This window comes from Pantherophis guttatus, chromosome 5, assembly GCF_059756535.1.
Source record: "Pantherophis guttatus breed Tessera chromosome 5, ASM5975653v1, whole genome shotgun sequence".
NCBI lineage: Eukaryota > Metazoa > Chordata > Lepidosauria > Squamata > Colubridae > Pantherophis > Pantherophis guttatus.
In genome coordinates this window covers 36,792,738-37,052,854 of record NC_142067.1, presented here as the reverse complement: position 1 = coordinate 37,052,854, position 260,117 = coordinate 36,792,738, and the positions used below count along the sequence as shown (strand labels likewise).

Genomic DNA, 260,117 nt, shown 5'->3' with positions numbered 1-260,117 from the left:
CAATTCCTACTATGGCTCTGCCTGAAGGAGGTAGATCTTTGTTATGTAGAATAGACTGGCCCAGGCCTTAATGGCCCATTGACAAAGGGTGGGGGCAGGAAGATGGGAGCTGCTTCAAACCATGCTTATCCATTTCTCATCCAAGGAAATATAATATTCTGCCTTTTTCATATTTCCTAAAATATTTCACTCTTCCAGGAAAGGGGTGGGTGCTAACTTCCTACAGTAACTCCAGGGGCAAATCGTTCCAGAGGGCAGGAGCTGCCACAGAGAAGGCCCTCCCCCTGGGGGTCGATAGCCGACATTGCCTGGCTGACGGCACCCTGAGGAGTCCCTCTCTGTGGGAGCGTACTGGTCGGTGGGAGGCTATCGGCAGCAGAAGGCGGTCCCGCAAATACCCAGGTCCTATGCCATGGAGCGCTTTAAAGGTGGTAACCAACACCTTGAAGCGCACCCAGAAGACCACTGGAAGCCAATGCAGCTCACGCAGGAGAGATGTCACATGGGAGCGCCCCCTCGCTCCCATAATCCCCCGCACGGCCGCATTCTGCACCAGTTGGAGCCTCTGGGTGCTCCTCAAGGAGAGCCCCATGTAGAGAACATTGCAGTAGTGCAGTCCAGAGTGACGAGTGCCTGAGTGACTGTGCGTAAGGAGTCCCGATCCAGAAAGGGACGCAAGTTTTAATCGAAATTTAGTCACAGCTAAGGTTAGCCAAACTGGAGACTATAGTCTAGCTTTCTTTTGATCAAAGAAAGAAGGAAATTTAAAAAAAGGAGGGAGGGAAAGATATAGATTTGTGGGTGGTAAGTAGAATTTCTTTGAAGATTTAAAAACTGTCAAGATGTGATGATGAAGATGTGATCAGGAACCAACCTCTTGCTTAAATGCATTCTGATGTGAGCCCTAAAATATATTACGGTATATGAACTCAACCATTGTGGCTTTAACCATTTCTTAATGGTTTAGCATGTTGTGTGAACCAATTATTTTTCATTCAGCAAACCATGAACCACGACAGTGTTATGTATAATTCCACTCATTGTCTTGCCATTGTGATGAAGCTACATTATATTTATGGAAAGCATTCAGAAAATTCCACATTCTGAAATATCTAGAGAATTCTTTGGTGGCTTTATTTGACACTCATAACCTTTTTCATCATAGGATGTACCACATAGTTTCATAGCCACTTGCAAAAAAATCCTCTTGCACTTGCAACCTGATAATAGTTTAGTAATAGACAGACACAATGCTTTGGAAAAGAGCCCACTGTCTGTAGAACTAAAGGGTACATGTACTTTATCAAGCATCTGACAGATTTAGGTTTCATTCATTCTTGAATGACCACTATGTCTACTGTATGAAGCTGGATAGTTTTGAAGTGACTAGCAGTGATTCTGATTAAGTTTAATTCATATGACCGATTTTTATTCCAGCTATTGAAATCAACTTAAAATGGGCAAGGATATTTATGTTAGAGTTCTGCAGTCACTACTTGTATGAAACACTGTACTATGTGGACTGTGGCTGATGATAGCTACACTATTAGATTGAGCAAGCCAAGTGTGTGATTGATTCTGAATAACAGTGTTTTCAGTTAAACCTTTCAAAAAAAAAGCATATTGAGGAACAGTCTCTCTGTTTGTGGGAGAATGAGAACAAGTGAGTGAGCAAGATGTGGATCCACAAAGCCAGGTATGCAATAAATTATCAGCTGTTGTTCAGATGAAATCTCATCCCCCCAGGCATCAAAAAGAGTCTCTTGTTCCTACTGCCAAGCTATTTAAGTTCCCCTGAGTCATTCTGATTTGATCTCACCCAGTTCCATGCAACTTCCTCCCGCTCTTCCAAGTGTCAGTGCATCAGTGGAATAAATTATTGCATTCTGATTTGTATGTGCACTCGTATTTATATAAGGAACTATGCCTCTACTAAAATGTATCATAAGGTTGTAATACATGTAGCTAGCACATGTCAGACGTAAAATGGATGGTATTATATTGCTATTTCAAAAGCTGAACAAAATTTACTACAGATAGTCCTCGACTTACGACAGTGACTGAAGTTACAATGGTGCTGAAAAAGTGACTTATGACCGTTTTTCACACTTACAACATTGCAGCATCCCCATGATCACGTGATCAAAATTCAGATGCTTGGCAACTGGTTCATATTTGTGACAGTTGTGGCATCCCAGGGTCATGTGAGCCCCTTTTGTGACCTTCTCACAAGCAAAGTCAATGGGGAAACCAGATTCACTTAACAACCGTGTTCCTAATTTAACAACTGCAGTGATTCACTTAACAATTGCATCAAGAAAGGTTGTTACATGGGGCAAAACTCACTTAACAAATGTCTCACTTAACAACATAAATTTCAGGCTCAATTGTGGTTGTAAATCGAGGACTAGCTGTATTAGAATCTCATGTTGTTTAGCTAAACATACTCTGAAAGGAGGCCAATAGAATAATAATTATAAGCATGCAAATAATTTAAGTTCATGAGGACAAAGTCCTATTGATATTATCCACCAGACAGAATGGAGTCTAAACCATCCAGAGAATTCAGAATTAGCTGAATAACATTTATCTAACATAAGAGCCCACAAGTGTGCCTTTGCCTTATTTGAAAAGTGATTCAGTCGAATACATTCCCATGTATAGCATTACTTTGGGCAGGCAGCTATTACATATCCCATCACTTTCCTTCTTTCTATCGAAAGAATCAGGACTACGTGCTCATACAAAATAAACCATGCCATCCATATTTGAGATAGTACTGCATGTATCCAGTCTGTGTGATCCCATCTATTGTGAAATGGCAACCCTTGAAAATTTGGTGGAATAAACTTTATTTCAATAATCACCAATGTGTTGTGCAAATATGTATTAATATATCAGCATATAACAATATTGAATTCTACAACTCCAAATTACCTCAGCTGTCAAACAGGTGAATAGTTCTGTAAACAAATGTACACATACACAATCTTTCAGATTTTCTGAACGTTTGCATTATCTTTGTCACTTAACGTTGTTGCTTAATGTTGGTCCTACAATTTATAAAGAAGTTGAGTGAACAAATAAGAACAAAATATTGTGCTACTTCCATTTATTTCATAAACAGACTCAACATATGATTTGCCAGTGTGAAATAGTAATTCGCAGGGTGGGGCTGGTGAAACTTTGATGGATTGGTCAAATCTTCTGGAAGTTATAAACATGTATGGGAACTGTAATCCTTGGGACATAGAGAAAAGTGTTCTGTATTGACCTGTTTAGCCTGTTCTTCTGGAACTCAAACTTAGCAGGATAGGCTGGTCATTAAGACGGACTGATATTCATGGTATGGGTGTGAGGTGTATGAGTAGAACTTTTGGATCAGGAAGTAAACAGTAAAAATTGTAAACATGCATTTGTTTCTACATATCAATGTCTTTAAATAAATAGAATAACACATTAGCCTTCAACGTGACATAACTACAAGTTTTCTCAGGGTTATATTTCCATGTCTGAAAATAGCTCTATGAAAGTTCTTGTTTCTTATACTTTTAAGAACATTAAATACACACATTTAACTGCTCACCTGTTACTTCCATCACAAGAATCTGTGAAATCAGCTTAGTGTTAATTTGCAGGTTAAATTGCCTCGCTGTGGTATTTGAAATAAATCAGAGAACAACCTAAATTCTCTTACTAGTTGCCAGAATCCATTAATTCCTAACTCAATGAGTATGAAAAGTATTCTTCAATATTATTAACTCCACAGGATTTGAAATGTGTTAGACTGATTGTAGAACAGGCCTTAAAAAACTTGTCATACACAACTACACTTTTTAATTTAAACTTGCAGTTGATATATATTATATGTCTTTTCTTTTTGTTGGTTGGAGACATATATCTGTCTGTATATGTGTGTGTGTATGATCATTCATACATACAAATCTACATACATATATATTGACCAGAAGCACTATAACATAGCACAGGTAGTTCTTGACTTACAACAGTTCATTTAGTGGCCGTTTGAAATTACAACAGGATTGAAAAAAGTGATTTATGACCATTTTCAAACTTCTGACCGTTGTTACATCCCCATGGTCACATGATCAGAATTCAAATGCTTGGCAATTGGTTCATGTTTATGATGGTTGCAGTGACCTGGGGTCACGTGATCGCCTTCTGTGGCCTTCTGACAAACCAAGTCAATGGGGAAGCCAGTTTCACTTAACAACCATGTTACTAACTTAACAATTTTAGTGATTCACTAAACAACTGTGGCAAAAAAGTTGTAAAATGGGGCAAAACTCACTTAACAAATCTTTCACTCAGCAACAGAAATTTTGGGGTCAATTGTGGTTGTAAATCAAGGACTACCTGTACACAGGAAGCTATATTATACTGTATCAGACCATTGGTTCATCTGGTACAGTACTTTTACCACCTCCCTCCAACCTGATATCCTTTAGCTATTTGGACTTTATTCCACAATCTTGGGAATTATGGAGAACACAAGCTTAAGGAAAATTTATTGTAACAGCAACTTTCCATTTTATACAGAGTTTCTCTTCTTTCTAATCTTTCTTGGAGATGGCAGGACTTGAATGTGAAATTTCACATTGAACTACAGTATGTCCCTTTCTTTATGATAAGTCTAAATTTCCCAGAACTTATCAAAATCACTGATGAATTTTAATTTTTTATGATAATATGCCTTCCATTTTTATGCCAAGTGCATTGGTTCCAAGTAGCATGATTAAATATTCAGATCTTCATTTAGCTGAAGCTTAAGAGTGAATCTTCAAGAGTAGAGGCATGACAAGTAGTGGTTTGCAAACATCATTCAAAGCATACTTTTATACTCTATGAGAAAGCCTCATACATAGTTGACATCAAATTGTCTTTCCTCTTCTTTCCATGAGAAATTTATCTCTTCAGTGATGCTAAGACTTTTATGATCAGGACTGTTCTTGAATACCTAATTTTAGCTTAGCCACATAATTAAGATGACTGATTTGGACTGCAATTACACACTTATAAACAAAACGATGAGTACGGAAGCAAGTTTTACTTCAGAACATACTAGATTCACCACATTGCTGAAACAAGTACCTGTGCAACCCATTAAGATGTATTATTCAGTGCCAGTTTACATGATACAGGTAGAAAATGTTTGCCTGTATTGCTTATTAGCAAGCCTCTTGTCTCATGGCAAATAAACCACTTGGGACCTTTACATGGGAATAGTAATCAGTTCTTATTCATTGGAGAAATAATACTGCTGTTGAAAACCAAGATGGCATTTTAATTCAGTGTTCTACTCTTGAGAGTTTCTATTATGTATGGGTTGTAAATACTCAGCATCAAATAATTTCCATTCTAGTTAAAATAATTAAATAAATAAAATATTGACATTAAAGTTTACTACTATAGTAAACTGTCATCATGAGCCAGATGTTCAAATACAAGTCTGATTTGTAGCATTAAGATATATTCACAAATAACATGTATATAAAAATCAACTGACAGTGATGGCTAAACTATTATTTTACCTTTATATAAAAATGCAGACTTGTGCCACACATAATTCAGACACGTTCCAAAGTCTAAGAAGCTAACTTACTGAAAATCTATTTTTAAGGAGGCTTCTAAGGCAGTTCAGCTGAGTGTTTTGCCATTTCACTTCTTCGAGCATTTTTTTCTTTGAAAATCCATAATAAAAACTAAAATACAGAAAAATCTAGATAACAACATGTAAAATAATAGGAAAAGGGGCCTTTATGTGGGACATTCAATCAAAAGTAGAGGTGTTTCAATAGCTGCTGTTTGGTTCATTTCACCGATAATTTTATGGATTCGTCTATTTCACTTGTTTGGCATTTATATTTTATTTTTGAATTATTTTTACCTTAAATTCAAATGAAACAGCATACTGATAAAAAAGCTGTTGATCTGAACCAACCAGCAATGTCCAGATTATATATTTGTGCCATGAAATTATGCCTGGTTAGTCATACTGGATACAACTTCATGGCTCAAATATATAAACAGGATGTTGCCAGTTGGATCAAGTCAACAGCTTAACAGTATCCTGTTTCTCATAGCAGTCAATTTTTTGCTTCTGGGAAAATGAAAGTTAGGATGACAGCAATAATTCTTGGATATCCTCTTCAACAACATTGCACAAGCATCCAAATACTTTCTCCAATTCAGTTTGGTAAAGATTGGGAGATCATTTTACTTGTTGAAATGGCACACCCATGACTCCTAAATCATCTTGTGGGTTGAACTTAGGCTGAGAGACCTGAATGGATGAAACATGAACTTTTCAGGAGTCTGAGGGTTCTTGAAGAATATACTGAATGGTAACAGGCAGATTCTTTAGTCGAATTACTTTTCCTCAAGCTTGTGTCTTCTGATCTCTTGGCCTATCTCCCCAAATCCCAGCTATCAAAATTACTAGGAGACACCACATTGAGAAAAGTTGCTCTATATCAATGTTGCGAGTTGTGCCGAAACGGGAGAGTGTGTGTGGGAGCGCCAGAAACCAGAAGAGCAGTTCCCCAACGCGCACACGTGGGAGCGCCAGAAACCAGAAAAACAGTTTCCCGTCGTGCATGTGTGCGCTGGGAAGCTGAGCTTCTGGTTTCCGGCATGCACGTACATGCCGGTCACCTGGTCTTCTGGTTACTGGTGCGCATGTGCGCATGAAGACCAGCTGGCCAACGCGCATACGCACACCGGAAACCAGAAGCTCAGCTTTCTGCCGTGCCAGGGAGCTACTCTTCCACTTTCCGGCACTCCCATGTGTGCAAAGACCAGCTGGACGGCTGGCGTGCCCAGAGAGATGGCTCTGTGTGCCACTTCCGGAACGCGTGCCATAGGTTCGCCATCACGGCTCTATATCATACAGAGTGCTTTCCAAGGAAGTTTTTATTACACCATTGTTCCGTCTTGTTAATTCACAAAATTTAAGAGTGACCAGAAAATATTATTTCTTGTAAATTCCCCGTGTTTTCCTACGGCTTTTCCCATCTTTGTTCCTTCTACTAAAGGCTGCTAAGAAAGACAGAATAGCTATTGCATACTTTGTTCAAACCATCTATTTGAAAATACCCACAAACCTCTTGAAAAAAAACCTCTGATAAATATTATTTTCAGTTTACTTTGTCTGTATTGTTATCTCTTTTTAGACTCACCTATTCGTTTTTCACTTTACTGCATTAGCAAACTTAGTGGCTAACTATTAGTCCGAGTTCTTATCATAACTCATATGGTTGACTATTTCTGAGACTAGGCCTGGTTAATAATTAGATCGGATATCTTTAAGACATACTACAATAGACTCAGCTGTAGACTAGAGTTTCATGCTGTGCATGAAGTTGGGGAAAAATTGCAGATCACAATGGCAAATCACTTCCAAATTGCTGCCAAGAAAACTATATAGATTGTAGATAAAAATCACCAAAAATCTTTGAAAGACTATTATTTTTGTTATGCATGAAACAAGATAAAATTTTGAACTATAGAGCCACCTTGTGGCAATTAGGCACTATTACATACACATCAACATCATAATTTATTACAGTTTTTACATCCATGGTCTAAATATATATACTTCAGTTTATATGCATATGTGTATGTATGTATATATAAATTAAGTGACTATGACATAACAGTTACACGTTACAGCAAAATAATAAACTGTCAAATTAATTCCTAAATGCCTTTTAGGATATGCGATACTAATTTGAAGTATATGTGAACACTGAAAAAAATAATAATTGCCCAATTTTTATCATAAAAATCTAGAACATGAAATCAAGGATTAAAATAAGATTTGGTAACAATGAAATAGTAATATTCTTCATGTCCAGCTATTAGAACATTTAGTTATTTGTCACTGTAGTTCTCCATTTTGGAGAGAACATCCATGTGCACCAGAGACCTAAATTTAGAATAAAGTTGAATAGAAGGGAATGATATTCTTAACCTTGATTCCCATGTTCTTTTTTGTAGCATGATAATTGTGATTCCACAATATGTTCAGTCACTATTGGGTGGTAACCTCCATCCCATTCAGGACACATCTGGGCAATCTCTGAGCTTATATAGACCTCTTTCCTAAAAGTGGGGTTCTTGACATTTGGGAAAGTCTGCTAATTTTCCCTTTTAGTCATCTAAGAAGGGAATAAGAATTGGTTTCACTGTGAATTCATACTTAGGCCAGGCCCACTAAAATCAGGGGCATTTAAGCCACATTTATGATCTTAACATTCTTGGTCTAAGAATGTTGAAAAAAGCTTAATTCATGATCAAATACTTAAACCTAATTTTGAGGGTTTTCCTACTGAAGAGTCAATATTGTCTTCTAAGGCTAGGCAAGGAAAATGGAGCAGAAGACACATGTTCTCACAAAAAGATGCCTTAGATTTAAAACAAATGCAATATATATGTCATGTCCACTCACAATCCTCTTTCCCTTTCAACTCTGGATGGTTGCATAGCTTTTTAATCCACCCATCTTTGAGTTGACAGAACATAATATTGGCCTAAAATTTCTTGCTGCTACTGCTGCTCTTTCTCCTGCCTTCAGTGCAAGTGTTCCTAGTCATTTCTAATGCCTTGACTTCATCCCAAGATAATAGATCGCAAGGCCAAATAGATTTTATACATCTTGAGTCTGCCCTTGGATGGTGATGGAATAAGGGGGAAAATACCATTTAAAAACTGGGCTTTTGGACTTCTAGTAACTATTGAGATAGATTTTCCCCATAATGATATATCTCTAACTTTGAGGTCTTCCAACACTGCCACAGTAAATGAGTTCATTTGTTTTGCTGCTGGTTGCCTTCTTCTTCTCTTTTCTTCTACCTTTCCAGCATTAGCATCTTTTTTTAGGGCGTTATTTGAATTTAAGATTGTCTCAGTAATAAGTTGGAGAGGGGTATAATACAGCATGCAGCAGCCATAAACAGAGCAATACAATAGCAACATTTTGAACATACATTAGGCTTCAGGTTTAATAAAAATGAATCTGTTTAACAGAGTTTCATCAGTTAAGCATTAAAAAATAAATATTTATCTAGTCCGCAGGGTAATCAGTTCTTGCAATTTTTTTCCTCCAAAACTGAAATCTGCTCTCCTGAACAATGTTTATGGGAAGTATGAACTTTCTTAAAAAAAAATTCTTTGATTTAAGAAATTATGTACAGTTTTAATTGTGGAGGTCTTAGTGCTCTTTGAGTTTGGTGGTTTGTTTGCAGATGTTTCAGTACTCAACTAAGTAACAACCTTAGTATGCAGTTTGCTTCCTGCTTACATACAATGGCAAATTAGAAATGCAAGCCTATTGAAAAACAAACCACAGTAGCCAAGTGCTCCATTACCAAAGTAACAACTCAACCTCCCATAAGAGAGCTATGTAAGAACATTATTCGGATGAATACAAACACATTGCAGCAACCCAGAACCTCAGAAAAAGGAAACACACTGCCTATAACAACATCTCTCAACGAACTAGATGCCCAACCTAAGTGGCTAACCATTGAACCTTCTATAGCACAGTCACCCCCAAGCTATGAAAAAGATAATGCACAAGACCAAACTTTAAGAAGAAATGCATCCAAAGCGAGAATTGAGAAGACAGAAAAGACAGTAAATGTCACCTTTGCAAAGAATCTGAAGAGCGGACTACCTAGTGAGTTGCTGCAAAAACATTGCCCAGACTAACTACAAGCAACAGTATGACAAAGTAGCAACATGGAAGATCAAGTACCATTTGCTACAAACAAGAACTGGTAGGATCATAAAATAGACAAAGTAATAGAAAATGAAGAAGCTAATGGGGATTTAGAATTCAAACGAACAAGCACCTGCGCCCCCTGACTTAACAATTGTTTTAATTTAATTTAATTAATTCAATTTATATGCTGCCTTTCTCTGAAGACTCAGGGCGGCTTACAATGCATTTTTAAAAAAACCATTATAAAAACATTTAAAAATTAAAACAGTAAAACCCATTCACACCATTCATGGCCGGATCTCACACGAACGCAACAGTGAGATCAACGGCCCCAGGCCTGCCGGAATAGCCAGGTCTTCACTGCTTTTCAGAACGCCAATAGGGTGGGGGTGGTCCAGACCTCAGGAGGTAACTGGTTCCAGAGAGCTGGGGCAGCCACAGAGAAGGCCCTTCCCCGCAGGCCCGCCAGCCAGCATTGTTTAGCTGATGGGACCCGGAGGAGACCAACTCTGTGGGATCTTACTGGTCACTGGGAGCTATGTGGTAGAAGGCGGTCTCAAAGATACCGCCTTCTACCACATAGAAGGTAAGAAAGTTGGTAAGAAAGACAAAAAAGAGCCTGGATAATGGACATGGCAAAACCCAGAGACAGCAGAATAGAAGAGAAAGAACTGGAGAAGATAACAACATACAAAAACCTGCATATAAAAATAGAACGACTGTGGCAAAAGAAACAAAGGTAGTACCAATAGTAATAGATGCCTTTGATGCAATCACAAAATAATTGGACCACCTCTTGAACACTTTAGTACTGACAAAATTATCAACAGTTGCAAAAGGCAGCTTTCCTTGGGAGAGCTTACATACTGCAGTGTTATTTTTCATATAATGAACAACATCTGTTTATTCCAAGCTCTTGGGAGGACTCGATAGGTCAGGGGCGTCAAACTCGATATCATTGAGGGCCGCATCAGGATTGTGTTTGACCTCAGGGGGGAGTGGGCATGGCTAGGGTGGGTGTGGCCAGCCTAATGTCACTCATGTCAGGGGCACCTGTGGTCAGCCGAGCGCTCTGCCAGAGAAAATGGGCTCCCGAGCTCCATTTTTGGCTGCAACGACCTCCTGCAACCCTCTGTCAGTGAAAACGGAGCTCGGGAGAGCCACATGTGGCCCTTCTGAGCTCCGTTTTTGCTGACAGAAACACCACAGGCCAGTCCTTCGCTGTTTCCAGGGCGGCCCCACGGGCCAGATCTAAGCACCCTGCAGGCCAGATCTGGCCCCCGGGCCTTGAGTTTGACAACCCTGCGGTAGGTGGATAAAAATGCCAAATTCAGTCTAAACCAGTGGTGGGTTGCCCCCGGTTCGCACCGGTTCTATAGAACCAGTAGTAAAACTGGCAGGAGGCTCCGCCTACCGACCCCAACGTCATCAAAATGCTTCTGTGCATGCGGCCCCGTTGCGAACCGGTAGTAAAGGTAAGTAGAACCCACCCCTGGTCTAAACATCTGGCTGATTGCACAACAGACCATAACAAAATAAGTAAACCAAAAAACTCAGTACCTCAAGAAAACAACAACAACAAGCATCACCTACAACCTACTATGTAAGGACTGTAACAGCCACTATGTAGGACAAACAGGCAGAAAACTGGCAAGGCACATCCATGAACACCAACTAGCAGTCAGAAGACATGATGAAAACTCCTTAATCTCACAACATATGGACAGACTCAACCAAGTTTTCAACTGTAAATCTTCAAGCATTCTAGATCAAGCTAAATCCAAAAATGCTGGAGAACTCCTAGAAGCTTGACATTCAGACAAGTCAGCCATCAATAGAGTAAACAAAAAGATCAGAATACATCCTCCAGCAGCCAATACCCAGATAAGCAGGGATTAACACCTGGGAAACAACCAAGCAGAAAACAACCCTGATCAAGGAACTAGCAAAGAAAAAACAATCCCCACCAAAACTGGCAGGGCAAGCTACTGCATATAAACAGGAAGCAAAGCTCACAATACAAGTAGTCCTCGACTTACGACCACAATTGAGCCCAAAATTTCTCTTGCTAAGCAAAGTGGTTATTAAGTGAGTTTTGCCCCATTTTATGACATTTCTTGCCATAGTTCTTAAATGAATCACTGCAGCTGCTAAGATAGCAACATGGTTGTTAAGTGAAACTGGCTTCTTCATTGACTTCGCTTGTCAGAAAGTTGCAGAATTGAATGACCCTGGGACACTGCCACTGTCATAAATATGAGTCAGTTACTAAGCATCTGAATTTTGATCACATGACTAAGGGGAAGCTGCAACGATCATGTGAAAAATAGTCATAAGTTACTTTTTTCAATGCTGTTGTAACTTTGAATGGCCACTAAATGAATTGTTGTAAATTGAGGATTACTTGAAGTGATGAAGTTACCGAATGAAACATCTGCAAACAAATAATCAGCCTCAAAGAGCACCAAGGACACCACAGTTCAACTCTGAGATACCCATATTCTCTTTTATTGCAGTTTGTGTCTTTCATTCTCAGTTTTATGTAAATCCATTTATTTGACCTTACACCTAGTGGAAATGAATTCCCTAATGGAATCTTTGCATTTGTGCCTAATTTATTATTTATGCTTTCTATTCATATACAGCAGGCATCCTCAAACTACGGCCCGCGGGCTGGATGCAGCCTGCCAATACAAAGTATCCAGCCCGCGGAATGGTGTGATTAAGCCCCGCCCCTTGCCATGGGCCTTATCTTCTAGCGAGCCACCTGGAAGGCCAGCTGAGGGTCAGCTGAGGGGTGATCTCGCCAGTGCAGCCTTGAAAAGCAGCTCTGGGATTGTAAAGTACTGCTTTAAATTAAAAGTTTTTTTCATAGCCATGTAAACCAGGGCCGGTGTTTGAATAGGGGAAATTACTTGGTTTCTTTCTTGCTGGAACTTGTATCTAATATTACAGCATTGGCATCTTTTAATACCTGTACTAGCAGTTTCTTTGGAATAAGCTTCAATTCAGACAATGTTATTTAGTTGTCTTTGTATTGTTTTAGATCAGGCATCGTCAAACTATGGCCCAGGAGGCTGGATATGGCCCGCTAATGGAAAGTATCCAGCCCGCGGACTGGTGTGATTAAGCCCCGCCCCTTGCCATGGGCCTTATCTTCCAGCGAGCCAGCTGGAAGGCCAGCTGAGGGGTGATCTCGTCGGTGCAGCCTTGAAAAGCAGCTCTGGGCTTGTAAAGTACTGCTTTAAATTAAAAGTCTTTTTCACAGCCATGTGAACCAGGGCAGGTGTTTGAATAGGGGAGGGGGGTTGCAGCCTTGAAAAGCAGCTCTGGGCTTGTAAAGTACTTCTTTAAATTAAAAGTCTTTGAAAACAATTTAAACAGGATCTTAGGAAGGAGAAAGGCAAAAAAATGGATTGTTAAATTGGCCACGCCCACCAAATCACATGACCACCTAGCCATGCCCACCCAGCCAGTCTGCCCCCCCCCCCCGCAACAGTCTGAGGGACTGTGAATCGGCCCCGTTTAAAAAGTTTGAAAACATTACTGATATACAGTAATGTGGCTTTCTCATTTTAGGCCACTGTCTGGAAAAAACAGGTAAATCTTATGAGCATCTCCACTCTAGCAAACATGTAAGCTATAAGATGTAAAGAAACATAGTTGAAATTATCAATATCATACATATAGCTCATGCATTCATAGTCTTTCAAACAAACAAATGAATTACATTTGTATATTGAATACAGGCTCAATGTTCCCCGGGAAAAGCTCACTAGCTCTCATTTGCCATATGTTTGATTTCATTATGTGCCAATTACAAAAGCAATCTGGGTTTGTGACTGTGCTAAATGTCATACACTTTAGCACAAATACAACATTAAGCAGTCCAAATGGGAATGTGCGTCACTACCGGTGAATGCTTGCCATTTATTATAAAAGCCATACAGTATAAGCATGCCATTTGATGCTGGATCATTATAGATTTTCAGGCCGATTTCAGATTTTCCAATTCATCACCAGATGAGTAAATTTCATTATAGACTTGGATGGAGGAATACTTAACTGGTGGAGGAGGTGGCTTGAAAGACGGAGGTTTATTCATACTACAATGAAAATAATCCTGTTTAAAATGTGCAGCAAATGAACATACACAATAAGCAATCAGAATAGTTAGATACAATTAAGAAGCAAATCAACACCATGAAAACATAATTAGGCATAAAAATAGGTCCACTAATTTACATTGAAGCAGGGACCTAATATACCTTTTCGATGAAAGGTGAACTATTAAAATCAGTAGTATTGCTAAGATACTTGCGTTTCTTTTTGCTCTTTTGAGTAATACTGTGATGGAGGGGGCCTTGATGGACCGTAACCTTATCTCTTTTACAATCTACTAAAACAAATGAGCCTCACAAGCAGTTTACACTAAACTGTTTTTATTTACATAAAATAAAACAAGGTCTATTCAAAAAGAATATTAGATGTCATTCTCTTTCTTAAGAGCCCTGGTAGCACAGCAGACTAAAGCACTGTTATTAACATCAGCTGCCTACAATTACTGCAAGTTCAAATCTCACCAGGCTCAAGGTTGACTCAGCCTTCCATCTTTTCTAAGGTAGGTAAAATGAGGACCCAGATTGTGGGGGCAATAAGCTGACTTTGTATAAAATATACAAAAGTATGAAGGCTATTGCTTAACACATTGTAAGCCGTCCTGAGTCTTCAGAGAAGGGCGGCATATAAATCAAATTTTTTTTAAAAAAGTGTCCTGTCAGCTCTCTGGTGCAATCGCTCTATGCAATTGGAGTTCGGGCTTTTCTTCCTCAGAAGGAAGAGGCTTTAGTGACTTCAGCTCTGCCTCTGATCCCGAAGAGAATGTCTGCTGGCAAGCATCTCCTTTTATACTGTTGCAGTGGCAGTTAGGGGAGGGCATAGAAAAGCCCGAGAGATTCAAAGCCAGGAGCTGCTCTCTGATTGGCTTATTTAATTGTCTAAACCAAAGGCCATTAATAGTCACAGCAACTGTGAGGGAATTTTTCTCTCACAAATCCCAAATCAATGCATAAACAAAGCCACCAGGTTGATTTGTGATAATGAAATCACAGTGGTATGTTCAGTTGCCCTGACATACATAATTTTTAAATATTAGATATGCCGTTCTTTAAAGATGAGAATATAGTTTAATATGAACCAGATTTCAATAATGTTTACTCTCATGCTGATAATTAATATTATATGGACCTTATTCTGTGTTTTTTATTTATTTAAATGACTATAAGGTACTGAATGTAGGATTTTTAGTGGGCAATCACTGCCATATTTTGTTGTCATAGTAACTCTTTGTTATATCTTATTAATAATTTTTCTAAAAAATGCAAAAAAGGCTGTTGAATTTCTTTCATTCTAAATATAAAGAAATCTTTTTGCAATTAATTTCGCTGTTTTGTATGGGAGTAATTTCACAATGATATACAAAATGAAGTCACAATTTGGAGAGGGCATACAGTGTACTTACATTTCTTTTTGATGCTGACACCATTTTCTGATCCCACAAATGATTAAGCATGTGCAGAAGAGAAGCAGAAAAGTCACAATTCCTGGCCAGGGAAATGCGCTATCTTTTGGAACCATTGCAGAACCTGGAAAGGGCACAGTACAAAAATTATTATGACGAAAACCACAAGCAAGCTTTGAACAGTTATTCTTTCTACATTTCTGAATTATGAGTGGGTTTTGGTTTTTTTTGACTCTCACATGGAAACAAATTATTCAAAGCAGTTGACTATGTGGTGTCAACATGAGACAGGATCCAGGAGCCGTCTTAGTGGCAGATACTGTGAGACAGGCCCTGGATGTTGCGAGAGTTGGCAGGATGCCATGCAACCCGCCTTGTGCTCTCTGTGCTGGTTGCAGTCTTTCACAACCAAGAAGACCACACACATTGTCAGCAGTAAAAGGACATTTCACCACCAGCCTTGTTCACAACAGCTTTAAAAATGAAATACCTATAAAATACCTACAAATGTAAAAACGGGATACAACTATATATCTATTGGGTTGACTTGTTGGAACAATTGGGTAAGAGTTTTAAACTAGTGCCTTATCCAGGTACTGTTAATGTCCAGCTTACTAACATAACACATGATCTAGTTTCCAACTTGTTATCCTATTGCACTTCATATCTCTTACAATAATATATTGTGGCTTATGCTACGTCAGTGGTAGGAGACATGATATTTTTTTAAAAACCCTTTTATTTGTAGTTTTGCAACGCTGTGTGGCATTGGATGGCATTTATAGGGGCAAGAATTATACCATAACAAGTTGGCATTTGCAACTTAAGCAACAATAGGAGTTAGATACTGACATAAGGTAAATTAGAAACCAAAAGGCACTTAGAATTTGCCCTCATCCTAATCAGAGCATAAATTTATACAGGTAGTCCTTGTTTAGCAACCACAATTAGACAACTTTGTTGGTAAGAGAAGCAGTCACAAGTGAAACCATGACAGTGCTTATGACCTTGCTTCAGCTTTCTTTTTCTTTCCTACTGACCTGCAACTGATCTCCTACTGACCTCACATTAATGTGAGGATTAGTCGTAAAGTTACCTTTTCATAACCATCACAACTGAATGGTCGCTAAATGAGGCAGTCACCAAATGAGGACAATTTGTATGTGATTCGTGCAGCTTTTGAAATAAGGAACTCCTTACTCACGGTCACTCATGCCCTCATCACTTCCCGCCTGGACTACTGCAACACTCTCTACATGGGGCTCCCCTTGAGGAGCACCCGGAGGCTCCAACTGGCGCAGAGTGCGGCTGCGTGGGTGGTTATGGGAGCAACATGGCGTTCCCATGTAACACCTTTCCTGCACGAGCTGCACTGACTCCCGGTGGTCTTCCGTGTGCGCTTCAAGGTCTTGGTTACGACCTTTAGAGCGCTCCATGGCTTAGGACCTGGTTATCTACGGGACCGTCTGCTGCCACCAGTAGCCTCCCACCAGCCGGTACGCTCTCATAGAGAGGGGCTCCTCCGGGTGCCGTCGGCCAAACAATGTCGACTGGCGGCCCCCAGGGGGAGAGCCTTCTCTGTGGGGGCACCTACTATCTGGAATGAGCTCCCCCCCGGAGATACAGAGGATCCCAGATCTACGCACCTTCCACCGCGCTTTCAAGACCTTTTTATTCCATCAGGCTGGCCTGGCCTAATTTTTCCCTTTTTCCCTTTTTAATACGCAAATTTTAATTCGTTCTTAATGTATTGGGGTGTTTTAAATCTGTCTTCGGCCAAATTGTTTAATTTGGTTTTATTCTGTTTTTAAATTTTGTATTTATGTGTTTTTATCTTGTGGCTGTTCACCGCCCTGAGTCCTTCGGGAGTAGGGCGGTATATAAATCAAATAAACTAAACTAAACTAAACTAATTTCTGGAAGTACAGCCCATCTATCTTCCTCCCTTCTTAAAAGACTGAGTCATTGGCTTAGATGTGAAAATGATTTCCAAGCATGGAAGTGTCTAAAATCTATACTGCTATATAAGCAAAGCCAGACATCTTGCAATGATCTTAACAAGGATTAACACATCAGCTTCCCCAGCAACCATAAATTCTCTCAATAATTCTGTTCAGAATATTGGCAACCACATCTTCAGCTTTTCATTCTTTAGTGGCAGGTACAGGGTGGGTGATACATGTCAGAGCTCCTATGAAATAAATCTTTCCAATCTTGATTATGACATAGAAATTGTGAGGAAATTGATTAATATTCATCACCTCCCTTGCCTCAGCTCCCTCCCTGTAGAGAGCAGAGGTCTTCAAACTTGGCAGCGTTAAGACTTGTGGACTTCAACTCCCAGAATTCTCCGGCTGGAGAATTCTGGGAGTTGAAGTCCAGTCTTAAAGCTGCCAAGTTTGAAGACCTCTGCTGTAGAACAAGCTTGCCAAAACCAGTTGCAGCAACCTTTTTGCCCTGCTCCTCTTTTCATGGAGACTCCTTTACAATTGAAGCAATAACTTACCAGTATTAAGGTCATTTTTTACAGTATATGAATTAGCAGAGCTATTCATGGTGGCTACTTCAGTCACTCTTCTGATGGACAGGTTTCCTTAAAAACAGATAAGCACATATTCTTTAGGATTTTAGCCAGTTTACCAGTATCATTATAGTAATAATGATTACTATACATCTGGCTGCAATCAACCATAATAAAAGATGGGATATTACAGTTGATTTCACAATCAGTCAGATGTTTAGACAGAATCTGTCGTTTTTATTCATCTACCGAATCCTTCCTAAAGACCTAAGATAGGCAGTTTTGTTTTTTGTTGTTACATACACTGTTGCAGGAGGTAAGCTGTTGCAAGTAAAGCTGCCTTTTGCAATTGATTGATGATGATTTTGTCAATGCTGATTTTGTTTTGTTTTCTTATTCTACAATCGTTTTACTTCGATATGCAGATCTTTGTATTTTGCAATTTTTTGCCCATTTGTTCTCTTCTATTTTGCTGCCTCCAGGTACTGCCAATTCCACTATCCAAACTATTTTGTCTTTCTTACTGATAATTGTTTAGTCTGAGGTTTATCACATAGCAGGTGCTTGTCTGTTGGAACTCTAAAGTCCCAGAGCATGTTAGTTTTCCATTTTATTGCAATATTCCACTTCCAACTATTTTCCTTGATAAGTAGAGTCTGTCAACATCACTGCATGGATGACTGGCATGATTCAATTTATTGTCATTACTCTCTGGTCTTCTTATTCAGGTATTTCTCCACTGAATTTGGGCTTAAGATCTTTTTTATTTTCATGACATATTTACCGCTGATCCTTCCTTTTGACTTCAGTGTGCTTGACGTTGTCTCCTTGAAAGATGCCCACGTATTTGGAGCAACCATCTTCATTCAGACTCTTAATGTTATTTCCATAAGGATCTTGATTCCTTCAAATTTTCATTATTTACCACCACCCCCTCATTTTGATAGGGTAGCATATTTGTCCAGTTCAAATTCCATTCCAATACACACACACACACAGTGTGGAATAGCAATACTATTTCAGGTGGTGATTTCCCACACAGCTTCAGATTGTCCATGTAAAGGAGATATGATAGCTATAGCATGAATTGTTCACTATTGTTGACGGAGGAATCAGTGCAATGACAAATTACTTGGTTTCTTTCTTGCTGGAACTTGTATCTAATATTACAGCATTGGCATCTTTTAATACCTGTACTAGCAGTTTCTTTGGAATAAGTTTCAATTCAGGCAATGTTATTTAATTGTCTTTGTATTGTTTTAGATCAGGCATCGTCAAACTATGGCCCAGGAGGCTGGATATGGCCCGCCAATGGAAAGTATCCAGCCCGCGGACTGGTGTGATTAAGCCCCGCCTCTTACCATGGGCCTTATCTTCCAGCGAGCCAGCTGGAAGGCCAGCTGAGGGGTGATCTCACCGGTGCAGCCTTGAAAAGCAGCTCTGGGCTTGTAAAGTACTGCTTTAAATTAAAAGTCTTTTTCACAGCCATGTGAACCAGGGCTGGTGTTTGAATAGGGGAGGGGGGTTGCAGCCCTGAAAAGCAGCTCTGGGCTTTTAAAGTACTTCTTTAAATTAAAAGTCTTTGAAAACAATTTAAACAGGATCTTAGGAAGGAGAAAGGCAAAAAAATGGACTGTTAAATTGGCCATGCCCATCCAATCACATGACCACCTAGCCATACCCACCCAGTCATATGACCACCTAGCTACGCCCACTCACCCAGTCCCCCCCAACAGTCTGAGGGACTGTGAATCAGCCCCCTGTTTAAAAAGTTTGAGGACCCCTGTTCTAGATTCTCAGTTATAGTTTATTTCAATTCTTAAGTTTTAGTTAGGAGGTCTTTGTTCTTTCTATGAAGAATGTATCATCAGTTTCCTCTGGTGTTTTCATTGGAAATCTGAAAAGGCAGCTATACAGATAAAAGTGGAAGACAAACTCTTCTTCAAGTCAACCATACCTTAGCTGATTTAATGGATAGGTCTGTGTTGTTTGCTTGATAATAATTCCTAAGGGGTTTGCAAAATTGCTTTCTTTCAAAATTTCTGGAAGAAATTAGTTGTATGGTTTCTTTTCCAGAACCAATCCTACTTAGCCTTCCCAAGTCAAGCAAGACGGATTAGGTGCATTTTTGTGTCTCAATATGTTATTGATCGTTCACAAAATAGCTTCATGACGTTCCACAGACCCAATCTGATTCTCCCCCCTCCCTCCTTCCATTTCTCTTTCTCTCTCTCTTTCATTAGCTATTCCAAATTATCTATCCTGACTTAAGGAACCTAATTTTACATATAATTAAAATATAGACAATATATTCTAGTTTATAAAGTTGTTAATACTTTCACAGCGTCCACTATGTTGTGATGACATGGAGTTAACCTGGAAGCGAGTCACAGTGGCAGCATTTTGATGGGTTGTTATCCTGTTATTCTTCAGCCCTTAGTCAGGATAATGGTGTTAGCTCATAAGAGTTTAAATAGAGTGATAGTTATTAGAAAGGATATTTACCCCCTTAGACTTTACTTAAACAAGACTGGAAATAAATTAAGATAACCTCTGCTCAAGCACAAATGTGGGAATCAGAGAAAAATATATATATATTTGGGTTGTAGTACGTTATTAGATCTGGGCTGTAAAAATCCTGTGATCATTAGATGGCAGCAAAGAGACAAAGATCAGTCTACCTTTTTGATATGATCTAAAGGTTGTCTGGATTTCACCCAGGTCTAGTAGCTGTATTTAAGAGCTAGTTAACAACTGCAAGAGCTAGTTAACAACTGCAACAACTTCACATCATCAGTTGCATATAGAAAACATCATCACAGATATATCACTATTGAGAAGTCTTTTATGTCACCTAACTAACCTTATCCAATTTAATTCCCATAAAATTCAAGAATTGTGAGCCTTCAATGGACATTAGCTTTTCAGCAGGATTTTTTCTTTTGTTATCAGGAGATGCCAGACGTTGAACCTGAGATATTCTTCAGGTTAACCCATGGTATTTTCATTAAAACCTTCAACTATGATAGTCATCTTTCAGCAGATACATAGTAGTATAATAATTGGGAAGTATATATATATTGCTAGAATAAATTAAATAGTTTTTGTTAAAACCAAAATCTTTTTTCTGTACTGAAATATATTTTATTTTTATTCCTAACTCTTAATTCCAGGGTTTACAGAGCATAAGAAGCACACACAATTTACACTACCCACATTGAGCCTTCTATACCGCCCTTCCAAAGTGAAATAATTATTTATCTTCTAAAAATGGAACTTCTGCCTTTTGCTCCAGGAGGCAGTGGCACTAATGTAATTTCTTTACACTAATTCAAGATGGACAGTCCTGTGGTAAGAGTAGGATCCCTACCAGAAATTCACACAAGAACCTTGAGCTACCTCCTACAAGTTTAAGATTCAGAAATATATGTCGAAAGCAGTTTGAAAATGAGTAATCAATATTACTTTGCTTGATTCTATTTATGTGTGTGTTATGCATGTGAAAAGAGAATGACTTGCCACAGGGAATACCTTTTCACAGCTTATAAATCAAGTAAACCTCTCCAGCCTAAACAAGCAGCAGCCCTTTAAAGATGTTAGACATGGGAAATGATCACATTAAGAGGATTGTAATTGTGGGCAGCAGGCATGAAACCTCAGGTCACTGCGTATACTTTTCTCAAGAAGAACGTTTCTTAGCAGCAATAAAAATCAGATTATCAAAGGAAATATATCTGTATGCCATGGTCGATAAAGATTTAGCACTGGGAAGAAAAGGCAGTTTTGTCTCTCGACTTCCCTGACGAAACAAGGAATGATGATGATGATGATGATCTCTTTTATTTGTTAAACATGAAACTCAGTCAACTGATCATTTAAAAATGTGTCATAAATACGAGTGACTGGTGCTAATGGTTGATATGGGTTGCTGCCAGCGTCCTAGGTATCAACCAAGTATCTTCTTAAAATATATCATGTTCCGAGTAGCACAACCCGTATTATTGTTGTTGTTGTTGTTGATGATGATGATGATGATGGATATCAAGAACCAACTATCTTTAAACTGACTTTGTTGCTTGATAATTCTTGAATACAGCTTGTCTGTCTAGAATCCTCACTGTATATTGGACATTAATACAATTGAGCGAGTCCAGAGGTATTTCACAAGAAGAGTACTTCACTCCTCCACTCACAACAAAATACCTTATGCCACCAGGCTTGAAATTTTGGGCTTGGGCAATCTAGAACTACGCCGCTTACGGTCTGACCTAGGCGTACTACACAAAATTACCTGCTATAATATCCTACCTGTCAATGACTACTTCAGCTTCAACCACAATAATACACGAGCACACAATAGATACAAACTCAAGGTAAACCACTCCAAACTTGATTGCAGAAAATACGACTTCAGCAACAGAGTGGTCAATGCCTGGAATGCACTACCTGACTCTGTTGTTACATCCTCAAACCCCCATAACTTTAACCTTAAACTGTCTACTGTTAACCTCATACCATTCCTAAGAGGTCTGTAAGGGGTGTGCATAAGTGCATCAGTGTGCCTATTGTCCCTGTCCTAATGTCCCCATTTATTTGTATCCATTTCCTGTGTTCATATCCATGTTTATACTTATACCTGTTATCTTGTACATGTTTGACAAACTAAACAAAATAAAAATAAATTATAGATTGGATACTTTTGTTGCTATCCAGTCAAATGTATTTATGGAATTTCTAGACTCCAATATATAATTTAGCATTAGCATTAGATTCTTCCATGTTATGTAGCATATCAGGCAGCCCAATATGTAATCCAGGTTCAAAAACTATATTAATTTAAGAAAAAACAAATTGCTTTGATAATTTGAGAACATTATCTTGTTAATCCAATATCCTGATATTTAACCATATTGCTACATACCTTTTATTATGGATGCTAAAGAATACATTGAGTGGGAACTGTAAATACAATATCATAGCCAGTTGGCCTAGTGCAGGGGTGGGCAAATGTGGCTCTTTTACAACCTGTGGACTTCAACTCCCAGAATTCCTGAGACAGCCAAGCTGTCACATTTGCCCACCCCTGACCTAGTGATTAAGGCACCTGGCTAGAAATTAGGAGACCATGAGTTCTAATCCTGCCTTTGTCATGAAAACCAGCTGGATAACTTTGGGCCAGTCACACTCTCTTAGCCCATAATGTTAGCTTTGGGTAACAGCCAGTTGGCCAATTCCTGTTGCAATCAATAGATAAATACTTGGTTGATATCAAAAAAAGTGGACCCTTCATTTGCAGGAAATACTATAAAGGGAACCTCTAAAGAAATAAATCTAACACTCCATATTATTTGGAAAGATTTTCCTAATGAAAATAACTTTCCTATATAAAGTGGATATTTCTACTTTTTATGTAGCTAAACTATGATTATGCCTAGGATTTGAAATAAATATGGTTCTGCTTTTCCCACGTTGAATACAAATAATTTTAAAAATATTTATAACTTAATTTGTGGTATTGTGGAATCACTTTGAGGTACCGTGGTCTCACCGAACAATGTAATAATAGTATCATTTTGCCGGGGTTGCATAGAATGCAAGGATTCTGTAGAAGACATATTGTCTTTAAATTCCTTGTACAATGTGATGATTCAGTGCTTTGTTAGCTAGACGCTACCAGCAGAGGTAAAACTAAAATGTAGACTCCATTTGGATAATAGAAATTTCACATTATAAATGGAATACTAAAGGAACAAATCTAACACCCTTCCTGTTCAACATTTATGTGAAGCCGCTGGGCGAGATCATCTGTGGTTTTGGAGTGGAGTTCCATCAGTACGCTGATGATACTCAGCTATACATCTCCACCCCAGGCCATCCCAATGATGCCCTTGAAGTGATATCCCGGTGCCTAGAGGCCGTGCAGGTCTGGATGGGGAGAAACAGGCTCCGACTCAACCCTTCCAAGACCGAGTGGCTGTGGTTTCCGGCGTCCCGATATAGCCAGCTGGTGCCATCGCTGGCTATTGGGGGTGAATTACTGGCCCCCACGGAGAGGGCTCGCAAGTTGGGCGTCTTCCTGGACACATGGCTGTCTTTAGAAGAGCATATGACGGCCGAGGCCAGGGGGGCTTTTTATCAGGTTCGCCTGATTCGCCAGTTGTGTCCCTTTCTGGATCGGGACTCCTTACGCATGGTCACTCAGGCACTCGTCACTTCCCGCCTGGACTACTGTAATGCTCTCTACATGGGGCTCCCCTTGAGGAGCACCCGGAGGCTCCAACTGGTGCAGTATGCGGCCGCGCAGGGGATTATGGGAGCGATGGGGCGCTCCCATGTGACACCCCTCCTGCGCGAGCTGCATTGGCTCCCAGTGGTCTTCCGGATGCGCTTCAAGGTGTTGGTCACCACCTTTAAAACGCTCCATGGCTTAGGGCCTGGGTACTTACGGGACCGCCTTCTGCCACCGATAGCCTCCCACAGGCCTGTACGCTCCCACAGAGAGGGAGCGTACAGGGTGCCGTTGGTCAGACAATGTCGGCTGGCGACCCCCAGGGGGAGGGCCTTCTCTGTGGCAGCACCTGCCCTCTGAAACGACCTGCCCCCGGAGATACGTAAGATACCAGATCTCCGTGCTTTTCGCCGTGCCCTTAAAACTTTTTTATTTCATCAAGCTGGGCTGGCGTAACCCCCCCCCCCTCTTAGATATTTTTAGATATTTTTAATTGTAAATTGATTTTAGTTGGGGTGTTTTAAATTTAATTGGGCCAAAATTTGTCTAATTCTTTTTTAAAAATTTAAATTTTGTATATGATGTTTTTATTTTTGGCTGTTCACCGCCCTGAGTCCAGTAGGAGAAGGGCGGTATAAAAATTTAATAAATAAATAAATAAATAAATAAATAAATAAACATTTCCTATTTTCTGGAAAGATTTCCCTAATAGTAATAGCAATAACACTTAAACTTATATACCTCTTCACATTGCTTTGCAGCCCTCTCTAAGCGGTTCACAGAGTCAGCATATTGCCCCCAACAATCTGGGTCCTCATTTTACCTACCTCGGAAGAATGGAAGGCTAAGTCAACCTTTCGCATGGTGAGATTTAAACTGCCAAATTGCAGGGAGCTGGCAGACAGCAGAAGTAGCCTGTAGTACTGCACTCTAACCACTATGCCACCGTGGCTCATAATAACTATTGAATAATATGAAATTATATAAAATGATATTTCTACTTCTGCATGTTCTAAGCCATAATTATTCCTTTGATTTGAAATAAATATGGCACTACCTTCCCCACACTAAATACAAATAATTTAGAAAGTGTTATAACTTACTTTGTGGTACTGTGGAGTCACGGAGAAACATAGTAGTAGTACTACTTTGCAGGGATTTGGTAGAATGCAAGATTTCTGTAGAAGACAAATTGCCCTTAAATTCCCTGTTCAATATGAATATTCAGTTTTATTGACTATTGCCACTAGGAGAAGTAAAACTAAATTGCAGACTTTATATTCAGTACTTTAAAGAAAACACAAGAACCAACTTCACATTATTCAGAAAGTCTCTCCTAATAACTTTCACATATAGCAATAGTAATACCACTTCGACTTATATACGGTAACCTTTCACAGTGCTTTATGGCCTTCTCTATGCAGTTTACAGAGTCAGCATATTGCCCCCAAGAATCTGGATCCTCATTTTACCGACCTTGGAAGGATGGAAGCTGAGTCAACCTTGAGCTGGTGAAAATTGAACTGTTGGCAGTTAGCAGAATTAGCCTGCAATACTGCATTCTAACCACTGCACCATGGCAGCTCTTGGTGTGGTGAAAGTATATAAAGCTGATTTTTTAAAAATAAAATCCTTGATAAGTCAGCTACAATTATTGAAATCTATTATGTTTCTACTTTCTACACCAAATACAAATAGGAAGGAAGTGTTCATCACTTACTTTGGGGTACTGTGGATTCACTGAATAACTTTGTAGTAGTATCACTTCGTAGCATTTTAGTAGAATGCAAGTGTTCTGTAGAAGACAAATTGTCTTTAAATTCCTTGTTCAATGTTTTGTTAGCTTGATTCTACCAGGAGAATATGGTATGAAATTATATAAAACTATTTTTTCAACTTCTTGATAATCCACTATGCTTAATTGGATTTGAAATCTACAGTATATGGTTCTTATCAAATCCAATCCATGTACGCAACATTTTGCACATGCAGGATGAGAAAAAGATGTTAATAAATCTAAACTAAATAAAAATAATAATATTCTATACATTTTATTTTAATAGCCACAGTTAAAAGTATGTTTTGAATCTTACTGATGCCCATTATCAGTTTCTAATAAAGGTTAATTAAGATCCTTTAAAAATACAAGATGGAGGAGGTTGTTCTGTAGCTTCGTCTTCGTAATCCACTGAATTAAATTATGATAAGTAGTGATTGCCCTACAAGAAAGTTTGAGCCATAGGCAGTGGTGAAATCCAAATTTTTTTACTACTGGTTTTGAGGGCGTGGCTTTGTGGGCGTGATGTGGCTTGGTGAGCATGGCTTGGTGGGCATGGCAAGGGAAGGATACTGCAAAATCCCCATTCCCTCCCCACTCCTGGGGGAAGGATATTGCAAAATTTCCATTTCCACCCCACTCTGGGGCCAGCCAGAGGTGGTATTTACTGGTTCTCTGAATTACTCAAAATTTCTGCTGCCGGTTCTCCGAACTGCTCAAAATTTCCGCTACCGGTTCTCCAGAACCTGTCAGAACCTGCTGGATTTCACCCCTGGCCCTAGTGATGGCAGATGATTGTTGTACCTGCCTTCTCTTATATGCAAGTCCTGGAGAACAGGACCTATGTGAGATAAGGGTTTGTCTAACAGACTCCACCAATATAAAGATTGCCCCATTCTTTATGCATTTTTGGGAGCTTTCACCATAAATAGTAAAGAGTTAGATACTTTTCCCTGAAGCAATAAAGCTAACAAAAAATGAATAAATGAACCGTAGAAGTGTTGAGACAAAAAGTTTCATGTATGACTGAATTTTTATTGTGGATGTATGTTGGAGAAAAAGAAAAATAATATTTATAATTAAGATCTCCGACCTCCGGGTATTTCGCTGTGCACTCAAGACCCTGTTGTTCCGCCAGGCCGGGCTATCAACATAATAATTTTAAATCGGGTGTTTTAAATTTCTGGGGTTTTAAATTGAGCCGAATTATTTAATAATTTTAAATTATTTTAATTGATGTTTGTCTTGTGCTTTTAATAGGCTGTACACCGCCCTGAGTCCTTTGGGAGAAGGGCGGTATAGAAATAAAATTATTCTTATTCTTCTTATTCTTATTCTTATAATGGACTTACTTTCTGTAGAGGAATCTGGTACGAGCGTTACTTCTGAGGCTTCAGAAAGCGTAGTCTGTAACCCTGATTAAAATAACCATGGCTTGAAATACAGTGGATGAAATAAAAGAGCTTTAAAAAACTGCAATAAATGAACTTTGGAAATTCTTTAAACTGCCAAAACAATGACATACACATGACTTTACATCAATATTTTAATGATGCAAGTAGTAACATATGTGCCTATGTTTTGTATATTTGTAAACATATGTATATTTGCCATATAGACAGGAGGCAAATATATAGATATATTCTACATGTTTTTCCAATAAAGATATCACAACTTTTGCTTTCTATTTTTTTAATAAAATAAAGTAACATAATACTTGTAATTGTTGAAACACTTTTCATAACTGTATTTTATTTTAACGTTGACATTTATACCATTATTTTGTCAAATGTTTAAAGAACAGATAATATTTCATAGAAATCAATAAACAGCTACTTACTTTCTGTGGGTGAATCTGAAGTGGCAGTAATGTGACTAATGAATTCTGAATATGCCAATGATGTATTCTGAAATCCTGTTTAAAATAACCAGTTCAGAGAGTGGATAATCCTTAACAACAGCATCATGATATTGTTGGTTATAAAATGGGTAGCTATATAAATGTTTTAAGTAAATAAAATAATAGAAACCAATAAAGTATCACAAATCATAAGTTTTCATTTTAAATATAGTGTTCCTACTGATAGATAATGAAATAAAAATAGAATTGAAGGAATGCATTATTACTTAATGTTCAAGGAAACTCAGATATATTATGAATTTTTAAACTATGGCAATAAAAATCAGAAAAGCATGATGGCTTTTAGGGAAACACTATATTATACAGAGTAGTGTAACTTACTAGGACAAAATATTTAAAATATTACATATATTTTTAAATCGATACCAAGTACCATTTGACCAGTGCCCAACACTTGAGATACAGATAAAACAACTGCATTTGGTTAAATTTATCTTTAGCTGTATACAAACAAGAGAAGGGCAATTAAAGAAATTGTACATCAGAACCTAATTTGAAGTCAGACTGATTTATAAGTAAAAGCCATCTGGGCAGTCTTTAAAAATTGTCTAATGGGACAACTGCTCCCTTTGCCTTCTTTGAAATCCACCAGGTGAGCAAGGAAATTTATAATGCACTAGATTCATAAAAATGACCTATTCAGATCTTCAGTTGAACTCATGGAAAGTTCAAAAGGGTTGGAAAAAAAGAAAGTGCACAATAGCACATCTGCTCTTTCTTCCCAATCTGTTTGCATTCAGATGGAGATCTGAAGAGAAGCTATAATGTACAGTAGCTACAGCTATCCATGCAATTAAGAGAACCTGATTTATAAACCCCTGGATTACATAAAGAGGTGTATTTAGAGTCAAGCCAATTACTTAATCATTCCCCCTTTAGATTTCCAGCTATAAATATGGAGGTTAGGGAACCTGGGGAAAAGTTTTGTGATTATCGAACTTGAAGTTTTCTTATGTTCAAGTGAATTCCTCAACTGCGTTTGCAATCATCAAACATAGCACATATTGAGACTATTCAACCTTTAGTTTTTGCACAATATGTTGGGATGAAATAATATCTATGAGCAATGGCTTAAAGTGCATGACTGAGATTGCTAGTAACTGCAAAATAAATTCCAGTAAACTCTTGGTCTCTAGAATTAAAACGTCCTTCAAATTCAGCTTCACATAGTTGCCAATTCAATTAAAGAACAATGTAGCTGCTGAATATGCAACAATTCCCTTAATGGGATGAAACACATGTAGTATACTTTCTATGAAAGCATGCATTTTTATTTGTTTTGCAGAGTTCACACTGCCATAAGTGTGTTTGACTGAACATATATACATGAGACACTACTCGGATTATAAATGGCCCATAATTTCTCAAAGTGACTTACCATGAGGAATAAGTATTTCTTTAGACGAAAATTTCCATCTGTCATTTCTAGTGAGGTGGTATGCAGACATGCATTTGAAGGCCTCATTAATGGATGAATGAGTTACATTCCATATTGACAAGAATGATGTCTTCTCATAAAAACTTCCTACCCGGTTTATATTTTTATTTTCAATTAATAAGCCTTTGGAAGGAAAAAAAAATGATAAAAAGAACAGGTTTTCCCTTATGTTCCTTCCTCTAGCAATAATTAAGTAAATAAGTTCCTGAAAACAAGCTGTAAAATGTTTAATTACATAATCAAGATAATATAATATTTTTATTTGTAAAATGCCTTAGCAAGCAGGGAGTATGCAGCAATGGCACCCAAAGATAACAAATATTTGGAAATTTATAATCCCCCCCAAATAAAAAATTGCTATGTTCTAAAAAAAGAAGTATGGAAACTGCAGCTTTTCAAAAGCTTTTATATTACAATATTCCCTGCCCTCTCCAATAACCACACTGATTGGAAGAGATAACCGATAGGATTACAATTTCCCATACTATTCCTGAAGAATTCGACATCTACATTTAATAGTTGGGCATTTGTTTTATACTAATCGCGCCAGTTAGAACATTTATTTTGCATTACCTTCAGATTTTTCATTCAGAATCTTTCCACCCATGTACCATATAAGTTTTGGCTTTGGATATGCCTTCTTTATCACACATTTGAAGTGTGCCTGAGTAAAAATAAACAGAAATCGAATCAGCAGTTCAAACAAATAGTATAATAGAAGGAATACTCTGTATTCCTTCTCTGCTTTCACCTTTGTCTTAAGCTTAATTATTTGGGTTAATTCGCTTGATAAAGAAATCTTTGAACCGGCTTCATGGTCACACTACTTTGGTTAATTTGGGGTACTTATAACTACTGTTTGATTTTTTGTGGGGGAGGGGCTTCCCACTTTATTGGATTTTGAGCTGTTTTATTATTTTAAGGATTTTTAAAGAATATTTGTTAACCATTGCATAATAGCTTTTATTATAATGCGTAAATTGTTTATATCCAAGACTTGGACTTGCTTATATCAATGAAAAGTAGTTTGTAATCCCAACAAATTTGGAAGGCTAGAATATTATTATCCTGTTCATTCGCATCCATCTGGTTACTTCCACCTCTATTTCCCTTCTGAAGTTTATTCACCACAATCTATTCTGCTATAATGATTAATGACTGTGTATAAGGTTTTCAAATGTACATAAATATATAATAATGAAGAGTACAACTAGTTAGAATGACACAAAAATTTGCAGATATTAAATCTGAACACCTGTTCCATAATCTTCTTGACTATATACCATGCAGCATTGGATGTATAACCAAGCCACATAAATACCATATTTAAATAGTACCTAACAGGAAGGAAATTAAAAACATCACTGTGGTTCTGTCTACCATGTGGTTTTGCTCCTGTTGACAGAGTTTAAAATCACAAAAGTCTCATTCTTTGTCAAGTAAGATGTTACTGTTTAAAGGTGAAATATCAAGGAAACTGTCACTATAACAGACACGCTTACTAAATCTGCGCAATATTTTGTTGAGATATCTGAGGTACAAAATATAGTTATTGGAGCACAAAATACTTCCATTAGTTTTACATAATTTAAAACCACATTTCACACCCTGTTGACTATATAAACAATTACATTTATCTTCATAGATACTGAGGTTCTTCATGAAGACAATGGTTAAGAGGAGAGTGAGAAAAGAATAACAAACTTTCATTGGATACTAAAGGTAAAGGTAAAGGTTCCTCTCGCACATATGTGCTAGTCGTTCCCGACTCTAGAGGGTGGTGCTCATCTCCGTTTCAAAGCCAAAGAGCCAGCACTGTCCGAAGACGTCTCCATGGTCATTTGGTCGGCATGACTAAATGCCAAAGGCACACGGAACACTGTTACCTTCCCACCAAAGGTGGTCCCTATTTTTCTACTTGCATTTTTTACATGCTTTTGAACTGCTAGGTTGGCAGAAGCTGAGACAAGTAATAGGAGCTCACCCCATTACACGGCACTAGGGATTTGAACCGCTGAACTGCCGACCTTTCGATCAACAAGCTCAGCGTCTTAGCCACTGAATCATCGCGTTCCTTCTTGGACACTAAAGCAGCATTTAAAATATCAGTTTCTGTGTTGGAACATAGCTAACTCTGGAGAATTATTTTATAGATGCTTAGCTCAGAATTCTGCAAAGAAGAATTTAGAGGTAAATTAGAAAAGGTTCTTATCAGCCCAGTTCTATCAGAAATTGGATACAACTCCCAAGAATATTATACCATTATTCCGATTACCGATAGCATTATAAGTCTGTTTTAGGAAGCAAACAAGCAAGCAAACAAACAAATAATTTTCCAATATGGTGGGAAACTATCGAAACTTTATATTTTCTGGCTATTATTCAAACTGAGAAGATATTTCTTAAATATATAGGTGGCCATTTAAAGAGGTTGTTTTCAGATAGGAAGAGAAACATATTCAAGGAAGCTTTGCAACCATCTTATAAGATTCCTCTCTTTCACTTTTCTATTTCTTCCTATTTTCTTTTCTCAGCCAAGTACAAACTCTTGATTTTTCTAGAGCATCCTAAGATTGAGAAAGAAAAGGTTTTTTTTCCCAGTGGAAGAAACTGTTGAGAAATTAGAGGGCAAGTTTCAGAAAAACATAAAAATTATTATGCAAAATGTACAAATTCTCAATTTACTTGTAAAGTGGTTTAAAACATTTAAAACTAATTTTTGCTCCTTTCAAGGCATAATATAAAATTGCACAAACATTTTGCATAAATTAACCCACCTTTCCTTTGGAATATGTATGGAACACAATAGAGATTTCTGGTTTTGCTGCAGCACCAAAGGGAAAAAAAAAAAGACAAATTATACAGGACTTAATTCAGCACAATAACTTTCTGCACAAAATTTTTTAATTTATTTTATAGTTGAAAATATCAAGTTGTGTTCCAAATAATAGAACATAGATGAAAGCTATAACTAAAGAATATGTGATATCAGAATTTCTTCCATTGCCTGTTTGATTAATATATATTATTTTAGCAAATTTCAAAAATATCTCTGATCAGTCTACTTTGTGGTTTCTACTTCTTATTGTATTATTGCCTTGGATGCCTAGTATCTATTTGTACTTTTTAATGTAAATAAATATACATATATACTATGTGTGTGTGGTGCATTTGCCTATTTATATCAGAATTTTATAATGATTTTGTTAAGCATTATAATTACAATATTAAAAACTAAACATTACAATAAAAACTAAAAAAATAGAATAAAAAGAAAAAAATGATGCTGCAGAAAAAAAATACAAGTGAAAGAAAAATAAGAATATAGTAAAGAAAAAGAAAGAAATTTATTTAAAAAAAACCCTGACTTCTCCTTTCATTATAACAAGTATAATTTTTTTTTAGTAAGTTATCACTTTCTCTTAAAATAGGACTGGGTTATTCTATGTTGTTCTTGGGCCTGGCCTGTCAAAAATCAAAGTTCTAAACACTATAGTTTATTTCAAAACAATTTTTTAAAAAGTTCTTAAGTTTGTAGTTACTTCATTCATTAAAGATTAAAAGAAAGTAATCTGGTACTGTCAAACCTGTTGATTCTAAAGTTCCCAATAGCTGAAAAGCAGTTAACAAGCAATTTCTGAAAGTGATTAGAAAAAAATATGCACACTTCGAATCAGAGGTGGGTTTCAGCAGGTTCTGACCAGTTCTGGAGAACCGGTAGCGGAAATTTTGAGTAGTTTGGGGAACCAGTAAATACCACCTATGACTGGCCCCACCCCCATCTAGTCTCTGCCTCCTGAGTCCCAACTGATTGGGAGGAAATCAGGATTTTGCAGTAATCTTCCCCTGGAGTGGGGAGGGAATGGAGATTTTACAGAATCCTTCCTCTGGAGTGGGGTGGGAATGGAGATTTTACAATATCCTTCCCCTGCCACGCCCACCAAGCCATGCCTACCAAGTCATGCCATGCCCATCAAGCCACACCCACAGAATCAGTAGTAAAAAAATTTGAAATCCACCACTGCTTAGAATCCTTTCAACCACCGTTTAAGCAAGGTGTTTATTCCCTCGTCTCTAAACCGATTGGAGACAGCTATCTTGCAATCTGCTCACAAAGAGCAACTGTCTGGGGCTCTTCTGGATGATCTCAATTCCTCTCTTTACCCAAAATGAAATTATTGAAGATAATTATTAAAAATTATTGGTCTATTTCTCAGCTCTTCATTCCATTGGGGTCATTGGTTCTGCTTTTCATACAGCCATTTTTAGTCTGCAATTTTTTCCCTATTTATATCACAAACTTAAAGGGAATTCAGTGATATTAAAACTGGCATTCAGAACCTAATATGGATTTTTTAAAAAACAGCTTAATCAACAGGCTTTTTCCAATTTGAAGAATGAAAGAAAGAGAGAGAGATCATAAAACTACAATGCTTGCATTAATCAGTACTGAGAATATTAAATCAAGATAAGTATTTGCAGCTGTCTATGATGATGTAAAAATTATAATCACTCTGGTCCTTTTTAAATAAGCCCTTAAAATCTGGCTCTATTCTAAGGCCTGGCTTAGAATGGGTGGCAGACCTCTTGTAGGATTTTTTGGTTGTTTAATTGATTGTTGGCTTTTTCAAGACTCTCTTAGATGATATATTCTGTGTTTCTACTATTGGTAGCAGTATCCTGTAGGCCACTCTGTGTTGTAAAGATTAGGACAGAAAGAAAAGAACAAAATAAAAAAGTGAAAAGAGTGATATAGGCACAGCAATAGAACTAATCCTCATTTAGTACCACAAGTGGAACCAGCAACACATTTAATAATTGACGCATTGATAATTCATGATTGTTAATTCATGACAATGATTGTGCTTATGATTTTATTTCAGTTTTTCTTTTTACCCTTTGGAATGCTCACCCAAGTTCTGAGATAATCAGCAAGAATGGAAGTAATGTTTAAATTTACCTTCATTGGGCAGGAAGGAAGAGAGTAAGCAGCATACAATGGAGAATACACATTGAAAGGAATTTGCTAGCACAGGCAGCTGTGAACACATTAGGCAATCAGCTAGTGTTTTTCCCATTATGTGCATGCTTGCTTTCTTATAATCCCTTCCTCTCCAATCTCTCTAGTCTGCAAGGAGAGGAAAAAAGGTCTAGCTGTTTAAAGTTTGCATTACAGGTTTTTCTGGAGTTATGGGGGAAAATGTCTCTTGTAGAACTTTAGATACTATCTCTAAGCCATAAACCATGATTTATAAACCATGCTGCCTCTGTTCAAACTGAAACTAAATGACTTCACACAATAAATCTGATTGCCTCATATTCTTCTTAGCTGCAGATGGTTTATATATTATTAACTTCCAACCACATTAAACTACCCTGATGGCCCATCAAGACCATTGGTTTCTATACGTATGGAAGTTATAATGAATTGGTAGTATCTATTAGAGTTGACTATATGGTGACATCTGCAATGGACTAGAAAGTTATTGCTGAATTAGTGGCTGCCCACTAATGGACATTTCTTGGTGTGTTGCTTTCCATTTTTTTGTAAGATGAAAGCCCAATTATTGCTTCCCTTGGAAGGAGAACCACTCAATATATTTGGTTATTAAACATGTTCCAAATTATATATTTGAATGATTGCACTATCAACAGTCCCAAGAAAGAACTAACCAAAGCTGAAATTCCTAATATGGAGCCTTTATGGAAGGATCAGATATTTGCATAGTTAAGTTGTCCTTCCTTTTTTATATAGCTATGATTTTTCTTTCAAAATGAAGAATACCAACAAGGGCAAGTGTTGACAGCATCTTTACTTTTTTCCTCAAATTTCATTTTGTTTCTATTTCTTCCCTCTTTCTCTAAATTCCCAAGTACACCATAACACTCCATTCAGAGTGGCTTATGGCTAATGGAGTAATTAATGGCTTTTAATTATTCTTGCTTTATCTTTTTTTTTTTAAGCTAAGCTTGTGCCATCATTGTTCATAAAAACACAGCTAAGCTCGATTTGTCTATTGGCTTAGCTCCATTTGTTAGTAGTGATCTATATTATTAACCTCTATTTTCAATTTGTATGAGCTAATTGAATTCATTCTGGAAGTTGATTGGAAGAATTGTTAAGATATAATCAAAACACTGTACGTCTTATCTTTCTCTGTCTATGAATAAATTACTTCTCTCTTTTAAAAAAAACCCTATTGCATCTGTATTTACTGGGTAAATTAATCAAGATATGCTGTTGTCAAGATCAAATTCTTCAAGATGTGTATCAGATGGGGCAACATTGTAGTATTCAAATGATGGCTAACAGAAAACAAAAACAAGTAATACCAATAAAAATCAACATAAAGTTCTTAATCACTGTGAGAATAAAATCAGAAATGAATAGTAATATTAAAAGATATTTATAGCACACAAATAATATGCCTCCTTTTGCTAATGGCAGCTTTTTAGATAAAGTTAGAGCACTATAATGTTCCTTATTCATTTTGTTTTATTACAAGTTAATAATGCCCTAATCCTTTTTCAACTGTTCCTCATAGGGCTTCATTTCCAAATCTCTTAATATATTGGTAGTTTTCCTCTGAACTCATTTCAGCTTTTGCCCAGAGCTGGACACAATAATCCAATTGTAATCTAACCTACTGAAGTCCTAGATTAGTTATCATCAATTAGTACCCTAGGAAAACATGCAATGTGCCAAACCTCAATGCCAGAATTGACTTTTTTTCCACTTAAAAGCTGGCATCTTGCTTAACTTGGGGACATGCAAAATAGAATTGAGCTGTACAAAATCTGGATGCAATGCTTCCATTAATACAGCCCAAGGCCTATATAGCTAATTCATATTAAGCTAGTGGTCCATATGAGATATTCATCATATGCACTGTCACCAAATGGGTTTCATGTTCTTGAATTATGTACATTTTTTTATACTTGTGATTCAAAAACCTAAATCTATTATTGGGCCAAATCTAACATAATCCTGCTGCATTTGATCCAATATTCAAGCTTTTGAGAATCATTTGAATTGTCATTTAGTTCTTATGTTATTAGCCAGTATCCCTAGTTTGGTGTTATCTGCAGATTTGGTAAACATTTTTTTCATCCCATCTCCCAGATGATTTTTAAAGACATTGAACACCATTGGGTTTAAGATGGAAAACCCTGAAAAACAAATTAAATTAAAGTGATAAATTAAACCTTTAATTTTAAACCCAAGATATTTTTTTTTGTTTTGCTTTTATGAATAGGAATTAATTGTTTATTTTGTCACTGGGAATAAAATCATTCATGAGAACTGAAAATCTCTAGAAGCAGACAACACAGCTCAAACCCCTTCTTTCATATATGCATAAAAGCTGAAGTGGACCTATGCTTTCTGGCCCTTCACTAAACAGTTGTTCCCTGGTCTGTCTACAAAATTATGTGGAACATGTGGCATTGGCAACCTTCAGTCTCAAGAGACTGTGGTATTGTGCTCTGGAAAGAGGTCCTAAAACAGCATCTAGTGTGACTAAAAAGGCCAATTTGAGACTGGCAATCCCTTCCACACTGAGGGCAGATACATTCTGTCCCCTGCCCAGCCTCCAGATTTCGCTGGTTCTGGGACTGCCTCTTTGCCTCAGCCTGCCGAACAAGTGTCTCTTCGAATTGGAGAAGGCCATGCTGCGTCTTTAGCCTCCAAGCTGAACGATTGGAGGTCAAGGTTTCCCAGTTGTTAATGTCCATTCCCAGGGCCTTTAGGTCCCTCTTGCAGATATCCTTATATCGCAGCTGTGGTCTCCCTCTGAGGCGCTTTCTCTGCACTAATTCTCCATACAGGAGATCTTTCGGAATCCGACCATCAGCCATTGTCACGACATGCCCAAACCAGCGTAGACGTCGCTGTTTCAATAGTGTATACATGCTAGAAATTCTAGCACGTTCCAAGACTGCGCTATTTGGAACTTTGTCCTGCCAGGTGATGCCAAGAATGCATCAGAGACAGTGCATATGAAAGGTGTTCAACTTTCTCTCCTGCCGTGCGTAAAGAGTCCAAGGCTCACTGCAGTAAAAGAGTATGCTCAGGATGCAGGCTCTATAGACCTGGTCTCTGTATGTTTAATACAGGTGTTTATGTGGAACATAAACACCTGTATTAAACACTACATCATAGATCTACACATTTCATATAATCAGGTGTCATCTAAAAAAAAGAACTTGATAGTAAAAGGAGAAGATTAGCCCACCTAGAGAAGGCATTATGGAGTAAAATTAGTACTTTAAGGCCTTTCTTGAGGCATTCATTTTACCTTTAAAACACTAATACATCCCAAGCCACCAATGGATAGAAAATGTTGGATGCTTGGTGGAAATTCTAGGAGTCTTAAAAATGCTGGGGGAAGATCATAGGTCTATGAGAAAACATGCATGTGTAGGCTACAATCCCAATTGTATATACAATTGTATATACATATACAAAAGTATGAAGGCTATTGCTTAACGCATTGTAAGCCGGAGAAGGGCGGCATATAAATCAAATTTAAAAAAAAAAATTGTGAAGGCTTTCAGAAAAGATGTCTTTAGGTCTCATAGAAGTAGCCTAACATGGATTCTTAGATTATATATCCTAAAATGGATATATAGGGCGGTGGTCTTAGGTAATTAGATGACATCATGAGTAAGAGACATGGGCTCGCTATCAATTTGTGGCACAGAAGTTCCTTTGCACAAAATAGAAAAATGTTAAATACTGTTAGTTAAACAAACAAACAAACATTTAAGGGAATCAAGTCAATTTTATCAAGTAACATTTGAAAAAAAAGTGTTGATTAAGTTTTTAGTCCATTACAGTAGCCCCTCCTCACCAAATATTTTCACTTGAGTGGCACTTTCCTGAATTCTTCCGGAGAGAGTGGCAATTGAACAGACAAACTTCTTGCCATCATCAATAACTGTCACCGGAGAAATCAATAACGCATTTTTTGAACTCATTTGGATTCTGTCCTTGTAGACAGTGAGATTGGCTGTATAGCCTTGAAGGTAAAAGGATGGTTTCTTGATTAGGATCTCTTCATTTCCATTTTCTTTCTGCTAGAAATGGGAGATATGTCAATGATGCATTGCCAAGAAAAAGCATGAATTATCATCATTTCTTTCTTTTTAATGTAATAGAAGATGCTGATGCAATAGCAATTGTACACCTGGGATAGGTGAATCACTGATTCTTCCTTCCTTCCCATAACAGCTACTAGCTATTAGGTAGTCTATCTCTCTTTCCCATCATCTACAGTATATTTCACAATCTGTCTCAAGAACAGTCCCTTTCTGTTATAAATTTCACTTTAGGACATATCTCTTTTGTTACCTAATTCTGATAGAAAATAGATCTGGGACTGCAGAATGAAAAAAGAAAGCATTTTTTTTCCTTTTTAATATCTTCTCAGCAGCAATTATAAAGAATATTTACTTAGAAATAGAAATAAAATAGCAAGCTTCTCTAACAATAGTACTGAATAGTCTGCAAGTGCCACCTCTGACAATGCAGAAAGATTTTTTTTCTTGAGAACCTGTGTCTTAGTGTGAGTCTCTCTGTGTGCATGCCCACAAACCCAGAGACCACACAAACACACAATAGTCAGTGATGATCTAACAGTTTCCAAAATCTCAAGCTTCAGAAGCTGTAGAGGCCGAAGTGATGACTAATATTAATACTTGGCCCCAAATTGAAAGTTCCCGGACATATTTTGCACTACTAAAGTTCTAAAAGTTCAAAGGACAAATCAAACCTAATGACAGAATGATTTGATTCAGCAATTTCACATAAATATTAAAACTGTATTGGGATAAAGTGGAAATTTGCAGAACTGCCGTGCAAGAATAAAATATTCTAATGTCTACACCCAAAAATGCTAACCCAGGAAAGGCAGAAATTATAGAATTGTCAGCTCATGCACAGGGGCATCTGAAGCAGGTGGGCAAATATTATGTGTCAACAACATCAAATTAGCAGGTATGACCAGAGTAACTGAAGGTCCATCCATTTTTATGTAAGTATGATGCATGTTTGATGCACATTAAAACAAAGGATGGGACTTTATTTGCCTAAACATACCTGTTTTTTTTAAAGCTGTTGACCCCCCCCCCCTTTGGACAACCAGCTCAGTGGTATGATTATATGCTAATAAAGAATGGATCTGGACTTTTTGGGCCCTTTAAATAATTGGGAGGGTTAAAAAAAACTTAAATTCTAAGCAGATTCAATGAAGAAGTTTATATAAATTTGGGTATCTCAAAATAAAAATCTATTAGGAACAGCCATAACCATAGCACTAATATGCATGCTAGATAATTTATATAAAATATTTTCAGTAAACATATTTAGTGCTGCCAAGACAAATAACTGCAGTTTAAAATTACTGTTACTTGAATATGAGATGCTTTGGTTCATATCAGATATCTCCTAAACATGGATAATCTATGAGGAACATGAGATCCTCAAGATTACAGATTTCCAAAGTCACAGCCTTCAGAGCAAACTAAGTTTTAATAATAATTTCTCAGTCATTTTAAAAAGCAAAATAGCAAATAAGATATATTCTGCCAGAGTTGGTGAAGCCGCTTTGGTCTTAAGTCTCTTTCTACCCTTATTTTATTGAGAAAACGTTACTTACCAATAACCACGTTACAGAAGCATTTGTCAGGTTTATATAATGAGGCATACTGTTCACGCATGGAATTTCTAAGGTCTGGTTGAGTAAAGCTTGTAACACAGAATTCTTGTAATCTTTTATCAAGCAGGAAAAAAAAGTAAAATAAGAAGAATATTATGTAAACAATACCAATGTACAGTGCATGTACAAGTCTGCAAGTCCTATTATTTAATACATTCATCCGCATTTGAATATAAAAGAATAGTTCTCCAAAATAAGAATAGACCTTTTTTTGAGAGATGGAAAACAGTTCATAGATAACTATAAAGGGAGGCCAGTGATTTCTTGATATTTCAAGATTTAAAATGTTTTGCTTTGAACAAACAACTTTAATTTTGTAGCTCTTTCATCTGCTACTGCCACAAGGAGGTAAACAGAATTTATTTGGGGATTGTAAACATATTTTAGGCTCTAAAATAGATTTGTGCATACAATGAAACAGATAAATTAAAGCAGAAAGTCTTCTTTACGAAGACAGAGTTTATTAAACAACATTAGAACCCAAAACACTATTCAGACATTATGCTTACAGTAACTCTAATTTAGCCTAGTTAGTGTTATAGGAATTGAACTTGGGCAATGTCCAAAATCCTTTTCCTTCCTCTAATATATTTGTAAAATTATCAGAAATATTTGCTTCCAATTTTATGCTTTGTGTTAGTACACACAATATTTCAATTTTTTCCACCAAATTGGCAGTTAAAGAAATTAAGTGGAAAGAAAGTTTCTTCAACAATGTATCAAGAGTAGGATTTCCCCTTTTCTGGTGACAGTAATGTTGCTTATAATGTCTTCCCCTGGGACTGAATAGGAAGACCAGAAGGCTGCGTACATCTAAAAGGGAAATCATTCTTATTACATACTGTACTAAAATAGTGCAAAGCTAATATTTCCTGCAGGAGAATCCTCTGAAATTTATGTTCTCTTTGAAAGGAATTTCAAAGCTAATTCTCTTTCATTAAATTGTATAAGAAACAGATGATTTAAAAAAAAAAAAATCAGAGAATTTCTATGCCTAACAGTATTATCTAAAAGCTACTTAAACTTGTTCCAACTTTTGTGTTAAACTGGTTTGGAAGCAAAGTAAGATTAGAAACCTATAAAGAAACTTCATCTAGTTTCCAGACAGACAAATGAAAAAGAATGAAGACTACTGGCTTACATTAAAGATAGGAAGTGCTTGGTTAAATGACTCAATATTTAAGAAAACCTTGCATTTTCATAATGGCATATAAATCTTGTTGTTGTCTTTATTTGTTGTTGATGCTTTATTTGTAATGCTTTTTCCCTTTACTTTTGGCTAGTTATCAGTCCCTAAAGATCTGGGGATGGATATTAATCCAGATGGGCATACCGGTAGTCCTTGATTTGCAACCATTCCTTTAGGGCAGGGGTCTGCAACCTTAAACACTCAAAGAGCCATTTGGACCCGTTTCCCACAGAAAAGAAAACACTGGGAGCCACAAAATCCTTTCCGTGCCTGACTATTTCTTGAGCGGCCACAAAACTAGCATATGTAATTGAATTAAATGTTCTATTTTCTTCTGAAACTTTTCTTTTCTTGGATTTATCCATGGTTGGCCTATCGGGGTTGAAAATCTCAATAAATTGCGTGCCGGCAGGTATTACACATTGGCGGTTGTGACGCATATTTTGAGTGACAGGGAGCCGTAGCAGAGGGGTGAAAGAGCCACATGCGGCTCCGGAGCTGCAGGTTCTTTCTTTTTTTTTAATTTATAATTTTTTATTACTTTAACATTACAAACAACATATACAATATTTCACCCTGTGCTATACATAAGAAAGGAAGATTTGGTTCTTCGGATATATCCTCATGATCGCCAAAATTCACATTCTCGGGGTACAGGTACTGAAGCATCCAATTTTCCCAGCGCATAGTCCACAAATGGTTTCCAAATTTTCCAGAAAATATCTTCTTTATAGTCACCATTTCTAATTTTAATATCACAGCCGCAGGTTCTGACCCCTGTTTTAGGGATTGTTTAAAGTTATAACGGCACTGAAAATAGTGAGTTATGACCATTTTTCAAACTTACGACTATTGTAGCAACCCTGTGGTCACTTGATCAAAATTTGGATGCTTGGCAATTGGCCTGTATTTATGATGGTTGCAGTGTCCCAGGGTCATGTGATCACCTTTTGTGACCTTCTGACAAGCAAAGTCAAGGGGGAAGCCAGATTCACTTTCATGCACTGATTTACTTAATAACTGTGGCAAGAAAAATTGTAAAACGGGCTAAAACTCACTTAACAACTGTCTTGCTTAGCAACGGAAATTTTGGGCTCAAATGTGATCATAAATCATAGACTTCCTATATTATCCTTTGGTACAATGCTATATTTTCTTACTGTTTAGTATTCTACTTCTTCCAACTCAATTTTAAACATGTTCCTTTCTGGTTGGAAAGTTGAATCTAAATGAATCTGAATTTTTTTTAAAAAAATTTTTTTACCAATAAGTGCCACAGAGAAGTGAAATGTAATGATGTTATACAGTAGACAGGAATAAATGATTTGTGAACAATATTTTTGGGACTACTTGTAATAATAGCACTGTTAATAGTCACAGTATATCAGAAAATGAAGAGGCAAGCAAGATGTTGGTTCAATATTACAATGTAAGCCTTTTTCAGTAGATGCAAAATTGATACGTTTATTAATGATGCAGGATTTTGATCCTATCTCATAGCTGAACAGGACAACAAGAAGCAGAAAGATGTATATTTGGACCACTTACCAATTCCACTAGAATCTTTGCCCAGCTTGATGTTCTTTTTTATAATCTATCAAGCTCGTCCCAAAGGTGCTTTTTCAAGAGGACTTTCTTGTTTTTCTTTGAAGATGTTTTGCTTCTAATCAAAGAAGTTTCTTCAACTCTGACTGAAAGTACAGTTGCCTCTTGAAAAAGCATCTTTGGGACAACCATGACCTGGATGACTGAAAATCTCCATAGACATCAATTGGTCAAGCTGTTTCTGGCAATCACAACATAAAGTGCTGTGTTTCTCTGAAAATAAGACCCTGTCTTATATTTTTTTGAACCCTGAAATAAGCGCTTGGCCTTATTGCCATGCACTCAAAAGCCTGATTGGGCTTATTAACAGGGGATGTATTATTTTGGCAGAAACAGGGTATACATATTACAAATAAAATTGCATTTTTCTTTTTTTTTATAAATGAATGCCTATGATAGCATAATCCTGCCTACTAGCATAATCAACAGACTTCTCATAAAGTAGGCAGCATGAAAGGAAAATAGAATAAACAGACTAAATACTGGAACATCAGTTTAGAGCAGATGGTCATCTTAGACTGCATAAATAACAGCACACTATCAATAACTTAAAGTAGAAATTAAAATGAACAACTATAGAATTAATTAAGATATTAACAACTACCATCAAAACTGGCATACAAAAACAAATTGAAATAAAGAAAAACAAAACTGTAAACCAAATTGTTGAAGCTAGCCAGAATAGGAAAATATGAAACTGAACTAAATGGGAGGTAAATATCTCCAGCCATCCCTTAACTACTTCAGAACAGAATATTCTCCAGCAAGGACTAAACTACAACACAGAGAATGCCAACCACTAAAATTCTTTGAATACTTACAACATCACTCAAAAAAACTGTCAATCAATGAGAAGTAATAAAATGTATTAAACCCCTGGTCAAACGGGCATAGAACCATCAGGGTAGAAGAAAGAGAGATCCTAAAAACATTAAAAACTAACCAAATTATCTCAATACTTGCAATAAATTATGCACACAATTAACATTGACAGAACATAGTGCATCCAAAACACAAAAGAAAAATGACAGAGAAACTACCACCTCACAAACACAGTGGAAAAACTGAACAACCAAATCTAGAAAACCCTCAACAATATCAAATAAAGGACCTATCACAAAAGAATAATGTTGTATGAAAAGCAACTGTGGACTAGTCCATGCATTCTTCTATGGTTACTGTAAATACATAAACTTGGCAGAATTGTGTCTCGTTTCATAAGCAACTTTAACTAGGGAGCATGCCTTCTCTGTTGTAGCACCTAACTTCTGAAAAAAAATCTGCCACAGAATTCAGATTACCTCAGCTCTACTAATATTTAGATTAAAAAAAATACCTTAGCTTTGAGATAGACTGATGTTGTTTCCATTTGGTGTATAGATCTATCTTGGTGATGATATATGGTCCTCCAGTTAAATTTGTTAAACTAATCTGACTTTTTTTAACTATGTCCCAAATGTATTGGACAAAGGTGGTGCTGTGGACTTAAACTATCTTGATTTTAGCAAAGCTTTTGATACGGTTCCACATAAAAACGGTTCGTTTTTACGGTTCGTAAAAAAAGATGTACAGACTAGGGCTTAACTACTGGGTGTTTATAAATGATATATAACAGAAGGATTGTTAGGTAAGGTTCATCTTTTTGCTGATGACATGAAGGTGGGTACTAGAGTTGATGTTCCTGGGGATATTCATAATAGCCATTTTACCCAATTATCTAACTGGATGCCTGTTATAATTATTATAAATTCTGATCTTAAGTTTTACAACATTTCCACTACCATCTGATATTGTCACACTGTAGGAACTCTTTTACTTAATAGCAATAGCACTTAGATTTATATACCACTCCTCGGTGCTTTACAGCCCGCTCTAAGCAGTTTACAGACTCAGCATATTGCTCCCAACAATCTGGGTCCTCATTTTATGACCTCAGAAGGATGGAAGGCTGAGCCAAAGTTGAGCCAATGGGAATCGAACTGCCGAACTGCTGGCAGCCAGCAGTCAGCGGAAGTAGCCTGCAGTACTTCATTCTAACCACTGTGCCATTTAATACTAGACCTCTGGCCCCAGTTTTGTCTTAATGTCCCCCCCCTCCACATTTGTAGCATTTTATCTATAGTTTCTGCATAAGAATCATTTCCAATCCTTATCAGTTTATATCATTTACAACAAAACAGTTGTAACACAAACATACCTGCAATCAATAGAACCATAAAAATAAAAAGAGTAGAGCTTGAAATTTTCTAGTATCCAAGTATTGCATTTACTGACACCAGTCACATGATGTCAAGTGAATTTTAAGGAAAATGAAAATCAGCAGCAATGACAATATAGAAAAATAAAAATGCTAATAATAAATTGATAATTTGACTTGTATAATGACAACTCTGAGGGCCACAGGCAGGTTTCCCCCCTCAATTTAGAGTTACACTACATTACTGTTTTGCATATTTTTTCCTCATTTTTTTAAAAAAAATATATTACTATACTTACCTCTTTTCTTAACAAAAAGGCGTATTTTTGAGCTACTTGTTCCAATTGGAAATGTGGTAAAGATACATTCATAGGAGCCAGAGAGCTCAAGCGTGATATTCTTCAGTTGTAGAATCCAGTTGCTGCATTCTAGGTTGTTTGCTACAGAATTAAACTGTTTGGAAGTCCTGCTGAAGTTGGTCGAACAATCATGGGAGCCTTTCTCAAAACTTGCTGAATTGTTGTAGGCCGCTTCAAAATAGTTTGTACCATAGAGAGGGTTATATACAGCTATTATTCTTGATAGACCACCAGCAGACTTAGACCACTGAATCTGTGTTACATGGGTTCCTTTTCCTTGCAAGATGCTGCATTTTAGAGTCACATTGCTACCAGCCAAAGCAGAGACAGTTTCTTCATTTGTAATTATAACCGCAGAACATCCTACAAATCAATATAGCGGGAATATTATTGCAGTCACGGATAATAGTCATTGCATTAACTTAGTCTTCCCCTGTTTGATTCTCTCATTGAAAAAAAATGCTCCATATCCTTATATTTATTATTTATAATTTAAAACAGTTATAAATAAATATCATATAATATTTATATTATTTATAAGTAAGTATATTAAAGATTTTGGCTCTGTACAGAGGAAATAACTGTAAAGGACAATGGACCAAAATCACCCAATTACCATGTAAAAGAGTGACCAAAACATGGGCTACCCTACTGTTAATTCAGAGCCTTAACCAACCCATGTTATGAAAGATTGCACTGCCAACAATGGATGGAAACCTGACAAAAACTAAATGAAAATTAAAAATTCAGTACAATTCATTAAAATCCTCCTCCCTGATCTATCACATTAGACTTTAACTTTGATGGCAAACTGTGCAGGTCCTCTGGAGTCACAACCAAGATTTTGAAAAAGATTGCATTCAGCCCTGGAATAATAAGATTTCCCCCCCAGATTTTTAAAAATTCCACCTTTATTATTTGTATAATAGCTCAATGCAGTTACCTAATACTCCTTCTTCCTCTTATTTTCCACACAACAACAATCCTGGGAGGTGGGTTTTTTAGACTGAGAAAGAATCAGTGGCTGAAAGTCATCCAGCCTGCTTACAGCCTAAATCAGGACTAGAACTAGTGGTGGGATTCAACTGGTTTGCACCACTTCAGCCGAACCGGTTGTTAAATTGCTGCCTTGCCCCTCCCCTCCCCACCCATTCCAGAAGTCCCCTATGCCCCGTTTTGGCTCCCAGGTAAGTGCACGGAGGCCTACTAGGCCCCAAATGGGGCATGGGTGGGTACAGCGCCCCCCCACAGCCCGTTTTTTCTTCCAGGGGGCTGCAGGGATGCCTACTAGGCCCAAAATGGGGTGTGGGGTTGTGTGGTGTGCCTCCCATGGCCCGTTTTTGCTCCCAGGAGGCTGCAGGGAGGCCTACCTGGCCCAAAATGGGGTGAGGGTGGCCCATTTTGGCTCCCAGGGGGGTGCAGGAGGCCGAGTGCCTGTCACACCCCCTGGCTAAGCCCACCATTACCATGCCCACCCAGCCGGTCATTAGGGCACAGAACCAGTTGTTAAATTTTTATTTATTTATTTATTAATCAAATTTCTATACCGCCCTACTCCCGAAGGACTCAGGGCGGTGAACAGCCAAGATAAAATACAGACAATACAAATATTAAAAAATCCCTTAAAATTATTAAATATTTCGGCCGAAACACAGATTAAAACACCCAATTTATAAAATCACGAATTAAAAAATTTAAAATTTAAGAATTTAAAAGAGGGGAGTTAGGCCAGGCCAGCTTGTTGAAATAGAAAAGTTTTGAGAGCACGGCGAAACGTGCGCAGGTCCGGGATCTTCCGTATCTCTGGGGGGAGCTCGTTCCAGATGGTAGGTGCCCCCACAGAGAAGGCTCTCCCCCTGGGGGCCGCCAGTCGACACTGTTTGGCCGACGGCACCCTGAGGAGCCCCTCTCTATGGGAGCGTACTGGTCGGTGAGAGGCTATTGGTAGCAGAAGGCGGTCTCGTAGATACCCCGGTCCGATGCCATGGAGCGCTCTAAAGGTGGTAACCAAAACCTTGAAGCGCACCCGGAAGACCACCGGGAGCCAGTGCAGCTCGCGCAGGAGGGGGGTCACATGGGAGCGCCACGTCGCTCCCATAACCACCCGCGCGGCCGCATTCTGGACCAGCTGGAGCCTCCGGGTGCTCCTCAAGGGGAGCCCCATGTAGAGAGCATTGCAGTAGTCCAAGCGGGAAGTGACAAGAGCATGAGTGACCGTATTTAACGAGTCCCGATCCAGAAAGGGACGCAACTGGCGAATCAGGCGGACCTGATAAAAAGTCCCCCTGGCCACGGCCGTCATATGCTCTTCTAAAGACAGCCGTGAGTCCAGGAGGACACCCAAGTTGCGAGCCCTCTCCGTGGGGGGCAATGACTCGGCCCCAATAGTCAGTGATGGCGCCAACTGACTATATCGGGATGTCGGAAACCACAGCCACTCGGTCTTGGATGGGTTGAGCCTGAGTCTGTTTCTCCCCATCCAGATCCGCACGGCCTCCAGGCACCGGGACATCACTTCAAGGGCATCATTGGGGTGGTCCGGGGTGGAGATGTACAGCTGAGTATCGTCAGCGTACTGGTGGTACTTCACCCCGAAACCACGGATGATCTCACCCAGCGGCTTCACATAAATGTTGAACAGAAGGGGCGAGAGGACCGACCCTTGTGGCACCCCACATACAAGGGGCCTCGGGGTCGACCTCTGCCCCCCTGTCAACACAGACTGCGACCGGTCAGAGAGAAAGGAGGAGAACCACCATAGGACGGTGCCCCCCACCCCTAACTCCTCTAGCCGGTGCAGCATGATACCATGGTCGATGGTATCAAAAGCCGCTGAGAGGTCTAATAGGACCAGGACAGAGGAACAACCCCTGTCCCGAGCCCTCCAGAGATCATCAACCAACGCGACCAATGCCGTTTCCGTGCTGTACCCAGGCCTGAAGCCCGACTGGAACGGATCCAGATACGACGATTCATCCAGGTACTGGGGGAGCTGTCGCGCTACCACACTCTCAACAACCTTCGCAATGAAGCGAAGGTTGGAGACTGGACGATAATTTGCCAACACTGCCGGGTCCAGGGAAGGTTTCTTGAGGAGAGGCCTCACCACCGCCTCTTTCAAGGCGGCAGGGAAGACACCCTCACTCAAGGAAGCATTTATAATCCCCTGGAGCCAGCCTCGTGTAACCTCCCGAGAGGCCAGCACCAACCAGGAGGGACACGGGTCCAGTAAACATGTGGCTGCGCTCAGTCTGCCCAGTATCCTGTCCACGTCTTCGGGCGTCACAGAATCAAACTCTTCCCAGATAATACTCACAAGACCTGCCTCTGTCCTCCCCGCTGAATCTACCCAGTCAGAGTCCAGATGTTCCCGAATCTGAGCGATTTTGTCATACAGATACTGTACAAAATCCTCGGCTCTACCCTCCAAGGGGTCCTCCCGCGCTTCCTGGTGGAGCAGGGAGCGGGTCACCCTAAACAGGGCAGCCGGGCAATTATCTGATGACGCAATAAGAGTGGCAAAATAGTTATACTTCGCCACTTTTATCGCCACCAGGTAGGTCCTAATATGAGACCTTACCAGTGTTCGGTCAGATTCAGAATGGCTGGCCCTCCAACCACTCTCCAGGCGTCTTTTCCGGCGCTTCATCTCCCTCAGCTCCTCGGTGAACCAAGGAGCCAGGCGAGATCGACGCCGGGTCAGAGGCCGCAAAGGCACGACCCGATCCAAAGCTCCAGCGGCCGCCCTATCCCAGGCGGCCACCAGCTCCTCAGTCGAGCCGTGTGCCAGAGCCTCAGGAAATGGCCCAAGCTCCGTCTGGAACCTATCAGGATCCATCAGGCGCCTGGGGCGGTACCACCTCAGTGGTTCCGCCTCCCTGCGGCGGGGTGCGGCGGTTATTTGAATCCCACCACTGACTAGAACTCACAACCTCCTGCCTTCTACTCTGGTCTCTTAATTAAACCAAATTAGCTTTGGAGTCTTAATATAAAATTCTGCTTTATTCTGAGCTCTAACATGATGGGACTGAATCTTTGACTAAAAATTTAAACAAGCAGGTGTATATTTCTAAAGAAAAAGATAAAAAAAGAGCCTGGAAAGAGGCCTGGAAATTCAAAGATTGATGTATTTTGTTCAGCATCTTAGTTTTAGGAAGCTGCTCTACTTTTGGCAAAGCTTGGCACAGGCAATTCTTCCTTGTAAGTATCTTTGGTTCATAGGGAGGATCAAAGTGCAACACACAGGGCATTAAGAATAAATATTTTAATAGGTAACTTTTATTAATAGCTTTTTTATTTTAAAATGTGTTGCCATTCTTTGTACTTTCTCTTTATAGGAATATTCTATTATCAGGCCAAAGTTGTTAAGGATAGCTGGCAGACGTCTGACTGTTTGGTCTGTATTCCGGCTAATATGCTATATACAGAATCACCTGGTTACACTACCTGCTTGTCTTCTCATACATGAGCAGGAGATAAAATCAGACTGTTAGCATCAAAAACATTTTTCTTGCATTGATTTAGGTCACATCCCAAAATGATCTCCTGTTCATGTTCAATTAAACTGCATTGTGGGAAGGAGATATCATGTAAGCTTCACTTCAATAATGCAGTTAACACAGATGGACAGTTCATATTCTTATTTGAAAGACATGTTCTCTAACATTTAGGGCAGAAGCTGCATTGACAAACCTTCAGACAGGATTTCCTGATTGTCTCTTTAAGGTTCTCCCTGAGTCTAAGTTTGCTTAGCTTATTCGGTTATCCACTAATGAGCTGATAATTATTTCATTCTTTAATTAAGAACATTTATAGTTTAATCCCACAGTATCAACAAACTTTTAATGCTTCACTTTTTAGAAAGCTCATAATGGAACTAAACTACTTTGGTTCTTAGAAGAACAAACAACTTATAAGAACAAAGATCCAGCAACTTTGAGCCAGAAAATATAATTTTGTATTTCAACAAAAACAATGCACACTACCTTGTGCTCGAACAAGGAACTGAAAAAACAAATTCTACACCCAGATATCATCATTTTACGGAAAAAACTTACCATTGAGGATACATGCTAGGATCAGTAAATAAGACATCTGAAATCTCATCTTCCGATCGTATAAAAAAATAAATACTGTTAATAACAGTCTGTCTCAGTATTCAACAACGGATAGTTTCATTCTTTCAACAGTGAGTATGCTTTTTATACTTTCTTTTTTGCAGGTTTGAGAAGAAACATACTTACAGGAAATGAAACCACCCACTGAGGGTGTTTTAAAAATGTAAATGTTTTTTTGCCTTTTAAAAAAGAATAAATAAAACCTCATGCTATATTAACTTGCCCTACTGCCCAAATATTATTGACACACAGAGTTTAAGAATTCAGTTCTTATTAAAACATTCTATAGCAACCAGGGACAATTGACAGTAGAACTTAAAGCTCATTGAAAAATATGTAGACTGATTAGTGATATAATAAGCGTGATAACAGTGCGTGTTTGATCATTATTGGTGCTCCTCCCTTCCCCCTTCATTTTTGTGCTAGACATTCAGCCTTAGATACTTGACTCTACAGTGAGATCTAGACTAGACAACTTTGGGTAGATGAATTTGACTATTCATAGCAGTACTTAAATCAAGAAAAACTTTACCAGGAAACTATAATGAAGTCCACTTTCTTACAAGTTTTAGGATGTTATCAATAGTGTACAAACATGATTATTAGGGATTCTTTACTCTTTATTCTTTACTCTTTACACTGATCTACTTTTGTGGAGGTAATATAATATCTGAACAAAACCAACAAGTATCTGGTCACTGGTGAACCTGGATTGCATAGATTTGGGACCAAATCTGGAAGAACTCTTGTTTTTATGAGTTGTTGAAAGAAAATTGAGATAGCACTTTAAACAATTTAAAGCCTTGTTACAAAGGAATAGGGAATCTCTGACCTGCTGGCCTATTTTAAACCATTAGCTCTTATATTATAGGGTATTAATTTTGTGACACAATTGTCTGTTGTCTGTATTGCTTTCTTCAGATCTCCTCTCCTTAACCCTTCTCTCTTATCTGGAGGAGAGCAAGAAGTCAGCATATACCCTATTTACACGACTCATAGAAAAATAGCTCCATCACAGTTCTATTGATCCTATAACTATTCATCACAATTGGACATGACAGCACACACACAACATGATATATGCCATGAGCACAAGTGGTTTGATCTATCAGTCTCAGTAGTTCGGAGGTCATAAGTTCCTATCCTCAGAGAGGCATGCTGAAAACCATTATTCTTCTGCATTGGCTTTGAGTGGACCATATATGCTGACACTTGTCATACCACTGGGAATTTACAAGTCAGTGAAGATAAGAGAAGAATAATTTATCTTGCTTAAGCTACTATGCAGAGGATAAGTAATTACTTAGATGTGAGATAAAAGAAATCAGCAAAGGGGAATTTTGCAAAATACATTTTGGATTGCCAGTATTATCTTGGTGCTCTCTGAGCTTGGCTGTGGGTTTTTTGGTGGGTTTTTTTTTTTTTGCAAATGTTTCATCACTCAAACTAGGTAATAACCTCAGTGCTAGTGATTATCTTTTTGTCCAATGCTTCTTTGCAACAATCCTGAAAGTGTAGCAGTATCTGTCATGTAAGAGAGAATGCAGATTTTGTGTGTATTCCCTCTCTTTCTTGGCATTGCATTTCCTTACGATCTTGCAAAATCTAGGCAAATCTAAAGTTCCAAAAGATCTTTTTATTGTCACTTTCTTATAAACGCTGAATTGATTATCAGCAAAACAAGAGTTTATTTGTTTATTTGTTTCCATGTAATGAAATAAAGCAGGGGTCCCCAACCCCTGGTCCGGCACTGGGTCATGGCAGAAACTGGTCTGTGCAAACAAGCGAAAACCCATCCGTGGGATGCAGGCAGCACGTGAAACCACACCCCTTCCGGTCGACGGAAAAACCTCTTTCCATGGAACCAGTCCCTGGTGCCACAAAAAGTTGGGGGCCACTGGAATAAAGGATGTAATAAGGAATAGATCTAGTTCCCAAAACACCTGGGGATTTCTGATGTACAGAACTCAGAGGAACATCACATTCCTCTATCCCCTTCTCTCTCTTTTTTTTTTGCCTTGTTAAAGATGGAGGTTTTTGTGGTTTTGGTTAGTTTATGTCTCCTCCCCAAAATAGTTTTATTTTCATTTCCATCTATTTTATCCCTCCTCCACATGTACTTCGGATTTAAGGATGGCTAAGGGAAAAGACAAGCTTACTCTTATTTCTTGCATTCTGCAACTAACCTTAACAATGTTAACATTTTCTGGCATGGATTAGCTTTCCTAATCTGTCTAATTAGAAAGACTTCACAATCAGAGTTCACCTCCACATTAGTTCTGCAAATTTAGGGAGTGAAAATTGAATTGATATGGAAACGTTCTGCGAAAGAAGGATCCAATAATTTTTCAGTTTATATTTAGATGATCCCCACTAACAGTAAATTATCTGGACAGTCAGTAGGCTCCTACAGTGGGTTCTAATTCAGCATTTAGTGTTTTGGTAAACAGAGTTTATTGCTAACATTCAAGTCTACATGTTTTTATTACAACATTTTCTAATACCTACTGTACAGATATCAGAAGGGACAATAAATAAATAAATAAAACTTTCTTTCCTTTTGTTTAAAAATCTTACTAAGCTGTATAGGTAGTCCACGACTTATGACCACAATTGAGCCCAAAATTTATGTTGCTAAGTGAGAAATTTTTAAAGTGAGTTTTGACCCATTTTATGACTTCTTGCCACATTTGTTAAGTGAATCACTGCAGTTGTTAAATTAGTAACATGGTTGTTAAGTGAATCTGGCTTCCCCATTGACTTTGCTGGTCAGAAAGTTGCAACATGATCCCAAGATACTGCAACTATCATAAGTATGAACCAGTTGTCAAACATCCGAATGTAAATCACCTGACCATGGGGATGCTGCAACAGTCATAAGTGTGAAAAATGGTCATAAGTCACTTTTTTCAGTGCCATTGTAACTTCAAATGGTCACTAAGCAAACTGTTGTAAATTGAGGACCACCTGTAGATTATGACTATAATTTTATTTCATACAACCATGTGGTCCTACTATAACCACAGCTTGAGGATTTGAGAATCAATTCTGTAGTTTCTAACCATAAAACATTATTTTTCTCTCTATATTGGTAACAGTGTGTAATTGGACTTTTTCACAGCGTTTAAAGCCATTTAAAAATACTGCAGCAAAAATATCCTGCAAATAATTCAATATCACGATATTTATTTATTACCCTTTGAAATTCCCAACATGTACTACTGCTTCCCAGAAAACAGTACTGAAGAATTGCCAATAGGTGGCGATATAATATCATCCACTTTACATTTCTGGAGGGAAAAAAATCCTTAAAAAGCCAGGGCTGGTATATATTAACTTTGCCCACGTTTAGAGAATAGCAACAGGACTTCTTTAGTTATATTCTGTTGATACTTTTACTTCCAGAGTAATAACCACGAATGCTTTTGGGGGAAAAATGCTTACCAATTCCTCTATTTTATCTTCCATTTAGGAACCAGATGAGGGGCAGTGGGAGGATGGGCTAGAGTTGGGAGGCAAGGATACTTACATTGATTGCCATACAATTCTATTTGAACAGTTTGGTTAAGCTGAATCTAAAAAGATCCCAGGAGGTCAGGCAGCAGCACATCTTGGACTCTAGGGACAGTTTCAACTGTTTTCAAAGAAAGCTTTTTCTGAGAATTTGGCAAGAGCTGTTCCTGCTTGAGGCAAGAAATTATTCCCTTGCAGACAGATCTGCTCTAAACATGCTTAACAGGAACTCAGCTTCTCACTGAAATTGGGGAGAAAAGAGTATACTTTGAAATGGAAATACTATTAAATGATAGGTTTTTTTTAAAGGGTACCCTAAGTTTAATTTCACAGCTTCTATTGTATTAAACATCTACTCATACAGCAATCTTCTTTTTCTCTACATCTATTTATTTAATCACTATCATACATCCAAAACACATAACCACATATCTGCAGTTAACTAGAAACTGAATATATGAAACAAGGCAATAAAAATGGGAATGGGAATAGGGAGGACAAACTGGGTTAAAAGACAATTGAAGCACTGGTAGGGGGAGTATCAATTCATACCCATGAAAACGAATTATTTCAGAGAGAGAGAGAAAGAGAGTTCCCTAAATATAAATATGGAGTGTTATGCAATAAATCACCAGCAATTCTAGGTAATTCATCACTGGGTCCCACAGGTTTTTTTTATCCATTATTCTGCATGTGGTCAGCTAAAAGATTCTTAAAAATACCTTAGATTGTAGCTGAGTTTACAGGCATCCCAGCTGGAGAGGTATTGTAGTCCACTTTATAAGAGTATATTATACTTTGGAGGATTTTCTGCACATTTGACAATTTTCTCTACCCTTTAGAAAGTAAATTATGACTGAGTTAATTTCCTTTAACATTCATCTTTAGATTCTAATCACTATATATTATGATACCTTCAGGCCTAGTATAATTTATACATACAGTCATCTAATTTTAATCTACAACTAATGATAAAAAAAGAACATATATAAATCACATTTATAAAATAACACAATCTATTTGGAAGTCAGTCACCTTGACTATAACTGTGAGTCTTAACACAGCCACTTAACCTGTCTTATTTTTATTTTATGGTGCTAGACAAACCAACGATAAAAAACAGCATTAAAGGATCACCAAAATTTCTGACAGATATCGAGGGTCAATGTGTTTCCCTTTAAAATTAAAACACCCTGTAAGTTTGCTTGCAGGCCCCAGCACTATAGTGCAGTTTAGGAATTGTGGAGTGCCATGAAAAAAATTACAAAGACACTAAAGGTACCATGAACTGAGAAAGTTTGGGAAATTGTGGCTTAACTCTATTTCTCAGACTGTAGTGAGGAATGCTGATTAGAATGGTGGTTTAACAATCTCTAGCAGGCTGTGAAAGAGAAGGCTAGAAGATTCTGAATGGTAACTCGCTTGATAGTTGATTAGATAGGGAAAAAAGATTTTCTGCCAAAATTGTCAATTTTCTTCTACACTTGAACTCTGCATTTTATTTCTTAAATTAATCCTTTATTTGATCTCTATGTGATCAAGTTAATTCAGTGATTGCCATTGTCATTTTAAGTCAGCTTTGAACAAACTGACAACAAATTGTCAGCCTTCTCTTCCTTGAACTAAAAGCGTGTTAATTCTGCTTCTCTATTGACATCTTGCATTTCAGCCCTCCCCTCTGTACTTTTGGGGACTGTTCTCTGAGCATCATTAATCATCAGAAGTTGTCAAATCTAGACAACTCTTTGATTCAGTAGAAAGCAGGGAATAATATCTATTTTTTGTTTTTTATCAGTTTATTTCTATACATTTTTTTTCACTATTTAGTAGGGAAAATATCTATTCTTTTCAGTGCCCCAAATATAGATTACATCTAGGATCTCCCTCCGACCTATTATTTAATTCAAACATGCCTAATTTCCATGACTGGGATTTTTTGAAACTAATGTCCAACCTGTATGGAAAAAGCTACTTTATAATCTGGAAAGAATATTGTGGGTCATTGAAGATGTTGTCTTCAGCAGTTATTTATTTAGTGTATGTCATACAATATCAGGGAAATCTACACAAAGCAGTCCTGACAGCCTAGATCAGGGGTCTGCAACTTAAACACTCAAAGAGCCATTTGGACCTGTTTCCCACAGAAAAGAAAACACCAGGAACCACAAAACTCTTCCCCATGCCTGACTATTTCTTGAGTGGCCATAAAACTAGCATATGTAGTTGAATTAAATGGTCTGTTTTCTTCTGAAACTTTTCTTTTCTTGGATTTACCCATGGTTGGCCTACTGGGTGTTGAAAAGCTTAATAAATCATGTGCCGGAGGATGTCACACATCGGCGGTTGTGAGGCATATTTTGAGTGACAGGGAGCCACAGCAGAGGAGTGAAAGAGCCACATGCGGCTCCAGAGCCGCAGGTTGCTGACCTCTGGCCTAGATTAATAGTTCATTCTGTTTGGCACTTGTGCACCTATCCTTGGTGCCCTGCAGGGAGTGAACTAGCTTTACACCAACTAATTAGTGGCACTCAGATTGCTGGCTCTTCCAGGGTTCACTACCGATCTTGCCTCACCTCGCCTTGCCTTGTGTTGCCTTGTATCCAGCCAGATCCAGTGTTGGTTTCCTCTCTCTTGCGTACACAAATGCACTTAGATTTTCACCACCGAAGTGATACCCATTTATCTACTTACCATATTGCAGGCTTTCAAACTGCTGGGTGGGCAGAAGCCATGGAATGAGCCACAGCAGCTCATTCCATCTTGCAGACCCAGGTTTGAATTGCCAGAGTGCAGACCATTTCTGGCCACCAGTTCTAGCACCATTAAGCCATTGCACCACCGTGTCTCCTTCTTCAGCAGTAAGAAACAGGTTTTAAGCCATTCAAATAATATTTAAGTTAATAAAAGTGAATTGTAATTCAATGCATTATGAATAAGCCAATTCCTATGGCACCGTTTCTTAGAACCCTAAACATGTTTTCATAATCACAAATATATCTACTTTCACTGACTTGAAAGTCTGAATCACAGGGGTCAGGGGAAGGAGCTGTGAGAATTAAGCCAAAAGTCAATAGTTGTCAAACTGAAGTTGGTAGTGATGTCAACATTCAGTCAGTTCAATCTCTGGTGAAGAATTAATTAATTTTTGGGAATGATTAGAAGAAAAAGACTTGGAAAGAATCCTTGTATGTATAAGTGTCAAGACACTGGCCCCTTTCTTTACTGGAGATAATATCAGCCTTAAAAAAGATGAGCAACCTTCTCAACAAGTCTGTTCTATATGCATGTTTTATTCCAAGATTTAAATTCTAAACTTCTTTCTGCCATGTTCTCCCAAGCTTTATAATTAACTAATTGCAACTTTTGGTTTTTTTTCCCCCACATTGCTCAAATTTGACATGTGGTTTGTGTTTAAAGAATAATCCTGTTTGATTCCAGGGTTATTTCCTGCTTTGTCAACTCCAACTCTCATACTAAGAGGCATTTGCATTCTCATACAGATGGTATTGTTGACAATAAACAATTTTGTTTGGCTTCTTTCTAATTACTTTATATTGCAAAACTGCGACACTTCTGGTGAAAACTAAATTTAATCTTGTGAAGTAGATGGTCTAAGATTTATTATGAGTCTTAGACACTGAAGCCTGATCAGAGTAAATTCTGATGCCATCTCACTCCTGTCACTAAAACTAGGGTTTAGTGTCTGATCCCTTAATTAGTGCTAATTCTCTAAAGCCACAATTTTATACATATTTGCTGGAATTTGGACAGTAATTTACACAGGACAATGATATAGATACTGATCAGTCTCTAATGTTGCACAAGATGTTTTCCAATAAACTTTTAAACATTTATTATAATATTTCTGAATTTGCCAAATCAGGAAGACTGTGAGAATGCACATTCTTCCTATGGAGGAAAACATTAGTCATATTTCTATTGTACTGATTTGCAAGCCCAATGGCAGCAATTTAGAATTCATATCAATATTTGCTATTTCCCATTCCAGTAAAGACTTGTTCAATGTCAGTTAAGAGATTAGTAATTGATTTTCATATTTTAATTTGCTCTTCATTTAATATATTGTTTAGACAACATGGAAATGTATAATTATTTAATTGTCAGGAATTCTGGAAGCTAGTGCCTGGCCCTTGAAAAATCAATGATATGGTAAATTAATCTCAATATGCTTCTGTATTGTAATCTTAAAATTGGATTTTGAGCAGACAAGCATGCAGGATCTTTATTTTCAAACAGATGTAGGAACAGAAAAATGCAATATTAAATTTGTAAAACTATATTAAAAATATTTTACGTATTTTTCACCGCAAATGCAGAAACACTGAAATAGTTCCCCATGAAATGTTTTCTACCTTTAAATATGAAATTAACTATTTTATTGATCATATTTCTTGATCCAAAGCATAAGGAAGAAGGCAAATTAATAGCAGCTACCATTGTTGTCCTATGAGGCAAATTCAGGTTTTTCTTCCAAAATGTTCTTTAGTACAGCTGTGTCAGTATCTCTCTTGCCATTTTCAGCTTTATTCACAAGATGCTTGGGAATTTTTCTTGAATACTTGAATACTTCTTGATGTTTTTGACTTTGCTGTGAGAAGTGCTGGAAGACAATATCATTGGAATCACTATTTAGTGATTCAATTTTTCTATACTCTGACACTTCCCTGGATGCTTATACTTCCCAATCTGAACAAAGCTCAACAGGAGTTATTCCCCCGTGATTTCTTCCCTAGAGTGTTAATTAAAGCAAGAGAGGCCAAAAGAGTAGATGATTCCTGGAAGGATAATTGTACAAAGAAAAGCAAAACATTCACCCGCACACCATACATCTTGTATCTCTAAATAAAGATTATTACATTCTGCTCAGGAGTTGATCACAAACTTTGCTTCTTCATTGACAGAGTTCTTCAAAGTAAATTGCCTTTTGTCAGAATGAAGGAGAAGGAGAAGGAAAAAAAAATCTGAGCTATTATTTTTCATAACATCTTACTTTGTCATACCAATAAAAATAAAATACGTTCTTTTACTTACAGGTGAACCCTAGTATTAAATACATTATTACCAAGTGCTGGGTTCAGTTATATGTTGATTTTTATTTTTTTTTGAAAATTCTATTCTGCTGTCCCTTACCTGATTTCTAAACTACACTTATAATATTTTCTCATTTGGACTGAAGAGTTTGAGGTCAGATTGTACTGTAATATCAAAAAAGAGAGAGGGTGGTATGGTTTTTTTTTTCATCAAGTAACATAGATTGTTTGGTCTGGGACTGGGATTAGCTAATCATTTGTGGCTGATAAAATAAATTTTGGTATAAATAATATGTAAACCAGAGGTGGGTTTCAGCAGGTTCTGACCAGTTCTGGAGAATCGGTAGTAAAAATTCTGACTGGCCCCGCCCCCATCTATTCTCTGCCTCCCAAGTCCTAGCTGATCGGGAGGAAATGGGGATTTTGCAGTAACCTTCCCCTGGAGTGGGGTGGGAATGGAGATTTTACAGTATCCTTCCCCTGCCACGCCCACCAAGCCAAGCCCACAGAACCGGTAGTAAACAAAATTGAAACCCACCACTGATGTAAACCTGGCTTTTTTTTCACTATCTACCTAGCTCCCGGTACCTAGAAGTATTGTTACGGTACCTTTGTGTAATCAGCTGCACATAAGCGACATAATGTGCTCCAGATATTACTCTAGCATAGCTTCTCATTGAGAACTACAGGAAACAAAGAAGTAGCAGGTAGAACTTTAGATACGTATAATTACTTGGTCTAATTCAAGATTTCTGAGAATTTAGAATTTCTTTACAATATAATGCATTAATGGAAATGCATACCTTTTTAAAAAGGAAACAGCATTCACTGAAAACAGTTACTATTTCATGAAACTTCAGATCAAGGTATACTTGCAGTTTTTATAACAAATAAAACCCATTACAGGGAGCTTGTTATATGGAAGGTAATATCAATAAAGATTTTATAAAAAGGTTACCTAATTAGATTCAATTCCAAATTTACTGGTATCAGAACACAAATTGATCTGGGTACTCAGGCCAACGTTTTTTTTAAAGGTGATGGCAAAACCCGTTTAGTTCATCAGCCAGTCAGTGCACAAATAGTAGAATTATAAATTTAATGTTTTTCTCTCCCACTATGGTTTATGACAAGACTAGAAATTATTTTTAAATGGGTTCTTATTCAGTCTGAGTAAAATATATCCTGTTCTGATATTTGAATATCTTGGACTGTTTCTGTTCTGCTTTCATATATTACTTCCTGTGGGGTGAATGATTAGCAATAATGTGCTTCTTTGGTCCCTGACATACATAAATGATTTTGTGAGCACATTGGATACATAACTCATGAATAATAGATTGGAATTGTATAAAAATAGCACATTCTTCCTTCCTTTCTTAAGAAAGAATGGATTCAATAGGGATGCAAACAAATGAAAACAATTAAACTGTATACTGCTGTTTCTGCCATGTATTTATTTAGCAACAATGAGCTTTTTAAGATTTCGAATGAAACTATTTAAAAGAAAATGGCACTTGCATGGTATTTCATCCGTGAATAGGGTTGCCATGCTGCCTGTTTTCATAGTGTAAATCAGATTCTATTCATGGCATTTATTCTCTCTCTTCAGCATTAAATTTCCCAGAGTTCAGTTTTTTTTTAAAAAAACAATTCTTATTTTTACAGATACTGGGTATCTGTAGCCAGTAAGAAAAGCCACAGTTATAGTTGGCATTTAAACGCAAATTAGAATATTAGAGAAGGAATATACAATCTCTTAGTCAGCAAGGTCTGCTGCAATTTTTAAGATGTCATTTGGCTGCCACAAAGATCATAGTAAATCATAGGGAAATTGTTAAGATTGTTTCCCATTTATTCTGGCCCATCCCCATGATTTCTATATCTTATTTTACCTTTGTCTCTTTTTTTCTTTCAAGGGACCAGCACAGAACCACCAAACTTGTTTGCATGAAATAGGTCAATAGGCTGTTTCATTCAAAAAATTCCTCTAAACATAGCGTTGTTTCACGTTCACAAATTATGCGGTACTAATTGGAGTTTGGCAATGGACACTATGGATGGATGCACTATGGATATCTGTACTCAGATTGGTTTATTCAGCAGCAGAGTTTTATCCTCCAGTATGGCTTAATAGCCTGTACACAAATAGGATTGATGCACAATTGCATGAGTCAATGTGCACTGTTAGTTGGGATGATCTGATCTCCTCCCACACATTGGCTGTCTGTTTTTTGCTATATAATCACCCCCAGAAGTAAGACTAAAAACTGCCCTCGTCCAAGAATACCTGAAGAGTATTGATAATTGCCAGCTGCCAATACTGAGCGATGTAGCCTGCCTGGAGCAAAACAGATTGAAATCCAGACATCGAGCTATTTATGTTGCTAAAGTACTTATAGAAGATGATTTTGATATACATAATATGTAGATAGAAAATTGCTCCTCCCACCCTAATATTTAAGTTTGCCTTGCAACCTGAAAAAAACCACCTGGATTTGAGCAGCCTAGTGCGATATGGACAACACAGAACCAAATTTGCACTGGCCATGGTAGATGTGCTGACGCCAGAGGTGGGTTTCAGCAGGTTCTGACCAGTTCTGGAGAACCGGTAGCGGAAATTTTGAGTAGTTCGGAGAAATTCGAACTACTAAATTCAAACTAAATTTGAGTAGTTCAGAGTAGTAAAAATTCTGACTGGCCCTGCCCCCATTATTCTCTGCCTCCTGAGACCCAGCTGATCGGGAGGAAATGGGGATTTTGCAGTAACCTTCCCTTGGTGTGAGGAAGGAATGGAGATTTACAGTATCCTTCTCCTGCCACGCCCACCAAGCCACACCCACCAAGCCACACCCACAGAACCGGTAGTAAAATTTTTTGAAACCCACCACAGGCCGACGCCGTCTATAAGTGGGGCAAAATTGTGATTGTTGGGCCAAAAAACAAACTATCCAACATATAGTGACAAAGTGCCAAAATCGAACCTAAAATAGGCACTTTGCTGATTCCCTAGCTGTGACAAATGAAGCAAAAATTATATCTGTAGTCTAAACATACATTTATAACATTTTAGATTTTATATATCATATATGATATGATATTAACATGCTGGTACTTGTAAATACAGACTTCATAAGACATTTAAGAATGCTACAAACCACTTTTAAGTCCAAATGTTTAGAACACCTTCAAAATCATTTGAGCTAGAATTAAAAATAATTTAAAAATGACTTTTACTAGGAAACTCAAACTGGCATTGCATCTTTAGGCACAAGACAGCCAACACCCTGAGTGTGATGTTCCTTGAGAAGCAGCCAAGATCAGGCTCCAGGGATTAATGTTTCATTTCCAGAAACTAAAATCAGTTACTCCTTCCTTGATAGTGCTGGTATAGAAGATTAGTACTGTCAAGGCAACATATAAATAAATACTTCTCAAATAACATCTTCAGGATTAGCTAGTGCTTGTAAGATTCTCATTAAGTCAATTATTAGCACAGTTGGTCAATATGTATAAAATGTGAATGATCTTTACTACTGTTACCAAGGTAGTTATCCTATTCACACATTGATAAAAAAACAATCGCTTTAAGCATACATTATATGATCAAGCTTTTAGTCAAACTCTATTTTAAGAATTGGTAATTCCTAATACTTAGTATATTCCCATTACTTCCCAGGATTTTAATGGTATTCAATAATAATCCTTTGAGAGAGGATGAAATCTGAAGCTCAGTATTACAGTGAGTAATCTAAGATAGGACAAATGTCTATGAGCATCTGAAAATGTGGAAAGCTTAATACATCTTTCAACAAGTACAGTAATCTGTAAAATTAAAATCTTACAAAATGCTCTGGCATTTATGCAGCATCCTGAAAATTAAATGTGAGGGAATAAAAGGTTTGGATTTGAAATCTGGATTTGAAAGACCTGCCAAAGATGGCATGGATAACAACATCGAACAGTTTGTTAGTATTTATTCTCTGACAAAAACATCTGCATGCAGGCATAAATATTGTGATAGATATATTGAAAAAATACACCCATTTCAAAAAGTCTGTCCTAGGCTATGTTCCTTTGATAGCATTTATTATTTAAAACCCATGCTTTAAAGATACTTAGTAAAGGGGCAGTATGTCCATATTTATCATCTTCTTTGACTATGTAATTTGCAAATTCTCAAGTTAAAAATAATGTTTAACAAAATAGACCTCTCACTTCATCTTAGAAATCTTAGATTGTGAGAATCTTTTACACATGCAGTTTATCCAACAGAGGGATCAATTCTATGTTAATCCAAATTGGAAAAGTACATTTTTTCACTAGAGACCTAAAACAATGAGGTCAATTTTATAAGCAGAATGCTTTATATCTTCCTCTTTGCATTTCCCAGTGAGTTATGGAGAAAGTTCTCTTTTGGTAATTGAAGGTAAGGAAAGCTTTGTCAAAGGAGTAAAAAAAACTTGCATTAAAACTGATAGCCTGTCAAATAAAGTCTCTGCCTAGATTCCATTGAGAAACAATGAAAATATTTGGAAGGGTCACACATGAATAAATAATTCATCATGTCACATATATAATACTGTATGCTGACACTAGATTTTTGGAAGAAGCTATTCTAAGTTAGCTTCTTGATATAAGTTAATAGATGGACTTGGTGCCTGTCTGGTGTCGTTAGAAAATAAATGAACAAAATCTCCTGAATGTAAGAAATATACAGTGAGCAAAATAAAAATAGCAGGCAATCAGAAAAGAGAAAAAGACAGACCTTCATCAATTAAATGAGACAGCTGAGGGTAACATGTAAGCTACAATTACTGATAAAAAGCTTATGACAGAAACCTATAATCAGGACCTCTGAATAAGTCAAAGGCTGAAGTAGGAGACAACGTGAAAGAGTAAGACAGATTCTTTCTTTCAGGGCTAAACAAGAACTTAAAATCTGATAGCAAAATAGGAGATTCAACTCCAAAGAAGGATTCTCTGCATTCTAGCTGCAGAAGTCACTCATTCTGAATCTTTCTTTAACTTATGGAATGGGATACAATCTTCTAAAATACTGGAAAGCAAAAGGGTCTTTTCAGAGTTGCAATGCCTTTCTGTTACCTGCAGATCCGCTGATACCTAAAAACTACTACTAACAATTCTCTGACGTTAATACAAAGTGAAAAAAAATATAACAAGAGCCACATCAGAGCTTGAGAAAATCTCATTGCTGAAGCAAGATCTGGCTTTAACAGAAAATCTTTTATACAGAAAGATTGGCAGAAGCATATAGTTCTTCACTGAGAAGTTTGCTATCTGAATTTTTGTTGTTCATCACAATAAGCAGTTTGTGATAACTCCTGATACAAGTTTTTCCTAGGTTCATAGCAACTGGATCACTGATATTACCGAGACCTATCCCCCATCTCCAGAAATGAAGGAGCTAAATCAGTGGAAAAAACAATGAATAGAATAGAATAGAATAGAATAGAATAGAATAGAATAGAATAGAATAGAATAGAATAGAATAGAATAGAATAGAATAGAATTTTTTATTGGCCAAGTGTGATTGGACACACAAGGAATTTGTCTTGGTGCATATGCTCTCAGTGTACATAAAAGAAAAGATACATTCATCAAGAATCATAAGGTACAACACTTAATAATAGTCATAGGGTACAAATAAGCAATCAGGAAACATCAATATCAATATAAATCGTAAGGGTACAAGCAACAAAGTTACAGTCATACAGTCATAAGTGGAAGGAGATGGGTGATGGGAACGATGAGAAGATTAATAGTAGTGCAGACTTAGTAAATAGTTTGACAGTGTTGAAGGAATTATGTGTTTAGCAGAGTGATGACGGGAAAAATTGGGAAAAAACTGTTCTTGTGTCTAGTTGTTTTGTGTGCAGTGCTCTATAACGTCGTTTTGAGGGTAGGAGTTTATGTCCAGGATGTGAGGGGTCTGTAAATATTTTCACAGCCCTCTTTTTGACTCGTGCAGTATATAGGACCTCAATGGAAGGCAGGTTGGTAGCAATTGTTTTTTCTGCAGTTCTAATTATCCTCTGAAATCTGTGTCTGTCTTGTTTTGAAAAAACAATGTTGTAACATCATAGCTGCTTTTTTTCTTTTGCATTAAAAAATAATGCACACATAAACTGATGTAATTTGGTATGATTATGTGCACGATATGTTTTCTCTTCTAGAACTGCAAGATATTGAAAATGCCTAGTTTATTTTTCAATTAACTCCAGTTTTCATATTGTCTTCAAACATAACCACAAGCAGTGGTTGGTTTAATTATAGTATATCTGAAAAAAAACAGGATAAGAAATCGTATTTATTCCAATTCAGACAAAGTAACATATTTCTGACATGCTAAATTGTGATAAAGTGTTATGTCTTGAAATAAATGAACTAACAGTTGCAGAAAATTTCAATTTCAACAGAACAGTCTCTAAATAGTAATTTGCAATTTTGAAAAAGCATACTTAGAATCAGCAGGTGACGTCATCTCACCATTCTTCTATTTACACATAGTTTTCTTCTCCAGTAAACTTTACAATACATTTTAGGCAATCCTACTTAGAAATAAGCCCTTGATTTTTTCCTTGACCCATTTATGTAGGATTGCATTCATTAGTAATTCATTCCCCTTTTTTAACTGAGCAGTTCTTGGGGGACAAACAAAATGTAGCATATTTAAATGATGGAAACCATGTGCTCTGCATGTGTGCTTGGAAAGAACGAAGTGACTTGAGATTGATGAATTTCTTCAAGATGCAATGTAGAAGGCTTTTCTCATAAATTTCTTAATAATCATAATTTTTCAAGTACAATGACTATTAATATTCTTAATTATTTGAGATTCTTTCAGAACTTTGCTTCTGTTCAAGGGCATATTTTTTAATAAGGGTCCTGCTGAATTCAAATCTCTAATACTCTTTTTAAAATCTTTGAAGGATTTCTTAGCCTAAGGTGCTGTGTCAGTTTTCCTTTTGCCTTTTGACAGTTGGCTCAAGACGTTTTTTCAGTCTGACAGTTCCCACAAAATTCACAGCACCTGAAGAGATTTCCACAAGCACCTTTCTCTCAGAGTACAATGCCATGGTAACAGTTAAAACGAAATAACTTAAAAAATAACAGTTTATCTCCCTTCCATGTGATTCAAAATATTACCTAGTCTTATGACAGACTTTTCCTCAGATGTACCTTGTAGTATTTTGCAACTATTTAACACATCTTAGTCAAATTTCAGTAAGCTTAAAAATGGCCCAAAGGACAATTTTTATTTCTTTTTTGTGACAGGGAACAATTTGATATCTCAGCTGACTTACCAGAACAAATAGCATTTTTGTTTAGCATCTTATGGATAGCTTGAAATGAAAATTATTAGTATGCTTATATTGTAATATGATATGTTCTATATATTAAATATTATATCCATATAATTAGATAATCTATATTTTATTTTAATAAATTAGATATAGATTATCTAATTATATAGATTTAATAATTTATATGCTGCCCTTCTCAATATCAATAACTAGGATATTGCCACAGTAATAAATAGCAAACACTGAGTGCTTGAAATTGATTTTTTTTAAAAAAATAAAAGTGACTGGAATCTCATAAGATTTCCAAGTCATTCAAGTTCTTTGTTCTTTAATGGGATTTTATGAGATTTTTCAGATATGATTACATAATTTGGGTTGAATTCTTATTTATTTATTTATTTATTCATTCATTCATTCATTCATTCATTCATTTACATGTTTAATGTTTTTGGCTGCAATGAAATTGTGTTTTGTCACACAATTACTGAGTTACTGAGCGCTGTAGATAATGCTGGGCAAAACTTAAATCTGTGAAATACATGGAACATAACTTGTTTTATATCTGGACTATTATAACAATCTTTTGGTAGGTCATTCCTCTTTTAACTTTCCCTCTTAGTCCAGGTCTAGAATACTGGTGTTTGCACTATCCTGGATTCTTTCCCAGGTTTTTTTAATACTTTCATATACTATAGAACTTTACACTTGTTCTATGTAAGAACCATGGCCCAATATAAACTTTTAGCTTTGGACTTCATAGCCTTCTCCATCTCAGCTTCCTTCTCTAATTTCTTGATATATTTTTCTTTGGCTGTTTCCTTCAGCTTCACAAACATTTTTGATTGTGCTTTCCTCAGAAAATAGGTAACAGTAACTTAAAATAAGTTTTAAACATCTGATCCCTAAACTATGAAATCAGACTCCTAGTAGTCTTTGGATAAAGGCCAATTTTAGCATATTTACCAAGCATTTAAAAGCACATTTACATTGGATATACTGTATAATCTAATTAAAGAAATTACCAGGGCCACGGAAATAATGTAAAATATTTTCTTTAGCTTGTTGGTAATATATTGACCTGGATATGTAACTGTTTACAGACTATTTAATTCAATTATTTTGTTAGTAATATTAGTAGGGTATGTACTAGTGTATTTAATTGGTTTTGGTTTTAAGTAATTGTAAATTGTGTATTAGTATATTAGATGGTGTTTATTCCTTTGTTTTTAAAATATATTGTGTAAAGACTTGTATTTGCTGGATGTCCATGACATTTTAGAGTTTTAATTATCTTTGAAGTGGTTGGTTGTTAAATTGCTTTTTGAAAAATCACTATTATTAGATATTATTGTAGAATTATGTTATGATTCACATTCAACACATTTCAGTGTGCCTACACTTTAAATACAGTTGTATTTAATCCAGGATCCAGGATTATACATAATTATTGAAATGTACTGCTTTCCAAAATGATGGCATGAGCTTCAGGAACAAAGAGAATTGTGGAATTCAGAGCTTCAGACCAGTAGAATGTATTATACTGGTGAAAAATATTGTTTTTAACAATTGTCTGTACTTATATAATATACTAGCTCAGGGGTCTCCAACCTTGGCAACTTTAAGCCAGGAGGACTTCAACTCCCAGAATTCCCCAGCCGGCTGGGGAATTCTGGGAGTTGAAGTCCGCCAGGCTTAAAGGTGCCAAGGTTGGAGACCCCTATACTAGCTGGTATTATGTCACCACAGTATCTTACAGAAAGTGCTCCTAGCAACCATGCTTCTAGGTTTAAACTGAAAGATAATAAAAAGTTTGCTAAAGCACATACTTAACCTTCAGTCCTGACAGTGTCCTCAAGAAGCAAACTTTCATCTTGTTTTTAACCTTCTGCTAATGCAGGTGAGTCCCCAAGCAGTATGAAACAAAGCATTACATCTTAGAAGTTAAATATATAAAATCCCAATAACGGGGTTAAATGTGGGGGGTGGAGAGGATATTTCCACTAAATGTGAATGAAGGGAATCTGTCCTGGAACTTTCTCTGCAGCACTTTGTTCTGAGGAATACAATCTCTTTACATTCTATTGTTACGAATTAAATTGTTTTCAAACATTTGTCTCAGTTTTCTGTCCTTGGGCTGTAGAAATTAAATTCAAAGTGATTTGATTGTAGCAATTACTTTCTTCTCCTTGAGCAATAGATATCCTGCACTTTCACTGCACATTTTATTATATTCTTATTTTTTAAAGGTTTTTCAGTGAAAGCAGGCACAGACATGTACATGAAATAGACCACAGTAAGAAGCAACACTGATCTTCTTCTTCTTCAGTTAAAAAAAAAAGTATGAAGAAGATATATCTATTCGGAGCTAAATAATTCAAGTGATTTCATAACTGATTTATTAAGTGGAACTGCAAATTTATCTGCCTCTGTATTCCCCTCCACTTCTCAATTTTAATGTATTCCTTTGTGTAAGGCCCTTAAAATATTTGTAATCTCATTTGCAATAAAGAATGACAATACAACCTTTCTATGATTCTTTCCTTCACTTATTCTAAAGTTATTCTAAAGTTATTCTAAAAACTTTATGTACTTTAGAGATTTTATTAAAGAACTCGCAGGTGGAACACCTTAAATTTGTTAGTTATTTCTGTATTTCATAGTCCATATTCATGGACAATAGGAGGCCAGGATTCTTAACAATAACTGAATTAAATAAGTATAAAAAATAAACTACAGTATTAAACTAAAAATGTCCATTAAAAGGAAGTTTTAATGAGTTATTTTTTTTTAAAAAAAGAACCTGACAGTTACTGAAGAGACAGTTTATTCATTTTATAGACTGATTTGTCTCACCATGAAATTATCTGAGAGAAGTCAAATTAAAAAGATCTCCCACCCACAATCAAAGCTGAAAATTACCTTCAGTCTTCCTGGTTCATGTACACTGACACAAGGCATAATATATAAAGCAGACAATAGCTCTAAATAGGATGAAAACTTAGTTCATGCTAGTAAGTCATCATTATTCACATATTCTTACTTTCTATATGTGTATGTATGCCTTCAAGTCAGTGTTGGCTATGGAATTAGTCCCTGTAGTTTTCTTGGCAAGTAATTTACCATTACCTATTTCCTAGGTAATATTTACCATTACCTGTTTCCTAGTGAGTGACTGGTTTATGTTCATAAGGGATGAGGTCACACGGTTGGCTTTGTGCCCAAGGCAGGCATTTTAGTTTAAATATTATGTTTTTTAGGTAATTTATTTTGAGATCTATTGGTCTGCATGGAGATTCTAGGACAGGAGTGTCAAACTCAATTGCATTGAGGACCGCATCAAGGTTGTGTTTGACCTTATGGGGCCAGGGGGGCATGGACAGGGTGGGCATGGACAGCTCAACATCACTCAACATCACTTGGGGGTGCCTATGGTGGCCCGAGCACTCTGCCAGTGAAAATGGAGCTTGGGAGGGCTGTGTGTAGCTCTCCTGAGCTCCGTTTTCTCTGGCATAGGGCTGCAGGAGGTTGTCACAGCTAAAAATGGAGCTCGGGTGGGCCGCACATAGCCCTCCCGAGCTCTGTTTTCACTAGCAGAGGCATCATGGACTGGTCCTTCACTGTTTCCAAGGCGGCCCCACGGGCCAGAACTAAGCACTCTGTGGGCCAGATCCGGCCTGCGGATCTTGAGTTCGATACCCCTGTTCTAGGATATACCAAACAACATCAGCAGTAGATTAATTTTGTAGAGTATAAATTCATTAAATCATTTTTTGCGAATTACCAAAACAACAGCAACCATGATAATTCTCTTTCTGAAAACTTTTAGATGTGTTTGAATGCCCAAGTTGTTCAGTTCATGTTCATAAATTGTTAAATACCTTTTCTTATATTTGGAGCTTTGTAGACTGAGATCATATCTTTTATTTCTACTTGTATTTCTGCTTTTATTGCAATTTAGTTCTAGACAAAGCCTGTAATTATCTGTAATTACTCAATCAACAACCTGCATCACGTTGATCCCCTACTGGGGCCCCAAGGCAACAGGCACATCCAGGTCTTTAAGCCCTTACAAAAAGATAGGAAGGTTGAGACCAAACTTATATTGGGAGGCATGATGTTCCAGGAGCAGGACCAAAAGAGAAGGCCATCCTCCCGGGCCTTGCCAGCCGGGATGCTCAGGCTGACGGGACCTGCATCATGCCTCTTCTTGCTGGCACAGCATGCTGGGGGGTGGGTGGGTGGGTGGGTGGATGTGTGTATTATTATCATGGAAAGTTCTTTAAAAGTAGCCATATACATTATTATCAGAGAAGGCCTATTATTTATGCCTCCAAAATCATACCATTTTTGTGTAATTTGAAAGAAATAACATTTTGAAATCTCTTTTATGTGCAGTTATATCCCTCCTCTCTTAATCTTCCTCTGAGAAAACATTAGGCTTCTAAATGCACCTTCAAGGGGAAAGACCTTTGTCAATTGCAGTTTTCCCTAGTAACTTCTTAATTTGCCTTGCTCTATAAGTTTTCATATTATCATTTACAATTGCTATAAAAACCAGTGAAGCAGCTGAAGTCCACAGTTTTACTCTTACTCTTAATTTACCTTATGGCTGCTTTAATATCATTGGTCTGCATAATTGAAAGTCATCCAGTTTTTCCAATTTAATTCCACAAGGCACCTTTAAAATATCAATTATATTTGTGAATAAATGATTGTTGTACTTCAAATAGCAATTGAAAGAGGAAGCTCCTAGATTAGTAATATTAATCCCCAGTAAATAGAAAATATAAAATTGACTAATCATTGCTAATGTGCATTCCCAATCCTACTGAGTGCAAATGCAATATATGCAAAATTTTGTCACATGCCGCCCTCTGTAAAGGGATTACTATTGGGCTGCTCTATTAAAATACATTTTCATAATATGCAGCATGAATCTTTTTAAATTATAAGATCATTACTCTGTATCCTAATTGTGTTCCAAAGGTGCTTTTCCAGGAGGCAACTGGACTTTCTTGTTTCTTTTGAAGACACAATGCAAAGGGTGTTCATCCCAAATTATATAGCTGAAAGTCTGTAGAGATTCTCAGTCATCCAGGTCATGATTTTCCCACAGGTTCTTTTTTTAGGAGGGATGAATACCCTTTGAATGGTGTGGGAGTAGGAATGGATTTCCAGAGAAAAATTGCAGACTACAGGAACCAGGAGCACTACTCAGGTTTATCTTTATCACAGATAAACCTCTAAGTGCTTCAACGACCCGCTAAAACAGTGATGGCTAACCTTTTCCAGACTGAGTGGCCAAAGCGCTCACGCGTTCATGCCCAAACCCCCAAAATGCTGCCCCCGCACAGGCACATAGCCCCCCGCATATGTGCGTGCAGCACCTTTGCACACACCCCTCCCCCCTGCATATGCGCACATGGTCCCCTTGTGCACCCTGCCTGCAAACATGCACACGCGGGCCCCCACGCTTGCCTCACCCTCACACATGCATGCATGGCCCTCTGCACGTGCCCCATCCCCGCACATGTGCAGCAGAGACCCAACAACCAGCTGGCTGGTGGGAGGCGTGCATGCATATGCAGTGGAGCTGAATTGGGGCAACGGCTCAAATGCCCACAGAGAGGGCACTGCGTGCCACCTGGCTCATGTGCCATAGGTTTGCCGTAATGGCTCTAAAACGATGCAGATTACCAGCTGTCTGTAAGGAATATAAATCCTTCCATTCCCCACTTTCCTGTCAGAGCTGAAGAAGCTTCTTGGACGAGAAGTGAAATGTCTTAAAAAGAAAAAACAAAGTCCTGAAAAAGAACCTTTGGGACAAGCATGACCTGGATGACTGAGACTCTCTACAGACTTTTATCCTAATTGTGGAATAATAAAGAAGGAGACAGTTGGCTTTGTTTGGCTGGATGAGTTGAAGCACAGACTGGATGGCCGCCTATCACTGATTTTTTAATATGATTTCCAGCAGTAAGCAGAGCATTGGGCATAACTGTCAAAACTGTTCTTTTGAATTCTATGGCTGTAATGTATCTACATATCAAGGGACATCATTATATTAATAATTACTTACAACTAGCGAACAATAGAGAAGCCCTGGTACAAAAGATATGTAGAAGCAAGACAAATCGAACTCTTAGGACTGAAAAACATTGAAATTATTATTCCCTGAATGAGTAAGTTATCGAAGACCATTCAAATAATTTGCTAAGCAGAGAAATCACCTCTGATTAGGTTATTGGTCACTTTAGTTTCATAGACAATACAGTTCTATGAAACTTTTTTTTAAAAAAAATCTCTTTAATGGTGGAGAAAATTGCTAAAATAATACTATAATACTTACAGACTGTATCACACTTGAAGCTGAAACTAGAATACACCTTTTTTTCCTAAATCAGGAAAAACACACAAACCAAAACAAATTCTATTTGCACTTTGCAGCATTTTGCATTAAAAAAAAGCTTCAGAGGTAATGGGATATCGGTCTACAACTCCTTAAAACAGTCATGTCTTTTTCCAGGTTCACAATCCAAAAACTAATATCTGCAAACCAACCTGAAGCAAAATTGACAAATAAAATTACCATAGAATATCATATACTTACTTCAGACTAACTTTTGATTAAAAAGACTTGAATTGCTTCTGGTTTCAATAGAAGGAATAATAAATCTTGTATCTGACTTTATACCTTGTGTTAACTGAAGTTTTTTTATTATGTTGTCTTCAGAAAAGATAGGTTTGGAAGCATCAAGATAATTAGGTCAATCTGGCTTTCCCTGAATTATGACAGAATTCACTGTCTCAGATCATGATATTAAACATTCTGTGGCAAAATGAAGGATGAGGAGGCATCACTGCAGGATTCTGTATAGAGTGCCTTCTCTCTGATGTGGTACTCAGTACTTATATGTGAACTGATGTGTTCACAGTACTTATATGGGTATCAAAGCTTTAAGTATTTACTCACTTTAAGATAAGGCTTTTCATTCTGATCTTTTGTTAAAATTATCTGTACCCAAATTTTTGTTTTTAATTTAACAGTATATGTATAACAGTTTAACACTTGTTGTGGCTATAAATTGCAAAATGCATTAGTTTTTTAAGAAAACCTTATGTTATTAATAAAGATAGCTTGGGACTTCGTTAATTGTCACTGGCCTCAGTTTCTCAACTCTCCTGTAAAAACAGAAGAAACTTAATTGCTCTATATGTGCCTCATTATTTTCATATTTTCTCAAGTTTTATTTTTTTGGTCATTTTACATTTCTTCCTTTCTACATCTTATCCTATTGACTTTTTTACACCTTTTCTGCTTTGAACTTCTCTTTTGGCTCTCTTTGATCTTCTGCAAGAAAGTTTTATGAGCAATAATTCCTGATGCTGCTTAAAAGTACTCAGCTGTTTACCAGTTATGCTATTTCCCTATGAGCCTATCATTTCCGGACTTGACAGTAATAATCCAATTCACTACATGTAATTGTGTCAAAAAGGCTAATGGGCAATTTCCAGTGTTCAATTAAATAATGGAGTCAATGGAACATTATATCAACATCTTTACTGTCCCCACCGTGACACTATCCAAACAATTTGAAGCTTCCGGCTCAGGTAGCGAAAACAAAGAATCAGTCCTGCTAATAGTATAGTGAAGCACCTGTATCTAGTGACAGTTGCTAGGTGGAGGACATACCCAGCTCTATGCACCATAGCTTAAAAAACCTATGCACAAGAGCTTAGTGCTACTACAGAATAAACTGTGCATGTGTGCATTTTCAGAAGACTTGCTGGTTTTGACAGCTGAATAGATTGGGGTCTCTTTTTGTACTTCTGATTGAATGCTACATTATATACTGAGTGGAAGGAATGTGGATTAGTTGATATTATTTCAAGATTGTCACAAGTGAAGATGGTTACTGATCAGTTTCAAATTACTTTAAAGGCCTCAGGAAGTAATTGAAATGTGGAACTGCCTTTAGCCTCCTCTCATCAGATACAATGGAGACTGCTAATCCACCTATTAAATCTATCAGCTGTTAAATATGATGTGCCAGCAGGTGTCTGCACCTAGCTAAATTTGGCTAGATCCAAGAAACTGAATTGGGGTCAGATTTGGTTAGTACTTGGATCACAATGAGGTCCCAGGATTAGTAACTACAATTAGAAGTTGAGGGGAAAAAACAGAAAAGAGCAACTGCAAACTACTTCTGTATTGTCACAATAATTATATGCACCTATGCATGTCAGTGCCAGAACTTGAAGGAGTCTTTACTTATAGATTGGAGGTGACACCATATTTTCTTTTTTGTATTTATTTCATATATTTATAAATCACTTCCCATTATTGCAAAAACTGAAGTTGCTTGTAATCAACCGTTAAAATACAAGATATAAAATAGATTAAAACAGTAGAAAAATAATAAATTTAAAAATGAGGAATTTTGATAAATGTCAAACCTTTTTAACATAGACCTTTTTTCAAGTGAAAAGTATTAGCTGATAAATATGGCTGATAAAATTTAGTTAGTTTCAATAATGGTTATTTGGTTAGATTCAGCACTGAAAATAATCACTGAGTATTTAAGATGTTACTATACCTAGAGGCTTGGCATATTTTAAACTATGCTGTGAGTCATTGAAAAAAATTTGTTGTTGTCATCCAGCCAAGAATCAGCTTTAATACTATGACAACTATAATTTATTTGCACAGTACATTGAATGCAAAACAGCTGAAGCAGACACCTTAAATACTAAGCAGTTGTTTACACAAACTCACAGTTTGATGATCTTATGTTTTATAGAGAGTCACACATCACATTAGAACTGGAAAAGTAGATAAGGATTGTCATTTTGATGTAAGACATGTGATAGGCATGAGAAGGTCACTACTGTGGTGGCATGGCTGTAGTCAACATGTATTTCTACTGTAAAAACAACAAGAAATACCAATAGGAGCTGCAAAAGAAGTGGATCACTTAATTGCTGAGCAACCCTTGTGTAGTAGCTGATCGTGTGTTTATTTATATTGTTTATTTATTCATTTATTTGTATCACACCTTTATTATTTTTACAAATAACTCATATCCAAAACATTTTCCTCTTCTTATTGTCCCACAGCAATATTCTTGTGAGGTGGGTTGGGTCAGTGGTGAAATCCGGCTGGATCTATCTGGTTCATGAGAGCTGATAGGGCCGGTGGCAGGAGGCTCCACCCACCTGCCGAGACGTCATTACGTCCCATTTTTTACCCTCTGTGCATGCGCTGAACAGGCGCGCACGAGCACAGCACGCACGCTCACATTTTTGAACCAGTTGCAAAAGTAAGTGCATTTCACCGCTGGGTTGGGCGAGAGAGAGTGACTGACTCAAGGTCACCCAGTTTGTCTTTCATGGCTAAGGTGGACTAGAACCTGTCTCCTAGTTTCTATTCTGGTGACTTAACTATTAGACTAAAGTGGCCAAACTGCAGCAACTAGTAGGTTTTATACTGCATTTTGTGTTTATTGCAACACAAGCTCTACTTCCCTTTCTTTTAATGTCATGAGCTCAGACTAGCAGAGTTAGCACTGAGATATCATGATGCATGTTTCACGATATGCCCTTTTTGTCTCTTCCATGAAAGCCTACACCTAATTGTGCCTAATGCTTATTCTAACTTATAAGATATATTGTTTCCTGCTACTCAGTTCTTCTCCAATACCTTATCATGGTTTTATGAGCTCTTTGCTCCCTATTCTATTTAATCCCTGTTCTTAAAGAGAATCTATTTGTCTGGATTTAGTTTGGCAGTCTTAATCTTACTCTGAAATTTCTAAGCAATATTTCTTAACTAGATATTAAGGAAGGTAGACTGATAGTGGGAAGGAGAAGGATTGAGCAAAATCACTAAGGAGGGCATTCAGAAAAGATTAAGCAATCTTAAGAAAGGAAAAAGTGTGAGACAGAAACTAAGTTGTTGTCATCTCTTCAAATTAGGTCAGAAACAGACATGTCAGGGATTTCAGAAATTCTCTTTATTGTAGGTCTGTTAAAAGGTTTTTGGAGTTTCTCTGCTCTATCTTAGAGCAAATAAAATCTAAACAGAGTTATTTTTGAATTATTTGCCCAGACTGAATAATCTTTTCTGAAAATCCTTCTTTAATAGTTTGCTCATTCCTTCCCTGCTCCCAAAGCAAGGATGAACCTGACAATGGTAGATGATCTATGGCACGGGCGTCAAACTCATGGCGTCACCTTGTCATCATGTGACATTTTGCGATGTTTTTTCCTTGCAGGGTGGGTGTGGCCTGTGCTGACGCATCCGGCCTGCGGGCCACCAGACGCATCCGGCCTGTGGCAGCCAGTTTGACACCTCTGATCTACAGGGCTCCAACTATCTTATAACAGCAGCTCTCCTACCTATCCAGATATGGTCTGTGTGATCATTTCTGTTTGGGCTGCTGTAGAAAATTGAATTTTGCCTGGCAGCAAACATTTTCTTTTTTATGGTCCAATAGGAATAGTGACATTGTGAAATAAGATCCTGACTAAAACTAGATTCAATTAGATATATCTTTTCATACATGCATTTTCTGACACATTTATGTGTAGAAGACTGTTAACAGTGTGGGTCTTATTTTCTCAGTTTGAGATTTCATTTGCCCAGCTCATTATATTTTAAAGTCACATGAAAATTTGCATGTATAGCTAATATATGTACTTCTTCCAAATTTCAGATTTGAATGTTTTATGGGTTAAAAATATATTTTAAAAATCCATGGATATAATTGTATATAAAATTAATAGCTGCACTTTTTGATTAATTTTTCTTTTAAAGATATTTTTTATACATTTGGGGTTTTGACTAGTAGCCCTGCAGAATTTGGAATAGTGCGACTATTCATTTATGTTTTAGTTCCCAAAGCATAAATTATAAACATTTACATTAAAATGAATAATTCCTTTCAATTTTGATGACTTCCAATTATCCATTTTCTCTTAAAAAAGCATTATTCATTAATTTATTGACTCCATTTTGGGGAGAATCTATACATCATTGCTGAGTTATTATGTTCTACTTTTTAATATTGTTCTTCTGGCTTTTAAAAGAGCTTATTTCAATTAATTGTGCTAATTTTAATGAGATTACAGTTCCAAGCTTTTTATTACATGCTATTAAAAATTTAAGTAATAAAAGCACAAGTAAACAATGGGATTGCTTGGACTGAAAATTGGAAACAATCAATTAATGACCAAAGTCATGTTTGGGACTTTGTAACAGATTAGCATGGCAAGTTGGCTTCCAAAAGCCATGACTGAGGTTAAAGGCACCAGTCTAATCCATTTCATTTAATAATCAGATAAATGCCAAAAATTAAATAATTTAAGATGGATTTCCTTTTCATCAGTACCATAGTCTTGAGCACAAGCTTCTTAATTTAGGATTTAAGCCTATCAACTAAACTGTAAAAATTAGAATAATAAAGAAATAAACAAACTTAAAATTGATCAAGCTGCAAAGAAAAAGTGACTAATGAAAAATGTAATTTTATCCAAGAAGGACCAATAAAATCATATTTAGAAGTCATCTTAAAATGTTTGTGCATATAAAATAATATACAATGAATTAAAAGGTGAGTATTTGGGAACCAAATCAAAATGGAACTGCCAAATTTTATTATTTTAAAGGAAATGAGTTTCCTTGAATCAAAGAGACATACTGAGGAATGTTTTAGGATTTTGTCAGTGGACTTTGATGTTACATGATAAGTTAGGAAAACATGTTTCTACAAATGACTCTTTTTATATGCGGGCTTGACTTTGTGTATCCTGAGTTGGGGGGAAAAACAGACTATACTATGCATGTGATTCTGTTTGAGAGATGGCTTTAGGAGAGTATTTGTGTATTTTAGCCATGAACAAAATGGAAGATGGGTTTGTGTCCATGTATTATATATGCTATTTGTAGGACCCCACAAATAAGAAGAACAACCTGAACAACTGGTCCAATAGATATTCCAAATTTAATATCACTTTCATGGAAGAATGACCTTTTAAACAGCACTAAGTCTGCCTATTGCTGTTGATGAAATTTTCTTGCTCATTTTACTTGTTTTCCTAAATCTCTTTATATGATATCATTGCTGTCATTTGTTGATGCTTATCATTCAGATCATTTATTTATTTGTTCAATTTGTATAGGTGTCTATCTCACAGATATCTCACTCTGTGTAGCTGTACCATATCACTTCTTCTACAGTTTTTATAATTGGATTCTTTTCCTTGTGTTTTTGTGCTTACTTTAAAAGTAGTACAGTGCAGATATAATTGCCAATATTTTATCTAAAGGTTCTCATTAAATTTGATGGAAGATATAATTGTATCCAGAATTCTTTTTAAGGAAAAGATAGATTTATTGCATAGATATTTCATACATCCCATGCATGGGTGGGTTCTAAAAATTTTTACTATTGGTTCTGTGGACCTGACTTATTTTGTGGGTGTGGCTTGGTGGTGGGGTAATGCAACTGGGTGGGCATGGCCAACTTTTTTTTTTTACTTTTAAAAGCATTTTTTCTACAACCTTAAGAGGTTGCAGAAAAAAATGCTTTCAGAAGCCTCTGATGATCAGGCAACTCAGCTGGGATCGCCAGAGGCTTTTAAAGGCATTTTTTTCCTTACAACCTCTTCAGCTGAAGAGGTTGCAGAAAAAAAATGCCTTTAAAAGCCTGTGACGATCAGGCAACTCAGCTGGGATCGCCAGAGGCTTTTAAAGGCATTTTTTTTCCTACAACCTCTTCAGCCGAATGTTTTCAGAAGTTTCTGATGATCCCAGCTGAGCCGCGCGATCATCAGTGGCTTTTTTTTTACTTTTAAAAGCTTTTTTTTCAGCCGAAGAAGTTGTAGAAAAAATGCTTTTAAAAGTAAAAAAAAAAAACCTTTGATGAGGTGGGCGGGGTAAGCGAGCAGCGACCGGGCCAGGGACCGGTTCGGGGGTGTGGCCAGCAAATGTTATTATCAGTTCTCCAAACTACTACAAATTTTTACTACCAGTTCTTGTGAACCGGTGCGAACCAGGAGCAACCCATTACTGATCCCATGTCATTATTAGTTTCAGATTAGCAAGGAATGTAACATTGGTAGCCTCCCTAACTTCTCATACATCCTCTACATCCTACAGAAAGTCTTTTGGTAGGGGGTCCTCCAATTTCAGGCTGGGAAATGTGAGGGCAATAAAAAAGGCTGCAGAAAAATATGGACTGAAAGTTCTATTGTTAGACCTCTCTAGAAGATGTTATAAGCTCAAAAACATGACAAGGAGCAATGTGAAGGAACCCTCTGTCACAAGGGAAGAAAACATTTGAGAAATTGAAAGGCAGATTTAGGTACAGCATTAAATAAAATATTATTCACTCTTACAGAATTAATTCTATATGGTTCCTGTTTTATAAACAATTTTCCATAAAAAGGTAATTAAGATTAAGCTTAGGATATAGGCTTCATTTTTGCTAATTTTGTGGGAAACTTTATAAGTGTTCAATACCTGAGATACTTAAGTGCTGAAGATTTATATTTATTATTTTATTTTATTTTATTATTGTGATTTATATGCAAATTTATATTCTCCCTAGGGATTCAAGGTGGCTTACAAAATGACAATTTCCAATACAAATCACAATGAAATCACAATAAAATAAAGATTAAAATCAGCAACTCTATTAAAACAATTTAAAATTATAACAGTGTACCCCCAAACGGATCAGTTAAGTTGACAGAAGAGCCACGTCTTCAGCTCGTGACGGAAGGAAAGAAGGTCGGGGGCTGTCCTGAGCTCGGTGGGCAATCCATTCCAGAGGGTCGGGGCTCCCACAGAGAACGCTCTCCTCCTGGGGGCTGTCAGCCGACATTGTTTGGCCGACGGTACCCTGAAGAGGCCCACTCTGTGAGAGTCCACAGATGGGAGAGCGGCTGGAGATGGTCCTGCAAGTACCTCGGGCCTAAGCCATGAAGGGCTTTATAAGTAAGCACCAGCACCTTGAAATGAATCTGGAACGCCACCGACAGCCAGTGCAGCTCACGCAGGAGAGGTGTTACACGGGAGTATCTAGATGCCCCCGTAACTACCCGCGCGGCTGCATTCTGGACTCGCTGGAGCCTCTGAACGCATCCCAAGGGCAGCCCCATGTAGAGGGTGTTACAGTAGTCCAACCTAGAGGTAACGAGGGCATGAGTGACTGTGGCGAGGGCATCCCGGTCTAGAAAAGGGCGCAACTGGTGCACAAGACGCACCTGTGCGAAGGCCCCCCTGGTTACGGCTGTCAGATGGTCATCCAAGGACACCCGAAAATCCAGGAGGACACCCAAGTTGCGGACCCTATCAGAGGGAGCAACAGTCTCTCCCCCAATCACTAAAGATGGAACCTCCAGATCCTGGGATGCCGTCATCCACAGCCACTCAGTCTTGGAAGGGTTGAGTCTAAGTCTGTTCCTCCCCATCCAAACCCGCATCGCTTTCAGGCAGTGGGACATCACGGAAAGGGCATCCCTAGGATGGTCAGGGGTGGAGATGTAAAGCTTGGTATCATCAGCATATTGATAATACCTCATCCCAAAACCATGAATGATCTCACCCAGCGGTTTCATGTAGATGTTAAAGAGCAGAGGGGAGAGAACCAATCCCTGAGGCACCCCACAAGTGAGAGACCTCTGGGAGGATCTCTGACCCCCCGCCCAAACAGACTGCAGACGACCAGAGTGATAGGAGGAGAACCACTGTAAAAAGTGCCTCCTAACCCCATCCCCCTGAGCCGCTGCAGCAGGATACCATGGTCGATGGTATCAAAAGCCGCTGAGAGGTCAAGAAGGACCAGGATGGAGGAACAACCCCCATCCCTGGCCCGCCAGAGATCATTTACTAGGGCGACCAATGCCGTTTCCGTGCTGTGACCACGCCTGAAACCGGATTGGTAAGGATCGAGGTAGTCTGTTTCCTCCAGGAATTGAGGGAATTGCTGCGCCACCACGGACTCAACAACCTTCACTAAAAAGCGAAGGTTGGAGACTGGACGATAGTTGTTAAGAACGTCAGGATCCAGGCTAGGCTTCTTAAGGAGGGGTCGAACCCCCGCCTTACTGAGCATTACTTACTGCTGTGGAAAACTTACAAAACAGCTCTGATGTTTATACTTTTAGGATCTTGGTATGGTCTTCTTAAAATCACATCTCATTTTTTACTCTATGATGTTACAATATTATTTTGAATGCTTCTTAAATGCTGCCTTAGATGACAAGTATTTAGAATAGTGTTGTATTTCCAGGATTTGGAAAAAATAAAATGCTTTATCCTTAATATTGAAGCCTATTTTAACAATACAGTTATTTCACAAAGATGCACTTTTCCTTCTCCTTCAAACATTCTTCAAAATAGGTAATATTCATGTGTTTACCAACATTACCAATATTTTACTTAAATTATAATGCCTAAAACTGGATACAATATTCCAAATGAAGTTTGTCCAAAATGGAATTGTGGAGCAGTGTTATTTCTATGATCTGGACACTATTGTCAATTTATACACTCTAGAGTTGAATTTGTTTCCTTAACTATTGCATCATATTGAAGGCTGATATTTATCTTATGATCAAGGGCTACTTTCATTGAACCTTGAGCCAGAAATACACATTGTACCTGGGTGCCACATTGCAAAACGGATTAAGGCCTCTTTAAAATATTTAATATTTAGGTAGGAGTGAATGCTAAATTAAAACCTTCTTTTAACATACTGAACTTAAAGAAATAATTCTGAACTCTTAATGGACAAAATAGATTATCTTAAAAACCTCACATAATCTCAACTAATCTTATTACTGGGTATTTTTAAATGACTATAGATAGTGATGCGTCCAATATAGAAAATGAATACTATTGAATTTTTCAAAATAAATACATAATGTCAGCTAAGTAATCAGTTCCTTTATAGAGTTTATCTACATATTCTTTATAAATTTGTTTGCAAATGGCTCTTTTCAATTTCCTATGTTAAGAAATTCTTGGATCAATACTTTTGCCCTTCTAGGCATTTCTGAAATGATTTACTTTAGGCAATCAGTTAAGTGCTGGGGAATATAAAGGAAGCACAGTAGGGGTTTGGAGAAGAATTACAAACTTAAATACAGCCTAATTTGTTATTCATTAGTACTATTCCATTAGTATTCATCAAACAGAATCTTCTGTACCAGATTAAACTTTATAATACACAGTATATACTCTCTAGAGAATAAACTAGGTACTTTTTTCCTCTATCCCCAAAACTTTCTCTAATGTGCATTAAAGTCAAAAAGAAATTGACTATGTTAAGCACCAAAGTTTTCAAATTTTTGTCTCTAAACCACATGACATGTAAATTTAATAAGAAAACCTTTCTTCCTCAGGTGTAAAACTAGGGCAACAATAAAAAATACTGTCAAAATCTATGAGATATTGATGTAAAAATGAGGCAAAGAGAAATAAGAACGAAGAGAGAAAGATAGAAGATATTGTAATCCTGCTCGTCCCTCTTTCAGATGAGTTCTTTATCTATTTATAAAGAGGTCCCTGAGGAGAACAAGAATTCAATTTTGTTTTCTTTCACTTAGAGATGGATTTGGAACCCAAAGATAGAAAGCATCCCTTCCCTGATATAATACCTTTTTTCATCTACATACTTGAAATAGGAATTTAAAAAGATGGATGTTAAAAAACTAAAATGCCACAGTTAAACAAAGAAGCCTATCCAAAACTTATATATTTAATAGCTGAAAGTTCTTTCCAAGGGTTTTAAATAACACCATTGGCAAGCACTAATTCTATAGTAATAAATACTAATCTAACATTTTTCCTAATGAAAAATGTATATGATTGGCTGCAACCATCATATTTAATATCAAATCTTCACTTTTAATGGATGTAATCATAATTCTTAGTGTAGCTGTAAATATTTATTTTGACAATGGATTGATATGTCTGTATAGCACTGAGGAAACCATATATTGAAGATATAGTAATATATTATTCTCTTACCCAGTTTTAGAAAAGATCTAATTAACTTGGTAATAATTAAGCCATTGTTCAGGTATTTCTTCAGCAGTTCAAGAAAACAGTCAGGAAATATTTTGAAGATATTAATGAAAATATATGTCTTAAGATTTTCTTTCTTCTCAACTGCCTGGGTTATATTAGAATATTGAAAAAAAGCTCTGTGCATTGCGCTTTTAGTTATATAAGGCAAATATTATAAGATTAATATTTGCAGATTTAAAATACTTATTGTATTTAAAAATATTTGTAAAATTCTATGCATTTGTGTATGAAGAAAGGGAATATATTTATAACCCAGAAAATAATAAAATAGTTCTGTTTGTCATGTCTACAAATTGGATGGCTTTCATTATGGGTCAGAAGAACAACTTATCTGTGTCAGGCAACAAGAGAGAAGACTTGTACCTTGCCAATATTTTTATTTATTTATTAAACGCCCCCCAAACTCACACATGATGACTCCAGGCAGCTTTTCAAAAATTTCCTCGGTGTTTCCCTCACAGCTTCACTGAAGAAATGAGACCATAACATATTCTGCATTTTTTGTATCAAATAGCTGACATGATAGTATAATGTGTATGTTACATATATATATAGTACAATTTCTACATATTGTAAGAGGAAGGGAAATGGGGAGGATCTCTACAGCCCACTGAATACTTGTGGGGTTTTCAAATAGTGTGATACAATAATTAAGGTTGAAGTGGTGCCACAGATACGCAACTGTTATTCCACAGATGTTCATTTTGGTCTAGTCACTCATTTTCCACCCAATTTACCAACAAGTTCTGAGGAAAAATAGAAATAGGAAGCAACATGTAGCAACCTGAATTCCTGAAAGAAAAACATGGGAAATGCATCTAACATAACAACAAATGAAACCTACAAGAGCACTTAGGATCCCACCTATTTATTTAATGTTTTTATCTGCTGTGTCCTTAAATCTTCACACTTTGCCAATGAGAATATGCTACTTTGAGGAAAGCACACTTGATTCACAGTATGATGAAACTAACCAATTGTCTATGGACACAATACGTAGATAAAGCAGGCTCTGGAAAAGCAAAATTAAAAATGGAACTGCAGTGGTTAGAATTGGCTTTTCCTTACCAGTTCTTACCAGTCATAGTGTTTTCTTCTATTTGAAATAAATACAAGTGGGATTAGAAAACAGAATAAAGATAATCATATATTGCTCACCATTATAACTAACACATTAATCAGACACACTGGGTAGAAGAACTCATGTTTCTATTCAGTTCATTTGTTTTGCAAGCCTCATTATTAGCTACTGCCAGGAAACCCTATCGTTCTTTTATTTCTTCTCTGCAAGGCTCCAGTAATACTCATCTGTTCCTGATAATGTGATCTATAAACTCTTGTCAGCATCTTCAAAATTTCATTGTCAAAAGGCTTTAGTTTACAAGAATGTTTAAACAGATATCTTAAAACTTGGTGTGTGGACTTTATATGTGCTTCCAGATGAAAATTGTGTTTCTCCTGGAATTTTATGTAGGCAATGATTCAAATATTGTCTTCTTAGATTTGGAGTTCACTGTTACTTCCATATTAATTCCCCATCTTTTTGCTTTCTATATAAAATTTGTTAAGAACAAAAGGTGGAATAGCTATGGAATGACTTTTGGTTGGTTGTACTGAGAACCATTCATCAGGAAGCCTTTAGGTAATGGAAGCATTTGTTTTCATGAATGGTAGTGATTTTGAATATCTACCTCTGATATTTTTGTCATTGTATCTTAGTTACAAATTTGTTAATCTAGTTATTCAATAAGCCAGTTCTTATAATACATATATTAGACATCTATTAATTTAACCAAGAAGGAAAGTTCAAGTGATAATAATGTTATCCCAAAAGCACAGATAAGGAACAGACATCCACCACTATGACCTGGATGACTGAGAATCTCCATAGGCATCACTTTTTTACACATTTCATCAGTAATTTGACTACTATCTTGAACAATATGTTAATATCCTTCTATTTCTGTGTGCAGCTACCTTCTCCCTTCTCCATCTTCCATCCAGAACTAATTACTTGCTGGGAAAACACCATTGGGCTTTGTAACCATAACCTCCCACTTGTTCACAGAAGACAATAGCATTTGCTTGAAGCCATACTTCTGAGTACCATGGATTGCAATTTTATAATCTTGGCAAAATACTTTAAAATATGTCACAGGTTTAAATTATACATCCCAACACTGAAAAACCTAGATACAAACACATAGATGCATAAAATCTTCTTACTTCATTAAGACTGATTTTTTTTAAAAAAAAATCTTTTTATCCTGCTTTTATTATTTTTATAAGTAACTCAAAACAACGACTATATCTAATATTCCTTCAATCTTTTATTTTCTACACAACAACAACCCTGTGAACTGAACTGGCCTGACAGAGAGTGATTGGCCCAAAGTCACCCAGTTGGTTTTTCATGCCTAAACTGGGGCAGTAACTAATGGATGAATAAAGTTTCTTATACAAAGGAAAAAACAATAGTCCCCTGCTGTTAAGTGAAAAGGGGCGAGAAAGCTTTAGCTTGTAATACGAACAGCTGGGCGGCGCAACCAGAAGTAGCCACCACCTCCATAGCCTTGCTTGCTGCTGTAGCCTTGCTTGCTGCTCGCTTCTCTCAGCCATCCGCCACCACCACCCGCCCCGAACCCATGTATGGCGAGCCCGGACGGGGTTTGACACTTTATGCTAACCATAACCCCCCCCCCCAAAAAAGTACACATAATATGAAACATTCCCAATAGTTTCTTGACATACATACTTTCACATTCAGAGTGAATAGTTACAGGTCATTAACTAATGATCACTGCCTTGACAGACATTCATAGAGAAAACAAATTATTCACAATGCACATAATTGTGTTGCAAAAAGGGAATTTTTTTCAAATATCTAATTAATAGCTGCTACAAAAATGCATAGACAACTTTTTTTGTAAGCAAAGTCCATCTAATTGTTTGAATTCAAGTTAGTACAATGAATACAATCTTTCAGTATTCATTCATGCCACCATCAGAATGAAGATAAGAATTACAAAGATTTTTAACTTTGTAAAGTAAAATAACTAGCATATGTCAGTTTATGTCAACTCTGATTTAGATTGGGACAGTGAAGAGCATAACCCCTACTAACTTCCCTCAAGAAACATCACTAGGGAATGCCTTTTAACTGAGATTAGTTGGTTGTCTGCTGTTGAATGTTTCTTTCCTGTCCCAGCTGTAGAGCACTGTCACTGCATTAGCTAAACCCTTGAATATGGAGCTTCTCCAGAGCATAGGAAGCTTAGAAGGAAGCATAGAAAAGCCATACAAAATTTATGCACTTTGTGGAAAAAGTAAGAAATGATTATGTTTGTGTCTCTCTCTCTGTTTCCCCCTCCCCCACTCTATCCCATAATGCTAAAAACTAGGCTTACCCAGTAAAATTGAATAGTGAAAAATTCAAGACGGACAAAAGAAAGCACTTCTTCAGGCAATATAACATTTAGCTCAACAGGGGAACTGAAATTCAAAGGCTATTCTGATAAGCAGCTTTTTGAAAAAGGTTAGAAACCCCATGAAATAAAGGCAGTAGCCTACATATTAACTTTAGAATCAGACAGAAAATGCATCTAACAATTAGTTTCTACAAAATATTAATGGCAAGGCTTCTGGGTTCAGATTCTGCCTATGAACTTGCCATATGCATCTAGTTCATATTGTTGGAAAAAAAATAACATGGGACAATATGAACTAGGTCTTCATTTTGAAAGTTTTCTGCTCAAAGTAACATGAATTAAACAAGTTAAATGAGCCCTTAAAACCTGACTCTTCAGTTTGCATTTTATTTTTTGGATTGTTTGCTTTCCATTTTTTTTTCAATTTTATATTGCATATTGTGATATACCAGGTAGCCTATTAAATAAAACAAATATCCTAAGATTAGAAGAGCTCTCAGATTTATTCTATGATGGCTAAGATTATTGGATTAACATGTCTGGAATCCTTGGGGTATTTATATAGTTAAAATAGTCAAAGAAAGCAAATGACAAATTCCCAGACTCCAGAGCTCCCTCATAAAGTTTGACCCACTTTCTTATTCTTTATTTCTCCTCCTGCAATGCAATTCCTCCTTTATCTCTGATCATCTTCTCCCTTCCTACTTTGAAGATGCTTGTTAAGGAGAGCCCAAAGATGCAGATGAGGAACTTGGCAGGAGACTACTATCCTTAAGAGGACTAGCCATAGCAATAGCATTTATATACCATTTCACAGTGCTTTGCAGCCCTTTATAAGTAGTTTACAGAGTCAGCATATTGCCTCCAGCAATCTGGGTCTTCACCCTTTGACTACCCACCCTTTGGGAGGATTTGTTACCATCAATATATGCACTAATGAAGTTCACTGCTTTTGAAGGGCAGCCTCACCAATTGCCTTCCACTTAGCTTGCTTTCAGATGCAGGGACAAGTTTAAATGTCAGAATCTCCAGCCAGCTATCTAGAGGCTTGGGAAGTTGGTGTTTTGAGCTTCAAGAGTACAATGCCAGAAAAGTTACACAAATGAATAAATTTCAATTCTTTCAGCATAGACTAATATTCATGTCAATATTACATTATTATCACTATTGTCTTATTTTTATTCTTTGTTATCATTACCATCAATATGTATTTTAGAGGGTAATGGTACTACAATATTTGAGAAGTTCTGAACTGAGGCATATTGCTAAGGTAACCTCAAAGATCTGTGATATAAGAATGGCAAATATCATTATTGTGGTATCAACAACTGAATTGCAAGCACCATCCATGTGCAATTATTTGTCTGAAGGACACTGATAGGCAAACTGGCCTTGAGAGAGATTACTACATTGCTACTAGCAATATAGCTTCAAGATGTGGATTGCAAAAATCTGGATAGTTACATGACAATAAAGTAATACATAAAACATATGGAATTTTCTAGTCCAGATTTAATTACCCAATTAGCAGTAGCTGTCCTCTCTACAAGGACAGGTGGATGAGAGTCACCAGGCCAGACTGAAGCCAAGTAGAATTTCTGGCCACTTTCTGAAAATGAAGGTTATAAGAGTTGTAAGTGATATTTCTTAGGATGCCTCTTTATTTTTATCTGACTGTGGAATTTTAGACATTTTAGGCATTTTTGCCCTTTAATTAACTTTTATATTCAGTATACTTTAATACAATTTCACAAAACTAAAAAAAGCAAGAAAGAAAGTAAGTTAAGAGGCAGCTGGTTGGAAAACTTAAATTATATTTCAAACGTTTATTGCATCAATTTGAGGCATTGCATTAAAGTACTAATTAAACACTTATACAGTAAGTATATTTGGTTATTACTGCGTAGTAATTAATATCAGTTCTGATAGGTGATGTGTAATGTAAGTTGTATCTTATGAAATTTCATATGTGAAACCTGCTAACTTCAAAAGTAATTAAAGTTGCTCAAAAATTGAACATATTCAAATTAAAATGGCAAGTTTCAAAATGCAAAAAAATCCCCAAAGCCTTGTTTTAAGAAATCTGCCTTCATTCAATTTTTCTGGAGTTTCATTAGCATGTTCAAAGGTAGATTTTTATCTCATGTTCCAAACAATGAGATGAGGATGGAATGTCTATGGAGTTTCACTGTGGATTTATAAAAGGTCATGTTACATCCAGAGAATGTGCTGCACATGTTCCTTCATCCCAGCATAATGGGGATGTTAAAAATATCATCAGCTGTTTATGAAGATACTTATCAGTTCTTCCCACTAGCTCTTTTATTCTTTTAGGAATATAGCTCATCAGTTGAAATCAACTTTTTTAAAACCAAGGAACAGCTGGCAGATGGTTTCACTCAACTGAAATGTCTATGTGACAAACCTTTCACCAATAATAACATATAAGTATTCACAGATGCCATGCATGAATCTACAATTTCCATGAGCCATCAGTGGTGGCACCAGGTTAGAAAGGACACACAATTGGTTTATTTAAAGATTCAGGAAATATTTGCAAAATAAGTTAGGTATCTGATAAAAGGTTGCTAAGATAATTCTTGTAGAGTTGGAAAAAATATTTTAAACCTCTGAATCCAACTTCCTGTTCCATATAGGGTGCTAAGTTAAAGTATTCCTCACAAATGTTTGTCCAACCTTTGCTTGAAGGCATTCCAGCAAGTGAGAGCTACCATCTTTCTAGATAGTTGTTTCTGTGGTCTAAGTGCTATTTCACTAGATTCTTTCTTACTGTAATTTAAGATTATTGATCCTGCAGGCTACACTCTTGAGATAGTAGAGAACAGATCTTGATGCCATCTGGTGCTATTATATCCCCCTTAACTTCATTTCCTCAAGAATAAATATACCAGTTTCCTCCTAAGGCTTAATCATCTGATCATAGTTATCCTTCTTAGCATGTGTTTAGATTCTCTGATCCTTTCCTGAATAAGTTTAATAAAAGATCAAAACAGCAATGAAGATCAAACAGTGCCCTAGCAAGTGGTATGGGAGCTATAACAGGAGAAGAAGAGAGCACTACAGTTTCTTTTCCTTTTTACTCGATGAGAAGTAGAAGGAGAGAGAAGAGCATAACCAGCAACAAGGTGGAGAGTAGTATGTGTAATGTTGGGAGACTTTAAAAAAAAAGAGGTTAGGGGATATATTATCATGGAGAAAATCTATCTGGTCACTAGGAATCTAAAATGTTTTTTTGCACATCAATCAATCAATCAATCGATCAATCAATCAGAACAACACTGCTAATGACTAAAGTTATCCTATGTTAATTCAGTATTGGGGAGGGGAAGGGATGGACATGACAGCTGAAGACAATGTATAATGTCCAATAATATCATTACATAAGAATAGTGCCTAGAATTTTGTATAGATCTCTGAAGTTTGCTTTTTAATAACCATAATCAAAATGATCTGAAAATTTTTGCTTCTTATTTCCTGCAGAAAATCTGTAGGAAATTATTATGTAAATGTATTATTACTTTGAGGTTTACTGCCAAATTTCAATAACTTGCTTTTAATGGTGGCATTTGGTTCAAAGTCCCTTTCTACTGTAGAGATAGCTGGATTCCTTTGTCACAATTATGAAAGCAAGACACTGGTATAAGATTCACTCAGTAGTGGCGATAATATAAATAGCAAATACTGTAAAATACAACTGCAAAAATGTAGTTCAAAATAATGCACTACAGTGCAATCCAATAAACGTCTATTGAGATGGACATTCAGATGACTTCTATATACACACACATTGAAACAATTAAACAATATGATAGCTGTAGAGGGTAAAGCTGATAATTTTTGATGAAAATATACAAGAATCATTAATTAAGGAAAAGAGTCTGAAATTGTTGGGTTTTGTTTTTGTTTTTGTTTTGGAGTACAGAGAAATAAGACAATTAATATCATGCCCCTAATATATGATTCATGTTAAGAAGGAGAAACAAGGTTGCTAATGATTCACATACTGGGGCTCAACCCAAAGATTTACACCTCGAAATAAAACCATCCAGCCCATAGGAACAATGTCATTTCCAAGTAGAAAACCTCAAGGCACAAATACAAAAAAAACCAAAACAACCCTAAGCATTTAACACAAGCTGGCTTACTCAGGAGTATATTGGAGTCTCATGCAATTGCTGCCTAGAATTAGTGGTAACAGAATCACACAATGTTGAGCTGGAAGTTAGAAACATCCTATATTAAGAATCTCCCCAAATGCAGTATGGCACTGAAACAATGAATATTCTTGCATGCTTTGTGTTTCCTTAATTATAAAAGTCTTCTTGAACACTTTGTTATTTGCTGATAATGATGCCCCCCTCCCCTTTGATTTCTATCTTTGATGGATGGGAAGAGTTTTGGCTAATCAAACCTAGATTGATATTGGATCTTGTCTCAATAATACTTTGCTTCTGTTTTTTGTAAACCTTGAACTGCTGTCTAATTACCCTTAGAATAATTTAAGATAATGATCAAATCATGGATCCATTTTTACAGTCCAACTATTTAAATTCACTTTGGGTGATAGGAGATTTTTAGATTCTACCTGACAATATCTATTTATTAATGAAAGAAATGCCACTTGCAAACTAATCTCTGTGATTCTTTCCAGATTGGCTTTAATGGGTAGCAGATCCTCCAGAACAGATTTGTGGAAGAGAGGAAAGAGGAAAGACCTAATATCTGGATGTGTACAACCAACATGAGAGCTACTTTGATTTGCTGGCTAAGAAAGAGAGAGAGAAAAAAAATCTGGGTTTTATCCTGCCCTAGACACAGAAACCAGCTGCGAGGTCTTGGACTAGTCACTCTCTGCCTTAGGGAAAAAAACAATGCTTTCCCCCTATTTTGAAAAGGCAATTTGTAAAATACCTGGGCAACTTGTGTTATTAGAATGGAAATTATACAAACTAAAAAGTCTGCTTTACAAACATGAAAATTAACATATTCAGAAGCAGCAAATGACAGATATGAGAAAGTGTGCTCTGTGGTTTAGTCATATTTGTTTCATTTACTTGACATACAGGATACAAACCCAAAAGATAAATCAGAAGACGTGACTCGATGCATGGCAGAATTGCCTTACACATAAAGAAATGCCAGGAATATTTCCACATTTTTGTACTGTGCAAGATGGAATGAAGCTCCTCTTCTGAACTATAAAATGCAGTTTTAACCATAATTGTACTTCCCTTCATAGTAGTCTGTGAAGTTTTCCTAGTTATTACACTTCAAGATATGCAATACATTTAACACTAATAAAATATTTTCCAGTAAAAGAAAATCAGTAGGAACTTTATAAAAGTATTTTACCTATCATTGCATTCTTGTTTCTAAAGTTTCCAGTTGATGTAAATTCTTTAATCCAAACTCCACATTTATCCTTGTATTGTAAATCTGACTGGCCTAGAATCACCAATGACTAAATGGGAATTAAAGTTAATTCTTCCAAGTCTCTGATCCCATTTATTGATCCAGCAAGAAATTCTTTCAAATTTTACCATCAAGATGTTGCTCTTTGTAATAAAAGTGTTGCAATCAAACCAGGGAACAACTGTTAACTGTGGCCAAAATACCACATGAGCATCTATTGCTTGCAATTGATTGTATAATGGTTATGGAATCACATGGCCTAGCAGAATCAACCAACACCTGCTATAATCCTGGATTTATGAATTAGAAAGCTAAGTTATTGATTTCCATTCTAATGTCCTAAGACTACCAAAGACTGATATTCTAGAAAATTTTAAGAAATATAAATGGTAGTTCCTAGCCATTTTTTGAAAGGCTACTGCTATTATTATGAAATCGGTGTAAAAGGGTTGATCAATGTATGAAATGTCAGCCTTATGAGATAGACCAGCCCAAGAGAGTAATAGCTCTAAAACTACTTTTATTGGAACAGTTTGGAAATCTGTATGTGTTTTGCCTTCCACACTTGGGACCCAACTATGGGTAACATGGCCAGCATCTTCTCAGAGCATGATGAAATTCTATTTTAGGAATTGTAATTTGGCATCTTAAAATTAAGGAATATAGATTTGTTCAAACATATGAATGCCATTGCAAAAATTATCTCTGGGAGTCTTATCTATAGCCTTGTTAGGTTTTGATTAAAGTAGCTACTGTTCTGAATCAGCTACAACTAACTTTTAAGAACATGTATGTGTTTGTTAAGAAGTAAACGATTCCCTAAAAAACTAAATTGACTGAATTATTGCAAGAGCCTAAGTAAGATACCTAAGCAAGATACCAGTATTACGCAACCAAATTTCCATCTCTCAACAGATTATTAAATGATTGAACTTTTTTATAATAAATGTTGCTAATAAAAAGTTACTCCAAAATAATCACAACAATGTAAATTGTGCTGCAGAATTATGAAACAGTAGGTTGCAATAATCAATCTTAAACTATGAAATCAAAACCATCAATCATTACTGTGCAAAGAAATCAGAAACCAAAATCAATTTTAGTCAAGTTCTAAAGCCATGGCGATAAATCTGTGTCACCAAATAAAATTGCTTTAATTGTTGAATCTACTATACTGGATGAGCATGGTAAATAATTGCACTTTAATTACAGAGCAATAATCTACAGAATAACAGACCATAACTATAGCTGAGAAACATGACAAGCAAATAAGAGAAAACAGAAGCTGTGATCGATGTATGGAAAGGAAGGTAAAACATGTTTAAAAACCATTCATACATTAATCCATTTAAGTAGTTTGCTGTCAATTTATTTAACCACAGTTGACTTTAGAAATCTACTCATTTTTTAAAATTGGTATGAGTGGTAATATACCAATTTCCTGTTAAATAGACAAATATAAGCCTAGGACTCAAACATATGTTTCATACATATCCTACTTACTGTATATGTTTCCAAAATTAAATATCATTGAGTTCAGTAAAATTTATATTTGGTAAATGTCTACATAACTATTACCATATTATTCCTATAGAAGAAAATATCAGGGATTTTGGAACACTATCAGAAAATAGAATTCTAGTTGGATCTAAGTAGGTCTCTGTACCTTTATTTGAAGAATTCTTCTTTAGAAATCAAGTAAGACTGAAAACAAAATATCCAAACTTAAACACAATTCGGAAACGAATGGTAACTTCTGGGTTCAATTTAATTGTTAAGGATAACTGTAACAATGGGTTTTACAAAGATATTTCAGTTTTGTTGTATGATTTTAATGAGATGTACGACAGGCAGTACCCATGCTTTGCTGCTATCTAGTCACATTTGTGGGGGATTGGGAGGACTGGGATTGGGAGGAGAAAAATAACTGGGGGGGGGATTCTCTTTTTTTAAATGAGTTGCGATAAGAAGTTGGAAATAGAAAATAGGTTTCTTCTCATAAGGCAGACAATCTGTGGAATTTATAAAACAAGAGGATAAATATAACATGACATGGACTGTTTTACTAAACAAATGAATCTGGGACTGTCAATGGGACCAAGAGGTTTAGTCTTCTGAGCTTTCATAATTGTTCTGGAACCCATCCTCAGGTAACTTCTCTGTACCAGAATGTGACACATGGAATGTATGTGAAGACCAGGGATGAAATCCAACAGGTTCTGACAGGTTCTGGAGAACCGGTAGTGGAAATTCTGAGCAGTTCGGAAAACCAGTAGTGGAAATTTTGAGCAGTTTGGAGAACTAGCAAATACCACCTCTGCCTGGCCCCAGAGTGGGGTGGGAAGGGAGATTTTGCAATATCCTTCCCCTGCCACACCCACCAAGCCACCCCATGCCTACGAAGCCAAGCCCACAGAACAAGTAGTAAAAAAAAAATTGGATTTCACCACTGGTGAAGACTACACCTGATAATTGGAAGAGTTCAGGGATAATCCCTCCTTACAAAAGGATAGAATAGGAATGCAAAAAATTCAAGATGAATTTGTTAAGTGAATCTAGGAAAATTGTTATTTTCTGACTGAAAAGCTCTGAGAGTTGACAATGGACAGAATTTGAGGTGCAACTTCAGTTTATTTAAGCAGCCGGTATACAGATTTTTTCCTTTCAATGAAGCAAATGGATAAAGAAAGTTTATTATATATCTTTTTAGTTAATTTCAATATTTATAGCCCACTCCTATCCATAAGAGCTGTGGAAGAGGGAGAACAAAATTTTAAAAAGTGACTACATATATAATAAACAAAAAACTCACAATGGCAAAACAACAGATAGATTGAGTGATTGAAACAAGTAACTCATACATAGATTTTATTGTAGAGCATTGCAAAGTTTGAACAAAAATAAAAAAATATACATAATAGTGACAAAAAATGAACTGCTTTTAAATAAAAGATCTATATCAATGGTTCCTAACCTTTTTTTGGCCATTGCCCCACCTAAGTATCTCTAAAATCCTGATGCCCCCCCCCCCGACATATAACTCTTACTTTACTCAAAAAGTGAACTCTACTCATGCAGAGGATGCCTAAAAGGCCATTAACTTGGTTTAAACAAGGTTCAAATTGCCCCCATTAAAAATCAAATTGCCTCCCTGTGAGGTGTGGACCCCACGTTGGGAACCACTGATCTATATAGAATATAGAACCAGCTCAGTCTTTTAACAAATAAGTAAATCTAGATTATAAAAAACCATCTATATCTATATCTATATCTATATCTATATCTATATCTATATCTATATCTATATCTATATCTATATCTATATCTATATCTATCTATCTATCTATCTATCTATCTATCTATCTATCTATCTATGTGTACCCTTTTTACAATATAATGTATCAAAAATCAGCACAGAATATATCTCATGAATTAACTCTAACAATTGGCGTGTCATCTTTCTATTTATATAAAATAATTCTTTTAGCCAAACCCTAGCCTCGATACAACCAGATTTCTTCATAAAATGTGAAAATCCATATTTTTGGAGTGGAAGTGAGCATCATATTTATAGCTACTATGTTTTCTCCCAGTTGAATGAACAAATGTGATAAATGGTTCTGCTAAAACATCCAAGCCGTATTTGTTTTAACAATACATAAAAAACACAAATTGTTCTTAAGTACAATTTGTACAATACATTTGTATTTGTACAATACTTAGGTACAATACTACAAAAGAGATATAAAGGTATGTGAGAATGACCTTGTGAGATGGGGGGAGGGGGAGCTGCTGCCTAGGAAACATTCAGATAAGAGGGACCATAGCCCTTAGCTGCCTAATGGACAGAGAAGGAAATTTAGAAAGTAAACTAACTTTTCAGGCTGTAAAAGAGACAGTGGACAATTATTTACTTTAAGGCTACATTAACAAAATCTCCCAAGTATTATAGATTTTCAGGATTCTGTTAAAGTAGTTTTATAATAATGTAGAATTAGCAAATCTGGTCATGTTTCCTATATCAGGGGTCTCCAACCTTGGCAACTTTAAGCCTGGCGGACTTCAACTCCCAGAATTGGGAGTTTCCAAGGTTGGAGACCCCTGTCCTATATGGTCTATCTGGGAAAACTGACAAGAGATGACTCATATAAATTATAGTGAAAATGTAACCTCTCAAAATTTCCTAAATAGCCGTTAGTAGTCAGTTGATTCATACTGTGAATTCCTTGATTGTTTCTGGAATCCATATAAAAACATTTTCCCATCTTCCAGTTATAAAAATTGTTTGGAATGATGATGGTTTTATTTTTTATTTTTGTTCTAAAATAAAAAAATGTTTTTGCAAAAAAAAAAAATCAACAAGGTCATTTTCTTTTGTGAATCTGGGCAAAAATGTAACCATTTCTCTATCAATACCCAGATATGTCTAGTAACTCAAAGTTGGCAAAATCCATCTCTCTTCACTGTAAACTGACCCAAGGACTTGCCAAGGAGTCACCTTTATAAAGGAGCCCAAAGGACACAACAATAATCATTAAGCCTACATCCTTACAAGGTACATCAATTTTGTCAAAGTAAATCAAAGGTTATATGTTGTCATAATAACTTGAGAAAGTGTATCAATAGCAAGTACCCTTCTACTCCAGATTAACCTTATGAACAAAAAAGGATAACCCATGCACAAAAGGAAGAGGTTAATTGGATTACAAAAGTTTAGTATCCTCATTAAAAATTTAGGGGAAAAAATATATTAAAAAAAATATTGAATTAGCCCAGTGGAACCACATATGCTTACTGCATACAAATTGCTCATATGGGTTCAAAAACATGGAAAAATGAATAGAAAAGCTGGCAACTAAATCCCAAATTCAAATATGTAATTCTCTCTTAATGCAAAGAACTGTTTCAAATATCACTGTATGAGCAAATTCCACTTATAAAAATGGATTTTTTAAAATTTTAAGTCCTTATAAAAATGGACTTACTCCATTTTTGTATTTTGTATTCAGGCCCTCAGGTTTGAGTGTGAAAGTTCTCATAAAAAACAGCATTTGAAATGGGTATATAAATTACACTATACTCATATTAACTTTGACTCAATTGAGCTGCTATTCTTCTCTTGAGAACTCAATTCACGAGATAAGATCACGTTTAAAAACCTCCTGATAACTGAGTCTTAAGGTGATATATTGGACATTTTGACAAGATTCAGTTGCCTGCTAATCACACGGACTTTAGGACTTTTTTCACTGCTTGTTTGAACCTAGTAGTGTTTTTCTTTGCCAGAATTGAAGGTAAACAAAAATAAGAGGACATGTCAGTTATTTACACTGTTTTTATTAGTTTTTTTAAATTTACAAGACAAGATAAAAATGTATCTAGTAAAATGCACATGGTGATAGCCAAAGAAAGCCAAAAAAAGAAAGAAATGTATCAAAACATTTTTTTTAGATGACTAGATTTTAATTTTAAAGTTAATTTTAGTCAGAAACCATCTTAAAACAAATTAAAATCTACATGTGTTCCTTATAAATTTTAACTGAAAATTGCTAACATCAATTTATTTTTTAAAAAGTATAGAGATGTCTTTACACTTAACCCAGAGTGAAACATTTTCCCTTTCTGGGAAGGGACAGAGATTTTATGTGACAAAGCAAACATTGTGTTCCAATACCAGCCTTTCAATCTGTCATTATTTCCTGTGAATTCATTCTTGCTTCCCCCCCCTCAAAGCAAACCAAAGATAATATGTGCTGTCATTATTTCAAATCAGTTTCTGCATCTGATGATGCCTAGCCTTACCTGTAGCACATTTCAGAAGAACAAACAACAAATGAAATTAAATGATGCCCTAGAAAGTTTGGATGAGATGGCTATTCATTATAGCATGTTCTGAAACTTGGGCCTGAGAAATAAAAGCAAAGTTCATAATTAGGAACTTTTAAAATTGCCTATTGATAAGTACTGTGGGTATCAATAAGTGACTTAGAATGGTTTTCTTTTAAATGAATATACTGTATGTACATTAAGATCCCCCCCCCAGTTTTGTCTGTTTTGTAGCAAGGGTATTTTTGTAATCCATATCTGAGCAGGGACATATTTGACTCTAGGAAAAGGGGTCCACTTCCAGTGGAAACTGATACATACAAGTCATAACACTGAAGCCCACTTTGCATTAGTGCAGGACATGTTCTGCTATGCAATTTATTTTCCCATGGCTTTATTGTAGGATGACCTGATTGGTTCAAGGCTGAGTAGATTTTTTGTTCTTCATAGTTTTGACATTCAAATATAGCTTCTTAAGATGGTGTGGAAAAAGATGGAGTAAAATAATCACATTAAAAGTTTGAAGAATAAAACAATCCCTATAGGGAAAAAAAAGGGATATTAATACAGAAGATGTATAGAATAATAAACCATAAGCAAAAAATGTTACTCATGCTCAGATAAGTCCATAGAGATTGATTTAATCTAGTTATATAGTTGCCCTACTTAGTATACAACTCAGGCTTACATTCATTATCAACAAACAGTGACAAGTCAATAAAAATGCATAATAAAACAAAGTATAAAAATGTAATCTCAATCAACTTCATAGAAATGGATGAATGCTGGGGGTGGTAGTGATGGAAATCATCATATGATTCATACCAGTTCCAGTCCCTGATGAAAAAACAGTCCTTAATGCTGTCTCAAAGACAGACAGGGTCAGAACGAACTAACTATCAATTCCCAGAAGCAGATCTTTAACCAACTTGATTTGTTCAGGGATGTCAAAACCATTAGAAGCAGTTTGGTCAATGAAGACCACTAGTTCACAAAACATAATTGAACTTATTGTTAAATTATTATTCTGATGTTATCATTGATAATAGCAAATTTCTGTCACTTTGCTTCTTGAAAAATCTTCTATCTAAAATGGTCACTTGAATTGCCCTTTTGTAATGGAGGGACAATTTGACAGCTATGCTAATATTCAAGTCATCTGAGGAAACCCCCCTTTTTTATTATTATTGTTGAGGTCTTTTAAAAAATCTGCTCTGATAGACAGTGATTAGATAAAGAATGAGGAACTGTCCATGGCTCAATCTATAACCTTGCCTTTTAGCTCTTGAAATTGTCATTAGATTATTTATCTCATTTATGAATGCCTGAATAGTCTTTAATTAGTGTTTCAATTATCATTTAAATATTTGTACATCAAGTTGAATAAAAAGCAGACAGCTGAGTCTTGAGACAAGTGGCAGTGGCATCAGCAATTCCCCAAGGGGTAGCTTGTTTGAAGGTTAACAATTCAAGCAAAAGCCGTTAATCAGCATAAGTACTTTTGGCTGGAGACATCCACACTGAGAACAAATGCCTGGTTTCTTTGATCTTAATGAACTAAGATGCATTTCACATATCACAGCAGCTGCCAGATTCTAAACTGCAGCAGTTGCCAAAGACAAGGGCAAAGAAGTCACATGGTTCTCAGTTGCCTGATTTTACTTGCTGGGTTACCCTCATTATTTATTTGCTTACTTACTACTTTTTCTTCAGGAGTTTAGATGGTATATTCTTTCCTTCAGTTTTAGCGCTAATATCAGTCCTGTGAAGGAATGAAAGACAGTGAAGAGTCCAAAGGCAATCAGCAAACCGGCTACAGGGCCTAGGGTAGTTACAGAATAGAGCTGGAAGGGATCTTAGAGGTCTTCTAGTCCACGGGTGTCAAACTCGCCACTTCATGTTGATGTCAGGTGACGTATCACATTTTTTTTACCTTCACGGTGCTTGGGTGGGCATGGCCTGTGCGTGACGCATCTGGCCTACGGGCCGCCAGTTTGACACCCCTGTGCTAGTACAGACCCATGCTCAAGCAGGAGATCCTATACTATTTCAGACAAATGGTTGTCCAATCTCTTCTTAAAAACCTCCAGTGATGAAACATCATTCTGAAGGCAAGCTGTTCCACTGGTTAACAGTTCTCATTGTTAGGAAGTTTCTCCTTAATGCTAAGTTGCTTCTCTCCTGATTAGTTTCCATCCATTGTTTCTTGTTCTGCCTCCAGGTGCTTTGGAGAATAGTTGACATCCTCTTCTTCCTGCCTATCCTAGCCCAGCATCTTAGCATTGTATACCACATTGGTTCTCAATGATATTTGTAATGATACTTTTCTTTTCTATACTGCTCCTATAGGTCTTAGAACCAACATTATACAATTGTTAGAGGGATGGGATGAATAAGGGACAACCCAACTTCTTTAAATTCTTGTTCAGATATGAACTGCAGATAATACCTTATATTAGCATTTTAGTCAATAGAGCTGACTGAGGAACATTTGTTTACTTAATGTTCTTTAAGTCTGAACATTTGAAAAATGTCAAGGCAATCATTCAGACATTTGGCTTAATGTTCAAATACTAGGCTTTTTGTAGTCACAACTAGTCCTTCATTTCTCAATAGTTAAGGATTAATTTTGAATATTTAAGGCTGCCATGGAGTTCAGGGATAGTATTTTTTATTTGGAACAGTTGTCTCCTTATGTATATCAGAAAAGATAAATTTTGCTTAATAAGTGAACAATGAAGTAGGTTTTTAAATGTATTATACTTTTCCCTTTGCCACCAGCCTACTTTCATTTGCCTAGCCTATTCAGTACTTATCTTAGCTTTTACATAATAATTATTCTTCTAGTTCTATTATTTATCTCAAGGTTCCAGAAACATTGTACCACTCTGCCTTGAAGTGGACCTCTTTTTTCCAAGACTGGTTGCCCTTGACACTGCATAATGGCACTAGCTTCCATACAATGCTCTCTTTTTTCTTTTTGCTCATCTCTTTTGCATTGTGCAGCACTGACTATGAATGTAACAAGGCATCTGACGACAGCTTGGAACATGAGGATGGAAGTGGGAAGGAAACAGGATCTTTTTCTCTTAATTCCCTTTCTCTTCTTAGGACACGGCCAATCACTGCTGAGCTTCTTGCGTCTTTGCACCTCCCTTAAAAGCTGTCCCTCTTGGTTCTTAGGATAGCTGTCCAATCCATTATCTGAGATCTTCATGAGGTTGTTCTAGGTTTTCAATGCATGTCATGTCACTTCTCCCAACACTGTTACATTACAGAGCCTTTCTAAAAGTATGATGGTAAAGCAGCCAGATAGGTTTTATTACAAAAGAGTTTTATTCTGCAAACTGGATTGATATACAGTAAATAAACTGGGTTCTTGTATTAAGCAGGTTGTAAATTCTAATGTGCTATATATGTAGGTGTTATCTCTTTATACATTTAGGAGTATACTTTACAGGCTTACGTATTAATTTTGCAACTCAATATATTTTGATTTCTTACTTAGGTTTACATTATAACTTCTAGATGCTTATTAGATTCTCTAACCAATTCCTTTGTCATCTTCAACCTTCTTCAGATTTAACCAGGAACCTCATGATATGTTCTGAATGTCAGCCTTGGAAGCCATATTGGGTCTGCCACTGTCATTTTTTGACAGTGTCATATTTGCCAGACTTTGCATAACAAAGGGTTGGAGAAACAAGACTGTCTCCCATCATCTCCTCTAATTTTCCTTCCTTCCCAGGTTCTCTGCCTGAATCTTTAAAAATTACTACTTTTTTTTTTAAATTTGATTTATATGCCGCCCTTCTCCGGAGACTCAGGGCGGCTTACAATGTGCTAAGCAATAGCCTTCATACTTTTGTATATTTATACAAAGTCAGCTTATTGCCCCCACAAACTGGGTCCTCATTTAACCTACCTTAGAAAGGATGGAAGGCTGAGTCAACCTTGAGCCTGATAAGATTCGAACCTGCAGTAATTGCAGGCAGCTGTGTTAATAACAGGGTGCATTAAACCACTGTACTACCAAGGCTCTTATTAATCTTTATTTAATTTATTTAATTTGGGCACCATCAAACTCCAGAACAACTTTGGACCTTTTACTACATAACAAACAGAATACAACATGAAAAAGAGCCTGTAGTACAGTGGACTAAAGCACTGTTATTAACATCTGCTGCTTGCAATTACTGCAAGTTCAAATCCAGAAGACAGGCACCATGACAGAGAAGGTCCACTTCCTAGGTCCCAAAATGACTCTGAAATTGCTGGGCAGACACCACAGGGGATAAGCATTCCTCAAATAACTGAATCCTATGTTATGTAGAGTTACAGTTATAACTAGTACCTTGAATCACATCTAAAGGAAATTGGCAATTTGCTGAAGTGTTGCCCACTGCTTTTTAGTTTCTCATGTGCCTGCATGCAGCCTCATCCAGGATTTTTCTGGACTCATACTTTCCTCTTTAATCTTGGTTGCTGTTGCCTATTTCTTGTCATTTATTGCTGTTGTCAAGTATTTCTTGAAATTCATGCAGATTCTTACTGTCTCTTCTCTCCTGCAATGCAGTTAGCTTCAGAATCCAAGCAGCTAGTGTACCTAATTCAGAAGACAAAAGAAACCGCTGTTGCTGAACCTTTCTGTTCTCCATAGTCTTTCTTCCTCCAGGTTCTCCTTTGCCCTGGAGCTTCTCTGTATCACCTCATTCCCCACACATGCACATAGCTATTTTGGTTCCAACAAAAACTCTACCATACATAGTCCCTCATATTACTGTTTTGTTTTGCTTTATCTTCTGGAAGACTTCTGGGTAGTTGTGTGCTGGATTTTTTTGGGATTTTCTGTTTTGTTTTCTAGCCACTGCCAACAAGCCACTCAGAAAGAGCTGCCACCTTCCTCCTAAAGTAAACCATGTGCCTATTTCAATCTATCAATTCTACCTTCTAGAAAGGTACTTGCTTCCATGTACCATATGTTCCTTTGGTGGGAGATAATCACAAACAGCTGATGACCTTGGACAGCCAAATACACTGTCTCTCCCAACATTAGGTAAAGAATAAAGGACACTAACAGATTGTCCATTGCTAAGTTAGATATTGTTATCATCCATACGCCTAGGAGCTCTATCTGTTTTAAAATGATTTTTGTATCTGTTATATTGTTTTATGTGTGATTTTGTCTATATGTTCAAATAAACCAAATCCACACTATATGTGCCTGTCTAACCAGTCATCTTGTTGAGATTGGCAGCTATATAAATTTGAATTAAATTCATCCACTATGATGTCCCATCAGAAAATCAAAATTAATTAAAAATGTACCAGCAAAGCTGCAAATAATACTCTCTGCCCCTGTCCAAGAATGGTGGTTCATGGTCATGATAACCATGCTTAGGTCCAACTTTATGGTAGAATGAGACTGTCGTTTTCTTACAGACACGTATGTCCCTTTGGGAGTAATCTATTCTATTTGGATCCAATTGGTCAATGGGTTAAATTACTTATTCTCCTTATATTCTTTTTTCCTCTGCTTTCTGGTTCTATCCCCATATAATACATTGCCAGGCCAATAATTTTGTCAGGTATTTAAAATGATCACGTGTAGAAGACTTTGCAATCAGGTAAAGCGACTTAGAAAATTAAGCTGAGGACTGCATATGGGCTTAAGACAGGGGTGAAATCCAGCAGGATCTGACAGGTTCTGGAGAACAAGTAGCGTAAAATTTGAGCAGTATGGAGAACCAGCAAATACCACCTCTGGCTGGTCTCAGAGTGGGGTGGGAATGGAAATTTTGCAATATCCTTCCCCCAGGAGTGGGGAGGGAATGGGGATTTTGCAGTATCCTTCCCCTGGAGTGGGGTGGGAATGAAGTTTTTGCAATATCCTTTCCCTGCCATGCCCACCAAGCCATGCCTACCAAGCCACCCACGCCCACCAAGCCACGCCCATAGAACCGGTAGTAAAAAAATTGGAATTTCACCACTGGCTTAAGAGTCACATATTTAAGGAAATGTCTTAGTTTGAATCCATAGATAGTGCAAAAAGAATGCTATTGCAATCTGTCTTTTCAATGCCCCAAGTATATGAGCACCCAAAGGAAACAAAATGAAATGTTTTGATTCCTATAGATAAAAGGCAACCTACAAGAAAATCAGCAGAAAACTTCAGGCACTTCCAGAAAAGCTAGTATGAGATGAGAATTGTCCATTTTCACAAAACAGATGGACTTGTCAAATCCCAATAACCTATTCATGCTAAACATCAAACACATAGAGAAAGAAATGATAAACTTGTGCAGAGACTGCTGTGCTAAATGAGCCACTTTAAAAATGACTCACATTGGAATACAGATATTTACTTAACTGAACTGCAATCAGACAAAAACGTAGCAGGAATTGCGCTCTTAATTGAAGGACCACTCACAGCCTGCAACTGCGTTCTTTCAAGAAGGAATATTTGTCCTCATCCAAATCAGTGACATATGGAGAGTACTTTTAATATGTGTCTGACTGGAGCTAGCAAATGAATCTAGAGCAGCTAATCTATGAATGTCACTGATTTTAAAATGTCTATAACATTTTTGAAAGAAAAATCTTTCTTTGATTTTTAAGTGATTTATTTTAATTGAAAATAATTAAACGTATTTACAATGGATACTGTAGAATTTATAAGATGCGAACAAGCAACTTTATAAAATATAAAAACTGGAAAGGCCTCTGTTTTAATGAGCATTTGCTTTGGCAACAATGTTGGTTCCAGTATGACTTTATGGAATAATTGAGCTCAAATTCCAATTAGATGAGTAACCAACTTCTGTTCAGTTATTTTTTACAATGTGTGTGTTCCAACAAGCTGAAAAAAACAGAGACTATAATTAATCTTAAAATATAACTAAGAATCCTCAGTGACATAAAATTTTAAATAATCAAAAATTAATAAAATTAGAAATTACAGTCATTACCACACTAAATAGGAAACAAGCATGTGAGCTTGCAAAATAGTCTCTGGTTAAGAGATACTAAGTTCTTGCAGGTAATAAATAGTTTTAACTGAGTAGAAAAGAGCTTTTCTTGTGCTTAGGGCATCTTACCAAAGATGTTTAAACACCATTAGCAAGGAATTGTGGCAAAGGTGGTGTGGGTTTGACTAATGAATGCTGTAACCTAGTTTATACTTTCTCCATCTTACTAAAAAAATTGTTATAATCAAAACAATGATGGCAGTAATTTTCCTGGCTGGGACTTATGGCAATGAAAATGAACATATTACCCAGAATAAACCTGTACATTTCAAGTAATACAAATCCATATCGCATACAAAAATCTACAGGATTGGAAAAGAACAGACTTATATGGAGCGGGGGGAAAAAACAAAAGTAAGATTCCCAAATTTGCAAGACTCAAAAGAGAAAGAGAAAGTTGGACTAGCATTTCTCAGACTACATGATATAAAAAACTGTCTAACAGAACAGAACAGAAAACATTTCCTAACAGCATAATATCAACCATGGAAGAAGCAATTAACCATTGGACTTCATAAATACCTATGTTATAAACAACATATGACAAGAACTTAAACAGATACAAGAAAAAATTGTTAAAAAATTGGAATCCCTTGAAAGCAAGGCTAGCTCAAATGATTCACACTAGTATCACCATCAAACCACCATTTTTTAAAATTTCAAGGTTAATTATAAAAAGAAAGATCTGATCTTAGATGCCAGTATGATGCATTTGGACTTGAGAAACAGACTAAAGGCACAGTAAGAATTGCTTAATGAAGATAGGAATCCCCCATGGTTAATCTGAAACATTTATATAGAACCAAGATCATTTATTATGATATATTTATTAATTGTTACTGAACAAATCAAACACTTCATGATAAAAAATTGATGGAACATTTTAAAAAGTAATAACAGTGGAATAATAGGAAAAACTGTGCAAAAAAGCAATAATATTTACATAAAGGCACAATCTGATGGACCAGTCATACAGCAATAAATCTGGAGAATGCTATATCAAAGAAGGGACATATTACCATATATGATAATACACCAAAAAACCCAGAAAATTCTGAAAATAAAATTCAAATTGAGACCACAATTTTTTTACAATGCATGATCCGAGGAAGTACAGTGATAAAAATCACAATTCATTAAGATATTTACTGACAGTGGCATGAATTAATTCAGCATGATGTTTCATTTTGTGTTTTCATTTAGATGTTACTTTCCCCACGTTCTTTTGCAACTATATTTGTATTTTGGTCTGTGACTGCAAATAAAAGTTATTATTATTCTGTGTTTTCATTTAATTAAGAAAAAAGAGGGAGCACAATATATAAGATAATATAAAAAAGCTTCTCTTCCTAACTAAAAATTCTTATTGAGAAAAAAAAATCCACTGTGAAATGTCTGATTATTTTTGCAAAGATCAAATGTTAAGTTGACCTAAAACTGTTGAAATACTTGCAAGCCAGTCTGGTGCTGCCTTTAAATAAATATAGAGAAAGATTATACATATTTTTAGTTCACTAATGACATTTTTGAAAATATTCAGGGAAAAAATGCAGTTCTTTTCTGAATTCTCTGCATGCCCATGTCTGCATTCACCAGCAAATTGTCACAGCATGAGAATTCACTCCAAAAGCAATAAACAGTTGACAAGCCATAAAGACATATTGTGACAGTCTATTGAAATATTTTTGAATGGGTAGGGCAGGATGATGTATCTACACTGTGTGGAATATTAAATACTGAAACATAGATGGTACTGAGTGAGAAATCAACTCAGCCTGGAAATCTCTACCAATTTGGAGATATACTGTGAGGTCAAGGCAAATTGAAGAATAATTTGTAATACAAAAAGTCAATGAGAATATTGGAGCAAAGTAAAATCATATATAACTAACAGTGCTGTAGTTTAGCTCTCTTGATTTAGATCATTTGTTATAAACTGCAGCGACAGCAAATTTGTGACAAACTTCCCTAATTTGTGCCCTTCTCATAGCCAAAATAGGCAGGTTAAGTGGTAGGGTGCTTTCTCCAAAGACCCAACTGTTAAGATAGGTATCAGAGATTTGAACCGGATCCACCATGTCAAAAGGTAATGTTCTAACTACTGCACTATCCAGCTGCTCGAATATAGTACATTTATTCCCATTGCTATTTTACTGATCTAGGTAGCTGTTGCACATTCTCTGCTGTCGATCCACCTTTTCTTTTCTTCTTATAAAGGTGAAGATTTGCCCTGTCCAGTTGTATCCCACTGTAGGGAACAATGTTCATCTCCATTTCTTAGCCAAGGGAGTCACCATTGTCTGAAGACACTTCTATGGTCATATGGCCAGCATGACTATACACTGAGACACACAGAATTCTGTTTCCTTCCTACTGAAGTGGTACCTATTTATCTACTCACATTTGCATGCTTTGAACTGCTAGGTCTTATATAGGTCTTATTCAACTGCATTTGTTTATTTAGACATTTTGTTTGTATATACATAAAGTTGTGTTATTTGTGACCAATATATCACAGTATTAAATGCTGCATCTATATATAAAAAGTTAGACCAGCTTCAACAGACTAGTTTTGAAGCAGCAAAGACCACATTTCCTATTTTTGGGAACAATTTGAATGGAGGACTTCTTTTCAGAGCTTCAGGCACTCCTTTGACAACTCAACAACTCCTCTGATCAGTTGTTGTTGTTGTTGTTTTTAACTGAAAGAGTCAAAAAAGAAAAAAAAGAGCATCTAAGCATGTTTGTATTGATTTTTGGTCTGCAGTGAGATTTGCAGTCCCTCGGGACATTGTTTCCTCTTCTATGTAAGGTTGTATTTGGGGTGGATGGCAATAGACCCATTTATGCTGATCCCAGCTACATTAAAATGTATTATCAGTTTAAACTTTAAAGTATCTTCTCAGCAGGGCCAGGAAGATATTTGCAGGCAGTTATATGACTTTTTTTTTTTTTTTACTATGATATCAATATGTCTCGGTCTTCTTCCTCTTTAGCCATTCCATTCCATTTTATAGTCTCCTGAGACTGATTCAGTCTGCATCACTGAGGTTTCCCCTTGGAGTTTACTGTTCAACATCTGCAAATTTCAGAATGCTGGTGCTTCCTTTTTGGGCTTGGATAAGCGATGTTGGCTACAGTTCCACAACCATAGAATAATAAATCAAAATGAGAAGCAACAAACATAACAGACTGTTGTCTTATAAATATTAAGTCAAATTAGTGTTAGAAATTATCTCAATTCTTTTTAGATATTATATGAGATGAGTAATATTCTCACCGGTAGAAACTTGTTTTTTTCTTCTTCTTTTCTTTAAAAAAAACACAGGATGACATTTGTATTTCAGGAATATTTACAGTATTATTCTAATATTTTAATTAGTCAGATGAATCTACCAATGCTCTTGAATTTCTACCCACAAATTAGCATAGCCTATTCCCAAGGCAGCTAATCCTACAAAGAGGCGTTTATTTCTTTGCATCCCTTTCTTGAAGGCGTGAATGCAAAAGCCTGTCCATCCCATGGGAGCTATATAGAAATATAACCTTCTACAAATCAAGTTCCTTTTCGACAAAGACTTCTGACTTTGGGTTAGATGTGCACTATGACTTGCATAGTTATTTTTATACAACAGAAAAGAGACACACTGCACATGTTAACAATTCAACAGCAAGTAGATGCAACCACTGAGCATTAACAAGCTGGTGCAATTTTTCCTTCAAATTCTCTGATTCTCTGTCTAAGGAGATTACACATTCTGCTACCTCGTTGCTTTTGCTTTTAAATTACAATGACTTTTGTTTAGTTCTTGAAGGTCAATTTCAAAGCACAGAGCTATAATTACAAGGAGAGACACAGACCAAAACAGCACATCCCATACCAATTTCTTTGAATTCCGGTGGCAGAAAGATGCCAAGGATATATAATTGTATTTTTTATATTTTTTAAGAAAGTAAAGTGACACAAATCATTTATAGGAGTAATAAAATGTAACAAATAAACAAATCTGCCAATAGAGATTTTTTCCTCTCCTCTCTTTCACTCTCCAAAAGTCAATACAGGGAACATCTATCATTTTGGTTAAATTTGCTTAGTGATCTCAGTAATTGAGTTAAAGTCTGATATAGAGTGTAGAATACTAATTCTTGAATAAGTTATTTGAATTTAAGAATCATAGAAATTAAAGTGGAAATATAGCTATGATTAAGCTATGCCGTTGATTGGGTGATAACTAAGTGCAACTAAGGGAATCTAATGAAGTAGATAGGATTGCTGGTCGCATGAACATGATGATTAGTCTTTGAAACTATATTGATTAGAAGACATGGCTTGCCTATGCTGATTTATTCTTTTTTTAAAAAAATATTCTTTTTTTAAAAAAAAACATATATTTTTATTCCTCCTTCACTCTTTCATCTATTTCAGATACTCTCTTCAGACTATCCTGCTCAGAAGACTGTGGAAGAAAGGATGAAGACATTAAGGATAATATGTGACCAACAACATGGCTCCATGTCTGTCTCCTTTGTATACTATATTTCTACTTTTAGGCATAGTTAAGGATTTTCTTTACACCAGGGGTGTCAAACTCAAGGCCCACGGGCCAAATCCTGCCCACAGGGTGCTTAGAACTGGCCCCAGGAGCCACCCTGGAAACAGCAAAGAACTGGACCGCAGTGCCTCTGCCAGTGAAAATGGAGCTTGGGTGTGGGGAGGGGGAGCAGGCAGGCAGGCAGGAAGGAAGGAAGGAGATTATAATGAGAGGGAGGGAGAGTCTGAAGGGAGTCTTGCCTTAGCACTTGGCCACCACAAGTGCCTCCAAGTGACTTTGAGCTGGCTACACTCACCCCTGCCCCCCTGAGATCAAACACAACCTTGATGTGGCCCTTAATGACATCAAGTTTACATCCCTGCTTTACACAAAGTTATTGCATGAATCACTAAAATTAAACCACAAATGTGTGTACTTCAGTGGTGGGTTCCTCCCGGTTCAGCCTGGTTCCGCCGAGCCAGTAGCGGTGATGATATGATGTCACCAAACTGGTTCTGCCCCCCACCCCGCCCCCGCGTTATTCTTACCTTTTATTTGGCCCCACCCCCAATCTATTGCTGCCTCCTGAGTCCCAGCTGATGGCTAGACGGAAAAAAACTGTTTAAACTCTTGCCGCGGGGCTTCAAAGGGCCACCCTAGAGTTGATCAGTGTTAAAAGAAACAAATGAGTAGACCGGTGCCTGCAAAAAGAAATGGGTGGACCAGTGCCTTCAAAAATACATGAGTAGATCAGTGCCTGCAAAAATAAATGGGTAGACTAGTGCCTGCAAAAATAAATGGGTAGATCGGTACAGCTCTGCAAGCAGTTAAAAGGATGAAGGCTATTGCTGAGCACATTGTAAGCCGCCCTGAGTCTCCGGAGAAGGGCGGCATATAAATCAAATTAAAAAAAAAAAAAAAGCCTGGTAGACCAGTACCTCTGATAAATCCTAAATAATTGTCACATGACTATCAAGCCATGCCCACAAAATAAGCCACGCCCACAGAACCAGTAGTAAAAATTTTTAGAACCCACCCATGGTGTACTTCTATTGTACGTCAAAACAAACGTATCAGACTCAGTTCAAATCAAATCAAATCAAATCAATCTACATATCTTCACAATGTATAGTATAGTATAGTATAGTATAGTATAGTATAGTATAGTATAGTATAGTATAGTATAGTATAGTATAGTATAGTATAGTATAGTATAGTATAGTATAGTATAGTATAGTATAGTATAATACATTTTCATATATTTAAACTTAGATTACTTCCATGGGCTTGCGTACAAAAATAATTTTCTATAAATTTGCATAGAATCATCCTCTACATATTCATAAATCCAAGCTAAAGGAACTGGACTGCACCTACTAGGCTATGTGCTGATGTTCAGTGAATGTGTATAACCACTTGATGGGAAAGCCGTGTCCAGTTGATCAGAAAGAATGTACTGTACATCTATATAGCTCAGTTTCATCAGTGCTGAATATGGACTGAAAAGAGATTAGCATTTGTGGAGCATAGCTAGAAATACCAATTTTCTTGCCTTCTATGCTGGAAAGTCATATATGAATGACTTTGTAATTCTGCTGCGCACAGAGAAAATATATTTTTTATTTTCTTGGTATTATGTTACATCTTTATTTTGCATTCTTATTTCTAGACAATGAGACATTTTTGCCTTTAGTATGCAAAAGCAAAAAACCCCCCAAACTCTGAGTTTCCTGTGTAACAGTTTATTTTCTGAAAGTGCTAATAAAAGGCATGCAATGCTATTTTAATATACTATCAACATCAAAATCTAGTAAAGGAAATAAAGCAATTCAATTATTTCTGGCAACTTATTTTGATTCCCAACTCCAATGTAAATGGGCATTTTCTAATTTTCCTAAATGATGAAATTTTAAACTACTTTGGACAGACTGGCAAGCATAACTGAATCAGCATATTCATAGGCTACTTTAAGGATATATATGTGTTATTAATTGCCTGGAATCAAGCTGTCAGAACTGAAGAAAAACAAAGAAAGTGGGAATGGAGATTTTGCAGTATCCTTCCCCTGCCACGCCCACCAAGCCACCCCACCCCACCAAGCCACGCCCACAGAACAGGTAATAAACAAATTTGGATTTCACCACTGGTCAAAAGCCCCCTCAAAGTAAATGGGCGATTGCTTTTTGACTGCATGTTATCAAATTCTTTAGTAAGGAGTAGTAGAGGCCATACTTTTCAAATCTCATTACAAAGACATTTCTAACAACATGCAAGCTTTGTGAAGCAAAATAGGATAAACTTCTCTATTGGAGATAGTCCAAGTTAGTGTAATGACTTGCTTAGGCAATTTGGGAGGAAACAAGAAAGGGAAACACAAGATATAATTGACCTTCTCTGTTGTACTGGCCAGCTCTTCTATTAGATGTCTTTACTTTATTAGCCCTACATTTATAGCCCTACAATAGAGCAAAAAAATATTTATACAGTGAGACTGCCTGAACTCTTTCAAGTCAGTATGAGCACTACTTCGGTTAGTGCTCTGCAAATTACTTTAACCTAAACATAGAAAGATGGTTGGGTATAATAAGTGGCAACAATATATCACCCTGCTTCCAAATTCTTCATTATTCTACTTTACAGAAGCAATACTAATGGAAAACAAAGTCTAATATAGCAAGTCCTAGCAGAGCAGATTGCACCTGTTCACCACAAAATAAATCAGTTGAAGCTAGAAATATTCTGAAAAGCTAGGTCATATCACACTTTTGAGGCATTGTAATATCCAGAGAGATTCGTTGAAAGATTCAGTTTAAAGACAATCTGTTGGGCCTTTATATTCATGGGAACTCCATCTTTTTTCTTAATCATAATAACTCAAAAATGATTTGAATCAGATATTGAGAGATTTTCACACCTGTAGTTGGTATTGTCTTAGAGTAGACTATAAAATCTGCAAAGGCAAATCTATGTAGTACTCTGCGCATGTTCAAACTTATAGTATATATTTCAGTCTAGGTTCTTCAACCATACTTCATGTTTTAGAATACCTGATAAACATGACCAAATTCCCATTAGATCTGGGGTCCCCAATCCCCAGGCTGTGGCCCACAACCTAGTCATGACCCGTTTGGAATCGGGCCATGCAAGTGGCAGGTGAGTGCACATGTGCGCGCAACTCCACTTGTGCGTATGATGGGCATTTGTGCTTGTGCACGCAGATCCACTTGAGTGGCACGGGGCTCCACTCCTGTGAGCGGTGGGGGCTTGCGCTCACACAAATGGAGCTGTGCATGCATGCACACCTGCCACTTGCACAGAATTATCATCCCTCCTCCCACACACCGAGATGCCAAGCTGGAAAGAGGACCGCAGCATTAGATGGTCGCCCAGTGTTTATTAAATTTGATCAAATGCTCAAATGCTCTGCTCACAGCAGAATATCTTATGCCACCAGGCTTGAAATTTTGGGCTTAGACAATTTAGAACTACGCCGCCTTTGGTCTGACCTAAGCATAGTACACAAAATTATCTGCTACAACGTCCTACCTGTCAATGACTACTTCAGCTTCAACCGCAATAATACAGGAGCATCCAATAGATACAAACTTAAGGTGAACCACTCCAAACTTGATTGCAGAAAATACGACTTCAGCAACAGAGTGGTCAATGCCTGGAATGCACTACCTGACTCTGTGGTTACATCCCCTGACCCCCATAACTTTAACCTTAAACTGTCTCCTGTTGACCTAACCCCATTCCTAAGAGGTCTGTAAGAGGCGTGCATAAGCGCATCAATGTGCCTACTGTCCCTGTATTACTGTTCCCATTTATTTGTATCCATTTCCTGTATTCATAATCATGTTTATACTTGTATCTCTTATCTTATTTTAACATAATTTTGCTTGTTTTGACAAACTAATTAATTAAAATAAATAAATAAATAAATTGTTTTGGATTTGCAGTATATAAAAAGTCATTTTCATATGTTGATAGTCAATAACTACCAGCTCAATCCACCAAAGCTTAGAGCAATCTGTTATCTGCCAGATGTCTTTGAACAAGCTGTTTGGAGATGATGGCAGATTCCTGATGATACCATGCTAAAGAAGTCAGGAATTAAGGCTGGTGGGGGAACAAGGAGAAAATGCTAGCTGATGAGTAGGAAAGCAGAGATGTCCTGCTGAAGAGTTATGGTAAGAGAAAGGAAGTAAGTTTTTTTAAAAATACTTTTTAGCTTTCTATATGTAATTTTATTCTGTTCTATTTTTATGATTTATAATTTTTGTAACCCACCATCCTTATGCTCATCTTTGACAGTAATAAAGGTTTGATTTGATTGTTTTTAATCACTGTATAATCAGACACTGTATTATTATTCTTCACTATATTTAATGCACAGTTAAGCTTCAAAGACTGAAGCTTTGATTCAACATTTTCTACCCAGCCTGTCCTACTATAAGGGAGAAAACGTACGCTTAGAATTTAGCAAAGACATTAATGCCTTGAGGGGCTTTTCTTTAGATCTTAGAATTGTACTAATTAGTAGGTAGATGATTGATCTGAACTTCTTTCAGCTCATTGACTTGATTGAATTGTAAATGAGGACATTTTTACTGTGCCATTTGATCTTTTAAAAATCCCAGTTAGTGTGCTGTTGGACAACATACACTTATTATTTTATAATTAAAAGAGTAACATCATTTGTCCTCAAACCAGAGCTCTGCTCAAGATGCTGAATTACAGCAAAACATCTGCTCAAAATTAACAGTGCAGTGAATGTGAACCATGTTTTACCTTATTAATTAAAGGCAAACAATTAACAAATGTACAAAACTGTAGTGAAATAACAGTTACAAAACACATATGGTTCAGTACTTTTTTCACAACATATTTCATGGCCAAAATATCTTTGCTTCTGCTTTTTCACTGGGCGATCTTACAATTCCACCTCCTCTCTCCTTCCCTCCCCACTCCTCTCTGTCTGTCTGTCTGTCTGTCTGTCTGTCTGTCTCTTCCTCTCCCACCATCTCTTACCTATTTATCTGAAAGTTGAGTTGTGAGATAATAGACAGCCTAATGAGCATCTTATAGGAACAGTGTTCCTAAGTCTTTCCCCTTTTTAAATGGAAATTTTAAATTTGATTTTAAATTATTGGGGTTTTAAATTTGTTCAGCCAAATTATTTAATTCGTTTTAGTTTATTTTAAATTTTGTATCTATATGTTTTATTCTATGGCTGTTCACCGCCCTGAGTCCTTTGGGAGTAGGCAGTATACAAATTCAATAAAATAAAATAAAATAAAATAAAATAAAATAAAATAAAATAAAATAAAATAAAATAAAATAAAATAAAATAAAATAAAATAAATAAAATAAAATAAAATAAAATAAAATAAAATAAAATAAAATAATAAAATAAAATAAAATAAAATAAAATAAAATAAATAATGGGACAAAAAGTGTAATAATGAAATCGTAGCAATTTCATCACATCTTATTTAATCTATTTATGACATATCCATTCCCTCTATTTCCCAAAATAATAATATTTTTACAGTTGGATAACATCAAGCATGGACAAGTTAAAAAGGTGATTAGTAAAGAATATATCCAAGAGGAGAAAATTGAATAGCGGAAGCACCATCAAAGTCACCAACACTTGGATTATACCTGTGATATGATACACTTTTGGAATTATTAACTGAACAGTTATTTGAACTGGACAACTTGGCAAGGAAACAGATGAGCATTCACTATGCATTACATCACCTTAGTGATATTACTATATTATACCTGCCCTACAAAAATGGACACAGGGGTTTACTTCAAGTTAAACAAACTGTCAAAGAAGAAATAGGTGCATTGTCTGAGTATATAAAAGACAGCCAAGAACAAGTATTGATACAAGTTAAAAAATTGCAACTTACTAAATGTACAGGAAAGAAAAAGTGAATAACAAAATAATGTAATAAAACCATGAACAGAATGTTGGCAAGGAAAGGCATTACACAGTCAACTTCTACAAAAAATCAAAGTGAATGTGGATAAAGATGAATCCTGGCATAGACTTACAACTGGAACATTTAAAAAAACCCAATGCAATAAAATAGGGGTGTCCAACTGGTGGCCCATGGGCCAAATGTGTCATGCACAGACCAAGCCCATCCCAGCTCCACGAAGGCAAAAATGTCATGATACATCTCTTGACAGCAATGTGACATGACAAGTTTGACACCCAAGCAATAAAAAGTCAGAAATTAAAAACCATCAAATAATTCAGATTGTGCAAAGAAGAAAGAATCGGTCATATATTCAGCTTATGCAAGTAGATTGCACAAACAGATGATGAACAATGATATAACATAGTTGCCAAAATAATTCACCAAAAGGTCTGTAAAAATTACCATGTACCAGAAAAGAAACATTGGTAGAATCACATAGTTGAAAAAAATAATTGAAACTAAGCAGTTAAATTATTATGGGTTTTTAAATATAGATGGATAAAGTCTTGGTCATAACACACAGCTATAGCTGTGTTTCAGAAAAAAAAAAAAAAACAAAGTGGATAATTGATGTGGCAATATCAGAGGACAGTAGAATAGAAGACAAAGAATTTGAGAAGATCACAAAGTATCATGATCTGAAGACAAAAATTGAAAGATTATGGGATAAACTGGCTGTGGTGGCCCCAGGGGTTATTAACCCTCTGGTTGCCATACACAAAAAATTTGGATGGAATTTAGAAAATCTGTGCATTGGCAACTTTTGTCAGTTGGAAAAAACCTCACTTCCTGGATCTGCACATACAAGGTACTACATCACTACTTTGCGACATCCTAAATTCTTGGGAAGAATTTGATGTGTATGAAGGTCAACAGCAGCTAAAGAATTTTCAACTGTGACTTCACATTGTTATGAACAGATAATACTAACAAACCAGGGGTGAAATTCAGCAGGTTCTGATAGGTTCTGGAGAACTAGTAGCGGAAATTTTGAGTAGTTAGGAGAACTGGAAAATACCACCTCTGGCTGGCCCCAGAGTGGGGTGGGAATGGAGATTTTGCAATATCCTTCCCCCAGGAGTAGGGAGGGAATGGGGATTTTACAGTATCCTTCCCCTGGAGTGGGGTGGGAATGGAGATTTTGCAATATCCTTCCCCCAGGAGTGGGGAGGGAATGGAGATTTTGCAGTATCCTTCCCCTGCCATGCCCACCAGGCCAGGCCCACCAAGCCATGCTCACAGAACCGGTAGTAAAAAAAATTGAATTTCACCACTGTAACAAACCCTACCTCCTCAGTGAGGCACTATCTTGCCATAGTTGTGAACATCTTGCCACAACTCTCTAAAATAAGCAAAAATTTTAAACTGAAAAGAGTTATAGAGAAAGAAACTGAATCTTAATAAAAATATCACAGTAAACCTACACAGAGAAGAAGTTGTATAGCAAGCTAAGATTCAAGGATTCTGTTGCTTGATTTTCGTTCCTTTGGATCACTTAATCATTGGAAACAACTATTAAATCAGGGTAGCTGCAAAGATGAACTTTTAAAAGATGAGTTCCAATCTAATAGCTTATTTTCCAGGTCTTTCCTCCTTACAAAGAAGCTGAAGGAGAAAATATAGACCATTGAAGTAAGTGGATTCTGTTGTAATATTCAGAAATTAGAAGCAAACAATAGCAATTGATTTAGGGATTTCAAGTGTCAGTTTATAAAGCTTCAACAGAAAATAATTTCACAACTGTTTGACCATAGAATATAATAAAAGAACTAATAACTTAACTTACCAGCTAGGCTTCAGTACTTGATCTTTCTCAAAAGGCAAGCATGGAGGTTACCGAATGCATTTGTATGCATTTCTGCAGACAGATATAGCTTCTTTTGCTTCTGAAAATGTTAAGTAAATAGAGTTGAACTGAATGAACTATGGATCTTGAAACTGCATCACTTCATTGTTGTGTTTATTTTTGCCCTTATGTTGTCTTACAGATTTAAAGTAACTAGTTGTTCTTCAAATAGGGAAGCACTAATGACAACATGAACCCAGAAAAGGTTTGTCTTTCACACCATATCATCATGGATACTACATCTTTCTATACCACTCATGGATACTAAATCAATCTTCCTATCCCAAAATGTACTTATCCTGGAAAAGAGATTGGCTTTTATACATCATTTTTTGCTACTTTAGAATTCAAGTTTTTTTGAAATTGTCCAGCTTGCTTGGGAGTTGCAGACTGGGGGTGGGGCAGATATTACACTTAAAGTTTGGAAAAATGCATTATATTCCCCAACCAACACCAATTTCTTCTCCACCAAACTACTAAATTGTTCTATTTATTATTTAGGTACATATTCTCATTCTTCAAATATATTAGGTGACTTACAATAAAATTGTCAAAACGCAATAAGATAAGTTAGATAAATAATAACTTTATGCATGTTGAATCTGAATGAAGTAAACAAAAGTTCAAATAGAGTTTGAATCTGACATTTTTGAGAAAAACAAAAAGATCTTTAAGTGCTCCCAAAAAGATATCTGAATGCATGACATATTAATTATCTTAGAAAAACATTCAAAATAAATAATTCCACCATTATAAATGTTCCTTTCTCCACATTTATGTGCACAGTTTAGTTAGCGGAAGGACTTATCACCTCAAGGTTTAGAACATAAAATATATTTCTGTGACAAGACTGAGTCATCATGCAAAGACATAGTTTTGTTGAAAGCACTTGAAAAGATAATCTATGAGTTTTGAGTGAGTTTGCCACCAGAAAACTGATAATAATCAGCTGAATTACTGTATGGGTGGTCCTCAGGTTATGACCACTCATTAAGTGACTATTCAAATTTGAGACAATGCTGAATCAGAATGATTTATGATAGATTCTTGGGGTTTCCTTGGTCAAATACCCTATTTTTCGGAGTATAAGATGCACCTTTCCCTTTCCCCACCCCCCAAAAAGAGGGTGAAAATCTGGGTGCGTCTTATACTCCGAATGTAGTCCCGCCCAGCTTCTCAAACAGAGGTTTCAGAGGCTGAAAAAAGCATCAGAAACAAAGCATCAGAAAAGAAGCTCCTAAACAGAGCTTCAGAAAAGAAGCCCCCAAACAGAGCTTCAGAGACTTTTTTCCTGAAGCTGTTTCGGAGGCTTTCAGAAGGAGGCTTTTTTTGCAGGAAAAAAAGAAAAAAAAAAAGCAAGGCACAGAGCTCACAACCAAGGAACCTGCTGCTAAAATTCACCTCTGGAAACAGCTGATGGGGGGGTATTCCGGGAGGCTGATCCACCTGTCAATCAGCTTTTTTCTTATGTCAGTGTATGACATCTCCCAAAAGTCTTTTATCACCTTAGATTGAAACAGTAAACATTATTTGCTGTTCACTGTCTAACCTCGATTCAAGATAGTCACTATGGTGCATTATGATGTATAGTGAGCAGTTCCATGAGCAGGGACAGCACCATTGGTGGCCAAGTGGTAGGATGTGGTTGATGAAAATATCTTCAGAGAACAAGAGATCAGGGAATTGCCTATTTGCACTCTGGAGAACTGTTCCTCACAAAGAGATCATAGGAATCGCTTTAGGTTTCTTCTGGTTGGTCACAAGTTGAATGGCTTGAGAGGTGAGAGATTATCAATGCATCTTCAACTGCTATGCAGTCTGTATCACGGGTGAAATGCTACTGGTTCGGGCTGGTAAAAAACGCTACTGGTTCACAGAACTGGTAGTAAAAAAAATGTAAAAAATTGTGGACGATCAGCTGAGCAACGTGCGATCATCGGAACTTTTTTGTTTTACTTTTTAAGCATTTTTTTTACTACTGGTTCTCTGGATCCAGTGATTAAAAATGCTTTAAAAAGTAAAACAAAAAAGTTCCAACAATCGCACATTGCTCAGGTGATTGTCAGAACTTTTTTTTTTTTTTTACTTTTAAAGCATTTTTTTTTTTTTTGCTACCAATTCGGGCGAATAGGTAGTAAAAAAATGCTTTAAAAAGTTTTTTAAAAGGCTCAGATGATCATGCAGCACAGCTGTGATCGTCTGAGCCTTTTTTTTTTTTTACTTTTTAAAGACATTTTTTCACTACCTATTCACCCGAACCGGTAGTAAAAAAAATGCTTTAAAAAGGTTTAAAAAAGGTTCCGACAATCACAGCTGTGCTGCGCGATCATCGGAACCTTTTTTTAAACCTTTTTAAAGCATTTTTTTTACTACTGGTTCGGGCGAATAGGTAGTAAAAAAATGCTTTAAAAAAGTAAAAAAGAAGGTTCCTACGATCGTGCGATCGTGCGGCACAGCTGTGATCATCGGAACCTTTTAAAAAAACTTTTTAAAAGCATTTTTTACTATCTATTCGCCTGAACCGATAGTAAAAAATGCTTTAAAAAAGTTTTTTAAAAGGTTCCCAAGATCGCGTGCCACTGCTGATTGCCCCCCCCCCCCGCTGTTCTACTTACCTTCCCAAGCCTCCTTTTGGCACATAGTGCTCATATGCGTTCAGCATGCATTTGGTGTGAACTGCACATGCGGGCGCGCAGCATGCCAGCAAACCGGTTTAGATTTCACCACTAGCCTGTATGGACATAAGAGCAGTAGGTTCTGCCTTTTCCATGGTGGGGTTATCATTGTGGAGCAAACTGATATTAAAGTTTATAAAGGGGTATCAAGCCTATTTATCTATATCTTTTAGGATTTCAGGAATTTTATTTATTAGATTTCTATATTTTTAAATCCAATAGATTTGTGGTTTTTAAAAATATTTTAAAGTATGTGTTCTAATATTGATATATTTATATTGTAAACTGCCCAGAACCATCTATAAAATAATTTTTGAGTTAGATTCCTAGAAAACACTAACATGCTATTCTTCCAAGAACAATCTCATCACCATGATTACAATTTTTGGTTTGAGGGATTAGCTGAAGCTCTGAGATCAATACTTCCACTCCTTTTTGACTAATGTATCCAGGGATGAATCAAGTGATGACTTGACTTCAATTACATTTTCAAATGTAGCAAGTACTCTATTGCTAATTAGAATGAACAATCAGCTTCTATAGCATGATTTCATATCATTTCATACCATTCTGTCTGGAATAAGAAGAGATTTCAGACACACATCCTTAGTTGCTTTCTTTAGAAACATGTAACATGCATTTTTCCCCTCCTTCACATGCCAATTTCTCTTCTCTAGTGAAAGAATTGTAATTGATTCATAGTAGTTCACAAGCATTGATGCAGAAGGTTTCGGATTCAATCCCAGGTATCTCTGACTGAGGACAAAAATACGCAGCTTGAAATCCTGTAGACTTGCTGCAAATTAGTGTCAATAATACTGGGCTAGATGGACAGCGTTTGTTGCTTCCTATGTTCACACATTATATTCATAAACAATATAAACAGGTTCAGTTTCATAACAGTAATGTGAGGCTATTATACTAGAGCAATGATGGGTAACCTTTTTGTCATCGCGTGCCAAAAGTGCGCATACGCATGCAGGTGACAGCGCACATTCCTGCCTGCACCCATAATGCAATGTGCGACCCCGACGCATGCGTACGTGACGCCCCCACATTCCTCCATCCCCCTGCACATGCGTGCGTGACCCCCCAACCCGTTTTGGGCCTAGTAGGCTCCCTGCAGCCTCCTGCCCTGCTGCCTGTTTTTGATCCCAGGAGACTACAGGGAGACCTGCTAGGCCCAAAATGGGGTGCGGGAGGGTGCGGTGACCCCCCCAAAGCGCATTTTTGGTCCCAGGAGGGTGCAGGGAGGCCTACAAGGCCCAAAGGGGGGGTGCACCACACACACACACGCTGGGTGTGCGTGGGGGAGCACGCTGCTCCCCCACACATGCATGCATGACCCCCCTGGAATGCATGCAAATCTCCTGCATGTGCCCCGCCCCCACTGGTGCATGTGCAGCAGAGACCCGAAAATTAGCTGGCCGGTGGGAGGCATGTGCGCATGCGGGGTGGAGCTGAGTCGTATCAGTCCCTAACTGGTTCATGTTTCAAACCTTTATGCAAGCAATATTAGCACTGTTAACCCTGGCCCAAGTTGGTTTGAAAAAGGACTTTTTCTGTGTGGTCCCTTGCAGAGTATTATACAAAGAATTTTTTTCTATTACTTTTATTAAAAAGTTTAAAAAGAAAATACAAACCATAACTCATACAGAATAAAGAAACAAGGAAAGAAAAGGAGCAAAGACAAAGGGGCAAAAAGAAAGGTTAAAAAGAAATAAAGAAGCTGCTTCCGATTTTACTTGCATACAAATAAAACACAAAAATGATTATAAAATTACCTCTTAATCTACACCCCTCACTTTTCTATTACTTGATTTTTTCATAAAAATCAAGACACCAAGTCAAAAGTGCAATTTTGTCTGTTTCAACTCCGGTCAGCTATATATGCAGAGATTGTCTTTAATCTTTTTGTGAGCATAAAGAGATTAGAGAAAAGAGAAATAATAATCTGGCTGCAGTTGTTTTACACACACACGCGCGCGCACACACACACACACACACACACACACACACACACACACACACACGGCATTTTTCTAGCTATCTATCCATTAGTCCCCAAAGAAAAGCCTCTGGATTCAATTGTACATTAGTGCATAGAGGAAATTTTAGAGAATAATTGCAATAAGATCAAGATTACAGTATTTGCAAAATGCCCCAAAGTCCACAGATGGAAACTAAATGGGCATAAGCCATACCATGTCAAATTATTTTAATAACTGAGAATAGTTTTCCATGTTACAGGAAGCCATTTATAGTACATTATGTAAAATGCAAAGACATCAAGCTTAGTTATTCAAGCCCTTTATAAATCTTGAGGAACAGCATGTATCACAATGATGATAATTTAGCAATTAAACTACTTTTTGCTAAATAACCAGTGCAACCTCTATATGGAATACAGGTAGGATGCTGTAAAAATATATCATTGATGGTGTGAGGTACTATACATTACATAGTATATGTAAATTCCCAATAAATATCTTTCAGGTACTTCTATTTTCAAAAATTATCCTGCTAAAAGATGATGTAAATAAAACTGAAACTGTGATGAGGTCTAATACACTAAATTATTGCCTAAAAGTTTTTCACCTCATCAGATTAGTTTCTTCAATTTCATCTGATAAATGTATGTTATCTATTTTATATATTGAATCACTGTGATTATACACAGCATGCTGTACTATCCATAGGACCCGATTGTGCCAGAGCCTAGTTAGCCAGAGAATAACATGTATAATAAACCAGAAAACTCCATCTTGAATGCCAATGGGGATCTACTTCAATGTTCAACCTTCTAGTTATGCAAAACAGATACTAAAATAACTAGATACAGACATGCTATGATGCTAGCACATTTTAAAGTTTAAGCAATTGCAGTATCGTTTTTTTTTCTGTGCTGCCTTTTTTACAGAATGCTTTTTTATTCTACAATTAGCAAAACTGAGAGCAACTAATCAGTACAGAGCCAAATTTGACTCATCCAGAAAGCAATTTAAAAGTACATTGACAAAGATTCATGTCATAGAGGCAATATGATTCCTTTCAATGAAACAAAGATGGGATATGACTCACCTTGATGAAGCATGGATGTTGCATTTAATTACTTTAGCACTAGCACTTAGACTCATATGATATACCCCATTCATAGTGCTTTACAACACTCTCTAGACCAGTGGTTCTCAACCTTCCTAATGCCGTGACCCTTTAATACAGTTCCTCATGTTGTGGTGACCCCCAACCAGGGGTGGGTTCTAAATTTCTTTTACTACTGGTTCTGTGGGCGTGGCTTATTTTGTGGGCATGGCTTGGAGGTCATGTGACCGAGTAGGTGTGGCTAGCTGGTCATGTGACCGGGTGGCCATGGCTATGTGTATAGGGACTACTCAGAGGGCTGAAAAAAAGTCATTTCTGACAGGTCCTCGCACTTTTGACTGGTCCTCACACTTATGACCATCCTCACATTTATGCCTGTGCAGCATTCTTAACAACCATGTCACTCATTTCACAACTGCTTCTCTTCACCATGGTGACAAGATAGGGCAAAAACGTAAAATGTGAGGACAGTCGTAAGTTCGAGGACTGGTCAAAAGTGCGAGGACCAGTCAAAAATAACTTTTTCAGCCCTCTGAGTAGTCCATATGCATAAAAGGATACAGCAATAGACAGGGATGAAGGAAGGGAAGGGAAATTAGAATAGGAGTGAAGGTAAGAGAGGGAGGAAGAGAGGAGGAAAAGGAGAAAGAGGAAGTAGGGAGAAGAAGAAGAGGGGGGGAAGAGAAAGTAAGTAAGAAAGAAAAGACAAAGGTGGTAGGTTTGAGGAGAAAGATTGCTGTACAATAAAAAAAGATGAAAGGGAAGAAAGCCAACCCCAAACAAATATAAAGATATTAAGATAAAGAATGAATTGTTAAACTTTAAAGAATAAAAGAGAACAAATATGAATAAATAGCAATAATTAGAAACACACATACAAACATACAACATATTTTCTTTGAACAGAGTATTTGGCCGGTCCACAAATTTAAACAGTTGTAGGAGGTTAGCAGCCACCCCTTTCCTAGAAGAATGAAATATTTTGGGAAATATTAAAAAGGCAGAATATTATATTTCCCTGGATGAGAAATGGAGAAGCATATTTTACAGACAAAGCAGCTCCCACCTTCCTGCCCCCCACCCTTTGTTAATGGGCCAGAGGCAGAAACTCAATCCTTTGTCAAAGGACATTTGCAACACAATAGCAACAGAAACTAACACAATGGGCCCCATCAAGCCATGTGATCCTGTCCACCATTAAACCATCTTTCCAAGCAGTCTCCATGTTTCCAGTGTCTTTTTCCCCACTTGGAGCAGAACCCAGAAGGATATTTCTTCCAACACAGTATTTAGTCATTTCAATTAAATTTAAAATTTCTATATTTCCTTTTTACCATATTTATTCCTCAACTATTTTTTAAAAAAACCAATATTACCCTTCATCCTCAACTCTAATCTTAATCAAATTCAATTTTTCCCTTCTATTCTATATTATAACCCTTTGCATTGTCATCTATTTTTATATCCATCCTCACATTGGTTAATTATGTAATACAGTTGTTTAATACAAATTCAACATTTTAATATAAATCAATTAGTTATATAACTATCTTTTTTGTATATTTATCAATATGAACATGAATATTCCAATTATTTCCATGCAATCCAATTTCTTACAAATCAATTAATTATATTTACCAATAATAATAAAACAAATAATTTCCCCCATATATTCCTCCAAACCACAACTTAACCATTTCTGCTTTCAACACAATATACAATTAATAGTATCTCAATTATTACAATTCCCTAGTTAAATAGAGCTTTTTTTCTTTTGTGTTTTAAAATCTTGAACCTCCTCTTGCCCTAAATTTCCCATTGTTTGCAGTTTTGTACCTACCTTTTTTGGTGAGGAAAAAGAAAAAGAAACCTCTCTGCCTCATTTTGTCACGTTGCAGCTAAGACCCTGCTTTCGCTTTCTCTTTTCAGTATAGCTAGGGGGAAAAAAACTTGCTCCAGGAATTTACCTCTTTGCAGCTAGCTCTTTGAAGCCCCGCAGCAAGAATTTAAAGTTTTTTTTCCCTCTAGCCATCAGCTGGGACTCCGAAGCAGCAATAGATTGGGAATGGGCGGGGTAAGCGAACGGCGACTGGGCGATCCAGCAGAGGCAGAAGGTGAGTGAAGGCGGGGGGGGGCAAGAGAGGGCTTTGGCGACCCCTGGGAAATGGCCGTTCGACCCCCAAAGGGGTCGCGACCCCCAGGTTGAGAACCGCTGCTCTAGACAGTTTACAGAGTCAGCATATTGATCCCCAAAATCTGACTCCTCATTTTACCAATCTCGGAAGGGTGGAAGGCTGAGTCAGCCTTGAGCTGGTCAGGATCAAACTCCTGGCAGTGAGCAGAATTAGCCTGCAATACTGCATTCTAACCACTGTGCCACCACGGCTCCACTTTAGACCAATGCTGCAGGTGACTTCTCACCTGTCTCTCCCAACTCTGGCTGAAGTGCTTTCAGGCTGGACATGTGAGAACTGCAATTAACACTATAGCAGTAGATTCCTTTATCCTTCAGCATTCACTATAGAATGAGTCTTTCAGTCCTCCCACATAATACAAGTTCTGCAGACAGTGTCTTAGAGCAGGGTTGTCAAACTCATGGCCGGTGGGCCAGATGCATCATGCGCTGGCCACGTCCACCCCTTGGTTAGTGAAGGGGGAAAAAGTTGCGATATGTCATGTGACAATAACATGACGCCCCAAGTTTGACACCCTGACTTAGAGGGCCTGCGAAGCTCAGCAACATAAAATTACACAGACATTCCACTCTTAAAAGCAAGGTGACCACATTGTTACATGAAGAGCTTTGAGGAAGTATTTTGCTTGAACCATCTGGGTGAAATGGTTCTTTAAAGTTTTGCACAGATTTATTAGTAAGCTAGTCAGGTTGGTTCTGAGGGTATAATTTCCATTAAGTAAGTTCAGCATTTTTGCCAGGAGCTACCAGATAGCCTACTCATTGCATAAGCTTTCTTCCATGCTGTAGCTTACCCTAAATACATAATGATGTTAAGTGGGGAAAGAGGGAAGGATGAGTTAATGCAGAGAGAGTAAGTTAAATGAGAGAATAGCTCCAAATGGGCTGAAGTAGCTGTGACAAGAAAATGCTATGATTTCCTGGCCATCAAACCAAGCAACAGAGCCCAACAGCTGTCTCTAATGTAGCAAGGCATGATTAACTTTTGTTTTTTATTGCTTAACATCTTCCCTTGCTTCTTGATCCTTAGAAGCATCTCTAATTTTTTCTTTGTGGGAAAATGGCGGGATTATTAGATGGATGTTTTTAAGACTGAAATTCCTAGAATCTGTCATTTAAAAATGGTTTGGAGAAAACTCAGATACAAATTTGGGGAGCTGTGGTTCCAGCTCATTCAAGAATAAAAGGTTGGGAAAACTGTTATTCATCCATTTCCTTTTATATAAAACTGTTTAATGAATTTTAAAGAGATTCTGACAGGTTTCTTCATCAGGACATCTCTCACTTGCAAATTATTTCTAGAAGCATAAACCGCTCACTAAAATAATAATTGTTTCAATAGAAGAGAGTAGCTCAGCATTGAACTATGGACTCTCAGAACTTATTTACTTACAGATGTTTTGTTATGTAACTTCACTGCAAGTGAGTGTGAGGTTTGCTCCCTGTTAATAAATAGAGGCTTGCCATGCTACTATTGGTGGGGATGTGGTTTTCTCCTTATTGCTTCCTTGATTGGAGTTGGTTTTCTGCCTGATCTTTTGTCTAGTATTTGATCCCTGCTTATCTCAGTGTTGGCTGTTGGAAGATATGTGTTGTAGTCTTTTTCTTTCTGCCTTTGTGTGTGTGTGTGTGTGTGTGTGTGTGTTACTTTTTTACATGGCTTTGTCTGAATGCCAGATTTCCAGGTCATTAGGGATAAGTAGGGATCAATACCAGGCAAACAGAGAGACATAAAACAATATTTGGGAATTCAAATTATGACATAATCTATATTAAATAGTTTGATTAATATATTATTGGTTAATATACCATATTTTTCAGAGTATAAGATGAACTTCCCTCCCAAAAGAGGCTGAAAATTTGGGTGCGTTTTATAATCCGAATGTAGCTTTTTTGAAGCTTTTTTTCAGCCCTAACAAGGGGCTAGCGAGTGAAGCGATCTCCGTGCTTTGCCTGCTCCCTCCGACTCTCAGCTGTGCTTTAGAAACTTTTTTTCAGCCCTAACAAGGGGCTAGCGAGTGAAGCGATTTCCGTGCTTTGCCTGCTCCCTCTGACTCTCAGCTGTGCTTTAGAAATAGGGGATAAAAAGTGTGCATGCACATGCTCAAAACCAGCAAACTAATGTGCTGAAGCTGACCAGACTAAGGACACTAGACAATAAATACCTGCTAGGCAGATTTTTTTCTCCCTATTTTCTTCCCCCAAAACTAAGCTGCGTCTTATACTCTGGAGCTTCTTATACTCCGAAAAATACGGCATATATATTTTTTTAGTGTAGTAGTAGTCTCATTCTAATTGAATCCATCAAAGACAAACTTGGCTCTCCACCCCTTCTTACAGATTTAGTTTTAGAAATCCACAATATGTATCTCAACTTATATCAGAGCTGGAGGGTGTGTGATGGAATGAAACTTTGATGAAGCAGAGGATTTTCAGAAAGATTGAAGACTTCTCTTTATGTATGGAGTAGCTTTGATTACATAGGTCTTACGTAACCAAAACCATGAAGAGGACTAATTGCCTTTCCAGAATCACTACATAGTTATTGGAGAAAGAAGCTATTCTGTCATTACTGTCTTTAGGTTTTTCTTCTGAAATCCAGACCAGTGGTGGGTTGCCCTCGGTTCGGACTGGTTCTATAGAACTGGTAAAAAAACTGGCAGGAGGCTCCGTCCACCAACCCCGACATCATCAGAACACTTCTGCACATGTGCGCGACCCCACTGCAAACCAGTAGTAAAGGTAAGTAGAACCCACCCCTGATCCAGACCAGAAAATAAAAACCTATGGTATTTGGAAGGCAAATGAAGTTAGGCTCAAATAATCTAATCTCCCTCTGCATGCAAGATAGGATGTTTTAAGTTGTGGGAGTGCAAGATCTAAGCCTTTTTGTTCAGTATTCTCTCACACATTTCATTTTAAAGTGACTAGAGTAGCAAAGATAAAGTCAAATAAAACTGTGACTATAGCTGTACAGCTTCTATTAGCCTGAATATATGCATCCATTACACATGTAATGGCCAACTCATTATGTTTGGGAAATTATAGCTCTGGCAAAATTGCTGGCATTACATTGTAAGGATGTGCTGAAATTACATGGGACCACTTTCAACAATTAGCTCTGATATTTCCTGTTAGATATCCAACTACGTGCTTGGTTACATGCATTTTGTTGTTCTTACCAGATTGCTGACTTTTAATCTGCACCATGGATGAACATTAAACACCAGAATCAAACAGAACGACTATTCAGAATCTTCTATTTTGCGGAAAGAGGCAAAAATGAACAAAAGTGTTTAAGTCATACAACATATTCTAGGTTCATTAAATTTGAATTATTGTTTTTGTAGAATAGAACTTTAAGCAATGACTCCTTTCTCAGTCTGCAGATTATACCAATATGTGTTTAGGCATTAGTGAACATCATTTGAACATAACTGTTAAAAATGAATCATCTGCTTTTAAGTGGATGCCTGGAGTATGAAAGCACTTATTAGAATTGCCACTAATTTTATTTATATGTACTCTAAGATTCAACACAGATTGGATGTTTACTTTAAAAAGCTGATCGTTCATCACTGTGTGAGACACTCTAGGGGAGAAGGGTGTGTGTGCGAGAGAGAGAGGGAGGGAGGGAAGGAGAGAGAGAGAGACTGAGAGACTGAGAGAGAGAATAACTTTTATATCTATCAGGTATCCAATCTGCTAAGAGGCGAGGTGGCTCAATGGCTTAAAGATGCTGAAGATGACCTCTGCTTCAGCAGTTCGAGTCCTAGCACTGTGTGGCAGAGTGAGCTTCCATCACTTGCCACAGCTTCTGTCGACCTAGCAGTTTGAAAGGATGCTACATGCAAGTAGATAAATAGGTACCACTTTAGTGGGAAACATGGTGGTGTTTCAGGCAGATGGTCAGACCCCTGCCAGTGTTGGACCTGCTCAGATACGATGCCTGACTGCAAGGAGACATCAGTGGTGAAAGAAGCCTCTGGATGATGCCATAGAATGCCGCTCATCTTTCTGGTGCAGAGCAAGTTCTCCCCCTGTGGTGCACCCCTGGATAAGTGTATGAGCACAAACTAAATGGACTAGCACTCTTCGGCAGCCAAATAACTACTATGTATTAACATTGTAGTCTCCTTGTTAATTGTACCATTGTCATATGCTAAATAAATAATCCAATTTGCTGTGCAGTGAGCCTACAAAGATGAAGCTCTTACAGAAGGGTCCAAACTGGTAGGGAAGGGGCTGTTAGAAAATATCCAGTAGTCACCGTTCATACTTGTGTGTTGCTATATCCGAGTAACTGATTGCTCAGTAAAATAGGGTGAATGTTTTGCCCTTCACCATGATTCAAATATTCAGGTAGTTCTCCACTTGCAATCACAATTAAGCCCAACATTTCTGTTGTTAAGTAAGTGTTAGGTAAGTCATACCCCATTTTATAATTTTTTTTTTGCTATGGTTGTTAAATGAATCATGCAATTGTGAAATGAATCATGCATTTGTTAAGTGAACCTGCTTTTCCCATTGACTGCTTGTCAGAACCTCCCTAGGAAGGTTTCAGTTGACAATTCCAGACCCTGAAATGCTACAACCGTTGCATATACATGCTATTTGACAAGCGCCCAAATTTTGATCATGTTACTATTGGGATGCTGCAACAGTCATAGGTGTGAGAACTGGTCATAAGTTACTGTTTTCAGTGCCATTATAATTTCAAATAGTCACTAAACTAACTAATGGTTTAGTTAGTTGAAGACTATCTGTATTTGGCAACAATAGGAAGAGAAACAGCAATTGGAAATCGAGGGTATTATCACTGAGCTGAAAATCCTTGTCATAAGGAGTGTTTAGAAGCCATCTAAATTCATTTCCAAACCTTTAAAGCCTTCCTTTTCTCTGACCTTGTTGATTATTGGTAATAAATGCATACTATATGCAATAATCAGAACGGGAAGAAGTAGAACCATTTATTTCCATGACTCTCTTTTTTTTTTTTTTTAACTAAATCTTAACATTTCATGCTCTTCAACCTAAGAGTCAAGGATTCTATAAATGACAGAGTGAAGGCTGTTTCATTGATGAATGGAGAGATAAAACAGGATTTTATATGAGGAAACAAATAATTCAGAAGTTAAAGCAACAAAGAAATGTAGTTTGACAAAGGTACATGGCAGTTTGAACAAATGGCAAAGATTAAGCTATAAGTGAGCTACAGACAATAGCTAAGGTAATTCCACTGTCTTCCAATGTCCTATGTAGCAAGGGCATTTATTTGGTGCTTAATGCACATTTTCAAGACTGTTAATGGAGACAAAAAGCCATGAAACACTTGTTAATTCACATGCTGAGCTGTTGGTTAGCATTAACAAGGAATTATACAATTACTATGAATAAGATCTACAGGGTTCTATGCTGTTTTACATGGCAGCAATTACACACAGAGCTTTAGAAAACCTTGGAGAAAATTGTTTTTGGATAGAAATTATGGCAGGAATAGGAGTCAGCTTTCTAAACTAGTAGATGTAAAACAGCTACGCTTTATTACGTTTTTAAAAACGTAAAAATTCATTGCCACGGTCCTAATTAGTTAGAATGATATTCATTTTAAGATGAATTTCACTTCATTTCATTGTTAACTAAGCTCTGTATTCATCAAGGTTCATTTATGTATGAGCTCAGTCATTGCAGCTACCTCGAGGTGTAGACCCAGTCTTAATCCATAAAATATTTTTATTATGATTTAAATTCCATCTTTCCTCCAGGAAGTCAAGATGGTATCCTTACAATTTCTTCTTCTAATACAATGCTGAGGTGATATGATCTAAGAGATATTAATTGATCCAGACTTGAGATTTGATCTGAGAATCATTTAGTCCACTCCCATAGACGAGACTAGATTTCAATTTCACTCTTTCTGTTCCTAATCAAATACTTTAACTGCTCCACAAAAATAGGTTAATGTGAGAAATCTATCTAGCTAAATTGTATCCTAGCATGCATTGTATTGATTTTGAAAGTTACAGGTTATTATTTTTTTTAATTAATACATTTCATCGATGTATCAGATACAGAAACTCCTAGTGCCTTGATAATTAATTGTATGTTTTACATAGCTGAACTTGATATAAATAACATCTGATAAATTAAATGGCTCATAATAGGTTAAGTTTCTATTTCTGTCTTTCCTTGGATTGTTTAAATATGTGGAGGGCACCAGTTTAGAAATTTTGTTCTAACTGAATCAATGATAATTGCTTCATTTTTAGAAATATTCAGGATCAGCAGGAGTGATTCAGTATGCTCCATTTAAATTTTGTTGTATTGTCTTATCTTCTATATTTTCTCCCTCACTTGCACTTTCTTTTCTAACTACATTTCTAACGGATGGCTTGATGTCTTACTGATTAAACATTCAGACAAATATTTAAATGCTGGATATCTTCCAGTTATCAAAATTAGAAAAAAAGATAGATATTGGCAACATTTTGGGTGGTGGTTGTGATGGTTTGGAGTTTTGAGAACACTCTAATAAAATGATGGCACATCCGGTCCTAAACCCTATTGTTTTGACACCCCCCCCCCAAACCCTGTTGTCATTTTCTGGAACTCCTTAGAATGCTCCATGCCAGTCTTTCTTTCGTCTTAAGCAGATGGAAACATTTCAAAAGTATTGGGGTGTATCCACCCACTTTTTTAAAAAAAGGATGTCTATGTGTCCTATAGCATTTAATGAGGACAAATGATGGTAGTGTTGCTCAGTTTTGCAATATTTTGGTTTTAATAATTGTTGAGTCACCCAGGGTTTTTGTTCTAGGATGGGTATCTGTGCTCACAATAGAATACCTTATGCCACCAGGCTTGAAATTTTGGGTTTAGACAACCTAGAACTATGCCACCTACGGTCTGACCTAAGCGTAGTACACAACATTGTCCGTTACAACGTCCTACCTATCAATGACTACTTCAGCTTCAATCGCAGTAATACACAGGCAAACAATAGATACAAACTCATGGTAAACCGCTCCAAACTTGATTGCAGAAAATACGATTTCAGCAACAGAGTGGTCAATGCCTGAAATGCTCTACCTCCATTGTTGCATCCTCTAACTCCCACAGCTTCAACCTTAAACTGTCTACCGTGGACCTCACCCCATTCCTAAGAGGTCCTTAAAGGGGGCATGCATCATGCCTGCCGTCCGTCCTACTGTCCCCATTTACTTGTACTCATTCCTTGTTCATGTCCTTGTTTATACTTATTCCTGTAATCTTGTACACGTTTGACAAATAAAATAAATAAAATAAACAAGTATGCCTGTTTTCCACTCATTTTTTAACACCTAGTGGGTGTTGGGGAGACAGACATTGGTGCCCACAACTACTAGGCTGCTCATCCTTGCTTTATTTTAAGTGAAAGTGGCTCATTTAAAAGATGAACATCAGGCAATAAGTCCGCATTTGCAACAGTTTTTTATAAATAAGCCTGACCAGCAGATTTCAGAATTACATATTTTACTTTAAGTATGTAGCCACATTGCAAAGCAATTAGCTGTTTTTAACATAAAAGAGAAATTGTTCTTTACCACTGAAACTTGGGACAGTCGTGAAAATGTGTTTCACACAATACTCACAACTGCATGTAATGTGTTATAGATCTCATTCCATGAGAAAATATTTATTATGAAATGTGGTAGCATCCTGCAAGAACAAGCCTGTTGAAAACTATTGAGTTTCTTTGCATTGAGAACAATAAATGTTTATATCGGTAAAATTGGTACATTGCAATACAAAGGTTTTTCTGCTTTTATGTAAATTTCATGGCAAGCATTATGAAGGTCAATATGAATTATTTTTATTAGCTATTTACTTTTTCTTTACTTTTAAAAAATACTTTGTTATTTATTAATACCAATCTTTGGATTAATGTTTGAGCATAATCAACTGATTCTGAATTCAATAAAGAATGTCAGATGCACACTGGTCTGTTACATTCCTGGTTGCAAACTTATTTTTTCACATACATGTTTGTCTATTTCATCCTTCAACTTGGACAGAAATAAAATAACTATTCTTTTTATTTACTTACATTAGGTCCAAATTTCCTGCAGAATATGCAACATTAACAATACAAATTAAACTTATCCATCAATTAAGTATTAAAATTAGAGCCTATGAAATAAATATACCTTTACAGAGTGGGTAGGAAAGCAAATCCCAAAGGCAGTACCATATAGTCTGACAGCCCTCTCCCGCTCACCATAAAATAAGCTTCTGGGTAAAAGGAGGCATCTTCACTCAAGCCTCATCACTGGTGATATTCTATTTATTAATCAGATGCATATGGCTACCTATCTCACAGGTATTATGTAGAATTGAATGTATAGCACTGGCACCATTAGGAGAAGAAAAGAACAAACTGCCTTTCAAACATTAGGACCCCATTGGCTTTCATTGTCTAATGTCAACCAGTCACCTTTGAGAGATACACTACACAAAAATGTATACAAATAAAGGACAATAAACTACTGAGAAACAGAATAAAGTTAAATTAAATAAACCTAAATATAACAAAACCAAGGATTCAATGCTCAAATGTCCTCAGAAAATGTTTTGCGTTGAGCAATTTAAGGAAGGCAGTGAGAGTGATCAGATGTTTACACGAGATGCTCCACAGAACCAGAACAGCTACTGGAAAGTATATTGACAATTGTGAGTTCGATCCTAGGTAGAGGCAGATGAAGGTCTCCTGCTTGGGCAGGGGGTTGGACTAGATGACCTGCAATGTCCCTTCCAACTCTGTTAATCTGTTATCTGTTATATTGAACCCCAAGTCTTTAGATGACCTCTTTCACTAAGTTAATATTTAAATATTTAAAAGGAGAGAAAATAGTACACAATGAGTGACATTCGGAGTAATCTCCCCCCTCCCCCAGAAGGAAGGAGCACAATGACTGCAATACAGTGCCCCAACCCCCAATCCCTGTAGGCAGTTCAGAAGGATGGTTAAGTGGTTAGATTTGTTCATTCGGAAATTGTTGATGTACTATTGATACATTTTTCTTACTGTAAATACCATCTTTGAAGTTGGATAGATGGACATCAGATAAATAAATGAACACACACACACATTCTTACTGATTGTGTTATTATAGACAAATAGTTTGGAAGAGAAATAGAAAGTTAAAGGTTTTTTATACAGTATTTGCAATAAAAACAAAGTGGGATTTCCAAATTTGGAATTAGCCTTCATAAAGAGCTTGTGTTTTTAAATGATAATTATTTAATTTTATCAAATAAATCCAACACAGTTCTTATAAATTTTATAAATGGGTTTTGGAGTGAGCAGACAAGACAAATTAGACAATAATAAGATGAAATAAAACAAGAGTTTTCTTCTTAAAGTTGCTAGGAACAGTTAAGGATGTTTAGGGTTACTAATAGAGCTACTAGGATTACTAATAGAGTTGCTAAGTGAGACATTAAGAAACTACTTTATCAAGGAATCAATTTATGTATAACCAAAGTCAGAGTTCAGACAGCATAGCCTTTTATCTAATATGGTTTATTATAGGCACTGTACATAGAATTATTACATACAGAGCAAATAGATATTCAATTATCCTAAATGAGATCATTGCAAATTCAACTTTGTTCTGAATTCTGCTCAATGGTCTAAACTAGGGGTAGGCAAACTTGGCTCTTTTACACCCTGTGGACTTCAACTCCCAGAATTCCTAAGACAGCTTGGCTGACTCAGGAATTCTGGGAGTTGAAGTCCACAAGGTGTAAAAGAGCCAAGTTTGCCTACCCCTGGTCTAAAGGGTTTGCTCCTGTGAAATAGGTATCTGCACAAGAGCTTTACCAACAACAGGTATGTTTATTAATTAGAAAATTTATATGCTGCCTATTCGCACATGGCGGCTCAAGGCAGCTTACAGTATAAAAACATCATATATAATAAAATAAAATATAATCAAATAATAAATAATAGCCCCCCACCCCTGTGACAACACATCACACCAGCCATTTAATGGGCTCCATCCTGCTCCAGGTTCCCCAGGTCCGCTGGCAGAACCAGGTCTTCAGCACTTTCTGGAAGAGTGTTAGAGTGGGGGCCATTGTCATCTCTGGGGGAATGATATTACTGGATTATTAGATATTTCATTTCCCCAATATTTATTTGTCTAAAACGATATATAGTATAGAAATGTTTCTGGTGTAATATGTTTTAAGTTTAAATTTAAGTTTAATGCAATTTATATGCAACCCTATCTCCAATGGACTCAGGGCGGCTCACAACAGTAAAATACACAATGACAATAATGCAGTATTAAATTAAAAGTCCGAATTAAAACAGTTTAAAATCAGTTTAAAAACTATTAAGAACCCCCCCTCCCCCATCAGTCCAGGCTACGAAATAACCAGGTCTTCAAATCACGGCGAAACGAACGAAGGTCAGGGGCCATCCGGAGCTCCAAAGGAAGTTGGTTCCAAAGGGCGGGTGCGCCCACAGAGAAAGCTCTCCCCCTGGGGGTCACCAGCCAACATTGTCTGGCCGACGGCACCCTGAGGAAGCCTTGTCTGTGGGAATGCACCGGGCGATTGGAGATTGTTGCTGGCTGCAGGGGGTCCGACAAATATCCCGGACCTAAGCCATGAAGGGCTTTATAGGTAATAAGCAGCACCTTGAACCTCACCCGAAGGGCAACCGGTAGCCAATGCAGGCCACGCAGGAGGGGTGTAACATGGGAGTGTTGGGACACTCCCATCACAACCCACGCGGCCGCATTCTGCACCAGTTGAAGCCTTCGAGTAGTTTTCATGGGCAGTCCTAGGTAGAGCGCGTTGCAGTAGTCGAAACGAGAGATGACCAGCGCATGAGTAACGGTGCGTAGGGCATTTTGGTCCAAATAAGGGCGCAGCTGACGCACAAGGCGGACCTGGGCAAATGCCCCTCTGGTCGCGGTTGCTACATGATCTTCCAGAGACAACCGTGAATCCAGAAGGACACCCAGGTTGCGGGCCCTATCCACAGGGGTAACACCTCACCCCCGATAGTCAATGATGGAATATCTAGATTGGACCCAGATGCTGGTACCCACAGCCACTCGGTCTTGGCAGGGTTGAGTCAGAGCCTGTTCCTCCCCATCCAGGTCCGTACCGCTTCCAGGCAGTGGGACATCACATCGAGGGCATCACTAGGTTGGTTCGGGGTGGATATAAAAAGCTGGGTATCATCGGCATATTGATGATACCGCACCCCGAAACCACGGATGATCTCCCCAAGCGGCTTCATATACATGTTGAACAGTAGAGGCGAGAGAGCCGACTCCTGGGGCACCCCACAGGTGAGGGGCCTCATAGCCGATCTCTGCCCCCCTGCCAACACCACTTGCGTACGGCCCAAGAGATAGGAGAACCACCGTAAAACAGTGCCTCCCACTCCCAACCCCACGAGTCGTCGCAGCAGGATACCAGGGTCGATGGTATCAAAAGCCGCCGAAAGATCCAATAGGACCAGAACAGAGGAATGTCCCCTGTCCCGAGCCCTCCAGAGATCATCCACTAGATTCGGAACGACTGGATCTCCAACCACTCTCTAGGCCTCTTCTACAGCGCTTCATCTCCCGGAGCTCCTTCATAAACCGGGATCTGCATCAGGTCAGAGGCCGCAAAGGGACAACACGGTTGAGTGCCCCAGCAGCCGCCTTTTCCCAGGCATCCACCAGAGCCTCGACTGGTGCGTGGGAGAGAGAGAGAGGTATTGTCCCAAGCTCCGTCTGGAACCTTTCCAGCTGCATCAGGTGCCTGGGGCGGAACCAGATGGTAGGTCCTGCAACATATACTAATATGTTATGTTTTGGAGAATTAGTATTCAAAACTGCATTTTGGTCCTGAGAATCACACAAATTCATATCTTAATGATTGTTTAATCATAATTATACTACTAATAATACAGGTAGTCCTCGACTTACAACAGTTCATTTAATGACTGTTCAAAGTTACAAGGGCACCGAAAAAAGGAACTTATGACTGTTTTTCACACTTATAGTTTCCCTGTGGTTATGAGATCAAAATTCAGATGCTTGCCAACTGGTTGCAGTGTCCTGGGGTTATGTGATCACCTTTTATGATTTTATGCCAAATCAATGGAGAAGATTCACTCAACCATGTTACTAACTTAACAACTGCAGTGGTTCATTTAACAACTCTGGCAAGAAAGGTTGTAGAATGGGGCAAAGTTTGCTTAACCGATGTTTTGCTTAGCAACATAAATTTGGGCTCAATTGTGTTCGTAAATTGAGAACTACCTGTACAAATTATAAGAAAGTACAATGTACATGTCAAAAGATGTGATATGGATTTTAATCATTAATAGCTGAGAGGATTTCTTAATAAGACTGTCTAGCATTATCTATAAAGTTTATCATTATTCTCAGTTCTGAAACATTTGTTGAAATTTGTTTAAAATACAGAAACACAAACTATTTACAACTCATGCCATTCCATAAATTCCTTGTACCATTGTTCATTGCTAGTCACATACCAGATCCAGTACAATTGTATTTCCAAGATGTGCCACAATTGGCATGAAAGAAAACATGATGATCAGCTTAAAATGAACATAAAAATGTTTTTAACTCTGTAGAATTACTTAGTGTTATGATGGAAGCTTATCCAATGTTATTTTTTAACTAGCGCTATTTGTAGCTTTTTTAAAAAAGAAAATCATTAAAATTTATATGGTTGCCCATCTCATATACGGTACATGATTATGTGCATCAAACAATTAAAACACGTTAAAAGCAATGCAACAACCAAAATTATAAACAACAGAAATAGCATAAAACAACAGCCAAGAATACTCATGACAAACTAATCATGAAACAGTTCATCCACACTTTCAGAGCCCAGAGTTCCTTGTAAAAGGGCCAGCAGATCAAGGTCAAGTTTGATTATGGGAGATGAGGAATGATGTTCCAGACAGCAGGCAGCACAGTGGAAAAGGTTCTCCTCCTTGGTTGCAACAGAGGACTTTCTCTCATGGATGGAATCTGGTATAAATCTTTCCTGCCAGATTTGACAGGATGCATAGCCACCACTTGTTTATAAAAACAGGTGGTAAGTGGATATAATTTTCTGCAGATCATTCTGGGTTGCATAAAAATATCGAGTTCAACAATATTTAATGCTTTGCTCATTTTTATAAACAATTTTTAAGTTCAGTTTAATTTTTAATTTTGTTAGTTTGTTTAGTTGATGCATTCTTCAACTTGTACGTCATTGCCCCAAAGCAGCAAACTATACTGAAAAACGACATTTAATTTAATGTTCATACAATTACATACCAATTAGGAACATTATTTAGTTTAAATATTTATATGCTGTCTACTTACCTACCAAACCTCCAGGAAAGCTTGTCATTTTAAAAAGTGCAATAAACATTGTGTGTGGGGAAAAAATGTTTAGAAGGCAGCAAATTCTACAAGAACAATAGTAAAAAGCAAATTAGGGAATATGTCCAGAGCGTGGCTTTTGGAATTCTTTCCAATCCTTTATCAGCAATAGCCATAGGGGATGTGCTTATATTTTTTTTCTCTGTAATGAAACGATGTATTTTGCCTTTGTATTTTACTGCTTTTCCCTCAGGTTGTATCTGAATATCTGTGCACTGGAAAACATTGGATGGAATGCAAATGCTGGGTTATTTGTCTAGGTAGCCTTAGAGTGGAGCAGTCAACAACATTCCAACAATAACATCTTCATTAAGGACAAAGGTTTTTTTTTCTTCCCAAAATTGAATATAGCTTGAACTTTCTACTTACTGGATTCTACCACCATATCAACTTAAGCCTGTTCTGTTCAGTTTTTGGAAGTGTCCTACTGACAGACAGGAGTCCCATGTTCCTTTCCCTCAACTTTACTTTAAAAACACCATTCCATTGGAATGCAAATTTAAAAAGTTTAATTAATAGAATTTACCAATTGCAAAATCTACGAGATTGAAGAATTTAAGATTGTTTAAATATGACATAAAATGAACAACTATGCTTAATAAATGTGTGCAAGCTTTTGTTTCCATATTACCCCAAACCATAAAATTCCATATTATCCAATGTTTCCAAAGTATTCATAATTATTTTAACTTATAAAGTTATAAAATATAGCATGTTATAAAATGCATTTTAAATTATTACTACCAGCAATGCATTTTTCCATAATTTGGTGTGAATTTAATATATATTAGTTTACATCAGATTGAATTGTATCTATCCAAAAACCTAATTAAAACTCAAAGCCATTATGAAGGTGAGTATACATGTTCCAGGATAATGTTGCAGGATCCAATCTGGGTTGGTCACCAGGACCAGGGTTTTGTCTTCCAAACGTTCGGATTCAGGCTAGAGCCCATCTTCAGGAAACTTCTCTCTAGCTAGGCTTGTAAGACAAAACCTCTAGTTCCCGTGACCGCCACTATTGGATCAAAGTCATTATTTCAGCTTTAAGTATTCATTTGTGATAAGGCTCTAGATACAACATTGTCTTATGGCTTAAGACAATACCTACTTACTTAGTAAGTATTGGATTCTAGTCAGCCAGGAGACAGTGTGGCACAGAGACTTAATGATGCTGGAATTGTTGGCCAGAAATGGTCTGCACTCTGGCAGTTTGAACCCAGCTCCGTGAGACGGAATAAGCTCCCTCTGCTCAATCCCTAGCTCCTGCCCACCCAGCAGTTCGAAATTTATCTACTCACAATATTGCAAGTAGATAAATGGCTACCAGTTCGATGGAAAAAAACTGTGCGTATGCAGAGAGCAGAAGCTGGCGCTGGACCTGGTCAGACAAGAGGCATCACAACATAAGGCAAGGCGAGAATATTGGAGGAGCCCAGAATAGCCAGCAACCCAAGCATCACTAGTTAGCTGTTGTAAAGCTAGTTGCTCTGACCTAGGCTCCCTGAGAAAGCTTAAATCACATGCTTAGTCCCAAAAAACCCTCTTTTATTTAAATGGCTGTGAATTATAGTCATTCACAGCCCGTAATAATTCACACACATTCTGTGAAGAGTCCGACAGATGTCTGCCATAGACTTTCAAGGTAATGCTGATAAGCACCCACCTTTATCTCTCTTGAAACGCTGCCAGAGACCTAATTGCCAATTAGTTGTGCATTCCATCAGCCGAGAGCCCAGGGCAGGGGCGAAGGCGTGGCGGTTATTATAAAGGAAGGTCTTGATTTGAGGGAGACCACTGTTCCAGATAGCCGGATGTGAGTCCCTTTTTGTGAAGTGGGGCCGTGGAGTACAGATGGGCTTGTTGATTGCGTACCTGGCTCCCTGCCACGTGGCAATGGCCCTGCCCGAGCTGCTCAACGTCATAGCCGAGGTGGCGGTTGGTACCCCCAGACTTTTAGTCATGGGGGATTTCAACCTGCCATCTATCGGTGAAACGTCTGAGGTGGCTCGAGAGTTCATGGCTTCCATGATGGCCATGGACCTTACTCAGTTAATTCATGACCCTACTCACACAGGTGGACACACTCTGGACTTGATTTTTGTCTCTGGTCAGTGGTCGAGTGGCCTCGATACAGGGGATATAGTCATCGAACCCTTGTCATGGTCTGACCACTCGCTCCTTCGACTGGACTTTTTAACTGCTGCACCTCGCTGCAGGGAGGCGGGACCGACCAGGTGGTTCTGCCCCAGGCGCCTGATGGATCTTGATAGGTTCCAGATGGAGTTTGGGCCATTTCCTGAGACTCTGGCTCATGACTCGGCTGAAGACCTGGTGGCCGCCTGGGATAGTGCGGCCGCCGGGGCTTTGGACCGCGTCGTGCCTTTGCGGCCTCTGACCCGCACCGAACTCACCTAGCTCCTTGGTTGTCCGAGGAGCTGAGGGAGATGAAGCGCCGGAAAAGACGCCTGGAGAGTAGTTGGAGGACCAGCCGCTCTGAATCCGACCGAACACTGGTGAGGTCTCATATTAAGACCTACCTAGTGGCGATAAAAGCGGCAAAATCTAGCTATTTTGCCGCTCTTATCGCGTCATCAGATAATTGCCCAGCCGCCCTGTTTAGGGTGACCTGCTCCCTCCTCCATCTGGAAGCACGGGATGATCCCTTGCAGGGTCGAGCTGAGGATTTTGTGCAGTATCTGTATGACAAGATCGCTCAGATTCGGGAAGGCCTGGCCTCTGACTGGGTAAGTCCGGACGGGATGACTGAGGCAGATCTTGAGAGTGTTATCTGGGAGGAGTTTGATCCTGTTGCTCCCAAGGAGGTGGACAGGATCCTGGGATGGCTGAACGTGACCACATGTTTATTGAACCCGTGCCCCTCCTGGTTGTTACTGGCTTCCCGGGAGGTTACACGAGGCTGGCTCCAGGGGATTGTTAACGCTTCTCTGAGTGAGGGGGTCCTGCCGGCCACTTTGAAAGAAGCGGTGGTGAGGCCCCTCCTCAAGAAGCCCTCCCTGGATCCGGTTATTTTGGCTAACTATCGTCCAGTCTCCAACCTTTGCTTCATTGTGAAGGTTGTTGAGAGTGTGGTGGCGCGGCAGCTTCCCCGGTACGTAGATGAAGCTGTCTATCTAGACCCGCTCCAGTCCCGTTTCCGGCCTGGGCACAGCACGGAAACAGCATTGGTCGCGTTGGTGGATGATCTCTGGAGGGCTCGGGATAGGGGTTGCTCCTCTATCCTGGTCCTGTTAGATCTCTCAGCGGCTTTTGATACCATCGACCATGGTATCATGTTGCACCGGTTGAAGGAGCTGGGGGTGGGGGACACCGTTCTGCGGTGGTTCTCCTCCTACCTCTCTGACCGGTTGCAATCCGTGTTGACAGGGGGGCAGCGGTCGATCGCGAGGCGCCTTGTTTGTGGGGTGCCACAAGGGTCGGTCCTCTCGCCCCTTCTGTTCAACATTTATGTGAAGCCGCTGGGCGAGATCATCCGTGGCTTTGGGGTGGAGTTCCATTAGCACGCTGACGACACTCAGCTGTACATCTGCACCCCAGGCCACCCCAACGATGCCCTTGAAGTGATGTCCCAGTGCCTGGAGGCCGTGCAGGGCTCTATGGGGAGAGACAGGCTCCTACTCAACCCTTCCAAGACCGAGTGGCTGTGGATTCTGGCATCCCGATATAGTCAGCTGGTGCCATTGCTGGCTATTGGGGGTGAATCACTGGCCCCCATGGAGAGTGCTCGCAAGTTAGGCATCCTCCTGGACGCATGGCTGTCTTTAGAAAAGCATATGACAGCCGTGGCCAGGGGGGCTTTTTATCAGGTTCGTCTGATACGCCAGTTGTGTCCCTTTCTGGATCGGGACTCCCTACGCACGGTCACTCAAGCACTCACTTCCCGCCTGGACTACTGCAATGCTCTCTACATGGGGCTCCCCTTGGGGTGCACCCGGGGGCTGCAGTTGGTCCAGAATGCGGCCGCGCAGGGGATTATTGGAGCGATGGGGCACTCACATATAACACCTCTCCTGTGCGAGCTGCACTGGCTTCCTGTGGTCTTCCGGGTGCACTTCAAGGTGTTGGTAACCACCTTTAAAGCGCTCCATGGCTTAGGGCTGGGGTATTTGCGAGACCACCTTCTGCCACCAATAGCCTCCCACCAACTGGTTCGCTCGCACAGAGGGGGCCTCCTCAGGGTGCTGTCAGCCAGGCAGTGCCGGCTGGCGACCCCCAGGGGGAGAGCCTTCTCTGTGGCAGCACCTGCCCTCTGGAATGACCTGCCCCAAGATACGCATGATATCAGATCTCTGGACTTTTCGTCGGGCCCTGAAGACACACTTGTTCCATCAAGCTGGGCTGGCTTGATCCCATCCTCTCAGTTTTTTAATCGAATTTCGGTTTTAATTGGGTTGTTTTAAATTCGGGCCAAAATTATTTGTTTTTTTAAATGTTTTTAAATTTTATATGCTATGTTTTATCCTGGCTGTACACCGCCCTGAGTCCCGCAGGAGAAGGGCGGTATAGAAATATAATAAAATAAATAAATAAATAAATAGTTTGCAAGGCCAAATGGAGCAGAGTCAAACAGAGCTTCTCAAGAGTTTGAACTGACTAGAATGAACAAATTGCTTCCTGCAAAGGCTCACGTCTGCTTGCTCCTCTCTTATGTCTTATGGGAGGGTCCAATCATCTCCAAGCTTTACTCGAGTCGCCCCTTTTGACTTAACTGTTCTTGCCTTCTGGCAGCTTTGTGCATGCACGCACTGGGAACAGCCTCCCCCTGTTCTTCTGCTTCACTGATGTCAGATTCCGGAGGCAGCACATAATTATCAGATGGCCTTGGCTCCCTCTGTTCCTCTGACGCAGAGCCCTCGTCCAAGTCTTCCCCAGACTCCAGGACTGGCCCAGGTTCCTCCCCAATCTCCTCACTGTCCGAATCTGCTGCCAGTTCTGCTGGTTGCTGGCAGACCACAACACTAGTTCGCCTCATGAGGTGCACCAAAGACAGGCGTATAAATGCTGAACAGAATGAATGAGCATTCTAGGCCATCAAGGCTGCATTGTGTCTAATCTATGTAGATTTCACTGACATTGTATGCCATGCACTAAATAAATAAATCTAGCCAGCCATTCCTCAATACTGTATACTACCCAGAGTCGCTTTGTGAGATGGGTGGCTATATAAATTTGACAAATAAATACTTGACTCCCCTTTTATTTCCCAAAACTCACATTTTATTCACATTGTCTCTTTCTCTGCCTGAAATAACACTGCTTTGTTTAGGTCACACTGGGCTGCTTTCTTTTGGGGAAGAGTGGGAACTTTTTCCTCTGCTTCCTCTAAGGAAGTTGGCATCTTCTCCTTGCTTCTCAGGGGTTACATTTCTTTTGAAACAGAGATACTAGATACTAGACCTTCTTGAACAAGAAGCAGGGATAAGAAATTGGAATACTAAGACTTATTAGCATCTAGTATGCTAAGATAAAGGCTGAAGATAAACCTTTAGAATGTAGCATGTGAATAAATTTGTATTATGTTGTTAATGAGGATCAACATGTTGAATCATGATAATGTGGGCAAAGATGTAGTTTTCCACTGACTGTTCCAAAATGAAAAAGAAAATGCAAATTAATGTAAATCTACTAGTTGGCACATAAAATCAAGAATTAAATAACAACAGAGAGCTGTGCCAGTCGTTTTTTAAAATATTGGGCAATACATAATTTGTGCACATGCAACTCATGTCTTGAATTGAATGCTGTGATAACTGCACTTACATCCAAAATTCCATTGCCTTCCTTACTCAATTTGCTACCAGTAGTTAGTTACAGGAACATCATAAGCTCTATTCAGCTTTAGGTATTATTGTAAATCATCATTATTCTCATCTTGTTTGACTACAGAAAAAAAGAAAAATGTGAAGGACAGAACTCGTCCATAGAAATAAAGATCTAAGTTGCATTGATGGATTGGGAGCATTTCCCAAAACATTCTCAACTTTCCTTTTCCCTAATTTGAATATAATGAATATATACTGAAACTATTAATTCTGACCATGCACATTTAGAATAGTTGAATTAAAAAGCTCCATCTAAACATTGCGTCTTGAAAGAAATTATATAGATGCAAATACATGTTCTTGATTTAATTCAGAATCAATATTACACTTTCAGGCTAGTAAAATACAAATATCTTTTTAGTATTTCAACAGAATGCCAAGCTTAATAACTCCTTTTTTTTAAAAAAATGACAAATTAATTTTTTTTTGAGAATGTACATTATGTTTCAAATTCTCTTATCTTCCTACAACTTTTCTATACATTTTTCCTAAGTCATATATTTGTACTGCAAAATCATATAGGCAAATATACAACCTAATAGATACTATAGGTAGATACTAAAGACATTGTTCACGTCTTTTCACTCTATACCAGTGAAATCATATATTTATGTTATCCTTACACATGTTAGTACTTGATTTATATTTCAAAGTTATTTGTAATTTATTCTATAGTTATCTTTAGCAATACACTCAAAACTGTTCAAAAGCTATTTGCATTTCTATAAACTCCATGAAACAGCATCATACAATAAGAAAACCAAACAAAAAAGTAGCATAATGTAGGTGTCTTGATCTACATTTCTGTCACTACCCTGTTATTATCAGCATGAAAAAACCTTTCCCGTTTGTGTTTGTCAATCTAAAAGAAGAAAAGGCACACTAGGTGAAGTTAATCTTAAACTATACTGAAGAAGCAAGCAAAGTAACTGCTTGATGTATCTTGCAGTGGGATGTAAACACAGAATGTGGGAACCTTTTATGCCTATGAGATTATATACTATTGTATTAGGATTAGCACAGAATAGTTCATGTGGAAAACACAGAAGAAACGCTGAATGAAATTGGGCTGCCCATTAAACTGTTTCCCACCCTCAATTCAATGACTGCATAAACACAAACAGCTTTAATTCCTGTTATCCTTAAATTTTGCATATATAATTCTTTCTGGAACACTTAAAATTCCTCTTTTAATCTCCAGCTGTAATTTCCAACATGGGCAATACATGAGCTTTTAAAAATAATTTATACTACAACTAATTCTAAAAGTTTCAGTCTATAGGTTCAAGTGCTAGTACTGTATTTCTGAAGATATGATAAGGTATGTTGGCCAGTGTTAACTCTATAGACATTAGCAAAAGGGCACAAGTATAGTTGATATATGAAGTGGGCAGCACTTATCAATATTCTGCATGACACACAAACCATTTTTTCCTGAAGCAAATCACTGTGATCAGGGCTAAAAGCAGTAACAAAAGAACCCCATGTGGCCTTTTGTCTTACTACAAAATGGAGTAGGTTAACAACTATGCAAGGCCAAGAAAACTTATATAGAAGAGAGAAGAATGCTATGCTAATAAATAAGGTTTCAGGTAGAAATAATTCAGATGAATAGGTAGAAAAGATTCTAAACATTATTATATGCACATATAATTAACAGATAATAAATTGGCATTTCTTAAACTGCACAGACAATGGTTGATGACATACTTTAAACATTTATATTTTTTTCACAAAAAAAGCAAACCACTAACTTGAACACACAGATTATCAAAAAGTAGGTAAAATTGTGATTAGACAAAGTAATAAATCTGTTTGTGAACATTAGTTCACAAACAATCATACATAATGTTCCCTGGGATTGCTATATATTCTTCCATTGCCTGTATTTGGATGTTTCTTATCAATCCAATCTTTGCAATTTGTTTCTTTCGGTGCTGGGTACATGTGTTGATCTCTGTCTTGGGATGCAGGGTTTTCATCTTCATAGCTAAATCGGCCGCAATTTATCATTTTCTAGGGGAAAAAAAGGACAAATGGATATCATAAATCAATCTTTGACCTTCCATGTTTCACTTTCCTTTTTTAGATTTTGTTCATGCACCACAATAATACTATTATTGGATTAGGTGGCTTTTAAGAAGCTTAGGACAACTAATGGCAACTAAGAAACTACTTTTTCTCTCTACAAGCCTATCTATCCTTGCATTTGCTAAAGAGTGCTCTTCCAGCTTTAATACTTCCTGATTTCTCTTAGCAATACCATCACAAAAGGCATTCTTCATTAGGTCTGTTAAACAATTTGCCAAAAAAGACCAAAAAAAAAAATAATGCTTCAGACCTTGCAAGGATAAAAGAAATGCACCAGGCTGCAACTTCTAAAGTCAAATGCATATTTTCTCTGGGATTATGTGACAGATGCATGTCCCTGCAGAAGACACATCTGCTTAAAGAAGCTGCAATAAAATGTTATATGGGGATTCAACATAACTTTGTTTTGAAAACTGAAATGGTGCACTTCCCTATTTTCCATTTATGTTCACTGGTGGACCAATAACACCACTGAGATTAGGAGGGCCATATCAATTAGACTTCTCATCCAACCACCAGTTATATTTTTTATTTATAACTTATTTTAATACTATTAAGATCGTTAATATGGCCTTCCATCATGACTTTCCAGTAAAGCCCTAAAACCTGTGTCCCCCCGGCAAGTCTGGGAATCCTCTTATAAGGAGCCCATGCGTTGGTTGTATTATGTGTAATATTTTCCCACTATGGTTTTGTTTTTATTTGTTTATAGTTTTAATTATTTTAATAGTTTTGTAGCATATTTTAATAGGTTTTATTGTAAGCTTCCCAGAGTTACTTTGTGTGAAATGGGTGGCTATATAAATTTGACAAATATTTTTGTTATTAGAAGCTAAATTTGTGTCTGTTTTATTTAAAGGTCTTGTAAGATTTTCACACAAAAATGAAAATTTTAAAAATGCAGAAATTATTACAGTATATTTTATACCAGTAAATTCAATAAACTGTTTTTCTTATAAGGTGAAAATGTTTTAAACTGAACCACCTGAAATAGATTGCAACCTTTTTCAAACACAGAACAGCTCTCTTACAGAAGAGCCATTTGAAAATGTCTAATTTCACATAACAAAAGTGTACTTTGCACTCAAAATTGGGTATTTTGAATTTGAGATGGTTCGATTAAAATATTTTGCACACTATTCATGCTTGTTTGGATTTTAGTAAGCAATATTAAAGTACTAATTTACAACTTTATCAAAGCCTTTAAAAAATGGTTGATTATTAGTACGTATACAACAATGTGGAATCATAGCTGCCAGTTTTTTAGGTGGTGTTGGCCTTCATTCCCATTGAGTTCTTCCCAATAATTTAGGATGTCATAATGTATTAGCGTAGTATATGTGCAGAATATTAGGGTTAGGCTTGCATTTTAAATAATTTGATTTTTTAATTTTGACCTTGATTGCATTAATTTGAACAGCTTGCTCTTTGGCAGCCAAAATCAAACCTTTCTTCCAGCTGTAAGTTATTGCCAGGTTTTATCCTTATCCACTTTCCATTTGTAGAAATTGATCATGTAATGCATTTCCTTAGTCAGCATTCTGTTCATGTTATGATGGATCAGTCAGCCTGATGCTTAGAGTTGATACTTTTATCTACCTAGGAAGCCCTTCCAAAGAATCTGCGATAGGCAGATGTTATTTGATGGTATTAAAGTTATTGTTCCAGGATGTACTCTGTTCCAAGATGTCCTTTACAACTGATTTTGTTATTATTACTATCTCATCTTTTTGATACATAACTCAGGGCAGGAAATTCTCCAATTTCCACCCATACCCTGTGAGGTGGGTTGGGCTGCGTAACTGGTCTAAATAATTCAGCTTTCATACCCAAGTAGGCCTAAATCCAGGGGTGAAATGCTACTGGTTTGGGCCGGTTCGCCTGAACCGGCAGTAACAAATGTAAAAAAAAAGTTCCGACAATCAGCTGAGCAACGCTTTTTTAGCATTTTTTTACTACCAGTTCTCTGGAACTGGTAGTTAAAAATGCTTTAAAAAGGGGGGAAAAAAAAGTTCCAACGATCGCGGGTCGCTCAGGTGATCGCCAGAACTTTTTAGGCATTTTTTTACTATGGCTCGGGCAAAAAAAGTAGAAAAAAGGTTCCGACAATTGCGTGGCACAGCTGTGATCGTCGAGCCTTTTTTTTAACCCTTTAAAAGCATTTTTTTACTATCGGCTCAGGCGAATAGGTAGTAAAAAAATGCTTTTAAAAAGTAAAAAAAAGGCTCCGATGATCACAGCTGTGCCACGCAATCGTCGGAACCTTTTTTCGCCCCGAGCCAGTAGTAAAAATACTTTTAAAAAGTTTTTAAAAAGGTTCCCACATGCGCCACAGCTGATCACCCCTCCCGCGCTGTTCTTACTTTCCCAAGCCTCCTTTTTGAGAGCACTGTGTGTGTGTGCGCAACACGTGTTTGGCGCATGGTGCACATGCGCCGCCAGTGAACCAGTAATAAACCGGTTCAGATTTCATTACTGCCTAAAAGTCAAGTCTTCTGGTTTCTAGGCCAGCACTTTAATCACTACACCAAGGTTGCTCTCTCTATATAAGCCCTTCTGCCAATAAATTGACCTTCAACTTTTTGGCTAAAATATTATGTTCTCATCTGTGGACTGAGCCTTAAGTATTGGAATGTTCAGAGTTGATTTAACCATTGTTCATACTATTTGCTTAAAAACTGGAGAGTCAGTCTATCCATGGATAGATCTATCTATGAGTACATATAGGGTATTAGGATACTTTAGGTAAGTAATACCGTATAACTGCAATTGTGGTCATATTTTGCCACCTAAAATTATCTTGTTCATGAGTATCTATTTTTTTTTTTTTGCAAATGTGCCAGTTAATAATACATAGGAAAGATGTTTTAAGTAATAAAACTTCAAAAATAGTATTGATGCAAAATATTACTTTGATAACATTTGCTTTAGAAGCAAACCTACCTACTGAAAAAGCATGCAACTCCTGTATCTTTTCCTTTGGGCTCGTTTTCATTGAGACAACCGGCTCTCTCCAACGAGCTTGTCCCTTGCACATAGTCCTGCTTGAAGAACTGACTTTGTAAAAAGATGTCTGGGTACTTCAGAGGCCCATGGAGTTAGAGGCCCACTTCAAGAGAGCCAGGAGTTAATCTGGCTAATGGTGTTTATGCTATGAATTGCCTGGCATAGCTTGAGTTTGAAATGTTCCTTCAGCAGTGGGGATGGGAGGGAATTAGGCATCTAATGTTGCTGGCTTCTGCTCCTTTCCTTGCTAGTCTGATTCTTTGACAGAAGAGAAGTGAGCCCATTAGTGGCCACTGCTTCTGGTGCTGCAGCTATTGTAGGTAAGAAACCCATCTAGCACGCCTAAAAGCTACTCCTTCCAATCCTGACCTTCTATGGTTGGTTCTTATAAAGAGTTTATCTGACTTGTTAAAGGTCAGTGTTAACTATGTAATTATATTAGGAGAAGAAAAGAGAAAAAGATGGTGCTAACTACACTTTATGAACATATCACATCCCTCAGTAACAATTCTTCAAATAACTTGGGACAATCCGAGTGAGTCTTTCACAATCTAAAATTTTAGTTAATCAGCTACAGATTGACAGAAGGTGTATGTGTCATCAACTGTTATCTACAAATGAAGATAAATTCCAAATATGGGACATCGTACACAGTAGGACTGTACTGAGTTTTTGCTTTGGAAGTGTGACCTTTAATTAACAACTTACTGCATTGATTATTTCTTTCTGAGCACGAGAAAGATTTCTTTTCTCATATGAAGATGTAGGCTTGTGTGTTGGTGGAAGATCAATCCTAAATTAAAAAATGTATGATTTAGTAATTATCACTGCTTGATAAAAATCAATTCATATTAGAGTAGAAATTGAATAAATACACCTCTTTTCTAATGTAGTAGTGTAATTTTACATTGATGGAATCTTGCAAATTCTGTATTTGATATTCTTTTAAAGTGGCATAACAAATATCAACCAAAACAACTGAAAACAATGTAAGAAATTAATGAAATTTGAGAAAATGCACTTAGAATTTCATTAGAAATATTCTTATATATTTTTAGAAATCATATGGCATGGGTTTTATTTATAATGCAACTGTCTCACTTCATTAAAGGAAATAACATCTTGGAATGATTCTAATATTGTTATTTAACAACAAATATAACCATTTGGCTGAGATTCTCCCTAAATCCCCTCAGTAAAGGTACACTCACTCACCTCCTCCATTGTTCTATACAATGGCAAAACACCAGCAAAACTTTTTGAAAGAGATTGTTGCAATTCTGCTCTTTATACTCATCTAAGAATTTCTCATCGTATGAGATGTCTTTCGTTAGCTTTTTTAATGGATCAGAATAATGATTATGTGCAAAGAAATAACTATACCCATTAAACATTTTTGGAATAAAATCATTAATTGCCCAATCATTTCTTATCTAATACAGGCAAATAGCATCTGCAAAATTCTGCAATAAGAAAAGCCTGCAAAAGCCTAAGGATTCATGCCTAGACTTCTATGTTGCTTCATTTTTTGATAATTATTTTTAAACTGTATTTAATGGTGCATGCTGCAGAAGAGAAATTTTGAATTGGACAACTTTACAAGCAATCTAATTTCTGATGCCTAGTCACAACTTTACTTTTATAAGAGATTACATGCACATAGTATTGTAGTTTTTTTTTCTCCCTAGCTCTCTTGAACTTTTTCATAAGATATATAAAAGGCTAATTTTATAGAATAGGCAATTACCTTTCATTGCTAATGCAATAATTTCCATTTGCTTAAGGAAAACCAAGTAACTGATCTCTAAAAAAGCAGGTACTGTACTTTAGAGTAAGAGCATTTCTACGACAAACAAACCCGTTCTGACTTTTGCCTTACTAATTTTAGTATCTGGGCTTCCAAATCCAATATGAATTCAGAACAAAGGTATGTATTTAAAGCAGTGTTTATACTTTTACAAATCAAGAACTTGAATAGTTTGAAACAAAATACCACAAACAACTTACATTTTGTCCAAATAAGATGATCGCTTTTTTCTGGGAGTCAGTAACACTATGATAAAGATGGTAATAATAAAGAGAGCAAGTACTGCGCCTATTACAGCCCCAGCTACAGCTACTGATGATGACTGCTTATATGGCACATCTGAAATGTAAGTCACCAATTGTTACAAACAATGTGGTTAATGTATCTTAAATTACATAAATAAAATGTATTTTCTGCCTTTAAAAATATTTCACAGAATCTACAAATGTTTTTGTTGCATATGCATGAATAGCCTTGTAGTATGGGGGTGGGGGGTGGAAAAAGAGTTTATTTAGGTCAACAATTTAAATGTTGAAAATAAAAAAATGGAAAAATAAAATTCAGTGCCAGGCCTACAAAAAATTGAGAAAATTGCCTTTACGAATTTCTAGTATATTTTAGCTTAGCAAAAATTTGGATTTTGATACATGTATTGCATATGAGACACTGAAACATTTTTTATGTGAACTTTTATCAAGAAAAATATACAAAGCACTAGTTATATTTAACCAACCAATCTTTCTTGTTCATTGTCAGCAAAATATTGTATCTGAATTATCTATTTTCTATCATACCTATATGCATATTCTCTATCCATATAATAGATATGGGTTTTCACAAATTAAACTATTTCCATAAATATATGAAGATAGCAATAGCAGTAGCACTTTGACATATACTGCTTTACAGCCCTCTCTAAGCGGTTTACAGAGTCAGCATATTGCCCCCAACAATTTGGGTCCTCATTTTACCCACCTCGGAAGGATGGAAGGATGAGTCAACCTTGAGCCTGGTGGGATTTGAACTGCCAAATTGCAGGCAGCCAGCAGTCAGCAGAAATAGCCTGCAGTACTGCACTCTAACCACTGCACCGCCTCGGTGGTACAGTAATTCATTTCAGTAATTCACCAAATTCAACAAAATTTGGTGCTGTACTAACTGTAAATATGGATTAACTTTACAGTAATTATCTAAATAGGTGAATGATAAAATATTTTTAAAATATAAATAGGTAAGTATGAAAACCAGAGCCTAAGTAATGTATTAGAAAGCCTTACATTTACTAAATGAATACACATAATTCTGAAATCAATTTTTCTCTATCAAGCTTCAGAATATTTCAGTACTTGCTCTAATTTTGGATTATTGAAATAGCACATTGTATTAAGTATTATATAGGCAACATTCCAGTAATCTAGTATTTTCAAATGTCAATATCAGCATTATTTCTAAAGATCTGTTTTTGATCTTTCAAAAACATCCCAAATTATATGAGCATATGCAGAATGGATTTCCTCTGTTAAGCTATCCAAGCCGATAAATGAACATCTAATGACAATTTTGCTACTGATGCTGAACAGAGATCAGACTGTTTAAAACTATTTGAATAGTTATGTGCAAGCTTCAAGTTCAGCACTTTTGATAAACTGGAATATGTGAAATAACTACAGAATTGTTCATTAAGATTCAATTGACAAATTATATAATTCTATCTATGAATTTTTATGTTTTGTACTTAGTTTCTATTGAATATAAGCTGGCAGTTTTGTGTGTTCTTTAAAGTGAAGCTACTAGGGGCACTAACTTAATAAAGCATTCTGAAAAAGTTACCAACTTACTAAACCATAGGTAATATGCAGGTTTTATAATAGTCCACTTCCTTTATTTTCTGCAAAGACAATTGGCCCTTTTGTTTCAAATCCAGGGAGAAACTAAATGAGAATGCCATTATATAAATTCACAGAGGATAAATTTAACAATGGCTATTTTTCTCTCATGATACTTCTAAAGTACATTTCAACAATTATTGTTGGACAATACAAACGGGAAAAAGCTATTATGCTCATGTCTTGCTGGTGGTATGTCTGCTCGTCTATATAGCCCAACTACACAACTTGCTTTCTTTTTATGTGCTTGCAGATAATTATTAAAATTTTACCCATGGCTAACTTTCTTACACATTTTCCTCTTCAATTAAAATAGTCAACAAATAATTTTATTAAGAATTTTATAACAACAGTATTAAAAAAAACACTTGTTCTGTGCAACTTAGTGTAAATTAGTGTAAATTCAACTATATAAGTGGTTTCCAGAATTGTTTAATAACTTCTTAATAGCCATATTTAATTTATGCCAAAATACTTGAAACTATTTTTCTATATTATTCTATAATTTTCCATCCTACTGCACTTGCTGAATATAGATGTTTTATTTTATATGCATTTCAGTCATTTATGCATATGACCTACATTCAAGAAGTTAATTTAACAAAAGATTTATTTGACACAACTATTCATACTTACATTAAATTTCTCTATTTACACCAAACATACATTAAGAAACACTGCAACATTGAACACTGTAAAGCTATTATGAATCTGTTCATATTCAACTGTAAAATTCTTGATAAATTTAACAAATTATAATAAAAAACAGAGAATATTGGGTACTTTTAGATTTGTGTGTTACAAAACAGCATTTAGAGGGCATACAGAGCATATTACAATGGAGATGTTCCTAGGACCACAAGCTATGTTCAAGTCCAAAAGGGAAAAAAATCTTTCAAAACAAAATCCAAAAACCAAATTACTGCCTCCTCCAAACAAATAGAGTTTTGAATCCACTGTTAGCTTAAGCATCTGACTAAAGGCTAACTTTGATTAGAAACAAATTCTTCAGTGAAATGATAAATCAGATCACAAAAAACTCACTTGAGTTCACAGGAAATATGGTGTAATAATTTAACTTCCAAAAACACTGAAAAGAGATTTTGGTCAAATAAAATGTGAACACTTGAATTATCAATGTGAGAGAGATATGTAGAGAACCAGTTTAATGAATAACTACTAAGCTGCAGTCACGTTATTAAAGACATAGCAACCAAATCACAGTGTACTGTCAAAACTGCACCCTTATAGATACTATAATTGCTGAAAAAGCTCTACAATACTGTGGATTTTTTTTTTGTAATGTGTTCATAATACTCCAAGTATATATTGGAAAACAGTTGCTAAGCAGTGCTATTTTTTCATATATTCATGCTGTCAAATTCAACTAATATTTTAAAATTACTTCAACTTTTTTAAACACACTCACCTTTTCAGTTTTATAGTTATGAAAAGAAAAATTCCACTGATTTCAATGGATTTTGCTTCTAAGCACATATGTTTATAACTACTATTTGATTCTTATTGGTTGCACTGCATTATCCTCTGTACAACGAACTATGTTCTAAATCTATTGATAGAATTTTTAAAACACCAGAGTTACTCTTTTTCAACAGAGATCATACATCCTTTTTGTTATATATATTTGCTCCTCCCATCTATTCAATTCCTTAGGTTAATAGTAAGCTTCCACAACATTTCTTCTGAAACAACATACATTTCCCAAATATCTCACAGGAAATACACTTATTAGGAAAGATTTCTCTTTAAGCAATATTTTATGTTTGTGTTGCCTTTTCATTCTTTTTTCAAATTATCCAAGACTGCAGTTTACCATACACATAAGTTACTCTTGCATTTAAAGTGGCCCCTGCTCTGTAAGAACTCTTTATATAGCCCATATATGTCTCCAAACACCACCAAATTCTGTGATAAGTGAAATGTTTATTTCTTAAAATGCACCTTCATTGAATATAGAAGTTGCATCTGAGATTCAATGCATTTATAGGTTTGTGCTTAACAAATATTCGGTAGAATGATAAGGGAAAATTAGTCTTTCCTAAACAATATTTAAGGAAAACCGTTTGATTGAAACAATATATAATACACCTTATGAAAGGGATTGTTCTGGAAATTTAACTAAAAGATTTGAATTCTCATATTCCAGTGCTTGGAAATAAGATGCAGTGTAAAAAAATATAATGTTCCTGTTACATTGCAATTTCTGTTCATTGAAATGTCCATTGCAGCAGGTTCAGTGCAACAAGTCGTCTGTAAAAGGTACAGTATCTAATTATGGCAAGGCTCAAAAATGTAGAGGTATTACATTCTGTGCAGAAAACCCAACAATAAAGCTTTGAAAAAACTGTGCCATCAGATTATTTCATATAAGTCATTTCTGTAAACAAAATGTGCCTTAGATCAAGTCTGATTCTGAATCACCATCATGTTCCCATTAAGTAGAACTATAGTTCAGAAAGTTCTATCAAGGTAATTTTTACCATAAATTTACAATAACAAGACAGCTGTTTCAACTCAAACTTTTTATAAGAATTTCATTTTTTAAACGTAGCAGGTTGTTCTTATCTTGTGCTATATGCCAAATAGAGCACTATATTAGAATTCATTTTTATGAAAGACAGTAGTACAGCATTGGGAAAAAAAAATAAAGCAGCTTCAGTACACTTAAATGAGGTTTTTACATTTCATTTGTCAAGTTAGAATATAAAAAGCTTGAAAATCAACTTGGAAAAGCTTATTCCTCAAGAAAAAGTATAAACAATCTGAAAGTGATCAGCTAACGAAGGAACTTTATATAGTCAAGACACGAAAGTGGATGTTACCGTTACACATACCACTCCTTCCGAGATATTACAGAGCCATCTACATGTGAAACTAAGTCATCTTCATTTTCATCATAACATTCATCACCCAAGTATTTCATTCCCAGAGTTCCACTTTCATAGTAATCCATTGGTCTTTCATACCTGTCCTGGTATCTGTTAATAGTATCTACTTTGTTCCAGTCTGTTTTTTCAGTTTCTCCCATGTAGTCTTTAGTTAAGAGACTGTTCACAGGATGTTTTATTTCTTTTTTCACACTGTCAGGGTAAGAATCCACATCCTCAACCTGCAGGGTATCTATCTGGGACTCCTTTTGCATATCTGACGGTGGAATGTAGTTCTTAGCGAAGTAGTCACCACGGAACGTCCTCCTTCTCCTATACCAGACAGCTCCAACCAGGACACATACAAGTATCAGGAAAAGAGCCCCGCCCACTGCACTACCGATGATGGTGCCCCAATTGTCTTCCTGTATTTCTGGCCATGATGATGTTGGAAAAAGCTTTAGTTTTGGTTGAGTTGCTAAACCTGTGTTGCCATCAGTTGAAGGAAGCCATGGAATCGTGAATGGTGAAGTGGTAGTAGTGGGAGGATCTAATGAAAGAGCAAAGAGATACACAAGACAGAAAAGGCAGAAAATGTCAATGCAAACTATTTTAAGTTAAGAGCTGATAAGAAAGCACAGTTGATGAGTAAGAAAGTGTACTTTAACATAGTTTTTCATTCTTCGTTTTATTGTAAAACTGTTTACCATTGGTGGAAAATACAATTAGGTACAGCTTCTGGATAATATATATAGTATTAAAATAATTTAATAAGGCAATGCTTCCATGTTGTTTTGTAGCAAACATGGAACAATTCCATCAGCTGAGAAGTTAGCTAATTAATTCCTTATTATCCTAGTCAGAGTGCAAAATAAACTAATGAAAGCTCTAATGGATTATATATTCCTTAGGAAATATTAAAGAATGAAAAACTAAAAAAATGCATGCTAAGTTAGCTAAACATAATTTAAACCTTGCTTCCAAAATATAGTATGATTTATAGTTAGGATTTAGAAATCTGTGCATTAATGGTTGGTTGGTTGTTCATTGCAATGCTTCCAATATTCTTGGTGACTGCTTAAATAGTTAATCAAACACAAAAACTAAAACTAAACTTTAGAAATAATTCTAAAATTAAAATCATTTTTAAATTTTATATGAAATGTGTAGAATATCTACCTGACATAAAACAAGACTTTTGTTCTACTATGGGAATGTTTGTTTTAACTCTAAGAAATACATATAAACAATGTGGAGTATCAGCATTGCTCACGTTTATCAGGGACTAATTATGCAAATTGAATGCATATTTAAATTGAAATATTGGAATTCTTTGCTATATATAGATGGTATGTTAAAAGCTGAAGATACAAACTAGAAAGCTACGCATATGAAGCAATAGCTCTGTTCTAATGCTATATGACAGAAGTTTACTTTTATTAGTCTATGACATTAACAATGTATCTAGAAAAATGAGTTAAAATATGCTAAACATGCAAGTAAATTTTGGATCTCTAGTATCTATTGAACATTAACAATTATGATTCATGTGAAAACAAATTATACATATTATGGAAAGCATCTTGAAGAAAATGCAAGTGTTAAAACAAAGATGACGTTTAGAGTTTTTTTAAAATAGTTTTCTGAGCAGCAGGATATTATTAACTGTAGAAAGCTATTAGTAAATGTTAAGAATGTTTAAACTACATACAAAGATATCATTAGCAATGTAGCAAGACAAAACCTAAGCTCAATGTAAGAAACTAAGATATTTTAATTACTGGGACGATTATAATTGAAATTAATGTAAACAGAATATTTCAATTAATCCAATTCATTGTTTCATTTCATTGAACAGCACATAGAGCTTATTTTTGTAATGCCTTGCTATCAAGTTAAAAAATTCACAATAAGTTAAAAATACATTTAGTTAAAAATTACTGTTAAGTCTATACCATTTGTAACTTAATCATCCTCATTATGTAATTTGTTAAATTAATTATGCCCATATTAAACTGTATTAAATGAAAAATAAAACAGATGAAGAGAGATACTACAGAGATAAATGAATGGATCTATAACATGTTTAGTTTTTAAAAATGAATGAAAACCACTGATTTCCATTACCATCTTACAACTGAAAAACAAGCAAAACTCAGACCCTAACCTTCTGTATTTTCTTCAAATCTCAAGTTGTCTCCTTAGAAAAAAAAAGTGATAAACATGATAATGTTCTTATGAAAATATTTTATTAATCACATGGTTTATTATTGTTAACAGTCTTTAAACAACCCAAAAGATACCTCTGTACATGTATATACTGTATATATAGTACAAATGTAGACTAAATGAAATTGACTATTATTGGAGCAAGGAGATGGAAAAACTAAGTTATAACAGTCAAGACATGGCCAGGATTGACTGCAGAACAGATCATGAACTGTTTATATACATGCTTCAACCAGAAATCCACGATTTTCAAGGAGAATATCAGAAATAGTTTCAAAGTTCTGTTCTCACTGATGGTCAGTTAAGGATCAACATGAAAAGAGATACCAAAAAGCAAGAAATAAAAGAAAACAAGATAGATGTCAGAATAGCAAGTGGAAATTGCCACAAAGAGAAGTCAAAGCTAAGTAAGAAAAATAACTCAGGAAGAAACACAGCAAAATAATTCAGTGTGTTGTTAGAAAAAAATAAGGTAAAAATAAAATTTGTACAATAACATTTGTAAAGACATTGATTATTGGTGGAAAAACTAGAAAAATAAGAATATTCTTGTTTTTATTCTTATATTCTTATAAGAATATTCTTCCAGAGTGATTGCAAGATTAGGAGAAGGGTCCAGCTTCTAATTGCTTTATTAAAGGATGCAAATGGACAGATAGTAACTGGTTCAAAGATAGCAGTCTACTGAATTTCTGTATAGTAGAGATGTCAACATTCAAGATAAGAAGGTATTCCCTACTTATATGATCTTCTAGTAGAACATAAGGTCAGATAGTATTATCAAATTGAAGGAGATAAAATTGATGGAATATCTACAAAATTACAGTAAATAACACAAGAAGAATCTATAGTTTCAAAGCATATTAAGTCAGCAAATCTGAAGAATTACAGTGTCTAACAGCCTGAAAGAGATCGGTCTACATACCAATCAAAAGAGAGATTTAACAGTGTGTGCAAACTATCACATAATATCCTTAATTTTACAGACTAGCAAAATAAGGTTTAGGATTAATCAATGCAAATTAGAGCCCTTCATGGAAATAGAGTGACCAGAAATATAGGGTGGGTTTTAAAAAGACTAAGGAACATGAGACTATATTGCTGATAGACAGTAGATAAAGTCAAAGAATATGAAAAAGAAGTCAAATACATGCTTCATTGATTATAGAAAGGCCTTTAATTGTGTGAACCATGTCAAGTGTGAAATGTCCTTAGGAAAATGGAATCAAGAAAGACAAAAGGAATACTGACACTTTTGAATTTTGGAGAAAACTAATGCCAAAAGCAAAAGAGGGTAAAGTGAATAGCCAAGGAAACAAATACATATTTTAGAACACCTCAGTACAAAGTTCTCACTCAATGTACAAATAATTAAGCTCAAATTATATTTTGTACACATTATGAAGAGACCTTCACACTGAGAATTTTTTATTGCTAGGAAATATTTTAAAAAGTCCAGCAATGGGACGGACTTCATTACAGTGATGATGAGCGTGTTTTTGGGAAAAGCCATGTTGGGGAGTCATAATTCTGGAGAATGTCTATCTATGTGGTTACCTCTTTTGAAGGTCTTTCTATATGACCAGTAAGAGTTAACACCGATCAGATCATATTCCCATATGTAAAATATTAAAAATATATAATGGATAACTGTGATGGAAAAAAAGGGAATGGGACGAAAAAGAAAATAACCTATGAAAAGGTCTTAAAAGAAAACTGACTTCAGAAACAAGTTCTAAAGGGGCAATTTATAAATAACAAAAACACTCTTGAGCTCCTTAAAAGTGACATCTATTTGTTACATGCTTTTATGATCTACTGTATCTTATAAGCATCAAGAACTATTCTTATTTGTCAAGTATGCATATCGTACCATTTTAAAAGCCACAAAGAATCATGACTTGATTGAACACGGGTAAGAGCTGCTACTACGGCCTACCTCATGGCGATTCGTGCAGCGAAGTGTGAATACTTCTCCACACTAATTGCATCTGCAGATAATCGCCCAGCGATTCTCTTTAAGGTGAGCCGCCTCCTCCTGGGGAAGGAGGAGATTGAGATCCACCTGAAGGGACGAGCTGAGGAGTTTGTGAATTTTCTGGAAAACAAAATCACTCGACTTCGTTCCCCGTTAGATGCCAGCGTGGTTGCTGGTCCGATGGAAGCCCCTGAGGCAGGTTCTTGCCCTGTTATCTGGGAACAGTTTGACCCTGTTCTCCCGAGGAAGTGGACAGGATCCTAGTATGTGCACAAGCATCTGTGTATTAGACCCATGTACCTCCCGGCTTGTGAAAGCTTCCCAGGAGGTGACAGGTGGGTGGACTCTGGCAGTGAATAATGCTTCCCTAGAGGAGGGGGCAGTGCCCCAGCACTTTAAGGAGGCTGTGGTCCACCCTCTTCTTAAGAAGCCATCGCTGGACTTCATCCGGTTGGATAATTTCTGACCTGTCTCCAAACTTCCCTTTTTGGGAAAGGTTGTCAAGAAGGTGGTTGCGCAGCAACCCCAGAGGTTTCTGGATGAAATGGATTATCTCAACCCCTACCAGTCAGGATTCAGGATTGGATTTGGGACAGAAATGGCATTGGTTGCACTTTTGGCTGATCTCTGGCGGGAGCGGGATGGGAGTAGTGCATCCATCCTTGCTCTACTTGACCTCTTGGCGGCTTTCGATACCACTGACCATGGTTTTCTCCTGGAGTGGCTTCGGGGGATGGGAGTGGGAGGCCTTGTGCTATTCTGGTTCATTTCCTTCCTCTGCGGCCGCTCTCAGTCAGTGCTGATAGGAGGGGAGAGATCCAGCCCTCACCCACTGCTATGCTGGGTGCCACAGGGCTCGGTACTCTCTCCACTCCTGTTCAACATTTATATGAAGCCGCTGGGTGAGATCATCCTTCACCATGGACTGAGGTATCATCAACATGCTGATGATATTCAGCTGTATGTCTAAGCCCATGGTGAGTTAAGTGATGCCATGTCCTCCCTCTTGTAGTGCCTGGAGGCTGTTAGGGGTTGGATGGGGAGCAACGGGTTGAAACTAAACCCTGGCAAGACCGAGTGGCTCTGGGTTTGGGGTTTGTTGGCTCAGGGAGAATTGCCATCTTTGGTCTTGGATGGGGTGGCGCTACCTCAAACAGACCCTGTGCATAATCTGGGGGTTCTCCTGGACTCACGATTCCTGCTCGAAGAGCAGGTGACGGTCGCGGCCAGGAGGGCCTGTGAGTTATGCGCCAGTTACGGCCTTTCCTGGACCGGCAATCCCTACTCACAGTCACTCATGCCTTAGTCACTTCCTGTCTTGACTATTGCAACGTGCTCTACATGGGGCTACCCTTGAAGAGCATCTGGAAGCTCCAGTTGGTGCAAAGTGCAGAGGCCCGCACTGTTCTGTGCAGACCCCAGTGTGCACATATATCACCTCTCCTGCGGGAGTTGCATTGGCTGCCGATTTGCTTCCAGGTGCAATTCAAGGTGCTGGCTGTCACCTTTAAAGCCCTTCATGGCTTGGGACCAGGTTATCTGAAGGACCGTTTCCTGCCAGTAACATCTACCTGACCCATTAGAGTGGGGAGGCAGGGAATGCTGCGGGTCCCATCCCCAAGGGAGATACACCTGGTGGAACCCAGAAGAAGGGCCTTCTCCGTGGTGCCTCCCTCTCTCTGGAACATCATTCCCCCAGAGATTAGAACGGCCTCCACCCTAATTCTCTTCCAGAAGGCACTGAAGACCTGGTTCTGCCAGCGGGCCTGGGGAACCCAGAGTGGGATGGAGCCCATTAAATGGCTCGTGTGATCGGCTGTTGCTGGGACGGAAGGTGGGGGTCAGGGGTGGTTTTATTACATTAATTTATTTGATTTTTTTTGAGTTTTAGTTTTTAAAATGTAGTTTTTTATATTCTGTAAGCTGCCTTGAGTAGTCATGGGCGAATAGGCGGCAATATAAATCTAATGAATAAATAAATAAAGACAAATAAAAGAAGCATTTTTTTTTTTTGCTTTTTGTCCTGCAGTCTTTCAAATTGCTTTCTTTTCCAAGGAGTCACACCACAGTACATTATTCATCTATTAGGTGTCATAATTCCGTTGCCTTCATCTAGCCTGATTCTAATAGAAACAATAAGAAACAATGGCTAGCTATCCAGTCTTTCACATCTACCTTATAGTTCAAAATATTTAAATATTTAAAAGGCAGAAGTGTTAAAAGAATGGGGAAGGAGGTTACTGGACATTTCTGGATTGTATTTGTATGGTCAGGACTAAAGAGGAACTGTTATTACACAACAGGAACAAAGCAGGACCGAGGGAGAGGTTTACAAAGAAGTTTAATATGTGGAACAGACTACAACTTTTAGAAAATACTGTATTTATGAGAAAAACCCAAAAAATGTGTCAGAATCCCCAAAGCCCAAGAAGCAATGTTTTCCCTCTCCTGCTCCCTTCCCACCACCACCTATCAGTGACCCTCAAAGTAAAAGTGCCTGAAACTGCCTGAATAATGGAGGAATGAAACAGAAAAGAATCTCTAAACAGCTCTAGTAAAAGCTGTGTAAAACTACTATATGACGGTCGTTTGTTAAGTCACTTTATCTCTCTTTGTTTCAATTTCTAACAAGCCAGTCAATACACACAAGTTATTTACTTAAAAACACCACAAAAATATCCACTGCAATTTAGAAAACTAGGGACCAGGTTACCTAATGAACCATCTTCATTCAGTTACATCAACCCAGGTAGTGAAGACATGTGGTAGACCCATCAGCTAAATAATTTCAACTAGTGGGATCCAGGAAGAGAGGTTTCTCAGCCGTTGCTCCTGCCCTGTGGAACATACTCCCTCCAGAGATGAGGCGGGCCCCCACTCTCCTGGCCTTCCGTAAAGGCGTAAAAACATGACAGATAAGCACGCAGCCGTGAGGTTGATCCCCCATCTTTTAATCATATTTTAACATCCATTACCTTTTTAAAATTTTATATACTCTTTTAAATTTTATACTTTTAATATTTTATTGTATACTTCCCAGAGTTATTTTGTGAGAAAGATAGGCAGTTATTAAATATGACAAATTAATAAATATGTAAATAAATAGGGTGTATTTATGAAAAGTGGCTCTGAACAGGATTCATATTTAGGCATAAAACAGAGGTAAGATTATGCAAATAATTTCTGCCATACTTAAATCTAAGATTAAAAAAGAATGCATGCTTAGTAGATAAATGGGTGGCATGCAAATTCAATAAAGCAAATAAATAAATGGGGACAACAACATACCTAGAGCATGCAAATACTCCTTTTCAAAATCTTTCTTCCTTGAGATTAGCTAGCCTATTTAGGATACTTCATCATCATGCAAACAGATTTCTGCTTAACAATTGAATTTCCCATTATTCTCTCCTTTCCATTCTGGGAATACTACAAATCTATTTCTAACTTACTAGACCAGATTGGATATGCAAAGGATATGGTAGGAATTAAAATGTTGTTTCATAGGTGAAACAGTAAATATTTCCATTCTTTAAAATCTGTATTTAATATCTTATTATTATACACCGAACTTAACTATTTAAGGATGGGTGACATACCCCAAAGTCAGAATTTCATAAGTGCCACCCAAATTGAATTAGCAAATAACTACGATTCTAATCTGAATTAGAATTATTTCCCATTAAAGAATAACGAGTATACTAGAAAAAAAAATCATGTTCACTTTTTATATGTAATATTTCTTTGTTATAACTATACCATAAATATGATTTTTAAAATTATTTGATTTAGTTGCCAGAATTTCTAAATGATTAACAGACCAGGAACTGAAACAAGCATTTTAAAAACAATGTTGAAATAATTTCACACAATTTATTTCTTTGGGTACAAGTGTTCTGCTCAATTTTTTAAAAAAGATTTGTGTTGCACACAGTTAAATTTAAATTAAATTGAAACACTGATTTTATTATAGATCTGTAAGAACATGTGTTAAAAAATTTAACTAAAAATTGTAATAGAAATCTTAACTCTAATTAACAAAAACTTACAAAAACTTATTTCTTCATTATTTCAGGAATTATCTATGAAGATATTAATCCTTCCCTCCAAATAAATTTCCAGGAGAGATGCAGAAGGACATCAAAGTATACAATATAAAAGTAGCAGCAAACAGACAAGACAAAAAGACCATATAAAAATTAAGTAATTAAAAGGTCACAAGAATAGATCTACTGGATTAGGTCAACGGTTGCCTTTGGTTCAAGAAGCAGAACACAGTCATTATAATCAGAATTATTTAACAGTGAAATGTCATCAAGGTGACCTAATTTCAAATTAACATGGAGGGGTAAGAGAAAGGGGGGGGGAATCCCTTCCCACTCACTGTAAATAAGATGTCATTTTCTAAATTTAAATTCAAGTATTGTAGCTTTTTTTAAGGTACAGAAAAAGTAGCCTTGCATTATTTTTATTTCCCACTTCTTTGTGAAAGAATGCTTGCTGACTTTGCAGCTAATATCACAGAATAATTTTCTCTATTGATACTTTCTGCTCTTGTAACACTAATGCATTATCTCCATATTTTAAATACTAAGGACATTTCCAAGCATGGAACTGGATTCAATCATTATATCATGCATTAAGGATGCTTCTGGCTTTCAACATTCAACAGATGTGAAAGCCTTATTTTCATCATCCCAGCAGAGGGGATGCTGTTAAAAGAGCAATGTGGATTAGGCATCTAGGGAAAGATTTCTTTGATTCCTTATTATTGCTATGTAAAGAGTGGAACTACAGCCCAATTATGTTTTGATGGCATCATTGCTACATAATATATTAGGTCTGGCTAAGTGGTAATAGGTCTCTTTTTTGATTTAATGGAAAATGATGTTAAATTGCTTCAGTTTGGTGACATATAAAATCCAGGGAAACTCACCCACTCCAACTATTTTATTTGTATTTTGAAATAGTCTATAATTCTTTGGTCTCATGTTTTTCTTATGTCTCACTGGGAAATAGAATAGACAACTAGATGCTGATCTGAACAAAACAGGATTCCTGTCAGAGGAACAACTACTACTAGGGAAAAAATGCTAACGTGGTTCAAGATTTTAAAGGATATTATTGAACAATGTATTACATTATATCCAGACTTTATGGATGAAAATTCAGCACATAATTTTTCTTCATTTAATTTCCAGCTCATGCACAAAGTCACTAAATAACATTCTCGATAGGCTGAAAAATGCTGGAAGGAACCATGGTGTTTTCATGAGACATATATCCTCCCTGCCTGGAATCTAAAATAAATCATTTACTTGAAGATTTATCATAGCTTCAAAATATTTTGCGTATAGTATCGTGTCATATTTTTATAACTCAGTAAAACAGATCAACTGTAAGGCAAAGGTAAAGGTTGCCCTCGCACATATGTGCTAGTCGTTCCCAACTCTAGGGGGTGGTGCTCATCTCCGTTTCAAAGCAAAAGAGCCAGCTCTGTCCAAAGATGTCTCCATGGTCATATGGCCGGCATGACTAAATGCCAAAGGTGCATGGAACGCTGTTACCTTCCCACCAAAGGTGGTCCCTATTTTTCTACGTGCATTTTTACGTGCTTTCAAACTGCTACGTTGGCAGAAGCTGGGACAAGTAACGGGACCTTACCTCGTTATGCGGCACTAGGGATTAGAACCGTTGAACTGCTGGCCTTTCGATCGACAAGCTCAGCGTCTTAGCCACTGAGCCATCGCGTCCCTGTAGATCACCTGTATTATCTCTTTAAATATGTAAAATATTTTGTTTTTTATATGAACAAAATTCTGCATGTTTGGAAGTTGAAAGTCCTCTTTCAAGTCAAATATTGTTTTGAGTGTAGAATAAATCAGTTTGAACCTAAAATATTTGAAATAACCCATTTCATGCTCACACTCATTTTCCACACTCTACTATCTCTGTATTTACTTAAGTACTGAGGCTGAAACTGAAACAGACTGGCTTGTTAGAAATTGAAACAAAGAGAGAATTAACTCTTGGTACTAATATTTCCCATTTCATATTTCAAGTAACCTTATGGTACGCTAGATTTCTACTCAAGAGTATACACATTATTTGTGATCTGCTTCTTGCACCAGTACTATAACAATAATGCCATTTTTGTCACCGTTGTGTAGAGATATACATACTTTTAAAATCACAATTAGGTTGAAGTAAACCTGAAGTCACACAAGAACAAGAGTTCTTGGCATTTAATTTCATTTAGTGTATAAATAATTTGGAAGTTTTGTTTTTCAAGCCAATATATAAAATGTTAAGTAATTATCTATGATTCAATTTATTATTTATTTGCATTGTTTATCTGCTACTACCTATAAAACATTTTAACAAAAAATAATTGTGATTTAGCAAGGCAATAAAATATAGGACAAAGCATTAAGCATATTTAAAATAAAAGTTCTGAAAAGAAATTTGTTTTTGCCTTTCAACAGGAAGGGCTTAGGTGAAAAAACCCAGGTCTTATGCAGATAAGTAAATTATGCAGTAGAGACCATATCTTGAAAAATGATTTTAAAAATCAACTATATTAGACAATACTCTGATATAACATTTAAGATAAAAATAAAATGTAAGGGAAAGGAAGGGGGGGGAAATAACCAAAGGGGAGGGGGGAAAACTTACCTAATATGTAAATAGTCTTTTGATCACTTTTTTGACCAAGTGAATTGGCCACTTTACAAATGTATGTTCCAGTATAATTGTAAGACAAAGGACTGTTGAAATGCAAAGTATTGTTGGAAGGCTGTAATCCCTCAGGCCAATGTCCATCCAGCCTGAATTGTAAAATATTTAGAGCAATATGAGCATTTTGCAAATAATATTTCATTTGGAATACTCATTGTTCTCATTTTCCAGAACAGAAATATTTTCACTTTAATGAAATCAATGATTATAACCATTGAATTTTATGCTACTATCAAAAGAATTCAACAGAATCATTAGTTTGTCATGAAATAATACAGGACAAGCAAGTTCTATTTACAAAGGTGTCTAATCACTTCCAGAAGTGTTATCTAGAGTATATAATGGGTAAATAGTATCAACACCAAAAAGTATACAAAAACAATGTATAAAACCTTGTTAATGGAAATCAGACTACATATTTTAAAAAGCATCTTTATATCTAGTTATTTACAACATTCATATTCTGAAATCTGTTCCTTAGCATATATAGATTATGGATGTATATGCTATATTATCTAAATGATAGCAAAACATATTAACAAATATTGAAAAAAGAAGAAAACATGCTTGCAAGTCTTTCCTAGAAATCTGACATAATTTGGAGCAAGGGGCAGTCATGATTAGGTGGGTTTTTGCACAATTGTGTGCCAGTTGCATCCATTCCTGGACCCAGGAGCCCTGCTCGCAATGTGTTACCAATGTGGGCCCTCAGTGGCAGACCTTTTCTGTTGTGCCCAGATTATAGAACTTCCCTCAAAACCTGCTATGCCAGCAAAGCTGGGGATCCCAGGGGATAGGCAAATTTGTAATGGGCTCTGATATTAACTTATTAACTTGTTTCTTGATTAATTCTGCTTTTATAGTTCCTAATTTTTCTATAAATGAGAGAGAGAGAGAGAGAGAGCGAGAGAGAGAGGGAGGGAGGGAGGGAGGGAGGGAGAGAGAGCAAGAGAGAGAGAGAGAAATGGATGTACTCCTTGGATAATATCTGTATATGGAACGTAATAGATACAAAGATGCTTAAGCCAGGTTTGAATGGACCTATGGAGCTGCTTTGGCTAACTGATAAGAAGCTAAAAGCAACCATTTGAATGTTCTAAAGTGACACTGTCATTAATTTTAAAACAGCAGGCAACCTGAAGACACAAAACAGGTTTTAGTACTGATGTTACCAGAAAATATAAATTTTATAAATTGCTGTGGTCTACAGATTCAAACTACTAAATCTGACATGGAAATTTTAGATCTATATATGGTTCACATATGTATATATGGTTACCAAGATTTTCTAAAAATACTGTTTTGAAATCCTTAATTAGTTCTATATGAATCACGAACATTTTTCTATAAAGCATGAGCTACCACAATAAAATATAATACATAACATTTTATTTTTATTTGTTCTTTAAGTCAAACTTGTGGAATCAGAATGGTGGAATCACCAACTAGAGCAGAGAGAGGAGAAAAGAGTCAGCCTAGCTTGCAGTTGCCCTGTGGGAGAAAGTGGCAGAGACCAGAATATTGAAGCCTTTATCTGCCTGTTCACAAGAGAATGCAGTTAGTCTGGCAAGATTCTTGTAAATAGGAAATCAACAAGAAATATACTATTTTGGCCTACTCTCAATGTAGTTTATGGTTCCTTGCACATGACACAGGGTGGATATAAAATAAACTAATTTACATCATCAATAAGGAAGATTCAGCTTTATACTTGTTTTAAACAGTGTTTATGGTACACTTAATTTGTTTAACTTTTTAAAAGTTAACTTAAATATATGTACAATTTGAATAATTTAAGTTATTTAGTATGTAGGAAATGTAATTATGTCAACTTTGTTGAAAATTAGTCCAGCTTTTCAACACTATTTGTCACTTTTGATTTACTGGCTCAGAAAAAGGGCCTTTTAATCTACAGTTTTATTTCCAACTAAATATTTTTGGAACATTCAAAATACTTTTCTGTATATAAGTAGTCCTCAATTCATGACTTCAACTGAGCCTAAAATTTATGTTGTTAAGTGAGATAGCTGCTAAGTGAATTTTGCCCCATATTACCTTTCTTGCCACCACTGGGAAACATTGTAGATAAGTTAGTAACGTGGTTAAGTGAATCTGATTTTTGCATTGACTTTACTTGTCAGAAAATCACATGACTCTGGGGCACTGTCACCATCATCAATATGAGCCAGTTGCCAAGCATCCAAATTTTGATCACATGATCATGGGGATGCTGCAACAGCTGAAAAATGGTCATAATTCATTTTTTTTTCAATGATGTTGTAAATTCGAACAGTCACCAAATGAACTGCTGTAAATTGAGGATTACCTGTACAATATATTCTGATATGAATATACTATTATAAACTATTATTAAATTGATATAATTTAACTAAATTTAATTTATTTTAAGAATTACTTACCGGCTCCATGTAAACTCCATTGGCAGTGGATTTGCATCAGCATTACACCTGAGCAAAACATTCTCTCTTCCAATATACCAGTTTCCATCATATCCAGTTACTGTAACCTCAGGAGAATCTACAAACATATATAATTATATGCAGTTGCAGGAGCCATTATGGAAGTACTTAAAATCAAGTCCAGAGTAAAATCTAAAGAACAGACAATTTTAATGATGAACACTTCATTTTATAATTTTAAAGGCTTGTACTATTAGTACAAAATAATCTTCTGTTAACTCCCTAAATCAAACTACCTATATCAACACTTCTAAGATAAAAACATGTAAATTGGTTCTTAACAATTCATAACGTTTAAAATGTGATAGATGTTTTTTGCACAGCAAATCTGATAAAGTTGATAATGTTTTTATCAAGACCCATGGTAAAAGGACCAAGTAGCAATTTTATTTTTTTAATTGTGTTTTATGGATATATTAGAAACAGACCCAAAATTAGTCTGATTTTGTTTCTCTAAATGGAAACAAGAAATAAGTTTCTTTTGATTAATAACTTAGTTAGACTCAATTTTTACAATGCAAGATCCAGTATCAGCAGAAATAATTAGTTGTAGACAAATTTGTTATCTTCAGTATATGCTAAACAGCTTTGTGTTCATTCATATGTTCCATAGTTACTTTCAAACACAATATAACTTATCTAAACAAACAATTTGAATCAATTTCATTAACTGAACACTTTTAAGATTTATTTTAGTATGTTCAACCTGAATATTGCATCTCAAAATTTGGATAATTAGGGAATCAAAAAGACAGCTGTATGTTGATGTGCAAATTAATTCATAAGGCCTAAAACAAAATATATTCTCAAAAGCACTTTAAACATGTTTAAGAATATCAGACAATTCCAAATGAAATAGTGGCAAATTAGTCATAGCCCCATATATTTTATTATAGGCATGTAAAGCTGCATTGACACTTGGTATTACCAAGTATCAATGCAGCTTTACATGCCTATAATAAAATACATATTTAAAAGGTAAACTCAATTTTTATGTAACCTAAATGTTTATGTTTTAAAGAGTCAGTTTGGTGTAGTAGTTAAGATACTGGGCTAAAAACTGGGTAAGTATTTGTTCTAGGTACAAAGCCAGCTCAGTAACTTTGGGCCAGTTACTCTCTCTTAGGCCTAGGAAGCAGGCAATGGCAAACTACTTCCCAAATCTTGGCAAAAAAAACCTGCAGGAACTTGTTCAGGTATCAAGATTGATTAAAAAGCATCAAATAATAATAATGTTTCAATATCTTTCAGATCCATTTGAAGCTGACTAAAGATTATGCTAACATTCATAACTTGAAATAATTTTACAGAAAGAAAAGTGATAAGTGGGCAAGCTAAGGCCCTAAAATGCAAGTCTCCATTTTACAGTGCTTGAAGCCCTCTTTGAACTACAATTGCTGAAAATCAGAATGGTCATCATCATTCTGATCCAGGAAATGTATGAAAGAACAGATTTAAGTTTGTGTGTGCATGTGTGATATATTACCCCAAACCAAGAAAAATATAGGAAATTATATTACTTGTGAAACCTGATCCATGTACTATAGTCCAAGTCTGTCAAAAAATGTAGGTATGCATACCAAAATAAAATATATGCCTACTAATATATCATTACTTACATTGAATATCAAGCATATAAAGCATTCTTATCTCTTTTTCTAAGGCTGGGTGTCTCACAATACAAGCTATACGTCTTCCTCTAGCAAAGCGGGTAGGAACAAGCTTGTACTCGCTCTGCACTGTGACCGTTTCATTTGGATATGATGTTGAAGTGGATTCCATTTCACCAAGACCACCTTCCCAGAAAACCTCTGCAGCTGGTTTTCCAGTGGCTGCAGTACAAATGGCTGCAACTGTCTGATTGGCACCATCTATTAAAGGATTTGGTCCCTTTGTTAAGCTCACAGTTGGTTCAACTACAGAAAAAATACAAATAAATAAATAAATAATCAAATATTTCTACTACTTAAAAAACTTTTCAAAATAAAACATGTGGAACAATTTCCAGCTTCCCAACATTCCCCTCCGATTGTAGTTTCTGTTCTACAGAAATGAATCAGTTTATAAGAAGTGGATGGCAAAATATTAACATTAGTTACGAGACTATGGAAAGTTATAGACCCATCTCCCTCTAAATTTATATAAAATAGAAAATGTCTTACAATATTCATATGATGATCAATATGGATATAGCTGTGGATAAACTATAATCAATAGTTTAAATTTTGTTAGATATTAAAACAAATATCTAATATCTATTGAAACAATCTGATATGGGCCAGATTGAATTAATGAAATGTGTTTTAAAAAGACATCAATTTCTCTTATCTTTTCTTCACTAAATTACAATCTGATGATTGTAAAATCTTCATTTTGTGGCCAGTTATCTATATCATCATTGGATTGGACTCTCAACCCTTCAAATTAAATTGTGAATTCTGACAAGGATTGTCCTTATCTCCTTTATTCTTTAATTTGATTCTTGACTTCTCCTTTTAGAAGGTGATAAATAAGATATGGTGGCATTTGACATTAAATATAAATTGCACTTATTTGCCAGTGATATCTTGGCTATCCTTGGCAATTATATAATTAAACTTGTTGAAATACAGCAATATTGTTTATATTTTGTAAAATATACTATTTGGAGTTAATCTGTAAATGCCTTTGGGGCCAATTCTTACTATATATCATTGTAGGAGATTAGCGTTTACATTTTCTATATATTCTATAAAATTATTGGATTCACTTCTCTTCAGACGTTTATTACAAAACACTGAGTTAAGTAGACCTAAATATACTGATATAATTTCAATGAAATTTAATTTGATGGTCATTAATTTAACTCCCATTAATTCTTTACAATAAGATTAACATTAGTAAAGTGAATACTGTATCAAAATTAATGTACTTTTAAAGGATTATTTCAGTGTTAATTTTCATTACATATTTCATACAGATGGACAAGTTAATGAAAATATTACAGCAGGCTAATGTCCTCAGAACATCTTTGCCCAAATTGCAGTTACTTAATGAGTATAGCAACTTTAGCTTGTCAGATTTTCAAGTATATCTTTGGACTTTTTCTTAACAAGTCTAACTTTCTGGAATGAGACTTATTTTAATTACTTTCCTCTCTGGGCCCATTTGGAAAATAAACATGTAACACCTTTGAAATCAGGGCAGCTATTGCCACTTAGATATATTAAAATCAGAACTACAATTTCTTGTTTGGAAAACTTGGTTATTGAACTATTACAATTTGATTTGAATCACACAAGAAGTTGACATTGTGGTATAACTTAAATCAGAAAACAGTGAAGAAATTGTTCTACCAGAATCGTTGGATTAAACAAAAGAATAATATTTTAAATTCACTGATTTTTTAATGTTTGTTATTTTTTTGTGAGAGGCATTTCAGGTTTAATTTGCCTTCAGCATATATTTAGCAACACATATAATTAAAATGACACTAAATGAAAGAGTATGGCCTGGATGCTTTAGCAGTCTTCAAGGGACTTGCAACTTTATCTATAGATGCGAGCCGAACAATACAATAATATTTATTCAGTCAATAACCAAATTTAAAAGAACAAAAACAGAGTGAAGCAAATAAACAGAACAGTCTAACTAGTAGAACAAATTACAGAATACAGCCCTCACTCTCCCATCACTACGTTAATACAATTGCTGGATGAACAACAATTGTATGAACAATCATAACATTAGTTAAGTATAAAATAAAAATTGAAAACTATATATCCCCTGATAACTATTAGTTAAGATCAAAAATATTATATCTTATTTTCATCAGAGTTACACATAATTTAGCTACTTTAACTATGCTGAACAGATGCTAACAATTCAGTTTTGTAAATAGTAAAAAGTAGAACTCATCTATAAAAGTTAAGTTCATCTATACATTCAATCTTTAGAAGAAATAATTGAATGTCCAAGTTGGAAAATAATTGTTTCGGGTATCTAAAAAATGGAATATAATAATGGTTGAAAAATGCAATTTATTTGAATAGAAAATGTTATTTCAGGTATTTTGAACCCCCTCAAAAAGTGTTGGTGATTAAGAAACTTAATATTTGAAATAATACCAAATAAAAATATTAAAATTAATTCATAGCAATAAAAAAATTAAGTATATTTATTTTCAAATACTTCTCACGTATACATATTACTAAACACAGGTGATGAAAGGATGGCTGCTGTCCTGATGCAGTTACTTTTCTTTTAGGATTAATTTCATTCTTTGGAGTGCGTTTGCTGGGGCAAAGGTCCAATATATTTGCTGACCAAGAAATATCATGGCAAATAAATGAGCATTAAACAATTTCTGATTTGAGAGTGTCAACTGTGCAAAGACATTATGTGAAGGCTAACACTGTTCTTACTCTAAACCCCAGTGGATTTGATCCCAGATATGTCATGTCACTCATCTTTAACTTTCTTGATTGTTTAAGAACTGGTTTCCCAATATTGAAAAGCAAACTACCTGATATATCTAGTATAAAACAAGGAGCAATTATTTTTCCTGCCAAAGTGAATAGTTTCTAGGCCTCCGCATAGAATGGGCAGAATAAAGTTTAGTTCTTTCATAATGGCTTTTTAACATTTCTGCAATAAATCTGCAAGTTCTTATATTCTTGTGTTGCCATGTATTTGTTCAAATCTAGCTTTCTAATAAAAAAGCCTGAAAAATATAAAGATTCATTATTCAGCACAATGAAAGCTGAGGTTCCTGAGCATGAGATATTATTTCACTCCGTCATCTCTGTTCTCTTGTGCCTGTTTGAGTATCTTCCCCCCCCCCCCCATAGGAGCATGCTGAAAGACGTAAAAGTAGGTTCAAGTAAATATATGAGGGAGAAAGGTAGGATTTACTCAACGAACTTCTGAAAATAAAGATCATTGCTTCCCATCTGGTCATGCTTGTTCTATGAGCTGATTTAATATTCTGTACAACTGTGCTAGAGACTACTTTGCTCATGGAGAGATAGAACTGAAATTTCCAAGCTCTCTGAGTCAGTGCCTGTTCCGTTGCTTCAGTCTTGGACTATCATTATGTTAAACATTCCCGGGTCTTCTCTGTTATACTGGGGTACAAACCCATTCCTTTTATATATTGTTACTTTGCTACTCCTCAATTTTACTGCTTCTATTCTGGTGAAAGACAGCAGGAAAACTGACTCACATAACATTGCTATGGCCTGAAGGGCTTGAGTGCTTCCTTGGCTCCTAAGAGAATCTTGACCCCTGAAGAGCTGCTAACTGCTGGAGGTTGTCACAACTGGAACACAAGCTACTGGGTAACTGCTGAAGCTTGATGTCTGGTCTGCCTGTTGGGACTGATGCTGTTGGAGGATTGCCATAGTTGATATAGTTCATGCCTAAACTATCAAGAGGCTTGTTGACTGAAGCAAAAATTCTTTCTTGTCCCATTGTCAAAAAAAGAACTAGATACAAACATTAATAGAAAATAAATATCAATATTACAATGCTGCTAATCAAGAGTAATTTATCCTTCCAATGCTGTAATTTCAATGAAAAATTATTCAATAACTTCCAAATGACATACAAGCAATAACAAATATCATACAGTTAATACTAATTAAAATATTTAATAGAAATAAAGATGACGTTAAACAGTAAAATTTAACATAAATATGAATTTTAATTTATTTAATTTAATGACAGAGAACCAAGATGTATCTTAGCATTTCAATAAAAAGTGGCAAAAAACAAAAAAATAATTCCTCATATATACAGAAATCTTAATCAACAGCCACTTAGTAGTGCGTGATGAGGTATTATGTTAAATGTATTATATGAACTTCAGTCACACATCATGAATACTTTTGCCATATTAATTAATTCTGGAAGTACGGTAGACTACACTTCATGGAAACTTATTGAAAATAAGTTTACCCCTTGAAAGTTGCCACAAGATAACCATTTGACCATTACTAGGCAGACCAGAAGGTGCATTGGTCTTACCTGATACATTCTCGGTATGTTGAGAGAATCCAGGAATGGATTGTCTCGTCTCGTAGCTGATTGGATTGAGTCTGTCAGAGCTGTGAGGACATGCCTCCGTTGCCAATGGTCCCCAGCTTTTGGCGAAGGCTTAATGACAGACCATGCCTGTGTTCTAATGGTGCCCACTCCTGGACTCAGGACCAGACAGTTGCCAGGGTGGGGCTGGATTCTGTCTCAGCATACTGAGAAGGAGTGTAAGTCCAACACCTCTTCTCCAGTGTGCTGACGAGAGAATCCAGGAATGGGACATACCAAAGCTGGCTTGTCCTATGGGTGGACAACGGTCTGGTCCGCAGTCCCCTGTTCTGTATGTACCCTCTGGAGCATTCGCCTGCCGAAAACTGCCTCAGCCTGAAGCGAAGGCGCCCAGCTTGTAATGTCTAATGAATGGGGATGGAGAGAACCATGTCCCTGCTCGACAAAGCTCCTTCATAGAGGCCTGTGTTGCCCACGCTTCTGTCGTGGCCACACTCCTAGTGAAATGGGCCGTTACCCACCGAGACAACGTAAGAGCCTGGAGCTTGTAGGCCTTGGCGATGCACACCCATATCCATCACCCCACGGTTGATGGAGTGACCTTGTTGCCCAGTGTAGAGGGGTGGAAGGACACAAAAAGGGACTCTATCTTCCTGAAAGAGGAAGTCCTCTTAATGTAAATGTGGAGGGCCCTCCTAATGTCCAAGGTGTGCCACTTTTTCTCCAGGGTGTGAGTCAGGCCCAGGCAGAAGTCTGACAATATTAGTTCCTGAGCTCTATGGAAGCAGGAATTCACCTTGGGAACAAAGGAGGGGTTCAACTGCAAGACCACCCTACTGGAGTGACAGGTCCTTTCTGACAGAGAGGGCTGCCAGTTCGGAAATACCCCTGGCCAACGTGATGGCCACAAGGAAGGCTATCTTGCAGGTGAGGAAGCACAGGCTGGCTGATCTTAGTGGCTCTAAGGGGTCCCCGGTGAGATATTGCAAGACTTTGGACAGGTCCCAAGTAGGGTACTTGTGCACCACTGGAAGCTTTAAGTTCGTTGTGCCCCTGATAAACCTGTGCACAGTGGGGTGCTGAGCGAGGGACTCTAGATCCCCGCACGATAAAACTGAGGATAGGGCCACCACCTATCTATGGATGGTATTGGGGGACAATCCCTTGTCCAGCCCTTCCTGGAGGAACTCCAGAATCTGGACTATTAACATAGATGTGGGAATAATGTCTGCCCTGGAACACCAGGCGCAAAATGCCTCCCAAGTGGCGTTGTATATCCTATTGGTAGAAGGCCTCCTAGAGGCCTGAATAGTCCAAATCACTCTGGAGGAAAACTCTCCGCTCTAATGCCAGATGGTCAGTTGGAGCCATTGTGGATCCGGATGGATCAAGGCCCCCTGGCTGAGATTCTGTTCTGAGGTATCCTTCAAGGCCAGACTACCGACAAGTTGACCAGGTTGGCAAACCAAGGTCTTCTGGGCCAGTGGGGGGCTAGAAGCAAGATCTCGGCTTTTTCCGCCAGCACCTTCCTGATTACCCCTATAATGAGGGGAAGAGAAGGAAAGGTGTACAGTAGTCCTTGGAGCCAAGGATTGCAGAATGCATTGACTTCCTCCACCCCCGGTGCTGCAAACCTGGTATAGAACCTGGGTAGCTGGCTGTTGGATGGGGTAGCGAACAAGTCTATGACCAGGAGGCTGAATCATTCCATCAGCTCCTTGAACAGGGACGGGTAAAGGCGCCACTCTGAGTGGTCGACTGTGGCCCTGCTGAGCCAATTCACCTGCAGGTTGTTCACCCCGGAAATGTCTCTCCGCCCAGAGGCCTATTTGGTCAGCCTCTTGCATGAGGGATCTGGAATGGGTACCCCGTTGGCGGTTGATGTGGGCCTTGGCAGCCATGTTGTCCGTCAATATGAGGACATGCCGGCTGAAGACTGTGTCCTGGAACTGCCTGAGAGCCAATGAACTGCCCGGAGCTCCAGCCAGTTGATATTGTGACCCAGGTCCGCTTGAGTCCACTGCCCCTGTGTCATCAAGGACTGGAGATGGGCCCCCCAACTGGAGGGGTGTGATCATCAAGCGGCTGGACTCCTTGAACATCCTTTGGTGATGGCCTGGGACTGCCACAACTGGAATGACTGGATCACTCCCGGTAGGACTCAGACCTTGAGTGATGACTGACTACTGCCTGACCAAACTATTGCAGGGACCTGGCATGCAAGTGTGTCCACGGAACTATGGATATGCAGGACACCATCTTGCCCAGGAGCTGTAAGAGAATGGCCACGGACACTGTTCGTTCCCTCTGGATGCGATTTCCCAAGGATTGTAGGCTTGTCTGTTGCTTCTGGGAGAGAGAGACCTCACACAATGTTGTGTCTATGACTGCTCCTAGGTGGAACAAATGGTTGGTCGGCGACAGGTGGCTTTTGTCGACCTTAATCAAATATCCGTGATCTTGTAGGACCCGGATAGTGACCTGCAGATCCTCCCTTGCCCGGGGCCAGAGGAGGACTGAATCAAAATATCATCAAGGTAGCACTGGGCACACACTGGAAGTTTGCCGCCAGAGCCGTTAGCAGTTTGGTAAATGTCCTGGGCGCGGACGATACCCAAAGGCAGGACCCGATATTGGTAATGCCGGCCTGCATAGTGGAAGTGATACTGGTGGTGGGATGGTAAGATGGAAACATGGAGATATGCCTCCGTCAGGTATGTCAACATGAGGAAGTTGCCCTCTCAAATGCTCTCCAGTATAGTCTGGAGGGACTGCATTTTGAACTGCCTGTAAGTGAGGTGTTTGTTTAGCCTCTTCAGGTCCAGAATTGCCCTCTATGCCCCCCTGAGGTCTTTGGGATTACAAAAAGGATGGAATAGAATCCCTGCCCTTGTTGGTCCTCTGGAACCGGTTGGATGACTTGAATGTCCAACAGGTGGTGTTGGATATGGTGGTGTCCATGAGGACCCTCTTTGTGTTGTCCTTGAGATGGGACAAGGGATAAAAAACCTTGGGGGTGTGGAGAGGAATTTGAGGGAGAATCCTAACCTCACCGTCTCCAGGACCCAGGTGTCCATGGTAATTTCCTCCCAGCGATCAGCAAAGTGGGCCAGGTGGCCTCCAACCCAGGCGAGTTGGACCTGCAGTCACTTCGAGCATTGAAAGGGTCTTCTGCTGCCACGAAAGAGCCGCTTGTGTTGAAACTATTGCCTGATCTTGCCTGAGCGATCTGCCTTTTGCTCCTGTCTAGGAAAGTAGGGCCTCTGAGGGCAGGGAAATCCTGATCCGGTGTCTGTAGTTCAAAAGGAGGGGTGACAAAAATAAGGCGAGGGGTGGTAATCAGTTCACCTGGAGAAGGATGGCAGGATTTTCCTCTTGTCTCGACTCCACCAGGATGGAGTCCATGGACTCCCCGAATAATTTGTCCCCTTTAAAGGGGGCAGAGGCTAGCTTCCATTTGTGCTTAGTGTCCGCCTGCCAGTGCCAAAGCCAAAGTAGGCGGTGGATTGCCAGAGATGATGTGATGGCCCTGAAAGAAAACCTTGCGGCATTAAGAGTGGCATCTGCAGAAAATTCCACTGCCGCTACAAGCTTATTGATATCCTGGTGAGCCCTTAGGTCCTCAGTGGGTCCTTTGGCAGATGCAGGTCCTTTCCTGCCAAAGCCAGAGCAGGGATGACGTATTAAAGAAAGATGTGGCCGTAGATGCCTCGACAGCCCAGGCAGCCATCTGATGAGCCTTCTGAAGCGTCTGCTCTGCCCTCTTGTCTTCAGGGCATCCTCTGGTTCATTAAGCATGACAGGAGGATGCCAAGGCTGCCACCGAGCACCCACTATTGGTACCTGGAGTGTCATGGCGAGCTCCGGGGCCATTTGTAGAACCTCTTATCGGTAGTACTCAGGCTGGGACCTGCTGCAGGTGAGGCCCATTGCCTTTGGACCACATCCAAAAACAACTATGGGGAGGGAATCACCTCGGCCTCTGTGGTTGGTTCTGAAAAGAGGGATTCCATGGGATTCACCAATTCTAAGGCCATATTTGGGGCCGCTGGGTCTGTGTCCAAGCGGGCTGTATTCTTGGCCTTGAATAGGAGGGACTTGAATAATGAAGGGCGAAAGAGCCCTGTGAAGGCCAAGTGGTCTGGCGATAAGCCCTTGTCTTCAGAAAGCTCAAGTCTTTCTGAGCTTCCTCCTGAGGTGAGAGGCTAAAGGAGGCTTCGGATTGTTGTTCTGGGGGGTCCGGGAGCCAGGGAGTCCATTCACACCTTTAGTGGAATCTCTTGGGCTTGCCTGACAGCTGTGCACTCCCTCAGCTTCTAGTGGGGTCGAGCTTTGCTCTTCACATCAAGCCGGACAACGAGGAGTGGCAGAAACTCCAGCCCCTTTACCGAGCGTCTGGGGTAGCGGCATTGAGCAGTGCTTGTTCACGCAAGCCCAAACCTGTCACTCCGACACGCCAAATCCACGGCCTTCAGTGGGGTCCAGCTGACATTCTTCCCGCTGGAAACAAGTCCGGTGGCTCCACTGGCCAAGACTGAGAGCCAGCCAGCAGAATGGACTCCTTCCAATTGGTCTCCTGTCTTGCTGAGAAGAATCCAGGAATTAATTGTTTGATTAAGCTAAGACCAAATTTTTATTTTTATTTATTTTTATTTATTTGTCAAGAACGTATTAGGCAATTTATATAATTATAAGCATGAATTGAATACATAAAATAGATACAATTAAAGGGAACATTAGGACAGGGACGGTAGGCACGCTGATGCTCTTATGCATGCCCCTTACAGACCTCTTAGGAATGGGGTGAGGTCAACAGTAGATAGTCTTAAGTTAAAATTTTGGGGGTTTGGGAATGAAACCAGAGAATCAGGTAGTGTATTCCAGGCATTGACTACTCTGTTGCTGAAGTCATTATTTTCTGCAATCGAATTTGGAGCGATTCACTTTAAGTTTGTATCTATTGTGTGCTCGTGTATTGTTTTGGTTGAAGCTGAAGTAGTCATTGACAGGTAGGACATTGTAGCAGATAATTTTATGAGCTACGCTTAGGTCATACCGAAGATGGCGTAGTTTTAAGTTTTCTGGGCCCAGAATTTCAAGTCTGGTAGCATAAGTATTTTGTTGCGAGCAGAAGAGTGGAGAACTCTTCTTGTGAAATATTTCTGGACACATTCAATTGTATTAATGTCTGATATGCAGTGCGGGTTCCAAACAGATGAGCTGTATTCGAGAACTGGTCTAGCAAATGTTTTGCATGCTCTGGTTAGTAGTGTGATATTACCAGAGAAGAAGCTACGCAAGATTAGGTTTACAACTCTTAATGCCTTTTTGGCAATGTTGTTACAGTGGGCTTTGGTACTTAGATCATTAGATATGAGTACTCCAAGGTCCTTAACAGAGTGAGGATAGTCTACAAGGTCGTATCCACACAGCTTGTTTTTTGTGTTCTGATTCTTTTTGCCAATGTGTAAGACAGAGCATTTGTTGGTTGAGATCTGGAGTTGCCAATTGTTTTGACCATTCTGACACAAAGTCAAGGTCTTTTTGAAGGATAGCAGCATTGTCGGTGGTGTTAAATATTTTTACATCATTGGCAAAGAGAACACAGTTGCTTATAATATGATCGCAAAGGTTGTTTACGTATAGTATGAACACATAAAACACATCTGTCCAAGTGATGAGACTGAGTCAAAAGCTGGGGACTGTTGGCAATGGAGATGTGTCCTCACAGCTCTGACAGACTCAGTCCATTCAGCTATGAGACAAGACAAGCCATTCCTCGATTCTCTCGTCAGCACACTGGAGAAAAGCCAATTTCACATGAAGGCTAAAATTACTTTTATTGAGGTTGGCTATGACAACAAAATCTTGCTATCTTGTGCTATTCTTCCCTTCCTTCTTATATCCCAGTGAATTAAGATAGGCATTAGTCTAAACTGTTTCTAAAATTTCAGTGTTCTGGATTTAAAAAAATGTTTCAGACCTTTTGCCTTAAGTAATAGTTCCTGCATATCTCCATCAATAATCTCTGCATTTTTTACTCTCTACATCAATATAGCCACCTTTTTGGAGGGATATTATTAACAAAGGCATATATGATATTAGACAGTTATATATATATTACTTAATAGAAATGCTACATATACAGTAAATAAACAAAATATTTACATGAGGAAAAAAGATACTACCCTCTTAAAAATATATAAATCTAAAACACACCACATGATGTGATATGATTATCAGATTTGATAAACAGAATAGTTACGGTTGCTTTTTCTTCAGAATTTCTACTTCTACCAAACACTAATCTTGCCCTTAATTGAAACTTTGATCACCACATAATGCTAGCCAATCTCAATTTTTTTTTTTAAACTTAACATAGTTTTGTCTCAACTTTGGGGAATCATCAATAAAAATTATCCAGAACTATTTCAAACTGTCTTTCAAATTATTTGAGATTCAAGACGATTTCAGCTACCATATTAAAGAATACTGGAAGCCTAAAGACTTTTTCTGTTTGTTTGCTTTGATGGTTGATACTATAATTTACAAATCTCAGATAAAATGATGAGAATACAGGTAGTCCTCATTTAACGACAACTGGGGCTGCATTTCATTTGTTAAGTGAAGTAATCACTAAGTAAAACCACAGCTGTGCTTATGACCTTCAGGCTTCTGAAGGTCATAAGCATGAAGACTGATCACAAAGTTACTTTTTCATCACCTTAGTAACTGAGAATGGTCACTGTATGAGGCAGTCACCGGACAAAGAGTACCAGTACATTTCTTCATCCAAAAGGCAATGACATTTAACAAGAAAATAATTTAGGATTTTTTTCCACCTAGGGCTTTATTTTCTTTTACTGACTTTATCTAGGAGTTCACAGATCTAGTTGTGTCCTCACTACGCCCCCCAGCATTAGCACAGAGACAGACATAGCAAAAACACTCATTTATTACAAAAAACTATACCTTCATGAACAAACCAATTCATATATGGCATATTTCCTAGAGGAAGAAGTATATTGATATTTGAAAGATGGGTTGAAAAATTACTGCATATATGTTATCTCCTCTTCAAAAAAAACCCCAGAAGGTTGAAAAATTATAGTCACATCCACCCAAAGGAGGACCCTTGCCACATTTTTCTTTTCATATTTCCAAAAAAATTGTAACTGTTGGCAATTCTCTTAAATGAAAAAATAAATCAGAGGCCTCCTTCTCCAGATACAGTACATATTAATCATTCTGCTCATTCACTAAAAGATCCAAATTGTGTGATGAACTGAAGACTCCTGCTGAAGTAATTATTTCCAAATATCCCTGCCCTGTCATCTATGCCCCTGAATATCTGCTTTGGAAGGGATATATATTTGAATCTGCAAAAATTGTTCTACACTTTTCCTTCAGGGTATCTCCACTGAATCTCTATTACATGTAAATCAAATTTACAAATATAATAAGTTTTGGCTTTTGTTCACGGTAATGTTTTGTTTTAAATTTTGCTAATGAATAAATGTTATTGATTGATTCACGGTAAGATTGTCAATTTTAATTTTGGCTTTCAAACATTTTGGATAAAAGAGTTATAAAATAAATATAAAATAGACTTACCCAATACAGCTACAATTGTTGATGATTGGTAATTTCCTAGAGGGAATGTAGCTGCTTTGCATACATATTCACCAGAATCAGAAAAGGTAACATTAATTAAGATGATAGATGAATCAGTTAGTGAGGTGTTTTTCAATAATACTCTTCCTTCATATTCTCCTTGAACAAAAAATCCATAGTCAGGATGATGAACTGCAATATTTTGAATAGTTTTCCCGTGTATCTTTTCCCACGTAATCTGTGTTAATGTTTCGTTGATATCAATTATGCACTTCAAAGTAACATTCTTTCCCCAAACCGCTTTCACATGTGGATCAACTCTTGGTCCAGCTAAGGCACCTAAAAAAAGAGGAGGAAAATAGGACAAAGTATTAGTTAAGTTATATGTTCCACAAGTATTTGTGTAGGATAATTTGTCTTAATTGGTAATCCCTGTTTCAGTCTTATGTGCCAATTTGCTTAAATACTAGATGTATTAAATCTTTTTCTTCCTTCCCTGCCTGGTGCCCAAAAGGTTGGGAACCGCTGCCTGATGGTATCTTAAATTGTGTCCAGTAGATAACTGGTACCTAAAGCTGATCTTTTCGTATTATGTGATTGAAATGTATATGATTTATGGCACAGAAAATCTCTGTAATGTCCAAAAGAACCAGTAAGGTTGCATTTCATCAGTCTAGTTTCTGCCAGGTTATCAACTCAAATGAGCACATCAGTCTTAGATGTATCTAGAAATTTTAAATGAACTGAATCTATACGATTGGTTTAATGTTTGTTGTTTGATGCAAATGTTTGTGAGGTGCATGTTATGGTTGCTTGTTACTGTTGATGAAGTCCAGATTGTCTATGTTGTTTTATGTTTTTAATTGTTTTTCCTGGGGAAAAGCAGTTGGTGAGGGGAGAATTTGATAGGCCAATTAGATAAAAATATACCTGAAATTGTTAAACTACCAACATTGATCTTACATAGGAATGGAGTATCTGAGATTGGCATGGCCTATAAGATTTCTAAAAGACTTTTCAATAAAGGCTTTAAATTGCACTCTAGCTTCCTTGCCACCTGCTCCTGCCTCTACAGCTCATTTTGTCAGGATTCTAGTTAGGACTCCCCCCTCCCAGCCACCCCCTGAACTTGTACTTTGGTAATCTGCTTGCAATCTTAAAAGATTAAACTCTTTCTTTATAAAGTCTCATTTGTACCTTGACAGCAACATAATTTATTATTAGTGTAACTTGCCTGCTTAATGCCTGTTAAAGGAAGCTGAACTTAATTTATCTCTTAGATTAAAGTGGATATTCTACCATAAAAAGGGCAACACGTGGTAGGAGACTTTCAAATGTCTGTAAGTGAATTTAATTGTTATATTGCATGGACAGATTGCAAATTATTGAGCAAAATGTTACTCTAATCAAACACAAAAATGATTAATGTAGAAATTGAGATCAGATATATACCCCAAAAAGAGATCCAATGGCTTAGGGGTCGAGATGTGGTTTGCAAAAATATCACTAAAATATCATTAATGGCATCAGGAGTGATTGAGTTTGTGTACATTGGAAATTCAGTCAAACCATGACATATTCCTTACACTTAAGCAGAATTAATAATAAAGTTCAGGTAGCCTTCACTTAGTGACTGCCTCAGACAGCGACTATTCAGTTACAACTGTGCTGAAAAAGTACTGTATTTTTTGGAGTATAAGACACACCTTTTCCCCCCCTAAAAGGGGGTGAAAATTTAGGTGCATCTTATACACCGAAAGTAGCCCCGCCCACCCACTGGCCCCCACCCTTTGGCCTCTGCCTCGCAGCAGTTACCTCCTTGTAAGCAAACAGCAAGAAAAAACAGCTTCTTTCAGCTTCAGCACAGGCTAATTAGCACAAGTTGATTGGATAGGCCTCCCGACGCAGCTGATTTGCTCTCAGCTGTTTTGCACAGGGCTCTGCTGCTTGCTGCAAAGAGGTAAATTGCTGGAGCAGATTTTTTTCCCCTTGTGCTAATCAAGCTATGCTGAAAACAAAAATGAAAGTAAAGCAGGCTGTTTGCTGTAAGGAGGCAAAATGGTTCAGAGGCAGAGGGAGATTTCTTTTTCTTCTTTTCCTCACCAGAAAAGGTAGGTGCGTCTTATACTCCAGTGCGTCTTATACTCCGAAAAATACAGTAACTTTGCAACCATGTTCATAGCATCTCTGTCATGTGTTGCCAAGGCAGACAATACATTTTTTCCTGTGTAAAACTGGGAATGTAATCGTATGATTTTTCACTTAATGATCACTTAATGATTTGCTACGGTAGTTCCAACAATTGCTACATGAGAACTTACCTGTACATTTAGTAAACTATCATGGTATACAAAGTCTATTGGTTAGATCATTATTTAATTTTTTTAGTCTCTCAGAACCTTTCTCACTTTTAAAAATTATGCAGGACCTCAAAAGAGCTTTTGTTTGTATAGGCTATATGTATCGAATTTACTATATTAAAAACTAAAGTTTACATATTTGCTACAGTTACTTCTTTGCATGATTGTTTGATGGCATTTTAATATATTATTTTTCTAACAGGATGATAAATAATTTTGAATTTTGTGGACCCTTGAGAGGGTATTGGGCCCACAGTCCTAGGACTATAATTTAATAAATACTGATTTTAAAAAATTTAACTAGTCCTCTAAGTTTGCAGAGATTTATGATGGTTATCAGTTAAGGCTAACCAGAGAGTGATTTCTCCACTAGTTCCTTTATCTTCATTCATCAGCTCCAAAAGCACAAAATACTAAATCTAGCATGGTTCTTATTGCAGGTATGAATCAGATAACTTTTGTACTAGAACAGTTATCATGACAGACAAGAAATCCTGAACCACTTTTGATTAATCAACTTCAATGAAATATAGTTTTCAAATACATCCTTACAAAGAGCAGACATATAATGTATGTGTTATTATCTACTGCAATGAACATATCAGCAAAACTAGCTTCAGAAACTTAATTCCAGAAATAGTTATATTGACTGTAAGCATTTCTACAGGTACCATAGTCCTCAAATTATGACCATTTGTTTAGGGACTGATCAAAGTTACAACAGCCTGAAAAAAAGTGACCTTGCACTTACCACCTCAGCAGTGTCCTTGTGGTCAGATTATCAAAATTCAGGTGCTTGGCAACTATTTATGATGGCTGCCATGTCCTAGGATCACGTTAGCCATTTGTGACCTTCCTAGAGTATTTCTAAAAGCAAAATCAACGGGACAAGCCAGATTCACTTAATAATCAGACCAAAAAAGGTTATAAAGTTAATCGTAACATTGCTTGGCAAAGAAAGTTCCAATCCCAATTATAGTCATAATTCAAGGATTACCTGTACCACATATGTATCCAAGTTTTTGTCAGCTCTATAAGGTAGATTGGACGTTGTCTTACCTGAACGTCCCTTTTCTGGGCGCCGCGTACACTATCCATGAATGGGTTAAATCCTTCAGCCTTTGGCAAACAACTGAGTGATATTTAAATTTTTTTCTCTCCTCCCTGGCTCTCAAGCCACGCCTCTGGTCCCATGATCCCCCAGTCTGAATGAAGGCGCAGCAGACAAAAAACAGAACCGTGAAAATTCAAACTCAACTTTATTAACTCCAACTTCCAGAACGAAATAAGGAATAAAGAACCTATCATCGCCTGAGTCACTAGGTAGGAAGCTAAATAAAGGGGGGGGTATGGATAGTGTACGCAGCACCCAGAAAAGGGACGTTCAGGTAAGACAACGTCCATTTTCCTGTGCGCTGCTCCTACTATCCATGAATGGGATATACCCAAGCTCAAACCCCACGGGCGGGAAGCTGACTGCCTCCAGAGTTCTCATCTGATAGCACTCTTTGAAGAACCCTGCGGCCAAACGAGGCCTCTGCTGAGCTGTACGCATCTATCTTGTAGTGGCGAATGAAAGGTGTGAGTGACGACCAGGTCGCTGCCCTGCAAATGTCTACTACCGACGCCTGTGTAGCCCAAGCTGCCATAGTGGCTGCACTGCGGGTAGAATGGGGTAGAATCTTGCCAGGAACCGGTCTGGAGTTCAGGTCGTACGCCATGGCGATGCAGACCTTAATCCATCTGCTGACGGTAGCGGCCAATATCTTTTGGCCCATGGAGGTCGGGTTGAAGGAAACCAGGAGTCCTTCTGTGCGGCGAAAGGGCACGGTCCGACGGATGTAGATGTGGAGTGCGTGATGAACGTCGAGGGAGTGCCACCTCTTTTCTCTAGGATCTCAAAGTGAAGGACAAAAGTCCGGCAGGATGAGCTCCTGGGCCCCGTGAAACCAAGAGTTCACTTTTGGTATGAAGGCAGGGTCCAGGCGCAGAGTCACCGTAGAGTCTCAGAAAATACAAAGATCCTTACGGATCGATAGTGCTGCTATTTCTGAAACCCTCCTAGCCGAGGTGATGGCTAGCAGGAAAGTCACCTTGAATGACAGGTATTTGAGAGGAGCTGAGTTCAAGGGCTTGAAGGGGGAGCCCGTAAGAGCCCACAAAACGACGGGTAAGTCCCATGAGGGATAGCGGTGCACCGTGGCGGGGCGCAAATTTGAGGCCCCACGTAGGAATCTCTTGATGAGTGGATGGTGCGATAGTGACTGATACGGTGCACGAGATGACTGTTGACAGCGCCGCCGTCTGCTGTCTTAAGGTGGTGGGGGCCAGGCCCTTATCTAGCCCCGACTGGAGAAACAGCAGAAAATCTCCTATTGCAGCTGATGGGGGGTCAACATGATGGGCACCCCAGCAACAAAACGCCTGCCAAGATGCCTCGTAAATGTGAGTCGTTGAGGGGCGCCTAGCTGCCTGGATGGTGGCAACGACCCTATCTGGAACGTTGTCCTTCTTCAGGATGACCCGCTCAAATGCCAGACGGCTAATTGCAGCCACTGGGGCTCTGGATGAGTGACCGCCCCTTGGCACAGCACGAGCCGCTGTGGAGGGATCACCCATGGCTGATCCACTGATAGGGCTATGAGGTCGGCATACCACGGCCTTCGGGGCCAGTTTGGATCCACCAGAAGGAGGTTGGCCTTCTCTGCTAGTAGCTTTCGGATGAGACGTGGCAGCAGTGGGATTGGTGGAAACACGTACAGAAGGCCGTTGGACCACTTGCAACGAAGAGCATTGTGGTCCTCCGCCTGGGGCGTTGGGTAGCGCAACACGAAGCGGGGGAGCTGAGCGTTGGTCGGAGTCGCAAAGAGATCCACCTCCGGGCTCCCGAAGCGCAAGGAGAGTTCTCGAAACAGGCAGGGGTGGAGCTGCCATTCCGGCTGATCTATCGTTTCTCGACTGAGCCAGTCCGCCTTGACGTTGGTCGACCCTGAGATGTGGTCTGCCTTGATCGATAGCAGGTGCCTCTCCGCCCAGCTGAACAGGGCCTCGGCCTCTAGCAGGACGGGATCTTGTGTCCCCCTCTCTGTTGACGTGCGCCTTGGCCGAGATGTTGTCCGTCAGGATCAATACGTGATGGCCCTGCACTGCAACTTGGAAGTGGCGTAGGGCCAGCCTGATTGCCCGGAGTTCCAGGAGATTGATGCTGCTGAGCTGTTCTCGTTGGGACCACTGGCCTTGTGCTACTAAGTTGTGAAGATGGGCTCCCCACCCTCGAAGGCTTGCATCGGTGGTGAGTACCAGTCTGTCTGGATCTAGAAAACTGGACCCTTTTAGTAGAGAGGGCGACATCCACCACCTGAGGGACCAGCACACCTGGGAGGTGAGGCGCACTTCTTGTCTTGAGTTGGCCCTTCCCGCTCGCTGGAAAGGGAGCAGGAACCATTGGAGTGACCTTGAGTGTCTGCGTGCCCACGGTACAATGCCGAAGCAGGAGACCATCTTCCCGAAAAGACATGACAGGTGAAGTAAGGGTACTCTCCTCCTTGTGAAGACCTGTTGCAACAGGGTTTGAATGCTCTGAACTCTGTCCGGCGTCCGGAATACCTGACCGCTGACTAAATCTATCACTGCCCCCAGATGGAGAAGCCTGGTGGAGGGCTGGAGCTGGCTCTTCTCGAAGTTTATCGTGAAGCCATGGTCTTGGAAGGCTTTTAGAACCAGTTCCATGTCTCTGACTGCCTGGTCGTGTGAAGACGAGAGGACCAGAATGTCGTCCAGGTAACAGAGCACCCGAATCGGGATGGCTCGGACTCTGGCTGCCACCACTGCTACCAGTTTGGTAAAGGTGTGGGGTGCCGAGGAGAGGCTGAATGGCATCGCGCAATACTGGTAGTGCCGGCCCACGTACTCGAACCTCAGGAACTGACGGTGGTCTGGTTGAATGGGCATGTGTAGGTAAGCTTTCCAAAGGTCGATCGACTGAAGGAGGTCGTCCTGTCTGACCCCCGCTAAGATCGACTTGAGGGAGTGCATTTTGAACCTGCGGTATTGGACCGACCGATTCAGGTGTTTTAGGTTCAAGATGCCTCTCCAACCCCCGGAGTTCTTGGGTACCAGAAAGAGGGTTGAATAGAACCCTGAACCCTGCTGGTTTGGAGGAACTAGTTCTATGGCCCTGACTTCCAGGAGGTGAGAGATCTCCTGTAGCATTAGGCCTTGGAGCTCCATAGACCGTGGTATTGGACAGCTCACAAAGCGATGGGGGGGCTGACCGGAGAATTCGATGGATAAACCTGAAGAAATCGTGCGCCGTACCCACGAGTCTGAAGTTGACCGGGCCCATTGTTGGTGGAAGAGGATAAGCCTTCCCCCTATGGGGCCCGGGGTCCTGGAGTCACTTCCCCCTTCTGGTGGTCTTGAAGCCAGACCCCAAGAAGTTGCGCTTGGGCTGTTGGTTTTGTCCTCGGTCTCGGAACTGCTGTCTGTCTTGAAATCTGTCGCCTCCTTGATATTAGGGGCGGTGAGAAGAGGACCCCCTGGGCCCAGAGCTGGAACGAAAGGGCTGCTGAAGGGGGTAAGGTGAGTATCTGCGTTCCTGGCACCGGTAAGTTGACAGGAGGATCTTCCTCTTGTCCTTCCCCTCGACCAGCATGGGTTCCAGTGCTGCACCGAACAGGTCTGGTGCTTTGTACGGGGTGGCTGCCAGTTTCCACTTGGCCTTGAGGTCGGCTTTCCAGGGCCGTAGCCAGAAAAGCCTCCTAGCCGTAACGGATGAAGCCAGGGCTCTCGAGGAAAACTTTGCAGTGTTTAAGGAGCCATCAGCTGTGTATTCTGTGGCAGCTATTATCTTGTTTATGTCCTGCTGCAGCCTGGTGTCCTCTGGAGGCAGCCTCTCCTGCAGCTGTTGGAGCCAGATGAGAGATGCTCTGGTAAAGAAGGACGTTACCATCACTGCTCTGATTGCCCAGGCCACCGCCTGATGTGCTTTGCGGAAGGCCCCCTCTGTCCTCTTTTCCTCCGCTTTGAGACCGTCCAATGGATTGGTGGAAATCATGGAATTAGAGGATAGGGTTGCCACTGGCTGGTCTACTGATGGAAGAGTCAGTAGGTCCTCTAACTCAGGTGCTGGGCAGTAGAGCTTCCTGTCGAGGCTGCTGGGTGTGGCTGAGCGCTGTAGTGGCGCCTCGTGCCAAGCAGAAACACCCGAAAGAAAAACTATTCAAAAATAACAAAAAAACCTAGGAGCTCTAGAAAGGGAGAAGGAAAATTTACTTTAAAAGAAAAAAGGGAGAGAAATTCACCACAGCAAGTCGCTATACCTTTAAAACTGGAGCTCCAAAAATCACTTCAGCGTTTGCCAGCAACTGAGTGAAGATGGGGGATCATGGGACCAGAGGTGTGGCTTGGGAGCCAGGGAGGAGAGAAAAAAAATTAAGTATCATTGAGTTGTTTGCCAAAGGCTGAAGGATTTAACCCATTCATGGATAGTGGGAGCAGCGCACAGGAAAACAGACTAAGAAACCAATGCTATAGTAGGACAGGACTTCTATTTTAACAGCTATGATAATATAATCCTGCAAGTCTGAATGTGCTTCCTCTCTCCCTCCATTACTTTATCTTAGTGTGAACCAGAGAGAACTCTATCGGAGATTTTTACTTGAACTGGTTTCTTGGAGTAGGTTCAAAATTTTTGTCTGTTGCTTTGGTAGCTGCTATTCCTCTTGTCCTTCTTGGCTATTTCTTATACACGCTACGATTTTTATTATGGTAGCTGACATCTAATCCATTACTGTAACTAGATAACAGTTAAGAATTATGATAATGTCCACTGAGTGAAATTTAAATGAATTTGATGTCATTGGCATATTAGGGATACAAACCTACAAATCATTTCCATAACAGTTTGACACAGATGTTAAATTATGTGGGGGAAAGAAACCTCCTCCCTAAACAACAATGACTGAGATTTTCCTCTGTAGCTTTTCAAGGAACTGTCCTCCAGCCAAGCTAAGATGCCCCAAATTAAAATTGACTACTGCTGTCCCAAGTAGCCAAAAACCTGCCTCACTTTTCCAATACAGTTGTAACAAGATATTAATAGAGCAATGACTGATTCTTACAAATTCCCAAGAAGACTTGTCAAGAAATTATGTCTCTTAATTTCTGGAAGTTCTAGATATTACACGCACATACTCAGAGACAAAATTTTAGCAAACGCATACATACTTTGGACACAGATTCTAAAGATTAGTGTTGGAACTGAGGTAAAAGGTAATTAAAAAACTGAATAAAATTATTAAATATTTTCTTTTAGAATGAATAAAAAAGGCAGTTTGTAGCAAGGACATTGCTGATCATTTAAATTTAGTTGGATCTCCAGGGGGCATTGCTATTTTCAACATAGATGAAAAAAAACAAGTTTCTTTATTCTTATGGTCCCTCCTCCTCCTTTTTATATAGCTACAAAACTTTCCATAGTCTATATTTTAGTCCATTATACTGAGTGTTTGAACTGACTTTTCTTTTTTAAGATTTTCCAAGCCACAGAAGTTTGGAGAGCACAAACAAATAAACTGTAGGTTCATGTTCCATCTCTCATTACACACAGCTAGTGAAGGAGAGGAGGAGCAATGGAGAGGAAATTAGTTTAACATAAAAACTAAGGAATACTTTGGATGGTAAATCTGAGAGTAATATAAGTTGGTAGCCAACTGAAGGTTTGGAAAAAGGACTTACATTGGAGTTAACTAATTTAATTAAGCAAGATAGTAGCAAGTTAAGATGATACTACCTTTGGTCTCTGCTTTAATTTGTTTAAATTAAATGTTTATAAGTACTGTGAAATAAAACATAGTATAGGTCTGTGATTGCGAACCTCTGGCACATGTGGAACCTCCGTTGCCGCAGTTCAGCTCCACTGCGTATGCGTGTGCGCCTCCTATCAGCCAGCTGGTCTTTGGGTCTCTGCTGTGCACGCGCAGGGCGCCTGCAGGGGATGTATGTGCATGCGTGGAGGGCAGGGCGCATGCACATGCATGCAGGGGATGCAGGGGGGTGGAGAATGCAGGAGGGCCCGCACACACATGCATGGGGGCAGGGCACATGCAGAGGGGCGTGTGCGCATGCATGGGGGCAGGGCGCATGCGTGGGGGCCGCACATGCATTGCATTTTGGAGGTTTGGGTGCACACGCTTTGGGCACTTGGTCCGGAAAAGGTTAGCCATCACTGGTATAGGTAGTTCTTGACTGTCCTGTTTAATGACCAAAGTTACAATGACATTGAAAAATTAACTTAACTAGTTCTTGCATTTACATTGGGCACTGACTGTATACCATTGCAAATGAAGGAAACTAAAGTTGAATGTATTTTTTTTAAAAGAAAAATGTGTCTGCACAATCAATCATAGAACTGAGCTCAGCAGTGAAGCCATAGAAACTGGTTTCAAGTGACCTAGACTACTTCTCTTGGTTTTGCACCATACCATAGCTATACATCTTGGTTCTCCAGGCACTTCTTGCCTTTATTCAAAATTTAGTTTACAACCTAGGTAGATATACTTCTTTATTGCAGACAAGAATAAAACTATATACACAAAGATCATTTCCATAAAGTATTACTCAGAAGTTAAAAGCTTTTATATAAGTCTGCATTCAAACTTGAGACTACCATGTTTCCCTGAAACTAGGACATGTCTGGATAATAAACCCAATTGGGCTTTCGAGCGCATGCGCTGAAATAAGCCCTTCCCCAATACTTAGATGCATACGCAGCTGCCAAACAACACGATGTGAGGAGGTGACACTGGAGAGGGGGGAAAGGGAGAGGAAACATCAGAACCGCTGCTGCTTCAGATCAGCAGGCCAGTGAGCCGGACGCACCACTGCCACTCGGGAAAAGAAGAGAGAGAGGATGTGCTGCGAGAGCACCCATTTCTCACATTCTCTTCCCAGGCGGTAGCAGTGTGTTCAGCTCCCCCAAACTGGATTGCCGATCTCGGCTGGCGAGGGGGAGGGGCAGACAGGGAGGGGGAAAAGCGAGAATTCTGCTGCTTGCACAAAACCCAGATCTCCTGTTTGCCCTGCAGGCTCTTCAAGAGGAAGGCAATCGAGCCAGTCCATGGCCTTTGCAATCCAAGCCAGCCCCACCGGGCATCCCTAATTGCCTCCATAATGTGCTTCGCGCCACCCACATGAAAAAAGACACGGCTTTAAAAAGCCCACCATGGATGCTCACGGAGAAGACAGAGACCAGGCTGCGCCGTCCAGCATCCAACAGCACAGTCCACAGAAAGGAGGCAGCAGTGTCAGCGGAGGGGATGGTGAAGCCGTGTGCGATGTCAGGAAGTTCTGGTTGGGAGTTAGTTCTGCCTGACAGCCCTGACCTCCCTTCTTGCTCCCGGCCTTACTTGCCGTGCTGAATGAAGAGGAAACTCGAAGGTGACAACTAAGGCTAGGGTGGGAAAGCAACAAAAAAGCTGCCACGATTGCTAGAGGCAGTGGCCTGAGCAGCACCAGCAGAGCAGCTGGTTGGCGCTCCAGCACCAATCCCCCTGCCAGGGGCCACGGTTTTGAGGCTTTGCACCTCAAAAATAATAAGACCTAATAATAAGGCCAAGGCCATATTTTGGGGCTCAAAAGAAAATAAGACCCTGTCTTATTTTCAGGGAAACACAGTAAATGTCTTCCATTTTGCAAATTGAATGGTTATGTGGCTTCTTCCTTGATAGCCTTCAAAACCACCTGGTATATCTTGATATGTGAATGTCTATTGGTTTCTGCTTCATCAGCTACGGTACTTACAACTCCTCGGTTTCTCAAAGCACTCTGCTCCTCAGAATTCAAGTAGACCTGGTAATGGGCAGAACTTGGCTCAGTAAATTTGTCCGCAAAAAAAGTCCTCAGGTATGATTTCTATACTTGCTGTTTGAAGCATCACAATTATCTCTGTCTTGCCACGTTGCACACTGTTTGTTACCTCTTGGTAATGAAGTTGCTTAAGCAAGAGGTAGTTGAAATAATACTCTACAGAATTAAGTGTTGTGGAAGTTCACACTTGATCATCTTATTAACTTGCATGTTAACTTCAAATTATCTTGCAATCTTAAAGTACTTCTCCATAACATTCAAGGCAGCAAATCACATTTCCCCCCCAGAAATGACCTTAATGCTAATTCCTGACAGCCAGCTATTAAATATGCATTACTTCAGAGTGGAGCAGCACTCATGCATGCTTGTATCTAGTAACATGAAATGTGATGACAACAGCAACATTAGTTGTTGCCTTATTCTATTCAGACCACAGACAATATAGTAGAAGTAAGAAGCGAGTGTGACAGCTCTTTGGATTGAATCACTGTTAAGGTACATAGTGCTACTGGATCTTGTGTCTGGGACTAGTCAGAAATTATACAGTGTGATCTCATCTAATCTCTTGCTCAGAGTAATAGTATTCATTTTATGTATTCAATTCATGCTTATACATATATATTATCTAATATTTAACAAATAAATAAATATTTTTTTAAAAATGTTGAAATTACACCTGCAGGTGGGACAAATGGCATGAGGTATCTCCAGTTACCGAAGGGGGATGGTGTGGGAAATATTTCAGAAAAAAACCTTTCATAGTTTTCCAGAGAGTAAAAGAAAAGGAGGGGAGAACTTGGAAGATACTGTTAATGTAACCTACCAATCGAAGTAGTACTTCTGGTTGTGCTTCGTCTCTGGACTACCTCACAGGGCTAATTTTAGTAAGTAAAAAAAATCTACTACAGCATCTCTGGTAGACGGCCATTCAGTTCTTATTTTAAAAACTCCATGGAGAAAGAATTCACCACTTTCCTAGGAAGTCTGATAAATGAGAGGAATCTGGCCTTTTCTTGATCTGAAATCGCAATGTTTTTGCCCTGCATATCTGACTGAAGGAGAACACCATTTGTTTACTGAAAGTTATAGATAACAGAATGTTATAGTTAATAGGAAGCCCCAAAAGACTGGAAACTAGTAACTTCCACCATGCAAAATAGCCGATTATCTAAAGTTACTCTGTGATTGCTACTGGGTATTATTTGAATAATTGTATCCAGAATCTCCTATATTTTTTACTATGAGCTGCTGTTTTGTTACTTTGGAGTCTTTCTTTGGTTTAGACCACACATTATTTTGCTCTTAGTTGGTAACACCAGTTTGCTAGTGCAGAAGGTACTTTATGTATTTTTTTTATTCTGTCCTTCTTTTATAAGTAACTCAAGACCACAAACATACATAATATTCCTTCCTCCTCCTTTTTCCCCTCCAACAGCCCTATGAGGTGGGTTGGGTTGAGTGAGTGACTGGCCAAGGCCACCCAACCAGCTTTCATGACTAAGGGGGGACTAGAACCAGTCTCCTGATTTCTAAGACAGCACCTTAACCACTACACCAAACTAGCTCCTTAAGTTATAAAATTATTGGTGCTGTACAAATGTGGCAGCATTCCTGATATTGAAAATGTTCCCAATATAGACTTTGTTTTAGCAACCAGCAATTCTATTACTGAACAATTTAATTTTAAACAAAACATATGACTGCAATGGACTTACTCCACTTCCCATTTGTTAACCAAGTCATCATATGACCATGACTTGTGATTTTAGTGCCAGCTTCTCCGTTGATTCTGCTTGTCAGAAGCCAGCCACGAAGCTCTCAAATGGCAATCAACTGACTATGGGATGCTGCAATATTCATAACCATCTGCTGGTTGTGAAGTACTCAAATCTTGATCAGCCTAAACATTCTAAATTACATTTAATTCTGGAGCAAGTAATTTATTAAACGTAAACAGATAAAGATGTACTGAACAGAATAAAAATTAACTTTGTCATTGCTCAGCTAACAGACTCAGACACAATTAGGCAACTTGACATGTGGAGAAACAGTATTTTCCCATATTCTGTCTCAAGATTAATTTGTTCAACTGATCTTCAAGAACTACTTTCACAACTAATAGGCATAATCCTAATATACATTAATAAACTATTCAATGTGTATGGCCACCCACGTCATCTAAAAGATTCTGGGTGGCTCATGACAGTTAAACCAACAATCCAATAAAAACAAACTAAAAATTAATATACAACATAAAATGTCAATAACCAGTTTAAAACAAAAATAACCACTGTAAAAGTCAACAACCATTACTGGTCCCCCAAGCACAGTGGCAGAGCCATGTCTTCATGACATTGCTAAATGCTGATAGGGTAAGGGCCAATCTAATTTCTGGGGAGATGACCCATATTTTTTAGGGTGGGCCTAAAGGGAAGCTTTATGGTTAATTGTGATCTTTCTGGGAATGTTATCCCCCCCCCTTCTCTCTCTCTCTCTCGACCAGGGTGGATAAAAATCAATGATTTTTTAAAAAAAAATAAACAAAAATCAGATTTTTTTTATTTAAATTGGATTTTTTAATTTAAATCAGATTTTTTTTTAATTTTTATCAAATTTATTTTAATAAAAAACTTTTGGGGTAAAAATCTATCGTAAGATAGTTTTCTATTTAAGATACATAAAAATTTAGTTTATTCAGCATGAAATGGAGCTTAGTTATGTAGCATGAGGCTATATATTCTGCAACACTGGGACTATCGGTGAGTCAACAGTGGGTCAAAGGAGTAGCAGAGATGACAGTTGCTCTTTAAAAATTATGATTTAAATCGAGTTGATTTAAATCAAGCCTTTTTACTAGTGATTTAAATCAACACGATTTAAATCAAATCCACCCTGCTCATGACAAAAGGTTATGTAGAGATTAGGACTGGTCTCATCACTATGCTGGCTCATTTTCAACTTTATATTCTAGAGAAAAAGTGGAAGTCCTGAATTCATGAGAATTAATTCATTAAAAACCATTGGACCTGCATGATGGAAATATAAAATTATGGAGGCAATTAAATAATAGACTACAACTCTTAAATTTTCTTCTACAAAAGTCAGCAAACAGAAATAGAACTGTGGCAAAAGAAAGCAAAGTCGGTACCAATAGCAATAGATGCAATCCCATAAAATCCCATAACTCCAGGGGGAGAGCCTTCTCTGTGGGGGCACCCGCCATCTGGAACGAGCTCCCCCCGGAGATACGGAGGATCCCGGATCTGCGCACTTTAATGGCCGTGCCATTAAAACATTTCTATTCCAGCAGGCCGGCCTGGCCTAACCTCTCTTTTAAATTGTTTTTAAAAATTTTAAAATTTTAAATTTGTCTTATGAATTTGAGGTGTTTTAAATTCGTTTTCCGGGCCAATTATTTAATTGTATTTTAATGGTTTTTTAACATTTGTACTATATGTATTTTATTTGGCTGTTCACCGCCCTGAATCCTTCGGGAGTAGGGCGGTATACAAATTCAATAAATAATAATAAATAATAATAATAATATCTGGAACACCACTTGAACACCATTGGCATTGATAAAATAACTGTCAGTCAATAACAAGAGACAGCTTTATTGGAACAGTTAACATCCATAATGATGTTTTAACACCGTCAAAAACAGCATCTGTCTATTCCAGGTACTTGGGTTAGGCTCAATTGGTGGAAAAAAATGGCAAATCCAGTAAACACCTGCCTAAATGTACAACTAACCATAATATGCCACTCAACTTATTTAATGATCTCAAAGCATTCTCTCCTTCTATTTCCTAGGTTGGAATGCCCTCTTGCGGCCAGAAGTGTCTCCTTTAATCAATTCAATGCCTTCTCCTTCTGCAGACTCTTTTCCAATCTGATTACTTTTGGTATATCATATTTTGACTAAACAAAGGAAGAACAAACAAACCAGTCATCTTCAAGAAAAATAGTTTATTTACTTCCTTCTTTACATCAGTATTGTGATCATCAATGAATGGCAGATGACTGATGTTCCTAAGGAGACTGGGGCACCTCTACAATATTACTTCAAGTCTGGCAATATTTCCATCTAGCCAAATGCAAAGTGATCATCTGATCTTGCTTAATTAAGCAAGTTCCTAATAATGAGCATTTAAAGTGTGCTTTCAGATATATTGATGGTTAGGAATTCTGCTGTCAGATATAAGAAGCCTATTGTTCCTCATATAGGAAGGTGTCCACAATTGCCATGACTCCCCCCCCCCATCAACTTTCACTAGGCCAATAACAATGGCTACCAAGAGAAGACTGAAAATAGTTCCTAATTGTGTACATTCACAATTGTGTGAATAATTCTTTAAAATGAAAATTACAGCTGATTTAAAATATAGCTAACAGATTATTGCTATGAATTAGGTCAATGATTTCTTAAACTGATATGCATACAGTAGATGAGATTTTAAAAACCTTGATCAAACACATTCTTCTTGGAAAAAGTGGTTTCCCCTCACCACAATAAGACTCAGGCTTTTTGATGAATTTGTTGATTGGAACTTATGACATAAAAGATTGATAAGAGAGAACCAGATTATAACACTACAAAAAATGTAGTTCTCCCAGTAACAAATTTAAGGATCTCAAACACTCCTTTCCCAGGCAGCAGCACCTCCCATCTACTCTTCTTTTTCTACAGAATCAGCTATATGTAACACTTTCTACAGAGGAATGTGGATATAATTTTGAAGAAGACATAAAATAATGTTAGGTGAAAATAAGAGAAACTCAGTCCTGAGAAAGGAGAAGGCATTCATTACTTTGAAAGATATTCAAAATAATGAATTTAAACAATGAATGCATAAAATAAAATAATACTTTGTATAGGTTTCATATAAGGGAGGCTCAGTAAAAATTGGTTAAATTCTATTATTAAAACCTACAACAATAAAACAACATTCCCATATCCCTTGTATTGTCTGTTTTCTAACCTAGCCCATCTTGAAGATCTGATACTTTCTTATAACTATAGCAATCATAAAATTCTCTCCTTGGGAAGCAAAATTATTTCTTTTTTCTCCGTTATAGATATATAATGAAATCATGTATATTTCAGATCCTTATTTTTTAATTAATTCTTCTGTTTTAATAGGACTGTTTTTCCCACCAATTTAGATACTGCTCAGTCTGAATTTAATATATAATTTTAGAATGATTTATTATGCTATACACATTAGTAAGACAGGCAGCAGAAATAAAACAAGGCAAGAATAATGTACTCTGATCATAGCAAACACTGTATTCATTCACTACACTGATGACTGCTACCTATACACAGAAAAAAAATTCTCCAAAATAATCTTCACAGAACATTTCAAATTACATTCTGTAGTACCTATTTATGGTAAGCCATACATCAACTTGAAGATAACAAAATAACGTTAATAATAAAAGTCTTCCATTACAGGCTAATGGACATGGCATTTTAAAGCAAGATGTCACTGTGGAGACGTACTTTCAAGTAGAGAAACTAATCTCCACGCCTAGTATGTTTTCCACCTGATTTTTTTTCTTCAAAATATAGCTCTTTGCATTCACACTCATTTTTTCTTTGCCTTTGTCATGGGACACTACCAATATGATAGGAGTAACTATCTCCAAATGCCAGTTGGAAAAGAAAACAAGAAATGAATGATGAGATGGTTCTGTTATTGTTGAAATGGCAAGAAAACTGGCTATCTAAAGGGTGGGTGGGAGGAATGGCTGGTGGGGAAAATGCTACAACAGATGCAAGTTGGAAATAGTGAAGATACCAAAATATGAAAAATAGAAGTAGCAAGAACATGCCCAACAAAACCAAATGCTCCCTCTCAGGTAGCATAGAATCTTAATGGCAATTTTTAAAAAGGTTTTTAATACTCATTTCTGAAAACAGCTTCATAAGAGATTAAACAGAAAACTGCAATAGGGGATGAGTATCACATCCAGTTTGCAGAATCTTTGAGGTATATAGTGTTGAGCCAAGCCTTAAAAGAGGGGAGACTGATGGATACTGAAGAAAACAAAACAAATTTCTATTGTCAAATGCTTCTCAGTTATGCTCTAGGAATAAAATTGACCTTCAAGTGCATAATATATCAGATTTTGTGAAGAATGAAAATTGACATTGTTTATATAAGAACCAATAGATAGAATGCAATTAAAACATACAGAATGGTGTCCTGAATACATGTTTGAAGATTTAAGTCACAGATCTGCTACATGAAATGTTAAGATTGCAAAAAAGGTTTGAAGAATAAGGTTTGCTCAGAAAACATTCTATTAAGACATTGCAGTGTCCAGACATACAATTTTTAAAACTGAACAAGATGCTGAAAGCTAGTATTCTGAATAAGTATTATTCACTTAATTGGTCTTGATTAAAGAATTCCTAATAAAATTCAAGTCAGGTAGCACAGAAAGCCTATTGAATTTCATTCAAAACATTAACAATAGTTGTTTCAAAATTATTTTATATCTAGTAATTTTGCAAATATAGATAATCCTCGAGTAACGTCCACAATTGAGCTCATAATTTATAGTTGCTAAATTAAACATTTCAGTGAGTTTGCCCCATTTTATGACTTTGAACGTTCATTAAATGAACTGTTGTTAAGTCGAGGACTACCTGTACAATATTAGAACAAATGTATTAATGTTTCCAAAAGGGACACGGTGGCTCAGTGGCTAAGACTCTGAGCTTGTTGATTGAAAGGTCGGCAGTTCGAATCCCTAGTGCCGCATAACGGGGTAAGCTCCCGTTACTTGTCCCAGCTTCTGCCAACCTAGCAGTTCAAAAGGACGTAAAAAATGCAAGTAGAAAAATAGGGACCACCTTTGATGGGAAGGTAACAGCGTCCTGTGCGCCTTTGGTGTTTAGTCATGCCAGCCACATGACCACGGAAATGACTTTGGACAGCGCTGGCTCTTTGGCTTTGAAACAGATATGAGCATCGCCCCCTAGAGTCGGGAACAATTAGCACATATGTGCGAGGGGAACCTTTACCTTTATTAATGTTTCCATTTTATAATAATATTTACATGTATAATTATTTACAAGATAGTTGAACATTTTTCATTCATCAAGATTTGGAGCTGTTTGCCTAAAGTCATTTATTAGACATGTGGGACAAAACCTAAATCGTAGATTTGCTGTTTCCCAGATTACTTCTTTACGTTTAATTTTGTATTAACATAAACCTTAATGAATCAGTACTTTTTTCTTAAAAATGGACAGTTTTATTGCTAGCATTTCACTAAATAATGGCTTCCCAGCATTTCAAATTTAAGACAAAAAGTGTATGCGTCTAACTCCTTAAAGCAGATGTATCTTGTTTGGGATGCAGTTGGTATCAAATAACTAAAAGAAATACACATTTACTATAAGGAATTGCAGAAAAGTTTCCCTCTGCATTATAGCAACATGGTTTGAAGCATCTTTTAGTTTTTGAATGTGATATACAGCATACAGAACATTATCTATACAAGTCAGGGTGGATAAAAATCAATGATTTTTTTAAAAAAATCAAAAAAATCAGATTTTTTTTTATTTAAATTGGATTTTTTTGATTTTTATCGAATTTATTTTAATAAAAAACTTTTGGGGTAAAAATCTATCGTAAGATAGTTTTCTATTTAAGATACATAAATAATTTAGTTTATTCAACATGAAATGGAGCTTAGTTATGTAGCATGAGGCTGTATATTCTGCAACACTGGGACTATCGGTGAGTCAACAGTGGGTCAAAGGAGTAGCAGAGATGACAGCTGCTCTTTAAAAATTATGATTTAAATCGAGTTGATTTAAATCAAGCCTTTTTACTAGTGATTTAAATCATGATTTAAATTGTGATTTAAATCAACTCGATTTAAATCACATCCACCCTGATACAAGTACTCAACTTAAAACCATTGTTTAGCAACCATTCAAAGTTACAATAGCACCAAAAAAGTGTTTACTCGCACTTACCACCTTTGTATCCCCATGGTCCTGTGATCAAAATTCAGGTGCTTGGCAATTAACATGTATTTACGACAGTTGAAGCGTCCCAGGGTCATGTGATTGCCATTCTGCAAACTTCACAGGGGGGGTTCGACAAGCAAAATCAATGGGAGAAACCCAATTAGCTTAATGACCATGTGATTTGCTTAGCAAATGCAGTGATTTGCATTCAGTGATCAGCAAAATGGTTGTAAAATCAGGTACAATTGTGGTCTTAAGGATTACCTGCAAATAAACCATTCTTTTTTATGCCACTGCAAAAGACTTGAGTTTTTATTTACATATACGAAGTATTACAGACACTGTAATACTGTAATAGAAGGAGGTTAGTTCCAAAAATCTTTACTCAGAAAATATAGAAAGATATGCAAACAGATACATGCACTTTCTCAAATATGAAGTGTGTATGATTCCATGCAATTCAAGATATAATTAGACTGATCATGACCACCATCTTCTGATAATGGTAAAGGAGTCCTGGTGGATTTTACTCCGCTAGTCATTGCCAACTACAGGAACGGGTGCTCATCTCCGTTTTGGGGGCCATTAAGCCAGTGCTGTCCAAAGATATTTCCACAGTAATGTGGTCAGCAAGACATCATGGAACACTCTTCCATTCCCACCGAAGTGGTACCTATTTATCTATTTGCATGCTTTTGAACTTCCAATTTCTATCCTTCCTCCAATACTAAACTCACATTTGGAGGTTGGAGCATTTATTTTTCATTTGCATTACCTCGTTGTATTGATATTCAGACTTAGCTACTACATTTCACTAATGGCAATTTTAATGATATTGTTCACATAACTGGAAACTTGCTCCTGAACATAGATGGACTTTCAGACTGCATAATCATACTGTTTTTTCCTTCAGTATAAAAGAAACATTCAAAGAAAATGAAAAAAGTTACAAAATAATGCAATGAAGATTATGAGGAGCCTGGAAGCACAACTTTGCAAAGAATGAGAAAATTGGTATATTTGACCTTGAGAAAAGGATACATGTATTTAAAAGGAGATAGTATGCCATAGATGAAGGTTTGTTCCTTGTCATCTTCACAAGCACAATATAGAATAATGGTCTTGAATTACAGGAAGGCAGACATCAACTGAATATTAGGAAAGATTTCTTAATGATAAATACATAACTAATTACATAAGAGTTAATTCTTCTATTCTTTCCTGGTCACATTAAAGTATCACCTGTTGGGAGTACTTTAGATTGGATCCCTGCATGTAAAAGAAGATCTGATACAATAGATTGCATGGTCTCTTCGAACTTTATGATTGTACATATATTTATTTTCAGATGTTTATCTGTAAACATAGTGTAACCTCACTATGGCATTCAAACTCACCTTGAAGTCAGCTTGAATATTCTGCTGATAAATGGGTGGGATTTAAACCGAAATTCTAGTAATTGTGAATACCTCCACTTCAGGTTTTATCCCTATACATTATTTTTTTGAAAAAATAGGAGTACAATCTGATAAGTATGGACCTTTAACTATTCCATTTCCAATGAATTCACTCCATTCCCATGCATTCAACTCACATCTCACCTCCTGACACAACTAATTCTCACTTCTATATAGGAAATTGGGCAAAAGTTTTTATTCAGACTTTTTAGCTTCTTTCAACGAACATCCTGTGAAACGGAATATGTGCTAACCATTAACTTTATGCCAGAATTTCAAATCTTAAAAAGTTCTCCAATCACTTTCTCATCTTTTGAAATCTTTCTAACAAAGTATACAAATTTACTTTTTCTATGGTAGATTTTCACAATGTATGCATAATTACAATAATTATTTTAATTTGCTTTGTAAAGAACAAGTATGTCAGTCTTTGTACATTTTCAAATCCATATTCTTTACTGAACCAATATTTGTTGTATAACAGGTTGGATTTTCAGTTAGCATAAAAATTCAGACAAAAATTCTCACACATCCACATCCTCAACCAACATATCTCTAACATTATAACAAGCATTCTTATATGTGTATCTATACATATATTAAATGATTAAGACATTATGGGTTGTTTACTCTTGTTCATTGTTGAGCCTTTAACATAGCTTTCTATTTATTCTCAAGCATACTCTATTTTCATTATATGCTCTTATCACATTCAGCAAAAAACCTGCATTATCACCTTTGCACAAAACATAATTCTATCCATTCATTTTGATTTCTCTAAATCAAACATGGTATACATTTTCTATAAAGTATATACACAGATTGTCAAGTATTTCAATTGGAATAGAAGTTCAACTGCAATTTAACTTGACTATTTCAGAGGAGGAGCAATGACTTATATAAATAGTAGTGTTTAATACCCTAATTGCATGTAACTATTAAAGTATGCATGTGAATAAAGGTCAGTTATCCCAATGCAACAAATTCTTACCTTTTGGCATATTTACTGCTTTCTGGAATTATCCAGGAGCCAAGAAGTCCAATAATCAGACACCTGTCACAATTCCTGGTAGTGCCTAAATTCCCTTACATTATGAGGCATCGTATAAACTGTGAAGTACAGATATTACTTCCAGCTTAGATGACACAGCAGTAGGAGAAAGGGCTGCATAATCACCTGTCCTATGGATAGCATGACATCCTAAAGAACTTACTCTAGGTTTATTCAAATCTAATGGTAAAGAAGCATACATAATGCTCACACATTCCAACTTAATCCTTGCTAGACAAATCACTTTATATAAATTTCATTTTGAGTAGAAATTCTGCAACAAATTTAGCTCAAAATTCTTGGTGGCATGAAAATTTTGTTTTAGTTGATAAAATAATTAGCATAACATCATTTGGAGTTCAACAAGTGTTTTGATCCAGTCTCATATAACTCTTGTAGAAAAAAACATGAATAGAGCTGAGAAATAAGTTGGCTTCATACTTTTTCAAACTAAGCTCAGTAAGAGAGAATGTGAATTCATAAATAGTTTTCTATGGTGAATAGCTATAAGATAGTTATAATATGCACTTATAAACGAAGTACAACTGACTGCCAATTTACTGTTTGTATTATAAAGCTTACTAGAATAAAGCAAAAAGCTAAAAAAAATAATCATTTCCAGAAACTGAGGCAAATTTTAGGACTATTGAAAAGGCAACAGACCTCTCACTAGATAGCCTTCAAACAGGTTTGAAACATTTAATAAAATCTAATAACAATACTGAACGTTGAAAGACATCTCATGTTCTGAAGAAAACTACAAAATAAAGGATATATATAGGAACTGTGGGAATAGCTATTCATTACAAACACAATGTTAAGGATATCCTTGCTTTCCTACAAGCCATATTTTTCTCAACAAATTTAGATGTCAAACGTAACTCCTATAACTTGTCAACATTTTAAAATTTTATCCAAATGTGTTTTAAATTAAGTTCTACTGAATTCATTCTGCTTCTAAAGGTATGCCAGCAAAATGGAGGTGGCATTAACTTTTTAAATCACACACTGAGTTCAGTGGTATTGATCTCTGCGTACACAAAATAACAAGCCATGAAATGGATTAAAACCTGTTTGAGTATAGCATGCAAAGGCACAGTAAATTAAGTTTTCTTTATGTTGTGTTAAATATAACAATTTCCCCTATGTTCAAATGATTTAAATTCAAGAAAAGCTTTCTTATGCTCTCATGCATTGTGAATTTGTATACAATGACAATTTTCTAAGGATGCATTAGAGTTTGATCCTTCTTCCGTCTTCACCCTTTCCCAATACCAAATCATCCTGTCAAACTTCAACATATTTTAACTAGTAAAACTTACTCTTGGAAAAACTCAAGAGCCATAATAAGCAAGCTATGATTAACACCACCACCCCCAGATTAGCTTTCTATCATATACAGGACTATTTTATTTCCATTCAAAATCTGTGTTTCAGATCACAAGTCACAATCATTATTACAGTAGTAAAGCATTATGTGAAATCAGTATGCCCACTCTTCTCACCTTTCAAACTAGAAGGATGCAGCCATTTAACTCTTGTGGTAGGTAGTCTTCTGTATACCCAGGTTTACCCAAAATATTTCACCATGGGATATTTTATCCCCCTTTTCATATCACAACTCCATGGCAGAGCAGAACTAACACAAACAACTAAGAACTATCCTTTGTCCTTCATATTCCAGCTACAAATGGCTAGAAAATTAGTTTGCAATGCCATTCTTGCTCGCCCTGAAACAAACTCAGCAGTATTTACTTTTGATTAAGCTCCCAGAAGATCAGATAAGACAGCATTAGTCCTGCACAAGTTCAATAATCTTTACATGCTGTTTTCTGCAATCACTTCACACAAATCCACCTTTAATCCTTCCAAAGTAGATTTATGGTGTTTATGTTTATTGTTTAGCCAGGTCTTCACTTCTCTTTTGAGTTCACGGAACTACCAATACCTGCCTTTCCGCCCTCTAACTGGTATCGCTGATTTTTTTAAAAAAATAATAATCTAAGGAGTAGACTCAAGACTTAAAAAAAGATTCTGAAATAGAGAACTCGAAAGTCCTACACAGCCGCGCTCACTTCAGCACCTGCTAATAAACGTCAAAGTAGTTATTTGCCAATCCTAATCAGTTAGTGGAGGTTCCCCCCTCCCCCCACCCGTCTCCCGCCCAATCCCGAGAAAGGTAGGGAATCCGGAATGGAATGTATTGAAAAGGGCGGAGTCCAACTATTTAATGACACCCGCCTGTCCTCCACCCCCTCCCCACCCCTCAATTAGAGGTAACTCCCTCATCAGCCGAGACGGCGAGGGGGAGGCAGCAAACGCAGCTTCCAGCCAGCCCTGCCCCGTCACGGTCCTCCCAGAATGCTGGACGTGTAACGGTCTCGGCGGCGGCGACGGCGGCGGCTCCAAGTAGTGACAAGTGGAATCCCTACAAGCTCTTAACTCCCAGCAACAGCGCCGACAACAAACCATAACAAGGCAGCGGGACACCACACTTCGTGTGTCCCTTTCTCTCCCCCCCCCCATCCCCACACGCCCGCACGGAGGCGCGCTTCTTTATAGAAACGCAAAAGCCTGAGGCAGAGACGAACACGTTTCTAAAAGAATGAATTGCAGGCTTCGACGCTCTCGTCAGCTCGCCGCCGGAAAGAGACGCCTACCGGGAGGGAGAGAGAGACGCTCAAGGCGCGACGGTCACCAATGTTTATTATTCCCAATAGCTCGGATCCCAGTTAGTCCGCTGCAAACGATGCAACACACGTTAACCAAGTTTCGCAGCTGAGGGTGGGAGCCCCGCGAACGAGAAATGCCCAGCATGGCACTCTTTTTTTTCCTCTCACGCACCCCATTTTTCCCTACCTGGTTTCTCCGCCCCCTCCTCCCCGCCTTCCTTCCGTCCCCGCTGGATTGGGGGTCTCTCTCCGCCTGCACTCGCGAATGCCACGGCCGGTCCCGTAGCCCAGAAGCGGCCGCTCCACCCGAGCCCCCCTATCACCTCTCCGCCGCTGCATTTATACATGTGGGTGAAATATTAACGCCTTCAGGAACGAAAGGCGGCGGTGTTTGGGGTGTGTGTGTGTGTGTGTGTGTTAGCGCTGTTCTTTACGGCCCCTTTCCTAAGAAGTGAGGCATTTACTTCTCGCCTCACCGCCGCCGCCGCCCCCTTTCCCGACCGAAACTTCGCTGGCGGAGCGGCCAAAGAAAAGTTTCCCCGAAGTCCCCGCCCGCCACTCCGCTCCCAACACAGCCCCCTTCGAGCTCCACGCTGGGACGGACTCTGGGAGGAAACTGGTTTGGTCCGGCGAACCGCCGCCGCCCCCTTCCCGGAAAAAAAAAAAGTTTCTGCACTACTCACCGCAGCAGACGCGGGAGAGGAGCAAACCCAACGATAGCAAGCCGGGTAAGGCAGGCATGGTTCTGCGGCGGCAGCAGCAACAATGCCGGGCCGATGGGGAAGAAGAAGAAGAAGAGGAGGCTAACTCGCGGCCGGGTGGAACGGCCGTCTCTATGGACCCGGCCATGCTGGAGGCTAGGAGCTACTCCCAACCGCCGCCGCTACGACTCCCAAGCGCTCCCGCTACAGCCTCCTTCTCCTCTTCCCTGCGCCGGGTCCGTGTGTCACTGTGAGGGAAGGCACCGCCCCCGCCGCCCCTCCCTCCAAAGGAACGGGACACACCACCTCGCCTGCCAGAGGAGGGGGGAGGAAAGGCGGACTTTCCCCCATGCCCGCTGAGCCGCGGCGCCCGAAGCTGCTCCCTTCTTGAAGGCCATTCCCTAAGGAGCTGTCCCCAGTCTGGATGACGTAGGACCTCCTGGGAAGCTAGACATCTCGGAGATGTCACAATGTCCTCTTCGTCCCCTCATAAATGTTATTGGTACGTTCCATTCCTTCCCCCTACTCACTTGTACCAACCCAAAGTGGGGGGGGGGGAGAGAGGGTGGAATCATTGCTTTTCTTTTCTCTCGCTTTTTTGCTTCATCCACATTTTTTCCTTTCTCCGTAGAGTATTTCTGTGCGTTCTTTGTTTCTAACCGGTGATATAGTTCTTGGCCATAATTTCCTCCTTCCATCTTTTTCTTTACTTCCCAGTCCTTATTTTTTTTCCCCCATCCTCTTCATTTACTCTTGGCATTGTTACTGCAAATCTCTCACGATGCTGGAAAACTTGGCTTGCTGACAAATGCCTTTGCTAGCTCACTCTTTCGCTTTACCCCTGGGATAATTGTGTTCTCCGACCAGCTAAAACAGCCGTGAACAGAGTACTACAAACACACATCAAGAAGGAGAAAGGAAAGGAAGACCGGGGTTTTTTCTCTCTGTCTCGATGCAAACCATCATCAGCTTTCCCACCCCAAACCCAGCAATTCCTCGCCACCAGTACCATGTAGCCGTGACCCGACTTCCCATATTTGCCTGCGCCAGGAGTGGTTCACCACGCTAACGCCAGTGGGATCCCTTCCCGCCCCATCCCGTCGCTTCATGGGGACGATTTTGCACGAACCTGGCGAGAATTGTTTTTAACTGGAGTTTTTACATTGTTGCCTTTGTGGCTGATAATGGACAACAAACTGGAGGAGACGGGAAGGAAATAGTCTGGCTGACAAAGTTAGGATGAGGCACTCTATTATTACCGAATAATTAAGTATGTTGTTATCTGCCAAGTTAATTGCCAGTGAAGTAGATCACGTTCTGTGTTAGTAATTTTGCAGTTTTATATCCATTCAACAGAAGCAAGTAGAAATAGGAGAGGAGGGGGAAAAAAGGAGACAGTGACAATGCAAACTTTAGAAGAGCCTTTATTTTCGAGGGATGAGGGTGGATTTGTTTTCCTTGCTTACCTATCTGCAACAACTGTCCTTTTTTGGGGTCAGTTTTGGTGGTGGTGTTGTGGATACTTGCTTTGTACTGGTAAGGTAGCCCCAAAGCTCATTTTGCACAGTCCATTAAAGTCGTGAGATGGTGAGCTGTTGCACTGTAAAAAGAGATTAGAATTGGCAGGAGTGAAAAGCAGCATATCATGTTCCCAATCCTCTTAGCCAATCAGATCTCTTTAGAAATAATGGGGTTTGGAAATGAGGAGATGATGGAAGAATGTTTATGAACATGTCATGTGTGTGGCTTTGAGAAATTGGCACATACTGAGACCCTGATTCTGTGATACTTAGTCCTTCCAGAGAGATCTTTTGGACTGTAATGATTTGTTCTTTATTTTGCACCTTTTGAAAAGAATAATCATGGAGCACAGTTAATGGTGGCCTTATTTTGAATATGAATATGAATACATGTAGAAGGAATTCTGCATGTAGAAAGATTCAAATCCAATGGTTCATATCATACATTGCATTGTTTTATTTATCACAGTATGTACTAATTAAAAGTATATATTTAGTTTCACTATGCTAAATTAACATAAGTTGTCAAATTTGAAAGAAAAATGACCAAGTTTTGAATTTTGTGTGGAGGTATCTTAATGCTGTGGTTTTACATACGTGGCTTAAATAGGTATAGAAGTATTTCTTTTGAAACTTGAGCCTTCAAACATTTCACCACATGTTGAAAAGCACTTTCTTAATAAACATCTCAAGTGTAGAATAGAGCCAGTATGGTGTATTGGTTAAGGTGCTGGCCTGGGAACTGGTACACTGTGAGTTCCAGTCCTGTTTTAGGCATGAAAGATGGCTAGGTGACTTTGTGCTAGTCTCTTTCAGCCCAACTCACCTCATAGAGTGGTAGTTGTGAAGAAAGTAGAAGAAAGGAGTAAAGCACTGTGAATGGTATATATGTCTTAAGTGTTATTGCTATTGCTATTTGGTATGTTAGTTACTTTGAGTTATTTATAGACAATAATAAAGGCAGGATAAAAATCAAATAAATAAATACACCAAATATATTTTCAAAACTGGAACCTATTTTTTGGTAAGATAACCAGGTATTATAGTTGAAGTGTTAAATAGTCAATATTTAATGGTTTGGACAGGCAGTGGAGAGATAGGGGATATTGTTTTTATAACCTGCTTTTATTTTTCCTAGAGGTTAATTGCTATCCCTATTAGAAACAAGATTAAACTGGGTATATTTGATGCTGCAAGGGTTGGATTTTATATGTGTATGTTTCTTTCTGTGTTATGCATGCAAATTTTCACTTGGAGCTGTGAGCAGCCCAAGGCAGGGAAGCCCCTAACAGAAACAATTTAATCCAAATTGCATCAATTCCTTCTGTTTACTTGGAACATGCTGTGCTTGAAGGACAAAAGTGTGCAGAGTGAAAAGTAAAATCTGTAGTGTGAAGTGCAAAAGAGATTCCTAGTATCACCATTGAAATAATAGACTGTGATTGCTGTAAATTGGAATATTATGCAGCTACTAGCTTTTTTAAGTTCAGGATTCCTTCCGGAATTTCATATTAAAAATCCAATAACTCTGTTTATAATCTAATTTCATATCTTATAAAGTGATCTCATACCCTTTCTTTTGATAAGACTGTTATTGAAATAATGAATATATTAGGATTATTCCTAGTTCAGATTTATGATTGATACTGCATGTTTGTGCTGTCAACACTGAGTAAATGTGCTTATTTCTGGCCAAGGTCTCAGTTTTTCTTCCTAGTATGCTATTTTGTAGGAGAAAAAGAGGATATTATTTTATAGAAAAGTATTATAATAAGAGGTTTTTCATCTGCATACTGGAGCTGTATGGAGTTGTTCCTTCATTCTTCTAAGGAATCCTGATTTATTTAGATGTGTTTTAAAATGTATTTATTTTAAGTTGTAAGCTGGCACAACTGAAAATCTCTGGACACATGCCAGTATTCTAGTACATCACAAAGTAATATTCTCTAAAACATTCATATGGGGAAAATAATCTTAAATTTTATAAAGTGTTTTATATGTACATAGATCAACATGAACAGGTTTAATTCTGCAGTGCTTGTGAATTTAAGTAGTGGATAAATTCTAGTGATCAGCTAAATTTATTTCTAATAATGGTTTGCTTATCAAAATCCAGTTACGTATTAAAGATATTTGCTAACTAACAGTACAGAGCAATTTAGGAGATTAGGAAAACTATTACAAGGCATGTTAGTAGAGATACTTTCTGTCTTCACAATTGCTTTAATCTACAAATTATTCACAGCCTAGCTAGCCAAACTTTTTGTGGTTTTGCACTATACCATTTTTTTGGAGAAGTGAGTCTGCTGTAGGAAGAATATTTATGCAAAGCTTTTTTAGGGATTAAAGTCTTTATGTGTTTTCACATATCAAAATAGTAAGAAAATATGCCACCAGTTTTGAACCATCTTATTAAATGATAAGGTCTGAGAGGAGTGTGACAGGTGAAAAAAAACTACTAGAACATTAGCTATATCATCAGATCAAGTAATATAGGTAAAACTTATCACAGTGGAAGAGTAGACACTTTACTCTGTAAAATCATGCTGTGATATCAATGACAAATATGTTGTAGTGATAGGATTTATCTCACTGAAGAGATGTCAGAGTTTCTTGTGTTGACATTAATACAAGATATCATAACAAAAGGTCTACTGAGAGATTAATAGAGGAGTTCTATTCTGATTGTACAATCCTAGTCATGTTTCTTTGGAAGAAAGTACCATTGATTGCATTAACACAACATACTTAACTCAGGCATTCATTTACCTATCCATAATTCCTTGCTATTGGATCCAACAGCTTGTTTGGAGATTCTAATGGGAACACAGCTATTGTATATTGTTGACAAAGCTTGGTACACTCTTTCTGGGATGGTCATCCACTGACGCACATGGATGCACATGGACCAATGGTGGAGGAAAGGGTTCCTGTCTAGCTAACTGGATCAGTCATATCAGTCCTTTTGATCAATGGAATGAGAGGTGACGCAGCCAGATGGCCCTCACATCCATGGTGAAAAACCTGGTAAGAATTTGGCTATTCATTTAATGCAAAAAAAAACATAGGGCAATTCCAATTATTAGAGATGAAAAGGATGAAATATATAAAACTTCAATGCATCTAAACTGTCACTTTTTAAATTTTATTCAGAATTCTATAGCAAATCAGAGAATGTATCGAATGTAGATATAAAAGATTGTTTAAATAAAGTTAATCTATTCCAGTTATATGATACATAAAACTTAACTTGCTTCTCTCTTTGAGGTAGATAAATAATATACAAATAATTTTTAAAATGGCAAGTGGTGAAATACCAGGATTAGATGGATTCGCCATTGAGCGGTATAAAACATTTATAAACTTCTTGGTGCCTCAACATTGTCAACTGTATGATGAAATATTTGATAAGGGAATTTTATCAGTGGCATTTAATTTATATTATAGTTATATCAAAAGCAGGTAAAAACCAGACTCTGTGTACTAATTAACGTCCATAACTCAGTTGAACACAAAATGTTTTCCAGTTGACATTCATATATTCATTTCCAAACCTTATACTACTGTTCCAGTGTTGATGCAAATAATAGATGTTTTTAGCGAAAAAGCAAGATATTCTATTAACAAGTCCAAATTGGGAATTAGAAATTGATCCCAATCAATGAAAAAATTGATTATATATCCATTTAAGGAATATCATTTCTAGATGGATGGATGGATGGATGGAGAGAAGGACTCAGTTCTAGAGATCTGAACAGGTAACATTTCAGGAGCTAGCATTTTGTGACTTTAGGTTTCTGACCTTCTTTAGTTGAGTTCCTGCCAGTTCTTTTTTCTTTGGTCTGCCTGCAAATTATCTAAAGAAAAACTTGCCACCATCCCCACCCCACCCGCTCAAATTGGTCTGTTTCAATAAATCCCTTTGTGAACAGAGACTGGCAGTCTCTACATAATACAAAGTAAAACACAATATATCTGTGCAAATTTCAAGTGCAGTTATTTACAGATTCAAAATAAGAAAATAGTGAATATGGCAAGTGAATTTTAAACACCATTCTAGTTGATTTTTTTTTTAAAAAAGTAAATTAATAAAGCCCCAAACATTAGGTTTATTATTATCCAGATGAACACAGTTCCACAGAGGAACAAATACTAGTTCTTCTATCTCTAATATTGTGATTGCTGTTCTGCCTACTTTTAATAGCCATGGGCTCCTCTAAGCAGATGTCTGATCATTTGAACGTGAAGATAATTCACACTTATAAAGCACAGTAGGGCTATAAAAGATCTCTAAACACTTCCAGCTACCCATTTCCAGTATGGAAAATATTGTTAAGAAATGGAAGTTACATGACATTATTGAAATCAAAGCAGGAACTGGAAGACTAAGAAAGATTTTCCTAGAATTTCTGAAAATTGGCCAGATCTGCAAGCCTCCCTCCCCCAAAGATAACTAGAAACCAGCTTCTGAAAAGTTTAGCTGACGCTGTTGTGGTTGTCGACAGTCCACATGCAGCATTGCTCATACAAGAGAAAATTGTCAGAAGGGCATTTTTTTTCTATGACCTCATCACAAAAGACATCATCTAAACTATGCAAAATAAAACCTTGATAAGCCTGAAATATTTTGGAACAAAGTGTTTCATTTTGATGAAACAAAAAGTGAACTTTTTTAGCCACAACCATGCAAAATAAAATTGGAGAAAAAAGGGTGAAAACTTCAGGAAAAGAACACCTTGCCAGGCATTAAGGACAGCTTGTGTTGTTGTGAGTTGTGGGGCAGCCTGGGGCAAGAAAATAATGAGCTAGTGGAAGAAATAATAATGTTGAGGTTGTGTCCTGATTCTTCAAAGTACAACTTCGGCTTTCATAGATTGCCATAGGAAAAGCCTGTGCCTGCAACCATTGCCTATACAATTCTGATCTTTGTAGGTATCAGTTCCACTCAGCTTGGTATGACTCATCTTTATAACTACCTTGTTCTGTACTAAGGATATAGTGACATGGTTTAACACTCATAGACCCCTAATACTGGTTCTCTCTCATTCTGTCCATATTGAGAGTTCAATATCTACCCTAATTTTGTGCACAGTAGAGGTTTGGGGTTTCAGGTCTCTTAATTCCTCAACCATCCTGAACTTTAGTTAGATGCACATTGAAAATCAACAGATATGAAGGGCATCAAGCCAATGAGGCCATGTTCTCTAGGTGGATCAGAAAAGAATCATTTTCTGTGCTTTGGCCAGAATATCTCTGTTCATGGAAATATATTTATTTATATATAAGACTTAGCTGCCCAGCAAGACACAAAATTCTGGGCAGTTAACAACAACAACAACAGCCCCACTCAATACCTTTGCCAGATCCAATCCTAATACTTGGCAGAACAGCCAGGTCTTTATATTTTTAGAATAGAATAGAATAACAAAGTTGGAAAGGACCTTGGAGGTCTTCTAGTCCAACCCCCTGTCCAGGCAGGAAACCCTACACCACTTTTCTACCAGTCTGAAAGATGGGAGGCCTGCCTGATGCCAGAGAGAAGGATATTTCATGGAACAGGGCTGCTATGGAAAAGGCACACTTCCTATGTCCCACTAGATCAGTGGTTCTCAACCTTCCTAATGCCGCGACCCTTTAATACAGTTCCTCATGTTGTGGTGACCCCCAATCATAAAATTATTCCTAAAACCATTGAAAATATGTGTTTTCCGATGGTCTTAGGCAAACCCTATGAAAGGGTCATTCGACCCCCAAAGGGGTCACGACCCACAGGTTGAGAACCACTAGCAACAGTTAAGGGAATTGATGAGATATTCAGGTCTAGATGAGATATCAACGGGTGAAATGCTCCCGGTTCGGACCGGATTGCCCGATCCGGTAGGGATGGCAGCGGGTAGTTCGGAGAACTGGTAGCAAAAATTCCTGCGCCTCCCCCCCCCATTCCCAGCTGAGCCGCACGATCATCAGAGGCTGTTTTTTTTACTTTTAAAAGCATATTTTCTACAACCTCTTTGGCCAAAAAAATGCTTTTAAAAGTTAAAAAAAAAGCCTCTGATGATTGCGCGGCTCAGATGGGATCGTCAGAGGCTTGCTTTTAAAAGCATATTTTCTACAACCTCTTCAGCTGAAGAGCTTGTAGAAAAAAATGCTTTTTTTAAGAAAAAAAAAGTTGGCCACGCCCACCCAGTCACATTACCACCACCACCACCAAACCTCGCGCACAGAACTGGTAGTAACAAATTTTAGATTTCACCCCTGGATACCAACCTTTGTCCTAGGCCTGATTGTGGTAGATCTATAGAAGGAATTGATAGAAGAGGCTAGGGCCCAATTAATAATGTAAAAAGAGTTTCTGAATAGTAAAAGCTCTGGATAATCTGGTAAATTGGAAAAGATGTGTCCAATAGATCTTGCATGCCCACGAATGTGAGTCTGTTTTTTATTCTAAATTTGGTAGAAAAACCTCTTACAAAACCCAATTCCTTCTAGAATATGACAGCAGTATATCCATTTCATGAATATGAATTTTGATTATATAGTTATATAGCTTCCTGGGTTTCTCATCATATTTGAAATTGCAGCCTGATGATCAGTACTGAAAAAATATATTGATGAAAAAAATATTGATATGATCAAACTTGCCAATCATTTCTCTAGAGCCACGGTTTTGAATAAAACAAATGCAGAGTTGGATTCCAGTCCTTTAACTGCAAAGGGTTTTCCCCAAAAGTCTACTATTGCAATTATAGACTAAAAAAAGAATCACTATTATGTGCATGACACTAGTGTTCCCCTGCTGCTACTGATTATGGAGTCTGAGTAACTCCTCTTACAAATTACCATAGGCATTTTCTCTATGTTTTAAACTTCTATTAAAAAGCCCCAATTGCCTTGGTGCACAATCATTAAAACATAGAAATATCTAATAAGGCAAGTATAATAGTAATTGGGCTTTCACAGGAACAGCTGCTTCACAGAGATTAGCTTAGGAAGGGGTCATTTTATGTTAGATATTGATATTACAGCAGTGAAAGGAATGTATGTAAAATACATTATTTCAATTCAAAGCTAGATATTTTCACATATTGCATTGAATGAAATTAGTTGGTAGAAGCTGGTTCCTGTTTACATCTACTGGTCTCTTTGCCTCCAGCTATTCCTATAGGTAAGTGGTCTGCCACTTTTCTGAACCTAGTCCCTCAACACACATTGGATTACAACTTCCATTCATCCCAATAACTTTCATCATCCCAAATCTTCCTTCCTTCCTTCGTTCCTTCCTTCCTAATCTATAAGAATGTATCTATTGAAGGAAGACATTTGGAAAGCTCCACAGTTTTTCTACTGTTTTGTTTTTTTATTGCTGTCCTATTCATCAAAAGCAAATATATAATTACATTCTAACTTATTAAATTGCTAAATTCCTCAGCAGTGAAATTATTCACTATGCAAGGTCCTTCCATTTGAGAAGTACTCCAGCAGTTGATTAATCTGAGTAATATGTCGTGAGCCAGGGAAACATGTATTCTTTGACTGGGTATGCATCACCCTTCCTCTTTTCCCTCTCATATTCACTAGCCAGAGGCTGGCTAGTCAAATCATATTTCCTTCCACATACAGAAACATACTGTAAATGCTTGCTTGGACTTGAAGTGACCACTGCTGCTGAGGGTTTCTAATGACAAGGCAGCTACTGGGCCGGATGGCAGCATGTTCCATTCAATTCCTTGGTTTCATGAGTATTGAACTATTATGGTTGTGAACCTGGACAGGAGTCTGATTGTTGTTGTACTGTATATTGACCAATAGCAGTGCTATTTAGTTCCATCTGTTGTCCAGATCATGGTTGTATTGTTGTCTCTTACATTTTCTGTTTACTGATACTGTGCTATAAGTGAATTAATGACCCCTTTTTCCATCATGCCACCATACTTCTCTACTTCATCAAGAGTTGCTGGCGATGTCAAAGTTTTTAAAATGCATTGGACAAAAAATGCAACATGCATATCTAAAGCTAAAGAAAGGACAAATTATATCTTCTAGGAAGATAGATGATGTGTCTTCATTTCATGGATATTGGAAGAAACCTATTGAATGTTGAAGAAACAAAAAGGCTGCATTTTATACTAAGGTATTTTCCTTTTCCTTTCGATTCTTTTCTTATTTATGGCTTTGCTGAAGCATCTCTAGCCTCAGGATATATGTTGTGTTCCATGATTGGAACAGGTAGTGATGGGGCTAGTCACCAAGTAGTAGTTCTACTGGTATTGCATTGTTGAGTTCAATACAAGATGCATCTAAGTCACATCTTTATAAATGGAAGAGAAAGCTAAAAATCTCCCTGTTACTCCTTGCTGAGACCTTATTGCCGTGTACTTAAAATTCTTGAATTGGAACCTGCTCTGCACCTCACTGCTAGAAATAAATTTCTATATTGCCTTAAAATTCAGCATCACCACAGATCAAACAATACAAGCTTTAAACTTTCCTTAGCACCTACAATGAGTACAAGGGAAAGGCAACTATGTATAATTGAAGAAAATTTGTTAAGAAAACGGATCTAAGGTAGCCTTCCTCAACCTGAGTATCCTAGAAACCCTTACAGTTCTTGGTGGTTCCGTCTACAAATACTAGTATTTATAAAGTTAATGCATTTGAAGGATGTCAGGTTGAAGGGTACCAGAAAACTATCTAAGGTAGCCTCGATGAGATGGGCAGTCTAGATGTTAAATAATACATACATACATACGTATGTACGTACGTACGTACGTACATACAGATGTACACCAAATTATATGATGCTTCTATTATTGGCAGAGAAACTGAGGCAGAAAACAAAATGTTGAAAACATTCAAACAGGATTCTTATGGTTTTTTCCTCCCCAAAAACAAAGGAACTACAGTTTCCCATTTTTTAATTCTCTGAATATGCTTTTGCTTTTTATCCCCCAAAATAACATTTTTCCAAATCCTTAAATTCTTATTTAAAGCTTCTTTTGTGAGAAGGAAACTCATCCAGTGAATGCAATAAAAGCCTACCATTCCAAAGGGTCTTAGTATGTCAAATGCAGGAAGAAAAAAAAAAGAATTTTGGTTAAGGAATGAGATCAATCACACTTTTTGTCCATAAAGGCTGCATTATGATTGTGATCTTAGATGAAATCCCTTCACTCCCAGCTGTTTAATTCATAAGTCAACTGCAAAAGCTATACTGAGTTGCAAAAACTCTACTCAACTGCAAAAAAAAAATATTATTGCAGTCTACACATGAGGAATGGCTGTCAGAAGGGCACTTGGGCAATGTCACAATCTCTTTCCTCGAGAGAGATTTTACTGATCACATTCCAGCATTCTGCTGTGATCTCTGCTGTAAACATTGTTCTGCTCAGACAGGGACTTCTAGCTCACCATGGTCTCACTGGACTTCCATTATCATGAATAGTATGAGTTGAATTTTAATTTATTACAAAGATTAGTCAATGAGTGGTATAAAGCATAACTAATGTAAGCAGTGTCTTTGACAATACATATTTTGTAAAAAAAAAAAAAAAGTTCGCTTTAATTGCCCATTATCCACACACACACACACACACACACACACATATACCGGGTTTCCCCTGTCTTATATTTTTTTTAAACCCTGAAATAAGCGCTTGGCCTTATTGCCATGCACTCAAAAGCCTGATTAGGCCCAATCATCCCCTGGGCCTATTATCAGGGGATGTCTTATTTTGGGGGAAACAGTGTGTGTGTGTGTGTGTGTGTGTGTGTGTGTGTGTGTGTGTGTGTGTGTGTGTGTACAGCTTCTGTAAGACAAATTGTGTGTGTGTATGTGTGTGTCTTACAGAAACTGAATGAAAGAATATGTTAGGAATAGTTGATATTAATGAACTTGCCCCAAGCAAAGTAAAGATGATAAAGTCGTTCCACAGAAAATGTTCTTTCTAATACAGTTCAAAGGTTTTCGATAAGCATTGAATTAAACCTTTAAACTCCTTGGAATGAGGTGTGGTTTTCTGTTCAGCTTATCTTTTCTTATCTTTGCTAGATTTTTTTCTTACTTTCAGTTTTACCTTCTATGCCTTTTTCTATATTCTATATTCTATATTCTCTGACCTAATGTAAAATGCAGCCAGACATATTGCCAAAGCATGGTTAATCTGTGATATATGGCCATGTTCTTCCATACTGCTTTTTTTTATGGCCACAGGAAATTCCTTTGACCATTATTGCAAAGTTTGCAATACCCATAGAGTTTTAAAGAAACTTACATTTAGTTAAAAGAAGAGAGCACAAAACTGAACTGAACGGTTAATATCATAGAAGACAGAAATAAAACTCTCTTGATAAATTAGAGAAATGGGCTGAAATAATAGTATTAAATTTAAAAGAACTCAAATTTAAAAGTTCCTCACCCAGAATGCACAAATCAAATGTAAAGGCAGTTCAGCATTTATGATTAAAAAATAGAAGTTATAAAAAGGGTCTTGTACAGTAGCTGCTTGCACATTGAATATGAATCTGTAGTATGACGTAGCTGGGAAAAAAACAAATGCGATTTTAAGCTGAATCACTGAAGTATTGATTCCAACCATAGCAAATAATGTAGATCAACTTCTTGGAATTCTGGAAGCCTTTTAACACCCATGTACTGGTCAGAACAACTGGATGTACTATGTTTTGATCACTTTGAACATTGCAAAGAGGTAGAGATGTCAAGTCCCTAACTTCGACGCATGCCTCTTGTGATTGGCTTGTATATATGGGAGTTAGTGGAAAATTAAAGTTTCCATAAGTGGTTAGTCCTACCACAGTATCCCAGGCAAAAGGGTAATGCAGCAGGAATAGGAAGGAGATTAGTAAGAAAACTTTTTACTAATCATAAAATAGAAAGAAGATTGAAGAATTATTTTGGACTAACACATGATTTTTCACAGAAAGAATATAAGTAATTAAACTGTATATTAAGTGCTTAGATATGGTATTATTTCACTTTAAAACTTTATCAAAAACAAATTGTATATTATAAAATTAAGATTGCAAAATGATACCCTTGATGTTTTTAGTAATTTGAGAAGAAACACATTGTTCATCCACTGGCATATTACATTTTTAAATACCGGTATGTTTTTATGCTGTCATCTTTGGCTCTTCCAAATAAGGATATAGATGTTGTCTAGTCCAAGGTATCTAAGAAGATTGTGAATTTAAAATATTAATTCAGAGTTTGAAAATATATGTTCGTTTCTTTTCAAATAGATCTGCCCTATTAACTATAGAATGACAGTGAATCACTTCATTGTAAAGTTGCAGAGACCTATTTATAGTGATTTTATGAGTTATTGTTGATAGATCTTTTATGTTCCTGGCTTTGAATAAGGTCATAATTGGCACTTAAGTATTTGAACTTTGATACAGGTTTGTTATATTTTTCTTATTATCAGGATTTACTAGGAACACAATGTGTAGAATAGTTTTCGTGTGAGTATGAATGTAAGCCTCCCAATTCTAATTCAATCATTGGATTTTTATGAATTATCAATAATATTTATTTGTGTAGGATTGTTTGTTTTATAAATTTTATTATTTATTTATTTATATTTTTGCACGCCTAACTTTAATGTGCTTTAGACAGTGTTTAAAACTAGACAAAAAATTAAAACAACTAAAAAATTAAACCAAACAGGCAGCGAAGGCTAAAATAATCTAATAGACAGCAAAATCAACAAAAGAAAGCAGGGTGATTAAACAAATAACAAACCTCAACACCTGAGACCAAAGCCACTGGGGCTAGGAGACAGGATGACATCCTTATCACTCTATGCCCTTGATGGCCATAGGTGACATGCAGAGCCATATCTGTGGGCACGCGAGTTTTGCCCTAGCTCAGCTCCAGTGCACATGTGCAAGCCAGCCAGCTGATTTTCGGGCCTTCTGGAAGTCCAGAGGGCCACGGGGGGTGGGGGGTGGGAAAGGCTGTTTTCGCTCTCCCCAGGCTCCAAGAAAGCATCTGGAGCCTGGGGAGGGCAAAAAAACGGGCCTTCCAGTCCCACCGGAAGTTAGGAAATGCGCCATTTCCAGCCTCCAGAGGGTCTCCGGGGGTGAGGGGAGGCTATTTTTGCCCTTCCCAGGCTCCAAGAAAGCCTCTGGAGCCTGGGGAGGATTAAAAACGGACTTATCAGGCCCACTGTGCAATCGTGTGCCAAAAACAGGGGGAGCATGGGGGGGTTGTATGCGTATGCGCAGGGCGCATTGAATTATGGATGTGGGCACGTGCGCATGCAACCCCCCCATGCTCCTCCCACTTTTGGCATGCGACAGCAAAAAGGTTAGCCACCAGTGCCCTATGCTGTTCTAGAGAGTGGAAGCCGCACTAGTACTTTTAGACTTAACAAGATTCTGTTAATGTAGCCTTACAATAAAGTAAAATAGTTCCTAAAGTTGTGTTTCCTGTGTGGTTTACCTGGGAGAGCTGACAATATCATAAGAGTTTCTATGCATTCATAGGATTTGATGAATGTATATTACAAAAACAGCTGTTTATTTTTCTACCTTATTAAGAACCTCATTAAGGTAGTCATCAAGAGCCATTTTGTTTTCTTAGACTCACTTGGCAAGCATACTTAATTGTGTTGTACTCCTTTCTCCTCCGAATTTTTTTTAACAATTTGAGTTTTGAAATAGCAAGAGAATTTTTTTCTGTACTTCCAAACTTCAGTTTAAGGCAACTAAACTCATATAACCTTTGCAGTATTTGATGTGAATTTAATATAGTCATGCACCATTCAGCTCTTAACCTATTTCTTAATTTAGAGATAAGAGAGCATATAGAAATTGGGATGAGATTGGTAACCTTTTCTCTGGGTCATAAAACTTTTGATGTTTCATTCTTTTTGATCACTAGGGGACCATCTGTACATCATATACAACATAACATATTCCAGAATGCATCCTTCTCTTTGTGTTTTCAAGAATCTTTTCTGGATCACACCCAACAGTTCTCTTTAGAAATTTCTCTCAATTTTTCCTCAAATTGACAAACATTCAGCAGTGTAAACACTTCCCAATTCAACTCAGGTGTGTTAGCCCATATTATTCCTCATTAAAACAATAGATATTCAATAATCAGATCTCTCTAAGTCTATTGTGACAGCCAATCATTGCATCCATTCCTTTTTCCCAGAGTATTATTAATGATTTTTTAATTTCTTCTTTCTTTACAAACAAAACTAGTACAGACTGTGAAAAAAATATTTTGGTATGTACATTTGTGAGAGCCCAGCAAAAGTAATGGCAACCTAGGTGTTCCAATACGCTGGAGGCATAGCATAGTTGTTCCAGTATGGATTGCTAAAGAATCTGTCCCCTTTCCATTTATTTTTTATATATATGAAACAGCTTAGGAAGGTTATCCATCTTTTGGGGAGAAGTATCAACAATATTATTTATTTATAAAATGTATTAGACGCCTATCTTACCAAGGGGTAACTCTGGCCAGCTTGGGAAGGTTATCCATTTTTGAGGTGAAGTATCATCAATATTTATTATTTATGTATAAAATTTATTGGCCACTCATCTTACTATAGGGTAACTTTGGCCAGCTTAGTTACATCTAAGTTAAAACATAAAAAGTTAAAATCAAACATTAAAACCAAAGACACATGGGGAGGGGGAGGGCGGAGGGGGAGGCAGAGTTGTCATTATCTTGTTATCATCCAAGGCCGGATAAAAATGTTGTAGAAAATGTAAACTAGTGTTTAGAGACTTTTAAAGGCTGGAGAAAGAAACTAGCCTAGAATAAACCATAGTAAGATGTAAATGTTGATTATATATAAATATATTAACCCTCTGTAGCTATTAGTCTTGGTACTGTATTTTTCCACCCCACAAAAGTGGGTGGAAATATCTGTGTGTCTTAAGGAGCGAATATTGCATCATAGACTGGGCCCAGCGGTTTGCCATAACTGGGGGGAGGGGGCTGCTGTGGTGGCGGTGACAGGCAGCAGTGACAAACAGCAGCAACAATCCCCGCTGCCTGGAACAGCTGTTCGTCAGTATTCCAGGAGGCTGCTCCAAGCACAGTTGGATTGGCTTCCTGGAATGCTGCTGATCAGCTGTTCCAGGTGGCAGGTATCACTGCTGCTCTTCACCGCTGCTGCCTGTTGCTGTCACTGCACCAACCCCCTCCCCCCAGGTATGCCACCATTGCTGCCTCCTCCGTGTCTGCTGCCTCTGCCAGGGAACGCTGGAGCCTTCGCTGGAGCAGTGGCAAACAGCAGCAGCGATCCCCGCCATCTGGAACAGCTGATTGGCGATATTTCCAGGAGGCCGATCCAACCACCAAGTAACTGTTCCAGGTGGCAGGGATCGCTGCCGCCATTTGCCACTGCTCCAGCGAAGGCTCCAGTGTTCCCCGGCAGAGGCAGCTGACACGGAGAAACAGCAATGGCGGTGTTTCCGGTTGGCCAGCCCGCTGATTGGCAAGGGTACGGGAGGCCGGGATACAGCCATCGCTCAGCTGACCGGTGGTGGGTGCAACGGAGTGGAGCCCTGACAAGCCACTGCTGCGATAACATGCTGAAGCTGACCAGACTGTTTGCTGCAAAGATGACAGGGGCAGATTTTTTCCCCTTGTTTTCCTTCTCTAAATCTAGGTGTGTTTTATGGTCAGCAGCATCTTATGGAGCGAAAAATATGGTAATTGCTGTAGACAGGCTTGCAATTCTCCATGCAAAGTCAAGTCTGTGATTTGGAAGGCATTTTGATAGCATGGATCGTCCCTAACTCATAACCCTGAGCAATACATGGAAGCAGCTTCGGTTGGTATGCCATTTATGGCCCAATGTGGATAGGAAATCATGGTGACATTTCATTTGCCTTCATCACTGTAGAACTGAATAACTGAATAACTGCCAAAATGACAGCACTCTAAAATTCAGCTTACTTCTCTTTCCATTTTGGAGTTGTGAAAGCAATACTTGTGAATGTTTCTGATGACAGGTGTTAAGCAAAAATAACAATTACCATGTTTTGATCCCACAATTGCTTTTGTTTTCAGGTAGATGCCCAATCCCCACTATTCCCTATTCCTCCTCCTCTAGATACCGTCAGAAGGCTGCATATTGAGGCTTTGAGTACAACCTTATCTCTTTACCTCTCTCATGGGGATTCTGGATGAAACTCTGATTCAAATGGTAGATGGATTCAGAAGAATTTTGGTTTGCAGATTTCATCAGACTGACCTATTTTGAGATGCTGGTGATGGTACAAGTAATAAATCATAACCTCTCAATCTACAGCAACAAAGTAGATCGTATAGGGGAAAATATAGTGATGTTGAGCAAAATGTTAAAAAGAAAGAAGCTAAAAATGAGACAAATGAGAAACTGATTATAGCATTAGTAGTCATTCAAATGAAAAAAAGATATCAAGATATAATTTGCCATATTATATATCTTTTTAGGGCTCTAAAAACATCTAGCAGATGTCATAGTAAAATACATTCAGGAGCTGTTTCAATAGATTGTCTTAATTGGATTGATGCAGTTCAATTTTGGCTGCCTTCAACATATATATACAGTAAGTCTTCACACACTTCAAATCCTGCATTTTTTTGCATGTCTAATTGTGTAAGCAAAGAGAAAGTAGGATGGATAAAAAATATACTATTTACAGGTTTGTCTTCAGGAATCAGAAAAGAAATATAAACAGTTCTATCAAGTAAACCTTAATGGCCACCCATGCATAATTTTTGGTCTTTAGCTTTAGCTTGCATATTGGGATAAGAAAATTTTGTAATGCAGATTTATTCATTTATACAAATTCATTTTATGTTTCGTGAGTTTTTGTGTGTAGGCCTGATGATAGCAATTAATTTAGTCATATCCCCCCCACCCCCTGTTTTTCCTTCTTTTGACCATGTGGATTTATAGGTTACCTATTTATAGGTTACCTATAACAGTATTATTTTTACCACTGTTGAATATTTGATATTTTTTAGATGATATCTCAATGTTAAAAAACTTTTGGGAGGAAAATTGAATAAAAAAAACCAAGGAAACAAGAATTTTGGCTTTGCGGTAGGTCTGCCCTTTGAATCTTAAAAAATTGCTAATTTGAAAATTATGTCTAATGCACAACAATTCAGAATAATACTTGATGAATAAGAGTGAATGAAGAAAAAAACTTCATTGAGTGTAAAAATAATCTTTTTTTAAATGTAAGAATTTCTATTTTGTAGTTTTGTTAAAGGAACCCTTATTGATTCATGTATATATACCAGTTTTTGAGACATTTATTTATTTCATTGTTTAAAATACCATATGAATTTTATGAAAATCAGAAAGTATAATTGAATAAAATATTCAAATGATATTAAGTATAAGGTATAGGATGTTTTTATCTAGCAGAACCAAGAACAGAAATGATGTTGTAGACACAACTGAAGTCAAGCTAGAAACTAGAGCACTATAAAATTATATAAGGGCTCACTTTTTCTCATAATCCCCTTTATCCATTCACTAATCCAAAAATCATTGTCATTTATGTGCAAATGTCAGCAACTGTCCATAAAGGATTTCCAGAATTTTATTAAAATATTTCTTCTTTTAATTCTTGTCAAACAGGTCAACTTTATATTCCCCCCCCCTCTCATAGTTTTAAGGTTAAATTCATCAAGTTGCTATTGTATAATTTAATCTCCATTCAAACTTTCTTCCACTTGAAAGACTTCTTCAAGGTTTTACAAATCCTCTTTTGTAAATCACAAAATAAATCCTTGCTCAGGTTCTTTTTTCATCTCCTGATTTGTCAATTATATTTCCATTTTATCAACTCTGTCTTGTAATTATCAATTTCTTCATTAGTGTTTCTCCATTAGATAGAATATATATCTGCTGTTCATCTTGTCTCTTCCAAATTCTTCTATATTGGTTTCTGTTATATTTTTCACTTTTTTACAATTTTCTTCAAAAAATATAGCTTTGCAGGTGCAGAGACTATCGTTTTTGAATCAGTTATAAATTTCTCTCCCAACTCTTCAAAAATTCTTTGCAATATTTTGAACATCTTAACTTTGCTTGTTACCTTATAGATTTCACTTTTCTTATTTCTTACTGAAATTTTAGTCACTTTTCTTATTGCTTACTGGAACTTTAGTTCCCTCTAGTACCCATTTCTATTTTCATGAAGTCTCAGGTTTCATTACTGTTTTCTTACCAGCTTTCAGCCAGTCATTACTTTCCTGATAAGCAATTTCTATTTCAACAGAAATGCTGTTCATTTACTCAAGTTTTTAAAAGTCTTAGCAAAAGTCCTAATATTCCAAATATGTCTGGTCCCTTAATCCATTTAAAAATTTCCTAAATTAAGTTCTTATCCAGCTTTTTACTACTTGTTTTATCTTTTTAAAATTTCTTTAAATTTCTTTAAATTCTTTATTTTGGAATGAAGTTTTACTCACCGGATAGTTTTTAAAAAATATGGTCTATGAAAGATTTCTTTTAACTAAAATAGTTGTACATCCAAAGATATTTAGAAAGTGAGGGAGTTGAACTTCCATGGTTGACAGCTTAATGGCTCCCCTTGTCTCCCAGCACTCCAACTTGTGGAATATCATCTTGTTTACTCATGAGGACCAATCATCTAGAGTGCAAGTGAGCAAACTCTTATCCTCTTTTTGTCCAGAGGGGTTTTGTTGGGTTGGGCTTGCTGTCAGTTGTCCATCAGTTGTCACCGCAGCAGCATCTCTGCTCATTCGGAGACATCTAGTTTGTCATTTTTCCTCTCCTTGAATCCCCTCAACAAAAAACTTTTTATAGGCATTTTTATTAAACAGTAATAGTGGTAAATGTCAATTAACCTGTCTAGGATTTGAAATTCTTTGCAATTTGGGTGTATTTCAGATTATAAACTTGCTATTTCATGGGTGGAACAATTCTCTATATAGTATATGTTGTTAGCTTAGCTTCAACAGCATCTGAAATCTGGTAGGAAATGTTGATCATCTTCTTGCTCGATCAATTTTTCACTAACAAAGGTCGTATAACAGTGTAACATACTTTTCAGTAATATTACATTCAATCTCAGTTTCACTGTTGATGTCAAGAGTACATTTGATTCAATAGGCAAGCAGCTGGCACATTGTGGAAAACATAAAACTATATTAGATAAATTCTTAGTCTATTTCACAATGATTCTGTGTACATTTTTATGCAGATTATACCAATGCTTACAAACATTTGTCATTTTTCAGTGCAAGCATAAGAAAATCATTTTTACAATCACTTTTCAAAATAAGTTTAAGATTTGTTGATTTAGTTTTAATTTAAAAGGGTAAGCAAACAAAGGGATAATTTTAATTAAATATACAATAAATATACATAAGGAATTTGTTTACTTTATATAGGTTACTTAACACTGCTGTTCTGGCAATAAAAATATAAAAAGAGAAATATATGCTACAGGCGTTTGCAGATGACTTGGTATTCATATTAGAAGACCCCTTAGAAACTGGACCGAAACTAATTAGAAAGATAGAAGGATATGGGAAAGTTGCAGGATTGAAAATGAAAAAAGACAAAGACAAAAATTTTAGTTAAAAATCTTACAGATAAACAAAAAAGAGTGCTGATGGAAAGAATTAATATACAGATAGTCAAAAGAGTGAAGTACTTAGGAATACAATTAACAGCAAAATGTGTAACAAAGACGATAACTATATGAAGCTGATACGAAAAATTAATCGATTTGGAGAAATGGAAAGATGTGCAATTGTCATAAACAGGAAGAATAGCTACTATAAAAATAAACATTTTACCAAGATTATTATATTTATTCCAAACAATTCCAATAAAATTGGGGAAAAATATTTTGAAGAATTAAATAAAATAATACCGTATTTCTTCAAAAAGACGACCCACCTTGAAAAGAAGCCCTATCACGTTTTTGGGCACATGTGATCAAATTAAGCCCCACCCACAAAATTAGCCCTAATTAAGACGCAGTCCATCCCGGGGTGCAGGGGGTGGGACGAGACACACAGGTAAAAGATAAGCTAGGGTGGGGATGGGAGGATGGAGCTGCCCTACTTACCAGGCCTCACACACCCTGACACCTGCTTGGTTTCTTCTGAGGCTGCTTCTGTTATCAGATGCCTGCCAGAAGGCATCTGCAGCCGATAACAGAACTCCGGATTGATCCGGAGCTCTATTATCGGCTGCAGAGGGCTTTCCGGCAGGCATCTGAAGGCGAAGTGGAGGCCGGGGTGATGCATGCGAGTGGCAGCAAGCAGCCGCAGAAGAAGTGGGCCAGCAGGTGGCTCCTGCTGGGCGGGGCTGTCGGTGCCACCGCCGCGAGGTGAGTCAATAATTAGAAACCCTCCAAAAAGAAGGCCTAGCTGTTTTTTCAGGGATCAAAAGAAAATAAGACCTAGCCTTATTTTTGGAGAAACATGGTATCATGCATTTGGTTAGGGAAAAAAGCAAGAATAGGTTTGAAAATGTTGAAGACTATTTAAAAAAAGGGAGCTTTGGGCTACCAGATTGGGAATTGTATTATCAGGCATGTTACCGGAAAAATATGATAAAAGGACTATATATTTGAATTTACATGTACTGACTGCAAGCAGAATTGTATTTGCACAACTATGGGAGAATGATGAGCTCCCGACAGATAAGAGAGTAATTAAGAAAATATTAGAATGTGCAGAAATGAATAGACTAACACTTACTATTAAGGATAAAGAAGAAACTGAATATTTTTTGATATGAGACTTATTTTATCAATGGTTAGAAAACAGAAACAGAAGTTAGAAATGGGGAGACATAAAAAGAGGAAAGGTTAAAATGGAGAGTTGTTAAAACAAATAATGTTGAATATTAATGTTATTATATTAACGTTATTGTGATGAATACTATTGTACACATTTGGATTATGACTGTTCAAAAAAAAAAAACAATTGTACCTAGACTCACACATTGATAGAAATTGAATTTTTATATGTTATATAAATAAAGTAAATAAAACATTAAAAAGACATTGCTGCTCTGGGTTCTTGAAATGGAAAAGTGGATTTAGAAATCTTAATTAAATATAGGATTTCTGACACACTAATTTGCTTACGATAAATTTATTGGGGAGGCTAACAAATAAACATGGAATATTGCCTTTTTTTCAGGTCATGATTCAGCCATACTGGTAGGTACTATGGAAAAAAAATGATTTATTGTTATAGTGCTGTACCTGATCTGTGATTATAAGAGTGATGAATTTCAGTGGCTTTGGAAAAGACAGTTTTGCTATCATTTCTTTCTTCTCTTATTCATGCAGGCACATGTATTTTTTTCATACAAAAATATAGTTAAGATCCCTAGAAGAAGGGGAGAGAATTTTCCTCTACGAGTTCATGGGGACGTAACCCTAATCCTAAATGGGTTTTCCCTTCAATGGGATTTTTCCATGTATTTTTCCTGGAAAGCTAGAAAAGCCAACCCGAAAAAGTCAGCACCCTCCTAAGCATACCTGTGTGCTGCTAATTCATTGGCGACATCGATTTTCCTTTACGCGTTCATGGCCATGTAACTAACATTAAGTGGGTTTACCCTCCAATGGGATTTTGGAAGTGTAAAGGGGCAGGGAAGGGAGAAACGAGATTACTTTCTAAAAAGAAATCTTAATGCACTTCTATCAGGAATGACTATTGGGAAATTATAATAGTGATACCATTTATGAAGATCCAGTGGAGAAGGAATAAAGAGAACCAAGCAAAACTCTTCATCTAGAAGAAGATAACAGTCATCAAAAATCAACTGCTAGGTTTTTTCTTCAAAATGCCTATTTCTATATCCTGACATCAGTCTGGTATATAATTTCCTGCTCTTGCACATGGCAAACGATGAAATCTGGCTACCTACCTATCCACAATTAAAATTCATTTCTTGGGGGAAAAAATAGGGAAATGTTAAATGCACTGTTGCTTTGCCATTAAATAGCAGCTCACCCATAGAAGGGTTTGTCCGAAAGTATAAGGCAATAGACAAAAGAAGCAATATTTCCTGGTCTAAGACCAGAACTTGGCTTTGAAGGTCCACAATCCAAAGTAAAATAGGGTCAGCTACAGAGGTGGTATTCAACAGGTTCTGACCAGTTTTGGAGAACCAGTAGAGGAAATTTTGAGTAGTTCGGAGAAACGGTAAATACCACTTCTGACTGGCTCTGCCCCCATCTATTCTCTGCCTCTCGAGTCCAAGCTGATCAGGAAGAAATGGGGATTTTGCAGTAAGCTTCCTCTGGAGTGGGGAGGGAATGGAGATTTTACAGTATCCTTCCCCTGCCATGGCCATCAAGCCATGCTCACAGAATCGGTAGTAAAAAATTTTGAATCCCACCACTGGTCAGCTAGGAGAGAAAATAAGCTTGGCCAAACTTCATCATATGTACATGAACACATACACCCATACATATATAGATACACATACATATCCACATATGCATGCATTTATTTATATATAATATCTCTCAAATTGTGTAATAAATACACTTTCTGTTGCATTAATAATTATTGTTTTGATAATGGATTTTAGATAATTTAGAGACGCAAGGCTTAGAGTACTGCATGCTGTTCCATAATCTCTCTTGATTGTCCTTTCATCTTTACCACTTTCTTTCATATTAGAAAAAGTAGGAAGAGGGCAAACATTCCACTAATTCACAAAAATTAGGCTGCCTTTTGTTTGATTTTAATGACCCTAACCCTTTTTGTCTCATTAATAATGCTGGATATAAATGAGTAGCCTTTAAATCCAAAATATTTTATCCAGTATCTTGGGAAGAAAGTAGGATGTGGATGCTTTGAACGTTGTGTACAAGCACCGGACCTCTCTGGTCTTCATTAAAACAGCTAGACTTTCTTCAGGATTTTGTGTGATCCTGAAAAATACTGTCGGTGTTTTAAGATTTATATTAACTTGGATTAACTTTATTAATTTGACTCTTTATAGCAGTTGCAGCAGACTCATAATTGAAGCCTGAAGAATATTAAGGTCTTGAAAAACACCCGTGACATGTTGTGTTTGTACTGCATATCTTCCAAATAATTTCTGAAATGCACACATTGGACTCAATAAAGTTACTTTTGACTATGGTTTGGAATGCTTTCAATGTTCTTGTACCAATCACTATTTTTTAGCAGAACCTAAAATAGACAATGAAAACATATTTAATGCTGGAACTTTGTTATATTTTACTCTTGTAGTATTGCAATTAGTGGAACAAGTTAAGGCTAACAGAAAGTAAAGCCTAAAGTTCAGCGAGGCTGATTTCTTATGGATACCCTGCATATATATCAGGGTGTCCATAAGCTCCTAGTTGTGGTGGGGTATGGCCACAAATATATTGGCTTACAAGGTGTTGTGGCCTGCCAGCGGACCTGGCAGCAGATTTGGACAGTGAGGAGGTTGGGGAGGAACATGGTCCAATCCTGGAGTCTGGGGAAGGCTCTGATGAGGACTCTTCATCGGAGGCAGAGATGTGGCCACAGCCGTATGCCAGTTACCAGCTGTCTCTGGAGTCAGACATCAGTGAGGCAGACGGACCGCTGGAGCCTGTTCCCAGTGTGCGCATGTACAGAGTTGCCAGGTGAAAGGAACAGCTAAAGAACAAGGGTCGACTTGGGAGTAAGGCCACAGGTGGACAATGAAGGGCCCCTTCCATAAAGAATAAAAGGAGCAAAACAGGAGGGGTGTTTGCAGAAAACAATTAGTTCATTTCTGCATTCTTGCCAAGTATTGCGGAGTCTGAAAGATATCGACCTGGCCAATCTCCAAGCCTGATAAAGGTTGGTAATTATGAACTATCTTCAAAGACTATGGGAGAGGAAAGACTTTGCTGGAGAGGAATTCACTGTAAATTAAATAAAAGGAGTTTATTGGGACGAGGACCTAGGGAAGCCTAGGTCAGAACACAAGAATCCCAATTTGCACAAAGTAGTATGCTAGTCAGTATAATCAGGCTTGCGCTTATGTCAAACTTAACTAGTATTACTGTATGTTTTCATTAGTCAGGAATGCTGCTATATGGCACAAATATGACTGTCTAGTAAACTGGATTACATCTTTTCTTCTTTTCTAAAAAATATTATGTGAAATCTTCAATTGAGTGAAGCCAGAATGAACAGTGGAGGCTAGTATCTATGAATCTATATGTTGAACCATATTCCTTTTTTTTATTTTTCTCCTTATCTCATGAGTTTATTTTCTTTGGCTAACTATTTATTCTTTTCTGCACCCTGCTTAAAATTATTTACTCTGAAAAGAAACAGCACAATATGTCAGTGTATCTGGAGATATCTAGAACAGTTTGGAGGAAAATAATAAATGGCCAGGTTGTAAAGGACTTAAACTGAACGAAGTTTCTTCTTTGATATGATTATTTCTAAAAAGATTGTTGAAAACATGTTGCACATATGTACAATACTCCTCCTTAAGTTTGATATGTTGTTCTACTAAACTGCAACATGTACATCACATCAGAAAATAAATAATATTGTTGACATAGTTTGAAATTGAAAAGATTGATTACTATGATATTTCTTAGTGTCTTGCACTAAAAATAAAACCCATTAACTTACAGCCAACCCATAAAATTAATGCTGTAAATTGCCCATTATTTTATGAAGTTTTTTTTAGCTGTGGAAGGATTTTCTCATAATAATGTTTTAAATTATGGAAAAAACTGCTTTTTTAAAATTTTACTACTGAAAATATAGACTACTCATTACAAAACATTTTGTTTAAAGGTACTGTACAAAAAGCTCCTGAAGTCTAATATTTAGACAAAATCGGACACAAGTATTTATGATTTCCCAACATATAATTGAATGTTGTGAGGGCAAAAATTTGGCTTAGAACCATTTGCCAAGCTACTGCTGTGCTCTCTAGTATACTGAGTCAGCTGAATATTTCATCTGTCTAGCCACTGCTGTCAAATTTAATTGGCAGTAGCTTTCTCAGATATACCTTAGGTAGGCAAAAATTAGATAGGCAGAAGGATTTGAATTTTGAAAGCACATTGTAGATAAACTCACAAAGTGGTTACCATAAAGAACTTGTTGCTTCTAAAATGGCTTCCTGGGAGAGCATGGCCGTAGCTAAATATTTCTCTGGTATGGTTGCTGATTGCTACTCTGTCTAATAGGGCTACTAGAAATTGACTGCAAAAATTTGGGCACCCATTAGATGAGAGCAATATGCTAGATTTCTATATCTGTTGTCATTCAGGTTTTTTTAGGCCAGATCAGGTAACTCAACCACTAGCCCTTCAAAATGCTTACTTACTTACTTACTTACTTCTACCTACCTATCTACTTATCTTACGTACTTACTTACTTACTCATTCATTCATTCATTCATTGAGACTTCCAGACAAATCTACCTACTATTTCTATTTTCTAAGAAAGCTTTGGCAACTCTGAGGTGAACAAATATTTCCATAAGTAAATAAATGCTACAGATTGTTTTAAGATATGCTTATTGTTTTTAAATGATTATCTTGCACTTTCTCCACCCCTAAACCACCTACAATTAAATCAGATGGATGGGGAGCCTAATAGATACCAAAGAAGGTTTCTACAAGCTCTCTGCTGAGCTTATACTTGTACTATCTATCCTTGATCTGAGACTTATAATAAGATATTATAAGATACATTATGTGATATGCTCTATGTTAAATTTCATCCACTCCCAATCACCATTAGCCAAAGCTGAATAGATATAAGAATTAAAATATAATTATCTTTTGATAGATGTGTTGCTCTAGTTAAGAGTAATATAAGAAAGTTTGTAGTTTGTATTTCATGGCCAAAATTAAAATGTGTACACAAGGGAAAATAATGTACAAAAATGCACCAATCTGGGATAAATGGCTTGCAAAATTGGTGAATGAAAACCATTCACATGCATTCCACAAAGACTTGTATTAAAAACTGTTTTTTTTAAAGTGGAGAAAAATGAATTTAAAGTTTGAATAATGCGTAATTGAAAAAAATCACAATGTCAAAAGTGTCTATATTCTGGTTGCTGTGCAACTGAATTGCACTCGAAAACGTAACACAAATAATTGGTGATTAAAGTATCATTGTTTCCAGTAGAACTGGATTGGAGGATCTGAGAAAATATGTCCTTTAAGACATGCCACCATGTCTGGAGTAATGAAGTGAAAACTTGGGGGAAAAAATCTAAAAGGGACTATACTCCCTAGTGCCATTCTTACAGGTGTCTTAATTGTAGAAAATATGTACTTGTTTCTGTTAATAACATGACCCTTCTTTAAAAAAGCAATAGTTGACATAATGTAGCACTATTCTTTCTAAAATAATCTATGTCAATTTTGAGAGACTATTGCAGAAATGCCGTACCAATATGCAGTAATGTAAAAATAGATCCGTGCATTTCAAAAACTATTTGAAAGAAGATTCGACCTTGTTTAAGCAAGAATATAGCACCACTGTGTTACTCATTAAAGCACCTTGCCTTTTTTTTCTAGCTTTTGCATAAGCCTGAAAAAAACCCAATGTGCAATTACTTGAAGAGTTATATGAAGCAATAAATTGATAAAATAATGACATACTTTTTCAATCTTGCTCAGGAACTTTAAAATATCAGATTGATTTAAAGAACAGTAGAGAGGTGCTACATCGATTCTCTTGGAGTTTGAAAACAGCTCTTCCAAATTTCTGAAGTATGTGAAGCCTTAATAAATAAGATTTCTTACCCTGATCAAAACAAAAATAAAACCCCTGATGTCCTGATTCCATTAGGCTCATAACAGATGGTTCATTGTTGACATTACACAGTATTTTTTTAATCGTCGAGAAATGAGAGTGTACGGGACATATTTTTATACAAGAAAACTAGACGCAATTGCAATGTAGATAAATGTGCTGGATATTTCCCTGAAAGAAACTAATAAATAAGTTGTATACACAATTCCATGTGATTGCTATTTGTCAATGCAGTTTCAAAATATGTTTTTATATATTACCCACACCAATGAAATTTAACGCTATTTACAACAGCATACGATAATCACAAATAGGTTTTACATTTGTATTTTACACTTGCTGTGTCACTGCAAAACTTGTGTTTCTTTTATCTGTGTCTTGGAAAGACATTTCTGTTACATTTTATGGAATTCCATGCAAGATTTATAGAACAATGCTAATAAAATAGATGTATATCACTTAGAATACTACAAGAGTTCATATAGCAAATGTTGCAATCTGGACTGCTTTGGTTCGGGATTTCAAATACATGTAGTCCTCAATTTACAACCACAATTGGGATCAGAATTTTCCTTGCTAGGCAAGTTGGTTGTTAAGTGAGTTACATCCAATATTTTGCCATTGCCATTAAGCAAATCATTAAGCAAATATTTTGCCATTGCCATTAAGCAAATCATTGCAGTTGTTAAGTGAATCATGCAGTCATTAAACAAATCTATCTTTCTCCATTAACTTTGCTTGTCAGAAATCAGCTGAGAAGATTGCAAATGGTGATCACATGATCTTGAGATGCTGCAACTTTTGTAAATATATGCTGGTTGCCAAGCAGCTAAATTCTGATCATGTGACTGTGGGAATACTGACAGTTGTAAGTGCAAAAACTATAAGTCACTTTTTTCAGTACCGTTGCTAAATGAATGGTTGAAGACTACCTCTACTCAGTTCTATTTCACTTCCTCCTCTAGCTTTATTTTTCCCTTTCCCAAATCCATTGATCATGCTTAGTTCTTATTGGACTTCTTTTGATACCTATGTACAACTTTCATTCCATTCCAATGATCTAGAAAACAGACCAAAAATAACTATATATCATACCTTCCATTCTGTTTTCCCTCCACCTACTTTTTAATCTCTTCCCCTTAAAGTTAATCAGCATTTATTGAATAACTAAGCTTGCTATCCTTATTCGATTGTTTCTGTCTTACATTTTTCCCTTCCTTTTTGGAAACTTGTTTAACTTTTTTTTCACATTTGTTTGTAACTCTAGGATGCTTGCAAATGGTAATATTTTGCTACAAAGCCCCATCATACAATCCTTTAGATGAGGAAGGATTCACATATGTGTACATCAAAGTGTGTGTTTGCAAACATTTTGAAAACAAAACTAATCTGGTACACTCAATGCAATTCACTCAATTATAGCTTTACTGAAAGAGGGCATATGAATAATGTAAAGAGATTCTTTAAAATATGAATATTCTAACTATTCGGACTTGCTTTATTGAAAATTAACATTATTTATTACCAGCAAACTTTGATCTCTGAATGCTTATACCTTTAGAAATGAAAAGCAAAATTATGTCTAAACATTTGGGATATTTAGGTATATTATTCCACTATGCAATTTAAAATAATCATGGGGAATCAGCTAATATTTAAATCAACTTTGCAACCAAATTGGAACCTTCAATTTGGATATGAAATTTAATTCAAGAATCAGTGGTATTAAATAAAGTATGTGTATACATAAACAAAAGTGCATCACATCTTCAAAGAAATTCAACATATCTGATTCAATTATTCAATTCAGGAATGAAATTCAAAATATTCAGATCAAAGCTTGTATAGCGATAAAGTATAGTTTGTGAAGGACCTATAAATTTCCAGGATAAAAAGCATTTTAAGCAGGATTAATAAAACTAAGTTGTGGCAAGAAAAAACTTCCTGAAAGTTGGGGTGAAGCTTGAACAAAAAATATATCTCTACTAAATAAGGATATATTTGGGTTATATCAAATTTTCTCTTGTAAACCTCATAAGACTTGTAAGTAAGTCTGTTCCACCTGTTTGTGGTAACCAGATAAAAGGATTTCAGAACTTTATATTTCTCAGATTTGCAAATGATCAAAGTAATCAGTAAGATAGAACAAATTTCAAGTAATATTGTACCCAAATGTTTTCTCCCTAGCAAAAGAAATCTACTTTTTCTATCCCATTGCAGAGGTTTCCTGTATCTATCTGTCTCTCCTTTGTTTTAAGTTGGTTTAATTGTTTAACAACATTTTGCAACTTATCTAAAATGCAAACATCTCCTAATCTGAAAAGGGGTCCTTGGAAAAAACATTTCCACTGTCTTCCACTGAGCTGACTGCAGCAGGGATGATTGCACAATGAAAGGTTGGATAGTAATATAACCCCCACAGCTGTCTTGTAACTGCAAGAAGTATAAGAAACCTGCATTCACCCTTATGAGAATTTCATGATTTTGTCTTTGAAAAACAAGCAGAAAGCTGTATATTTTCATCAAATTGAAAGAGAACACCAACTAGACATTTAAGTCTAGTGACCTTATTTATCTTCCAAGAATCTTGATTGATGTCTCTGGCATAAAATATATGTGCTTGGAGTTCAAACATATTTTAAATGAGGGCAATGTGAAAGTATGGATGCTTTCGGTACACTTTTGTATTAGTTAGTTTTCTGTTGATTATATTTTATTTTATTTATTTAAGTACTTATAAATAAAGTCACCTAAAATTATGCATAAAAGAATCTTAAGTCCTTCTGCTTAAATACTTGAATTTTTCGATAGAATATTAAAATATATGGCTTTTAAAAATACATAGATGAATTATGGTTATGTAAGAACATTCATCTATATTAAATGCTACAGTATATTAATATATGCTATATTAAACAAAATTTATTAAATTAAATTTTGTGTTCCTCCTCGAGCAAAAAGAATTCTTTTCTGTTCCTAGAAATAACACAGTTAGTAAACCCTAATTCTCCCATCCCCAACCTGTTCACCCAAACAAATAGATGCTTGGGATCCAATAGATCAGTATAAGTGTATATTAAGTATTTTAATTTGTGGAGATCGCTGTTGCTGTTCTCTAAACTGTGCTGTTTTTGCTTCATTTAATCTTTTTTTTCTGTAGTCTTCAAGGGCATCTTTGAATGCCAGCACAAAAGCTGCCGTTGTCCTGTTGCATCCATGAAGAATTCTGGATCTCAACCACTGTCAAAATATGCTCCTTAATTAAGAAGCTATTTATTCCAGACTGTCAAGTTAAAAGGTCATACGGTTCACTTATGAAGACATGATTTCATCTCCTGCATGCACAGGGCATCTATGTGTCATGCTTGAACCGAAACATAATCTTTATCTAAAATTCTAAACAAAGGTAATGTGATTATCTCTAAGATGATTAAGTGTTTATTTAACTTCTCTCTTTGGGAGTGCTGTATTTGAAATTGGGACTTGCCTATCTAAAGTTGTGAGTGAATAAACCTTTTCTGCCTTCTTTTTTATATTAACTGCTGCAAAACTTGTCCACATGAATTGTCTTTCCTCTGGAATGGGGAAATCCTTATTTATACAATGTAGCTTTATTTTTTTAAAAAATACATATACATATTTGCGTGTGTGTGTGTGTGTGTTCTTTATTTATTTTTTCCTTGTTGTGCCTTCAAGTCATTCTTTGATTCCTTCCGGATGCTTGTGGGCAAGTCCTTGCAATGTTCCTGGCAGGATGTTCTGAAGTAATTGACCATTACCTTCTTCCAAAGTGTGAGAAAGCAAGAGACTGGCCTACAGTCACAGTAAAATGTTATATACAGTAAAATTCATGGTCTCCCAGTGTCTATCGTGGCTTCAACCATTACATCAAACTGGGTATCTTAAATATTTTCATTAACTATTTTTATTTAATCTTACTTCCAATGATTCAATGAGATCTCGAAAAATTAGACAGGCAATATAAATGATTCTGATTCTGAGAAGCTTGCCTCTAAGATTGCAAGAAAACATGAGGAGAAAGAGGTGGGTTGGATCAAAGAAATGCCTGTTAATGCAATTGTACACTTTTCAGTTTTGGCTTCAGCTGGAAATGAGGATTGCAAAGATCAGGAAAAAATAAACTGGGAGAAAAGATAAAGGGAGACTTATTTACAGCTTTCTGCTGGTGGAGGTGATAGACATGGTAGACTAAAATTTACTAGTGCAGGTATAACAAAATAAGAATAAAAAACCAAGATGAAGCAAATTTTAACGTATGTTTAAATTGTTTTAATTTTTTTAAAAAATCAACATTTCCTTATCAGTGATATTTGTTTTATTTTTAATTACTTAGATTTTGCATGATGCTTACTTCCATGATATTGTCATGAAATTCTATCCATTTAAGCAAAATGTAATTTTCTCCAATTTATGCATGTCACTCTCATTTCACCATTACCTACGTTAAAATATTTAGCATATGAACTTCCAAATTTGTTGCCTGGATATGCAGTGCGTGGTTTTTTCAGATGATGCTGAACTACAATCCTTAGCAGCCCCAATGAACAACAGTGAGGGATCCTGCAAAATATAGTTCACCAGTGTCTTGAAGGTCATACATACACTCATGAGATGTTTGAATTCTTGTAGTATGATTGAAGAAAAGTGGGCTGCTTGAGTGAGGGTGAGAGAGTTGATGATTTGCATAATTATAAGTCTAGCTGGATATTCTATTAAGACGTTGAGGGATTCAGTTAATTTTTTTAAAAAAAATGAAAGTGATTTTATTATCTTGACAGAATGTAAAAAAAAAAATAGGCAAAATGGGAACTGAATTTTCTCTTCCCGTGAAAGTCTAGTTTTTTTTTCTTTTTAAGATGGAAAATTAATTTAGTCCTGCAGAAGTGCTATATTTAAAAGTTTCTTTTTTCTCTTCTAAATTTAAAAGATAATGGTATTTAATGCATGCATTAGTTATATATTCCATTACAATTTTAGAAATTGGTGGAACCAATGGAACTATGAATCACTTATCATCCTACATAATCCAAGCATGTTCATGCTATATGTGCAGAAAACGTAAATTTTGGACAAAGGTCTGGTTGAATAAGCAAAGTGTGCAGCTCCTCCATATGTGGACATCCAATCTACATCCAGGGATCTAGTATAATTTCTAAAGGCTATTGTTAAATAAAGTTCCTAAATGTCCAGTCATAGGGATCAATGAGAAAAAATATGCATGTACGTATGTTTATTTTTGTCTATGCATATATGTATGTAGAATGATCGTAGCCCTTTGCTGTGGAGTAACTTTTCCATTCCATTGGCTTTCAGACTAGTATAACAACCACTATCCTTTTTAAGAAACAATTGACAATACTCATATAGATTATGGGAAATGTGTGTGTGTGCATGTGTGTGTCTTGACTGAGGAACTAGTTTTGGAACAGCTGCTGTTACGCATTTATAGGCTAATAGAAAAAAATATGAACAGTTTAACCAAAGAAATCATAGTTGTACTCATGACTATATGCTGACACAAATGCCTTTTTTGTGAATTCAAAAAAAGTTACAGTAGTCTATAATGTATCTTACACGCGATGCATTTAAAGAGTTAACCATGCTTACCCACTAAAATGATAGTACTTACATTGGGATTTTTTTGAGTTCGATGGATGTTCTTATACTATGATTATGGTTGGAACCAACCTATTGCTAGATACTGAAAATTGTGCTTATGTTACAATAACCAAAGTTCCATGCTTACTGAAGATCAAATAATAATGGTTTATTAAGTGCAGCTACACAGTTTTGTTTTCATTGCCATCTGTCCTATATGCTTTGCCCCAAAAGGGCAAAAACTTTGTAGCAGGGAAAGTAAATGAGTTCTCTTGCAGATTGTTGCTGACTTTGCTTGGCACAATGAATATTTTCACTATGTTGGTGAGCACCTTACCTGGTTCCAAGGTAAAGGGAATTTTTGTTTTAGAGCAGGGGTGTCAAACTCGCATCGTCATGGCAGAATCACATGATGTATCGGGACTTTTTCCCCCTTTGCTAAAACAGGCAGGGGTGGGGCCAGCACGTGATGCATCCGGCCTGTGGGCCGTGAGTTTGACACCCTGTTTTAGAGAAACAAAAGTCACATAGGCATAATAATGACCAATAGTCAGGAACTGCAATACAGAAATACAGGAATATAGAGTCAATAGAGGTAAATCAACGAGAATGTTGCTACCTTATCTAAATGCCTGATCCCTTTTTCCCCACTGATTTTCAGTTTTGTTAGGTAGTTTATAAATGGTAGACAGAGGCATGGATTTATGCTCATGTAGCACAAAAGGATTTACTGAATCTATCTTGTGCAGCAGGTGAAAATCAAGGGTAGAATTGCACTTTAATTAGAGGTGCTGCTGAAATTAATGTTCTGTAGTTCATCTGTTATTCCATCCTGAACAAGAACTCATCTTTATCCTCCTACTCATGCTGTCACAAAACAAAGAATCTCTCCATCCATTTTATTGTCATCCCTAGGAAGGGAGGCAAAATTCTGTTTTCCCAGCTGTTATCTCAGATATAGTTGTTACTGAAATCCTAGAAGCTCTGGGGAATACTGTTTCCCAAAGATTGCTGATCACTGGTTTACCACCAATGGCCCCAAGCATCTGATACTTAGACATGCTGATAGTGGAAACAATGACACTAAGAATAAGTATTTTTCCTTCCCATTAATGTTAATATAGTGCTAGGTTGAGGTGGGAGAAATGCAGGTTTAAGTCCACTGTCAGCTGTAGACGTTTAGTGGATGACTTAGGGCCAAGTGGTTTCTCTAAACTAAATTTACAGGGTTCTTGCTATGAGGAAAATTGGAAGAGGGAGAGCCATGAATTCCATCAAAAGTTCTTGATAAAAGACCATATATAAATCTAACAAATAATAAACAATTTATTACCAAAAATATTGGAGGAGTAGCAAAATTGATAAAACTGTAGCAGGAAAGGGATATGATTGTGAGCTAGGAAGCTAAGAGGACTAGCAAGTTGAACAGGCCAATGTTGTACTACTATTGATCTGATACCATGTTTCCCAAAAATAAGACCCCGTCTCATATTTTTTTGAACCTCAAAATAAGCACTTGGCCTTATTTTCGGGGAGGTCTTATTATTTTGGGGTGTGTGGAGCAAGATGGGGCTCCTCTTGCTGTCTTACCTGATTTCCAACTCTGTCTCCCTAACCCTAACAAGAGGAAATGGCGGGGACCGGCTGCACATGCGTTTAAATATTTTCAGGGAGGGCTTATTTTCAGGGGAGGGCTTATTTTCAGGAGAAGGCTTATTTTCGGGGAAACACAGTAGGTGTGAAGATACCAATATAAATTGTATTAAAAGGAGACTGGGCACATTCATGACAGAGTGAGCTCTCAATGGCTACCATTGACTGTTCTGTACTATTTTCTTGAATGATAAACAGCACTCCCTATTTGTCAGTCACTTGTGAATGTGGCTTGGCAGATGCTGGGGAGCAATTTTGGGAGTCACCTATTACTTCTTTCTATCTTTCATATTCCAGAATGCAATTAAGTGTTCCCTGTGTGATCTGAATGTTAGACTATGGTTGCTTCTTGTTACCACAGAAGGGAGCTTTATATATTCTTGAACTTGGATTACAAATTTGATAGAAGGCAGGGGAGGAATAATTTCAGTTAGGCAAGTGATACGGGGAAGAGAGGAAATTTTACGATTAATCAACTAGGATTTTTTAAAAATGTAGTTCCATTATTTTAATATTTTTTTAAACTTATAATTACTGGAAAACATCATCCCGAAAAGCATTATCAAATTTGTCACTGGGATAATTCTAGAAGATTTAGAAATTGTGATACTTTGTAGTGGAGCAAATAACATGGACATTTATGTCATAATAAATAAATTATAAAATGCAGAATGCATTTATAATCCACTTTTTTATGGAAAAAACTCAAGGTATCATACATAGGAGGCTTTTAAAGTTTTGTTGTGATAGAAACAATCTTCTCAGATATATTTAATAAGAGTGGTTCAAAGTCACCCAGTGGTGGAATGGTGAGTTCATCTTGCATCTCTTTGGTTTAAATCCAGAAAAATTTTTTTTTAAAAAAAAATAATTTTATTAAACAGTTTGTCTTTAAAAAACAACACAAATTGTATAAAAGAAACAAAACATGTCAAAACATAATGTATTGAACATTACATACCATTAATGGTAATTTTACAGCATTCCCTATCGACATATATTTTGCTTTTGTAGCTATTATAAATCCAGAAAATTTATTCACTACAGGTCACTACATTTTATTTTAGTGGCTTCTAAACTTTTTGAAGTCACTGAACCTAGTGAGAACAAAAACTTTCTGGAACCCCTGATCAAAAAGCAAAGTTGGCTTTGTTTGAGTAAACTTTTTTAAATTTCTTTTTTGCTCTTAATATCTCATAGAATGCCATCAAATTCTCACACAGTTATAGGGAACACAGTTATAGGGTAGCACAGTAGTGCTTTACAGCCCTCTCTAAGCAGTTTACAGAGTCAGTATATTGCCCCCAACAATCTGGGTCCTCATTTTACCACCTCGGAAGAATGGAAGGCTGAGTCAACCTTGAGCCGGTGAGATTTGAACTGCTGAACTGCAGCTAGCAGTCAGTTGAAGTAGCCTGCAATACTGTGCCACCTTGGCTCATAAATTATAGATTTATGATGAAAAGTTTTAGTAAGGTTCAATTTGGATTTACAATATTGTTTCCTAATTTATTTATATTTCAGAGAACCTGCTAAGATTTTGCCCCCAGAATGTTGATGTAATTCTATAACTCCTTGGCAAACCACACTGCAATTCCCATGTGATTTGGACAAAAGGAAGGACAAACATTGAAAAGCTATAGATGTCAAAGCTTGTTTTCTTTCAGAGGTTTAATTTTCATACTAATGTAGCATTCTTTATCTGGACTCTACTCTTAACTTTGCAGGTTAAAAACAACTAATGAATCCAGTATCAGAAAATAACACATTCAAGATAGCAAAAATTGCAAACCGAATTCCTACATCTCAGATACAAGATAACCAGAATTATATGCCTAGGAATTCAAAATATAGAGTATGAAATCATTGTAGAGGTTACTTTGGCACATAAAAATTTTCAGATTTACCTGATAATCTCAGTCTTTAATTTTTGGAGATTTGGCTATATAATGGACCTGTGCCTCACTTCACATGGTCCTCGCATTATAGCAATAGCACTTAGATTTATATACCGCTTTACAGCCCTCTCTAAGCGGTTTACAGAGTCAGCATATTGCCATCAACAATTTGGGTCCTCATTTTACCCACCTCGGAAGGATGGAAGGTTTGAGCCTACTAGATTTGAACTGCCAAATTGCAGGCAGCCAGCAGCCAGCAGAAGTAGCCTGCAGTACTGCACTCTAACCACTGCACCACCGTAGTTCTTAATACCTAAAATAATATCTAAAAAGTACAGGACAAAAATGTGGCACCTCTATGAATCACCTTCGAGTAGTTGCACTGCTTTGCAGGACAGCTGTATAATTCTAGGAAAAGGCATTGCATTGCTAAGGTGCGGCAGATAATCTAACATTCATATATCTGCACCTTCCAAAGCAGTTTTTGAAGATAAAATCTGAAATCTGTAAGCATCTTTCCCATGACCTTTTTGCATTCAAACCATATCTCATTATCCATGAAAACTGGAATTCTCACATTTCAATCCAGCTCTTGGGAGCTCTGAACTTCTATAGTACTCTTGCAGAAAAGAACTGTTCTAAACAAGGTTTTAGAAACTGAAAGACTACAATGGCTTGAGCCAGTGGTGGGATTCAAATAATTTAACAACCGGTTCTTTGCCCTAATGACCGGCTTGGTGGCCATGGCCATGGTGGATGTGGCCAGGGGGTGTGATAGGCAGCACTCGGCCTCCTGCAACCCCTTGGGAACAAAAATGGGTCGTGGAGGATGTGCCACCCACCCTGCACCCCTTTTGGGCCTAATAGGCCTCCCTGCAGCCTCCTGGGAGCAAAGATGGGCCACAGGGGGGCCCGTGCTGCACCCCTGTGCCCCATTTTGGGCCTAGGACGCCTTCCTGAAGCCTCCTGGGATCAAAAACGGGCCACGGGTCTCTGTGTGTGCCATACTAACCCCCCCAGGCCTCCATGCACTTACCTAGGAGCCAAAATGGGCCATGTGCGGCAATGGTGGGTTCCTCCCAGTTTGGCCCGGTTCCCCTGAGCCGGTAGCGGAGACGATATGATGTCACCGAACCGGTTCTGGCCCCCCCTGACCTCCACCCCCGCATTATTCTTACCTTTTATTTGGCCCTACCCTCAATCTATTGCTGCCTCCTGAGTCCCAGATGATGGCTAGAGGGAAAAAAACTGTTTAAACTCTTGCCACGGGGCTTCAAAGGGCCACCCTACAGCTGATCAGTGTTAAAAGAAAACAAATGAGTAGACCGGTGCCTGTCAAAATACATGAGTAGATCAGTGCCTGCAAAAATAAATGGGTAGACCAGTGCCTTCCAAAATACATGAGTAGACCAGTGCCTTCCAAAATAAATGAGTGGACTAGTGCCTTCAAAAATAAATGGGTAGATTGGTACAGCTCTGCAAGCAGTTAAAAGCCTGGTAGACCAGTACCTCTGCTAAATCCTAAATAATTGTCACATGACCATCAAGCCACACCCACAAAATAAGCCACGCCTACAGAACCGGTAGTAAACCATTTTAGAACCCACCCCTGGCGTGTGGACTCCTGGAAGGGGCGGGGAGGGTTGGGGCCAGCCAGCAGTTTAACTACCTGTTCACTCAAACCAGCTGAATCCCACCACTGGCTTGAGCCCTAATACTATAACTTGTTGGTTCCTGGAAGCTTTTGCTCTGTCTGCTTTCTGAATTAGAACGTAAAGTTGCATAGGGAGCACTGCTTGGAGTTGAAAAGTCAGGACAAATTTTAGGTACCACCTTGCAATTTATATAATGAAATTTATTATTATCTGAAGCACCTGCTTCCATGTTATATTTGCAGCTTTTGCACTGTGAGTTTATTATTAGGCGGGATATGAATGCTTCAGTTCACAATTAAAGACATAAATGGGGGGTCTCGTGTCCAGGTTTGTAGAATTTAAAGACCCTTTGAATAAGACCTTAGGGTAAGAGGTTTAATATTAAGGTAATAATTGCAGGTATTCTGAGCCATGCCAACATTCGATGTTAAAAATATTTCTTAGTCACAATAATTCTGTTCTTGCCATAATGGAAAAAGGGGTGAAATAGCAAACTTGTTATGTCATTAAAAATCTAACAAAGTAGGTGACAAATCTGAATGTGATTCTCAAGCAGCCATTAAAATCTGAGAATTTTTGTAAAGGCATCTATCAAACCAAACTTGTCCTTGTTTGCAAAATGAATGAATGTATGAAGCAACTTTTGGAAATATGTCAAATTCTAATTCTGACTTAGAAGTAGGCCACCAAAATTGGACAGAAAATTGAAGGGAGCTGCCACACATCCTACCTCTAATCTTTTAATGAAGAAAAAGAAAAGTTATTTGCTTTTCCTGTATAGCCTCCTCCTCCTAGCTAACAAGAACAAGAATTGTATAGTTATTTGTTTTAAACACATTATACAGGCAGTCTTCAATTAACAACAGTAATTGGAGCTAGAATTTCCATTGCAAAGCGATGCAGTTGATGTTTGGCTAGGCTGGTGAGCCCAGAAAAGGGGAGACAGGCAAAGACCATGAAGGTCAGCTTGGGGACAAGAGGGACAGTGGTTGATGATGGTTGTAAATACAGACTGGTTTAGATTATTATCATGATTATCATTATTATTAAAAGATGGCAATGTTTCTGATAATGTTGTTACTTTGAGAAAGAGCCACAAGCCTAAAGTATCTAAAGGTTCTACGTCCCTCAAATCCAGCAAGTGAAGTGGTTCCATCTGGATGGAGTGGCTCTGTCCTGCTAAGACTTAATCTGGAGATCCTTCTGGATTCACAACACCTGCTGAAACAGTAGGTGGCAGCTGTAGCTGGTGGAGAGGGAAGGGAAGGGTGGCTTTTGCAAAACTATCTTATTTATCAGTTTCATGGATAGTCTTGTAGTCATGTCCCAATTGGGCTACTGCAATGAAGTCTACATGGGACTGGGAGCTTCATTTTGTCTTGAATTTAGTGACACAAATAGTTGGGGTGCAGCTACTTATGTAGGAAGGGTGCTAATCAATGATGACTTGCATTGGCTACATTAGGCTTCCAAGTGCTATTCAAAAGGCTAGTTATAGCCTTTAAAGCCCTACATGGAATAGTGCCAAGGTATTTGCAAGAGTTCCTTATTTCAAGAATATTTGTATATCCTGTCTATTACCATAGGGAGAACATGTTCTACACTTTCATTTAAACATCTTATGGGACCTATGAAGCAAGCTTTTTTTAGTGGCTCCCCATGTGCGCTGGAAAGATCTGTCTCTTTCCCCTCTTCATAATGATAGCCAACTCTGGGTGCCTTTAGAAAAGCCATTAAAACCTGGGTTTTTATCTAAATGCCTTGGTGGCGTAGCAGACTAAAGCACTGGTAAGTAACACCAGCTGCCTGCAATTACTGCAAGTTCAAATCTCACCAGGCTCAAGGTTGACTCAGCCTTCCATCCTTTCGAGGTAGGTAAAATGAGGACCCAGTTTGTGGGGGCAATAAGCTGACTTTGTATAAAAAAGAACACCGCTTGGGAGTGGCCGGAAGCCCTACTAAGCAGGTTTATACAAAAGTATGAAGGCTATTGTTTAATGCATTGTAAGCTGCCCTGAGTGTCTGGAAAAGGGCGGCATATAAATCGAACCAATAAATAAATAAATAAATGTGTGAGTCCAGTTGAGTGGAATCCTCTTTTGGTGGTTTCACAATCCTGTTTGATCACCATTTTATATTTTATACACAGCGTTATTATTTTTTAAAGTTGTATAGCTTTTGTTATTGTTATTTTTGTTGTGTGCCATCCAGAATATGCTGTTTGAGTTGGGTGGCCTTAGCATGACATGCATAACATAATAATAAATAAAGTGGGAATTTTAGCCATTCTCTTGTTACGACTTACAGGTTATATATATTAAATAGGAGGGAATTTTATCATGCTCATCATCTCTACATGACACTAAATTTTATTAGTTCATTTTATCTATTCCAACAATCAATTTTCTCTATTTTTCTGCAGCACTAAAGTTTGATATCTTGTTTGTCTGATATTAGTGTAGGCATTACCGGTATTTGCAACAGATTTCTCTTCATTCCCATTCAACAAGAGGTTTGAAATACAGCACAACCACAAATTTTCAGTCACTTAGAAAATGGCTGAAATTTGGCTTCAACTGAATCAGTTCAATTCATTCAATTATTGGTAATTATCACTTGGAAAATCAGTTTGATTAAATTCTTCAAATTGTGATTCTCTCTGTCTCTCTCTCCCTCTTCCTCTCTTCCTCCTCCCTCCTCCCATATGACCATCCTTCTCAGTGTTTTCCTGTGAGTAGTGTTCCTGAAGGGTCTACATTAGAGCAACTCTGCACTAGAATATAAAGGTTTCAACCAATGCAATACAATTCAGATATGTAAATAAGCCTGGGAAGCTAAAGCCACAAGCCCTTAGAAGACTACCTTTGTTCTCTAGCCAAATAGTTCATTAAAGGTTTTGTAGTTTTAACCTTGCAATGAACCCTGGACCTCAGCTGGAATCCATTCTGTCTATTTGAAAATGATTCAGACATTGGCTTCAGGTTAACCCTGCTAGCAACATGAGACTCACTATGCATCTGCTGTGCAGGAAATCAAGCATAGCCTCCCTTGCTGTGTTTTTCCCCTGGTGGGAGATGTCAGCAACAACTGACAGAACTTCAAATTCAGGTATTATAAAGACCAAAATAAATGTAAAATAAAAAGCATTGTCAAAAAAGGCATCTACAAAGATAAATGGACTCAGAATATTGAACTCTAGAACATATAAATATACCCACACCAACAAACACATATACGGAGAATGTTACAGAGAGTAGAGGCAACGGTGGAGAAGACTCTCTCCTGGATTTTGGACCAAAACTCTTTAACTGATGGAATCTGCAATATGCTTACTTTGCCTATATGCATTTATGGAGCATACAACATACTTGAAAAAAGGTATAAGAATTTGATAGGAAATATGTGTATTTCATTGTGCTGGGTGTTGTTTTTGCTTGAGGAACCTGAATTTGAATATTAGAACTTTAGCCACATTATTTGGTAATGTTCACAAGCTTCCAGTCATGAATGTGATCCAGAAATCAAATCTTTTATCTAAGGCAGAAAAACACTTTGATGTAATAATTTTCTATTCACTATATACATAATATTTCACTAACATTTCCTGGGTAATAAATGTTTAGGTTTCAATAGCAGCTCTTCAGTTCTTGGTTGCTCATATCTTATGGCTCTCTGACAGAATATATGCCTTGCATGGAAAAGCCTCCAATTCAATCCTCAGCATTTTCTAAAGGGAGGGGGATCTGTGAATGAATGTATGAAACTTGAAGGATGAGAGAAGGCAGCAAATGAGGGCAACTGACAAAAATAACACAAACTCCACCCTTTATGTATTTGTTTGTGATGTTGTGATATAAATACAAAATGCTCACATTGGGACATCATAATGCATTTTTCCTAATAAGAATGGACTCATGTAACCATAGCAAGTAGGTTTTTTGATGATATTAATACCAATAATCTCTAATGCATGCACCTTCCAAATATGTAGACTTCTCTATATACAATTCAGCAATGCTAGATGGGGAATTCTAGCAAATGAAGTTTCCTATTTCTACAAAAAACAGCGAGCTCAGCCTAAGAAAGCTTCCTAGGAATAGATAATCCATAATGTGATGCAAAACCAGTACAGTGATGCAAATCAGAGTCACCATGGAATAGGCTACTGTGTACATTCTAAAAATATTTGTTATCAATAGCACAGAGTACTAAAATATGTATTTAAGAGTCATCAAAAAATTCAAGACACCACATGAGTAATCATATACAGTAATCAGCAGTCAACCCAATAATGATTTTACAGTTGAAAAGCTTAACAAATGAGTTTGGTGCACAATGAATAGACAATAATAGACATAAAAAGCATAAAATTTTTCCACTTTTTTCCACTAAAAATAGTTCTCTCTGATTCATACTCAAAGGTTTGATAGTACACAAAAAAGGGATGTTACATCTAACTTGTATCCTTCCACTGTCCATAAAATAAATAAGGTATCTATAACCTAATAGACTTAATATGTCGTATTTGGTATGAAAACTCCACTGAACACTTCAAATTCTCATTAAATTGTGTCCTTGTAGAAAGAAATATCTTTATATTCTTTCTTCCCACTCTGCCAGTGATTTCTATGTCTTCCTGACTGTATTTCACAAAGTATTTGTCTACCTTATTAAATTAAAGACAGTAAGCATTGAACCCAAAAGTCATATATAAATTTACTATGCAAATGTTACCTATCAAACTTTCTGTTCCATGTATTTCTGTGCATATCAGAGGTGGGTTTCAGCAGGTTCTGACCAGTTCTGGAGAACCGGTAGCGGAAATTTTGAGTAGTTCGGAGAACCGGTAGTAAAAATTCTGACTGGTCCCACCCCCATCTATTCTCTGCCTCCCCTTCTAGCTGATTGGGAGGAAATGGGGATTTTGCAGTAACCTTCCCCTGGATTGGGAAGGGAATGGAGATTTTATAGTGTCCTTCCCCTGGAGTGGGGTGGGAATGGAGATTTTACAATATCCTTCTCTGCCACGCCACCAAGCCATGCCCACCAAGCCACATCATGCCCTCTAAGCCACACCCACAGAACTGGTAGTAAAAAATTTTGAAACCCACCACTGGTGCATATCATATTTCATAACAAGTTCAGTAAGAAATTACAACCTTTCAGATAGTGGGTCACAATAGACATTCCCAGACATGGCACGGTTAGCTAGATAAGTTACTTGATTGCAGACAAGATAGAAATCATACATAGAGAGAAAGCACAGGAACCAGGCTCTGAACATGCATGTTTCTTCCAGAGTTAAATTGTAGACCTTTTTGAGTCAATAGAAGACTGACCATTCAGTTTCTGGTCTCGACAATGGGGACCTATTAGAGATGTTCAAAGAAACTGATTTTTGTGAATTTTAAATTACTTTGATATGATTCTTTGAAATTTGTGATGCAGTTCTAAAATTTATAAACTGTTCTTTCATTATAAGCATGAAGTTGAATTTATCAATGTAAATAATTAGATGAAATTTATTTGTATAAATTCATAATTATATATGGCTTTATACAATTGGAAAGATTTCATATTACTATAAAAATGGTATGTAATAGACTTATGGATAAGCACATGATTAGTTGGCATTAACTCGAAATTTATCATTCCTGCTATCTATATTCTAGAATTTAAAACAAAAACAGGAAGGTGCTAATGTACAGGTGACCTAACTGGAAATGAGTCTGATGTTGCATATCTTGTTTCAACTTAAAAAAGTGACTTTTAAAGGAAATCAAATTTTATATTTTCCTTCTGGTGAAAAAGGAGATCCCATGTTGGTATATATAGGAGTATCCTTTGGGGAGGGAAGAAAGGAGCAGAAAACTAACTAACTAATTGAAAAACTAGGAATGACATCCTGAAGATTACAGCAGGGATCAACAAAAATCAAACAATTTAGCTTGTGATGTTTACCATGTGAAGAAACAGAAAATCAAATACTCAGATGTCAAAGAGATGTCAAAAGAGCTGAAATCACCAGGTTCCTGGTCAATTTTGCTACCATCTCCTTCAGAATAATGTCAGACTCATATTGCAAAGAAAAACTATAAATGGTTGTGCTATACTGTCACCAGTTGAAAAGGCACAAGAAGTAATCTGAAGACCTAAATTAAGCAGTTTGTACCAAATATATTATGACCATACTGTTGATGTCATTTCTTTTCCAAGAGCTTCAGACATGAAATAGAACAATTGTAATACTTATTTCTGACTCCTACAAAAACTCTAGAATTAATGTAAAAGCTGAATGGTATACTATGGAATATGGGCAAAGGGCACATAGCATCTGTGTGCCCTTAAGCCAATGCAAAACTGAGATGCTAGGCACCAGAAATGCTGCCTTCAATAAAAAGAATTTAAGGATACAAATTGTAATTGTCTAAATGCAAAGAGCAAGATGTCCTTTACATCCAAATATAAGACTGAGTATGGAAAGCAAAGAATCATGGGTACTTCAGAAGAGAAGTTATTTTTTGACATAAGAATGAGATAGCTCCATAAATGACAGATCACTATCACCAAATTTTCATGAAGATATGGGTTACAGATAGTGATTTATTGCTAAAAGCCTATATCCAGGAATCTTCTCAACTAATGGTGAACACCTGGTTATAGTTAGATAAGGGTCAATGGCACTCAAAGGGAGTTTTGTGGATGCATAAGAATTCATAAGAACTCTAAACTGATGCCTTGTTTAAAAATGTTTAAAATCCAAATTTTAATTTTTAAAAAAAATCTTCTGAAAAACTTTATTTTCATATTTTCCTTTCCTGATAGTAGTAGAACTGTTACCAAAAGCTTGTTTGAAAATGAAAAGATGGGGTATGTAAAATATTTGAAGACATTTTTTGACTTTTTGTAGGACATATTTTTAACTGGTCCAAAATTATAATAAACATGTAATGTTTATTATGTAATGTAATGAATTGATGCATTCAGACCTAGAATTAAAATAGAATTTAAAAAAAAATAAGTTAGATGCCTCTACTAGTGGCTTATAGTGGCTTACTGCAAGAGTTCTAAATTCACAGTTGCAAGTACTGCTGTATTGAAGTCTTCAAACACAAAATAGGAAACTTGCTGAACCTGGTCATTATCTCACTCATAGTCAAACCACACTGTGAAAATATAAATGGAGTGGTCATAACGAACATTTTGGAACTGTTCCCTACGACTGACCAAAGAAAGGAAAGCCATGGATATTTAGATACATTAACATTAATATGGCTCAGCATATGTGCGCTGCATTTAGATTTACCAAAACAGTGTGAGCCAAATATTGTTGTGAAAATACTTTTTTTCTCCAAAGAGTATAAAAGAAAATTTCTCACAGCTGCTTTCAAGTAGATAGAGCCAAAAATGCTGTCTTTTTATTATTATTATTATTTGCAATTTTAGGGAAAAATGTCTTAAGCTTAAGACTTTTATACCATACCATCACTCTTCTCAAATGGATACTGGTATCCACACCAGGGGTGGATTCTACTTACCTTTACTACCGGTTAGCAACGGGACGGTACATGTGCGCTCGCTTCGCTCATGCGCACGCACTCTTCTGCGCATGCGCAGAAGTGTTCTGATGATGTCGGTGGATGGAGCCTCCCGCCGGTTTTACTACCGGTTCTATAGAACCAGTGTGAACCAGGGACAACCCACCACTGATCAACACCAGCACTCAAATATTTTGGATGTGCAGCCCTTGTCATGCCATTCAAAACCTGGTGGGTTCTCAAGCTGACTGCACCCTGCTTCTAATACAATAATTGACTATTAAATGATTTAATATTATTTTAAGGCAGGGATATACAATCTGGATGCATCTTCTAAAAGTCTAGAATAAGATAATCAGAGGCATTGAAAAATCTCTACCAAACTATATTTTTAACAATGAAAGAAATCAGTAAGTATATAACATAATTGTTATACTAAGTAACAATTTTAATTAAATGAAAATTGAAACTAAAGTGAAACTTTATTTGGAATATGGCCCCAGCACAAGAATTTAAATACAAGAGTGTTCCATTAAAATGATGCACATCCCAGCTTTAGATTGTATGGCCACCTTTATTATATTCTTATAATGCTTTTTTTCTTCCCACCTCGATTGATTGCATGGGGATCCAAGTGAATTGAAGCTTTACATATGAAAATAGAATAATAGAATAATAGAGTCTACACAGTGACTCAGATTTGGCTTTGTAATGCACTGAAACTAATAAAGGGACAAAAATGAGTATGTCAGCATTTTCATTGAAAAATTAAAATTGATGGTGTATTTTTACATTGCTGAAATGTTCACAAAATGTATTGATTATCTTTGGCTCAGTTTTTCCTCTGAAATTATCAATGGTTTGCAAACCATTAGCATACTGTATTTATTTATTTGTTTGTTTGTTTTTAACATATTACTATACTGCCATGACAAAAACAACTCTCGGTGACTATAAAAACAGAACACACAATATATTATATATCAGAGATGATGTATTGCTGTTTTGTTTCTTACATTAATTAGCAATAGAATTCATCTGATGGTTTCTTCCCCAGTTAAATCTGATAGTACAATAGAGTAGAGGCCCAGTATCACCTAATTCTGTCAATCCTTTTCAGCTGCCAATATGCCAGACACCAAGATCTGTAGGTTGCCATTTTAGATGGGTAATATATGTGCTTTTATTAGCCATCCAAAGTAGACTGGCCTAGGAAACAAAGAACATAAAAGCAAATGGTACTTTCATTATAAGTTTATAGTAACGGATGCTTGCAAGTCTGAATGTGCTTCTCATGCGGGCCCTCCCACAATATTTTCATGAGGAATAGAGAGGATCTTGTCTGAGATGCCTTCTCAGGTTATAGTTCTGGCCTTGACTCATGTTTCTTTAATATGATTATTGTGTTTGTGGGGGCTCTTCTTCAAGGTTATTTTTTTTGCCCATTAAAGCTTTGAAATAAGTTACCATCCAGGAACTTTGAAAATGTGCTTTTCCCATTGACACGTTAACATCATGGGTTGTATAATTTTACTATATGCTTCCTATAATTTGATTTTGTATTATTAATGTTTTTAAAATTTTTTAAATTTAATTTGGAGGTACAGCCTAGAAGAATTATGTCTTTAATGACCTCTGACAATGCATCTTGACTTTTACAACACATCTAACCAGCGTGGTTCATTTATGATAGAGAAATTGTGTGAACCCAGGAATTCGCTAAATTGAATAACCCACGGTTAACAACAGACAAGTGTACTTGTATACATCTAGCAAACATCTCTTCCTAAGGTGGCTGAAAGAATAAAAAATGAAATGGAAACAGAACAATATGTACCAACACTGGAAATCAAGTGTGCTAAAATGTAATTATAAAAACTTTTCCTTCATTTTGGTAGAAAAATTTAGGAAAAGTATTTGAAATTAAGATGAATACTTGAAAATTTGACATCTGAACTTCAAACTATTGTCACAAAAACTAAACCCTGTGAATGAAAGCATTCAAAGTTCCCAAAAGAATTTTTCCTGACCTGCAATAAGAAATATTGAAAATACAGTAGTGTATAAAAATCCAAGAATGAGCATGTGTTTATTAATAAAATTTGGATTTATGGATCATTTAGCTTGATACCTATATCTTGATACCTTGATAGAAGGTGAAGGACATATGAGAAGGAGAACTTCCTTGTATCAGGAAAGGATAAACTCTTACTGCTCAAAAGATTCCTTTCAATACAGCCATTTTATTCATAGCATTCTGAACTATGTGTTGTAGAAGGTTTGATTCTTGGGATAAATGACATTAAAAGTTGTGTTTCCGGTTAAGTAATGTGATATGCAAATATACATCACAGTATTCTCTATTACCAATGTCAGAAGTTTAACTTTTCCACCTTAAACTTCACTGAAATTGTTTTGCTACTTGAGCATCTTGTTTTATTCAGTGCTGTCAAGGTTTCCACAACCTTTAAGACTACTTTTTGAAACTATTTATTTCTGAAATACAGGCAGTAAGCATAAAACTGGGGAAAAAAAGTAGAAGCCATTCATTCTAATTAGAAGCCTCTGGATCTTCCTCATAATTAGCTCATCGTCTGTGGACTGTTAGGTGAATCAGTACTAGTTTTTCATTCTTCAGAGGCAGATCCTCTTAAGTCAGCATTTTTTCTGTATGACCATCTGCAACTAGAAGGTTAAATTATGTGAGGTAAAGAAAGGACGAAAGCATCCTCTGTAATGATACCTTACAGTGTATAATAAGCAAATCTCTGAGTTGCAGTTCCTCCCTGATTTTCATTTTTCTACTCTGCAGTTTAGTGTGCCCCTTTTTGCACCCCTGATTTTTTTTTAAAAAAAAACAAAACTTTGCCTGAAAAATTACATGCAATCGCTGTAATTCTCCTAGTGCAGATCATTTTATTCTTTCAGCTAACAGAATCTTGGTAAGAAGTTGCGTAAATTCTGTCCTTCAGGAGAACAATTTTCAGAAAACTAAATAAGGTAAACCATATGTGGTATGGGAGCAGGGAGTGAGGGGAGAATCCAGCAAAAGAAAAGTTCAAAAGTGGTTCTTATTTCAAAAAAAAATTCCCCTAGGAGTGTTCTTATGGGGAGGAAGGGTCATTGGGTAGCTGCTCAGAATGTTGCTAATTATTCCATTTCAAGCCATCCTTTTCCTAGTCAGCAGTGTTTAGAGACTTCATCATGATGCTGAACATACATAGGCATAAACATTCATGGATGCAGCCCAAAAGGGAGAGAAGAAACATCCCTGCACACAAAATCAACTCTTTATTATACAGAAGAAAACCAACATTTGTATGGCTACTGCTGGTAAAGGGGTTGGAACAATTTCTGGAAGCCATGTATCTGTATCTTGTTAGAATTCAATTATTTTTCCTAATATTCACCTATGAAAATAATTTTATGTAACATAATCAGACAAATATTTTTATTTGTGTATTCAAGTACCAATCTAATATACACAAGTTTATCATCATTTCTTTTTTTCATTTTGGACAACTATATTACAAAATGACGAAGAACATAACATAACATGACCCTTTGTGTTAATTCTATTACTGTTCAAGTGATTTAGCTGAATAAAGGAATTTTCATCCATGCTGTCTTTTGTTCCACTTGTTTTTATTTATTTATTTTATCTTTTATTTTATTTCTGTGCTTTATGTTTTATAAAATTGATGGCATGCAGTTTCTTAAATTTTATACAAACTGAAATAGCAATAGCACTTAGACTTATATACCACTTCACAGTGCTTTACAGCCCTCTCTAAGTGATTTACAGAGTCAGCATATTGCCCCCAACAATCTGGGTCCTCATTTTACCCACCTCGGAAGGATGGAAGGCTGAGTCAACCTTGTGTCTGGTGAGATTTGATCTGCAAAACTGCTGGCAGTCGGTGATCAGCAGAAGTAGCCTGCAGTATTGCATTCTAACCACTGCGCCACCGCGGCTCTGCAGATTATAAATAATCTGTTATTTATAACAGATAAATCACATTATTAATGTTGTATATTATTTTTCCTGATGACATCATTGTTATTTGGAGGAATACACAAATAATGCATAATAGTACTGTGCTTCTCCAAAACGACGACCCACCTTGAAAAGAAGCCCTATAACGTTTTTGAGCACATGCGATCAAGCTAAGCCCCCCCCCCCAAATTAGCCCTGATTAAGACCTTGGCCATCCTAGGGTGCAGGGGGTGGGGCTAGGCACACAGATAAAAAATACGCTAGGATGAGGATGGGGGTGGAACTGCCCTATTTACCAGGCCTCACACATCCTGACACCTGCCTCGCTGCCTTCTGCAGCCAATTGCTCCACTCACACACATCGCCCCCACCTCCATCTTGCCTTTAGATGCCTGCCAGAAGGCATCTGCAGCCGATAACAGAGCTCCGGATCGATCTAGAACTCTGTTATTGGCTGCAGATGCCTTCCAGCAGGCATCTGAAGATGAAACAGAGGTCGGGGTGATGCGTATGAGTGGCAGCAAGCTGCCACAGAAAAAGTGAGCCAGCAGCAGGCTCCTGCTGGGCAGGGCTGTCGGTGCCACCGCTGTGAGATGATTCAATAATTACAACCCTCCAAAAAGGAGGCCTAGCCATTTTTCAGGTTTCAAAAGAAAATAAGACCCAGCCTTTTTTTTGAGAAACATGGTATTATATTATCTATAATCCTTTGGTACACTCATTTTGGGAATTCTGGAGCACTCCAGGGAGCTATATTCTTGTAGAAATACTGTTTGTTTTAAATAGATAAAAAGCTACAATTGTGAGAGTCTTAAATAATACTAGTTTCAGAGGATACAGGCTTCCATCAGCTAAGTTTAAAAGTGCTTGTTTAAAAATCAAGAGCAATAACTTACATTTGGTTCTTCCTATACCTGAGTAGAGATTTTGCAAGGGGTCCATTAGATGCTTGCAGCTTTGGTCTAACTGAGTTCAAAGAATTTGGGTTGAAAAGCCTTTAATTCTGTGTAGCTAGTTCCTGGGCCTTTTCCTTCAGTTGTGATTTATAGCAATTTATAGCATCACCTAGCCATCTTTGTGTGATATATAAAGCCATTGCTGACATATCAGCATAGCAACAGCTGGATGACAGTGTAGAATGCTATAAATCACATGAAATCAAAATGGTGAAAGACTCTTCACTTGTCAATTTCTGTGTTGGACCTTCTATATTTGTTGACCCTTAGACTCTGGAAATCATTTCTGGCATCTCAGCATATTGCTGCATCTCAGGCTGTCTTTGTACTAGATTCCCACCCTGTTGCTGCCTGTGTTGATTCAACTTCTATTTCCTAAACAACTAGGAAGTACTACACTTGCAGTGGCTTTGACTACGTCAGTACAGTTCTGTCTAAACAAAAGTTCTATAGGCTCCAGTGGGAACTTCTAGGGATATCAGAGGAAGGTGAATCGAAAGGGCAGATTATGTTGAGTGTGGAAGAAAGATTGTCATCTAAATAGGTGACTTTAATGTTATAATTAACTTCTTTAGAACTGGGTGAACAAAAGCATCTCCATGGCGGCTGTAATCACATGAAGTAATTCAAGCACTAATGTAGTCAATGGGCTTTGCAAATGCACTGTGCTCTCTGAAAATGATCCTCATTTTACCTAAATCAACATAACCAAGCTATATATGCTTTACTTTAAAAAAAAAAAAACACGTTTATATCATTAAAATATTTTTTTAAAAAACATTGACCTAAGATTTTATTTATACAGGAAGAAAAAGGGAATGCAATGGACAACAAGAACAATTTAAAGGAAGTCTGTAAAGAGAATTAAGAGGTCCACAAATTGGTTATTCATAAGCAAGAAATCAGGGTCTTTCAAATGTAACTGCTGCTAGACGGCTATCTGGTATGTCTGTGCAAGAGGATTACCA

At 37.3% G+C, this 260,117-nt stretch overlaps 2 protein-coding genes and 3 long non-coding RNA genes across 9 annotated transcripts; 2 read left to right on the top strand and 3 right to left on the bottom strand.

Moving 5' to 3' along the window:
* Window positions 1–13,651: 13,651 nt before the first annotated feature.
* On the bottom strand, window positions 13,652–50,474 carry CD96 (CD96 molecule). Of its 4 annotated transcripts, none has more exons than XM_034415306.3 (14): window positions 50,278–50,474; window positions 45,161–45,583; window positions 39,811–39,923; window positions 38,005–38,230; window positions 31,930–31,976; window positions 29,726–29,816; window positions 29,093–29,275; window positions 27,634–27,708; window positions 27,146–27,208; window positions 25,737–25,811; window positions 25,120–25,194; window positions 17,773–17,859; window positions 15,267–15,390; window positions 13,652–13,851 (listed from the first exon to the last, which is right to left on the bottom strand). In XM_034415306.3, exons 1-14 carry the CDS (start codon window positions 50,324–50,326, stop codon window positions 13,734–13,736), a joined length of 1,749 nt encoding a protein of 582 aa, XP_034271197.1. In that variant the 5' UTR covers window positions 50,327–50,474; the 3' UTR covers window positions 13,652–13,733. The 4 variants fall into 4 exon arrangements, with proteins under 4 accessions (XP_034271197.1, XP_087751037.1, XP_060542293.1 ...); XM_087894911.1 differs by lacking the exon at window positions 17,773–17,859 and adding an exon at window positions 23,294–23,389 and having other exon boundaries at window positions 50,278–50,361; XM_060686310.2 differs by having other exon boundaries at window positions 38,005–38,227; window positions 50,278–50,361.
* Window positions 50,475–98,357: 47,883 nt separating this feature from the next.
* On the bottom strand, window positions 98,358–118,933 carry LOC117664396 (uncharacterized). The gene is made up of 5 exons (XR_004591031.3): window positions 118,824–118,933; window positions 117,363–117,462; window positions 102,369–102,620; window positions 99,714–99,776; window positions 98,358–98,553 (listed from the first exon to the last, which is right to left on the bottom strand). It is a non-coding gene; the product is annotated as an uncharacterized LOC117664396 (long non-coding RNA).
* Window positions 118,934–119,023: 90 nt separating this feature from the next.
* LOC117663249 (uncharacterized) lies at window positions 119,024–128,750 on the top strand. The gene is made up of 3 exons (XR_004590656.3): window positions 119,024–119,202; window positions 127,976–128,135; window positions 128,579–128,750. It is a non-coding gene; the product is annotated as an uncharacterized LOC117663249 (long non-coding RNA).
* A 15,315-nt stretch (window positions 128,751–144,065) lies between these two features.
* Window positions 144,066–208,768, bottom strand: NECTIN3 (nectin cell adhesion molecule 3). 2 transcript variants are annotated; one of them, XM_034413223.2, is made up of 8 exons: window positions 208,519–208,768; window positions 183,435–183,773; window positions 171,416–171,712; window positions 169,737–169,854; window positions 167,254–167,405; window positions 151,798–151,936; window positions 150,499–150,583; window positions 144,066–146,709 (listed from the first exon to the last, which is right to left on the bottom strand). In XM_034413223.2, the coding sequence occupies exons 1-8, from the start codon at window positions 208,682–208,684 to the stop codon at window positions 146,533–146,535; spliced, it is 1,473 nt and encodes a 490-aa protein (XP_034269114.1). In that variant the 5' UTR covers window positions 208,685–208,768; the 3' UTR covers window positions 144,066–146,532. The 2 variants fall into 2 exon arrangements, with proteins under 2 accessions (XP_034269114.1, XP_034269104.1); XM_034413213.2 differs by lacking the exons at window positions 144,066–146,709; window positions 150,499–150,583; window positions 151,798–151,936 and adding an exon at window positions 156,012–156,921.
* A 109-nt stretch (window positions 208,769–208,877) lies between these two features.
* Window positions 208,878–218,461, top strand: LOC148113327 (uncharacterized). Its single transcript, XR_015734426.1, has 3 exons — window positions 208,878–209,806; window positions 212,859–213,083; window positions 218,100–218,461. It is a non-coding gene; the product is annotated as an uncharacterized LOC148113327 (long non-coding RNA).
* Window positions 218,462–260,117: the final 41,656 nt, after the last annotated feature.

Excerpts from the sequence above, each read along its gene's own strand:
- CD96 (XM_087894911.1), bottom strand. The coding sequence starts at position 50,326 with ATGAGATTTCAGATGTCTTATTTACTGATCCTAGCATGTATCCTCAAT. Across the intron at positions 27,709-29,092 it reads AGAAATACTTATTCCTCATG|GATTTCAGAATACATCATTG; the intron begins GTAAGTCACTTT and ends TATTTTAAACAG. Across the intron at positions 23,390-25,119 it reads TGACTCCACAGTACCACAAA|AATCCTTGCATTCTATGCAA; the intron begins GTAAGTTATAAC and ends TGTCTTCTACAG.
- NECTIN3 (XM_034413213.2), bottom strand. The coding sequence starts at position 208,684 with ATGGCCGGGTCCATAGAGACGGCCGTTCCACCCGGCCGCGAGTTAGCC. Across the intron at positions 167,406-169,736 it reads ATGGAGTTTACATGGAGCCG|GCTGGATGGACATTGGCCTG; the intron begins GTAAGTAATTCT and ends TTTACAATTCAG. Across the intron at positions 156,922-167,253 it reads AAAGACTATTTACATATTAG|ATCCTCCCACTACTACCACT; the intron begins GTAAGTTTTCCC and ends CTCTTTCATTAG.